This window comes from Notamacropus eugenii, chromosome 4, assembly GCF_028372415.1.
Source record: "Notamacropus eugenii isolate mMacEug1 chromosome 4, mMacEug1.pri_v2, whole genome shotgun sequence".
NCBI classification, from domain to species: Eukaryota; Metazoa; Chordata; class Mammalia; order Diprotodontia; family Macropodidae; genus Notamacropus; species Notamacropus eugenii.
In genome coordinates, this window is record NC_092875.1 from 158,561,306 (window position 1) to 158,849,663 (window position 288,358).

General features: G+C 37.5%; 3 protein-coding genes and 1 pseudogene across 33 annotated transcripts; 3 read left to right on the top strand and 1 right to left on the bottom strand.

Moving 5' to 3' along the window:
* Window positions 1-4,518: 4,518 nt before the first annotated feature.
* On the bottom strand, window positions 4,519-53,758 carry LOC140500715 (E3 ubiquitin-protein ligase NRDP1-like). Of its 28 annotated transcripts, none has more exons than XM_072603516.1 (9): window positions 51,350-51,429; window positions 42,569-42,632; window positions 29,247-29,472; window positions 24,282-24,421; window positions 22,630-22,719; window positions 20,403-20,556; window positions 17,873-17,993; window positions 15,516-15,755; window positions 4,519-5,050 (listed from the first exon to the last, which is right to left on the bottom strand). In XM_072603516.1, exons 3-9 carry the CDS (start codon window positions 29,450-29,452, stop codon window positions 5,027-5,029), a joined length of 975 nt encoding a protein of 324 aa, XP_072459617.1. In that variant the 5' UTR covers window positions 29,453-29,472; window positions 42,569-42,632; window positions 51,350-51,429; the 3' UTR covers window positions 4,519-5,026. The 28 variants fall into 28 exon arrangements, with proteins under 28 accessions (XP_072459617.1, XP_072459632.1, XP_072459614.1 ...); XM_072603531.1 differs by having other exon boundaries at window positions 29,275-29,472; window positions 50,757-51,407; XM_072603513.1 differs by having other exon boundaries at window positions 50,757-51,407.
* RAD54B (RAD54 homolog B) lies at window positions 51,526-171,566 on the top strand. Of its 4 annotated transcripts, none has more exons than XM_072603509.1 (15): window positions 51,526-51,614; window positions 66,665-66,800; window positions 79,620-79,731; window positions 123,072-123,266; window positions 133,641-133,919; window positions 138,645-138,807; window positions 142,431-142,656; window positions 155,323-155,530; window positions 158,198-158,337; window positions 162,317-162,607; window positions 165,913-166,088; window positions 167,320-167,581; window positions 169,049-169,115; window positions 169,328-169,528; window positions 171,264-171,566. In XM_072603509.1, exons 2-15 carry the CDS (start codon window positions 66,678-66,680, stop codon window positions 171,479-171,481), a joined length of 2,661 nt encoding a protein of 886 aa, XP_072459610.1. In that variant the 5' UTR covers window positions 51,526-51,614; window positions 66,665-66,677; the 3' UTR covers window positions 171,482-171,566. The 4 variants fall into 4 exon arrangements, with proteins under 4 accessions (XP_072459610.1, XP_072459611.1, XP_072459608.1 ...); XM_072603510.1 differs by having other exon boundaries at window positions 51,600-51,685; XM_072603507.1 differs by lacking the exon at window positions 51,526-51,614 and adding an exon at window positions 58,218-58,348.
* On the top strand, window positions 101,801-108,823 carry FSBP (fibrinogen silencer binding protein). The gene is made up of 2 exons (XM_072603543.1): window positions 101,801-102,264; window positions 108,182-108,823. Exons 1-2 carry the CDS (start codon window positions 101,891-101,893, stop codon window positions 108,702-108,704), a joined length of 897 nt encoding a protein of 298 aa, XP_072459644.1. The 5' UTR covers window positions 101,801-101,890; the 3' UTR covers window positions 108,705-108,823.
* Window positions 118,296-119,326, top strand: LOC140500718 (large ribosomal subunit protein eL6-like; annotated as a pseudogene).
* Window positions 171,567-288,358: the final 116,792 nt, after the last annotated feature.

The following is a 288,358-nucleotide window of genomic DNA, read 5'->3' on the forward strand; positions in this document are numbered from 1 at the left end:
TTCTATTGATCCTATATTTTTTTAAACCATGGACATACCACTATCTCACTGAGAAATTAAAGTTTCAGGTCCCCAAACACTCATTGGAAAGATACATGGGTGGTGGCTTTGAATAGGTGGTAGCATAATAACCAGTATAATTATCAGAAAAGAAGCCACATGCCAGGACCATAGAAGAGTGAAGGGATAGTTCATTTAGAGGGACTGCTGTTCTCTTTTCATATCCATGCAACACTGAGCTCTAGAGGAAGTCCCTCAGCAAGGACCAGAATTTCAGAGGATGAACTAATTGTGTATGGGTTGAAATCTCCCCCATTGGAGAAGTATCCACCTTAATAAGATCGCAGATCATCAAAGTAAGTAATGAAGATGGATTAGATACTTTCTAGAAACACTTGTGCTTTTGTTAGACTCATACCCAAAGTTGAGAATTGTCTATCATGGCAGAAGTGCTAATAACCAATCGTTGTAATGAAGTCCTGTGTCAGATGAAATTTTTATTCTTTTTTGGTCAGTTGCCATTGCCAAACATGAAGGATAAAGAAAAGGCAAAATGTGCTCTTCAGGGAAATACAATAAAGTTCCAAATATAAGAGTGAGTTCCTAAGCATGTAAAAGCATTATGAAATTCATGAGGGAATCAGATAAGTTTAGCTTTAGTTTTTGAGCAAGTTAATTCAAAGTGAAGGATAAGGCATTTTGGACAATGCTATATCAAACAGTAGCTTATTTTTTTCTGGAAAGACTTGGTAAAAAACAGGTTACACTTATCCTCCCAAATAAGCCTAACATCTATGAGACAGAATGTGATGTGAAAAACCCTCTTTTGAAGGAGCCCTGCAAATACAGGTTTCTTGTGGCTAGAAGGGTTTGGTATTTGCTCAGTGAGCATATTTTGTCAATGGATTCTCTTTTTTATAAAGATCATAATTTGAGGAAGGCTAAAATTCTAGCTGGTTGGCATTTGGTTAGTTAACTTGTAATTTATTTCAGAACTTCTTTTTCGTGGGTATTCCCTCCAATGAGCAGGCTATAACCCACTCTACCCCCTAGTAATCATTTTTAATGAACTGCTGTGTTCAAAAAGCTTGCTCCAGGACAGGGGTTCTTAACCTTTATGATATCCTGAAGTCTTCTGGTGGTGTGGTAAAGCCTGTAGAGCCCTCCAAATAATATTTTCAAATGCATAAACTAAGATATGTATCATTATAAAAGAAACAATTATATAGAAATAGGCATCAAATATAAACAAACAAGTTCATGGATGCCAGGTTAAGAAATTTTTGACCTACAGCTAGCCTTCTTATGCTGACCATCTCTAGGTGCAGATTGCAGTTAAATTGCTGGCATGTACCTGAAAGCTTTCCAGCTTGATAGGACCATTTTAGCCTGCAATAATCCAGCATCACCTTGAACATCACGACAAGGCATTAGAGTAGGACTTACATTAACATAGTAAAGTTTTCACACAAAACATTTTACTTTAAAAATCCAGATGAAGAGATTAGGGCCTACGTGAGAAATAAGCTCTGACTCTACTCAAGTCAAAGGCCATATGAAGACTAGTGGAAGGACCTGGGGATGTAGAAGAAATACAACAGTCATGTTCAAATATTTGGCTACTGTCATATGGAGGGTGGTATTAGATTTGACCTGCTTGGTACCAAAGGGCAGAACAGAGAATGGGTAGTAGAAATGGTAGTTAGATTTAGGTCCAATACAGGGAAAAACTTCCTAATCACAATGGAGTCCCCCCTTACTGGAATTCTATGCGCAGTAGGTCCTTGGATATGTTGTAAAAGCTGTTACTTTTAAGATAATTGTTAGACTAGATAGTCTCTGAGGTGCCTTCCAATACTGAGATTCCATAAAGCAATTAGTTATGAATCTAGTCTTAACAATTCTGTAAACATTTTGACAAGTGATTTCCAGGAGAATTTTTTAATTTTTTAAAAAATCATTTGATTATGGTTATATAAATATGGACTGTAATTGAGGGCAGTCCCATTTCTGTCTGGATCAGGTCAAATGTTAGCTTTTTTGTAGTATTTTCATCTGTATTGTAGTTTGAAATTTCTGTTCTGTAAGGAGTATGGATTATTGCTTTACAACATAAAAATGTCTTACCAGAAAACTGATTACAAGAACAATTTTTGATAACTAAACGGTAGGCATGATAAGTTTCTTCAATCTGTGTACATAAAAACATTTGATTTGTGCTTTTATTCTGTTCATAGCCATGAGAAGTATGTTTTTGTTTTGTGGGGAGTGGTGGGTGTGTGGGGTGGGTTGGGGAAGACCTCAGTGTCTTAAGGTTTCTGAAATGGGCTTTGAGTCAATCAAGAAGCATTTATTATGTGCCAGGCACTGTTTTGAGAAATAGACTTTTGAGTCTGCTTTTGATTGCTGTATTCAAGCTATGACTGGTATTTCATGTTTTGTAGGAGTTGAACTGTTGTTTTTCATGTTAACATGGTGTTCTAGAAGTGTTATTTCTGTTCAGTCTGCTTGCGGTTACTCTAGCTCATTATACAAACACTTTTGAAGTATATATGTAAAATGGAATAAACTTTTTTAGGTATTGAACTGAGAAAAAAGTATTTTCATTCTAAGATAAAAAGACAAAGGTTGGTAAAACTGAATAAGTGAGGGCAAGAGGGCCATTTCTTTTTTGTATGACTTTTAAAATTTATAAGTAGTTGTTGAATTAATGGGTTGTATTTGCCAAGTATTAAGTGGCTTCCTTGTTTTTCCTTATATACTGAAAAGAGGCTTTGGGAGTTTTCAGGATATAGCTTTTTAATTAAGATAGGTGTAGAACACTCATTTCATTCTGGCGCTTGGCAAGACCTTAGCATTCAGTTTACCCCAACAGTTTAAAAAATAATTTCTGGGGGAAGCTTCTGACAAAATTATAATGTTCTCTGGGTTCTTTCTAGACCAGGGTGAACTTGGATGGGGAAAAATACATCATTTCAGGATAATTGATTTCTTTTGTAATCTGATGTATTTTATTTTATGCATTTAAGAATGAAATTCTGAGAAAAAGCGTTCATGACACATACAAGGTTAAGAATCCCTTTTCTAGAGCAAATCTTTACAACCATGATCCCCCTCAGAATACATGAGCAAGGACTCACTGACAAGAAGCAGTGTAAGCCATAATCTTTTATAAATAACGTACTTTATAACTTCTGAGGGTTTTAATGCATTTTGGAGTTAATGGTTTTATTTTAAAAATTCAATTGGATAAAAAAAAGAACCTTTTTTGAATTATCTAAGCATGCAGGAAAAGCAGGACAATAATGAAACTTGTTCAAGTGCTTACTGAAATTCAGAACTTAGCATTCATAAGACACAACTGATTACTAGGAAGTAGACAAAATCATGGTTTTATGTCTGTATTTTAAAGTATAGGCACATGTGAAGACCATCAAAATTATCAGTTTAGATTAAATGCCTGTTCTCTGTACACTGGAGCCCAAGAAGGGCTTTACCATCACAGATGAAAACTAGAGATCTTTCTGATATTTTCAAAAATAACCTATTTTAGATGAAGTCCAGAGTGGCCCTACCTTAGAGCAAATTCTGTGTGGTAATTACATTTAGGCTTGTGTTGCACTTAACGAGGCCAAGACCATTTGCCAACAAATATATTACTTCAGTACTGTTTTTGTTAGAACATGGAGTCATGGGATCATAGACTTAGAGCTGGAAGGGACCTTAGAGGCCATCCAGTCCAGATGACTTGACTTGCTCAAGGTTATGCAGGCAGTAAGTAGCCCCATTATTTGAACCTAGGTCCTCTGACCCCAAATCCGTTTTCTTTCCACTGTACCATGATGCCTCCTGACTGATTATTGTTAATGTATTTTAAAAAAGTAATGTGACTTCAGTGTAAACAATTTCAAATAATTTCATATGATCTTTTGTAACTAGTTATGATGATATTAAAGATATCCAATATTAATTCTCTGACTCTAATTACTATATGTATGAAAGGAATTGCTATCTGTGTGTGGTGGCACTTTCCTGCAATCCCAGTTCCTGGGGAGGCAGGCAGAGGCTTTTGTACCTCTTGAGCTTGGGAGTTCTGAGCAGCACTGGACTAAAGCAGTTGGGTGTTTGCACTAAGCCCAGTTTCAAGGTGGTGACCTTGTGGGATCTAAAGAGGGTGAACCAACCAGTCTGGGATAGAAATGAACAAGTATAAACCTCCCATGCTGATCAGGGGTGAGGTCAGGCTAGGGAGAGGCCAGCCCTTGGACTTCCAGATGCGGACAAGAAAGGGAAACTCAAAAGGCATTGCCCTAAATCCATGAGTTAAATTTGACACTTAAGTAAAAGGTAAGTGCATACATTTGATTTCTTTAATACTAATAAACAGCTGTGAGGTAGATACTGTTTTTATTGTGTTTTCTACAGAAGAAATGAAAATCTTTGTGTTGAATTTTTCCTTACACACTCTTTCCCCTCAAAAGAAGTCTTTCCAAGGAAAAAAAATATTGTAGACAATTATTTATAAGCAAAGGTTTATTTGGAACACTGTTATAAAGCTAAATTAATTATAGCAACAGAGCATATCCAAAGATGATAGCTATCCCCAATCTCATAAAGCCTTGTACACTTTGTCAGGCAAACAGCGCCTGTCTTCCTATTAAGTTTACCTAGTTAAGTGTAACTAATTAAACAACTAATAGAGAAAGTTGCCTACCAAGTCCATGTGTTAAAAGGCACATATTCTATGACATAGTACATGTCTTTAAAACATTGATGGAGACAGTTTTGTAAACAATATAATTTCCATTTGGGATAAAGATACTTAAATGTACATCTAAATATGAAAATACAGAAAATGATTTAATGCAGTAAAGTGTCTGAGGTTAACTCCATTCCTAAGTGCAGCACTGTTCAAAAATTTTTATAGTTTAACTCAGTATAACAATTACAATTAAACGCTTTTAGAAGCAAACTATTACAAAGTCCATATGATTGCAATAAAGTGACAGATCCATTGTGGATGTTCCTAGGTTGAAGCACTTGGCAGCACCTGTCCAGAAACAAAATAAAAGTGTGGGGTAACTGTACAGATACAAACAGATTTTACTTTTGCTCAAAAGATTCAGAATAGTTTTATAAGATCCATACTAAGGCTGAGTACAGATTGCATCTATTTAATGTAAAATAGCTTTCTTGTGTAGTACCTCATCTGAAGCCTTTAGTGGGGCTCTCAAGTTATAAGGAGGTGTTAACTGGCTGTAAAAGTTTTAACCAGGTATTAAGATATAGGTGTAAACATCCACAATGTTGTTAAAAAAAAAAGATAATGCTGAAGAAACCAACCTTTATGAAAAGTTGGGGAAATTGTAGAGTTACTCTGAGTGTGGATGTCTGTATTTCTGCAATAACCTAGGGCCTCCTATCTGTGTTTTGTGTGTAGACCAATCTCGTTCCTGGAGATTTCCTTGAAGAGTGCTCCCCTATGCCCTAGAGTCTAGGTAGTCAAGGAATAATGAAATATTCTAAAGAAAACAGAAACAAGGCTTCATTGAGGGAAAAAAGGGTCTGATAGGGAAAAAGGGAAATTTGACCCTTGTCAGGATTATGGAAAAGAGAAGGAAAAGGAGAGCTGTATTATTAGAGATGGACATACTTGAGGTTTTTCCTAAACAGGACAGAGCTAGATGCTGCTCATTTTCCTTAGAACAGGCACAGAAGCTATCAGATAAGCTCACCCAGTAAGGTTGTGGAAAAATCAAAGAGAAGTAGTTAGTAGACTCTTTGCAGTTCTTTGTTAACATGATAACTACAACTGAGAAGTCACATGTGTCTTTGCAGAGTAATTGTGTATTCCAGATTCTTGTATCCAAGACACAAGAGAAAACTTTCCAAGACATAACAGAGGATGACAACTATTTCTAAGGCAATCATCTGGATACAAATGACACTAAAAAAGTATTGTCAATGATTAGGAAGTCTTAAACAGGTCCCAGGAATACAGAAAAGAGGATAGCTTAAGAAGTTAGTGTTTGAGAATGAGACTTTAATTTCTACATCTTGGCTTAAAGTACAGGGGTGACACTTCTGACTGGAGATGGGAATGCATTGAATAAATGGTGGTAAGAATGTGTTTAGTGGGTATCTTGCAAAATTTAATCAAAAGGGCTTTAAGCAAAGAAGGATTGGGGAAGAAAATTCTATTCCCCACCCCCTTCACTCCTGGGCAGATAAAGAATGGCTACAATGGTGGAAGATTAACATTTGAGGCACCTAGAAGTAAGCAGGAGACAAAATCCAAGGACTCCTCTCTCAGCCTCCCATAGCATTCCCCAGCCCTCTTCGCTGAAAACTTTATCTTGTATTTCGCTGAAAAAAACCTGAGGGTATTTGCTCAGAAGCTTCCTCTTCTTCTGAACACTCCATCTCACATCACTCAGATACCTTCTACCATTATCTCCTTTTTCATCTGTCTCACATAAAAAGATGGCCCTTTTCCTGGCAAGGCAAACCTCTCTACTCTACATGGACAGGTGATCCCATTCCATTCCATCTTCTCCAGCAAATTAACCCATCTATCATCTCCATTTCTTCAATCTCTCTCTGCCTACTGTCTTGCAAACATGTCCATGTCTCAGTCCATCTATCCCTGCTAGCAGTTCTTTCACATCTCTTCTCCCGTTTGTGGATAAGCTCCTTGAGAAGGCAATCTGCAGTTAATGCCTCTGCTTTGTTTCCTTTCTCCTAACTCTTCAGTCTGGGTTCTGATCTCATCATTCAACTGCTTTCTAAAAAGGTTATCAATGGTTTCTTAATTGACAAATTTAATGGCCTTTTCTCAATCCTCATTCTTCTTGATTTCTCCTGAGTCTTTGACTTTCTTGGCCATTCTTTTCCTTGATACTCTCTCTAGGATTCTGTGACATTACTTTATCCTGGTTCTCTTCCTACCTATGTGATTGTTCCTCAGTCTTCTTTGCTGGATCTCAGCTATTAACTCTGGATTTTCTCCAGAGCTGTTCTGTCCTCTTCTGTTTTCCCTCCATAACATTTCACTTGCTCATCTCATCAGGTCCTATGGATTCATTTATCATTTCTGTGCTGGTGATTCTCAAATCTACTGTCTTAACCATAACTTCTTTTCTTTATTTCCAGTTTAACATCTCCAAGTGTCTACTAGACAGCTCTAACTGAATGTCTTATGAATAAACATCTTGGACTTAACATGTCCAAAGTTGAATTCATCTTCTCATACCTACCCCCCATCTCCCAACCTTCTCTCTTCCTAACTTTTCTATTATATTCAAGGGAACCAAAGTCTCCCAGTCACCCAGCCTTGCAATTTAGGTAAATTCCTTGCCTGCTCATTTTCTTACCCCTCCTCCATTATGTTGCCAAGGCCTAGGATCTCTCTCTCTCTCTCTCTCTCTCCATATCTTCACCTCTAGGCTTCTTTTAAGTCCCCACTAAAATTCTCTATTCTGTAAGAAACCTTTCCTGATCGCTCTCAATTGCAAGTGCCTTTCCTCTGCTGATTATTTCCACTTTATCTTGTTATCTACCTTGTCTGTACATAGCTGTTTGTATACTGCTTATCCCACTATACTGGGAGCTTGTCTTTTTCCTTTCTTTGTAAACCCAGAGCCTAACAGAGTGCTTGGCACATAACACGTGCTTCATGCTTATTGACTAATTGACTGGAAGGAGCTGAGAGTGAAACTAATAGCTCCAAATGTCTATACATACAAGTGCCCTAACAGGTAACAAACGAACTAGGGGTTCTCATACAAGATGGCAAATTTAACCTCAGAAATCACTGAGACTTTCTGGAATAAAAACTATGACTAATGCCTTTTGATGGGTTTAACTTATTCAGAAGAAATACAAAAGGCAAAATGGGATGGCATAGCACTGTACAAGAAAAACGTATAAATTAATGAGGATATCCAGGAACTAGAAGAACAAAGCATGGAACCATTTGAATAAAGGTCAGTGGAGGAATAAACAAAAGGTTTTTTCAGTGAAATGTAGATCAACAGAGAGGAAAGAGATAAGTCTGGGAAGCAGGTCAAAGGTCATTCAAAGGCATGATAAAGTTGTAATGAAAGATAATTATCCAGACATTTGTTGGATTTTAAAAAAAGGAATAGGAAAGTCTCAAGAATGAACTTACGAAAACACAAAGAAACAGTTCCAATGAAGATGTCTACAGAGTCTGATGGACTGCCATTACAACTTGAGACTAAAAAAATAATTATACAGAAGGTGAATATAAAAGCATGCCATGGTCTTGTAAAAATCTTGTCAGAAATGCTAAAGCTCAGAATGAACTGGTGTTGGCAAGAGAAACTGAGGACAATGCAAAGGATTTGTTTAGATGTACTGGAAGAAAAGACTAAAGAAAAGAAAGGGCTTGGGACAAAAGGGGCTGTGTGATAACAAATGAGTTTCATTTGCCTTCTGACAGGATAACTAAAAAAGAGCAGATGATGAGAATATTGAGGCTACAGGTTTTCTGATGAAATATTTCTATCATTCTTGTGGAGAAGTCAGAGAAATGTAGACTAGGCGGTAACAGTAATGAATGGATTCAGAACTGGTACGGTAGTCAAATTCAAAGAACGGTTGCTAATGGATCAATGTCCACATGACAGGAAGTAGCGACTGCAGTACCTCCAAAATCTGTGATTAGTCCTGAACTATTTAGCTTTTTTATTAATAACTTGAACAAAGCCCAAAGTGTATTTACTTCAAGTCTTACAAATCTTACTAAAAGGACTTTAAATGAAAAGGAAGGGAAATGGGGAAGTTATGCCTAAATATATCCAACTTGGAAATAGAACACAGATTCCCACTACCACCCCTGCCTGCCACCCCACCAGGATCCTGAGATTTTTTTCAGGGGATCCTCAAGGTCAGAATTATTTTTCATAACAATGTTTAGATATCTTAATAATTAATATGGTAAATATCAAAATACAAGCCATATAAAAAGCTTTCTAGAGGGGACCTAAATAGTTTTTTAAGAGTGTAAAGAGATCCTGAGATCAAAAATTTGAGTAGGAAGAAAAACATCAGTAGAGCCATCCAGAAATTTGTTGGAGATGAAATCAAAGAAAAAAAATTTAGTTTTGGATGTCTACATAGAAAATTACAAAATATGCATAACATTTTGGGTGAATTAGAGATCCTAATGCAAGGAAGCAAATTTCACATCACAAGAATCAATGAGACTTGGTGGGGTGGGACCCATGATTGGAATATGATTCTAGAAGAGTATATTTTAAGAAATCAGGATAGGTAAAATGGTTTTTTTGTGGGGGTGGACAAAGGGGGAAGGGAAAGGGTAAAAGGGAGGAGAGTAAGAAACCCTATTACAAAGATAGGCTTATCTGAATAAATACAGGAACCAGAGAGGGAAGGATGGTGGAGCTCTGTAATGAGAGAGTATTTTCACTGCAGCACACTACAGACTATGCACATATGCACAGGAATAACCTGGAAAACATCAAAATCTTGTCTAAGAAGTATGATTTAGATGACAGAGCTGCTCTATTCTTAATTTGCTTCTGTTTTCTCTGGGAAGGAATATTATCTTTGAACTGAAAAAATTTGAACAAAAATGGCTAATAGGAAGTTGAAATTCAGTATTATTAGGGATCTGTCCTAAAGAGAGCTATCCTTGGTAAGATCAAATCACCAGGTACAGATCAATTACTATAACTCAGGGCAATAGAAGGAAGACCTGGTGGATGTGACTGCTGTACTACACCACTGAAATGTCATGGCAAACAGGAAAGTTGCCTCAAGCTTAGAAAAGTACAAAGGTCCTGATTTTCAGAAAAGGGAAAAGAAAATGATATCTTCAAAATATAACTCAGAGTCTAACTTGGATTCCTGGAAATACTCTACAACATATTATTAGGATAGTTAACTAAGGACAACTAAGAAAGGAAACAGTAATCACAAAGAGCCTACTTCATTAATTACAGTTAATAGCAGATAAATTCCATTTTTGAGTTACCAGATCAGGGAAATGGTGTAGTTATATTTTGACTAGATCTTAGCAAACCAATTGACAAAATGCTTCGTGCTATTTTTGTGGACGGGATACCTCTAGGTTAAATGATAGTTTGGTTAGGTGGATTTGGACCTGGTGGAATGGCTGGACTCATCAATGGCTCAATGATGTGAACATCTTGACAGTATATCCCAAAGACCTGCACTCAGCCCTCCTCTGAGTTTATATGTTTTTTAAAATCAAGATTGTGGATAAAGACACAGATAGCAACCTTATCAAGTCTAATAAGATAAAATGTTAACAGAGATAAATGTAAAGTTTTATCTTGGTACAATCATCCTATTTTACCAGTATGATATGGAGTTTACCTAACAAAGATGGGGGGGGGGATTATGGACAACAAGCTCAATGAGTCAGCAGTAGGATATTAAAAAAAAAAACAACAGACCTGTGTTTTAATTGGTAGAGGTAAATTCTTGTGAGGGAAAATCTGCTTTGCAATTTAAAGTCTTAGAGATTGCCTAGTCTGCTGAGAGATTAAGTAATTTGCCCAGAGTCACAAAGCCAGCAGGAGCTAGAGGTGGGAAGAGAAGAGATATTTCTGATTCCCAGGCTAGCTCTCTATTCACTATCCCACATGGGAGTCTTCAGCAATTTTATATGATGGCCAGAAACACTGAAATTTACTGAAAGGTCACAATCTGGGATTTCATCAATATGTGGAATTTCTAGTGTAGAAACTTCTTCCATCAATGCAGATAAAAAAATTGGTGCCTTTTAAGCCTATAGCAAATTGGTAAGTAATCACTAATATTAATATAATGCTTTAGAGATTGTAAAAAGCTTTACATATATTTCATCTCATTTTTATCCTCACTACAACCCTTGGAGGAAGGTATTGTCACTATTGCAATTTTATAAATGAGGAAAATGAAGCACAGAGAGGTTTAGTGACTTGCTCAGGGTCACCCAGCTGTCTGAGGTAGGATTTGGAAAAGTCTTCCTCCAAGTCTAGTACTCTATCCACTGTGACACCCAGGTGCTTCTAGGTGTAAGCTTAGGTGGCGTGGTCACACAGCCAGTATATGCCAGAGTCATTTCTTTAACCAGTTATTCTACCTCCAGAGCTGGCCCTCTATCTACTTACTATATGTTAGGCTACAATAATGAAAACAAGTATCCAGTACAGGGACTTAGCCTTGGTCAAACTGCATCTTTTTCAGATCTGGGCATCAAATTTATGAAGGGTGCTAAGTAGCTACAGAGTCTGGAGAGGCGCAACTACGATTTGGATGGGCTGCTAAATCTTGGCACATTGAAAGAAAGTGAAGGAACTGGGGCTGTTTATCTTGGAAAAGAACAGACAGTGTAATTTCTTAAAGTATTGGAAGTACTGTCACGTGGAGGACGGATTGGACTTGTTCTATCTGACCCTAAAAGATAAAACTAGGAACAACAAGCAAAAGATACAAACAGGGAGATCATAGGCTTGATATATGATGAAAACTGTAATAATCAAAGCTATCCTAAAGTGGATAGGCTGCCTTGAATGCAAGTGGATTCTTTTTCGCTAGAAATTATCAACCAATGGCTGGGCACCTGTCAGGTATACTGTCGAAAGAATTCTTACTCAGGTCTGTTAGGCTACATGTCTCCTGATTTCCTTTCCAACTCTTGAGGTTCTGTGCTTCTATGATTCACAATGAACAGCCATGGAATTGAAATAATATCAATTTCATAGTTTTCCTTTTCCCCAATTTCATTATATAGATTACCCTGGGAATAAAGAATTTCTCCATTTTATTTTGTCTTGCATATAAGGGCTAAAAAACAAACAAAAAACCTTGCTAAACTTAATTTACTATAAGCAGAGTTAAATCCTTTTATTCTCCCACAAAAATCAAAGACTTGTTAGTATATTGATGTTTTAGACAGCATGCTCTCTATATATGCATCTCTCTACTAGTTGAATTAGATGAACTATAAAGGCCATTCCTATTCTCAAATCTAACAACTGTTAGTGGTTTTTCACAGCATAATGGAGTATAAATTTTAGTAACCCTAAGAACTCTGGAGTTGAAATAAACATAAATGAGAGGCTATTAGCACTTTACTATGGGTAATTTGACAGGCTAGATTTGAAACATATTCTTCACTAGGAAATGTTTCTGAAATTCAAAATATATATGTATATGTATTTTACATACACAGTATTCCACAGATCTGTGATACTGCTGGTAGTGGCATGCCCTTCACTGATACACACTCCAGAGTCTCGATGTGAAAGATCCTTCCTTTTGGAGTTGCTATGGTCACAGTCTTACACACCCTGGCAAACCTGGTCATGAGCCTCTCCCAATTTAGCTCCTATACTCAAAGTCTCTTCAGATTGGCAGAACGTGACAGGGCTTGTCCTTGAATAGTGTGCTCTCTAAGAGCTCAGTGAAACCTTCATACAAAGATGAGGCAGAAAAGGATTTTAGTGAAGGGAATTAAAAATCAATTATTTTAAATTTCCCTCTTGTAATGATAACAAAATAGAAGAAAATCAAAACTTATGAAAAATAGCTTTTCAACTCATTTTAACAAATATCCATCAAATGCTTAATATGTGTAAGGCCCTGGCCTATATACTGGATTTACAAAGACAAAAACTAAATTAAATATAAGTACTACAAAATAATTTCAAGAAGGAGTAAATACTAATAAATAATGAGATGATTAATGGATTCCTCTAGGAGAGAACCTCACCTGGGCTTTGAAGGAATCTAGGAGTTTTAAGAGGAAGATGAGAAAAAGAGTGTATTTTAGACATGGGAAGGGCCACCTGTACAAAAGAAGAGAGATTTAAGATGGAAGGAAACTGGCTAATTTGCCTAGTATGGAGTGTTTATCAAGGAAAGTAACATGAAATACAACTGGAAATGTAGTTGGGAACCGAGTGTGGAAGGTTTTAGATGACAAACTAAGGAAAATGTGTTTCATCCTATAGGCAAGAGGAAGTTTTCAGTAAAAATTTTCAGGAGCAGATGCTATGGTCAGCTTTTTTAATTTTAGTAATAACTGTTTGATAACTGTGTAAATGATATATGGAAGAAGGATGGAACAGAGGCAGAAATGGATGTAGGGGAAAATATGAATTCCATTTTGGATATGTCAAATTTGAGATGCTTATCATACAGTGAGGTCGAACTGTCCAACAGGCAGTTACAGTAGCATGAAAATTGGGAGTTCATGAGAAAAATTAGGCTTCAAAATAGAAACTAGGGAGTCAACAGCATGGAGAGGATAACTAAACCCAGTGGAGTTGCTGAGATCCTCAAGAGAGGGTATCTCAAGAAGAGAAGGCGGCGCAGGGCAGAACCTACATGTATTTAGGGAGTGGGAACATGATGATTATCTAGCAAAGGACAATGAATAATAGTCAGACAAAAGAGAACTAAGGGATATCATGGAAGGAAAGAAAAAACAAAGAGCATCCTGATGGCTGACAGCATGAAAAGCTACTAAGAGGTCTGGAAGATGGGGGACTGAAAAAAGGACATTGGATTCAGGACTGAAGAGATCACTGCTAATTTAGGAAAGAACAAACAGTTTTAGTCAAGTAGTGGGGTCAAAAGTCAGAATAACATGAATTATAAAGTGAGTGAGAAATGAGAAAGTAAGGACAATGAGTTTGGGCAATCTTCTAGGAGTTCATGAGAAGAAAAAGAAGAATATATATCTATATATATGTGTGTGTGTGTATATTTTATATATATATATATATATATATATATATATATATATATAGAGAGAGAGAGAGAGAGAGAGAGAGAGAGAGAGAGAGAGAGAGAGAGAGAGAGAGAGAGAGAATTTAAGAAGCATTTGCTAGTAAAGAATATATTTTAAATCTAGCCTGTCAAATTACCCAAAGTAAGGTACCATTAATAGCCTCTCATTTATGTTTATTTCAACTCCAGAGTTCCTAGGTTTTAAAGTTTTTACTGAACTGTTATACATTATGCTGTGAAAAACAAGGATCCACTAAAAAATTGTTGGATTTGATAGTAGGAATGGTCTTTATAGATCATCTAATTCAATTAGTAGAGAGATGTATGTATGGAGAGCATGCTATCTAAAATAGCAATATACTAGTTAAGTCTGATTTTTGTGGGAGGAAAAAGGATTTAACTGTGCTTATAGTAAATTAAGTTTAGCAGGGTTTTATTCCTTGGAGAAACTCCAAGGAATTCCTCTATTTCCAGGGTAGTCTATATAATGAAACTGGGGAAAAGGTAAACTATGAAATAGATATTAATTCAATTTGAAGGCTGCTCATTATGAATCATAGAAGCACAGAACCTCTAATAATCTGAGGGAACAGCAGGGTCAAGTGAAAGTTTTTTAGGGATGGGAAATGCTTGGTAGCCGAGAAGGAACTAGTGGATAAAGAGAAACTGAAACTGAGAGAGAGGGGTCTAGACATAAGGAGGAAGGATGAAGAGAGCAAGTAGAAGGGTTAGACTGGTGAAGATAAGGACTGCCTTTTCACCAGAGCCTAGCGTAGCAGAGAACAGGGCATGAAGAAGAGGAGTTCGGAGGCATATTGATAGAATACTGAGATATGACAGTAAAATAGGAGGTGAGGTGCTCTTGTGAAGTAAAGGTGGGGGTACAGGAGGTTTGAAAGGAGAGAAGGAGATCTGAAATAGCCCTTGTGTAGTGTGATAATTAGGGAAGAATAAAAGCATTGCTGTGTAATAGTAAAGGCCCACATGAGGTGATGGAAAATAAATATGGAGTTAATCCCATAAACCTAGTTCCCCTTAATCCTTTTTCAAGGGGTTTTCAACAGTAAACAAACAATACAAGAAGTCAACAGGCCAAGAAATTCAAGGGTAGCTAATAGTGGATGATCAAAAAAGGTCAGCTATGAATGGAAAGCGGACCAGAGTGGGCCCTTCCACTGAATCCAAACTTCATAGAACAAATCCCCTTACTAAAAGGATTTGTTCTGTAAAACTTGGACTCAAAGGGTCATACCTGAGGACCTGGAGGGCCACATGTAGCCTTGAAGTCACAGATTCTCCACCCCTGGGCTAGAAGAACAGGGAGGGGTGAAGTAACTGGAGTTCTTGGTGCAGACCAAGCATAGGTTTAGTCCAGTGAGGTGAAAACGATATTGAAGGATAAGGTGTCATGACTCAAAAGCCAATTTTCAGATTTCTGGATCATGGAGTTTAAACAGTTATGGCTGATGGTCAGAAGAAAGCTCTGATCATTCCTCAACGTAGCTTATGTGGGGTAAAGATGGAGGTATTAAGGCTGGGGGAACATAAACATGTATTGAAGGCAAAGGCTGAGGTTGGAAAGGAAGAGTTTTCAGAAAGGCTTAATGATATTTTTTCCTTGTTGTAGGTTAAAATGTCTAGATTTGATAACAAGGTATTCCACTAAATTTAAGACAGGTAAAGTAAAGGAAAATTGGAGTCAAGCCCCCAGTCAGAAGCAATACCTTCTTTAGATGATTGTCACCTTCCTGGGTTTTTTTTCTCACACTTTCCAGTTGTGTCAAAGAGTGGAAGCTGGTTGGTTTCTCATTTCCATCAGCAGCTGTTAAGCTACAGTCCTGTAGGCTCTTCAGAAGTTCCATTAACTTCTGTTTTTCCACCTTTGCCTGTTCTAGCTCCTGAAGGAACTGTGTGTTAGCTGCTATGAGAGACTGCACACTGGACATCATTTGGGACACCTGACTCTTAGTGAGTAGAACAAAAAAAAAATAGCAATAGAAATCTTGGTATTAAATTTAGGAAAGAGCAGATTTATATTTATAGTCAGAATACAATGAAGGATAAGAATCAATTCATTTTGTCTTGATTCTAATGATAGAAATAAAGGTTTTTCTTACGCTTTTAAGGCCATTTTTATTAATTCATTTTATCATGAAAAGACTTGTTTAGTGTAATTCTCAAACCAACATATATGTAGAATCTTGGCAGAAATCAGTATAATCTGCTCACTGGGATTCTAACCAAACTCATACAGCATTCCCAAAGGAATTCTCATGTATGGATGAACCCAAACTTAAGGAACATCTTCTCTAAGTTTATATCCTTTGCAAATAGCCTATCAACATGTTGGTTATTTAAACTTTTCACAAAGCACAGTAAGAGCAAAGGCACTAATTGCTAATTTTTCATGAATGGAACTTAAAATCACTTTTAGTTTTAGTGAACCTAAGGAAAAATGGAATTCAGGGGAGAAATCAAACAAATGTGAACTGACAGCTCTCAGATTCACGGAATCCTAGACTGCTTTCCTGGCTAACTAGTCCACTACATATTTTTACAGTGAGACACTGGGAGAATGTATTCTTCCTGAAGAGAATCCATCAACAAGCATTTCTTAAGCCGGGCATTGTGGTGATACAAAGAGAAAAATGAAATCATGTCTTCAAGAAGGCTGCATTTTATTGGAACTGAAAGGCAAAGTTGCCAATTAAGCACCATTACAGGAAAGTAGCTCAGGCTTCTGTAGGCTGTGAGCTTCCTTTATCAAGCAGCAGGAGTAGTAGTTGTTGTTCATCCTTCAATTTTCAAAACCAATCAGATAAGATCTGTTCCTCTCTCCAGTAGGGAAGTAGTATAGCTTTCTGAAAGATCAGCAATACTATAGGTGTGTCTTACAGAGGAGGACTGCTCAGTGTCACCGGATGGGTAACTTAGATAACATTCTTGGAGCTCCTCTAAACCCTTTGACTGGATTTTTGTAGATGAGCCAAAACCAAACACTGAAAGCATGTCATGTCACATAGGTACAAAATATTTTGAAGCAATTGGGATTTGGTTTAGAAATATAAAATGTTTGAAGCTTAAACCAAAGCTTTGTTGCTTCAAATCAAACCTTCCATATACTGAAAAATGGGTAACAGTGAAATCTATCTCTGGTTGAATTGCAGTATATCTGAAATATGAAACAGAAATTCAGTCTTTCAATTTCATTGTAAGGTAGAAGGTTACAAGGTATTACAGATCAGACAAAATAAGGTAACTAAATTTAATAAGACAAATGTAAGATAATTTAATGCTTATCTAGAGGGGATGGTTGGTTTCTGACTGAATGATTTCTCTCCTTACCCTCTTGTGCAGTCTCCTGACTCCAAAGCCATTAGCAGACAACAGAGGTAATAAATTATTAATATGTTAAGAAGGCACAAAGACATGCTACCATTTTGTCAATCAGGTTTTTCTTGAGTGGACTAGAAGGGAGAAGGCTATTGGCTAGGGGAAGATTGGTCATGACTCTGATAATTCTTAAAACACTGAGCCTACCATCTCTGGGATGAGTATAGGCAGGGAACAGGCTGGGGGAGCAGACCTTTGCACCTAAACCAGAGTGAAGAAGAGCGAAAGAAGGAAAGAACCACGCCCCCTACCTTCAGATATGGCCCTCTGCATCAGAGTCTGCATCCAGTAGGGAACAGACTCGCATTTGATACACAGATATGGATTCAAAAAGGCAGTGACTACAGGTTGGAAACAGAAACATATTTTTCAGAGAGACACAGAGAGGCAGCAAGGAAGCAGCTTCAAGGAATTGACCAAGAACAGAAGGGAGTGCTAGTCCTGGCACCTGAAAGTAGATCGTTGCCAAGCAGCATGCTCCGCAGAGGCAGAAACTTCAGGGGCAGCTGTGATTGGGGGGGAGGGGGAGGAGGGAAAAAAAGTAGATATATATATACATACACACATATACACAAACACACACACACAAACAAAACCCCACCTATGAAAGAGGTACCCTTTCAGCACAGACTGGGGCTCATAGGAGGTGCTTAACTAATTCTGGAGTAGTGATAGCAGTTACAGTTACCTTTAGTTCTACAATTTTATTTTGCAGAAGACTTTCTTTTTGTGCCAAATGCCGCTTCTGTGAATCCAATCTAGATGCCACCTCATACATTGCCTCTTCTATTCTGTCTATCTTCTCTGATCTAAAAAAGTTACTCATTTTAATAGTCTATTTTCCATTTAAAACACATTAGATATGCTCTTGCTTTACAGATTGCACATATTAATCTTTAAAAAAAAACCCACAACAACAATGTGAATGTAATAACCAATAACAGCAGTCTGGGTGAGTGGGGATAGAAGGGAAATACTGCTTATGTTCAGGCCAACACTGGACATTTCCTTTTAGGAAAGAAATTAAATTCAGACAAGTGGCTCCATATCAGGTAGACTACTATAGCAGCCTTTTAATTTTTAAACAGCTGGCTAACATGTACTGAAAAGTCTTCTACATGTTGCTTTTTGTAAAATGGCAATGAATTTGTATCATCAATTTGCTATATTTGTTAGTTTTATACTTGTGCCTATAAATTTGCTCTTTTTAGAGCATAAAACATCCGATGTCCCAATCTTAAAAAGTGCTTTGTTTCACCACCACCATTTTTCGTAGGACCCTGAGACTTAAGGCTTTAAGAATAGAGGTAATGATGAGTTACCTCACTGAAAAGGAACTAAATTGAGGAAAACAAGAAAGGACAACTGCATGAGGTAGAAAGGAAAGACATTACCAACGTTTAGCTGCTAAATACATTTAGAACTAAAATTTATGATTTAATTTTTGATGGTTCTTTGAAAGGGAGTGGAAATAGATGGTACAGTAGCATCAGAGGGGAAGTTAACTCATCTCTTGCTGCATTTTCTAGGGTTTAGGTTAGAATTCAAAGTGGATAGAAGGGAGAGCAGGCCATCAGTGTTTGCTTAAGAGTGTCTACACCACCACTTACTGGGAAAGTACGGGAAGTGAATCCAATGGTGAAAAATCAGATTTGGTGGGGTAGACTAGCTAAATGTGGTTTGGAGAGCAAGGCAAGGGACAGGTTAGGGAAAAAATTTCTAAATTAAAAAAAAAGCAGGTATAAGATGGAGAAATGATCAAGAATAGACATTCATCACTTAGAAAGAATTGAATAAGTATAGGAAAGATAGCATCTGAGGGACAAATAAGGAAAATAATTATAACATGTCTATGGGTTTTCCTCCACAAACACAAACAAAATAATTAGGAATATATGAAGAATAAGGAAAAAAAGGTATATTCTTACTAAATATCAGAAAATATGACTCAATGACTCAGAGAGCTAGAAGTTTTAAACACCATTCTGCTAACAACATTATGTGGCTTTAGGCAGCTGATGTAATGTCCAGAGGATATTATCTTCAAAATGTAACAGCAATACAAAGTGCTCTATGTAGTTGCACTTCACACTGAGGAAAAAATTATCTAAATGCATTTTTCAAATAACTCATTTATGCAGTGCCTTCAAGTTATGAAGCCAGCGAGTATTTAAGTGCTTCCAATGTGCTGAGCAGTATGCTAATTTTGGGGATAGCAAAGGAAGTAAAAATACCCCCTGCCTTGAAGGAACTCACATTCTAATGTGGGAGGGCAGGGGGTAAAGAAGAGAGCATGCACATAACCGTGTGCCAACAAGAGAAATACAGTAAAATATAAATATAAATGTTCAAGTCTGAGTATAGTTTCCAAGTTTAGATACACATTAAATTCTTCCAGTGTTTTCTTTCTAAATCAAATGAATATAGTTTGTCATTTTTAAAGTTGAACCAAGGGTTTGTCTCTTGGACTGGATGTTGTGCAGAAAATTTCTACAAAACACAAGTCCTGCTGCAGCAGAGACAAATTTGTTATTGCCAGAATCAGCAAACTAGAAATAAAGCAAAGCTGTTGGAAGGAAAGAACCTTGAAAATACATTTTAAGATATACTTTTAACAGCTTGAACATTGCAATTCACACATGCTGGGACTGCCCTGGAAGAAATGATGAATTCCTGACTCCGTTCAAGTTGAAGAGATAGTGCCAATAATCACTAGCAGGCTTGTAGGGTAAGTCTATACTTTCTTTACCTGAAATAAGGCATTTCAGAGGGGAAAGATGGGGATTGCTAGGTGGGTGACAGCACATACTTTTTTTGTAAATAGTATTTTATTTTTTCCAAGTACATGTAAAGATAGTTTTCAATGTTCACTTTTTAAAATAAGATTTTGAGATCCAAATTTTTCCTCTTCCCTTCTTTCCTCCTCTCCAAGAAGATAAACAATCTGATATAGGTTATATGTGAAAGCACAAATTCTTAAAAAGTGACATCTCTCTGGGTAGTTTAGCCAAAGCAGTACTTATTGTTCAAAGCAAACAGTGCATAACTTCTTCTTGCAATTTATGTTTATACTTTTGGACCCATAGCACTTAAATACTACCAAGAAGACTATGTAAATAACATCACCTATATAATTAGAGGGATTTCAGGATTTAGGCCCTGATAAATACAAAAGCTAATATTTCAGAAATATGGTTAAAACAAAACTCTTATCTTACCTAAGCAGCTTTAGCTCAGATCTCAGCTCCGTTATGCCATTATGCAGTAAGATGAGGACAGTACAAACATAGCCTTTGGGGCATTCTCCGCTTAGGTGTTCACATGCTGATAAATGACCACTTAAGTGCAGCTGTTCAGATGGAACTGGACAACCTGATTGGAGAACAGAATAACCTGAAAGTCACTAACTCCCCAATTACTATGTTTCCATAATAGGAAAGAGAAACTTATCTCTAGACATCTCTCCCATCCAACCCTTCCCTCTCTACTTCCACAGGCACTACCATCATTTAGACCTTCATTGCTTTTTTTCCAATTACTAAAATGGTACCTTTGCTCCAGCCCATCTTCCACACAACTGACAAAGCCATTTTTCTTCAGCAGATCCGATCTTGCTATTCTCCCAATTCAATAAACTCTAGTGGTGGCTTCCCATTGCTTCTAGGATTATAATAGAAGCTTCTCCACTGAGCTCTTAAAGCCCTTCTCTAGCTGTACTAACCAATCTTTCCTGCATCATTATTCATTAATCTCCCTTCTCCACTCTGCAATCCAGCCAATCTGGCCTTCCCTCTGTTCCTCACAAAGAGAACTCTATCTCCCATATCTCTGTACATCTGCACTGCTCATCTCCTCCACTAAGATTGCAATTCCTGCTCAACTGAGCCTCAGAGAATTCCTCATCCTCCCTTCTACACAAAGTGCTAGTACCCTCTCTCCCTAAACACTTTCATTCATTTGTATTTATTTTCTGAACACAGATGATCATATAATAAAAAATAAGAAAAGAAGCAGGGCATATAGCTTCATAGCTAAAGTTGGGGATGGGGCAGAACAGTGAACTCAATCAAAAAAAGAGTCAGAGGCAATTATGAAAGATTAAACTGATAATTTTCTTTATATGAAATTGAAAAGCTTTGGCCACGAATAAAATGTAAGTAAGAAAAAAAGGCTGAAAAAACTAATTTTTTCATCAGACGTCTGAGAGTTGTTTAATATCTACAATACATAGAAAAACCAACAAATACATGGCCGAAAGCCATTTCCTAATAGATATTTGGTCCATATTTGGATATGAAAAAGCATTTCTCAAAAGGAGAATTATAATTATTAACAAACATATGATAAACTGCTTCAAAATCACTGAAAATTAGAAAAAAGCAAATAAAAAAAATTTGAGAAGTTATTCCTTTTTTTCAGAAAAGGAAAACTATGAATATATCATATCACATCAGTTTTGAAAAGTTGTCTAGTTTTGTGCAACTTTTTTTCCTTCCTCTTTCCTCTTTTATTATTAAGGGATGGCTTTCTGGGAAGGGGTAGAGGAAATGTATTTGGAAATATAGGTGACATGAAAATCAAACATCCACATCATGTGTGAGGAACATAGAGAAGAACAGTTTGGTACAAGGGGCATTAGGGACAGCGAGACAAGGAGGCTGCAATTTTACTGAGTTTTTGTTTTCTCTGACAAGGAGAGCTATCTTTGGATGAGGGAGAACAGAAAAAATGGTCAACAAAGAATTGACACCCAAGATAAATAAGGAGATAGTAACAGTGTATCTGGCATTTTTTGATGAGTTCAGAAGACCCAGGTGAAGCGCATTCCACAGTAGAGCCACTGCCAGGCATCACTGAAAGGTTAGGAAAAATAAGAGGACCACATAGAGAAGAGTAGATGTCCTGATTTTCAAAAAAAAAAAAAAACACCCAAAAATCAAAAACACTTTTACTTTGATCCCTGGCAAAATTCTAGAATGTATTATTAAAGGAATACTTAATGAACATCTAGAAAAGTTAGAACACCTTTAAAACAGTTCACGGAAGACTAAGATTATTTCCTTTTTTTTACAGGGTTACAAGACTGATGAGAAGAATCCTATATTTATACTTTATCTAAACAGTAGTAAAGTACTTTGGAAAGTGTTTTATGCTAATCTTGTGGGCAAAAATGAAAAAGTAAGTTAGATGATTGTGCAATTAAGTTTATTCAAAATTGGCTGCATGGCTAAACAAAGATAGTAGAAATTGTCTCTACTGGAGCACTCTAGGAATCTATGTTTGATCCTGTGGTAGTTAACAATTAATAGCATTTATAAAGGATTTTTAAGATTTGCAGAGCAGTATAAAATACTATGATATCTGATATTCATAGCAACCCTTTGAGGTAGGGTAACATAACTATCCCCATTTTATAGATGAGGAAGTCCATTCTGTGACTCTTACCCAGGGTTACATAGTCACTATGTGTCTGAAGGGGGATATGAACACAGGTCTTCCTGACTCCAGGTCCAGCACTCTTGTTCAGTGAGCCACCTAAGGTGCATCAAATGCACAGTTATTAATTCAAAGATGACATATACCTAGGATAGCCAGCATATTAGATGAAAGACTTATGATCCAAAAGATCTCAACAGGCTGAAATTTGGGATCAAATTTAGTAAGATGAAATTTAATAGGGATAAATGTAGTCATATATTATATTAAAAAATTACTTCACAAGCATGAGATGGCAGAGCCTTATCTACACTGAAACTCATCTGGAAAAGATCTACAGGTTTTCATGGACTATGAACTCAACATGAATGAACAGTGCCCTCAACACCTAAGTGATCTTAGCCTGTATTAAGAGAGTTATGGTGTCTAGTACCAGGGAGGTGACGGTTCCATTGTCTTCTACCCTTCTCAAACTACACCTAGAGTACTGCATTCAGAACTGTGAAACACATTTTAGGAAGTACTTAGACAAGTTGGAGAGCAACTGGAGAAGTGTGGACAGAACTAGAAGCAAAGGATCCTTACTTGCAAAGAGGCAAGTTTGGAAATATTCAATATTGATTAGTTATCCCAAAGTGGGACAGACTATCCTTAGAAGCTGCTGAGTTCCTTCTCACCAAGTCTTCAAACCTAGGTTGGATGAACAGTTGTCTGGTTTGTGGTAAAAGGGATTCTTCTTAAGGTACTGGTTGAACTAGATGGGCTCTAAACTACTCTTTATCTCTAACAGTCTATGATAATGCTCATGAAACAGGACACCAGCTTGGTGGTGCCTGCCTCCCAAGGTTAACGAATGACTAGTAATTAGTCCTTTTATTAAGGGGATTTGTTCTGTGAAGTTTGGATTCAGCCAATGGGCCACACTTGAGGACTGAGAGGGCCATGTGTAGCCTCAAATCCACAGGTTTCCCACTCCTGGACTAATTTTTTCTTTGGTGCTTTTCAATGGTACTAAATAGCATTCCTGAGAATTCCCAGGTTGGACATGGAGACAGAGGTCTCTTGGTGATGGGCCCTGGTGCAGTGATTCCACTCCTAAGTGTTGTGGAGATCTAAAGTATACTGGTTTTAGATGAATGGTCCTAGTTTTTAAGTAGATGACACAGGGGGAAAAAGATCTAGGATGCTTCCAGCTTTGAAACCTACTATGAATCAACAGGACATCTTGGCTTGATCCACATGTCCTGTTTTTCATTTGTGTGTCCTGATGTAAACTTTTGTAAGCATTTATTTGGCTCATGTCATGAAGAGGTATGAGATGTTAGCATTATTTGCTTTCCCCTAAGTAGCCTTTTATCCTAAGATGTTCTCATCAAACCAGTCCTGACATCTATTTGAATTCTAAAAACTCATAATGCTTTCTAAGTTCCTTGAGGGCAGTCTTATATACCAAGTGTTACACACCTAAGCCTTTAGATGCTAGAGTACTTTAACAAAAAGTACTGCACAGAGTATATAACCACCATTATTTACCGAATGAATAGGTCTTAACTCACAAGTGAATTTAGGACAAATAATCCTAGTCTAGTAATAAGTTGTGTGGCAGTAACTTGATTTTCTGAAAAGTCATGGGATGTTAACTTTATTTGGCCCATATTTACCTGTATTTGTGCAGGATATCCAACCATATGCACACTCCCTTTCATGCTGCTCCACTGATTCTAAAGAACAAATCATTTTACATCCACGTTCTCCATTTCTGCAGTGAAGCTGGAGTCGATTTAGATCATTTCGCATATATCTGTAGTATATTCACGTATAAATTACTACTTTGGTTCTAAATGATATATCACTGTGAACTTAAATACATAAAGCACACATAAGTTTTAAAGTTCCTTTATGGTAAGCAAATGGCCATAGAATTCAACTTCCTAAAAAAAATCATTTGGAAATACCATAATCATGAAATATTAGGATTCTGAGTCAACCTGAAAAAATATTGAGGTGATTCTATTTTAGGTAAACACAAGGTTCCTTCTAGCTCTAAATCTATGATCCCAAATTTTATTTGGAAACACTATGATCACAGAATATTAACATTCTGAATGTACTCAAAAAGTATTGAGATATTTCTTTCTTTTAGGTCCCTTCTAACTCGAATTTTTTGATTAAATGGATTTCTGAAAATGAACTAGCAGAAATAGTATAAATAAAGGGTCATGATTAATGTAAAAGTTTCTGCTTCTGACGAGATAGGAATTAGTGTATAAAAAACCCCAACAAAATCATCTTTTGTATGTTTTGCCTTTGTTAGATTCTGATTCATATTTCCTTAAGCATTCCTGTGCTTATGGGAAAAAGATAATGAGGAGAGAATCTAGGGCATAGACACACATGCAAAAGCAATGGAGACAAAGAAATACATGTAGAGAAGCATATAAACAGAGATGAGTCAAAGAGTGATATAGATAGCATATTATCCAATATCTGCTAAATGTAGGACACTGTGTTTTGTTTTCTCAAAATCAGGAGAGCCTTGTGAAAAGCTGTTAAGCAACATATACATAAGGAGGACAACAAAGTTGTTTTAGCAAGGAATAGGACAAAGACCTCTAGCCCTACCCAGCTCCTTTCAGATTCTTTTCTGGGATGAGATCTGAATGGACCACAATTAGCATCACGAGATTGGAAAAAAACAATTGATTCTGAATGTTTTATAACCATGTTCAGTTCCTTAATCCTCTCCTTTTCTATTTTATCAATGGATGTTTCTAGGGATATAATTTTTCCCTAAGGCCTATGTTAGCTGCATCCCAGAAATTGTTATGTTATGTCATAACTGTCACTGTATTCCACATAAATATTCATTATTTTCATGATTTTTTTGGACTCACTCATTCAGGATTTCATTGTTAAGTCTCCATTTGGAACTGCGCTTTTTGTTCTTCACTTAAATCCAACTCACTTAAAAGTCATGACAGCATCTTCCTGATGTCATGGTCCTCTTCGAGAACAAAGTACAAACAACAACAGTCTGTGAAGGATGTTTATTTGCAATATCTCTGGACCATGGTCAGTTTCTGTAAATGATCTATTTGGTGCTAACGGTATGTATATTCTTAAGCAATCCTATTTAGAAAATGCTTTGTCTTTCAGCTCTAGTTTTTTCAGCAGTTTGTACAATTCTGTATTTTTCTTTGTTTTCTTTTCTGTAGATATGTTCAAATCTGAGAGAGAGACATTAACATTTCCTAGTATTATTGTGTAATATGTTCTTCGTTATTTAATTTTTTCTTTATGAATTTAGATACTGTGGCATTTGGAGCAATAATAATATTAGCATGCTATCTATGGTTCCTTCTAGCATTATCTAATTGCCTTGTTAATCTCTATTAATACTGTGAATTTTTGTTTTTGCTTTATTTGATAGCATGATTGAAACTCTTGCTTTTTGGATACACCTGATGTATCAAACGAATTTTGCTGTTGCTTCTCATTTTTATTTTGTAAATGCTGGAAAAGAAATGAAAGGAATTTTCTAACTCAAGTGTCTAATTCAAGGTGTACATTTTTCCCCAAATAGGTTCGGGCAACTCTTACATAGGGTGTATGGCATGGGATGGATCACTGGGAAATGCTTTGCTATTTAGTAATATGGTGAAACTTTTTACATAGTTATAGGAAAGGCGAATTCACCTTAAAAAAAATCTAGCTAAACTGATTGGCAATAGGCAGATGTCCCTCAGTATTATATACCTTTGATTTGGTACCATCCCTCTGATAGGAGTTTCCAGGAAAGGAGAGGTTTTGGCTAGTAAGCCAGGGAACACTGAGTTAAGTCTCAGTATCAATTGAATGTTCATTTTCATAAGACAGACTTGAATTTTACAACTATCTGGTTGGGGGTCTATATCACACACATACACACAGAAAGAGCTTTGATCTAAATTGCCTCATTTCATAATTGTTTATGGAAAATATCTTTAATAAAGCTGGATAAAAGCTGAATTTTGGTGAAAAAGTGCATCTTTAAAAAGGGTCCTTACAAGTAAGTAAATAAGTTGCCTTCTCCCTCTCCACTGATATATTATATCCTAGGCTGCTGGTTCTGGATTTAGTAATTGTTATTTTTCCTAGGGAAACATGCCTAAAGAGAATTGAGAATAATTGACAATTTGATTAAAATATAAACTATTTTATTCCGATATCTGACATGTATTTTGCCCTCTATAATGGGCAATTCCAATATTCAGGTATATGAAGGTGATTCTTGAAGGTAACTAACCATACTCTGGTGTGAGTGCTATCAGTAACCATGATACAGTAAGATTGTACGATGGAAAAACAGAGAAACGATAGTTGCTGAGACTTCATTTGCCACAGGACCTTCTGGCTCCTCTCATCATTAACTTACCAGATTCCCGTTCCAATCCAATGAGAAGGCTCCAACTGGAAGCTGCCCATAATGGCCAGGGCACCTTCATACCAGATTGCTATTTTGACTCCTGGGGCTGATTTTGTTGATAACTTTCTTGTTAGCTGGTACTTTTCTTTTGCCATGGCAAGCAAATGTCTCACACTCTTCTAATCTTTGGGATTCTGGATTGCCATTGGCCAAAGAGAAAACTTCTGTCCTCTGCTACTTCTCCCATTAGTCTCATCTCTATTTCTTCATGGTCTCTATCAATTCTCTGCCCAAACTTCCACTTTGCCCTCTGCAACCCTCATTCTATTGTTAATCTAGATTTTAATAATCCACAACAAGCATTTACTGAGACTACTGTGGGCCAGGCACTGGGAATGCTTCCTAATTAATATCCTTTTACATTATTTACATCAGTTGGTACCCAAAGAAATCTGGTTCTCTACCTGAGTTCTTATCATCCTATGCAGTGCTGGCCACTTCTTCTATGCCTTCCAACAAACAGGGCCATACTCTATAATCCCTTCTACTGTCCAGAATCTTCCCACCATTATGCCAGCTAGAGCCTTTGTATAGTAGTTTGAAGCTGGCAAAATACTTTTCTCATATTAATGTTGGGAGGTAAATAGTGCAAATGCCATTATTCATATTTTACAGAAGAGATGGATCTTCACCTATTTCCCACCAAGAAAACCCTAGTGCTTCTCTCAGGTGAGGTAGCGTAAAGAGCACTGGGTCTAGAATCAGAAGATTAGAGTTCAAATTTGGCCTCCAACAATGACTGCCTGTGTGACCCTGGGCAAGTCACTTAAACCTTTGTCTGATTTAGTTTCCTCAGTGGTAAAATGGGAATAACAATAGCACCTGCTTCCCAGAGTTGTTGTGTGAGAATTAAATAAGATATTATTCAAAAAAGCACTTAGCACAGTGCCTGCCACATAGTAGATACTTAACAAATTGTTTGTCTCTTTCCTTCCTTCCTTGAAATTGATTTGGGTCCCTTTTCTCCTCTCTACTTTCTCCTCCAGGGTGATTTTATCCACTCTTATAATATAACCTTTACACCAATGACAACAAACCTGTATCTATTTAGCTTGAATTTCTCTTTGGAATTCCAGTCCTACATCTCCCACTGCCTTTTGGATATCTCTACTTAGCTGTTTCGCTCAGATCTCAAACACAATTTCCAAAATGTAACTCATCATCTTCATCCTTTAAATCTACCCCTCCTTCTAAAGTTCTCTCTTTCTGTGGATGGCATCCCTGTCCCCCAAATCATCTACTACGTGGTTATTCTTGATTCTTGCCTTTTCTCATCTGCCATATCAAGTTAATTCCACATCCTATTTACTTATTTTTATGACATCTATGACCTCTTCACTCACACAAGCTCCTTTGGGCCCTCATTACTTCCCCCTGATTAAAGTAATAGTTTTCTAGGTATTCTTCATATTGTTCAGCTTTTCTTTTTTCCAATATGCATTTGACACAGGTAGACCCATTATACTCTTTCTCAATATTAATATGCCAGCTCCTGCCTCCACGCATTCGTACAGGTCATTCTACCATTCCTGAGATGTACTTCTGACATTTCCACCTTTCAGAGTACTTCTCTTCCTTTGAGGTTCAATTCAAGTGTCACCTGGTTCATGTAGTATTCCTTTCCTCATCCCACAGTTCTCTACCTCCTCAAATATTTCCAGAGTACTTTGTCAGGATCTCTCTTTTTACATTATATTTTGCCTATTTGTTCTCTTGTCACATTTCACCCTCTTTATCTTTTTCTATTCCTTAGTAAACTCAATCCTCTGAAAGCAGGCACTATGGCTTTTCATGCCTGTATCCTTTAAAGCCTCCTGGCACAGTGCTTTACATACAGTAGGTACTTAACATAAATTGGCTAAACTGAAATGAGGTGGTCCATACAGGGATCAAACTAATCATCTTGACATTTAACTGAAGTTGCTTATCAGACAATGCATTAAGAATCTACATGGGCTAAATTCGCTATTTTAATCTCATTCCCAAAGCTGTAGTAATAAATTATAATGAAGATACAACTAGGTAAAATTACTCATACCTTTTTGTGATTTTTCAGTACCAAATGAATTGATAGTTGAACAATTTATTAAAAATACTCTAAATTTTACAACTGTAAAAAACCAAACATTAGCAAACTTTATTTCTACAACTCATCAATTACCTGTAAAGAGGCCGAAGCATTGACTTACTAAGTGCTTGTCTATCTTCAGGGCAGTTGCGATGATACTCTAACCATCCATGAATGCAGGAAGTACAGAAAGCATGTTCACAAGGAGCTTGTAAAGGATCTTCCAAAACACCTTGGCAGATGCAGCACAATAGTCCTTCATTGACATATCCAACAAAACGCTCAATATCGTAACCCATTTTTCTTCTTATGTTTCAACCTATTAAGATAAAAACAAATCAAGTAGGAGGAAAGTAAAATCACTGGCAACAATGTAAATTGACAGCATTCATAAATTTTTTGAATATTAATACTTAAGATTCTTAAAGTATTTTTGAAGGCCAAGTTTCAAAAAAATATATATCAAGTCCTCATTATAATATTTTTTCCTCAAGGCTTTGAGAAGTAGCATAATGTTATGGATATGGTGTTAGAATGCACTGGTTCAGTTCAGATATTTAAACAATACATATGACCTTAAGTAAAGCCATTTTTCTATCTCTGAACTCCATTTTCCAATCACCTGTATAATGGGGATAATATATTGTACCAGCAATAAGACATAAAAAAAGAAATTGAAGGAACAGGAATAGGCAACAAGGAAACAAAACTATCATTCTTTGCAGATGGCAATTTACAGGATCTCAGAAAATCAACTAAAAAACTATCTGGAAAAAAAGTTGACAACTAGCAAAGTTGTAGGACATAAAATAAACTCACATAAATCACCAGCATTTCTATATATGACGAACAAAATCCAGCAAGAAGAGAGAGAAAGAGAGCTTCCATTTAAAATAACTGCAGACAATATAAAATACTACTTGGTAGTTTACCTGCCAAGATAAATCTAGGAACTATATGAACACAATTTCAAAATACTTTTCACACAAAGACAGATCTAAACAACTGGAGAAACACTAATTATTCATGGGTAGGCCAAGTAAATACAATAAAAATGACAATTCTACCTTATATTAATTTATTCAGTTTCATACCAACCAAACTACCAAAAATTATTTTCTCAAGCAAGAAAAAATAATAAAATTTCATTTGGAAAACTAAAAGGTCAAGAATATCAAAAGAACTAAAAAAATGTAAAGGAAGGTCAGAGCACCAGATCTCAAATTATATTACAAAGTGGTAATCATCAAAACAATCTGGTACTGGCTAAGAAATACAGCAATGGATCAGTGGAGGAGATTAGCTATACAACATATAGTAGTATATTATACTAATACAGTATCTGTGAAGCACAATAAAATGAAGTATGCCTCTACTACTGTTATTATGTACAGTATTCTCCTGATTTTTACTCTAAATCAATTCATATAAGTCTTCCCAGGTTTTTCTGAAGCCATTCCCCTTGTCATTTCTTATGTTATAACAGTATTCCATCACATACCATAACTTGTTGAGGCACTCCCCAATTGATGAGAATCCCCTCAATTTTCCATTTCCATAACACTATACTAATGTGGTGTTTGATAAACCCAACAATCCAAACGTTTTAGGCAAGAACTCACTGTTTGACAAAAATTCTTTGGAAAACCAGAAAGCAGTTTGGTAGAAACTACTAATAGTTTGGTAATAGACTAACATCTCATATCACATACTAAGATAATGTCAAAATGAGTACACAATTCAAATATAAAGGGTGGTATCATAAACAAATTAAGGAAGCATGGAAAATTTTATCCATCAGTTTTGTAGATAAGGGAAGAATTTATAACCAAACAAGAAACAAAGAAGATCATGGGAATTAAAATGGAGTAAAATTTTGATTACATTAAATTAAGAAGTCTTTGCAGAAACAAAACCAATGTAGCCAAGATTGGAAGGAAAGCAGGAAACTGGGGAAATTTTTTAAAAGCAAGTTCCTTTGACAATAGCCTTATTTCTTAAATACAAAGAACATAGCCAAATTTACAAAAATAAGAACCATTCCCCAATTGATATCTGGTCAAAGGATATGAACAAGCAGTTTTCAAAACAAAGTAAAGCTAGCTATGGTTATAGGAAAAAATGCTCTAAATTACTGATTAGAGAAATGCAAATTAAAATAACTGAGACAATCTCATACCTGTCACACTGGCTGGCAAGACAGAAAAGGACAATGACAAATGTTGGAGAGGCTATGGAAAAACTGGGACACTAATGCACTACTGGTGGAGTTGTAAACTGATCCAACCATTCTGGAGAACAATTCAAAGGACTATGAAACTGTGCATAACATTTGACCCAGCAATACCACTTGCTAGGTTCCTATTCCAAAGAGATAAAAGAAAAGAGAAAAGGATCTGTATGTACAAATATATTTATAACAGCTCTTTTTGTGGTGGCTAAGAAATGGAAATTGAAGGGATGCTCATCAATTGGGGAACGGCTAAACAAGTTGTGGTATGTGATGGAATACTATTGTGACATAAGAAATGACCAAGGGAATGGTTTCAGAAAAACCTGGGAAGACTTATATGAATTGATTCAGAGTGAACTGAGCAGAATCAGGAGAATACTATACACAGTAAATACTTCATTTTATTGTGCTTCACAGATAGTGCATTTTTTACAAAATGAAGGCCTGTAGTAAGTCTATGTTGAATGAGTCTATTGGTACCATTTTCCAATGGCATGTGCTCACATCACACCTGTGTCACTTTCAGTAACTGTGTCACTGTTAATTTCAGTAATTCTTTCAATATTTCAAACTTTTTCATTATTATTTTATCTGTTAAAATGATCTATGATCAGCGATCTTTGATGTTACTATTGTAATTGTTTTGGGGCACCATGAATCATCATTTAATCGATAAATGTGCGTGTTCTGACTCTCCACCCAACTGTTCTCCAATCTCTCTCCCTCTCCTTGGGCCTCCCTATTCCTTAAGATGCAACAATATTTAAATTAGGCCAATTAATAATCCTACAAGAGCCTCTAAGTGTTCAAGTGAAAGCAAGAGGCAATCGATGTGGTAAGTTTCATTGTTATCTCATTTTAAGCAACTGCCACAGCCATCACCACCCCAATCAGTCAGCAGCCTTCAACACTGAGGCAAGGTCTTCCACCAGCAAAAAGACTCACTGAAGGCTTACATGATGGTTAACATTTTTTTAGCCATAAAGTATTTTTTAAATTAAGGCAATACTTTTTTTTAGATATAATATTACCACCCACTTAATAGACTAAAGTATAATATAAACATAACTTTCATATATACTGGGAAACCAAAAAATTCATGTGATTCACTTTATTGTGATGGTCTGGAACTGAACCCATAGTATCTCTAAAGTATGCATGTATCAGAATGATGATCAACCATGAAAAACTTAGCTTCTCTGATCAATACAATAATCCAAGACAATTCTGAAGGACTCATGATGAAAAATGCTATCCACCTTCAGAGAGAGAACTGATGATGTCTGAGTGGAGACTGAAGTATATAAATTTTCACTTTTTTTTTTTCACAAGGCTAACATGGAAATGTTTTGCATGATTTCACATGTATAACTTCTCAATGGGTGAGGGAGGAACTGGAGGGAAGGAGAGAATCTGGAACTCAAAATTAAAGGAATATGAAAAATAAATGTATTTTTTTAAGCAATGGGGATGTTAACAATGCTTATACTGTAATGTTCTTATCAAGAACTATGTGAACTTTAAAAGGTTACAAAAATAAACTAATTACTATCAAGGTCCATGAAATTCAGCTGCTTTCTAAATTCATCTTTCTGTAATCTGTCTTCTAACCTCAACATCAAGCAGAAAATGCTCTCTCCAGTTAGCACTAATCTAATTGCCACATAATGGCCTTTTCAGTTCTTATCCTTCTTGACCTGACACAGCTCATCATTCTCTCTTCCAGGACACTTTCTCTGAAGGTTTTCATGATACTACTCTCTTTTGATTATTCTTCTGTCTGATCCAGTGGGTTAAACTATCATCTCAACTCTGTTGACTGCTATATCTAATGACCAGTCAATCTCTCCTGAGTTCCAGACTCACATCCACAATTCCCTCTTAGATATCTAGAACTGTGTGTTCTCTAGATACCTTAGTTAACATGTTCAAAACAGAACTTTCTTCTAAAACCCTCCTCTCCCTATATTTCCTATTATTGTAAAGCATACTACCATTTTTCCAGTCACTGAAGCTCACAATCTTGGTGTCATATTCAACTTTTCACTTATACTTACCCTATACTTACACACACACTCTATTGTCCAATCTTTTTTGTTTTTGTTTCCCTTTTCCCCTGCTCATACAGCTAACACCCTTACAAGAACAACCTTCTTATTCGATTTCCTTTAGAAACAAATGTAAGTTACTGTGTTTAGATTTTAAATCCCTTCACAAGCTGGCCCTAGAGTTCTTTTTCAAATTTAGTATATATTATTCCCTTTCTCGTGCTCTATGATCTAGCCAAAGTGACCTTGCTGTGCCTTGTTCACTACAATTCATCTTCTGTCTTTGTAGTTGTGCCCTGGCTGCCCCTGATGTTTGCTTTACTACTACTTCTTAAAAACACCTATTACTTTGAAAAATTTTCAAGTGACACCTTCTACAACAAAACTGCCTGCACCCCCACCCCTACCCCAGCCAGAGTCCTCCTCCCGAAATCTTTACTTTGTATTTATTTTATATAGCCTTATTTGAGAATATGCTGTCTCACTTGTTAGAATGCAAGCTCATTAGGGTAGTGAATGCTGAATCTGTCTTTGCATCCCTAATGCCTGGCATATGATAAGTGCTTAATAAAACGCTTATTGACTGATTGACAGCAGTACTGTGCTGGTGTTTTGTGGCTGCAATCCACGGAAAACTAGAATCTCTATAAACTAAAAAGTGTTATCTAGAAAGCCTGGAGAGGGATATGATGGGATTTGTTTCTTACAAAGAGGAACTATGAAGGAGAACTAGGGAAAAGGGCATCTTCAAAGGAATGCATAATTGAAAGAGGACGTAACTTGGTAAAAATTAAGTACAACTGATGGAAAGCTGTCATTGTGTGGTCTACTAGTATCCTTTTGATATCTAGAAAAATCAAGTAAGGCTCCCAGAAATATTTGACCTTCTATTTTGAACTTATGGGAGAACATGGACAAGAGTTCCATATGATGGGCAGTATGGACAAGTTACCAACTGTATCAAAGCGAAGGTACATCTAGACCATTGAGATCACCAATCCATTTGAATAGGAGAACACGCTTAACATTTAACCTCATCCATAAAGTGTTAGATGTTGGATCAGATGACCTTTAATATGAACCTGTGAAATAATCACTTAGTAAGCTGCTGAGTTTATTCTTATCTCATGTACGACCAGCGCTTTAAAAGTACCTGAGGTCTGTTTATCACAGAATGGTGAATTTGCAAAAGACTTCATCTCTTTTATCTCCCTTAGATTAAAGTTGTAAAACCCTTAATATCTTTGGCTCTCTAGATTCGGCCTATAATCTATAATCTTTAACCTTTTTTATTTCATTGATCCCTTTGGCAGTGGGTGAAGCCTATGAACTGTTTCTTAAATATTTTTTAAATACATAGGATTATGAAGAAAAGTACATTTAAATGAAAACTGTAATGGGGAGTGTTTTTCCTAAAAAAAAAAAAAGGGAGAACATGTTTATAAGAGGCACAAAGAGCCAATGTGGCACCCTCTCTAGGCTATCCTCCCAACTAGGGGGAGAGTGGGGGTTACTAGTCATGGCAAACTGTGGGCTCAGTATTCATAAAAGTATAGTTCACAAGTCCCCAAAATGCATATACTTTGAGTAGTTAGAAGACAATTAGCCCAAAGTAAAGACATTTACTGAAGTAGTAGTAAGAACAGTAGTTACAAAACCTCTCCTCCATAAAACTGAGACATTCTCAAAGAGAGGTAAGAAGGGTGGATATCTATCTAGCCATCTGTTAAGAGTTCACAAGTAGAGAAGCATACATGTAGAGAATTATGTGACCAACACAGTTCAGACTTTCAGCATTATAGAAGCACACTATCTTTTCCCTTTTCAGGGTATCCTCAGGCATTACTCCTGGGCACACTGTCTCTACTGGGCAGTTCCCTTGATGGAACTTGAGGGCTCTCTGGGTATACCATTCTATAGATGGTCTCTCTGAAGACAATGTCTGCTGGGCACAGCATCTCTTACTGACATGATGGATTCTTCAGACAGTTAATGGCTAGCTTCTCTATAATTTTATTAAATTAATCCTAAAGAAGCATGAATACCTATTTTCACTTCTTTTAAACTGGTTCGTCAAAGTCTGAAAGGGTAAACTCTTTGCAGGGCATGAGCAAACTACTCTCAGGAGGTCCTAACAAAGACAATCATGTCTTTTTTGAGACTGGAACAAAGATGTGTTGAAACTTTAGGAGAGATAAGATTTGCAATAGCAACTGTATGCAGTTCATCTGGGGAGTTCATTTGAGATAAATGAAAGAACTGGTGAAGTCCCAAATGAAATTAGATTTCCATAGATGAAACTTGATTATTCAGTTTAACATATATTTATTGGTTATTTACTACATGAAATATACTGTGTAAGAACCTAGTGCATATGAAGATAAAGGAAGCTGGAGCAAAAGAACTAGATTTTTTGAGTCAGAAAAATAGAGCTTAATTTTCTGTCTCTGCTGCTTATTAACACTGTGATTATTACTGGGATACTTCATCCTTCAGCATTTCAAATCCTTTATAAAATTAAGACAATACTATCTGTAGTACTTATCTCATGGGGTTGTGATTGTTGAATAATATGCCACCTTGAAAATCGCAAAGCACTATATTACACCTATTATATATACACCTATCAATACACCTATTATTATACCTGTAATTACTATTGTATTGATATCCATGTTTGGGTTTAGGAAAACTGCCAGCTAGCTGGGTGAATATAAGAATTGGCCTTGAGACAACAGGTGAACACTATGGTATAGATAGTTAGGGTATATAAAGTGATGGGAGTGGAATAGGGGAGAACCCGAGTTTAAATTCAGATTGACACAAGATGTATTAACATATGCAAATCATTTAATCTTTCTGAGACTCAATCTTCCCATATGTAAAAAGCACACATCCTATAAAACAGGATACTTGTAGCAGCTACCTCACAGTGTCATTATGAGACTTGAATGACATAATGTATAGAAAGTGCCCTTCAAACTTTAAAGTGCCATATACGTCATTTATTTTTAAGATATGACAAGGGGCTCAACATCTAAGAATGCTGAAGGATAAGATCCCAAGCAGAGCAACCACTAATTCCCAAATAGGGATTAACTCCCTAAATCCTTTGAGATACCTCATGGTAGTCTGAGCATAGTAGCGCCTTTCTTCTCTGTCAGATCTCAAAGTATGTCTTTGCATACATGAACAAGTATAGTTATAGTGTTCCCTGGTTCAGCTTCCACAACTGAGACCTTAAAGAGAGACTGCTTTTTCTCTAGCACATGCCACAGAGCAGTATATCTGTATAGAGTACCCCCTTCCCAGATCAGGCACTATAAAATTGGATCCAGATCCTAAGCATTAATTCTTTGGCTAATATCATATCCTCTTTCAATTGAAGTTAGAATGGGTGGGCTGAGAAGCTGAAGAACTATATTATTCACTGGTCTTTGACTTCTTAGTAGCCTGATGTGCCCATTCCAATGAAGCAATCTGTTACTGTTTCTTCTTGTTAGCTGAATACGATGAATGGATAAAGAAGAGGTAGCGAAGAGAGCAAATGATTCAGCCTGTATCCTTATCCTTCTCAAATCAAAAAGGGAAGTAGAATCTGATAATAGCCACATCTGAAATCCCCACTTATTGTGAAGAATGATGGAACAGAATAGCATGATGATACAGACAGATATGTAGAATGATCTCACTAATAGGGGACTAGGAGCCCCAAGAACAAGGGATGCTTACATGGAAGAAAAGACAGACCATTTTACAAACACAGACTAAAAAGGCAGCCTTGTTCTTTTCTCTGTGAGAAACTTACCAAACTCTCTAAGAACCGCAAGCCAGGCTGAAAAAGCTAACAGTCTGGCTGAACAAGCTGGTGATACAACAAGATGTTTAAACTCCCATTATAGAAACCTAAGTTGACTTGTAATCAGCTTTTCTTGTATGGTGGAACAATATCCCCTTGGTCCAGTTAAATGCCACAAGACCCTGTTTCTTTACTATGTAGCCAAAACCCAGCCTGGCTCTAGAGCTACATAACAAATGCCATTTCCTGAAGAAGCTGAAGGTACTTCCAGAGAGAAGTCTTTTTAACATGCTAACAAATCTTTACCCTTAACCTTGTTCCTTAGCTTGTTTGACCAATAGTCTGCACTAGTAGGTGAGATTCTCCCTGGGCTGTTCAAGATGCCAGACTGAGAAATTATGCAGCACTTGCAGAGACAAAGAATGGAAAGCCACTGAGTCAGCTGGGCAGAGCTAGAGTAGTCCTGGCCTAAAAGTCAAGGGCATCATCATCATCTCAGGGAGAAATCAGCGACTCTCCTGGAAGTACATGGAGTCATCTCACCTTTCCTCTGTTAGAAATATTAAGGCGGCATTTAAAAATTATCCTAAAGACTACTTTTTAAAAAGAGGAAAATGTGGAAAAGGGACAGAAAAAAGTTAAGCTCCTGGAAAATGGATTTAGAGTGGTAACTTGACTTTGAAAGGGAAATAATCATAACTAGCACTTACCTTGAGTTTTAAGGTTTATAAAATGCTACACATATGTTATCTCATTTGATCCAAACATAACCCTGTGAGGTTGGTGCTATTTTAATTCTCATTTTACCCATGAGAAAACTGAATTTAAGATAGGTTAAGTGACTCATCCAGGTTATGCTGCTGGTAAGTGTGTGAGGGGAGAGACCTGAACTGATGTCTTCTGGACTACAATCCAGGTCTCTATCTACTCCATACAAACAAAGGCCCTTCAATTTGGTTAAGATTGCCTCTTCCCTTGCCTTGTGGAATTGGGGTAATGATCAGACTAAAAGAAGGAAGATCTCTGATTACTTTAGTTAATGAAAATATCTTTTGAGTTCAGTTTTGATTAGCCAGAGGAAGAAAATCCTTAAAGGAAGTGGTTAAGGATAGTAAGGAGTGATTTTAGGAAAAATGACTCTGGAAGGATTTACCAAAAAATTAAGTGACTTTGAAGCAAAATGTTAACTGAACTTCTTAACTTTTTTTCTTACCATGCTGTGAAATTTCCTTGCTAAGTAATAAACCTTGAAAATGGCTTGAAAGGAGATTTTAATAGTCATAGAATAACTGTCCATGTTTGGACCTCTCTTTAAGTAGAAAAGCTTGTTAAAATAATGTATGTAAATTAATGAAAGTTATTTCTGGCAGATTTGTGCCTAAAATGCAAAGGGCATAATTTTCTCCTCTACTCCCAACTATAAGAGAATGATTAAGGTGATTCTAGAATACCTTAATGGCAGTAGAGGAAATACTCCCCAAGATGGAAAGGTTCCCACTTGGGAAATGAATCAGTCAACTAACAGAGTATTTAGACAGCAGAGTTGAAAGTATATCTAATTCACTAGGTGTTTGATATCCTGGGCTATGGAAAATTATGATCAGAAAAAAAAATTTCTGATTTGGCATACAACTTGAAGAAAGATGATATCAAAGATGAAGAATGCTAATAATCAAACTGGGAAACAAGTTTTGTTGCAGAATGCAGCTATTTGGGAAAAAATTCCTGGCTACCTGATATTCTCCTGACTACCTTAGTCAGGCCAAATTGTTCCTAGGAAGCAGAGTGGGCCACATAAAGGCAGATTAGATCTTACCAGAAAAAAGTAAACACAAAGGAACTAGTGTGAATGTCTTCCACAAGCAGAATGGGACAAGATTAGGATTGTCCAATCTGCAAAGAGACAAAAGGCTAGTAGATGGGTATAGGGGGGATGGAGAGAGAAGGAAAACGGAGTAAGTAGGCAGCAAGATTCTATTAGGCTGGGTTAAAATGTTAGCAAGATTCCTTGAGAATGGGGCCCACAGGAAAATTGGGACACCAATGCATTGTTGGTAGAGTTGTGAACTGATCCAAACATTCTGGAGAGCAATTTGGAACTATGCCCAAAAGGCAATCAAACTGTGTATACCTTTTGATCCAGCAATAATACTTCGTCTGTATTCCAAAGAGATTATAAAAAGGGGAAAGGACCTACATGTATAAAAATATTTAGAGCAGCTCTTTTTGTGGTGACAAAGAATTAGAAATAGAAAGTATGCCTATCAACTGGGGAATAGCTGAATAAGTTGTAGTATATGAATGTAATGGAATACTGTTGTTTTATAAGAAATGATGAGCAGGTAGATTTCAGAAAAACCTGGAAAGAAAGACTTACAGGAACTGATGCATACTGAAGTGAGCAGAACCAGGAGATCATTGTACATAGTAACAGTAACACTGTGAGATGATCAACTATGCTTGACTTAGCTCTCCTCAGCAACACAACGATCTGAGACAACTCCAAAAGACTCATGATGGAAAATGCTATCCGCATCCAGAGAAAGAACTGTGGGGTCTGCATGCAGATAGAAGTTAACCATTTTTACTTTTTTTTTACGTTCTTTTCCTTTTATTATGTTTCTCCTTTCACAATATGACTAATGGGGAAATGTTTTACATGATTGTACTGTAATCTAGGGGTGCTGGGAGCTCCAAAATACATGGCAAAGAGTACAGGTCTGCCTCAAAAGAATCCAACCACTCAAGTCTTCTCTCAGTCAGAGATAAGGCTTACTGTGTGGTCAATAGAAGCAGGTAGATTTTAAGAATCTGAGCAATTTCATGGGGGGCAAGGTGGGGGACACTTTTTTATAGAAAGACTGTGGAAAGATCTGGATGGGATTAAGGAACGATGAATAGCCTAGGGTGGCACCAGATGCTGACAGTAAGGGCCACAATGAAAGGGCAATTAAAAGGATTATTGTCTGGGATGGGCAATGCTGCTTAGGAGAGTGCCAGAGACTTGGTTCAGGGGCTTCGGGGTCATTTTCCCAAAGACATGGTCTTTTCCTTTTATGAGTCCATCGCAAATCCTATCTCCATCAACCGCACATATATAACCTGTTTCAGATTGCTTGTCATCTTGGGGAGGAAGAAAAATTTTAAACTCAAAATCTTTCAAAAAAATGAATGTTGAAAAGTGTCTTTACCTTTAATTGAAAAAAGGAAAAAATCATAAAACAGTGGTGTCCACAGTACGAAATCATCTAAGTCTACTTCTTTATCTATGTGCCACAAAATAACTTGACCTCCCTGATTCAATGACAAATTTGGTACTGGGGATTCTATTAAATCTAATGTTAAGTCTCTTCTGGATGCCTTAGGGTGAGAGAACAGGCCAAAATGTCCTCATACTGGGGGCAGGAGAAGGGAACAACCAAACAAATCTGATTATCAGGACAGAAATAATGGGAGCTAGGTTCCAGGGTCCTCGATGGGTTGTATTCTGCCATCATGATACCTAGGATAGATGTACCCCTACAAGGTACCATAATTAGGAATAAGGAAACTTTAGTCCTTAATAAAGAAACTGACAATGGAGTTTGAGACTTGAATACAAATACGGGTATCTCCTGATATACCTTACTACCTAGAGAACAAAAAAATAAAACTATACATTAACAGGTCCTTTTCTGATGATATGGCCGGCTGGACAGGTTCCTTCTTTGTTTATTATATATTAATAATATATTATTATATATTATATTTATTATTATTATTACCACTTGCCTACACAGTAGTACATTTCCTCCATCTAGTAACAGAAAGTAGGGGCCTTCTCCAGTCATCCTAATCTATTACTTGCCAATTGACCCAAATAGCTCTGGAGAAAACAATGAAGCTAATGACTTGGCACAGACCTCTATCACTTAAATCCAATTCACTTGCAAGTCATGGCATCACCTTCCTGATATCATGGTCCTCTTTGAGAACAAAGGACAAACAACAACCTGTGAACAGTCCTAGCTGTCCCACTGGGGACCAAACTGGCTAGTTTTAGTTGGGCAATGCATCTCCTTCCTTCCTTCCTCTCCCTCTGTCCATATAGGATATTATATGCTAGGCAGCAGGTACTCTGCCCAAAGCAATGTAAATTTTCATGTCTCAAACCTAGTAATACATCTTGGGGTTTATGGGCTAAATTTCTTTCCTTTTTTTTTTTTTTTTTAGAAAAGTTTCGGTGTCCTTAAAACATTTTTATTTTTTTCCCCTAATGTAGCAATTTTTTAAAAAATTATTTTGTTTTCAGTATTCTACAACCACTTCCATATATCTTAAATTTTTTTCCCCTCTCTACTCCCCTTCCCCCCTACCTCCCCACTCCCTCCCTGAGACGGCATACAGTTTTATATAGGTTCTACACATACATTCTTATTAAATACATCTAAATTTCTTTCTTAAAGAACATGCCTTAAACCTGATTCACTCTGGCTCTCATGGATTGGTCAAAATAAGTCCCAGCCCAAGCCTCACTTGGTGGTCATTGTTTGGTCCCTGTTATGAGGGTAAATAGTAATTGTTTCTGTTTTGGTCAGAAACCTTGAGGGTATTCCCTTTCCAAATTGATTTGGTATTTTTTGATTAAGTAAAAAGGGCCATTCCCTTGGCTCATTTCTTATCTAGCCTTAATCACTGAGTGGGCATTGCCTCAGCCACAGTGAGAACTAGGAAAGGCCAAGGTCTCCCACTGCATCTGGGGCCATCTCTAATCATCCTGTTCTATACCTTACCACCAGACCCAGATGAATTCAGAGAAGAAAGTGAGGCTGCTATCTTTGCATAGCTCTCCCTCACTCAATTCCAATTCACTTGCAAGTCATGGCATCACCTTCTGATGCTATGGTCTTCTTTTAGAACGGACAAGTAACAACAACAGAAAGTGACGATTATGAACAAGAAGAGACAGTAATGACTAGATGGTTATCTCTGAACTTGCTTTTGGTGGGAATAGATTCCAGAGATATACTCCCTCTAGCATGTTTGTGAATTTTGGATTTTGTTAGTTCTTATGTTAGTATGACCTTATGCTTGTTTATGAACATGAACAGATAATCAAAGACAGGATTCAATATACCTGGAAGAAGAATCAATAATTCTAACTATGTATATCATCAAAAGGTGGAACGACAGTGCTGAGCCTGGAGTCAGGAAAACCTGAGTTCAAATCTAGCCTCAGAAACTTAATATAACCTTGGAAGTCATTTAACCTCTGTTAAATGAAGATAACAAAAGAACCTACCTCACAGAGCTATGATGACCAAAGGAATTATCTGTAAAACACTGAACACAGTACCTGACAGACAGTAGGCATTATATGCATGCTTCTCTTCCTTGGCACTCCTGATAAGATAGGGCTTCTTCCCTCAGAAAGAAGAGAATACAGTTCTCACTTTACTTAAATTCAAATTACACAAATTTGACTTTATGTAGAGAAACGTGAAAGAAAGCTGCATTCTTCCCTCCTCCCCCAAACCCCCCACACCAATGATGGGAAGTTAAGGAACATCTCTAAGTCTATTTCTGTGTGTCTGAAGGCAGTGAGTGATATTGTGCCTTTTTGTCTTTAATAGTGATCTTTATAAACATGTGCTCTTGAGAACAGATCATTTTTTAAGTGTAAGCCATTTGCCTTGGAAATGAAAACAAAAATAATTAGAAAAATACACAGGACAAAAACTGTCACTGACAGTATGTGAACTTAGTCTTGTGGTAATACCCATGAACACATGATTGTAAAAGTAGCACAAGAATTGGAGTAAATGAGCATTAGAATGATATGAAGGGGTTGACTGAGTCTTTTGGAAATCTGTAGAAGGAAGACCTGGTGGAGCTGTTAGCTTCTGACCACTGAAGAGGAAGGGGAATCTTTGTAACTCAAGTTGAACCAAGAAAGGTTCAATTAGGAAACAGAAGGCAAAAGCATTTCATCATTGGAATGAATTTTTTTTCTTGTATCAAATAGATGGATCCAAATACTTCAAGATTTTTAAAAGTTCAAAGATGAAGTAAAGAATAACATTTCTTGCTATCCTCAGATGAGAAAAAAAAGTTGCTGTTTAAATATCTTTTGATACCATCATAAAAGAAGTTGCCCAGTCAGTCACCAGTGATAAAGGCTAGGTGCATTAGATGGGTAACACTGCATACCTATGTTAACTGTGTGCAAACTTTGTCATTAATTTTACCTTTCATTTCATAATTCTATTTATTATCATGGTACAGAATTGAATGTTTATATTTTAGTACATTTTACAATTTGCAAAAAAGTATTATTTTGTATATGCTTTTGTTATATAGGCTATGAAGTGGGTTGGGAGAAATAAATTTGCATGATGTAAAAATCACTTTAAACAGAGGTCTGTGGACCAGTCCACTTAAAGTGAGAACTGTTTGTATACAATAACAAACACCTAGAATGAGAGTTAAATCCACAAATGCAGCCCCTGACACCAAAATTATTTCATCAACCTCTGTACACAGTTTCATCTGATCCATTCACAACTGGTAGAATCTAAGCTACCTGAGGTCTACTTAGATCCTTCACCACTTATTCTTGGAATCCCTTGCTTCTTTTAAAACTCAATTTGTGTTCTCTCTTAAGGAATGTCTTTTCAGATACGTCAGTTGCTATGGCTTACTCTGTCTTCAAATTTTCATTTATATGTTCATACACAGTTTACATGTTATATATGTAGGATGTGATCTCCTTAAGAACAGGGAATGGTTTTGTCTTTGAATCCCCAATACCTTATACACACAGTAGGTACTTAATAAAGCTTGCTGAATTAGTGTAGTTGTAGAAGGCTTAGTATAAAACCCACACATCCTTAACACCATAAGGCTACCCAGAATAATATATAATCTGGATAGAGTCCACATCTTGGGTCATAGTTATATGTGTAAGGTTTCATTTTTCAGAAAAATACTAAGATTTGAGACTATGGAAAGCAGTCAGGTGGAAACATGTTTATTTGTATCCTCTTTTGCTATGCATGTTAGAAGATAGAAGACAAGGGAAACAGAATTTACCAGGTAGCCAGGCCCCTGCCCTGGAAGACAAAAGCTTCTACATAGATATAATTTTTTAAAAGTGTCAATTGGTAATAACACTCTCCTATTTCCACTTTATTTCTGAGGTGACCCCTAGGTGCAAGATGCTTCCCACAAGATGAGTCCTGGTGTAATACTCCCATTTGCTGTATCCTATGAAGGATTCTGTTTATGGGGATGTTGGTCTGGGGTGAAGGCTATTGTCATTCTAGTTTGCCATGTTCAATGCTATCACCTTCCCAGTATATGAAACAAGTAGCATTCAGTCTTTAAAACCTAAAGAATGCCTTCAAGGGCATATTCTATACCTACAATCAGGTAAATATGTTTTAATCAGAAATCTGGAAATCAGTACTATTAATTTTTCAGTTGAGTAGCTTATTCTTGCTACAAGCAGATCCTTTACTTGAATCAAATTATTGTCAAATAGGAATTCATTAGGGAGAAATCTGAGGACCACAAAATGTTATGGTAATGGAGATGTGGAAGTCACGTATATTCATATTTATATGTAGACTGTGCAACACCAGATTTTATTGTATTTTTTTCAGTTAATAAATATGTTCAACAATCTTTTTAAACACTAAAACCTTATTATAGAGAGATCTGGCCCACTTGGTTCTGTTAGACAAATCTCTAATTTCTTCCTGGAAATTTTTGGCCCTATTTAATCTTATTTAATAACATGAGTAAATTATATGAATGAGTAGTAACATAATTTTGAAATCTGAAAAGGAATTAACATAAAGATGGTTGAGGGGCAGAGGTGGCACCCTGCCCAGTGGCGATTCCAGGGAGAGGAAGTAATAGTAGATAAACGTGTAATAAGAAGTCTGCAGTAGGGAAGAACTTGAATGAAACTTATGTTAATAAAATCCACAATATGAAGGGTAAAGTAAAAAGGAATTCATGCTTCTGTCCTTTCCAAACTAGCCATTGTCAATCATTCCCATTTTATTCTTAAGGAATGATTTTCTTCAGTTAGCTTTAGTACCTCCTTTTCCATTTGGCCAATTCTACTTTTTAAGGAGTTATTTTCTTCAGTCAGTTTGTTGTTCATTTTCCAAGTTGCTGACTCTCTCCTGCATGTTTCTCATTTCTTTTCCCAATATTTCTTCCACTTTTCTTACTTGGTTTTTAAAATCCTTTTTGAGCTCTTCTAAGGCTTTTTAGATTTGAGACCAATTCATATTCCTCCATGAGGTTTCACATATAGGCATAATGACGCTGTTGTCCTCTTCTGAATGTGTTTTGGTCTTTCTTGTCACCATAGTAGCTCTTTGTGGTCAAGGTTTTCTTTTGCTTCTTGCTCTTTTTTTTGCCCATTTTGTGGCTTTTAAAGTTGAGCTCTTCTCCTGGGGCACAGGGAGTACTGTTACAAGTTTCTTATGCTAGAGGCCAGGGGCTTGGTCACTGTCTTTGTTCACTGGGGCCTCAGGCGCAGGCTTGTTTATTGTGCTGGGGTTTCCCAGCCTAGCTGCGCCTATTGTTTGCCTGATTTTGGGGCTGGAAATTTACCTTCTGCACCTCACAGCTGGCCTGCTGTGCCACTTGGCCTTCTTGATCTAGGACTGAGGGACTTGCTTGCTGATTTATCCCTCTGGTTTCCCCAGACACCATCTATGGTACAGATCTTTTCTGAGGTCCTTTTAAGTTATCTCAAGCAGGAAAATTGTTTCACTCCTTTTTCTAGGTTCTATACCTCCAGAACCCATTTAGAGGCTTGATTTAGTGTTGTTTCTGAGGGAAACTGGGGAGAGCTTAGTCAACTTCCTGACTTCTCTCCACCATCTTCGTTCATTTGTATTTTATTTGTGTGCCTTTGTTGGTGTTAACAACTCTATGGCTATCTTTATTTTAGGCTTTAGACATCTGGAACTATTGCCTGTCTTTGTCTTATTTTTCCTCATTTTCACTAATGCTTTTGTATATTTAGACAACCTTGGTTTATAAAAAGTCTTACTCATTTATTGTGCATGCAAGGTGATATATGTGAAGTGAGTTACTGGTCAGAGCTCTGGGTCAATTAAATAAATTTAATGCTAGACCTCAGGGGAAAATTAGACTTCAGGGAATTGTAATGCAGAAGATCAGGATCTGTCAAAAAGAAGAGAACAGGATTGCTACAATTTGTCTAGAAAGTCACTTGACTCACTCAAAAGACTTGAAATAGTATCATTATAGGCTCTATATAGCTAGCTCCTGGACAAGAAGTTTGAAGAGACTGGAAGAAACCCCTGAAGCAGGGAAGGAGGGTATTTCTCTCAGTACTGGCTACAAAGCCCATGGGTAGCTTTCCTTTGAAGGGGAACTCCCAGACCAATAAGAGAAATTGCATATTATCAGGTAACACCAGGGCAGTTAGGTGGCACAGTGGATAGAATACTGGGTCTGGAGTCAGGAAGACTCTTCTTCTTACATCCTCAGACACTTACTATCTATGTGACCCTAGGTAAATCACTTAACTCAGTTTGCCTCAATTTCCTCATCTGGAAAGTGAGCTGGATAAAGAAATGGCAAACCATTCTAGTACCTTTGCCAAGAAAACATGACTGGAAAATGACTGAACCACAGTAGGGAATATCAACACACGCTCCAAATAGACAGGGACACACACACACATAAATACCTAAATGTGGAGGAAATTCAAGGATTGTGAACTCTGGTAGCAAGGGGAGAACAGATCCTAGGAACCTAGTTGAATGACCTGTCTAGTACCCAAAGGGAACTTCCTGAGGGATTCAGTGAAAGGAGGCTTTTAGGTCCTGTAGTAGTATCAGGAGTTGCCAGTGGCCTTTGCCACACCTATACCCTACATATGTGCCTCTCTACTCCTGTAGTCTAAGTCTGAGCCGATATGGACACTGTGAGCACTTGGGGTAGAGTGTACCCCAGGTTTACAGGGGAACTGTTGAATAACTACTATTCTATCTGTGCCATCTTTATAAATGCTCTTACTAAGGATTGATTTGTGTCTACTGGATAGTCATTAATGGGAAGTACACAAGTGGGGGTTTGTCATGGTAGAAGTATGTATCCCTTAACGTAACCCAAGGTAGCAGCTGCTTTCTGGCACCTAACCTGTGAGTTTAAGTGAAAATTGTAAAATGGCCAGGGGTAGGGGAGTTACATTTGACAACATGAATAACATATGGTATTTTATGACATTAATATCAGGACTGGATGATGGCATAACTCTTCACATTTCTATGGTACTTTAAGGTTTAAAAAACTTTTCACACAACAATCCTGAGACAGGTAGTATAAACATGCACTTCACAGATGAAGAAATTGAGCCTCACAGAAATTAAGTTTCTTGCCCATGGTCATACTACTAGGAGAGATCTAAACCCATGGCTTCTGACACCAAATTTTCTCCCATATAACAGTTGCTCCATTTGTTACATGAAACATTTAAAGCTTTTAAATTTCAATTTTAAATTTAATTTAATTTTTATTTATATATTTTTTTAATTTCAAATTTAAATTTCAAGCATTTAAAAGTAGGAACATCAAATTTTAAAAATGTTTTAAAGTTAATGACTGTATTTAAAAAAAATCTGATGGTAATCCAATAATGGTTTGAAATAATTAAGAGAAGAAAATAAGAACACAGATTAAAACAGTTTTGTTTCTAGTCTCAAATGTTGGAATTGTAAGCATGAAAAGTGGTAGGCACTGGGGATTTAACTGGACATAATTCTTTTGAAAAGATTACTACAAATTAGAGGTTATGGTGACAGGACAAATTCATAAAGACAAGAATGACATTATTTGACAGCATAGAGCCAAATAAGTAATATAAACAAATTTAAAGGCTATATAATTTTAGGACAGGTGATCACTGGGATTTGGAGTGGTGAGTGGTAGCAAGAGCTTTCATGGAAGAGACAAAGCCTCACTCAGCAATGAAGGAAAGACAGGTTTTAGAACAGCAGAAAAAAGCCCAGAGAGATTAAATAACTTTCTTGCTCTGAGTCACAAAGGGAGGAAGTGCCCAAGTTAGGATTCCAACCCAAGTCCTCTGGCTCTAACATTAAGGCTCATCAAGGCTCTTTCAATTCTACAAGTCCCTGGCCTCAAAGATCATACAATTTAATAGGGGGAATATGACAAATTGACAAATAGATTTATTACAGCTTAGCAGGTGATAGGGGTGAAAGAGAAACCCAGATGAAATGCTCCATGAACCTCACTATGGAGGGAGAGCTTCAGGGATCAGAGAGGGTTTTATTGAAGAGATAGCATCTGAACTAAATCTAGAAGTTCAGGGTTTAAACAAAAATCTGGAAAGAGCCGTTCTGGATTATGAGGGAAGGCTCCATGGAAAGTCAGGTCAATCAAGAAACCTTTATTAAGTGCCTACTCTGTGACAGGCACTGTGCTTAAGACTGGGTATACAAAGAAAGATAAAAGACAGTCCTATCTTAAGGAGTTCACATTCTAAAGAAGGAAGATGACAGGCAAACAACTATGTTCAAATACACCATGTACAGAATAAACTAAAAATTATCAATAGAAGGAAAGAACTACAATTTAGGAGGTTTCCTGTAAATTGAGGGAAAAGCCAATAGTCCAATTTGTCTAGAATTTAGAATTTGTGAAGGGAAATAGAATGACAGTAGACTGGAGAGTTTAAAGTATGACTACAAAATGTTTTAAGAGCTATTAAGAGGTTTGTGTTTAGCACAGTGTAATCTCTTAATAAATGCTTTGTCTAATCTTAATCCAGTCTACTTTTTCCTAAAGGCACTCTAGGGTCCCAAGAGACACAGTCCCATCTTTGATATAAACTCTGTGTAGCTCTGGGCAAATCACAAACCACTCACTGCCCCAAGTAAAGTTCAAAAACTATAATTTGCAGAGTAGTTTATTTCTCACCCTGGCTGCACTCCTTTGAACTTCTCCATCATGTCCAGTTCTCACTGCCCCCTAAACCCATTTCCAGCTTCCTTTTATGTGTTGTTTTTTTCCCCCTAACAGAATGTGAATTCCTCAAGGGCAAGACTGTCTTTCACTTTTCTCTTCCGTACTCATTTGGAGCAGCAAGAGTTTCTTCAGAAGGGATAGTGTCCCATTCTGATGAAATTCTCTCCCTGTCCCCATCGTAGTTCTTGTTCCCCCTGCCCCAAATAAAAGGAAGAAAAATGTATTAAAGGCTTTTGAAAAGAGTAAGGCAGCTAGGTGAGGCACTGGAGAGAGAGTCGGGCCTGGAGTAGGGAAAACTTACCTTCCAGAGTTCAAATCTGGCCTGAGGCACTAAATTGTGTGACTCTGAGCATGCTACTTAACTGTTTGTCTCAATTTCCTAGATTAGTTAAATAAACTGGAGAAGGAAAGGGCAAACCACTCCAGTATCTTTGCCAAAAAAACCCCACGTGGGCTCACAAAGAATTGAACGTGACTCAACAACAACAAATGGTCAGTTCAAGTTAGGTAGAACCAATATGGATTGGAATCTTACTGGAAATAATTATGGTGGGTCTCAATAAACTCTCTCCAGCTTATTTAGAAATAGTAACAAAGACAGCAGACAGGCAACTAGGAACAACAGCTGTAATGCAGTTCCAAGTTCTTCCTGCCAGAACCCTCCCTTCCATTCAGATTTAGACAGAAAAGCCTAGTCAGAGTAGAGTAAAAACTTGATTCACTTTCACAAGGTGTCTGGTAATACTGAACTAAAATGAAATGACAATCTTAGGTTCCACTTTATAGAGCGAAAACAGAAGCTACATTGTGATTTTTAGCACAGAACAGAATAGCTTTGAATTTGATGATCCAAAACCCTCTGTTCTGTTCTAGTACGAATCCATATGCAGTTGAAGTATCATGAGGAGAACGAATGGAGAAACCTATGTGTGAAAACCGGGCGAAGAATGGGGGGTGGGGAGAGGGGAGTGAGTAAGTTACAGAGATACTATATACATACTGGAAGGAAAGACTAGTTGTAAACCGAATAGGTGAGCCCACAAAAAAAAAACCAAACAAGTCAGAAGTTAGACCTAGGGATAAGGCACAACTAAGCCCATCCCACGAAGACTGGATTTTGGGGGGAAGGGGGAAGGAGAGGAGAAAGAAAAGCACAGCACGACGTTTTGGAATACAAACGGCGCTTTCTGGCAAGCTGCTCGAGGTGGAAAGAGGTCTTAAGACGGGGAGGAGGAGGGAGAGGTTAGCGAAATGAACTTGACTGTGCCTTACTTAAAAATACCCACTAGGGCCAAGGCGCAATAGTAAACATCGAGGGCAATCTGGCCACGGAGGCCTTCGACCCCGCCCCCTATCGGACTGTAAACTCCCCGAGGGCAGGAACACTAGCTTGGCACACAGTAGGTGCCCCACCCCGCCGCCCCAGGCCGGCTGTCCTCCCCCTCACCCTGAGGGGAACCCCAACCGAAAGCTGGCTCGCCGTCACTCTCCCGGTCACTTACCTGCTTCTTTCCCACACCTGCGCCCCAACTCTCCCCCTCGAGAAGCAAGAGGCAGCCGCGGCACCGGCGGATTCGCCGAGAAGCCGACAGGCACGAGCCGAGGGGGTTTCAGGCAACTGTCGCAAAGCGGCCACATCCGCTCGCCCCGCCCAACCTTTCACGACAGTCCTTGACGGCCTCTCCGACAGTCCTCCCCGCCCCCCAACCCCTCAGGTCATTACCTCCTCAGTCACCACCCTCTTCCCCTCCCCCCCATTCTCCTATTGCGGAGGATGCATCGTAGCCAACCAAGCCTGGCCGGGAGACAGTCTAGGCCGAGGTGCTAAGCACTCCTGTCAGGATAATGCTTGAAGATGCATAAAATGCTTAGCATTACAAAAAAACTCAATTATTTTGAAAATACAATGATCAAAATATAAAAAAAAACAAATTATGCTGAAATACAATTATCAAGATATTTTTAAAAAACCCTCTTGGTAAGCTCCTAGAGTTCAAGTGGGCCTAGAGTTTAAAATGAGAAAAGGTTTCATAAAAAGTGCAAAAATTGAAAGAAAACTCTACTCTTCCCTGCTCCCAGCTTTCAACAGACTCACATAAGCGCAGTAAACGCGCCACAATAAAGCGGCAGAAAACGAAATCGTAACGTCGTCCGGGGGCTACCCAAAACGCATGCGTACTAGGCGGGCCGGCCTTTCCAGCGGGAGACGGTACTACGCATGCGTAATGAGAACTTGGCCGGTGATTGGCTGAGCACTGAGCGTGCGGGCTCGTCGGCGGGACGCTTGAGCATCCGCCGGGCTGAGAGGAAGTTATCCGGGCTCCTGTCCCTGGCTGACCAGTGCTTTCCTCTTCTCACAGGTGGGTCCTCGATGCCGAGAGGGGGTGGGAAGGCTCCGGAGGCCCCGATGGAGCGATAGAGGGAAAAAAAGGTATATAGTAGTGCTGGGGTGGGAGTGGGCAGTACAGAAAACATCGGAAGTAATATTAATTTTGATCTTTCCACAAATACACGAGTTACTCAATACCAGGTCCTGTGCTAGCTGCTCGGGCGATAAAAACAATACGCTACAATACCCCCCAGGGAGCTAAAAATTTGTTGGGAATGGCACTATGTATACAAAAGAGTATGTATAAAATTTATACCGAACGAGGTATAAAAATACAGGGTATTTTTGCGAGGGAACTGTGGGGAACCAGGAAAAGATTGATTTAGAGGTTTGGGATCGAGTTGAACCGTGAAGGGACACCAGGGATTCTAAGAGGCTGAATTGAGGAAGTGAACAGTGCAGTCCAGGGGCGGCCTGTGTCGGCAAAGGCTTGGAGAGAAGAGAGGAAGAGGGATACAGTCTGGCTGGTGTGGAGAGGAACAACGTGTGATAAGCGTGGAAAGCTTGGGAAAAGCCTTCCATGCGGCGCCGCACCGCTTGGCTTTGGTCCCGGGGCACTCGAGAGTCACATGACTTTTCGAGCAGGGGAGTGACCCAGTGAAATCACTGTAACATGTAGATAATATGCTTCATTACAAGTCATCTGGATATGTAGTGAGTTACAGCTTTGCTCATCAATCTTAAACTCTTGATAGTAATTTTTCTTTGCAATGTCACAGTCATTGTATAAATTGTTTTTTTGGGGAGGCTTACTTTGTTTTATCAGTTACTGTTTCCCAGTAGTCTTTAAAATTTTCTCTTTACTTATTTCTTATCCACAACAATATTGCATTCATATTATTCAGCTATTCCCCAATTTATAGACACCCTCTTGATTTCTAGTTCTTATTTTTTCTTCCTTCCTTTTTTTAACCCCTGCTTCCAGATCAAGAAGTTTGTTTTACTTGCACCTCTTTTCCTTGATGCTATCCTCTTTGTTAACCCCTCTTCTCCCTTTTCTGCCTGTTTTCTTATTAAGTTTGATGTATTTTTGTACCAAATGCAGAAAGAGAAAGTTTGTGTATGTGTTCATGTGTGTGTATTTATATGTGTATATCCAATCCTCCTTTTCTGGTTCAAGTAAGAGTGAGATTCATCTGCTATCTCCTCCCCACCCCCTTCCTCCTTGCCAGTGAACTTCTCACATACTCCATTTAGGAGAAATAATAAATTCTACCCCCTATCCTTTTTTTTTTTCTGTGTTAGTGTATTCATTTTATATTCCCTTCTCTTTCCTCTCTTAAAACCCTCAGAATAGAAAAAGTGTGTAAACCCAGGACTACTGCTTTCTTGTCTAATTCCCTCAATATCCTTTAAAAACATTAAGGTTCACCCCTACTGAACGTTTAGACCTTCATCAGAGAGTCCCTTCCAGTGTTTCAAAATCAATTTACTTTTCTAGGTTTCTTTTGATTCATTTTAATTTCACAGTTCTTACTGAGTTTCTGGTCTTTTTATTAGAAATACTTGAAAGTCCTATATTCCACTAAAAAGTTCATTTACCCCCTTGGATTATATGTAGCTTTTACAGGTAATTTACGCTTAGTAGTAAATCAATTTTTTTTTAATGTTATGTTCTAAACCTTCTTCCGGCTCATTGTAAAAGCTGTCAGGTCTTGTGTGATCCTAACTAGTATTTGTTACCAAGGCTTTGCCACTCCTTCATGCTTGAAATATTTTTTCACTGATATGGAAACTCTGGATTTTGGTTGGGCATTCCTAGTGCTTGTTTCTTTTTGGGGTTTCTTTTAGGAGACAGTTGGTGGATTTTTTCTATTTTAATTTTGCCTTCTGTTTCTAATAGATCTGGATAATTTTCATTTATGATTTCTTGCACTATACTGTTTAAACTTTTTAAAAAATCATGGTTTTCAAGAAGTCTGATTTTTACATTACCTGTCTCTTTGATTTGTTTTCCAAGTCATTTGCTTTTGATATCAGATGACTTATGTTTTACTGTATTTTTTCATTCTTTTGAGTTTTGTCCCAATATTTGTTATTGTCTGAAGAAGTCATTGGTTTCTGCTCAGGGCCAGCCCTGAGCTGTGGCCTGGAGCTTACCTCTCCAACTGCTTTACCTGGTCTTCCAACGGTTCCGGCCCCCTCCTGTGGGGGAGGGGAATGACCAAACAGTTCACCAGAGGAGCTGCTTACTGCACTTTATTGCTTACCCCAGTTCTCCCTACCTTCCCGTGTTCCCCCTTATATAGCCTGCCGTAGCTCCTCCCATGTTCCACCCTGGAGGCAGAGCTCAGCTCCGGAAGGGGTGTTCCCAGCACCCGAAGGCGGGTTCTCACCCCCGGGGTCTCCGGGCTCACCAGGGGGCCACAGTCCAGAGCTCGGCCCTCTACAGGTTTCTCCTTGGTCTGTTCTCATTTCAGGGATTATCTTACTTGGATAAGGATTGCCACTTTGTCTTCTAAGTTTATTATTCCCATTTCATTTCTTTCAGAGCTTTTATTGCATTTTTTTTCATCTCTTCATCTCTTCTTGATAGTTATACTACATGTAATATATGTGGAGTTTTTTTTCTTTGAGTCCTTGCTTTTAGTTGTGAAGTAATTGTTCTCTGCTTCTAGGTTGATTTTTGTCTCCTTTGCATCTATAATAATTCTTTTTAGTGGTGTGTCTTCTGCTTGCTCATCTTTTAAAAAAATTATTTTATTTTTAATTTATGGAGTAAAAGAAGCATTTCTACAACATAGTACAATAAAAAAGATGATTGCACATGAAACTGCAAACTGTTATGTACAATTTGCCATTCCTTTTAAATATACAACAACATTATTATGTAAATGTCTTTTTTTTTCCTTTTTTTCTTCCCTCCCCACTCCCTCTCCCTAGAGATGGCTACTATTAGACACAAATAGGTGTTTATATGTATATGTAAAACTATTCTATACTTGTGTTTATCAGTTCTTTCTCTGCATGCAGATAGCATCTTTCTTCATGTCTTTTATAGTGAATTTGGTTATTTATAGTAGACAAAATAACTTATTTACTCAAAGTTGTTCTTAAGACAGTATTACTCTTACTGTATACGTTGTTCTCTTGATTCTGCTCTTTTCACACTTCATTATTTCATGCAAGTCTTTCCATGTTATTCTAAAAAATCTTTGCACTAATCATTTTTTGCAGCACAGTAATATTCCATCATAATCATCTACCACAACTTATTCAGTCATTCCCCAATCATGGATATCGCTTTCTTTGCCACCACAGAAAGAGCCTCTATAAACATTTTAGAGCAGAGGTTTTTTTCCTTTCTGCCTAATCATCTTTGGAAATAGACCAAGTAGTGGTATTGCTGGGTCAAATGATATATATATAGATAGATAGATAGATAGATAGATAGATAGATATAGATAGATCAAATGATATATATATATATATACATATAGATAGATAAATAGATAGAGAGAGAGAGAGAGAGACAGACAGACAGACAGACAGACAGACAGATAGTTTGGGCAAAGTTCCAGATTGCTTAACAAAGTGGTTGGATCGTTTCACTATTTCACCAACAGTGAAGTGTCCCAATTTTTCCACATCCTCTCCAATATTTGTTTGCTCATCTTTCAAGCTTTAGTTCCTGAAATGTGGCTTTGTGCCAGAACCAGACTCTGCCCCTTACTGAACTTTTGGGTAGTGTGGTCTGTCCTGCTTAGTTTTACCTAGGTTCTTTCGCTGACTGATTTTCTTTGGTTAGGTACCTTAAGGTCTTTGAGGTTCAGAGTTCTGGATCATGAGAATATTAGGGACTTGTCCTGGAGAGTCTTAAATACTACAGCCCTGGACTAGAGATTCTGGGGTCCTTCCTATTAGCTTCTGACCTCCCAGGGCTTTCTTTGGGGAGTACTTTGTTCTACATACTTTGATACACAGATTCTCAACTCTGATGTTTTCCAAAATAGTTCAATGTTGTATGTTGATGACATATTTTTTCCTCCCATACCCAGGAAGATTCTTTTAATTGATTTGGTTGAGCTCTAGCTGACAGAGAACAGAAGAAGGGATAAACTTTAGCTCTGTTGGATAAGGTCAAGTATATGAACCATAAAATCTCCCATGAGAAATGCTGAGAGAGGACCTTAGGAAATATGACAGGTTCCCTACCCTAATATCATATTTCAGATACACTTAATCCTGCTCATGGCAGGCTACTAGTGACAGTGGCAATACTCTAGTATTACTTCTCTTTTGGGCATATATAGAATCTCACTAAATTCACTTCCCTGGAAGTGGTCCCCAACTGTGAATAGATATATTTACCTACTTAAACTAGGCCTTTCTTTATTCTCTACCTTGAGTCTTCTAAACCTTTTATTCTTTCCTTATGAGAAAAATGGCCATTCATAGGGAGTCATGGTCCAAATATGTAATGATAACCTTCTCCCTCTGACCTACTATTATTCTTGCTTGGCTCTTGAGAATACTCTCAGAATTAGCTTTTTCCTTCTTCCCCAACCATTTATAGCACTCAACCTGAGAGCTGCTTGGTAATGCCACAGATTTGCTTTCCCATTTTGTCTTTGTGACACATTTATCATTGTGCATGAGCTAAGAAGGGATCATGGTGAACGTTAAAAAAAAACCAAACATTGTTTTCCCCCAAAATTTGGAAGCACAAGCCTTTTGCTTTGTATGCCTAATATGCTAATCTCATAATTTGGGTAGACCTATAAATACCATATTCTCATTCTTAGCTATCATCTGGGCACCTTCCTAAACTTAACAGTGGATTTTTTTTAAACTCTCCAAGATTCAGTTATGCAAATTGAAGTGTATTGCTACTTGAAAGGCTGGCTGGCTCTACTACTGAATCTAAGAAACTTTTTACAAAACTTTAAAATTATTATAAACTTGATAGATGTCAGCAAGCATGATTATTTACACATACACAGAAGAATAAGAGTATGTGAAATCTTGAATCTCTGTTATATATTGCCTGGTTTTTTTAAGTATATAATAAATTTAATACTATAGTTCTAAAATTGTCCTGTTTACCTATGTCTCTGAATTTCCTTTTGCTGTCTTCTGGATTCAGAAAAACCCAGGTTCAAATCCTGTCTCATATACTAACTAGTAGTATGACCATGGGCAAATCACTTAATCTCTTTGATTCTCAGTTTCCTCACTGGAAAATGAGAGGTAGTCTCACTGATAGTCTCAAAGGTCCTTTTGAGCTCCATGTCTATGATCTTTTGAGCCTATGAACTACTGGGTTTGTACTCACCACCCCTTCATATTGATACCCACATTATTCTAGAACTCCCTGCTGCGTATTATTTTGGAATTTTTCACTCTATGTTCCATTTTCATCTTGGATCCCAATTCACCTTGAAGTCCAGGACATAATGGTTTTGGGGGTAGGAGGATATAGGTGAAAAAGTATTTGGAAGGGAAGAATGTTAGGAGAAGGGGGTGCTATGGGTGAAGAGAAAAGTGATTTACTAGGTAGAGGGATCTGAGTAGGAGTGAATCTGGGATACAGGATGAGCGAATGAAAAAGCATTTATTAAGCACTTAGTATGTGCTTAACCCTGAGAATCTAAGTGCAAAAAACAAGATAGTTCCTGGCCCTCAAGAAATTTAGATTCAAATTAGAGAAGACCACACATATTTGGAAACAGTGTTCCAGGAGGTGGATTGTGGTCTAGAAAATCAAGGAGATGGTACGTAGAGAATGATAGTGTTGATTTTTTTTTGCTACTACTCCCAGAATAAAGGCAATAAGAGAGGGATGAGAGGGGAGTGAGAAGCAGAAACATGGCAGGAATATAGCCAGAAAATATCTAGGGAAAGTAATTGTAAAAGATAAGAAGGCTGGATGCTGAAGAGGAACTGATGTTGGAGCCAAAATGGGCCTAGGGAGTTTGAGACTAGTATCAACTGAGGGAAGTGGGAGGATGAGCCTGAGGAAATTGATGGAATCAAATTTGACATGCGATAAGGTTTGAGGAGATTATGAATATGAGAAATGAAGAGATAGTTATATTTTCACAGAAATAAAAGAAGAACCTAACACCGAAAGAAAGAGTGAGACAACATAGCAGGACATAAGCAAGAAACTAGCTGGTGTAGATCAGAAGTGCAGTTTGGCAACAAAGATCCATTATTAGGTCAGAAGGCAAAGGCATTTACCCGTGGTTAATAAGCTCATACATATTAACCTTATCCTCTCCCAAGGTGGGAGCAGTGTATTTTAATATACATGTGATTCATGATGAGAGAGGGACAAGGGAAACACGAATGATGTGTGTACACCTCATAGCTATTGGAGGACTTTGGAAAGGATCTCATAGTTGGAAATAGGGATAAAAGCTGACTGTGCCCAGCACTTGGTGTGCATATGTATAGGAAACCAGCTCTTGCAAGAATGTAATAAAACACTTTCTTGCCTTCATTAGTTAAGGTCCTATTCCTTTGCAAGCATGTTTCTCACAATTTGGGGAGCTCATCTGGGATCCAGGAATCAAGGAGGGGAGGAGCCAGTATGGAGAATGGGAGGTATTATCTCATTGATTTCAGTGGCCCAGAGTATGGGCAAATGGTCCGCTCTCGAGACTGCCCAAGATCCTGAGACTGTTTGGGAAACTGAAGCCAGAACACTGAGATAAATCATTGGCACATGCCTGGCAACCAGGTAACTGTGCACAAATCAAGGTAAGAAAATTGGACTATTAAATATTACCTTGATGGTTGGGATCATTCTATAAGTCTGAGACTGAGTGTGTGTGACCAAGACTATTGGTACAAAGTGAGTGTGAAGCCTAGATCTGTTGTTCTGTCCTACAAGGGAAACACCAAAAGGGGTGAAACGGGGGAGTTCAATGGTCAGTCTGAAGTCTCAGAGGGAGGGTAGAATGGGGAATAAAGGAAGTAAGGCACCAAAAGGGGAGGATTCCCCTCATAGAAAGGAAGTGAATTCTTCTGTGAGCATTAGCATTCCTCCAGATAATCCTTTGGAGAGAAAGCTAAAATATTGGAAGAATATGTCAGAGGCCAAAGATAGAGATAAAAACAAAATGATCAGGTATTGTTAGTTTGAGTGGCCAAAGCAGAGTATTATATCACTGGCCATATGTTGGCCCAAATATGGGGCTGTTGAAGAATGGCTGTGTCAGGCTCTGAATGTTTTTGTTAATGATAAATAAATGATAAATAATCCTTCTCCAAAGAAGAGTCAGGTTACTTTGGAGAGGGAGTTTGACAACCAATTGTTCCCGCTCCAATTAGAGAACCAGGGTAGTGCTAAAACATACATGAGGGAAAGGGACCCTTGGAATTCCTTGAAGTCCCTTTCTCCCGCTTAATTGCTCCTGTCAGACTCCTCCTTTGGGAGAATTGCCAGGATAGATTTAAGTGACCTATGTAAAAGTCCAGGGTGTAAGGAACAAGAAGAGCCAGGAAAAAAGTCCGGTGTGTTCCCACCAAAGCTGGATGTTTTTTGATATGCTAGATTGAGGAAAGAACTAGAGCAATGCAAAAAGGATGTACAGAATCTCCCATTCCCTGAAATCCGAAGGGAGAGAGGAAGTGAGGGAACCAATGTACCTATTAAAAGAAGTGCCAATGGGGTGAGGTGAGATTGGACTTGTAAATGCACCTCTCACAGGTACTGAGGTCCAAAATTTTAAAAAGGGAATGAAATCTCTAATTGAGTACCCAATAGGGTTAGTTGAACAATTAGACCAGTTCTTAGGACTTAATTTTTACACTTGGCTGGAAATGATGTGTATAATGAACATATTATTTTAAGGGGAAGAAAGAAGTATTATTAGAAGAGCAGCCATTCAAGAATGGGAGAAGCAACACCCTCTAGGACTGGGAGTATGGCTGTAGAGCAGAAATTTCCCAATATAGACCCAAATTGGGATAACAGTAGAGTGGCTGATAAAGTAATGATGAGAGATCTGAGGGACATGATAATTAAGGGCATAAAGGAAGCTGCCCCTACATCATAAAACTTCTTTAAAGCCTTTGAGATAAAGCAAACCAAAGAAGAAAAACCCTCAGCCTTTTTGAAGAGGCTGAGAGATCAGATGAGGAAATACTTGGGAATGGACCCTGACCCCTCAATGGCAAAAGGATTATTGAAAGTGCATTTTGTGGCTAAGGCATGACCTGATATAAGAAAGACAGTACAAAAGATAAAGGGCTAGAGTGAGAAGCCATTGGAGGAACTATTGTTGGAAGCACAGAAAGTGTTTGTGAAAAGAGAGAAAGAAAAGCAAAAACAGAAAGCTAGAATTATGGTAACTACTGTGAATGAGATAATGAAGAAAAAGCATGAACAAGGAGGATATAATTGTAAAGGTGGAAACTGGGGGGCTGAGAAACAAAGGAGTTATGGAGGAGGAAGGGGCCATAGAGGGACTTTTCACCCTGTCCAGCAGACTGGATCTTTCCATTGTGGGAAACAGTGACATTTTAAGAAAGAATGTCCCATTCTGGAGAAGGAAGAAAGGATTATTCCCCTGATGAATTTTGAGGAAGATCAGGGGAGTCAGGGGTTTTCTTATATTAGGTTCCACTTGGAACCCCTGACAAACATCAAGGTGGGACCCAGAGAAGAGGATGTGGTGTTCTTGTTAGATATGGGGGCCGCTTGGTCCTCATTGAATTTCAAACCAACAGATATCAAATTCTCAGATCAGAATCTAACTGTTTCTGGGGTTAAGAGAGGGGTATTTTCAGTACCCATATTTGAACCAGTCAGTTTAATGTTAGGACAGAGGCAGGTCACAGAGAGTCTTCTCTATATCCTTGAGGTGGGAACCAACCTGTTAGGGAGATATATAATTATACAATTAGTCTTGAAAACAGATAAGAATGAGCAAATAATAATTGGGATGTCAATACTAAAAGAAGATGAGAGGACTATTGACCCAATAGTGTGGGCTAAGGAAGGAAACAGATGGAGATTGCAGATTGAGCCTGTGAAGATCACACTAAAGAATGAAGAAGCATTACGAGTGAGACAATATTCCATCCCAATGGAAGGAAAGAGATGACTCCAGCCAGTTTTGGAAAATTTGGTAAAAGATGGACTCGGAGAACCTTGCATGTCCTGCTTTTAACAACCCTGTTCTTGTCAGAAAGATGGTTGGAATGTACAAAATGGCTCAGTATCTGAGAGCCCTAAACAAAATTGTGATGATCAGACATCCTGTAGTTCTGAACCCTTATACCCTGTTAAGTAGAATTCCCTGTGAACACAAGTGGTTCAGTGTAGTAGATCTGAAGGAGGCCCTCTGGGCCTGCCCACTAACTAAAGAAAGTAGGTACTTGTTTTCATTTGAATGGGAAAATCCCTCCACAGGTAGGAAACTACAGTATAGATGGACTATACTTCCTGAGGGATTCATAGGATCCCCAAATTTATTCGGTCAGGTATTGGAACAGGTGTTAGATAACATCCTGCACCTCTAAGGGACAACATTAATACAATATGTGGATGATTTGCTAATATCAGGAAAAAAGAGGAAAGGAGTGGCAGAGGCCATTTGAGTTGCTGAACTTTTTAGCAGAATAAGGATCGAGGGTATCTAAAACTAAACTGCATTTTGCAAAAAGACAGGTGAAATATCTGGGGCACCTAATCAGTGAGGGACAAAGAAAAATCAATCCAGAAGGAATAGAAAGAATATCTCTACCTAGAACTGAGGGAATTAAGAAAGTTTCTGAGTTTGATTGGTGTTGTAGGCTATGGATTGATTCTTATGCACAGATAACTAAAAGCTTATATTTAAAGCTACTCACTGAGGAACCAGACACAATAAAATGGACTACTGAAGAGAACAGGTTATTTGAGGAATTGAAACAAGATTTGATTAAAGCTTCAGTGTTGGCCCTGCCCTCTCTAGAAAAGCCTTTCCATTTATTTGTTACTGTAGATCAGAGTGTTGCTCTAGGAGTTTTGACTCAGAATTGGGGAGGCCAATGAAGACCAGTAGCGTTTTTATCCAAAATGTTGGATCCAGTATCCTGAGGATGGCTGGAGTATGTACAGGTGTAGAAAGTCAAGTTTTAAAGGTGTAAGTAATAAGTATATATAATTCTATAGGTTAAGTTTTCACACAGTCCAAATCAGATGGCCCTTCAGCCTGACGATAGATGAAAAATTGCTAAGACAAGATAAAGGTCCTGATCAATCAACAATGAATGAAAGGGGGCCCAGAAACCATAAACTCAGGGGCCCTAGCCAAACTGGCTCAAACCAGCCAGGGTTAAACTCCGGTCAGTAACTACTAGCTACTGTACATGCTCAATGAACCTTATGCATATTATCTTACCCGCCTCGCATATGATTAGGACCTCATTAAGTGACTGTGCATTGCATGATTAGGAAGGGGGGACATACTAAGGAGTTACATGAAATGGACGTATAAAGAAGACTGTGACCCAGAAGGACCAGGACTAATCCTCATCTAGAAGGGAGGAGTTGCAGCTACTAACCCTGTAAAGCTTGCTTTTACTTCTGTATTCAGTACATTCTCCCTTCCTGAGGAGGTGTACTTGCTTTTCTGGAGAACCGAAGGAATAGCCCTTAGCCTCTCAAATAAACTGCATGAAACTCCAACTTTAGAATTGAGTCTGGGGTCTTTATGACAGATGGGCCTTGATAGTAAACACTCTGCATCATATAAGAACTATTCTCAATCAGCAGGCTGGAAAGATGGCTCACAGATTCTAGGATCTTGAAATATGAGGCTATATTGATGGAAAAGGACGATTTAATTCTGACCACTGAATCTTGCTTAAACTCAGCCTCCTTCTTGTCAAAAGGAAAAACAGATGGTGGCGAAAACTTGGAACATAATTGCCTAAATTTTATAGAAATATTATAGAATATCAGTCTGACTACTAAAACCGTGGTTGGGATAGCTGAAAAAGGGTGGACACATTATACTTGAGTCAAAGGATTCAAGGGAGAGCCACCAACCACACCTACTGCTCCACTACCCAACCAGTGGAGGGTAGAGCCACAAATGTCACCATTGAAATTAACCTTGAAAAAGAATTGATTGATGAATTTGGATGAGTAATCTTTGAGATTGGGGCATTATTTGTGATTTGGGTGATAATTGTTGATTTTTGGGTCTGTAGGGACCCCAAGAAGTGTACTCCTTTCGTATGACAGAAGTGGTATTAGTGATAGTACTGCTAATATTGCTGGAATTATTATTTATAAGTTGTATTTTTCCTGAGAAGATAAGAGGAAGGCTGAGAAAGGAGGGGAGATAGACACCCATAATTTTAGATTTGATCACAGCAATGGGGCTAGGATGGGTTAACAAGAACTGTGAGTCAATAGCAGAGATGTGGACACCAGTAGAATGGTGGAAAGGGGATAGGGGTTATCCAATTAATCTCCAAATTGAGGTCCTAAAGAAGGAAACTCCTCAAACTGTCTGATTTGATGCCTGCCAAATAATTGAATTTGGATATGTGGAAAATCAAAGGAGGCTGACCTATTGTGCTAAGTATGTATGCCCAGAAACCCACTTAAGCTTTAATAGGGGAACATGCCATACATGGAATCAGGTCTGGATCACTACCCAATTCAATGGGTGGACCTTCCCCACTGCAGATAGGGCAGTACAAGATAAGGTTAGCTTTCTCAGTGGTCCAGACCCAGGATCCCTTTGTGGGATTGCAGTAAGGGGAATAGCAGGGCAATTGGATGCAACTAGTCGAATTGCCTGGGAAAATAGGATGGCCTTTGTATAATATTAGCTGAAAAAGGATGAGTGTGTAAAATGATAGGAGGGAATTGTTGTACCTTTATTCCTAATTGTGGGAATATGAAATGTAACCCCCTAATCTTGATCATCACCAGTGCAGATGTTCTAAAGTAAACCTCTCCTATGGATTGGGGTTGGATGTCACTGGGAAGGACCCAGTGGGGAGATTTAGGATAATAGTTAAGGACATAAGGAAAGAGGCAAAGCCAACCCCCCCACTTTTCCCCCAGCCCAAATGTGACCAGCTCAGAGGGTGAGGTAAGTCCCAGTCTCTACTGGAATGACCCTGCAGTAGTAAAGATCATTGAGGTGAAAGATCTGAAGCAAACTACAGAGATAGAAACAGGACTTGGGGATACTAATGCTTGGATGGAATGAGTAAAGTATACTGTTAAGAGCCTAAACAAGGGCAACTGTTATGTTCGTGCCATGGGCAGACCCACTGCACAGTTAATGAGTGCCCTTTCCTTTGGAAGTGGAAGAACATGAGGCTGAGTTTAATGTATGATATGGCTATTTTAAAATAGCACACCGAGAGAAAATTATAGAACGTTGTCCTACTTTTTTCCTCTTGTGAAGCGGGGCAGTACTAAAGCCATCCCTACTTCCCTCCCCAGACTTGGAAACCACTCTGCTTGTCTCATGAAAGGGGGAGAATCTCCAGAATCTGGGAAACATGACATCATGCATCAGGGTTTGGAATGTTACAAAGGATAGTACAGGCAATTTCCCTCATATAAATATTCCCCCATGTGGACCTTTGGTGGTAAAACTTTCAGATCAACCCTTCCTGAGAATTGGGCAGGAACTTGTGCACTTGTCCAATTGGCCATCCCATTCATCCTAGCATTCATATCTCAGGCTCAGAATGGGCACCCTGAAGCTACAACCAGGAAGAAAAGAGACCCATCTGATACTCCACATAGGTAATTTGATGAAAGGATATATCTAGACAGTAGAAATCCCTCAGGAACAGGAGTCCCTCGAGGGGTGCCTGATGAGTTCAAAGACAGGAATCAGGTAGCTTCTGGATGTGAGTCCTTTTTGTTTTGGTGGGTCACTATTAACAGGAATGTAAATTGAATAAACTACATATATTATAACCAGCAGAGATTTATAAACTAAGCTAGAGATGCAGTAAGGGAAATAGCAGGGCAATTGGATGCAACTAGTAGGATTGCCTAGGAAAACAGGATGGCCTTTGATATAATATTAGCTGAAAAAGGATGAGTGTGTAAAATGATGGGAATTTGTTGTACCTTTATTCCTAATAATATAGCACCCAATGGAACCATAACCAAAACTCTACCCTATCTGAAGAGTTAGCTCAGAGCTCAGGTATTAACAATCCTATTGCCGGGTGGCTGGAATCTTGTTTTGGCAAATGGAAAGGAATGGCAGAATCTATTATCACATCCCTAATGGTAGTGACTGGAGTCTTAACTGCAGTAGGGTGCTGCATTGGACCTTGTGTTAGGGGATTAGTGCAGAGGCTAATCAAGAAGGCTCTTACTAAGCCGATGCCTATCTAATATAAACAAAATAACCTGTACTTCCTAAGGAAGGACTCCAAAAGAAGGATGGAGGATGAATGAACAGTTAGAGGAATTAAAAGAAAAGAGGAGGAAATATTAGAAATGAAGAGATAGTTATGTTTCCGCAAAAATAACAGAAGAATCAAATATCGAAAGAAAGAACAAGGCAACATAACAGGATATAAGCAAGAAACCAGCTGGTTTAGACTAGAATTGCAGTTTGGCAACAAAGATCCATGGTTAGGTCAAAAGGCAAAGGCATTTACGCATGCTTAATAAGCTCATACATATTAACTTATCTTCCCCCAGGGTAGGACCAGCTAATTTTAATATACATATGATGTATGATGAGGGAGGGACAAGGGAAACTTGGATGAGGTGTGTACCTCATAGTACCCAGCCGTTGGAGGACTGGGGGAGGGTTCTTGTGGTCAGGAATAGGGATAAAAACCGGCTGTGACCAGTGCTTGGTGTGCCTACGCATAGGACACCAACTCTTGTAAGAATGAAATAAAATGCTTTCCTGGCTTCATCAGTTAAGGTTCTATTCCTTTGCAAGCACATTTCTCACAGAGTAGAAGTTAGGGAAGGAAATCAATGTAGCACCAGTCACAACTGGGTTTATCTGCCCTTGGCAATGGACTGTTTATATTTGGTTATTCTTGCTGAAGACCTTGGGTTTCAGCTTCACAAAACAAGATACCCCTTGGTTCCCACTCTCTCACTTTTCTTGACTCCTTTTATGTGTTGGACCCTCCCTCCTCCATTGTACTGTGAGTTCCTTGAGGGCAAGGACTGTCTTTTTATTATTTGTATGCCCAGTGCTTAGTAGAATATCTGGTACATTGTAGGCACTTACTAAATGTTTATTGGATTGGGATTGGGCATTTAGGTGGTACTGTGGATGGAGTCCTGGGCCTAGAGTCCGGAAGACCAGATTTCCAATTCATCCTCATGCATTCCTGTGTGACCCTCAGCAGATCACTTAATCTCTGCCTCAGTTTCATCAACTATAAAAAAAAAATTGCACATAATAATAACATCCACCTGCTAGGATTGTTTTGAGGGTCAAATGAGATAATATGCATAAAGGGCTTAATAACAGTGCCTGACACATAGTAGGCACTTAAGTACTTGTTTTCTTCCTTCCTTTAGTAGTGAGATTGACCTTGGAATGAGAAAGAACTATGTTTAAGTTCCACTTTTGATGGAATTAAATATATAACCACAAGCACTTAACCTCTTAGTTCTGTAGTCTAGTGGTATCAAATTCAAATAGAAACAAAGGTCGCTAAACTAGAAGAATATAAGAATTCCATATATATATATATATATATATATATATATATATATATATATATGGAATATAAGGAATATATTCCTTATATAAGGAATAAGGATCTCTGCAAGCTGCATATTAACAGAGACCACATAATAATATAAGATATATTTATTGTATTTTTATTTTATTGTTAAATATTTATCCATTATATTTTTATCTAGTTCGGGCTGTACTTGAGAATGCTGTGGACTGCATGCAGCTAGGGGCCACATGCTTGACACTCCTGCTATAGGCACCTCTCTTAAGTCTATAAGATACAGATTGGCAATCTAGTTTTCACATGGAAAAAAATCAGAGTTTGGAACAAAAAGACAAAAGACTCATGCATAATTTCTTTATTTGCTTTCTCCTACAGATCATTACTGAATATGAGAAGATCTGCAGCACCAAGTAAATTACTAGGGAGTCTAGCAAAAAAGCCAAGATTTAGACCGCCAGGAAATATCACATCAAATCTGAATGAGAAGCATCCAAATGTTACATTTACTGAGGTAAAGGAAAAGTGAAAAAGTATATTATGCATACTACATACATATATATATATATGTATTATATGTCAAGATAAGAGAAATGTTATTTTAGGTTAACAGTAGTTGGCTGACTATAGAAAATTTTCAAAATCTGTGTCAAAGTGTTTACCAACAAACATTTTTGGAAGTTATGATTTAGGAACTTAATTCTAATAATTTTTCAAAATTTTGAGAAAGAATTAAGAGAACTCCCTTTCTTAAAACTTAGCATCTTTATTCCTTCCTTCTTGTCATTTTTATTAAAACCAATCGTTCTCCCCATTGCCCTTGAACCCATTTTCTTCCCTCCTTTAGGACTTTACTTTAGCATTCATTTCCTCTTTGTTATGCTTAGATCTCTTCCTTTCCATTGGCTCATCTTCCTGCAGGAATGCTTGCTCAGTTCTTAAAAAAAAAAAAAAATCTTCCTTTGACCTTTGTACCCTATTTACCTACTGTGTTACCTCTCCCCTCCCTTTTATGTATTTATTTCTTGAAAAAATTGTCTGGACTTATTGCGCCCATTTCTTCATTACTCATTTTCTCCCCAGTCCTTTGCAGTTTGGCTTCCATTTCCATTATTATTTTAAAATTTCTCTTTTAAGGGTCACCAGTGATCATTTACTTGATAAATCTAATGACTTAATAAAAAAAAAAATCTTTTTTTCATTACTTTACAACATTTGACACTGTTGATCAACCCTTTTGTATATTTTCTCCTTCCTTTTTCCTTTTTAAAAAGTATATATAATTTATTTTCAGTTCTTAACATTCACTTCCACAAGAGTTTGAATTCAAGATTTTCTCCCCATCTCTCCCCACCCCCCCAGCCCAGGACAGCATGCACCTCATCCATCCATCCCTTCTTACAGTCTGTTCTCCCTTCTGTTACCCACCCTTCTTCCTTCCCCTCTTATTTTCCTGTAGGGCAGAATGGATTTCTATACTCCATTGCCTGTATAGCTTAATTTCCAGTTGCATGCTACAACAATTTTTAACATTCATTCTTAAAGCTTTGAGTTCTATATTCTCTCCCTACTCACCCTCATTGAGAAAACAAGCAATTCAATATAGGTTATACATGTGTAACAATGCAAAGCATTTCCATAATAGTTATATTGTAAAAGACTAACCACATTTCCCTCTGTCCTATCCTGCCCTTCATTTATTCCATTCTTTCCCTTAACCTGTCCTTCCACAATAGTGTTTGCTTCTGATTATCCCCTTCCCCAATTTGGTATCCCTTCTGTTATCTTCCCTCTCTTATCCCTTTCCCCCTTGTCTTACTGTAGGGTAAAATAGATTTCCATATCCAGTTGAGTGTGTGTTATTCCCTCCTTAAGCCAAATCCCATGAGAGTAAGGCTCAGTTATTTCTTTTCATCTCCCACCTCTTCCCCTGCATTGTAAAAGCTCTTTCATCCTCTCTTCTATGTGATTTGATTTGCTACATTCTACCTCTTCCTTTCTGTTACTCCCAGTACATTCTATTCAACAGTAAATTTTTTTTTTAGGTATTCTCCCTTCATATTCAGCTCACCCTGAGCGCTCTCTCTCTCTCTCTCTCTCTCTATGTGTGTGTGTGTGTGTGTGTATATATATGTATACATACATATATACACACACATACACCCATGTACATATACATACCTACACATATATAATATACACATACATATATACCCATATCCACCTCTAACTACCCTAATACTGAAAAAGGTCTCATGAGTTACAAATAACATCTTTCCACGTAGGAATGTAAACAGTTCAACTTTAATGAATTCCTTAAGGCTTCTCTTTCCTGTTTACCTTTTCATGTTTCTCTAGATTCTTGTATTTTAAAGTCAGATTCTCTATTCAGCTCTGGTCTTTTCAACAAGAATGCTTGAAGTCTTCTATTTCATTGAAATTCCATTTTTTGCCCTGAAGTATTATACTCAGTTTTACTGGATAGGTGATTCTTGGTTTTAATCCTATCTCTTTGACCTCTGGAATATCATATTCTAAGCCCTTCGATCCTTTAGTATAGAAGCTGCTGAATCCTGTGCTATCCTGATTGTATTTCCACCATACTTGAATTGTTTCTTTCTGGCTGCTTGTAATATTTTCTCCTTGACCTGGGAACTCTGAAATTTGGCTACAATATTCCTGGGAGTTTTCCTTTTGGGTTCTCTTTCAGGAGGTGATTGGTGAATTCTTTGCATTTCTATTTTACCCTCTGGTTCTAGAATATCAGGGCAGTTTTCCTTGATAATTTCTTGGAAGATGATGTGTAGGCTCTTTTTTTGATCATGGTTTTTCAGGTAGTCCAATAATTTTTAAATTATCTCTCCTGGATCTGTTTTCTAGGTCATTTGTTTTTCCAGTGAGATAGTTCACATTGTCTTCTATTTTTTCATTCTTTTGGTTTTGTTTGTAATTTCTTGGTTTCTCATAAAGTCATTAGCTTCCATCTGCTCCATTCTAATTTTTAAAGAACTCTTTTCTTCAGTGAGCTTTTGAACCTCCTTTTCTGTTTGGCCCATTCTTCTTTTTAAAGTATTCTTCTCCTCCCTGGCTTTTTGGACCTCTTTTGCCATTTGGGTTAGTCTGTTTTTAAAGGTGTTATTTTCTTCAGCATTTTTTTGGGTCTCCTTTAGCAAGCTGTTGACTTGCTTTTCATGACTTTCTTGCATCACTCTCATTTCTCTTCTCAGTTTTTCCTCCACCTCTCTTACTTGATTTTTCAAATCCTTTTTGAGTTCTTCCATCACCTGAGAGCGCTGCGTATTTTTTTTTGGAGGTTTTGGATGTAAAAGCCTTGACTTTTATGTCTTCTTGTGATGATATGCTTTGTTGTTCCTCGTCCAAAAGGATGGAAGAAAATACCTGTTCATCAAGAAAGTAACTTTCTATAGTCTTTTTTTCCCCCCTTTTTTGGGTAGTTTCCCAGCCAGTTATTTGACTGTTGAGTCTTTTGTCAAGCAGTGGGTATACTCTAGGAACCTGTAAGTTCTCAGTTCCTTCAGGGTGGCACAATCAAGGGAGAGGAGCCTGTGCTCTGGTCTGGGAGCAACCGCAAGCCCTGTTTTTGGCCCTGGAACTGTGATTAGGATTCCCTCTCCAGAGCCTCCACCAGCTCCACCACGCCAGTGCTCCTTCTTACCCCAGGACCCCCACTGAAGACTGAGACCCAAATCAGCTGCTTGATTCCCCCAGGGTCTTTAGGTGGAGGGCTCCAAAAATGGATGCTGCTGTTGCTGTGGCTGCTGCCTTGGGCCTGGGCCTGGGCCTGGGCCTGGACCCCTGCTCCCTTCTCACCCAGGTGAAAGAGCTTTCTCAATTACCTTTGAAGCTGTCTGGCGTTTGTGGGTTGAGAAATCTGGGAACCGCAGCTGCTGCCCATGTTGAAGCCTGCTCCAGACCTGTGTGTGCTGTGCCACTCAGCCAAGGCTGGGCTGCACTCCACTGCATGTGCAATGCGATAGACCTTTCCTGTCAGCCTTCTAGGCTGTCTTGGGCTGGAAATCTTTCTTACTCTGTTCTTTTGTGACTTCTGCTGCTCTAGAATTTTTTTAGAGTCATTTTCACAAGTATTTTATGGGCTGTAGGGGTAGAGCTAGAGCAGGTCCATCCTTCTACTCCACCATCTTGGTTCCGTCTCCCCTTCCTTTTTACTTTTCCAGGATACTAACCTTCCTGCTTCTTCTATTTCTGTAATAAAACCTCTTCCTGATCCCTCAGGTATAGATCCCCTCAGGTATAGTAAGTTTGCAACTTGAGATTCTATGCTCAGTCTTTGTCTCTTCACTCTAAGTAACCGCTTTTATTCCTAGTTTCACTTCTTCTGTGTAAATGATCAATATCTTTAACCTTGATTTTTCTCTTTATTTCAATACTTTGCTACATTTTTTCCTTTGTGAGGCCTGTCCCTGATTCACTCAGCTACTCATGTCTCCTCATAATTTCCTTGTGTTTATTATATATGGGTTGTGTGTGTGTTTGTGTGTGTGTGTGTGTGTGTGTGTGTGTATATATGTATACGTACATTTCTACGTGTACATTTTCTTTCCCTGATAGAATATACACATTATTCCCTTCCATGCACTCTTCTGTCCCATTCTTCCTGCACATCATTGCCTCTTCTGTCTTTGCCTTGGCTTTCCCCCATTCCTGGAATACATGCTTCTTTACCCCTCCCTCTTGGAATCCTCATTTTTTTTATAGCTCATCTCAAACACCACTTTCTACATGAGGTTATTCCTATTTCCCTCAGCTGCTTGCAGTTTTGCCACCACCAAAGTTGTATCTATTCTGTATCTGTTTTGTACATAGCTACTATACCTGAGGGCATCTTAACCTGAGGTTTGTGAATTAAAATTTTTTTTGATAACTATGTCCATATAATTGGCCTCCAGGCCGTCTCTACTTATATTTTTCACCATTTACTCAAACTTGACCTTTCCAAAATTGAACTTTGTCCAAAAGCCTGCTTGCTCCTCTTTCTCTGTAGTTAGCAATACCACCACTCACACAAAGCCTTCTCTATTAACAAACCTTGATATTATTTTTCATTTTTTCCTCTACCTTAGATGAAAAACAATAGTAACTTTTAAAAAATGGGGAAAAGGGAAGGAACTGTCAGTATCAAAGGCAAAATTTTTATCTTTGGGAAATAGAATTGTTAAAAAATATAACTTGTTTTATTTGCTGATTTTACTAATTGAAATAGTTACAGATTAAGACAAACTTCATACCTGCTAGACCATAAAATCTAAGATGAAAATAACAGGAAGTAAATCAGATTTATTATTTATAACAATAAATGTGAATTATCTGGATTGTTAGTTATAGAATTGATCAAGAAACAAAGTGTTGCTTTACACGGAACACTTTTAGTGCAAAAAGAAATGACTAGGTTAAAGTTGAGTAATGGGTTTAAAATATAAATCAGAAAGTTCAGAGAGGATTGTAGAAGTGGTAGTTGGTAGAGTAGAAATTAAATATTAGAGAAAGTTAAGAGAAAAATAAGAGCATCAAATAATGGTGAAAGAAAAAATTTAAAAATGTTTAATTTTTATATACTGAATAAATTTATAATAAGAATATATACAAATGTAAGAATAAATAGACAAAATTTAGTCATAGTAGGGTACTTCAATACTTCGTTATTGAATTGTGACGACACAAGAAGATGAACAATAAAGAAACCACCAATTTGAACTGTGTGCTTACCAAATAAATTGTAATTAATGGACATGTGGAAAGAGCTGAATGGAAGATGCAAGGAATACAAATTCAAGTATATCTTGAAACCCTTATAAAAAACAGTCAGATACCACATCACAGAAAAAGCCTACTTGAATTTAAGAAGGCAGAAATTACATATATGTATTTAATTCAATACAATAAAATATTAAATAATAACCTGTACAGTTATGAAACTGTATGGAAACTGAAGATCTGCTAAACAGTGATTGTTAAAATATCAGAAAATTTGTATTTAAAAGAGTTATATCACATAACAGAATTCATAAAAGGCAGCCAAAGGTTGTTCTGAATGGTAAATTTATATCAAATGACTACATTAGTAAGAAAGAAAAGAAAAAAAATAAACTTGTAACTAAAATTGCTAGGAAAGGAACAAAGTGATAATTCATAGGAGAATAAAACATTTATAAAAGATAAGTGGAGTAATAAATAGAGAAAATAGAAGAGTAATTGAGTTAAAAACCAGTAGTTCATTTTTGGGGGGAATAAAGATTACTTAAATTAACAAACCTTCAGAAAATTGAATCAAAAAATGAAAGAGAAAATTCAGATCAGCAAAATTACAGGTGAAAAAGCAGATCACAACAAATACAGAAGAAATTAGGAATATTAGAGAATTCTATATCCAGCTATATTCTTTTTTCAAAAATAAGATTTATTCATGTCTTATTTTTTCACATCACCATAATTTCTCCTGTATCCTTTCATCTCTCTTTCCCAGGGAGCTATCCAATATTACAAAAAGTATTTTAAAAGACAAAATAAAGAGGAAAAAAATCAGCATAACTGAAAAAGTCTGAAAATATCAGCAAAGCTTGTGAGCATCCCAGCTACATTCTAAAAAGTTAGAGAATTTAAAAGAAATAGAGAATTATACACAAAACATTTCCAATAGTGACACAACTGGAGCTTATTAATTTAAATAGACAAATCTCGGAGCAAAAAAATAAGGCAAATTGGCAAAAAATTACCATAAAAGCAATCAGAACAACTTTCCCCCCTTCCCACCTCACTAATACTATACATGGCTAAGAAAGATCACAGCATCATTCCTTTTAATTTTCTACAAACAATCACTATGTAGCATTGATTATTAGTTAATATGCAGAAATAGGGGGCATTGCCAAATGCATTTTATGAGACAGATATAGTGTTCCTTTTCATTCAAGGTAAAGATCACACTGAATATTATAGACAGGTTTCCCCAATAAATATAAATGCAGATATATTAAATAAAACATTAGCCAAAATAATATAGCAATACACTAAAATTTTGTGTCCTCAACAAGCAGGGTTTATATTAGGTATGCAAACCTGATACAATGTCATAAATACTACCTGTGTGAAACAAATAAAAAAAACCCTTTCTTCAATAGATACAAAGAACACCTTTAATGAAGTGTAATATTCATTCATTATAAATATGCTAAAAAAAAATGGATGTAGAGAGATATTTATTTAACACCACAAAAATGATCCGCTTTAAACTAATAGTTAACCAATACTGAGTTATAGACAACAAGCATTCCCACTAAGAACAGGTGGAAAGCAAAGAAATTTGCTCTCACTGCTTTCATTTTGAAAGTCTAGCAGTTAAAATAAGTCAGACAAAATGTGTTGGAGTAACATTGGAAATGAAGCAATAAGAATATAATTTTTTTTGTAGATGGTATCATAGTAATCTGGCAAATCTTCCTCAACCAAAAATATTCAGCAAAATCACAGGACACAGAAATGTGCCAAAAATCATCTATATTCTAATTTGCTAGTAAAGGCATAATTTTAAAAGAAACTCCATTTAGAGCAATAAGAAAAACCATCAACTATTTAGGACTGAACTTAAGAATGCATAGGACCCATCTAAAGTCTACTGTAAAGCTATAACGACCAAAATAAAGGAAGACCTAAATAACTGACAGGACATTCACATTAGATTAATAGAGTACAAGATTAATATAATAAAAAATGAAAATATCTCCAAATTAATTTTTGTTTTCTGAAATACTAATTAAAATACCAAAGATTTTCTTTATAGAACCAGAAAAATCATAAGAAAATTTGTGTAGAAACACAAGTAGGCACAAACATCAAGGGGGCTCATTTAAGAGAAAAGCTGGTAAAGGTGGGATTTTTTTTTTTGTACTCAGACTTTAAAATATATTTCAAAGTGATTATTATCAAAACTATGTGCAAAAATTAGATTTATAGAATAGAGAAGATGGCCCGGATATCTGACCAAATTAAAAATTAAAAGAGTAGCATTTGGTAATCCCTTAGACGATGAAAATTTGGAAACATAATTCACATTTTATGAATATACCTGGGGAAATTGACAATTTGATAGGAAAGAGATATGGATTCATGTTTTGCAACATATACTTCAGAGAATTCCATCTGAATAATATAAAAATAAGAAACCTCTATAATAATGATAGAATAAAATGGAATGATGTATATCTCAGTTCCAGCACATAGCACATTGCCTGTCACATAGTGCTTCTTGACTTGATTTGGAGGGAGAATGCATTTTTAAAAACTATAAGTAGAAGATTTAGGGACAAAAAAGTTATATATGACTGTACTAAAAAGAAAATTTTCTTTATAACAAAAACCTAACTAAAATAAAAAAATAGGGACAAGTATTTACAGTTAACATAAAAGGTTAAAAATCTTGTCTTAACTTGATATAACAGGCTAAAAACTGTATAGCACAGAAAGATCTAAAAAAATCACAGGATAACTTCTAATTCACAATGGATAAATAAATAATCAAGGAGTATAAACAATTTTCAAAAAAGGAAGCATTATTAATAATCACTTGAATATAGTCGATCTTATTAGTAATCATAGATGAAAATTTTAAAACTTTGAAAACTCATCAAATTCCATGCCATATTATACAGAAATAGGCACACTAATTTATTATTATTAAAGTTTCAGGCTTTTGTAGAGCAGTCTGGCCCTACAAAGTAAAAGTTATTAAAAAAAAGAGTCATAACATATACCATGAAAGTTAAGGAGAACAAAACCAGTGCTATCTGCTGAAGGTTTTCATAGCAGCATTTATATGTAATTTCAAAAAAACTGGAAGCAATCTAAATGCCTAGCAATAGGGGAATGGTTAAATAGATTGTGGTACCTTAACAGGAAGCTAGATGGTACAGTAGATAGTGTGCCTGGCCTGGAGTCAGGAAAACCTGAGCTTCAGTCCAGTCTCAGGTACTTGCTAGCTGTGTCATCCTAGGCTACTCATTTCACTCTATTTGCCTTAGTTTCGTTATCTGTCAAATGAAGTGGAGAAGGAGATGGCAAACCACTCCAGTATCTTTGCCAGGAAAACCCTAAATAGGGTCACAAAGAGTTGGATATGACCGAACAACTACAGCATTAACATGATGACATACTATGATGCCATTAAAACTATTATGTATGAAGAATGCAGAGAGCTCCAGAAAGACTTGTGAATGATGTGAAATAACAAAAGCAGAATCAGAAGCATGAAAAGTGCAGTAATTTTGACCACATAAGAAGAAAAATGAATGAGAATAAATGGTCCAAGAATCCTCATGGGGGTCTCGTGAAAGTAATTGAAACATTACTGTAATAATTTATGTATTGAAATTAAATGGGTGAAGATGGCAGATTAGAGATAACAAACCAGCTGAACTCTCAACATTTCTTTCCAAAAAAACTTTAAATGAATGCCTTAAATCAAATTTTGGAGTGGCAGAGCCACCAAAGGTCAGAATAAGACATTTTTCTGGTCTAAACAAACTCAGGGTTCCAACAAGAGAGGTCTGTAACATCTGGTGCAGCCTGGAGCACATGAAAACATGGTTGCCAAAACAGCAGCAGAAGCTTCAGAGCTTTCTCCAAGAGAACATAAGGGGACTGGACAACAGTAAGAAAGAGATTACAGGAGAACCCTTTGCTGGCACTAGGTACATCTGACGTGAATTGGCAACTCTTATTGCCCAAATACTGTTCTGTATTGCAGTTCCATGGTAGGGCAAATCACAAGGAAGCAGGGTCCCTGTTCTTAGTTTCAAGGCAAAGAGTAGATCTAGCTAGCACTTGCAGCTGCAGGGGGTCAGGAGCCTTTCCTGTGTAAAGACCAAAACAGATCAGGAGAGCAGTTACTATATCTCTCCCCATACCTTACAAGCATCAAAGGCTTGAAGACCCCTAGAAGTCAGCCTGAAAATAGCACCGTGAAAAAGCCTGAAGCTTGGGACAGTGCCTCCCCATCCTGAGGTGGGCAGAACCGACCTTTACCAAAATAAGTTCAGAGTGAAGAAATAGGCTGAAAAAATGAGCAAATAGTTTAAAAAGTGACCATTAAAAGCTAGTATGGTGGCAGGGAAGACCAAAATAAATTCAGAAGACAACAATGAGAAAACAGCTACAAATACCTCAGGGAAAAATGCCAATTGAACCTAAGCCCCACAAGAATTCCTAGAAGAATTAAAGAAAGATAAGAGTGGGAAAGGAAAAATTGGGGAAAGAAAGGAGAATAATGCAAGACAGTTATGAAAGTAGAATTAATAGCTTGATAAAAGAGGCACAAAAAATACTAAAGAAATTAACACCTGAAAAGCAGAATTGGTCTATTGTAAAAGAGGCACAAACATGTACTAAAGAAAAGAAGTCCTTACAAAACAAAAGAGGCAACATGGAAAAGGAAGTATAAAAATTCACTGATGAAAAGAACTCCTTTTTAAAAAGCAGAATTGGCCAAATAGAGAAAACTCACTGAAGAAGATTATTCCTTAAAAATTAGAATTGGGCAAATGAAAGCTAATGAGTCCATGAGACATCAAGGAACAATAAATCAAAATCAAAAGAATGAAAGAATAAAAAAAAATGTGAGCTCAGAAAAACAACTGGCTTGGAAAATAGATCAAGAAGAGATAACTTAAGAATTATAGGACTACCTGAAGGTGAGAGTACTAGACATGAGAGTAACAGCCTAGATATCATATTTCAAGAAAGTATAAAGAAAAAGTGACTCTTATTTCCTAGGTCTACAGGGTAAAATAGCAATTAATAGTACCAATCACTTCCTGAAAGAGATTCCAAAATGAAAACTCCCAGAAATACTATAGCCAAATTTCTGAAGTGCCATATCAAAAAGAAAATACTTTATGCAGCCAGAAAAAAATAATTCAGATATGGTGGACATTTAGTGACTTCCATGTTAAAGGATAGGAGGACTTAGAGTATGATATTGTGGAAGGCAAAGGAGCTAGGATTGCAACCAAGAATAACCTACTAGCAAAATTGAGTATAATCCTTCAGGGGAAAAAATAGGGAACCTGCAGGCATTCCTGATTAAAAGACCAGATTTGAATAGAAAATTTAACATTTAAACACATGACTCAGGAGAAGCATAAAAGATAAACATAAAAGAGCAATCCTAAGGGACTCGATAAAGTTAAATTGTTTACATTCTTGTATGGAAATATTGTGTGTGTGTGTGTGTGTGTGTGTGTGTGTGTGTGTGTGTGTATAAAATTCCTAAGAACTTTATCATCGTTAAGACAGTTAAAAGAAGTTTACATAGACAGAAGGCATGGATGTGAGTTAATTATGTTGGAATGATATCCAAAAAACAATGAGGGGGTAAGAGGGATGTACTGGGAGAAGGGGAAGAGAGAGAGGTAGAACTGCAAAATTTTCTCACATAAAAGAAGTGTGCAAGAAAGCTTTTACAGTGGAGGGGAAAAATAGTGGGGTGTAGGTAATTTTTAAACCTGACTTCTCAAAGTTGGTTCAAAGAGAGTAGAATTTGTATATGTATGTGTATATATATATATATATTATATATATATATTTACATACATACACAGAGTTAGTTGTGTATAGAAATCTAATATACCCAATAGAGAAATAAGAATGAAAGGGCATAACAGAAAAAGAGAGGGAAAGGATGGTAAAAGGGAGGGCAAAATAAGGGAGGCAGTGGTTAGAAGCAAAATAAACTTTTGAGGAGGGATAGAATAAAAAGAAAAGAAACAAGAAAATTAGATGGAGATAAATACACCAGAATCATAATTGTGAACGTGAATGGGATGAGCTTACCCATAAAAAGGAAGCAGATAACAGAATGGATCAGAAATCAGAATTCAACCGTACGTTTACAACAGACACCCTTGGAACAAAGACATACCCAGAATTAAAATAAAGGCTTGGAGCGGAATCTGACATGCTTTTGCTTAAGTAAAAGATGCAGGGGTAACAATCGTGATCTTTTACTTAAAATATGATTCACTTAACTTTCTTCAATTTTTTATTCTATTTTACACCAAAATTGTTGATATAATCACAGTACTGTTAATTAAGGAATGTAAAAGCTAAATACTGCCCACAATCCTTCCTTTTTCACTACCTCATATTTTAATCATCTGTGTATGAAACAGTGCCTACAAAACAATAATCTTATCATTTTTTGTCTATTTGCTCATTTCTTGGTTTTGTACCAGACTAAGTAATTTGCCCAAATACTCAGTAAGTTTTGTTAGTACATTGTATATGCTACATAGTATATATACTTTGTACCACACAGAAATGCCATATTATGCAGTCTACAGGAAAAAGAAAAATTTTCCTACTGTTTCCTGATGTTGTTTCTAGAGCAACCATAGGAAAAGTATGTATTAACCAGAGTACATTTAAAAAGTGATTTATTTAAAGATTAATTTCATAGTTATATCAGAAAGCTAATTGGTTATTTTATTCATCAAACCTAACAATTCTTGTTTCGGAAATTGTACAACCCAAGAAACTTAAAATATTACGCTACGTAATTAGTTCAGGTTTTCCTTTTGTGTCTTCCTAGTTCATAGACAAAAAGCTTTAAATTCCTAATTGGTCTCCATTTAGAATGAATTTAGAAAATATTCTGTATTTGCAGAATAAATTACTGCTCTTAAAGATGACTTTTTATTTGATGTGTGTGTGTGTGTGTGTGTGTCTATGTCTATGTTTGTGTAAGAGAGAGTGAGAAAGGGAGGGATGGAGTGAGCAAGGGAGGGAAGGAGGATTGGTATTCATAAATTTGCCAGTGCAACTTCACCTCTTTAGCAAAACACCACCCTCCCTCCCAAAAAAACTTGACCAACTTACCCTTAGTCTTGAAATTTATTATAATTAATATTGTAGAGGTATGATGTTGGATGCCCATACCAAGTTTTTTTTTTTAAAGCAATTGAGCTGTTGCATGCACTTGATATTGAGAAATCAGCAAGGATTTGATCTGCTGATAGTACTTGGCCTGTTATTGTAAACTATTTACAAACTCATGTTTGTATCTTATACTGTAGTTGATTAAACTTTAAAATATCTGATAAAAATGAAATTGTTCTAGAATATTTTAACTAAAAGTTCTGGTTTTAAAAGATTATTCATTTTTATCCACTCTATTTTATGGATTCGATGAGCATAAAAGTGGCAATATTCATATTTTATATGACAAAATATTTATGATAATGAAACAATGCAATTTGAGAAGTTAGAAATAACATTTATGTTGGGATACATTTTGTTTTCTTAGATTGGCACAACTAAAAATCCTCTGCTACATTTGCAAGATGATTCCAGAATTTGTAATTCCGTTTTAAGTGCTATGACTTCTGAGGAATCTGCTAAAGAAATAAATGATGTGGGTAAGTCCACTGGAAATTACTGGTTTAAGGCAAGAAGTGTCAGTGGCTGCAGCTAATACAGGTAAAGCGGTCTGTGTACCTATGTGATGACTATGGATATGCTCGGCATATGCTACCATACTGGCCTTTGGATTAGTTTTTGTTAAATATTTATTAAATATTTAAAAGTTTGATATACTTCTTATGTATTCAATTTTTGTGGAAAGTATGTTAATTGGATTTCTTTCAGAGGCAAACATTGTTTTATCTTTTTAGCAGTAGGGAGCCACTAAGGGTTTCTGAATTTACAGCTGTGTATGTGGGACATTGTTTTGATAGCTCTGTGAAATATGAATTGAAGAGAAGAATGATTAGAGCCAAGAAGTCCAGTTGGGAGGCAACTGCAATAGAATAAATGCAAAGAACTACAGGCAAGACTGAGAAGAGTTGCAGTGGGAATGAGAAGGATATTATGGAGGCAAATCAATAAAACTTGCAATCTCATTGGACATAGAGAATTAGGGAGATATGAGTCAGATGATTTTGATGTTTCAGTTCAGGGATACAGGAAGAGGTTGGTATTGCTATGAGCTGAAATGGAGAAATTTCTTTGGGCAAGTTTGGGAGGCAGTTTTAGACATTAGTGATTTGCCATCCAGGTGTAGTGGTTCAGCTTGTTTGCAAATGTGGGATTGGAGGTTAGGGGAGAGTTCAGGATTGATTGGCTATGTAGAGTTGAGTGTCATTGATAAATCATATTATTATAGCGTTCTAAGATTTGCAAGGTTTGTTTATAGCCATGTGAACCTTAAATAGTGTAATTATTATCCTAATCTTACAGATGAGGAAACTGAAGGTCTGAGAGGTTAAATGCCCAGGGTCACTCACCTAGAAGTATTTTGGGACAGAATATAGGCTTACTTGTTTTGACTTTCAAACCTGGAACTTCTGATTCAAAAATTTCATTATTTGAAGTTGAGTACTGTCAAAGGAAAAATTGTGATTTGTTTTGTGATAGAAAAGATTACTAAAATAACCTTATCATTTTTTAACAAATAATTAGGTTAGCTTAAGATGTTTGGAGTTTGCAATAGATTTAATAAATAAAGCAAAGCTTTCTCAAATTAAATGTTTCAAAATTATATTTTATTCTTTTGGTTGAATAAATAAGTAGACATAATTTAGAAGTCTATCTAGATTGGCTAGATATTGGTTAGTGAATATAGTTCCTGAAATATAGATACACATAAATTTCTCTTTTTCACTTGTTAATCTTTTGAAGTCTTTTAATACAGTGGAGTACTGTGGGAGCATATATCTGAATTCAACTGTGAAAGGCTTTAATTAGTATAGGTTGAGCCTTTATTATCTCATAAGCTGTCAGAGCCTTTCCTTCCTCACTATGTATCTGCTTCTGGGTTCCCAGTCTAGAGGTGTGCTGGAGCCAATTCATACTTGCTTGTTAGAGCCATAACTACTACTAGAGGCTTTAAAAGGTTCCAGTTGATTTTACCCATGATATTTACTACTCCCTTTCTCCCATTATGTGGATGCCTTTCCCCTTTCCCCCTCCCTCCCCTCACTCAATAGCCAGCTCCCCACAGTGACTAATCTCCACTAGTAATGTTATTTTATTTTATAAAATTGCAGTTTATTTTGTTTTGTCAATTTTGTGTTTCAGCTATGTTGTCCTTCTGTTTTTTTGGTCCCACCCCAGTTTCCTTTCTTTGGTACCAAAGAAAAGAATTAAGTTAAATAAGATAGGAGTTTTTAATTTGTTTTATTGAACTCTTAACCCATTTTTGGGCCTGATTAATTTAGGGGAGGGGTATGCTGAAGTGGGGGTGGGAGGGCAGGATTTGTGCTTGCTTTTCTATCTCCAGGGAGAGAGGTTTACTAAGGAAAAGAATACCTGTGACTACATGTGCCAGCTCCATGTCTTTGACTCTGTGTTTACCTGTATAGTTAATATAATTTAGGATCTGTAAGTAAGCCTAACACAGAATGGTCTTGGACTTAGAGATTCATGGAGGTAATAGCAAGCTATGCGACTATGAGCATGTTACTTAACTCTTCTGAACCTCAGTTTCCTCATCTGTAAAATGGGGATAATAATAATGGTGGTGCTGTTATGAGTCTCAAAATAATAAATATAAAGCAATTTATATAAGTCAAAGGTTCTGTGTAACTGCTAGCTGTTGTTATTTTTTAGTACTGTGGAATTCCTTAACAGGGAGGAACTAGAAGGTATCTAAAGGGGAAAAAAAAAACCTCCCAAATGGTATACAAATGTTCTTTTGTATATTAAGTCCTCTTGATAGATGTAAAATTGGTTTGCCACAGGCATTGTAAAGAAAGAAGTTAAGCAAGAAATGATAATAGGATAGCTAGGTTAAGACAAGGTGTCCCCAAAATCTTAAAGCTGTACTAAGACTGGGGACCTGTTATTTGTTGAGAAAAGTTTTTTGTAATTCAGTAAATTAATTTATTTTATGGCCAGATGTTATGGTTTGATATAAAAATGGTTTTGATAGAACTCTGTCTTTAATTGTAGTTTCTGATTCCTAATTCATAAACCAAATATAGTTTATTAAATTAAATTTAACAAAACTAGGCACATTCTGTGTGTCACTCATCATATTAAATGCTGGGGATGTAAAACAAAAACATAATTATCACTGTTCCCAAGGAGATTATGTATGAATTTCATTTTGGGGGCTTGTTGAATATAGTTATACAAAGATGATTTGATATACTTTGAATTCATAGTTTGGGATGTAGCATTCTTTGAAATATTTAATTTGAAATTTATTTCAGTGTTCCAAAGATCCAGGATTGCAGCAGTGTGTCTACTTCCTCCATTAATTCAGATTGCAACCCTTCCATTTCTGTGTAGATGATGTTAATGATTGCTCTGGTTACAGGAAATTGATCACCTTCTAGACAATCTTATTGGCCTCTAAAAACCTAGAGAAGTCATTAGATACCAGTATGTTATTATGTCTTTTTAGCTTGGGAGGACTTTTTTGAAGTCTTTACATCTTGAATTCCATTGATTACAGAGGGTCACTTTCTTGCTATGATGAAGCATGGAATTGGACTTTAGTGAAAGGATTTGGAATTCATTTCATTATGTATGTACTGTGGCTTTTTTTTTTTAAACTTATTTTGGGTAGAAGAAAATCCAGGGGACTAATTGTTAGAATTTGTTAAGAATTAAAGAACTGACTTACAGAGTTCTTTAATTTAGTTATTTTGCCATATGGATTTTTATGTACTTTTACTTTTTTTGTTATTTGTGCATTTGGTAAATGGGATGTTGAAAAAGTCAATCATGTATATAATTTTCTTGAGTTTCTCTTGTAATATTATAGTACAGTTGCTTAACTTGGTTAAACATACTATAGGAAATACTTTGTTAATTATTTCTACCATCATTTAATTTCCTGCCTTGGTATTATAATTTTTAAGTCTTTGATTATACTCAAAATATTGAAATATAAGAATTTTCTATTTTAAAAAATGCTTTTAATTCTGTAACTCTTTTGTAGAGTGAAATTTAATTGAGGGTTGTGGTGATATATCTTTGGGAATGCCTTACTTTAGTGATCAGTTTAGTTTAGTTTTTTTTTTAATGTATATTATCAAAATAAGCATTTAACTTAATGAGAACTATATTATAGTCATTGACTTGATTTAACTGGTATTTTGAGTTAAGTACTTTCTGTTTAAAATACAAAAAATCATGACAATAATAGAAGGAAATAACAAGTATATATTAGCTTTTAAAGTCAAGTTTTAAAAATCAGCCTATTTGATTTTCTACATTCAAATGAGTGAAGCAACAAAATTAAACAATAACTAGATTTATTTTCATTATGTTAGTTTGTTTTCTGTTCAGATTGAAAGCTTGAGGGCTATTTTCCCCATTAATGATCCTTTAGTAAAGCTACCCTATTGTAAATGCTAATTTCTCACTGATGATTGAACGAAATTGAACAACTATATTCCCTAGGCAAAGTTTGAAAATTGTGAACTGGCTATGTTATTATTCGTTGAAAACTTTCAGACTATAGCATGACATAGGCAGCATGGTCCCCAAAGAAATACCAGTTTGTCATAAACGGTAGAATTTTTTTAATCTTAAAAAAGTATGTACATTTACAGAGAGTAATTATGTCCCTTGTTATCCATCTCTTCCTTCATCTCACAAATTGTGCCCTACGTGATCGATCATGCTGCTAACTCTCAATTCTGTGTGATAAATTATACCATCAAATAAATTTGGTTGATAGATACCAGAAGAACAGCTACAAAATAAAGCACCATTTAATTTATAATTTGAAAGCTTGTTGTGCAGTTAACCTGAATTGTAATGACATTTATGGGGCAATGGATAGAATGCTGAACTTGGAGTCACAGTCTGTGTTGACTTCCATCTGACACTAGTGAGTGACCATTAAATACATCACTGAACTTCTTTTAGCTTCAGTCTTCTTATCTCTAATGTGAGGATAATAATACAGTACTTTTCTTACAAGCTTGTTGTGAAGCTTAAATAATAATAATAATAATGTATATAAAGTTTTTCAAATATTAAAGCACTGTCATTTATTATTATGGCATATATATGTATATTTTCTCCTTTCTTCAAGATTTAAAAAAAAAATTCTTTTGCTTTTATATCACCTTTCTCAATAGGTGCTTCTCCCACTCTTACCCAGTAAGCCATCAGTTGTCACGAAGAATAAAAAAGGAATAGAAAATAAATAGTTCAACAAAACTAAGCAACCAAGTCTAATTTACAAATTCAATTTACAGCGTTCCATATCTATAGTTCTCCCCTCCTCAAATGAAGGAAGGGAAGTGAATTTTCTTTTCTTTTTTGAGGAAGAGCTTGGTGATTATTACATAGTACCTTTCTTTTTGTCTTTGATCTCCTTGGAGTATATGCCCAGCATTGACATTTTAGTCACTTTACGTTTGAGTAATTCTAAATTACCTTTCAGAAAAAAAGCTATCTATTTTCAGAGAGAGAATTGATGAACTCTGAGTGCAGATTGAAGTATACTTTTTTTCCCACTTACTTTATTTTTCTTCCTTTTTTTGAACATGACTAATTTGGAAATATATTTTGCATGACTTCACAAGTATAATTAATATATTGTTTGCCTTCTCAGTGAGTAGGGGAGGAGCTGGAAGAAGGGAGAGAATTATAAACTCAAAATTTTAAAAAAATGAATGCTAAAATAAAGTATAATTCTTTTTTTAAAATTACTTTTCAAAATAATGGTACTAATTCACACCTCTAACAATATATTTAGTGTGCCTTCTACAGTTATGGGACTCAGTATTGTCTTTCTACAACTCTTTCAGTGTTGTTTATTTCCATGCATTTTCATCTTTGTTAACTTGCTGATGTTAGGTGAAACCTCAGAGTTTTTTTTATATTTCTCTCATTAGTTATTTGAAGCAATCTTTTACGTCTTTATTAATAATTTGTCATTCTTCTTTTGAGAGCTGTTGCTTTTGACCATTACTGGAGAATTTCTCTTGGTCTTATATGTTTGTGTTAGATCTTTTATCTTTTGAATATCAAACCCAATCAGATATTTGATATAAATTTTTTTCTTAATTGACAGTTCTTTTTTTCATATCCTTGTTGCATTGATTTTAATTGTGCAAAAGTTTTTCAGTATTATAATTTATAATTTTCTTGAGTGCACTTTCAACTCTTGTGACTGAAATATTACATAATAGTTGTTGCTTCTAAAGTTTTTTAAATGTATGATTTTTGTGGATATTTTAGAAAATTTGTTAATTCTTATTTTTGTTTAAATTCAACTTTTCTATGTATTAAATCTTTGATTTTGTTTGGAATAAGTGAGATATTTTAGTTGATTTTTAAAGGTACATCAGTCATGACAATAGTTAATGTTCACAATTAAAAAATTGTGTGATTCTTAGTTCCGTCTCTCTCTCTGTTTCCACCCCTTTACCATAGTTAGAAATGAAAGGGCACTGAGTGTCATTTTGTATTTTTGTTTCATGGGTTGCTATCTAACAATTCATTATTGAGTTGCCAGTCTACTGGTAATGAACCTTTTTCTACTTAGCTAGTTTGGTTCTCAATCAAGAAAACGCATTATGTTATATGATAGAATTGGCCCAGGGCGTATGTTCCACTAACATAGCCTTGAACTATGCGGAATTACCTTGATACCATCATGAGACATCGTTTTTGTAGACTTACTTTGTATGTATTCTGTTTATTCTGTATACATACTTGTGTGTATGTGTATGTTTAATCTCCTTGCTGTTTCCCCCGTTAGAATATAAGCTCTGTGTGAATAAGGACTGCTTCATTCATTATCTTTGTGTCCCCAGGGTCTTGCATATTCTCTGGCACATAGTAGGTAGGAGCTTACTAAATACTTGTTGACTGATTGATCCTGTTCTTGATACTGTCCTTATGTGAAGTTCTGTCTCCAGTAGCAGACACCTGATTTCTTAGTTACCTGTCAGTGTTATAGAGAGTTTCTCTAAACTAAATGGCATCATTGATGCTAATCTGGCTAATGCTCAGTTGGACTCATTTCAAGAATTCCCAACTATCTCAGCCTAACCAGAGTCTTCTTGTGGTGCTGTTACATGCCAGCAAATCTTAAAGCACCATAATCTTCAAAGATTCAAGTTGCCTTTCATCCAAAGAGCAGTTGAGAGACTCATTGAACATAAATGGGCTATAAATATTACAAATGATGAATTACATGTATTGAGTGGCATAAAACATATAATCCAAGAACTATTTGACTAGAAAAGTATGTGAACCAGTTATGTAAAGAAAATGAAGAATATTGGATGGCTCACTTTTGTGCCAAATTGGTACCCATGTAATGCCAAGAGGTCAAGAATAATGCCGCTAGAATACTGGGTAGAAAGCCTTCAGAAGCTTGTGAATTTATGGGGCTAACTGGAATTACCCAGGGTAGGAGAGAATGGTTGGGTTGCAATCTGTACCATTGGTGGGATATAAAACTTTTTGGTATCAGTGAAGTCATCTATCGAGGTGCTGAAGTATATCAGTCATGCTCCGGTATTTCTGAACTAAATATAATCTTGAGTTATAGAACTAATGTAATTGGTTATTAATAAGTTATAGCCATGTTGTATGAAATTAGCAACACAAATAGTCATTATTTTAAATTTTTATTTCATTTAAAATAAGTAAAGTGATACGGTGAATAGAGAGCTGGCCTTAGAATAAAGAAGACATAGATTGAAGTATCCCCCTGACCAGGACGCTGACTGTGAGACTCCGGCCAAGTCACTTAACCTCATAGTGCCTAGGTCATTTCTAAGACTAGGAGTTGCAGAATATGTTGAGTCTGAATTGGTATCAGGAATTTCCTCACTGACAATTCACTACCAGTGAAACTCATTCATTGACTAAAATAATTCATTGTGAATGAATGAATTTGTAATTTTTTAGAAAAAGTAAATTTTGTTTTGTTAACTTTTTCTTTCATTTTAGTATAACACTTGTACAATGTAAATGTGGACTAACTACCTATTAGTAGAGCTACCTGTCAGAACAACTACGTGTTCTAAATTTAATGATCAAAGTCTGTTTAAAGTACTTGATAAAAATAAAAATGGACTGAAGAACAAAATCAGTAACTAAGTCTTCACAGATTGCTCTTAAGCAAATCAAGAGACTACACTGGTTTTTAATTATTGTGCACAATTCTTTGCTAAAAGAAGCTCTCTTACAGATCCCTGGGAAAGATTTGAAGGACTTTCAAAATTAGGGAACTATATTAATGAAGTATAAGTACTACAGACATTTATATTATATATGCCTTTTGTGTCATTCTTCTAAAAAATAGATATACTTGTTACATAAAAATAAAGCTAAAGATGGAAGGTACGACTGTGGAAGGAAGGTTTAAATATATAGAGCTTTAATCTCCAATGGCAATGTTTGGAAGATTACTTCCTTTAGAAGGAGATAGGTTTTTTAAAATTATTATTGTTTTTACATCACTTATACTTCCCACTGTATTCTTCTACTTGCTCCGTTCCAGAGAGCCATCCCTTATAATAAAGTTTCAAGAAGGAAGAAAGAAAAGAGTTCTTCAAAACTGAACTATAGATCAAAAAAGTCTGATGTTGTACTCAGTATCTCTCACTTGTGGTCTTCTGCTTCCATAAAGGAGTGGGAAGTAGAAGCTTCTCTTCCGTTAGGTTTAGTCTGGTCATCATAATTCTTCAGCATTCAGTTTAAATTCTTTTTGTTTACATTATCATATTCATTATTTAAATGGTTTTCCTGTTTCTGCTTATTTCACTTTGTATCAGTTTAAATAAGTATTTTCATACTTAACCAAATTCATCATGTTCATTATTTCTAATAACATAATAATATTATATTATATTCTTGTATTACAATGATGATCAATTCCCAGTTGAAGAGTTTACAGTTTGTTTCCAGTTCTTTGCTACCACGAGAAGTGCTGCTCTATTTTGGAGCGTATGGGACTTTTGGCAGGCAATTTTTCAACAGCTTATTTCAATAATAAATCATCAGTATCACTGTCATTCATTCTCCATGTGTTGATTTCCTGATACTTTTCAGGGTTAGTATTGTGCGTAAGGGGCAGCTAGCTAGGTGGTACAGTAGACAGAGTGCTAGGCTTGAAATCAGGAAGCCTCATCTTCTTAAATTCAAATCTGGCCTCAAGCTGTGTGACCCTGGACAAGTTAGTTAACCCTGTTTGCCTCAGTTTCCTGATCTGAAAAATGAGCTGGAGAAGGCACTGGCAAACCATTCCCATATCTTTGCTAAGAAAACCCCAAATGCTGTCACTGAGAGTTGAACATGACTGAAAGGACTGAAATCACAACAGCAGCAGTGTTGTGCATAATCTTAAATTCCTGATCTCAAATGGTTTACAGTCAAATACTGGAGATAAGACAGTATACAAAATACTTTTAAAGCCACTATTGATTGTCATAGCAGAACAATCTAAGTGTAATATATAGAGATGCAAATAAGGTAGGGTTAATTCTGACCGAAGTGATCAGAAGGGCATCTAATAAAGGTAATCTTTGATTAAAAAAATTTTTTTTGAATTCCCAAATGAGTTTCTCCATATACATAGGAGAACAGAAAAACAGAATTGTTCTTGAAACTACAAATTAGAGGTGAAATTTGAAAGAAGCTACATTTTAAAAAGATGTTTCTTTAAAGAGATGTCATATTGTTTTAATGTTATTGCAGTTATCTTGAGTAGGTAATTTATCATGTAATTGATGAGGGTAAAATTGTATTTTAATAAATGGGACTTTCATTTATTATAAGAATACACTGGATATTAAAATTTTTAATTAAAGTTGAGATGAAAATATAAAAATTCATACAAGTTTTTCCATTTTTTATTTTTTAAAAATTATTTATTTATTTAACTTTTAACATTCATTTTCACAAAATTTTGGGTTCCACATTTTCTCCCCTTTTGTCCCCTCCCCCCACCCCAAAACACCATGCATTCTAATTGCCCCTGTCATCAATCTGCTCTCTCTTCTATCATCCCTCTCTGCCCTTGTCTCCATCTTCTCTTTTGTCCTGTAGGGCCAAATAACTTTCTATACCCCTTTACCTGTATTTCTTATTTTCTAGTAGCAAAAACAGTACTCGACAGTTGTTCCTAAAACTTTGAGTTCCAACTTCTTTTCTCCCTCCCTCCCTTTGGAAGGCTCCATTTTTTATGAAAGAAAATTTAGATATGTCAAACTGCTTATCATATTCTTTTGAAAAACCAAGAAAACCTCTTTTCTAGTGAATAGAACTGTTATTAACATGCAAAGCTTTCTCATGAATTCTGGTTATATTATAGAACTAAGAAATCTTCGCTATTTTAAAAAATTTAGCATCAAAGATTGAGGCCATTGAAAATAATTTACATTTTTCTGCCATCTAGCTGTTGAAGGAAAAACATGCTTAGTGTTTGTAAATGAAGGACAGTATAAAAGGGATTTGTGTGGTTTCTTAGTTTGTGTTGAATAGGCTAAGATCTTAATTTGCTTTTGAATATTTAAGTGCATATAAATACTAGCATTTGATTAGTAGCAAAAGACTTGCCATAAGGATTGGATAGAGTAGGTCTGTCAAGTGTGTATACTGGAGGAGGTTTTCAAGTGCTAAATGCAGTTGAGAAGGATAAGCATTTACATTCATATCTCTGGAGAGCAGTTTCACTTGAGGGGTTGAAAGCCAAATTTCAATGAGTTGAAAAATGAGAGAAAAGGAAGTGGAGACAATAAGTGTAGACAGATTTTATATGTATAAATGCTAACTAATTTTAAATATTTATTTTTCTCAGGCATGTTTATAGGTGTCAGGAAATGTGTAGATGGGGAGATAAGAAAAAGATAGGGAGACAGAGAGGAAGGGGAGAGTATGATTCTAGGAGCTATCTGCTATAGGAGATAGATTCAAGAATCCAGGCAGAGGGTTTGACCTTGGATGAGACTACCTCTTCATCAGAGACTGGAGCAAAGGAGAGATTGGGACAAATCTAGTGTTATTTCTTTCCTTAACTTCTTTTGGATCTTCAAGTCCACTCATTTCTCTAGTTCAATGATTCTCAAAATGTGGTCTGGGGATCTCTGGAGTCCCTGAGACTCTTTTTTGAAGTCCTAAATATCATAATTGTTTTCATAATAATACTAGGAATTTTAATTTTGAATTTGTTAAATATCATATCATAAATATCATAAACAAAATTCAGGGACATAAATAATTTTTAAAAGTGTAAAGGGTTTCTAAATAAAACTTTGAAATTTGCTGCTCTAGAGATAGTCAACTCACCAATGATGCTTTTTTAAAAATACAGTTGGTTCCAGATTGCATGCCATCTTGGGGAGGGGAAAGGGAAGAAATTTACAACTGAAAATCTTATAAAAGTGAATATTGAAAACTAAAAATTAATTAATTAAAAAAATAAAAAAATAAATAAAAACAATAACAAAAACCCCTTAGATCCAGAGTTCTGTGCGACCAGCTTATGATTGAGCCACTGCCCATGCTTGCCTATGAAACTGAAAGATTGGGGACTCATATGCCTACATGTCTCTCAGTAATAAATTGCCTGGCTTCTCAAAAACAAAAAACAAAAATAGTTGGTTTAATGGTCACATAGTCTGTCATCAAGGAATTCCCTCCATCAAAGGACATAGCCTCCTTATGACATTACTTGATCCTTTGATCTGGACCTTGGCTTGCAAACCTTTGGGTGTTAATAGTTGATGATTTTCTTAGCTCAGAGTAGACCTATTTGTTATGGTGGCTGAGTGCCAAACATGATTGGTCATCATATTGAAATGAGTTAGCTAGGCAATATTAGAAGACCAGTACTGGGGTGCCATTTAGTTTACAGAGTTTCTCTGATGCTGACAGGGAACCAGGAGGTCAGTCAGTCTACTGCTAGAGGCAATATTTCATGTAAGGACAATATAAAGAACAAATTCAATCAGTCATTCAGCAAATATTTGTTAGTCATCTACAATGTGTCAGGCATTCTTTGGGGAATGTTATTAATGTTATTGCAGTTATCTTGAGTAGGTAATTTATCATGTAATTGATGAGGGTAAAATTGTATTTTAATAAATGGGACTTTCATTTATTATAAGAATACACTGGATATTAAAATTTTTAATTAAAGTTGAGATGAAAATATAAAAATTCATACAAGTTTTTCCATTTTTTATTTTTTTATTTTTTAAAAATTATTTATTTATTTAACTTTTAACAAAGACAATTAATAAAAGTCTTTACTTTCTAGGAATGTAAATTTTAACAGGAGAGGCAACAAGTACATATATAAATATATACAGCATAAATGTAAAGAATAAATAAAAAGTTAAATACTACATAGTTCAAAAGGGAGAATAATAGTAGTTGAAGACATTGGGAAAGATTTAATGTAGGTGGTGTTTGAGCTGTGTCTTAAAAGAAAAGAAGGATTCTTTGAGGTAGAGATGAAAAGAGAATAAATTCTAAGTATGGGAAATAGTGTGATTATTTTAAAAAGTTCAAGAGATATAAATTCTGGGTAATTTAGTAATTTTATTAACAAGGCCAGCACATTTATTAATAAAAGGATGGTCATTTGGCTGTCTCTTTTAGATCACAGACCTTTCATGGTGGTGGGTTCACAGTTTATATGCCCTTTGAAGAGCAGGTGTTTCTGAGGGGTAGCAATCAACTCCGATTGGTTAACAATTGATGAGAAAATGAATATTACAATGAAAGGCTGGGCTGGATTACAGTGAGGATCTTGGAGTATGCGACTTGGATCACCCAAATCTTGGTCACAGAGACTTAATCAGTTTTCATATCACCTGTCTGACAAAAGGGAGAATCAACACTTCCCCAAGACCTGTCTGAGCAGGCATGTACCCATTAGCCCAAACTTAGAATTTCTTTTACTCTCTGATTAGATCTTGGCCTGGGTAAATCTCTGCCTAAGATTTCCCATTGCTTGATTTCTTTATACAGAAAGAGAAAAGGGGAAAAAACTAGGTCCTAATATAATAATTAGTTATTAAATACAAGAGAAAAATATTAATTTCTTACACAGCCAAATGGGAGTTGGAGGCAGTGTGTTCTTAGTGATGGATAAAAAGAAGGCCAATTTGGCTGGATCATAAAGTGTGAAGTGGAAGCAACTTCCAGTGAGACTGGAAATGACAGATTGGGGCAAGATTATGAAGAACTTTAAAAACTAAAGAGAAGAATTTATATTTGATGTTAGATGCAATTACAAGCCCTTGGAATGTATTTATTAGGGGAATGACATAGTCAGATCTGTGCTTAAGGAAAATCATTAGCAGCATTGTGGAGGATGGACTGCAGTGATTGAGACACGTGAGGCTGGGAGGTTTTCAGTGTGGGCAGTACTGTTCTCTGGGGGATGCTTGAATGATCTGGGGAGGGAGGTGCAGTAGTAGCCTCTGGTGCAGTTGAGGGAGTGTTGAATAAAAATAAGAGGTGGTGGAAGAATAAGAAAAGAAGGGACGAATATTTTGAAAAACTGTATGTTTCATCTGTTGTAACACAGTTAAAAGTCATAGTGATTACATTATTTTCCAAATAAACACACAAAATGCAAGTTAAAACTGATCAGTGGTCACGTCCACTGACAGGTCTTAACAAGCAAGTGTTGGCAGGTGACCTTGTTGCACATTGGCAGGAATATGTTTGTGCATTGGCAGGAATATGTTTGTGTAATGACTTGTTTAGAATATGATACTATATAGTTACATGACTCAATATTGTGTGATCAGAATTTCAATGCATGAAAAAACACATTTACAAAAAATTAATTTTTACAATAATTAAATTTAAGATACATCATTTAAAAATATTTTTTTGATATGATGCAAATTAAAAAAAAGCTGTTAAAGATTTCTTGGTTGGGCACTGAGTAATTTTTTTTTTTCTTTTTGAAAAGTGGGTGGTAGGCCAAATAAATTTGGGAACTTCTGAATTAGGAGATGAGAACCTCAACTAAGGTAGTAACTGTATGAGTAGAGAGTTGGGAATCTGATAGGAGGGGTGTTATATAGTTAAAAAATGAAAACGTTGACAATTGATTGCACATCTGGGTGAGAGGAAATGAACATGAAGAGTTTTTGAGGATAACTTCAAGGATATGAACCTAGAAGGCTAGAAGGGTTTTGGTGTCAAGAGAGAGGTTGGGAAGAACAGTGGTTTTGAGGAAAGAAAATGAATTTTGTTTTGGATTTGTTGAGATTGTGATGTCTCTGGTGTATTTATTTTGAAATGCCCAATTAGCATTTTGTGATGTGGGATTGAAGCTCAAGGTAGGGACTAGGACTGAATGTGTTTATATGTGTTTATATGTGTTTATATACATTTATATATGTGTATATGTATGTATATTTATGAATTATCTGCATAGAAATCATAGCTTAAACCCATGGGAGGTGATGAGATTATGGAATATGTAGACGGAGTTGATGAAAAAAAGGCCTAGAGCAGTTCCTTGGGGAATTCCTACAATTGGGGCTGTAATATGGATAATAACAAGCAGCAGTTAGACAGGCAGCATGAGAGCTAGGGAAGAGTAGTGCCATGTGTGCCAAGAGAGGAGAGAATAAAAGGATTAATGTAGACAACAGTGTTAAATGTATCACATAGGTCCAAAAGGATGCAGACTGAAAGAATAGATTCAGCAATTAAAAATGCGTTAGTAACTCTGGAGTTATAAAGTTGGAAGCCAAACTGCAGAAAATTAAGAGAGTGGGAGAAAAAGAAGTGAAGGTAGTGAAGTCTTAATTGAGTCTGAAAGGTTTTATCCCCTCTCTTTCCTGGGAAGGGAGGGAGTTACTCTTTGCTCATGAAAAATCTAGTCTAGTCACTGACATACCTTTGGAGGTGTTGGAAATATCTTCCAAATGGGCCAGAGGTAGTGAGATTGAAAGAGCTCAGTCAGGACAGAGGGTAGCTAGATGAAAGTTAAGGTTAAACTAGCTAGATACTAGGTTAAGTTTGAATTTAAATTATCTAAATAAATGTTGGTTAAATCAGCTAAATTTCATATCAGTCTAACTTATTTGTTTTCAGTATTGTTTTTCCCAGTAAAAATACATGCTTCTTGAGAGCAGGGGGTATTTTATTTTAAATTATCAAATCTTCATTGCCTAGGCTAAACAGAATGTCAAGTTTGTTTTTCCTATGTATCTTCAAGAAAGGTAGCATGGCCCAGAGGTGAGCCCAGCCTATGACACATATTGGCTTATGAGATGCTGGGAAACTCACAAACCTAATGCTTTCCACCAATCGCTTCAGATTCAACTAAAAATAGATGCCTTCAGGCTACATATTGATTTAGAAAATCACATTAAGCATCTATTTTTGGCTAAACATTGTGCTAAGCCCTGGGGATATAAATATTGAAAAAAGACAGTCCCTACCCTCAAAAATCTTAGAATCTAAAGGGGGAAGATAAAATCCAAATGGAAAATGAAAAAGCAAGGTTGGGAGGATACAGATACAGATAGGTGAAGCCAGACTGAGAAGATCAGAATAGTGTAGCCAGGTGAGAAATAAGTGAGATTTTGGAGCTGAGCTCTCTCCTTCAATGGAGGTTTAGAGTTCATAGCCTCACCCTCCAATCAAAAAGGCCTAGGGTAGTGACAGTGATGCAGTCCCAAACCTAATGAGATCTTGATGAATGATCAGATTATCCCAGTAGTGAGTATCCCTAGGGGTTGGTGGAGAAGTTTATCAGAGAAGTCTCAAAATTGTGCCTTAACTCCAGCCCAGTACTCTGTTCACTCTTAAGAAGTAATCACTAAGTTTAAACCACTGTGAATATTCTGTGGAAAACACTAAGGATCTGAGGAGAATTGATGTAGGAGTCAGCAATAGAGAGTAATTTAAAGATCCATATTGATAGGAATAATTAATCAGCTAGTCTGTTTAGTGTAGGTAGTTTAAGCTAAAGCTTTACACATAGTGCACAAGATTTATTTGCTCAAATTTATGAGGTGGGAGACCTGTTTAGGAAGGCTCAGAATCAATCAAAATTAGAGATGAAGTACAAAGAGTGCTGAAATTGTAGTTAAGATGTGGTTTCTAAAACTGGCTCCTAACCACATTGTACTTATTTTAAGATCATGGGCAAGTCACTTAACCTGTATCAGCCTCAGTTTCCTCATTTGTAAAATGGGAACAATTATAGAGCCTACTTTTCAGGATTGTATAAATAAGTTAACATGTAAAGTGCTATATAAATTCCAGCAGCTATCATAGTTATCATTAGTCAACAAGCGTTTAGTAAAGTACATATTTATGTTAGGCACCATGCTAGGTACTGAGGTACCAAGATAGCAATGAAACTTTTCTAGTCCTAGGAAACCTACATTTTATTGGAGTATACAACATGTATATAATAACATAACATAACATATCCATGGTAATTTTTGGGAGGGAGATCATTTCAGTGGACCATTGCACACAAGATGGATTTCAGTAGGGGAGGAAAGTTAAGTCTTGAACTTAGTTTCAAAAATCAGCTGTACAAATAAAAGATAATAACTAGATTAACTAATGTGAAAAGTGGTAACTGCAAACTTACTGTGAGTCAGAATTGTTTTGTGGGTGTCAAAAAAGCTGATGCACACTTAACCTACAATAATAGCATTAGAAGATCCAGAACAAGGGAAACCATAGACCCAGTGTACTCTGCTTAAGCCACAAATTTTTGGTGCTGGGAGCAGTATTTTAAGAATATTGACAAATGGAAGGCAGCTATGATTGTGAGGGAACACAGACCTTTCTAAGGAAATAATTGTAGGAAGTGGGGCTGTTTATCTTGTGCATGAAATGAGTTAGAATGGAACACAATCTTCCTCTGCAAATATTTGAAGAGCTAGCCTGTCAAAAATTGAACTTATTCTCTTCAGTCTTATTAGAAGTAAGAATCAGAATCATTGTATGGAAATGAAAGGGAAGCAAGTTTTGGTTCATTCTAAGAACTGTTTTGAGATAGTGAATTCTTGTCAATGGCAGTATTTAAGCTTACATTTATGCATTTATATTTCTGAGTGTCCCAGAAGTCTTAGTGTAGCTTTAAGCTACATAAGTATTAAAATTTAAAACTTCAGCAAGACTTCTCAATATCCTACATAGTGTTTGATAGTTTATAAAGTATTTTTCTTTTTCACAATTATTCTAGGAAACAGTCAGTAACCAATAAACATTTATCAAGGGCTTACTGTGTTCCAAATTGTGTACTACGTACCGACAACAGTATAGGGTATTATTTCTACATTTAAAGAAGGTGAATAAACTGAGTCCAGAGAGATTAAATACTGGCTGTGGGTGAAAAGGCTAGTAATGGCGTACCAAGTATTCAGCCTTAGTTTTTCTTGTTTTCAGGTTCAGTGCCTTTTCAGTGACACTACATTGTCTTCATTCATGCATAGATAGGACTAAATGATTTCTGAGGGCCTCTCCCATTAAGTATGTGATTCTATAATGGGATTTTTTAGAGAGCTAAAATTTCCAAATATCACTTAATTGAATAAATGCCACAAACTTTTATTCTAATAGCTATTGAGTGATTTGGATTCTTAATTATAGTATCTGTAACTGCAATATGGAGGAGGAAGAAGGGGAGAAGGAACAAACATTTATTAAGTACCTGCTGTGTGCCAGGTTCTCTACTAAGTCTTTACAAATATTATCTTATTTGATCTTTACAACAATGCTCCAAAGTAGGTGCTAATCTCCATTTTTATAGCTGAGGCAATAATCAGACAGGGATTAGGTGGATTGTTCTTGGTCACACAACTGTTATGTGTTTGAGGTCAAATTTGTACTCAGGCCTTCCTAACTTCAGGCCTCGTACTGTCTACTACTGAGAAGTACTCACTAAGTTTAATCACTAACTTGAAAGTTGAATATTCTATGGAAAAACACCAAGTATTTAAGGGGAGTTGATATAGAAAGAGTCAGCAATAGAGAGTAAAGTCTTTTGAGCTCATATTTGTCTTATCAGCTGTGGTTGAACACATTGTACCTTGACTCCAATTTCGACATAGTGATGGCATTTTGGTCCTCTTCCACAACAAAGGACAACAACCAACCAACCACCAATGTAGGAAGTGGTACTTGACCTGGAAGATCAAGATTCAAACTGACTTAAATGAGGTGGAAATGCTTTCCAAGTATGAATAGGGAATATTGAGATGGGACAGACACCTGAGGTAAAAGGTTATGTTAGTAACAGTTGGACCTGAGAGTGTTATCAAGAGGAATAATGGATAAATTGAAAAAAGTAGATTGGAATCAGGTTGTGAAGCCTTTAAATACCAGACAGTTGCTAAAAAATAATAAAAATCAGAACTGGTGTTGGATAGGCAGTGGGAAGATAAGTAAGTGTTTGATGGAGCTATGAATGAGCTAGGAAAGAAACCTTTCAGGAAAGCCATTTGGAATTATGTTAATAAAGTAATTAAATTGTTCCTACTTTCTGACATAGCCTTCCTTCTTTGGGTGTTGTTGACCTGAAAGTTTGGTTAAAAAAAAGGCCACAGGCTAAATGCCTGTTTTTAATTTAATTATTTAAATTAAATTTATTTATTTATTAATTATTTAAATTAATTTTAATTAAATTATAATTAAATTAAATTAAATTTATGTATTAAATTATTTAAATTTAAAAAATTTAATTATTATTAAATAATAATGCACATTTATTATTTAATTCCCTTGTAAGTTAACAATACATAGATCTAGGGAGCCAGAGGTTAATCTGACTAATCTCAAACAAAATTTTACAGGCTTAAATCTGTTTTAGAACAGAAAAGGTAGTCTTTGTCCAGATTTATGGTCTCCATAAGTGATTAACTAGACCATTTGAAAGGAATTTCTTAATTGCATAGGTTGTAAATACAAAAAGATAACAGAGTTTGACAATTTCAAATAGAAATTACGACCCAAGATGTCTGTGTTTTCTTTACCATTAACATGCCATAACATAATATATATCTATAAATATTAAGAAAGGTCTCCTAAGGAATGTTAAGTCAGTCCTATCTACCTTTATTGACATAGGAAGAGGCATTCTGTGAGTTTACTTTAGAGAACAAAGGGGCTTTTAGGTCCAGGCTTAATTCGAGGTCTGACCCTTAAAGTCTAAAATTTATATTAGATATTATCAGTGCATACCCTCAGAAATTCAGTGTAGTAGACAAAGTTGTGAACTTGGAATCAGGAACGCTAGAATTCAAATCCTCCACCACTTACTAGCAATTCATTCTGAGTAAGTCACTTAATCTCTTCAGCTTTGTTTCTTCTTCTGTAAAATGGAGTAATAATAATATGATGTTGTAGTCAGGATCAAAGGAAATAACACATGTAAAGGACTTTGGCAAACAAAGTACTATATGAATGCTAGCTGTTATTATTGTGTATGAGTTATTCCTATTTTTGTTGGATTAAGTGGTTGATGAAGTGCTCTGTGATTCAGTGACATTTTAGTAATTTTTTTGCATAATCCCAAATTGTTTTTTACAATGATTGAACCAATTCACAAGTTCACCAACAGGGTATTGTGTACCTGACTGTCCATAGTACCTCTACCTAGTATGTTGTGTGCTTTACTCGCTGAGAGCCAGGTCAGCTACATTTGTTCCTCTAGGTTCTAGAATAACTGCTGGGTTTTGAGGGGTTTCTTCTCTGCTCTCATGGGCTTGGTTCCCCACTTTCCCACTGTATCCTCTTCCCCTACCGCCTTTGTAAATCAGTAGAGACTTGCAGCCCTAGTTCCACTACCCACATAATATCAATTAGCTTTTACTGAGGGATATTTACTTTGATGATATAAAAAGAAGAAATTTAAAATATTACCCCTCTTCCCTCAGCAACCTTGTCTTAGATCAGTTCCTGCCCAGTATTGGACCCACCAAATTCAGGTCCACATAGCGCAAGTATCAACAAGTCCTCATCTCAACTACCTGAGTCCAGAACATCATTTCTGAAGATCACTCCTTTCCCCTCAGGACATTGGTGCTGCTGGGCTGGCTGCAAAACCCTGCGTGGACTCAGACACAAGTTCCTGCGTCTTGTTCTCTTGACTTTTGAAAACATTCAAGATTGAAAGCTCCATTCCCTCCACCTATAACAGGAAAAGATCAAGCACAGAGGCCATAGACCAAAGTCTTTTCACACAGGGTCACTAAAAGAAGGAGAGAATGTCCCAATAGTTACACCACCAAAGCACACATAAAGTAGTAATGACCAAAGGACCTAGGTGGAGGCTGGCTTAGCTTTTGAAGATATCTTCATTGTAGTTACTCAACTAGTTGAGAAAAGCTTCCCCCTAACCTTATGGTTAGCAGACCAGAACCAGTTAGAGAATATCTAAGTCTTCTTAGACTTAAAGTCAAATGATTCCCATTCTTTTCAAGGTATTTCCATTATACATCATTCCAGATCTTCTAGTATCAGGCGCCTCAGCTTCTCTACATGGGGAGAAGCCTTCCCAAGGTGCTCTGCACATGTACCAGACCCATTATACCTCTAACATTGACTATTACCGTTAAAACAGTAGATTAATGTAAATGATAAATGTTATTTCTGTTTCTGTTGTTGATGCTGGGACAATCATTCATTGTCCACGAAAGGCTGTGATAAGCTACTGTAATTATTGAAAAGTACTTCTTTATCTATTTAAAATACCTATTACTAACTTCATTCACCATATACTAGTACCTGGTATGGAAATTCACTTAGCTCCGTACGGCCTGGTTTAGTCTACTCCCTCAAACCGTAGGTCATTTTGCTTTCCTCCCTGAATGATAATGTTGCTTCTTGTTGCATTTAAATACTCCTTTCTCAGCCCTGTCAACAGGAACCTGGAGCAGTAGATGTAGAATTCCTGAAGCAATTCTTTATAGATTCTAACATCTTGCAAGTTACTTTACTCTTCTCACCCTTTCTCTTTTCATTCACTTTAAAGCAGTGAGTTCCCTGATCTCTGCCTTCCTAGAATGTCCAAGAAGTTGAAATTCTCAGGATATTGATATTCAAGAGGGAACTTTTGTAGTATTTATTATTCAAGGAAGATTAGACTATACAATATTATTTCCTTAGCTTTTTATTCTCTGGTTTACCACTTTTTCCTTTATATAGATACTTAAAATGTAAATTTTTTTTTAAACAGACAGCTTTGTAGAGTAATCTGCTGCAGCATGTTATCCCTCCTTCCTTTCCTCTCCTTAGAATGTAAGCTCCTTGAGGGCAGTACTGTTTTACTTTTGCCATGGTATCCCTAGTATCTGGCACAATAGAAGCCATTTAATAAATGCTTGTCAATATATTGATTGAACATGAGTAATGTAATAATAGATGCTATGAGTTGCTTCTCTATTTATGTCTCGTCCTCAAAAGAATTAATAAGACCAGTTTGGAAATTATGACAGTGGTAGTGAATTGGCCTAGATGCATTATAGTTCATTTACATATGTTAAAATCTCTGTAATCCTAGAGAAAATAAGTGTAATGACTGCTTTATTCAGACTGGAATTCAAATGTCCAAACCAATGTGACAAACTGATACTACTGCTCTGTTTCCTTTTGTGGTCCCGTGTGTGTGTGTGTGTGTGTGTGTGTGTGTGTGTGTGTGTTTACTCGTGCACGCAGAGCTAAACTAATATCTGTTTCTGTTATAATACTAAACGCATTTTTTTATTGCTTGCAGTCTTACAGCTTGATTTTGCTAGGTCTCAATGAATAGTGATTTTACATATGATATAGCATATTAGCATATATTTAAGAGTTTCATTGTAGTAAGAATAATTTATTCCTCAAAAGAAAGGAAGTCCTACTTACCACCTTCAGTTTTTAGATCATATTTCCAACCAAACCTTTTACATTTTAAGAAAAACTGTACCAGAGGATAAGATAGACTGGAAAATGGAGGGGAAGCTTAGCTTTACTGTGGAGTCTGAGTCTGGGTGTAACCTAACTAGCTAGAGGATATGCAATTCATGATTGACAGCAGGACTAGCATTATGCAAATACTGTAAGGGAGAACAGCAGCTCAGGAACAGTGATCAGGGGCTCTGTTAGGGATCTTTCTACACACGCCACTCTAGTTTTTCATTCTTCTGTTTCCTGTGTTTGCAAATAAATAGCACAAAACAGTTTTTACTTCATTTGTCCTCACTAAAAGCAAAGCTACAATGCAGTTTCAGTTTATCAGCTAGATAACACATGCGAGAAACAGATATTCTCATTAAATTAGGTAATTTTTAGGAGGGCACCATGCTTATCTTTGGACCTTTGTGTATTAAATCCTGTTTAGGGCTGTTCTCTTTACACACAAGTGTGTTTTACTTGTGCCTTCCTGTCTTCTTCAGTGAAAAGCCTTATGTAGGTCAGGCTTGGCTTAAGCAGATTTCCTGAACCTGCGTCAGCTTAAGCTGGAGGAATTTTAATAAACCCTCCCCTGTAGGCGTGGGCCTAAATGAGGCTAGCCTAGTTAAGCCTGATCTTTTTTTCTGTTTGTGAAAAAGAGCTGAGCAGAGCCAGAGACTGCATGGTGGTTTCAGAAACTGCCTACTTAATTCGGAAATAACAATGGTTGGAAAGGCTAGATCTTCTAATTTTACATTATCTGAAAAGCTTGATTTGCTAAATCTGGTGAAGCCATATGTTAAAATTCTTGAAGAGCACACTAATAAACATTCAGTAATAGTGGAAAAGAACAAATGCTGGGATATCATAGCAGATACATATAATGCTATTGAAGTAGATCGCCCTCCTCGTACAGCACAAGGCCTGCGTACCCTCTATAAAAGGCTCAAAGAAAACGCCAAACAGGAGCTCTTGCAGCAAAAGGAGACTCTGTTAGATCATAGGAGCAGTATTTCTGAGCCAACCAAGAAAGTTGTGGAAATGATTCCCCAGCTTTCCAGTGTATGCCTAGGAAGAGACAAGAACAATATACAAAGGTAAGGTTTACTTTACTTTTTTTACTGGAAAATTATGGCGCCTCCTATCTTTTGAGCTTGGCTTTGCTGTCATACTGAGATACAGATGTGCACAGTAAACCAGTACAGATGGGGAAATGGTGCCTTTGTTTTGCTTTGTTAATTGCAAAAAAGTCAACTTGTAAATGTCTCTGCATTAAATTTATTTTTATGTGTTTATATTTACTTCTGTCCAGTTTCCAGGTAGTGAGATTGAAAAAATAAATGGGATGAAGTTTGTGATCGCAACCCATATCCTTTATCTCATTTAATAGTGAATTATGTAAATAGAGGTTCAAAAAAGTTATCCCTTCACTTCTACTGCTCATTTTAGGCAAATTGCTCATAAGAACTATATTTTATGTATAACTTTCAATAAATTTTCAATTTGATATCATGGAAGATAAACTGACTCTTTAATACCTCCTAATGGTATTCATAAATTATCATTCAGTCTAGATAGTTGATATACTTCTAATGTTTTACAATTTAATTACAACCCTTAATGAGTAATGAGAACATTATTTTGCATGTTAAGAAAAAGTTTAAATAATTTTTGCCAGCTTGTTCTATATTAGAACATTTATTTTTAAGTAGAAAAGTTTTTGCTTTTTTGGCTTTTTCTAAATTAAGATTGATAATTTCCCTTTGTTGTATTTTAGCACTCATTAAGTGATTATTTTGATCTGAGTCACAGGTGAAAATGGAGGTATGAAAGCTTTTTCTTAAAACTTCCTAACTATGCTAAACTTCCAACTTGTAATAATATCTCCACAAGCAGTTTTTTTCTTAGGGTGAGTAGACAGACATTTGTGTTCAATTTTGGTTAAATTTGTACACTTAGCCACTCAACTGAAAATCATCCAGGACATTCACTTAACACATCCAAGTTTAAATAGTATGAAAGCTGAAAAGGTCAGCTTAATTAGCATTCTACTCTGATTAGATAATTTTTATTTGCATTTATTGTGGATTCCTTTTAAGAGGTGTGACTTTTCATTCATTCAGCAACCAATGTCCTCCAAATAAAACTTCCAGAGCTTTTCCTCTTTGTGTAGACTTTATAATTCTAGAATTGTTATTCTATAGTGAAATATTTTTTACGTTAAGAAGGCAAGAAGAAGAAAATTATCACCCAAACGTGATATCAGTTTGTTTTTATACTTAGCTGAGAGATGTTTAAAAAAAAACAACGAACTCATTTTTACAGTTAGATATTGGTTATAATTAGTTGACAATATAGGACAAATAGGGGAAAATAGAATGTCGGTGTGAGCGATCTAATTCATAGTTAAAACAAATAGAATGATTACTGATTGTCTTAGCCTGACATACTTTTCAAAATTAACATATAATAACAGGGAAATTTATAGGAGCTTTCCACTAGCTAGTTATCAGAAAATGCTTTTTTCTAGTATTGTAGGGGAAAAGGTCTCTTGAGTTGCATGTACAATGTCTTTGTACAGTTTCATGTTTGCAGCTTCATTGCAAGGAAAAATATGCACAAAGCTTAGATTTTGGATTATATATTTTTAAAATGCTGTTACTGAGAATTAAGTATAAATGTCTATGTCTGCTTACCTTTTGAACTGTCCAATGAAATATACTTTAATAATAAAGGTTCGTGTACAATGGATCATTTGATCCCTTTACTAACCTTAGGAGGTGAATAGTTTATGATTATTTCCATTTTCTCGATGTAGAAACTTGGGCTTATGGAGTTGAAATGACATGTTCAAGGTAATTTAACTAATCAGTAATAGAGCTGCAATAAACACCAGCTCTTCTGTCCAGTGCTTGCCTGTCACTTAATGCTGTCTAGAAATTTGAGTGTATTAGAGAAACTAGTTAGTTGATGTGCATTCTCTATAATGAATGTTCAAAGTATGCAAACTTTTCCTAGGTTGAGTAGGATTATGGAGAATGCCTTTAAAAGATTGTATACTTTGTTACTTTGTACAATGTATATATTGTAGTTTTCTGCTGTCTTCTACATTTTATTTTTCTTTTTCCCACCTGTCTTCACGTTTCTCCTACTTCTATTAAGGGTTACCTCTTTTCCTTTCCTAATATTAATAACCTTTAATATTTTTCCTGTTTAATATTATAGATATTTATTATACAATTTGAACAGTTTAAAATGTAACTAATTAATATCAGATTCCCTGAAAATAATTCTGTAAACTTATTTTTCATTACCTTTTTTGTTTGTTTAAAACAAGAGCCTGTAATTCAAGTGACCTGAGCTCTAATCCCAGCTTTGGTCAAGTTACTTACCATCTCTACTTCTGAATTTTCTCATGTCCAAAGTAAGGATATTGGACTAAATCTTGAAAGTCTTTTCCAGGTCTTAACTATTAATGATTTCAGTAATACTATAAAATAATTTACCTATTGATTTTATCAAATGCCTTGTTCAATCTTCAGGTGGAAAAGCATCACTATGAATAAGAATGTCTGATTGTACTACTTTGTACAATTTGTTTTATATATTCTTTGGTTTTTAAGTTCCTTTTTTCTAAAATTGACATTTCTCTTTTTTAATCACATATTAATTCTAATGAATTTACACTTTGATTATATTTTGCATCCCCCCAAAATCTATTTTTTGAATAGCAAAAGCCTATCCCTTAAATTTTAAGTGACCTTTTCTAGAATATTTTTGCCCTCATTATGGTTTTTTTTGCAATGTTCTAACCAAAATGGAACATAGGAATTTATGTATATTTATATGTATATATGTTATTTATATGACCCTGTTAATTTACTTGGGATGATAATGTTTATTCTTAATGGAGATAATTAGGAACAGATGTGACAAGGGTTAAACATCTAGAGTAATACCACAAGCTCATTTTTATTAATTGAAACCTCTTCCCATCCAGATTTTTGAGCATAGCATTTAATATAGACTTAACCTTGCTTCTTATTGATTTGAATTATATCTTTATCTCTCATCTTTATTTTGGAGGGGGTGATGTTTAACAATGAAATATTTAAAAGACAATAAAGAGGTGTTTGAAGAAGCTCCTTCAATCCATAAACTGGATTAGAAATAATTTAGTGCCTTAAAGTTGGTAAAACACTTTACTCACAAATTGGGAAGTAGGAAGTACAAGTAATCATATCAGTAACTTAAAATTGTGCAGCATTTTTATGTATATCATCTTTTCTGAGCCTCTTAACAATACTCTCAGGTAGATATTTAAGATAATACTATCCTCATTTTGTAAGTGAGGAAACTGAAGTTTGGAGGTGTTAAGTGATTTATCCCTGGTCACTCAACTGGTAAATATTAGAAGCCAGATCCAACCCAGGTGTTCTTGACTTTAAGTACAATGCTTCATCTATTATTACAGATGAGAAATCAAGCTGAGATAGATTAATTGATTAGCCCGGGTCACACAATTAGATAATAATGACTCTTAGTTCTTGAAAAAATAAAAAGCATCATTGGTTCCAAGAGATGGAAACTTTTTGTCTATAGTTGTAAGATTTTTATTTTTAAAAAATATTTTGAGCCAGCTCTACCTCAAAGTTCCAATTCTGGAGGTAACCCTATGTTTTTGGTCTTAAATGTCAAGCTGGAAAGGGCTTTATGGCCCAGTTGTGTATAGTGGCTCAGCATTATACTGTGGGTCTGTTTTCTGAGAACTAGCCTAGAAGAGTTCAATCTTTAATAGAAAATTGGCCTTTAGATGATGACTTTTTCCCCTCTCAGCTACTCACAAAACTGTGAACTGGAGTGAGGAAGGGCTTGGTTTGCATCTATGTAGGAAGTGCTCATGGGTGAAATTAGCCCATATTCAGCTCTCAAATTTAATATTTTTTCTTAATATGTAACTTTCATATTCTCTATTTTATTTGTGTCTCTTAAGCAGATAATTTAACTTTTTGTTTTCATATCAGTGATAAACTTGTAAACTTGAATTTTTAATTCCATTAAGCCCTTCCTAAGGGTTTTACACATCTGCTTTTTAGTTTTAAAAGGAAATGAGAGGAGAGAATAATTCATCAGGAAAACAGAACAATGGAAGAACCAGGATATTTGAGGCATATTTCACTGTATCATTGAACAAACTCTTAAAAAAGCATCTACAGTCTTTAGAAGCAGGGATAGAAAGATTTAGATGAGAATGAGCTTTCAGTCACCGGGTTTGGTGATAAGAATTAAATTATTGCATTGTTGTATGTATGATGTCTCAAAAATCTAGTGCAATTTTAAATGTTAATAGCTTAAAATTAAAATTTTGGGAAACTTTGCATATGTAGTTAGGAATCATTAATTAACACATGCCATCCTTTTGACAGAAACTAATATTTTAATAAATATATTTCCTCAGGAATGTTTACTTTGTTATTATGTATATTTTAAATTTTATAATATAATACAAATCTATAATATTATGCCTTTCCCCTGCCCTAATTAAGTTTCATTGTATCTTTACAAATTGCTGGGCACTTAATGGCATTAAATTAATGGATGAAAAACTAGGTTGGCTGAGGAAATGGTATGTTGGGGAGAGCAATAGGTTTGGAATCAGAGAGCCCTTGTTCAAATGTTAGCTCCACTACTTGTCCTTATATCCTTGTTCAAGAGACTCATCCTTTCTGTGTGTCGTTTTTTTTTCATCTGTTTAATGAAGAGTTTGGACAAGATGATCTATTGTAGCTCAAAAATCCTATGAGCTGAATGGCAGCATGATGCTTTTGCTCTCCTCTATAATTATAAAAGCTGTCTTGATTTTTCTCTAGACAAATAGAGTAAATATTGCCAGTCTAATGTGCATGTCCCCAAATCAGGCATGCAAAGGGATCCCCTGCTTTTTCCTACCAGAATTCATGTTTCCCTAGTACAATTTAGGCCACTGTATATAGGTAATCCAATTCTGACTTAGAGCAGAGTTCAGTGGAATAGGAGAGAGGCATTGGAGGATTCAGTTCACCCAGAGAAAAGACACATCTGAAGGCCTAGAAAGCATTAAACTACCATGTGCATCAGGCCATGTAACCCTCCACTGACTAGGAATCATAGGATCCCAGGAGTCAGGGCCTTTGGAATCAGCCTGCTAGTCTTTCCTGAACTTAATGCATTTAAAAATGTGGTTTTAATTTGCATTTTCCTCACACATGACTGTCATAGACTTTTAGGTAAAAACTTAATGGAGTTTAAAAAGGTTTGAGAGACATAATTTCTGGATAATTTAATAATTTTACTAATAAGGCTAGCAATTTATTAATAAAAGGATGATTATTTGGCCATCTCTCTTACCCCAAAGACCCCCTGTGGTAGTGGGCTCACAGCTTATATCTTCTTGGAAGAGTAGATGTTCCAATCAACACTGATTGGTTAACAATTAATGAGAGAATGGGTATCACAATGAGAGGGTGGGCTATATTTTAGGGAATATCTTGGGGTATGTGACTTGGGTCACCCAAATCTTAGTCAAAGGGACTTAACAATTTCCATATCACTTCTCTGACAAAATGGAGAATCAACACTTCCCAAACTTGTCTGAGGATAACACAGGAATTGAGCTCAGGAACTGAGCAGGAATACACCTATTAGTCCAGACTTAGAATTATCAAAATTTAGACTGGGCAAATCTTTAACAGAGATTTCCCACACTTGTTGGTTTCAGGATGAAGAAGTAGGAAGGGAGAAAAACCTTGGTCCTAATACAGTAGTTAGTTATTAAATACAGTAGAGAAATAATCATTTCTCACATGTAATATGTAATTCTGAGATTAGAATTTTAGAATATGGTTGTTTATTAGTATTTTAATTGAAATGAAGTACCTTTAAATGTTAAGAATTTACAGGATTTAGGAAAATATGTACTCTAAATATGCTTTTGTTTCATTTCATCTGATGCGTATGTTTGTGTGTGTACTTTAGTGCAAACATGGATAAGGAAGAGTATGCAGGTACCAGTTTGCCACAGATGATGTGGGATCACCATCCTGTTGCTATTACAGTGGAATTGGACCAAGAAGAAGATATTAAACCACCTCCTTCACTAATTGTAGATTCTCAACAGAATGAGACATTAGAGCAAAGAGAAGAACATGAATTGGTCCCTGTTATGGAAAGAGCTTCACCTTCACTTTCTTCTATTGATACAAGAATGACATTAACGCCATCTTCTCTTCCAAGGAGAGATGAGTTTTTTAGACATGAAAGTGGAGAACACTTTAGACCATTTTTTGGATGTGACCCACAAACATTGCAAATGATAAAGGAAGAACATCAGGTAATTTTAGAAAATCAAAGAAAATTTGGACTGTATGTTCAAGAAAAGAGGGATGGATTAAAGAGAAGGCAGCAGCTTGAAGAAGAACTTCTAAAAGCAAAAATCAAAGTGGAGAAGCTGAGAGCAATACGTCTACGACGTGATCTTCCTGAATACAACAGTCTCTAAATATTTATCTAATATCTCTAAATATTTCACCTGTGATTTATTTAATTAAATGGTTTTGACAAAGTCAGTTCTATAAGAGAATGTTCTGGATCAGGATACATATTCTTAAAATGCTAATTTCCCACTATTATAAGAAAACTCTTTAGAAAAGTTTCTTATTTCAGATCTTTTGATTGTTTATTTGTCTGTAATACACATCTTAAAATTTCCTCCTAAATTGTATTTGTGAGGGGTTTTAATAGCTGGTCTTAAAGATGTTTTTTACTTTTTTTCATTGAAGTTAGTAAAAATTTCAGAAGAAACTTGCTAGACAGAAAATGCCAATTAGAGATTTTCTAATAATCTTATTAAGTGTTGTGATAATCTAATAAGAATTAGTTGCTCCATATGACATTGATTTTCCTTCCTTATTCTCTTTAAAAAATAAAATTTTTTGATGCCTTTTTACATTACAGTCATTTTTGGAACTGCTGCTCTTCTCTGCCCCACAGTTGAATCCTGCTTTGTAACGAAGGAAAATGATTGAGCAAAAACACCAGATACAAATGACTTTAACTGACAATGTATACAACAGCCTGCTCTAATATAAGTCTACTGCCCCTTTGCTGAGAAAGAGGTCATACCTTAATCTTTTTAAAGACTAAATTGTAGAACCATAGAATTTTAGAGCTAGATGGGACCTTATTAGAGATCAAACCCTCTCATTTTATAGAGGAGGAAACTGAGATGCAGACAAGTTAAGTGGCTCAGCAAAAGTCACAGTCTAGTTACCGACAAATCTGGAATTAGAACCCATTTCTGATTTAGAGTCATCATCTTTTTATTATGCCACAAATCCCACCAGTCGTTTTAAATATCTTGATTGTGGTTAGCATCTTAGCAAGAAAAAAAGTGCATGTGAATACTTATACATGTGTGTATATACACACACATAAAAAGATGTTTCATTAATTCATTTCAAAATGATATAAATTAGTGATGGCAAGGGAATTTTGTAAATTAGTTTTATTTAGCATAAAATGAAAATTTTATCTATCTTTTATGTATTTGATTTATAACCTTAAAATTTACCTTAATTTAATACTTCTCAGTATTCAGTAGTATTTCAATAAAAATCAGTATTGAAAAACTAAAATAGCAGTATACCACATCTACCAAAATAAAATAGAATATCCATATATATTTGTAATCTAATGTTATGATCTGATCCCCTACTAAGTTTTTTTCAAAACTCATTTCAGTATTTGTAGATTTTGAAAATAGAAATCTTTGACTTCTAAAAATAAATTTCAAAGTATGTCTTGCTCTTATTCTTGAATAAAAAGCAACAAAGAAGGAAATTATCAATATGTCTGTTTAATGCAAAAATTTTTTTTGAAGATGGAACTGCCATAATACTTCTGATAATCCACATAATCTGGGTATTTTGAATAGTTATTAAAATGTGTAGATGGTTGAATTTTTTGCTTTTTTATCCAAATAAGTTCGTTTATCTCATTACATCTTAATGTTTAATGATAACTAATAGAAACATTCCAGTTGAATTATAGAAACACATAAAGTTATGAAGTGTTTAAATATTAAAAAAAATTTTCTAAGCCCATCAGCCTTTTATTTCTTTTTCTTGCCAGTTTACTCCACAATGTTGTTAATTAGAAATGGACTTCTGAGAAAATTTGGATACATGCTTTTTACATATTGATTGCTTAGGTCTCTTGGTTGAATAGAGCAAAAATAGAAACCCTTGGGAAAAGAATTCATTTTTAGAAGAAATTTATATATGCATCTTTTAAATTCAAAAATTATATATTTTTTATTTTGCAGTACATTAAAGTCTAAACATAGTTCATTTTCTTTTTGTTTTTCATTTTTCTATTTGTATCCTGAATTCTTTGTCAGATATATTACAAATTTAGGTATTTACTTTATAAAGTTTCCCACTTTTTGCTAAGGGTGTTTCATTGAATCTTCTGAGGAGAATATAGTATTACTCTTTAGGAGTAATAGAACAGTTTTATGGAAATTTTTCTTTTCATTTCAGTAAGCCTTTAACCAGCAGACCAGGAACTATTGATACAAAAGCAAAAGTAGCTTATATGATGGAGGGAATACAAGGAGAAAAAGAAGGTGGGGAAGACAATAGATAGGACAGTGTGCACATATGTACAAAACAAATAAAATAATTTTTTAATAGGGGCAGAGTACTCACAACTGGAGGTTCAAGAAGAGCCTTGTGTAGAAAGATGGTATTTAAGCAGATCATTGAATGAATCTGAGGATTCCAAGAGGTAAGGTTTATAGACATGAAGTCTTTGGATGCTAGTGAGCCTGATTTCTATGAGGAACTGCAAATATCCTAAGAATTACTGACAAAATCTACTGCTAGTGAGGCACAGTAATCCATAGTGATAAGATGCCTTTATGATGGCCTATTTTGAGATACAAAGTAATATTTTCTTGAATTTTTAAAATATATTATTGTTAATATGTTCCCATATATTTGAACCAACAATTTGTGTATTTATTAACTGTTCATGGAGCATTCCTTGATGTAGAATCGCATTAACATACATAAGATCTATTAAATGGCCAATGGATTAGAAAATGGATAAGATTATTTGTGCTACGCACCCCCTATCCTCCTTCGGCTATTTAAATTCTATTCAATAACTTAGTGGAAGTGGCAAATATTTTCTACAGAAGGACAGATAAAGTTAAGTAAGAATTTGGCTGACAGAGGTCTTCCTGTCTACCTTAAGACATCGACCTGGTAAAGGTTATCTTTAAGGTTGTACATATAGTTTGCCTAAATTTAAACTAAGTATACAGTAAAGAATCTTACTGTATTCTTGTTGAAAAGATGGAGAGATCAGGACTATATGCTAATACAATCAGATCTAGTGAATGGCTGGACTCAGAGACTAGTCATGGTGATTCACTGTCAGCATGGGAAGAAATCTCTAGTGGAGTGCCTCAGTTTTTATCAGAGATTTGGGAAAAAGTGTATATAGCATGCTCATCAGATTTCCTGATGGCATTAACTAGAAAAGCATCATCTAAGATGCTTGTTGACAGAGTTGGTATCCAAAAAGATCTTAACTTTTTAGAACATTGGCCTACATCCAAGAAGATGAATTTGAAGAGGGACAAAACTAAGATCTTACAATTAGACTGAAAAAAAAATAGCTTCATATGTACATAATAAGGGAGCCATAGTTAGACAGCAGTTGGTCTTAAAAAGATTAAAAAAGTGTTCTAGTAGATGGCAAATTGAGTATGGGCCAGCAGTTTGATGTGGCAGTTAGAAAAGCTAATGTGTTCTTGAGCTTCCTTAAGAGAAGCATAACTTCTAGGAATAAGGAAGTGATAGGTCTTCTGAACAGTATCCTAGATAGAGCTCATCAGGAATATTATATTTCTGGATACCACAGTTTAAGAAAAAAATCTGTAGAATGGCTAGAAAAGGGCAAACAGGATACTAAAAAGCCTTAATTTCATGTAAGGATTTGCTGAAGGAATTGAGGATGCTTGACCTAGAGAAGATTCAGAATGATGGCTAACTTCAAGTATTGGAAGGGCTATTCTGTCTGCTTCCAGAGAGCAAAACCAGGAGCAGTGAGTAGAAATTGCAAAGAGGCAAATTTAGACTTGATGTTAAGAAAAACTTTCTAACAAATCGTACTTTCCAAAAGTGAAAGGGGTTGCTTTTAGAGATGGTGGATTGTCCCTGTTTGGAGGCCTTCAAGCAGAGACTGGATAACCACTTTTCAGCTATGTTATGGTGAAGATTCCCATCATATATGGTTGTTGAGGTCCCTTCCAGTTCTCAAATTCTATGATTCTGTCAAAGATGGTAGGTGACATTTTAAAAGAAGAGTTAACTTTTCTCCAGATAGTAATTAATAGTTCATTTCCTGAAACATAGTCTGACTAGAAAGCATACATGAGTTTTGGTTAGATTCAACCAGCTATTACAGTTAAATTAGCTTTGTGCATATGTACTTATCGAGCACCTAAAGTCAACTTAAACATTTGAAAAGGGTCACAGCATAGCCCGTAGGATCTTGGGTTTATAGTTGGAAAGGACCTAAGAGAGCATTTAGTTCAGCCTTCTTGTTTTATAGATGAGGGAACTGAAAGGCAAGGAGGTTAGTAGCCCGTAAGTGAAAGGTGTTATTTGCATACAGGTCCTCTGTCTCCAGAGGCAAGAATCTTCCTACTATTCTTTGCTGCATCCTATTTTACTTCTATTTAAAATGAAAACATCATTTAGGTTTTTTCCAAATTAATAGTGTGCTTAGATTTTTCATAAAGAAATGAACTTTAGCATAAGTCAAATAAATGGTATATATATATATATATATATTTAAGCCTATTTAGCTAATGATTCTATTTCTTTAGATTTAAGTGATGGCTGTTAGAAAATAAGGCATATAGATAATAAATTTTTATTGGCAAATTAAACATGAATTCTGAGAAAAACAGTGTTAACATGCCTCGATTTCTTGAAATACTGTAATTGCATCAAACAGATTCCTTTTTTGTTTCTTGAGAAATCAGCTTTGTCTAATTTGATTTTTGAGTGACTTCTCCCCTCCCCAACCATTTCTTTAAGTAATCATTCTGGTGTATTTAGGTGAATATGCTTAAAATATGTATCATCTTCCATGTGCCTTCTTTAGAATAATCTCATAAATTTTAAATAGTTATGTTTAAATGATGTAGACAGTGATTGGAATAAACCGTGTTTAACTGTAGAGGATGCATGAACCAACTTGAAAATATTTTGTTAACAGTGTTCTTTTAAAATATAAAATAAAACATTTGTTACTTTTATTGTTCATGTTGTTTAAGTTGTATTTAAAGAAGAGAATAGGATTCTATAATGGGAAAAATATCTTAGAAATGAATGAAACAAATTCATTCAAATGGTCATACTAATATGTGTACACCTATTTTAAGGTTCTTACATATCTATATGTTCAAAGTTTCAAAATTAAAGACTTTTCAAAGTTGGTAATTATTTATAAATCCAAATTATATAATTTGAAGAAACTAGTAACATTAAATGTAGTTTTAATGCTCAGAGTATGCTAAAGCATAATTTTAAAGTTATATACCTGGTGTTAACATAAAAGGGATCATGTTTTTAAATTACCACGTGCCATTTAAAAAATTGGCATAGTATATTTACCTATGCAGGGTGTCCCAAAAGTCTTAGTGCAGTTGTAAAGCTTTATTAGTTTGTTTCCTCGAATAGTGCAGTTTTAAAGTCTCAAAGCTCTTAGTACAGATTTTTGGGATACACTGTAAATATCCTTTAATAATTACTGTTGAACATCACATTTTGGATTCCATCATACCATGCACTATTGATTGTTAGTCCTAGTATATATGTAAATAGTACTAAGTTATCAGCTTAACTATATGTATTACTATTTGTACAACTGGTTACTGTGCTTAGTTTTTTTTAACCAAATGTAATTTATAATGGAAAGAAAATGAAATTTAGTCATTAAGATTTCCATTCTAGTGAAGTGAAAGCCACAGAGTTTGAAATCACTAGAAAAAATTTTTAGTAGTTAAATGACTTCAACATTTCAGACATATCAATTGGATTACTAGATAATCTGATTCATAAGATAATTATAATTTAAAATTTTCTGTTTTCATTTGCTATTATTGTTCTTGCCTCAAATTTACCAGTGAATTGTGACTTGCTAAAAGAATATGATAAAAAAATACACATTTTCTATAATATGGAGATATTAATGTGAAAGTGACCTTTTGATACAAATATTCCAATTTTAAAATTCATAATGATATTTTTATACTTTGTATGTAATGGGCAATCAATAATTATAACCAATAACCATTTTATTAACCATGAAAGGAAAATAATATAGAAGATTGCAGATATTAAGGGTTTTGTGCACTTTTAGACCATTTTTATTTCAATAAATTCAGAAGTGTTTTAAGCTTTAATTTACATTAGGGGATACATTTATGTTTAGTGTAGATAATTTTTAGTATTGTATTTTGTAAGTTTTGACATAAAAAAATATCCATGTATACAAGGTAATATTTGAAGTCTCTAAACACTTCTGAGTCTGATTAAAAATAACTTTTTAAAGAGCCTTCAGACATTTTTTTTTGTTTTACATAGAGGAGTGCCTCAACAGAAAAATAAATAAATAAATCACTCTGGTAGGGGCAGGAGCCTCAGGGTTGTTGTTTCCAGGAGAAACAGTTACTGCTGACATTCGCTCTGAGCCTGGAGGGTCCAGGAGGCAGCCACTGAGTGGAGTTTGGGCCGGGACCCATTGTTGTTCAATCTATGGTCTTCAGAGTGCACCGAGTCTGAGGTTTTAGGGAAGACAGGAAGGAAGGAAGGAAAGAAGGGAGGGAGGGGCTATTTACTTGGCCTAAAAGGCCAAGGTCTCCCATTGCTTCTTGGGTCATCTCCAGTCATCCTGATGAATGTCTGGTCACTGGATTGAGATGGCTCTGGAGGAGAAGTGAGGCTGGTGACCTGCACAGCCCTCCCTCACTCAGAACAAAGTCAAGTGCAAGTCATGTCATCATTTCTCTGATGGCATGGTCTTCTTTGGAAATGAAGGATGAACACAATGTTTCTCTGTCTGTCTATCTTTCTCTCTGTCTTTCTCTCTGTCTATCTATCTATCTGTCTATCTGTCTGTCTATCTATCTATCTATCTATCTATCTATCTATCTATCTATCTATCTATCTATCTATCTATCTGTATCCTTTACCCGTATATAAGATGCCATCTTCAGCCTTGTTTCACTTAACCTTTCTAGTCTTTTTCTCTTTCTTTCTACCTTCTATTACCATTTCTTTGACTGGGCACCTCTCAATTTAAAAGATTAATTGACTCTTTGAAATGTTATTCATCTTTGAAACATATTCATCTTCTCTTAAAAATAGAAAAATCCAAATGCTGTGCTTCTTTGGCAGTTTCTTAGCTATGAGTCTTAAAGCCTGGAATTAAGGCACAAGCTGTATTGATTTACCACTCATGATCAGCAAACAGGGAAAATAGAATCCAGAGAGTCCCCACAGGCCCTGACCACAAACAGTGATAGTTATATTCCCTCTCCTGTATTCTAAGCTGTGTGGGATAATTGTTAAGTTGTTGTATATTGAATGTAATATTCCTGCATAGAAGTAATCTGGAGTGTCTCCATGATCTAAACCTCTGCTGGCAGATTATTTTAATTGTGTAGGGAACAAAAAAAAAAGTCTAAATATTCAGTTATTTCAAATAACTGGATTATCTTGATCTGGAAAAAAATAAAGTTCAAAGACTAGGATCATTTGTCAGGTTGAATTGTTTGGGGGGGGTAGTTCTTAGTTATCAATACTAGAGTTTAATGATAACGATAATAACAATAATATTTGTGTAGTGCTTTAAGATTCGTAAAGCACTTTACATGTTATCTCATTTGTTCTGTATAACCACAAGTTAGGTGCTATTGTCCCATTTTACAAGTGAGGAAACTGAGGCTGAAAGAGGTTAAGTGATGTGGTCAGGGTTGTACAGCTATTAATTGTCTGAGGTAGGATTTGAACTCAGATCTTCCTGACTCCCTCAGTACAGTGCTGTATGTACTATTCCACTTTGCTGCCTCTAACTTCACTTTCTTCCTTTGAGATCAAAACTCTAGCAGTATTATAAGTCCTAAGGCTTTATAAGAACATAAAAAAGGTGTTTCGGGAAATGAATGTAATATATGAAATTATGATTTCAGCAGAATGAGTGATAGTTAATGCCCAGTTTGGTTTCATTCCTAGATGTGCTATTTATTTTTTTCTATTATACTTTTAGAACCTTATACAAGTCAGTTTCAAGATATTCAGAGAAGAGGAATTAAATATATAATAGATTAGAGGTATTCTGCAGAAAATTTTTACAGTAATGAGAACAAGTATTCTTTAACTCAATTTTATTTTCAGTTCCAGATTTTCTTTCTCTCTTCTGCCTTTCGAGAAGGCAAGAAAAATGTTGCAATAAAAATCTATGATAAAAAGAGACTAGGCAGAGTCCCGAGCATGATCAATTTATTAGCAAGGTTAGCATGCACAAACAAAAGATATCTAAGGCTTTTCTTTAGCCAAGCACAAGCTGAGGGATTTATAGAGAGTATTTCTGTAGTCAGTATTGAATAATGCATTTTGATTGATTAGCAATTGACTAAGGTTGAAATGAGAAACTTGGGTGATTTGCAGTTTTGGGCTGATGGGCATGTCAGGGCTGAGAGGATTTTGGGGACAGCAAGTTGTTCTTTGAAGTTTGGATTCAGTCAAAGGGCCGCACTTGAGGACATAGAGGGCCACACGTAGCCTTGAGGCCACAGGTTCCCCATGCCTGGTGTAGCTCTTTGACTAGCATTGCATCAGTTATGATTTGTTTTTTGTAATTATTGAGTTAGCTAGAAGTTGAGGCACTCTAGGTCAGTGTGGTTGAATGTTAACTTAGACTGCTACAAAGAAAAACTTAGACTACCACAAAATGAGGAACTGGCCATGCTAGCTCAGCTCTGCAGGAGCTCAGTTCAGCTACACAACAGTTCACTTCTGCAGAAATTAGGAACTTACTCTCTTTCTACAGTGATTATGTATCTCATACTCTAAAAGCTATCTGAAATAGGCCTTACAAGATAAAATAAACCAACAAGATAATCAATGCTAAATTAATTATCAGTTGTGGTTTAAAAAAGAAAACTTATTTCAAATATTACAGTCATGCAAAGCAAATTCCCACATTATACATGTCTGAAAAAACTAAAGAGAAAGAATGAGAAGAAAATTTGATTTTGTTTGTACTGAGCCCATCAGTTCTCTCTCTGAAGGTGGCTAGCATGTTTCATTATGAATTCTGTAGTGTTGTGTTTGGTCATTTTTGGGTTGATCAGAGTTACGAAGTGTTTCAAAGTTCATAATCTTTGAAATATTTTGTAAAATGTTGTCTTGTTTCTGGTCACTTCACTTTGATTCAGTTCATATGAGTCTTCCCAGGCTTTTTTGAAACTATCCCTTTCATAATTTCTATAGCACATTAGTATTCCATCACATTCATGTACTGTAATTTATTCAGCCTTTCCATGATTGATGGGTATCTCCTCAGTTTCCAGTTCTTTGCCACTACAAAAAGAGCTGCTATAAATATATGTATTTTATGTCTGGGTCCCTTTCCTCTTTCTTTGATCTCTTTGTAGTATAGACGTAGTAGTATTACTGGGTCAAAAGGTAGTCACAGTTTAATAGATTTTTCAAGTATAGTTAAAAGTATTTTCCAGAATGGTTGAAGTAGTTCACAGTTCCACCAACACTGCATTAGTGTACCTGTTTCCCTGCAGTCCCATTAACATTTCTTATTTTCATTTTTCATCATTTTAGCCAATCAGAGGGAGATGAGATGGTGCCTTAGAAATTTGCATTTCTTTAATTGTTAGTAACTTAGAGCAATTTTTCATATGGCTATTGAAAGCTTCGATTTCTTTGAAAATAGAGCAGGGATTCTTAACTCGGAGTCCGTGAACTCTGATTTAAAAAGTTTTTTTTTAGTAGAATTGATTTCCTTTGCAGTCCTATACATTTATTTGCTGCATTTAAAAGCATGATTCTGAGCTTTCCTGTCTCTCAAGATGACGGACAAAAAGCCCCCAAAGGAACCAAAGGAAAAGAAGGTTAAAAAGGAAAAAAAGGAAAGCAAAAAGGAAGATGTGGCTGAAACAGTGGTGAAAAAGCCTCGAAAGCATTGCAGTCGGAACCCAGTCCTGGCCCAAGGGATTGGTAGGTACTCCAGGTCTGCAAAGTATTCCCAGAGAGCCATGTGCAAGCAGAAATATGCTGCACCAAAAACCCGGATTGAAAGGAAAAAGAAAGAGAAGGTACCTGCTACGATCTCAAAGCCAGCTGGTGGAGATAAGAATGGATAAGAATGGAGGAACCTGTGTGGTAAAGATTCGCAAAATGCCTAGGTGTTGCCCTACTGAGGATGTACCTAGAAAACTGCTAAGTCATGGCAAAAAGCCCTTCAGCCAGCATGTGAGGAAACTTTGAGCTAGCATCACCCCAGGCACCGTTCTGATCATGCTTACTGATCATGCCACAGGGGCAAGCGAGTGGTTTTCTTGAAGCAGCTGGCTAGTGGCTTGCTACTGGTGACTGGACCTCTGATTATCAACCATGTTCCTCTGAGAAGGACCCATCAGAAATTTGTCATTGCCACGTCTACCAGGGTTAACCTTTCAGGTGTAAAAATTCCAAATCATCTTACTGATGCTTACTTCAAGAAGAAGAGGCTCCGTAAACCCAGACACCAAGAAAGAGAGATTTTTGATACAGAAAAAGAGAAATACAAGATTACAGAGCAGTGCAAGGCTGATCAGAAAACAGTGGACTCACCGATCCTTCCCCAAATCAAGAAAATTCCTCAACTTCGTGGCTATCTGCGTTCTGTATTCTCTCTCTCCAATAGAGTTTATCCTCGCAAACTAGTGTTTTAAATACCTAGCCGAGAACTCTTATTAAAATATTTGGAATAACAACAAAAACAAAACAAAACAAAACATGATTCTGAGAAGGGGTCCATATATTTCACTATATTGCCCAAGAGGTTTAAGACACAAAAAGAATTAAGAACCCTTGGACTAGAGTTATGCTTAGAGTACTCTAAAGGCCTGAATAACTGAAGAGTATTTAACAGTGATCAGTGCCAAAGAATGCTTTTTAAAAATATACTAGAGATTGTAATTTGGCATTTTGATTTTACTAAAATTAGACAACCTAAGAAATCAAAGTATATTGTGTTCATGTAGAAATTGTACATAGGATCTGAGTTGGAAAGGACTTTAGAAATGAACTAATGAACTAGTCTGTCTTCTTCCTTGAATCATGAACGCTTTTTACAGTTTTTCAGTGAGGGACCCTGCAACTGTTCCTAACTGACCTCTGATACAGGAGAATTCACTATTTGGTCCCATTCCATTTGGGGACAGTTCTGATTTTTTAAGAAAGTCTTCCCTTGAGCTGAAAGTCTGGTTCTCCATAACTCACAGGATTGGATCAAGAAATGTCTAAAACTTACCAAATTACTTCAAGAATCTCTAAATTTTTTTAGTATGTGTGCCCCAGTTTTTATTTTTAGTAATCACAATAGCTCATATTTATATAGAGCTTTAAATTTTGCTTAATGCTTTACAAATATTATCTCATTTTATCCTCACAATAGCCCTGAGTGGTAGGTGTTATTATTATCTTCATTTTACAGATGAAGAAACTGAGGCACATAGAAGTTAAGTGACTTGTGTAGAATCACATAACTCATAAGTATCTGAGGCAGATTTGAACTCAGATCTTCCAGACTCCAAGTCTAGTGTTTTATGTGCTGTCCCACCTAGATGGAACTAGTTAGTAGATGGTCTTAAAGAGTTGCTGTGGCTGAATAATTTAAATTGAGCTCCTTCCTATGAACCTCATGATGATACCCTGAAATGAGGTAGGCTGTTCCTGGGAAAATAGACAAGTATTATTTCTGTCTTAGGTACTCTTGTAGACAGAATAACTGTCCCCAGATCTTTTAACTGATCTTCATTTGACTGTTTGACATTTCCTTACTCTTCTAGTTTTCATCTTCTAGTACTCAATTTGATTAGGTATACTGTTTATTTTCAAACCTGAAGACTTAAGTCCTCTGTGAAATAACTTTCAGAGCTGAAAATGGGAAAAAAGCATTTGCAGAAGACGTTAGCCCCACTCCCTTCTTGCCCTTATCGACCCTGAATATTTCTGTTTATTCTTGTTAATTATATCCTACATACTAGAGAGAGATGCATGGTACAAAATCATCTTCTAATCTGACTGTTTTATCTCTATACACTCCCTTTCATTCATTCATTCAGCAGATATTTATCAAGCATTTACCTTATGCAAGCATCATGCAAAGCAAAGATGGAAACCAGCAGTTTCTGTCTGCAAGCAACTTTTAATCTGACAGTATCAAAAGACGTAAACACAAGTATGAGACAAAGCCTACTAATGTATGTGCAATATAGAGGTCTAAACTCCTAAATTTGAGGAAGAGAAGCATTATTTGCATTCACTTAGAACTTCAACTTGCCAATTGATTGTATTATCTATATCTAGCTATCTATGTATGCGTACTTAGAAATGAATAGGTAGAAGAAGAGCTACTTGATTGCATCTGGAAAACAGCCTCATTTTCAATGATCTCATTGAATAGATTGATTGATGATAGATGTAACTATAGATAGATAAATATCTATACACCCACACAGAGAAGAATATGTATGGTCTAATTCAGTCATAGTCTGAGCATTAGAATTTTTTCCCCATCCATTTGTTTTTTTCCTGTTGCGCATTGTTAGATCAGTCTCTCTTGAATGGAGTGTATCTCTCCTAGGAGGCTTTTGTACTGTACCTTCTAGGATTTAATGAAATCAGCACAATGTCTCAAAAACGGGTGTCTGGAGGACCTGATCATTAAGGATGCTGTGGTAAAGTGGAAAGGATGCTAGATTTTAGACTCAGAAGACCTGAATTTGATACCTGATGCTACCATTTACCATATGGGTGTCATTTGCAAGTCACCTAACTTCCCTGGGTCTCAGCGTTTCATCTTCAGAATGAGATGGAGTAGAGGGAGGATGGATTGGGTTTAGATCTAGCTCTCAATCTAAGATCTTATTGGTTTATAGGGAATCCTTCTTTTATTTGCATTGTTCCCAGGATATCCTCTATGACAGACTGAAACATCTTCTGTGAGCAGACATATCCCTCTTGAACCAAGTTATCTCTGTTGTTGCTTGACTGCAGCTCTTGCATGACTTTACCTTATATGTAGAAGTGCCTTTTAAGGCTACTTTACGTTTTTTTAGGTCAAACATTTAAAAATCAATAAACAGTAAACACACCATCTGTGCCTTTGAGTTACTTGTATGACTGTGGAGATGTGGTCAACTGTAGAAAAATAATGTTTTTTCTTTAACAGATAGGTTGTTTCTCTTTAAAACTTGCCGTATTTAATGTAAGAATTTCTGTCTTCATCTGAACCAGCAATTTGTAGGGATGAGCTGGTTTGTTTGTTTTTTCAACTGCTTTGGTTTTGAGTCTGTTTTGTTCCTTATGTGTGAAAAACTTTTCAGTGTAAGGCCAGGTTTTTTCAAGAATGAGTTTTTTTATTATTCCATGTCATCCATATTGTGATGAGTTGCAGTCTGCATTATTGGAGGGAATTTCCAAATAAATGAAAAAGGTGGGAGGAAGAAGGGAATAAGTATTTATTAAGTACCTACTACATGCCAGGTACTTTGCTTTACAAATACTACCTTGGTTGATCCTCATCACAACCTTGTGAATATGGTTGCTTTTATTGCTCCTACTTGACATTGGAGGAACCTTGCCTGGAGTTACACAGCTAGTAATTAAGTACCTAAGGTCATATTTAAACTCAGGTCTTCCTGACTGCAGTTTCAGCCAACCCACCATGCCACAGTTCAATTTGCCTGTTTTTTTTTTTCTGTGTCACATGATCCTGGGTACTCAAATAGTCCAGAGGACCAGTTTGACTAATTCTTAGCCATCAGGCAGGAATATTTTAATAAAAATTGAATTGGTTCCTTGTTTACTTTGAGTGGCAGCATGATGTAATGGGAAAGGGCATAGGATTGAAGAAAGCCTGGTTCAGTCCACCACTCTTTATCAATTGACTGAAAATGATAACCTCTCTGTCTCAGTTTTCCCATTTGTAAATGGGGATGTTAATACTTTCACTTCTGGCTTTATATCTTGTGAGTGTAAAATTTTTCCTTTAAAGCACTGTGTCAGTGGGATATCTTATTGCTGTTTTATACTTATGTTATGCTGATAAAAGTGAGAGAGACTTTCAGATAGTGCTTATCTTGTTTTTCTTTGGGTTATTTAAAGTATATCATACTAATTGTTTCTTTAATACAGTAGTTAAGATTTTTCAGTATTATCTTGAATTTCTAGCCTTTAAAATTCTCACTGATGATCATGTCAGTATTACACTAGGTTATTGAATCTTAGCTGAGTTTATATAAGAGAACAAGAGCATTCTGTTTATTGTACTCTCTGGACACGAGTATGCTCTGATTCTCAGTACCGTGCCAAGCATAATCTCAGGATAGATTTCATCATGCGTATATTGCCAATTTCTTTTTCATACTTAATATCCTTCAACATATTGTTTACTTAAAAGCTTTATGACTTTCTTTCTGGTGTTATCTTAATCATTGCATTCAGATGTTAAACTGTTCACCTTTACTGCCATTAACATTTTGGCAATTTTGTGGTTCCAGCACTCGAGGCAGCACCAGAAGTAGCCACGGCAAAGGAAAAAGAAGCCGTACCTGGCTATGTGACAAAGTATTTCAGTGTTATTTGGCGTAAAGTTTCAAAGAAGAAGCACAAGAAGTGGGAAGGTGATGCAATCCTTATTGTTAATGGAAGGTCATTCACCCTGAAGGACCTAGAGGGCAGAGACATTGGAAAAGGTAACCTTGTACTATGGGGAGATCTGGGGAGTGGAACTTCATTTAGAGTACATTCCTGCCATGATGATTTGAGTGCTGATACCAGGCACCAGTTAGATGGTTTGGAATCCATTCTTCTTGCCCAATCTGTGGTGGATGACAGAAAGCTGTTGAACTGCCCTTGAGTAGCTATTGAACTGCCCTTGAGCAGGAATCAGGCACTGTGCTCAGCTTTCATTTAAGTGAGCAGTGACCAGTCCTCCTAGGTCTGAGGTTTGTACAGCATTGGAGCCCTGCGCACAGATCCCCTATGCACAGAAGTAACATAATGCATGTACTTAATTGGCCTTGGTTCTACTTTTTTTCCCCTGCAGTATATATATCCCATAAATATAGATGCCACATAGATCCACAGCTGCCTGTTTCTGCTTGAGGGTAAGATGTAGTTTCCCTTTCCACCCCTTAGCCCCCATGTGCTATTATTGAGGTTCTTCCTGGGAAGATAAGCACATGTGTGCTCACACCAACACCCGCATGACACAGAATATAAAGAGGCTGCTAAATGGCTTTGTGTCTGGCCCTATTCAGAGTGGCAAGTCACTTAACTTCTCTCTTCCTCAGTTTCCTCAACTGCAAAATGGGGATCATAATAGCACCTACCTTGCAGGATTATTGTGAGAATAAGGATCCAGTGTGATAATACTAGTCAAATGTTTAGCATAGTGCTTCATGCTTGGTAAGTGCTTAATAAATGATTATTCGCTTTCCTCATTATGTCCAGGGGTATGCAGGAGCCAGTTTGTAATGACTCAGGAGAGTCAACTGTTAAAAGTTTTAGGCTAAGCATTTACACCTTGAAAATAAGCAGAGCAAAACTGAGTTTTAATTTATTATTTTCTTGATTGTCCAGACTTAAGAAAGTGATGGAGAACATACTAATAATGCAAATTAAACTTAGAAGTGTAACATGCAGTTTTGGAGAGTGAGTTGTTAAACATTTACTAGCACATCTCTGGATATATCCAAGTAGATTAGCGTAGAAATGTGATTCGAAGCAAAAATGGTCATGGCATGGTATTATGCTTGATACTTCAGTTTTATTTCTTTTACTTGAGGGCCTTGCTTTAGTAGTGTTATCATCATCTCCCTGTTTCAGGGTCTTCATGTTTTTGACATCACAGTCGGTTGAGGGAATCTAAAGAGGGTACCCTGGTTTTGCTCATATATAGCACTAATGTGCAGTTTGCCTATGTGGACTTTTCAGGGCCCCTTACATTCATATATATCTCTACAGTATTGTCCTCTTGTACAGTCTTTTGGAAAATATTGGTCTTCTAAAATATTCTGGGATATAAGCAAAAATGTCACAATATATTCTAAATAATAGTATTAAAATGTTTTGATCTTTATTGTTTCATATGAAGGGTATACTTCTTACAGTAATATCACAGATGATCAAAGTGCATAACTGACTTTGCCAGCATCTCATTGGATCTATGGTTTTTGTTCTGTGCCCCTAACGTTCTGTTTGAGACTGACAAAAATAAGGCATTCATTTGCCTTTGAGTGGGGATGACAACCTCAAAATAATAAACATCAAGACTCAAAATAACTGAATGTAGGTAGCCTTTGTTGTTTATTTTTATTCCCAGAAGGAATACAGAAGCAAGTAGGCTTCTCTTTTGGGATTTGTCTAAGATTTAAAACATTTATTTTGTTGGCTTTTTTGGAGATTCATTTGAGTACTCATTTATTTCATTCACATTTAAGCCATGATACTTAGCAGGAGGATGATAAAAGATCATGTTTTTGATGGAAATGATTTTCTCTTTTCATAAAGAAAAATTATTTTGAAAAAATGTCCTGGGACATGGTGGTTATTGCTAATATTCATGTCCTTCCTATAGAATTCAGTGACTCATTTTTCTTAAATGTAAATCATTTAAGTCAGTAAATCAATCCAATAAACATTTATAAAGTGCCTATTATGTAATTTATAACTTCTTATACATATGCCAGAAATATTATGAATGAAATATCTAAAGCTTGAAGTCCCTCAAATGGCTCATATCTAACAGGAATTAGCAACTTTAAAAGTTACATAGGGATGGGGGACTTCAGTGACAGCAGCAACAAGAAGCAGCATTTATATAGCACCTACTGTGTGCCGGACGTTGTACTAAACTCTTTAAAAATGTTATTGCAGTTGATGCTCACAACTCTGGAATATAGGTGCTATTGTTATCCCCATTTTACATTAGAGGAAACTGAGGCAAAAAGATTATGTAATTTGCCCAAGGTTACACTGCCAGTAGTGTGAGGTTGGATTTGAACTCAGGTCTTCCTGACTCCAGGTCCAGCTGTCTGTCCACTGTGCCACCCATCTGCCTTTCAGTTATTCAAATTTCCAATCCAATTTTACATTTATTCATTGAATGCCTTATATGTACAAGGCACTTTGCTGCATGCTGTGGGCAACAAAAAGATGATTAAGTCATAGTCTTTGCAACAGATTTAAATATCTTTTTAAATGACCCTATGCTCATACTGTGACCATATTGGTAGGAATAAGGCATTCAGGACTGAGTAAAGATGACAGCTTCATGATCTGATGAAACCAGATCTGGCCAGCTTCAGCTTGTTGGGAGCTTACTCTCAAGTTGGGGGGAGGGGGAACTTGAGAAGACAGATCTCATCCATGCCATTAATAAAGATATGGAAAAGAGCAGTACAAAGGGTAGAGCCATAGGGCACTAGGCAAGAGAAATCCTTCCAAGCTGGCATCAACAAATTAATGACTATTCCTTGGGCCAGCCATTCAGCCCGTTCTAAATTTGCTTGTCTTGTCATCTGACATAACATCTCTCTGTATTACCTTTAAGGATAGCTTGATGAATTATGTTAAATTATTTGTTGAAATCTAAGTATTTCTCTCATCTGCCTTCTGATGCAGGTGAGAATTCCTCTCTGCTTATTCATATTTTTCTGCATTGTTTCTCCTTGAAATATATCTTCTTTTTAATTTAAATTTTTTGTTGAGCTTAAAAAAACTAACAAATATGAACATTTCAACATACAAGGAACAGAAAAAAGTATTATATGTGAAACTGTGAACTTTTGTTACATAGATTTTTTTTTTAAAAGCCTACATTAAATTTGACTGAGCCATAGCTTTCATTCTTAAAAAGGAATATTTAATTTTCCCTTTTAGCCTGGAGAAAAGAAATAACATTCTTCCAGTCTTCTCTTTCAGGACAAAGGCCAACTAGAATGTTGTGTATATGCAGATGTTACTTAATACTGGCAGAAACACAAACTTAGTAGACTCTTTGTAAGTGACTGCAGAATTCTTATACACTTTACTTGCTTGAAAACAATATCCATTTCCTTGGTTTTTTTGGATAACTCTTGTACTTAACTGTGATGGCAGATTGCCCATTTGCCTTGTCTTTTTGCTAAGCTCATGGGTCAGCTGGTTACTGGTTGTCCCTGAGCATGGCTTAATTTATTTAAGGTAGATCTCTCACCTTTTCAGATAGTGGGCTGATACATTCTGTTTGGGTGCCTATGGTTCACATTTAGCACATAGTTCCACATTCTTGTCTCACTTTGTCACTGCTTTCAGGTATCTGTATTTTTTTTTTTTTGACTGTTAGGCTTTTCTTGTAGGGTGGTAGTGGATTAGGGCTGGAATGATAGATTGGTTCCATATTATAGAGGGCCCCATAAGCCAGGCTGATGATTGATTTTTAGATGGGCAATTGCAAACTATTGAAAGTTTGAAGCAAGGGATGATATAATAGTAACTGCATGAGAAAGATTAATTGGGTAGTGATGTATAGGATGGATTATTTAGCGTGGAGAAACTTTTAGGGGACGCCATCATAAAAGGTTGAGGCAAGAGGAAATGAAAGGGTGGTGTCAGTGGTGAGAATAGAAGAGAAGGAATGGGATGGGCATTAGAACTTGGAGGCTGAATATCTGGGTTAATGGAGAAAGAGAAAAGATCTTTAAAGTATCAAGAACAAGTTACTGAGAGAATTGTGATATTAATAACAAAACTAGCAAACTAAGAGTTGGTTTCAGAAGGAGAATGATAAGTGTGACTTTAAACTTACAGAGCTCAAACTGTCGGCTAGACATGCAGACAGAAATGTCTAAGTCAGCAGTTGTAAATGTGATACTATATCTCAGAGGAAGGTGTAGCTAGAAATAGAGATGCATGAGTCATTTGCATGGAGATGATGGAATTAGTCATGGAACTGGATTAAATCACTCAGATTAGAGAGGGAAGATAAAACTGAATATAGAATCTTGGAGAATGCCTACACTTTGTGTTGGCAGAAGAACAGCCAGCATAGTTTAAAGAGAAGACTGTGTCAGAAAAATAGTAGCACAGCTAGGAGAATGTAGTGTTACAGAACCCAAAGGAGGAAAGAGTTTCAAGAAAGAGTGATTTGATAAGAGTTTATGATACAGAAAAGTAAAGTAGGATGAAGACTAAGAGAAGCCCATTTGTTTTTAGGAGGTAACTGGTGACTTTGAAAAGAGGAATTTTCAGGTGTCTGATTGGAAGGGGTGGAGGATGTGGAGGCATTGGACATAGTGTTTGTTGTTTCATTCACTGCCAGACTTCTTGAAAGAGTAGGTAAGTAGCTTGATAGCATGAAGGGAAATTTTTGTGTGTGTGTGATTAATGAAGGTGTTTATGGTCAGGAGAGGATAATTCATTAGAGAGAGAGAGAGAGATGAAGAAGAAAATCCTTGATGAAGCAGGAGTTTCAATTGAGGAAGGAGATGATGAGATCAAGAGTGAAGAGGTCTGACCTTAGCAAGGAGTAGGGACAAGGGATAAAGATGTAGAGGTAGGGTGAAAATACAGAGGACATTTGGAGGTAGAGAGGGGGAATATGAAAGATACCATGTTGAATGGCTTCAGTTTTCTCAGTAAAGTTTGGTGCTAAGTTTTTGTTGAGAGTAAGTTTGATAGTGGCAGAATAATAAACTTGAAAATGAACAAAAAGTGAGAGAGAGAGAGAGAGAGAGAGAGAGAGAGAGAGAGAGAGAGAGAGAGAGAGAAAGAGGAGCAGACAGACAGACATTGTAGGTAATAGACTGAGATGAATAGTAAACTTGCCAAGCAAAGGAAAGGGCCTGACTGCAGTTAAACAGTCAGTTTAACATACTGACTTAAATCGTTCTTTTGTTGTTTCATGTGGTTCTGTTATCTGTGCAATGATATTTCAGGATCCTTGAGAAAAGGGACAATTTTTTATCCTTTTATATACTCCACAGTCACTCGAGTCAGTGCTTTACAAGTACTTGTTCAGTTAGATCATCTTCTGTAGTTAGGCTGACTTTGCAGAAAGTCATTCAATGAAAAATATTTCTTCCTTTCTTGTAGGAATTTCCAGCGCCCAGGTAGGACTTTCCAGAAGGTCCTATTTTAATTAGTATCTCAAGGAATTTTTTTAAATGATATATGTACCTCTCTAAACTAGAAGAGTTTCTAGTAGTATAATTTATCAGTAATTCCTAATTTCCTTGTTATATCTTTGACCAGGTCTCCTTAAAGTCGAATAAAATTGTTACTAATCTAGCTATATTTATTGGTGTCAGAGAGTAGATGGGACAAGATCCTACTAGCATCTACTAGTGATGTCAAACATTTCTGAATACAGTGTAGAGGTCTTTTTGTCGTTTCCTAACATCTCCGGAATCTAGTTGTGTTCTAGGGTCATGTTCACCCCTTCATATTGTGGCAGAAAGTTTGTAGTAGAGAAATAATAGAACTGAAGACTTTTACTGGTTCATTAAACAAACTATTACACATTGACCTAATAAAGAAATAACATTATGAATGAGGAAGGGCAGAAGATTTGGTGGGGAGACCATTAGATAGAATTTAGTTAATTTTTCTATTTTTTTATGCCCTTGAGTTGCTAACAACTGACAGACTTAGACTTATTTAGCAGGATGGCATTATGGGACATGATAAATATTAAGATTTAGATTAATTTCTAAATTAAGATTTTTATGTGTGCTGTAATTTAGTGACTTAGAGTACTGTCATTCAGTTCAACAAACACTTATTCAGTAGCTACTGTGTATAAGACACTGTACTAATTACAAAGAATACAAAGCTGAAAAATTCTAACATCCTTGGCAAGTGGTTATCAACCTTGCTATTGAAACGCAGCTCTATTGGATATCATAATATTGTACCCAAGACTAAAAAAGGAATTTATAGCAGCTATTCATTGGATTTAGAGCCAGATGGACATTAATGATCACCTAAAATAATCCATTCATTTTATAAATGACCTAGACCCAAGGTTATACAAGTAGTAAGTAGTCAAACTGGATTTAAAACTCAGGCCTTGTGATTTAAAATACAGCGCTCTTTCCTGACTTGCAAGACAAATAAAAAATCGCAGTAGTTGTGAGTATGTGATCTTCCAAAGCAAGCAAGAAATTATTATAGCCAATTAATTATGGTTATAGTTTTCCTAATATTGAACCAACCCTGATTCCTGGTATAAACCCCACCTGGTCATAGTGTATGATCTTTGTGATATATTGTGATATATATTGTGATCTCCTGGCTAATATTTTATATAATTAATTTGCATCAATAGTCATTAGGGAAACTGGTCTATAGTTTTCCTTCTTTGCTTTTGCTGTCTGGTTTAGGTATCCAAACCATATTTATGTCATAGAAGGGATTTCTATTTTCTCTTCTGTTAATCTGGGCAATTTATATTTTTACAAATATTCACCCTTTGGCATCTAAATTCCTAATAATTGTTTTAATTTCATCTTGTTTGTGCATCTACTCTTTTCATTTTTGATACCAATAATATGATTTTCTTCTTAATTTTTAAAAATCGAATTAGCCAGTAGTTTATCTATTTTTTTGTTTTTTTCCCCATAAGACTAGCTCCTAGTTTTATTTATTAGTTCAATGGATTTTTACTTTCTGTTTTATTAATCTTGTCATGATTTTTAGAATGTCTGTTTTGGTGTTTAATTGGGGATTTTTAATTTGTTGTTTTTCTAGGTTTTTTTTTTTTAGTTGCATGCCGAAGTTGTTGATCTCTTCTTTCTGTCTTTTATTGATATATGTTTAGAGATAAAAATGTCCCTCTAAGTACTGCACAAATTTTGGTACGTTTTCTCATTATTGTCATTATCTTTAATGAACTTCTTGATTGTTTCTATGAATTGTGCTTTAACCCACATATTCTTTAGGACTAGACTATTTCGTTTCCAATTAATTTTTAATTTGTACTTCCAAGGCCCTTTATTGAACGTAATTTATACTACATTACGATCTGAAAAGCATGCACTTAATATTTCTACCTTCCTGTGTTTGATTGTGAGGTTTTATGCTCTCATAAGTGGTCAATATTTATGAAGATGCCATGCACAGCTGAGAATAGGTGTAGCCCTTTTTATTCCCGTTCAGTATTCTCTAAGAGTCTCTCATGTCTGCCTTTTCTGAAATTCTCTTTAACTTCTTTCTTATTTATTTTACGATTAGATTTATGTTGGTCTGAGAAGGGTTGATGAGGTTCCCATATTAACATAGTTAAATGTCTCTTTCCTCCTTTAAGTCATTTAATTTTTCCTTCAAGAATTTGGTTGTGATGCCATTTGGTACATGTTTGTTCACTATTGTTATTAATTTGTCATCCATGGTACCTTTTCCTTATTATCTCTTTTAATCAGACCTATTTTTGCTTATTATCTCTTTTAATCAGACCTATCTTTGCTTTTGTTTTGTCTGAGATCATGATTGCTACCCTTGCCTTTTTCACTTTAGTTGAAGCATAATAGATTCGGCTTCTGCCCCTTATTTTAACCCTGTTCGTGTCTCTTGTAAGCAACATATTGTGGATTCTAGTTTCTAATTCATTCTTCTCTTCTCTTCCATTTTATAGGTGAGTTCTTACCATTCACATTTACCTTTATGATTGCTAAATATGTATTTCCTTCCATCCTATTTTCTTCTATTTATCCTTTTTTTTACCTTCTTGACTCCTCAAAAGTCTGTTTTGCTTCTGACCATTGACTCCCTTTATCTACCTCTCTCATATCATTCCTTTCTCCTGTCTCTTAGTCCCTACACCACCTATTTTCCTGTTGAGTAAGGTGAATTTCTATACTCAGCTGTGTGTGTATATATACTCTTCCTGCCTTGAACTTGTTCATATGAGAGTGAGGTTCGAAAGTTGCCTGTTATCCCTCTTCCTAAGTCTCTCCTTCTTTGCAAAAACTCTTCTGTTTCTTTTATGTGTGGTAATTTCCCCCATTCTTCCTTTCTTTTCCCCTTTCTTCCTGTATCTCTATTTCTTACCCTTCCATTTTTTTGAGATCATTTCAACATAATTGACTCACACCCATTTCCTCTATCTTAGCTGTTTTTGAATTGTATTCAGGAACTTCATTTCTTTTTTGTCTGTTTTTTTGTTTAGATTTTCTAAATTTGAGAGGAATAATTTGAGGTCCTCCACTATTGTATTTTTGTTGTCTATTTCTCCCTGTAACTCATTGAGCTTTTCTGTTAACTATCTAGATACTATTCCATTTCATGCATATGTGCTTAAAATTGTTGTTTTTCATTTTCTGTGATTCCTTTCAGCAAAAAGAAAAATGTACTTTTATTGTTTATCTCTTGAAATTAGGTCTATTTTTACTGCTTCTTTGTCTGAGATCATATTAGACACTCTTGCCTTTTCTTTTTTTTAACTCCAGCTGAAGAATATTAAATTTCTCCCCAAGCCCTTATTTGGACTCCTGTGCATCTTTTAGTTTCAATGTATTTCCTGTAAATACTCATATTAATAACTAATATTTATTGCAACTGCTACGTGTCAGGCACCAAGTGTTTTATAATTGTTATCTCATTTCACCCTCACAGCAGCTTTGGGAGTTGGATATCTTATTATTATCTCATTGTACAGATGAGGAAATTGAAACAAACAGACTAATGACTTGCCTAGGGTCTTCCTGACTCCAGGTCTGGCACTCTGTTCATTGCATCAGCTAGCTACCCCTGTAAGTGACAGTATATTTTAAGCAATAGATTATTGGATTCTACCCTCTAATCCATTTTATGGATGAATTTGTCACATTTGCAATTATGATTGTTAATTGTGTATTCCCCTCTAACCTACTAGATTGTGCAGTGGACAGAGCACCAGTGCAGGAGTCAGGAGGACCTGAGTTCAAATGTCACCTCAGACACTTGGCACTCACTAGCTGTGTGACCTTGGGCAAGTCACTTAACCCCAACTGCCTCATCCTGGGTCATCTTCAGTCATCCTGATGAACATCTGGTCACTGGATTCAGATGGCTGTGGAAGAGAAGTGAGGCTGGTGACCTGCACAGCCCTCCCTCACTCAAAACAAAGTCAAGTGCAAGTCATGTCATTATTTCTCTGGTGGCATGGTCTTCTTTGGCAACCAAGGACGAACACACATTCACAGTCCAATAACAGTCTCTTATCTGTTCTATTATTTTAAGATATCATATTTCAAAAAAATCATGAAAGAAAGAACCAGAGGCAACATGAAAAGAGAAATAACTTATTGGTCATCTCCAAAAAGAAATTCCAAAATAAAAACTCTCAAGAACATTTTAGTCAAAATCCAGAGTTTATAGATCAAAGAAAAAATAATGCAAACAGGTCGAAGGAAAGAATTAGAAAATGGAAGAGCCTCAGAATTACACAAGATTAGGAGCCACTGATATGAAGAAATCAAGTGCTTAGAATACAATATTGCAGAAGGCAAAGGTTACAGGCTTCCCACCAAAAGTAATTTGTTTAGCAAAACTGAGTATAATCCTACAGAAGGAAAAAAAAATATTTTTAATGAAATAGAGGCTTTCTCAGCATTCCTGATGAAAAAACCAGAACTATATAGAAACTTTAAAATACAAACATAGGACTTAGAAATATAAAGAGGCAAATGTGAGCAAGCAATCATAGGGGAAGAAACTATGACAACCTGTTTACATTCTAATACGGGGAGATAATGCAAGTCTGTTGTCAGAACCATCTCATCCTTGGAGGTCATAGAGGAAGTCTGATTAGACAGCTTTACAGTGAGTAGTTTGGGTCAGTTCTGGTTAAGGTTTTTTTTTTTTCCTCTTAAATAAAGTTTGCTTAATTTTATCCCTATGGATTACTTGATTTAATTTAGGTTGTTAATCAAAAGAACAGATCTTGTGTACTTTCCTTCTTGTTAGTTAATCATGAAAGGTTATTCAAATTAAAAATAGTTGTTTTCATTATCAGCTTTTGAATGCTGAGAGATTGATTGGTCACTAATTAAATTGTTCCACTTACTCAGTGTCACTAAATCCCTTTTTTCTTTATTTCTTTTTAGGCACTGGATATAAATTGAAAGATTTGGACAGCTTAAATGAGGGCGAGACAACAGTGATTGGTGGAAAAGAGATAGAAGTCATGGAAATAATTTCTCCAGATGATTACAGCAGTGGGCGATGTTTTCAGTCTAGCATGGGGAATCCATGCCTCACAACTTCACAAATTACCCAGAAGCCTTTTTCTAATCCAGTTAAAAGTATCTACAAATCTAACACAAAGGAAAAGAATGTAGTTGATTTCCCAAATTTCAAACCTCGTCATGATCCATATGCACAAAGTAAGGGATTTAAAAGATAATTTGTTTCATGTTTAAGTCTTCTGCTTTTATTTGTAAACATTCTGTGTGTATTTGAGATTTTGAAAAGTTCAAAGAGAAATAATGCTAAATAAAAAGAAAGTAATTTGTACAAAGATACTTGTTCATAGCATATTATTATTATTAGAAACCTGGAAAAAGATCCAAATGCTCAACAACAAGGAAATGCCCAAGTATGACATAGTAGAATGCTATTTAACCTTAAGTGTTATCAAGTATCTGACATGGAAATGTGTAATTAAGTAATATCAAATGGAAAAAAAGGCAGAGTTCAAAACATGTGAATGTACTGATTACAGTAATGCTAAAACATATTAAAGATTGGAGAGATATTTGGAGCCTTGGGAATTGTCAAAATTTAATTTTCATTTGATTCTTTTCTTTGTAAAGTTGCTTTCTCAATTTAAAAAAATGAAAGTTCCATATAGCATTACTTAAGGTCTTATAGTACTTTTCGGAAATAATCATAATCAAATAAGGAGGCCTATATAGATATTCATAGTGGAACATATATTTGTGTGCATATGATTTATGTATCTGGGTATGTGTGTATACACACATATATGTACACATTTGTAGATACACATTTATGTGTATTTGAAATAGAGACTTATGAAGTCCGTAGAGGCCTGTAGATAAATTAGGAGTGTGTATATGGGCTCCAGGGCAAATAAACTTGAGTGACAGCTATTATATTTAGTAGGGAAGAAAATGAATGTCAGGAGATAGTATGGTACAGTGAACAGAGCCCTGGCTTTGTAGTCAGAGGACCTGAGTTCAGATGCTATATCCGTTATTACCTGTGTAACCTTGAGCACATCACAACCTCCCTTGGGCCTCAGTTTCCTCATCTGTAAAATGAGGAACTTGGACTAGATGGTCATTGACATCCCTTCAGCTCTAGACTTATAATTTTATGATTCTATATATTCTTCTCCCTTGCTAGCTATATAATCTCAGACAAGTCATTTAACCCTGTATTCCTCAGTTTCTTCTTCTGTGAAATCAGCTGGAGAAGGAAATGGTAAACCATTCCAGTATTTTTGTCAAGAAAACCCCAAATGGGGTCACAGAGAGTCAGACATGACTGAAAAATGACTGAATAAAATTTATACTTCTATTGTGAAACTCCTGTGCCTTTATTACAAGACAATTTTTTTTGTTCAGACCTGTGATTTCATTGGTTTGGTAAGCTGCATTCAGAAAATTCCTCCTACCAATGTAAATCAGCGACTCTTCAGAAACGCATAGCCTTAGTGAGTGGTGTGAGCCACTGAGAGGTCAAGCAATTTGCCCAGAGGTCACAGAGCCAGCCTATGCTTGACTGTACTCCTGGTCCCTGTCCTCTAGGCCTTACTGCCTCTTGATTCCAAATATGAGTATGTGGAACTGCTTATTACCTTTTAATTCTTGGTAAGATTAAAGGATGTGAAATGCAAATATATTTAGAATTTCAAATATACTAAGTCACTAGTAAACTTAATGAAGTTTGCCACATATATTAAGCAAATAGATCATTTGTCTTGACAATAGAAGTGAAAAAAAAACCCATGTGATACATTTGCTGTTTCTTTTTTTCTATTGCAAGCACAAAATCATAGAATGTTTAGAACTAGAAGGGACTTGGGATCATGTAATCTAGCCTCTTCATTTTATAGATAAGAAAACTGAGGAGCAAAGAAGTTACATTACTCACTCAAGGATATACAGCTAATAGTCAGTGGCATGATTGGGACAAGAGCCCTAAGGAGTGCGTTGGAAGAACTAGGCAATGTTTACCAGATTTTTTTATAGCTTGGTGTTTGGTTCTCAACAACAGGACTCAGTCGCCATAAGTAGGATTTATAAGCAAAAGATCTACTGTAGGTGCTGCTGTGTCTGTACCTCATTTGTGCCACGAGTGTCTGTCTTTTATTGACACCAAAATCGAAGTCACAGGTCCTGTGTCACACCAGGCCCAGAAGACTTTGTTGTATTGCTCACCTGGGAAGGGTTTCCTTCCAAACCTCTCTCAGTGGAGCTATAAAAGCATTTTCCCTAGAGCCATCTGGCATTAGGTTTTTAGTTGCATTTCTGGAGAACTTGCCAAGGAGAGTGAAGAGTCATTTTTTCTCCTGGCCAATTCAGCTGCTGCAATAGTCATCTCCTGAAAGACTGGCCATGAAAGCTGCCTTATCCACTTAGAATATCTCAGTGATAATTTCCTTTATAAAGGTAGCTAAAAGATTGCTACCTAAAGAAGAAGTACGATATATGCCAGAGAACACTATGGTTTGATGTAATCATTTGCCTTTGAAATTTTGTTAATGTTCTGGTTTTTTGGAGTGTCTGTAGTTGTATGTATATTTTCTAGGATACATACACATATACATATACATGTATGCATTTATACACACACAAATGGATATACACATGGATATACATACATATATACACACACACACATAAGTTTATATATGTGTATGTGTATCGCTTTTTTTTTTTTTTTTTACAAGGACATTCTCAAGTCTCTCTCAAGAACTTTGGCTTTGACTGTGCAACATGGGAGACACTGGCACAGGACATTCATCATGGTGTGCCCACATCAGAAAGGGTGCTGTGCTCTTTGAGCAAAGCAGAATTGAGACAGCACAAAGTAAACGCAGGATGCACAGATTTGGGATATCCACCCCAAATATTCATACAGACTATCTGTGCCCAACCTGCGGTAGAGCATTCTGAGCTCATATTGGTCTGATTCACCACAGTTGGATGCACTGAAACTTCACATTGTCATGGTGATGTCATTTTGGTCCTCTTCAAAGATGAAGGACAACAACCAACCATGTGTGTTTGTATGTATATATTATATGAGAATATAATATATATATATTATATGTGTATGTATATATAATTATATATGTGTGTATGTATATATTATGTAGGAATATAATATATATTATATAGGAACATATGTTGGGTTTTTTTAAAACACAATAGTCATGCAGGGAAGGGAAGGGAATAGGCAGTGCGAGGTACATTGCTAAGAGCTTTACAGATAGCTCATTTGATTCTTACAATAACTTGTGAGATAGGTGCTATTATTACCCTCTTTTACAGTTGAGGAAACTGGGGCAGACAGAGATTAAAGTGACTTGCCTGGGGTCACCCAGTTTGTAAGTGTCTGAGCCTGAATTTGAAGTCCTGTCTTCCTGTCAGGCTCAGCTTTCTATCTACTGAGCTACATAGTTCCCTCTTTATTGTAGTAAATATAAATGGATTGTCGTTGAAGGCCTACTATTGCCTTATTACTTAATATGTGATACAGCAGAACCCCAGCTTATGCAGAGGCACTGCTAATGACTTATCCAGTCTAAAGTACAGTAATTTTTTTTCTTTTTTTACATTAGACAACATAGTCCTGGATTTGTAAAAATGCCCCCATGTGATCTGGAAGGTATCCTTTACTGAAGTTTACATCCCATTAAATTCTGATTCTTTTCTTCCTATTTTATTGTTCCCTTTCTCCTTTTCCTTTAATTTCCAGCATACAGTACATATATACAGTAAATTCTTGATTTATTAGGGATCCAGTTGGTTGTTCTTTATTTTTCTACTGTTTGTCTTTGTCTCTCCTTTGCTTAGCATAATACCTTGCACACAGTAGATGCTTAGTAAAGATATGTTGAATTGAATTGCCTTTATTATCCACATTGTAACTGAACCATCTAATCTTGATTTCAAGCTCTTACAGAATTTAAACCTGGGTAATATTTCTTTCTGGAGCTCACTTAATTTTTCATATTACCTAAAATTATCTTTTTATTACATAGTGTTAACTCTTGCTGCTGCAATTATGGTAATAAGACTCTTCAAGCTTAGCTAAGCCTGGCCTTTGAACAGCTGTTTGGTGCCAGTTGCATGGCATACTTGAAGTCTTTCCAAGTAGGCAGGACCTGTTCGTTGAATGAAGCCTTTAGACAGGGTCACTGCTCGACTGAAATGAGACATTTGAGCAGGATTGGAATGGAGGATAGTAAGCATCGTTTTTTTTTTCTTTTTTTTTAAACTTTGTTCTCTAACTTAGCACCACTGCAAGACCTGAGTTCAAACATGGCCTTAGATAGTTGTTCACTGTGAGACTCTGGACAAGTCAGTCACTAAACTATGTGCAGCCTCAGTTTCCTGATCTGTTAAATGGGGATAATAGTAGAACTTACCTCACAGGATTGTCATGAGGACAAAATGAAGGGCCTTGTAAACCTTGAAGTTTAAATAATAAATTGTAAATCTTATTAAAGTTTAACAGAGACAGCTGGTTGGCACGGTGGATAGAGCACTGAGCCTGGAGTCAGGAAGATCTTAGTTCAGATCTGACCTTAGACACTTTCTAGCTGTGTGATTCTGGGCAAGTCACTTAACTCTATTTGCCTCAATTCGTCATCTTTAAAATGGGGACACACTAGAGAAGGAACTGGTAAACTGCTGCAGTATCTGTGCCAAGAAAACCTGCATGTTGTCCATGGGGTCACATAGAATAGGACACAACTGAATAACTGAGCAAGCATCAGCCACAAAAGCTTAATAATAACTCCTATTACAGCAATAGTAAATTTATGATGGCACAATTGATGACAAATGTAATCACTTATAATTAAAATGAAAATACAATGCATTTATAGCTATGTTTTAATAATTTCTTTTAAGATTCCTTTGTTATGCCACGACCAGATAAGAGTCATCAGTGGATATTCAATAAGAACTGTTTGCCACTTGTGGATGTAGTTGTAGATCCCTACCTTGTACATCATCTTCGACCACACCAAAAAGAAGGAATTGTGTTTCTTTATGAATGTGTGATGGGAATGAGGTAGGAAAAGAAGTTCTCTTTGTTTCATCTAGCCTATTATGAATTTCACTTGTAATATTATAAGACGAATTTTACGTGTGCAGAGGAAAACCTTGTATTTTAGTGGGAAAAAGAGTGAACTAGTCCTTTTACTCAAAAGAATGTGATGTGCTATTTATTGACAACCCTGCTTTTAAACATTTTGTTCATACTCCATAGACTATAGGAGCGGTTCTCAAACTTTTTGGTCTTAGGACCCCTTCACACCCTTAAAAATGATTAATTCCCGTAACCTCCCAAAGCATTTTTATATGGGTTTTATTTATCAATATTTACCAGATTATAAATGAAAACAACTTAGTATTATTATGAAAATAACCTCACAGACACCCTGAAAGTGTTTGGGAGAACCCTTCCCCTTCTTATCCTCACCCAAGAATCCTCAGACTACACTTGAGAACCACTAGGCTTTTGTAATGACGGCAACTTTCCTGTGGCTATAGCAGTGATGGCATATGCCTCTTCCCAGATTTCACTGTGGTCTGCTTGGCCATGGTAGAACCATAATTCCTTCCCACTTGTACCACCTCAGCCTACAAAAGAAAAGCTATGGAAGTGTATAGGACAATCTTCTGTTTGCCAGAATAAGCCTTGTCTTTTAAATTTGACTTTGAAGAAGGAGGGAGAGTATATAGACTTTCCTAAATCAATAGGTCTCCCCAAAACCCTATGGTAGCAGCAGTAAATTGGATAACAAATAAGATGACCTCTTCAGTTACTGCTTGAAAAGAAGAGACCATGGAGCAGTTGAGATGAGTTTGTGCCAAAACTCATCAAAACAAAAATTTGCAGTTAATAATTGTTCATGTTTATGAAACATTTTACATTTGAAAAGAGACTTAACTGAGTTTTATTTTATTTGACCAGTATATTTCCAAGCTAAGTGATCCATTTGTTTACATCAATATTCTAAGTTGCATAGTATTGACTTTAAAGTTGTTGTAACCTATTTCTTTGCCTTTTACAGGCAAAAAAACCTAATTATTTTTATGGTTCATAATCATAATACTTCTGAAACATCCTGATATTGAACATACCCACACATTATTCGTATTAGTCAGTCATATGATCATCCAAAATTACTACACTGGTAAAGAGTAACTTAACAATATGTCCCCAAGATTTAGAATGTTATATCTAAACACAAGTTAATCTTTTGGTCACTTCCTTAAATCATTAGTTAATATTTTGAATAATTCCTTGAAATTCTTGATATCATATTTGAAAGGACTTTGAAAAGTACAAGGTTCCATAAACTTGTGCAAGGTTAAGCAGTCAGTCAGTAAATGTTTACTAAGCATTTACTATTGCCAGGCACTGCATTAAGTGCTGGGACTACCAGAAAAAGAAGAAGAAGGAGTGTCCCTGCTCTCATGAGACTTTCAATCTAATGGAGGGAAGACAAATGCAAAGAGAAGTTGAAAAGGAGGTGGGGAGAAGGCACCCAACATGGGGGAATGATGGGAAAAGTCTAGAGGATTCTAGAGGTATGCACCCACTTGGGCAATGAAGGCGATAATAACATTGCTATTGGATATGTAGATTTGACTCCTATAAACCTGGGCCATTTTTCAGTTTCTTGCTCATGCAGGGCTTAGCCCATATGAAGTACTAGAATGTTAGAGTGATTTGCAATATTATGGGCTTTTACTACATTAAAGTAGTTGTGGGAGATCAAGTATTCTTCATTCTACAGACATCAGAGCACAATTCGAGCTCTTGTGTTGGGCTCGTTACCTGTGGTGAGTCTTAACTCGAACCATTAGTTTGCTTTTGATGGCTGATCATTAAATTGCTAAAACTGCTCCACTAATAAAGCAGACAGTTAAAGTACTTAAACACTCAGCAGTCAAATTAGAACTGTCTGATGATTTCTGTGAAGATGCATACAATGTTCACAGTGTTTAAATTCACACCTGTGACTTAAGATTATAGTATTTCTTTAGCTGTTGGTTTGTATGAATGTGATCAAATAGGAGACATTCTAGAAAATTTTGTAATTTGCTTTAGTGAAAATTGAAGCATGTGTGTTGAGAAATCCTTATATTATCAAAGCTAAATGTTAGTACCTGTTTTCTGCCAATTAATGATAACAAATTCATCACCACTACTAGAAAAACAACTCAGTATATCCCCCTACCAAACATGGTCTGTTGGCATTATTTTCCTATGTGAAGGATAGTGTCCTTAGATTTTTTTTTAACAAAAGGTTAAACTGAATGAAGCAGATCTCCAAGTAAGATAACATTTACTAGCAGGAGCATGTTACCTATCAATAAATGAGTCAATGGCTTGCCCCTATTTATGCCAAAGACCCCAAACAAAAGGACAGTTCACATAGGTTTTGGGGAGTATAGAACAGAGAACAAAACAGGGTAGGTGACATCATGGAATAAAGGGAAACATGATTGGTTACAGAGTTGAAATGCAGGGAACAACATGATTGGTTGAAACCTTCTCTTGTGAGACTAAGAAGTGCTCATTTTTTGAGTGTACTGATGAGATATTGGCCCAGACTTTTGGTAAGAAAACCAGATGTCCTTGAAGGATAACTTAGCAGAGTAAAGCTATCAGGCCCAAACTCCATTTCTCTTCACACACATTCCCTACGGTTAGCAAAATTTGTTTAGGCAGCAATGCTGGATTTTTAAAATTAACCCATTACAGGCCAGCTGTACTCTGAACTTGAGTTCAGTGAAAAAGGACCATGATGTAAGCAGTTACAGGACAAAATCAATTAATTATAAGTAGGATCAATAAGAAAATGATACAGGATTATTAACCTTAATCTTCTCAATAGTATTTTGAGGTATTTATTCTTTTTTCTTTGTCCCATTCGGTTGCTCCTTAATTTTTTACTTAGGGAGAACATTCCCTTAGATTCTTTGATTCTCTTTCCTTTGTCTTTCTGTGTTTTCTCTTTGGCAAGTTTGTGTATTTCTCTGCTTTCAGTTCTCACCTCTGGGCAGATGATTCTCAAGTCCCCTAGTCGTGGCTTCTGTCTCAAATACCAGACCTGTTTTTCCAACTACCTTTGGACATATCTATCTAGATATACCCTTAGCATGTCAAATTCATCATGTTCAAAACTGAACTTTCTCCTAAACCTGTGCCTCCTTCTTACTTTAGTATTTCTATCAGTAGTTAAGACTATTCACCTTCCTTCCCATGTTTAAAAATTCAGTGACATCTTTTACCCTTCTCTGCCATCTTTCATGTGTATTTTCATATCTGCTTTTGAAATGTCTCTCCCTTCTTCTTTCAACTTCATTTCCATTGTTTCCTCTCCTCATTATCATCCATGTGAACTATTGCAACAACTTCCTATCATATCTTCCCTTTTCCATTCCCTCCCCATTCCAAACAATTTTTCACTATATGGTAAGAGTTATTTTCCCTATATGTAGATGTACTTATGCCCCTTCTCTACTCAGACTCCTTCAAATGTTCCTTGAATAGTTCTTTTTTGCAGGATAGGAGAAAGAAGTCACTTAGGTTTGCTTTTTATTGTATAAGGTTTTTGTATCCTTAGTGTTACCTAATTTTTTTTCCCCAGCAAGAATAAAAGTAGCTTTATCTTACAGAATGAACGGCAGATTTGGTGCTATACTTGCTGACGAAATGGGTTTGGGGAAAACACTGCAATGCATTTCACTCATCTGGACCCTCCTGCGTCAGGGACTCTGTGGAGGCAAGCCAGTAATAAAAAAGACACTTATTGTTACTCCTGGAAGCTTGGTGATTAATTGGAGGAAAGAATTTCAAAAATGGTTAGGAAGTGAAAGGATTAAAGTGTTCACTGTTGATCAGGTAAGACACGTTTTAATCTAACCTTGGAAATATTTTTTTTGTTTCATCATACATTTTTTTGGTTTATTTTAAATGTGCACAAAAATATTGGAATGTTGATGAAAGACATAGCTACAAAATAGGCTGTTAGTAGTTATTGAAATCTCTGATCTCTTTGTTTTAGTGAAAACTTTAGTAAAGGCAAACACATCAAATAAAGGATTAGTTTCATGTCTTTGGTAGAGCTTTTTTTTTTTTTTTCAAAAGGCAGGAACAAAGAAAAGTAGTGCTACGGGAAAAGGGAGAATCTCTTTTGATGTTTTCTTTCTTTTTTTTTTTTTTTGGTAATCTGGTAGCTTTTCCCCCCACTTAATAGTATTTTATTTTTTTCCAATTACATGTAAAGATAGTTTTCAGCATTCACTTCTATAAGATTTTGAGTTCCAAATTTTTTTCTCCACTCTATCCCCTACCCATGATCGCAAGCAATCTGATATACGCTATACAAATGCAGTCTTATTCAACATATTTCCACATTAGTCATGTTGTGAAAGAAGAATCAGAACCAAAGGGGAAAACCACGAGAAAGAAAAAAGAGAGAAAATAGTATGCTTCGGTCTGCATTCTGGATGTAGAGATAGCATTTTCCATCATGAGTCTTGGAACTCAGATGGTTGCAACACTATGAAGAGCTAAGTCTATTAAAGTTGGTCATTATACAGTGTTGCTATTACTGTGTACAATGTTCTCCTGGTTCTGCTCACTTCACTCAGCATCAGTTCATGTAAATCTTTCCAGGTTTTTCTGAAGTCCACCTGCTCATCATTTCTTATAGCAGAATAGTATTCCATTACATTTATATACCACAACTTGTTCAGCCATTCCCCAATATATGGGCATCCCCTCAATTTCCAATTTTTTGCCACCACAAAAAGAGGTGCTGTAAATATTTTTATACATGTGGGTCCTTTTCCCTTTTTTATAATCTCTTTGGGTGATCACTACTAGTAAGTAGTGATATTGCTGGATCAAAGAGTATGAAGTTTTATAGCCCTTGGGCATAATAGTACCTTGAAAACATTTTTAAAAATCATTGTTTGTAGTAATTCTATTTTTATTAAGAATTTTTATTAACCTAGTCTTCATTCTGCACTGTTCTTAGGATCTGAGTTTGAATTCTGGCTTCTGTTTATCACCAATGTGACTGGTTTAGTCACTCAAGCTCTTTGGGCTGAATCTGTATAATGAGAGAAGTTGTCCTAAATGACCTCTAAGGTTCCTTTCAACTCGACCAATGATCTTACGAAACATATAATTAACATTGTATATTTTTATCTACCTAAATTTAAATTTAATAGATATTTCATGTTGTATTTATTTTGATTATTCGCTTAAGGTTGCACTGTGTCAATCAATCAACAAGCATTTATTTAACCAGGTGTCGTATGTTTTGCTATGCAAATAAAGCAAAAATGGTCCTCATCCTCAAGAAACTGTCTTTCTAATATTAGTGACAAGATATATAGATCAAGATAAATATAAAGTAGAGGGAAGACTGCCAGAATTTCCTAGCAGAGGCACTTTAATTGATTTGTAAAGGAATATTTATGTGTTCATTTTCTTTCTTTCTTTTTTTTTTTGAGGCATTAGGACAAAAAGTCATCTCTTATATTATGGGACTTTGGGCCCAAAGTCAGAGTTGAAAAGCTTTCCATAAGCACAGTTCCTCTTTGATAATAATGGAAGGACAAAATGAAAATGTCTTATATTTTGACCTGACATTAAGAAGAAGACTTTGGACATTTTCAGATTAGGGACATGTCCCACCTCTGTGCCTTTGCACAGGTTGTCTAATATACCTGTATTGTACTTTCTTCTCACTTCCACATTTCACAGTCTCTGACTTTCTTTAAGGCTCAGTTTATGTGTTGGTAACTCTTTCTTTCTCTTCAAATTACCATGCATCTACTTACGGTTTACATCTTTTCTCTCACATTAGTATGGATGCTCCTTTAGTGCAGGGATTAATTTTTCCTTTTTTTTGTGTCCCTAGTATTTAGCATAATGCCTGAGTATAGTGAGCGCTTAATCAATGTGAATTTGCTTGATTGATAATAATAGCTACAAAGTGCTTTATATACATTATCTCATTTAATCTTCCTAAGTCTTTGGAAAAGGTGCTAGCTATTTTTACCCCCATTTTACAGATGAGGAAACTGAGACTCAGGTGACATGACTTGCTATTAAAGCTATTAAGTGTTTAAGGCAAGATTCAAACCCAGGCCTTCTTGATTATAATCAATTAACGAGTATTTTATTAAGCATTACTATTTGTCAGGTACGGTGCTGAGAACTAGGATTACAAATATAATTAGTGAAACAATCCCAGCTTGCGAGAACATTACATTCTAGAGGGAAAGAAATACATACAAACGTATGCAACGTAAATGTAAAGGCAATAAATTTAAATATGTACAAACCAGTGAAATACAAGCTAGTTGGAGAGGAGGGGAGGGTAGGAGCAGCGGTGCTTGAGCGGTGTCTTGATGAAGAGAGATTTTGTGCGTTGGGGATGATCACCATGAAGATCCAGCACCATGCACTGCGTCACAGAGAACAGCATTAGCAAAAAGCCCAGAGAGGAGGCTTCTTCTCAGGACTGAAATGAATCTGACTTCCCTGGAATAAAAGAGTACATACATAGAGAGCAGATTTGAGAAAAGTCTGGAAGGTAGTTTGAAATCTGGACTAAGGTAGGCAAGAGGGATCCCTGAAGAATGTTAAGTAGAGGAGTGATAGATTCTATGCCTAAGGGTTATAGTCAAGTAGCTGTGAGAAGAATGAATTGTGGTGGTATTTAGGGGGAAGGGGGGTCCACTAGCAGAGGGAAGAGCAGCGAGGAGTTTATTCTGATAGTCCAAGGAGCTAGTAATGAATGTCTGTATTAAGAGGGTAGCAGTTAGGATGGAGAGGAGGGAAAGGAGGCAGGAGAGAGAAATCATGGACTATTAGAGTAGGGATCTTGGAAACTCTATAATGTAACCCATTATTTTTAAGATGAGGAAACTGAGACCCTTGATTGCAAGGCTCGTGGTCTTTCTGTCCTTCCTTGCTTTTGTGAGAAAGGTTGATCTGTAGACCTGGTAACTGATTGGCTACAGGAGGTGAAGAATCAAAGATAACCTCAAGGTTTGGAATTAAGGAGACTGGGTGAATGATGATGTCACTGGCAGAAGTAGTTAGGTCAGGAGGAGAAATGGCATCAGGGGAAAGATAATACATTTGACTTTGGACACACTGAGTTTGCTGGAACATTGAGGTGGATATGCATTGATAGCAGCTCCAGGCCTGGAGCTTTGGAGGGAAATCTGAGCTGTAGATTTAAGAGTGATACAAATATAAATGAGAGTTGACCCCATAGGAGTGAACAGAGACTGGAGCAGGAGTCCTTCGTTGTTTTGTGTGTCATGACTCCTTTGGGGGAGCCTATGGAACTTTATTCAGAATTGTTTTCAAATGCATACAATAAAACACATAGATAACTAATCATATCTAAATGTAGTTGTTTTTTTAAAAAGTAATTTTATAGACCTCAGTCAGTCAGTTAATAAACATTTATGAAGTGCTCTTAATGTTCCAGACACTGTGCAAAGTACTGGGAATTTAAAGAAAGACAAAGGTATCATTCTTGTTCTTAAGAGCTCACATTCTAGAATGAGAAACAGTATATAAAACACCACGTACAAACAAAGATACAGGACATGTGTGTGTGTATGCAGGATAAACTGAAGAGAATCATCTGAGGGAAGGCACTAGTACTAAGGGAGAATGTGAAAAATCTAGCATTTCAGCTGATACTAGATGTAAACCAGGAAGGTAGAATGCCACTGTGATACCCATAGCAGCTGCTATGGATGTGCATGCATATGTCCAGGGCAAAACTGCAAAATATAAACTTTCTTCCTCCAAGACGAAACCAAGACATTTATTCAAACACCAGAAAGTCAAATCCATCATATTAACAAAGAAATCTCTACATATTATCAATGCAGGGAGCACTACCATCCCCAAGCCTTTCCTCCACCAGGCCTCCACACAAACAAGCTCCCCGAGGCAAAGTCACTCACTCATTCACTCTCCCTAGCTGCTCTGCTCTGCCTGCTCTCTGCCAGCTTTACCTCACTCTCAGTTCTGCCATTCCTGCTCATTCCACTGTGGGCTCCATGTGACTCAAGCTGTGGGCTGGGCCAGAGCTCAAAGTAGGTCACAAGGGCCTGGGCCTATTAAGGAGCAGGGAAGTTCTTCAGATTCCTTTAACATTACAGTAGGTAGGAGGCAGAGATAAGGTGGGAGAATATTTCTGACATGAGGTGATTTAAAATGCCACAAGATGGAACGTCTTGTTTGAGGAATAGCAAGAGGTCTAGTGTCAGTGGATCAGAGTCGATGGAAGGAGTGTAAGGTGTACGGGACAGAGGCAACGAAGAGGCAGGTTATAAAGGTCCTTGAATGCCAGGCACCTGGGTTATGCCCGCAGATGACAAAAAAGCTCTTTGTTATGATACAGGTTGATAAATAACTGCCTTGGTGACAGATAGCTTAGTGGGAGTCTCCAGCCACCACTTATCTCCCCTTTATCTGACAATTCTTTGAATGATTTCTTTTCTAATGCTACCTGTTAACACAAAAAACTATTTCCCTCTGGGCAGAACCATTTCTCTTTAATATAAGATCCCAAACCTGTTAGGGAAATAAGGTCTGGCCCAGTGATTATATTTGTTTAGGAAACTCCTTGATGGGGAAATTCTCTATACCCATGTAGCAACTTTGAAATTTAGAGTCTTTAGAGTTGCCTAGGGCACTAACATGTCAAATGACTTGCCCAGGATCACAAAGCCAGTACATGTCAGAGGTAGGGCTTTAAATAAGCCTTTCAGGGTTCAAGGCCAGATTTTTGTCTGCCCCACCCTTGGGGTGGTCAAAGGTATCCAATACAGAGGATGAGGATGAAGAAGACGAGGCCAAAGAATGGGCTACAGGATTTGCCATATAGAGTGCCATTGGTTCCACGGAGTAGAGAAATTTCAGTAGGGTGGTGGATGTGGAAGCCAGAATACAAGGGGTTAGGAGGTAATTGGTGTTTAGGAACTGATGCTGTTAGGTATTGTTTGCCTCGAGAGAGGGGAGGTTGACAGAGTGTGTGGCTTGGTATGTATGCCTCTGAGAGCTCTGTCCTCCATTTGATGCTGTTGAACGTGGCACTGTTGAATTTGTCCCAGTGCCCATGAAGTCAGGCTGAAGCAGGCTCTGTGGAGCACCTAGAGCTTGGTCAGACATCAGATAATCCAAAGTCCTCCCTTGCAGCCCAGGTCATCACCACTTGTCTTGACTTTTGTCTTGCCATTGGACTTTGAGGACTCTGCGAGAATGAGGCTGACAACTTTGTGCAATTCGGCTTCACTTAAATCCAATTAACATGCAAGTCATCATCCATCACTGGTGATGTCATTGGTCCTACTCAAAAATGAAGGATAGACAATAGTGTAGTCACCTCATTTACGGGTGAATGTCCTCAAATTATTTCTTGGTCTAGTTTTTATTGTGTCCTGGGTTTGGGAGAGGGAGAAAGAGGAGGCAGAGTTTTGCTTAACTAAGTTATCAAAAGCCATGCTTTCATAGCTGTGGTGTAGACAGGAAGGAGTTGAAGGGTTATCCAATGTTATGGTTTCCTTGGTTACTTAGTGTGTCTAGCTGTTCAGGATGACTTGCTCATTATAGCTTATCTTGTCTTTTCAGGACTTCTTTGGTTTAGTCTGTTTTCTTGAGGTATACTCCTGTCCCCAGTCTCAATTCTCTGTTTACACACAAAGCCTTATATTAATTTTTAAGCCCTTCTCTTAGGGGAGGAAAGCAGTATATTACCTTTCACAACAATATTCTCTGGATCTTACATCATCTACTGCTGTTTCTTTTTCAATACCAATGACACATTATGCCAGTAATGTGATTCAGCAGACGTTAATTAGGATACGTAGTTAAATTTAAAAATGGACCTTGTCCTCAAAAGTCTACCAGAAGGATACAACATATAAACAGTTAAGAATGCCAGGTAAGTTGAGGTGAAAGCGCTAAAAACTAGGACAATCAGGAAAGGCTTCTTATTAAAAGAGAACTGAGCCAGATGGGACAAACCCAGAACTTCTTCAGGGAAATAAATAATCTACTGACTTCTTTACAGGCTCTCTAAGAGGTTATCAGGTTGAAACAATCAAGTGAAAATGAGATGGATGAGGAAGTATATGTATGTTAATAATTTATGTATCTTTACCCCTACTATTTAATAAAATGACATTTCATTTATTTTTTTCCCCTGAAAAGTTTTCAACGGAAATTTGGGCACCTGAAATAAATATAATTAATATCTCTGAACCATGAACTGATAAATAATATTTACTATTTTCCCTCTCAGAGTTGAAATGTTTTCTTGGTGTAAAAAGGGCAATACATAGTGGAATGTTGTTTCTGTTAAGGCCAGCTAGTGGCAGTGTCAGCCATAGAGCATTGTTCATTACTGGTCCAAGTAACTGAGTTTAATAAGACATGAACAAGTCATGAAACATCTTTGGACTTGTTTCCTCAAGGGAGCCTGCAGCCTTGAGACCCTTTAACTGAATCAAGTGGAACCCTTTAACTGAATCCAAATTCCTTTGGCCTCAGGGCCACAGTTTCCGCACCACTGGTAGACAGTCTCTTTCACTTTTAAATCTATCATTAGCCTATGATGTCTAATGTCACTTTAGCTGTCAAATTAAAACTCAGTCAAACAACAAGTACTTGTTAAGTTCCTGCAGTGTCAACAGTATGGGAAACCCTGGGGTTACAAAGACAACAATGGAACAGGCCCTGCCTCCGAGGGACTTTTATTTTATTGGAGGAGACAACATGTATGTATGTATATGTACATATGTATATAGCAATATAGCAATATGTATGTACAAAATATATGTGTATATACATATATGATATATCTCTACATATTCATATGTATATACATATAAATATGTAAATACAAAATACAAGTTAATATCTTAGGGGAATTACTAGCACCTTTGGGAGAGTAAGGAAAGATTTCACATAAGAGATGTCACTGGAGCTATCAGAAGTTAGGGAGTCTAAGAACTCAGTGTGAATGAGTACATTAGAAACATGGAAAATAACTTCTGCATAGCTGCAGAGATGAGAGGGTGTTGTTTTTAAAGAGAAACAAGGCAAATTTGGCTGGACCAAAGAATGTTTGAAGGGGAATGCTGTATAATAAGGCCAGAAAGGTATGTTGGAGCTAGCCAGTGAAGGGCTTAAATGTCTGACAGAGGTTTGTATTTGATCCTAGAAGCAATAGGGAAGCACTAAATTAACAAGCTGTTTTCAAAGTGATTTTCCCAAAGCACAGGTCTAACCATGTCAACTGTCCTACCCAGTAAGTCCCAGTCACTTCCTGTTGGCTCTAGGATCTAATATTTCATTCTTAGTCATCCTTTTTTAAGTTCTATTTTTTGTATAAGTTGGATAAATACATAATTGCTAGTATACTAATACATGTATATAATTTATACGTTGGCAAGTATACATGTATTTGGGTGCATACTCAAACATTTTTGTGGATAGTGGTGCACAATGAAAACAATTTGGAGACTGCTATTCTAGTCCGTTGTTATTTGTTTGAAGCTTTTACCTAGCATTATACTGAGTACTAAGTAGGATGCAAAACAAGTATAAACCATATCTATGCTGACAATTCTCAAATCTACCTATCCTGTTCCAACCTTTCTGCTGACCACCAGTCTCACGTCTCCAAATGCTTTTAACACATCTTGAATTGGATGTTCAGTAGGCATCTTAAATTCAGCATGTCCAAATCTGAACTCATTATCTTTCTTTCCCAACTTTTCTCCCCTCCTACTTTGCCCATTACTCTATAGGGCAATACTATCCTCCCAGGCTCCTGATCTAGGAATCATCCTGGATTCCTCACCATCTTTTACCCCATATCCAATCTGTTGCCAAGGCCTGCTGGGTTTAACCTTTGCCACATCTCTTATATATGCCCCTTTCTCTCCTTAGACACTGCCACCACTCAGGCCTTCAACATCTCATGCCTAGACTATTGCAGTAGCCTGTTGGTGGCTTTGCCTTCTGCCTCAATTCTCTCCCCACTTCAGTCTATCCGCCATTCAGCTACTAAAGAGATTTTCCTAAAATACAAGTCTGACCATCAAATACAAAAATTCTCTGTTTGTCTTACAAAGCCCTTTCTATAACCTAGCCCCCTCTTACCTTTACAAACCTCTGTTCCCTGAACAAGACACTACAGATACTCCATCTCTGCTCAGAACATTTTCTCTGGCTGTCCTTATTCCTGGAATGCTCGACCTCTTCATCTCTGTTCCCTTTCCATCCCAGCTAGAGTCATATCTTCTATAAGAAACCTGTCCTAGCCCCTCTTAATTTTGGTGCCTTCCCTCTCTTAATTATTTCTTATCTATACTCCCTGTAGCTGGATTGTATATATTTGTTTGCTTGTTGTCCTCTGTATTCTATAGAATGTAAGCATGAGGACAGGGGCTGTATTTTTTGCCTCCTTTTGTATCCTCAGTGCTTTGCATAGTGTCTGGCACATTTTTGTTGTTACTGTTCACTCATTTTAAGTCATGTCTGAGTCTTACTGACCCTATTTGGGGGTTTTCTTGACAAAGATACTGGGTAGTTTGCGATTTTCTTCTCCAGCTCATTTACAGACAAGATTCAGTGACTTGCCCAGGGTCACACAGCTAGTAAGTGTCTGGAGGCCAGATTTGAACTCATGAATATGAGTCTTTCTAACTCCAGATCTGGCACTCTATCCACTGTTTCCCCTAGCTGCCTCCCTAGCTATATGCCTAGCATGTAGTAAGTCCTTAATAAATATTTATGAATTGATAGACCATGGTCTCTGTCCCAAGCAAACTTATAGCTTAGTTGGGAAGACAGTACATGAAACAATTAAGTAACATTGCAAATCAAGGCTGAGATCCATTATATTTTTGTTTGTTTGTTTGTTTGCTTGTTTCATGGGTTGCTGTGTTTTCAAAATTTCATTACCTGGTGACCTATTTTTTATTGATGAGCCCCCTCTGTTTGTACTTAGCCAACCTGCTAGACAACACATTTTACCAGACTTGTTTTCAAAGCCTTTAGTGTGGTTCAGTGGCAGAATGCTGAATCTGACTCAGTGGACCTGGGGCCAAGTCCTGACTCTGCTGAATACTATCTGAATGACTTTGGGCAAACAACTCAGATTCTCTGGGCCTCAGTTGCCTCAGCTGTAAAAGGGGGGAAATGGACTGGAGGACCACTTAATGCCCTTTCTAATTTTAGCTCTATGATTGTATTACTTTGCATTCTCCTATCAGAAACTTTAAGAACCCAGGGTCATTTCTACGCCATGGTAGGACTTTGATGGTGATATTAGGATAGGTTTTAATCACAGAATCACATAGATATTAGATCTTAGATTTAGAGCAGAAAGGGACTTCGAGGCTATCAAGTCCAGCTCTTCTATTTTGTAAATGAGGAAACTGAGGTACAGAGAGGTGAAATGACTTGCCTAGGATCACACAGTCAGTATATGTTTGAGGCCAGGTTTGGACTCAGGATTCTCTGACTCTTATTACAGTGCCATCTCCATTATGCCATACTGTCTCTTAACTTAGGTGGAAGTAAAAGGAGACTTAAGTCAGGGAAACTGGCTCGACTTTTATAGTAGTGAAGACGTAAGGTGATAAGGGCCTAGACTGAGGAGTGGCAGTGGGAAAGTAAGATGTGAGAAATGAAGGGGTAGAACACTGGTTACATGTGGAGGGGTAGAGGAGATAAAAGACTTAGAGATGGATTGAGTCTGGGTGACAGAGAAATATGGTGGTACCATTTGAGGGGGGCATGGGATTTAATGGTAACTTTTTTGCAGGGGAAAACTCACTTTGAGTTTGAGAAGTTGACAGGACATCCAAATGGTAATAGAATGTGGATAACTGTAGATATGAAACTACTGCTCCATTGAGACTTTGGGGTTGGATATATAGATTTGAGAGTCATACATGATAGCGTTTTAGAGTTAGAAGGGGATATTAATGATTATCTGGACCAGCCACTTAATTTTACAGATGAGGATACTGATATCAAAAGAAAAATTAAGTGATTTGCCTTTATTAAGCTCTGAAAGAAAATCCTCTCTTTGGAGTTAAAATCCCAGCTCCAGTATTCAGTAGCTAGGTAATCACCGCTTTGTTCTTTACTTTCCTCATCTGTAAGGTGGGAGTAATAATACTATATTTCCTCACAGGGATATGTGAAGAGAACAGTTTGTAAATCTAGAAACATATAATATGTATACGCTGTATATCCCAATAGAATCTAAGCTTCTGGAGAAGAGGAACTATTTCATTTTTGCCTTGGTATTCCCAGATTACCTAGTATATTCAGTGTCATGCACATAGCAGATGCTTAAGAAATACTTATTAAATTGAATGTAAATATGTTTGTTGTATAATGTATAATAGTAATTTAATCTGTAACATTAACATGAATATAAATAAGTATAAATACATTTATGTAATAGAAATAGTTACATAGAAATATGTTTATATTTAATATAAGTTAATATGCAATGTTCATATGTAATACAATATAATGTAAACATGCTACATGTAATATAACATAAAATAATATAAATCTAAATATTTCTGTAGTAGGGCTTTTTCTACTAAACCTGCCTCTCTAAATAGTGGCTTACAAGAGATACTCAGAACTATCAGTTTGGATACTTTTCAGGGAGAGAATACATAGAAAAAAGAATAGAAAACCAAGAATTAGGCCATAGGGAATACCCATAGAGAGGAGAGGAAGGGGAATAATCAAAGGAGGGAAACCAGGACAGTTCAGTGTCAGTTAAACCAAGGGAGAAAGTAATTCAAGATGCAAAGTGGTCAGCTGTATCAAATACTGAAGAAATGTTTAGAAGAATGAGGACTGAGTAAAGACCATTGGATTTGTTGATCAGAATATCACCTGTGACCTTTGAGAGTGAAATTTAGTAAGATGGAGAAGATGGAAGCCAGATTTTGGAGGCCAAATAAGGGGTAGGCAGTAAAGAAGTGGAATCACTACATGTGGGATATTGCAACGGGAGTTAAAAATCTTCTCCACCCATTAATAGGCCTCAGGTGGGGCTATTAAGGGATGGATGCTTGATTAGGAGAGGCTTGTTTTGTATGAAGGCCCCCCCCCCCCCCTTTTGTTAATTGGTAATGAGGCACTGGGTCAGGTGGTTGAACCCTCAGCTCTGAAAAGTGTATATATACTCTGAGATGAGGTTTTGTTTTGGGGCTCAAATCATTGGAAAAGTGTTTGTGTAATTAGCCCAGAAGAGACTCTGATTAGCTGTTAAGAACCTTACCCCCCACCCCTGCCCCGCCCCCCTTTGAAAACCCAGAATTTGGTACTTCTCTCTCTCTCTGGTAATGATGTATGTGTAGTATATGGTCAGACAGTTGGAAGCACTGTCTGTTGGTCTTTCTGTTTGTAATTTCTGTTTGTATTTTCTCTGAAGTTCACGGTGCTTTTTTCCCTTAACTAAGTAAATGAGAAAGTAAGATTGTTTACCACTTTTAAGGTTGTTTTTCTTAGAATCACAGATCTAAGAACCTGTGCAGCAGGCTGTCCTGTGTATGCTGGGGTTCTTGCTGTTGCAAACATTCAGTGAAGAAGTTTGTCAGTAGGAAAAAAAAAGTTTGTCAGTAAAGGAAAGAAATTTGGATTCTAGATGTAGCAAGTTAAAGGAAAAAAAAGACCATTCTTTTTCCAAGATGATGTGTACATTTGAAAATGGCAAAGAAAGAACCACTGGAGAGAAAAAAGATGGGAGATGATGCAGAGGATAGAGGGGTGTGTGGGATCAAGGTCTCTCAGGAATCAGAAAGAGTGAGAATAGAATTGTTAAGTTTTAGAGGAAAGGACATTTCTTTCATTTGCTGCAAGAAAGAATGAGAGGATGAATTTAGTGATAGAGATTTATAAAGATGTTAAGTGAAGGGGCTCAGACAGATGACTTTGATCTTCCCAGTAAAATTGCTAGGGAGTTGGAAGAAAGTGATTTGGAAAGCTCCTGGAGGAAGAGAAGTGATAAGAATGAGAGAATTGCTGAGCATTGGAGAGGGCCCAGTTTGCAGAAAGCATTTTTACTAGGCCAAGTATACATAGTTTTGATTGATTTTGTTAAGCTCTACAAAGAGAAACACAGCTGTAAATTAAGACAGGTAATCTTCTTCCTGGTTTGCATGTGGAAAGGGCTGTTAGTGATATCAGTCATTCCAATCCCACTGACTCTCATGGATACCAATCAGTTTAATAACATCCTGGAATATTAAAGACGTGTATATTTCAGCAGTATTCTCTTCCTCATCAAATGAATACCACCGTCCACCCCTACAGCTCAAAATGAAATTTATTGTTTATTTTCTTACCTGATTTTTATCTTTGAGGCATAAGTATTATAATACCTAACAGGTGGCTGGTTTGAAATTTGCTCTTCAGTTTTATCGATACAGATCCTCTGCATATTTTGTTTCATGAAATCATGTAATTTATTTTCAGGATCACAAAATAGAAGGCTTCATCAATTCCCCACTGTATTCGGTTCTTATCATCAGTTATGAAATGCTGCTTCGATGCCTTGATCAAATTAAAAATATAAAATTTGATCTTTTAATCTGTGATGAAGGACATCGCTTGAAGAACACTTCCATTAAAACAACTACAGCCCTTGTTAGCCTGTCTTGTGAGAAGAGAGTCATTCTTACTGGTTTGTATTCTATGAATTCATTTAATAATCTTTTAGTATAATAAAATTTTAAGGATGGCTACATGTTCTTGTTAGATTTATATGATGCTTGATGATATTAAATGGATATCATCCTCACTCAGTACCCGCTATTCAGCTCTGATAATTACAACACTTGGAACCATGGAGAAAAGACTCCCTCTAGTGCTGCTATTCATTGGGAAGACAAATTCTTATGTTTCTTCACAAACCTGTTATGGAAGGAAAGAAGGAATAAGGGAGGGAAGGAAAGAAGAAAAGAAGAAAGGAAGGAAACAAGCATTTATTAAGCATTTACTATGTACCAGGCACTCTAAGAGTTACCTAATAAAACAATTTCTTTTTACTATTTTAAATACCCTTTAAGGCAAAAAGAAAATTTAAAGTAATATTGAAAGTGCCAACATCAAAATGCCTATTTTGGGTAAAATGTTAATCACTCTTATGTAGATGAAATGCTAGATATTTATTGTTTCAGGTATATATCTTATCTATCCAATTAATAAACTTCTTAAGAGCAGGGATTATGTATGTATTCTTGCGTCTAGTAGGTGCTCAACAAATACTTTTTTCGGTACTATGAAGTGGAAAGGAGAAAGTGCTTGTAAAAAATATTTAAAACATATTTAAGGCACAATCTTTACAAAAGAGAAAATGCTTATTGCACCCATTTCCACATCTTAGTATTTATCAGTCATTAAGAATTTATTAAATATCTACTGTGTGCTGTACACTTGCTGAGCACTGGGGATATACAGACAAAATTGAAAAGTTCCTACCTCCAGTGAGTTCACATTCCATCATCAGAGAGAGATAATGTATATGAATGTAGAAAATGAGATTTTAAGAAGTGTAAATGAGAAGTGAACAGGCATTGAGGACAACCAGTGCAGAAGTATGGAGATGAGAAATGTTTTGTCTTGTATGAAGAAAAATTAGAAGGCTGTTTTGAATTGTAAAGTATGTGAAGGGTAACTAAATATAATAATTCTAGAAAGGTAGAAAGGGTCCATGTTGTGGAGGACTTTAAATGCCAAACAAATGAGATTTTAATTGATTTTAGAGATAACTGGTAAACACTGGGTTTCGTTGTGTAGGGAGTGACATGGTCAGACCTGTGCTTTAAAATGAAAATCACTTTTAAGGCAGGGAGACCAATTAGACTCTTGCTTGATGTTCTTTCTGAGTTTTTGACAGAAAGAAAGCATCCTGTGGTGTATTGGACCTCTTGAGTCTGATTACATCATCTCAAAATGGACTTGCTTCACTTTATTTCTTTTACTGAATTAGAAATATCTGATTCACTAGAATTTCAAATTGGATTCGCCTGTTTTCAAGATGGAAAATTAATAGGCCTATGTGTTTGGAATCATTATTCACAAAAGATTGGCAGCGTTGGTAGCTGAGGAGGTTTTTTTCATCTCCAGCAATGAGAGGCAGAAAAGCAGAAAGGTTAGAAATAGAGAATTGGGCTCAGGGTCAAGAAGATTTGGATTCAAGTCCTGCTTCTGACACATACTGACTGTGTGACCTTGGGCAAATGACTTCTCATTTCCTGAGGCAAACATGAAACTGTAAGTTACAGAGAAGGTCTTGATCTACATGGATGATAACAGTTCCTCGCTGGGTGTTCCCTACACTGATGAAACCACAGCCCCAGCCAAAAGCAAACAACCAAAAAAAACCCACACCAAAAATCCAAACCAGAGCAGTGCCTAAAGGGTGTTTCCTTTGTCTTGGAGTTTGAAGCCCTGGGTCTTAAGCCCAGCTCTTCCGTTTTACTCTCTGTATGACCTTGGGCATGACATTTCTCCTGAGCCTCTGTTTCTTCAATAGTAGTATGAGATAATATTTGCACTCCTTATGGTATAAGTTGGTTGTGAGCAAAACCCTAGTAAATTATAAAGAGATACATAAATATAAGCTCCTGTTATTATATCACTACTGTAATTCCCAGGACAGTTTGAGTCTCTGCTATGTGTTAAGTTGAAGGAGTGATTTCATTGGCTTTTAAAGCATTTTACAACCTGTCCCCTTCTCCCTTTCCAGCCTTTCACACTTTATTTCACCACTCCCATCTCCTCACTTCTCACCTTTTCTCTGATTGTCCCCCCATGCCTGGAATACTCTCCCCTTCCCCTCTGCCTCCTGGCTTCCATCATGGCTCAGTTCAGATCCCACCTTCTGCAGGGGCCCTTTTCTTACTCTCCTTCCCCACACTGCTACTGCGTTTTCATTGAAATTACCTTCCTTTTACACTACATATATCATCTCGTATGTATACTTTTGTTTTTGCATATTAGAATGTGAATTTCCCCATTAGAATGTGAGCTCCTTGAATGCAGGATGTATGTCTTTATTTTTTACCCCCAGTTCTAAGCACAGTGCCTGACACATAGGAAATACTTAATAAATGCTTATTGAATGACTTTAGACAGTAAAAGATTATCAGCCTGGAATAATTTAGTAATACTATTAAAACCAAATAATATTTTGTACTGATAGGGTAACTTTTTTCTCACAAAGTGCTTCTATCTGCCTTTATGCCTGTCATGAGATGTGGGGAGATTGATTTATTGATTCATTAGGTTTTCAAAAGATTGCTCCATTTTACAACCTTACATTTTTTTCGTTTTTCTGTTTTTCAAGGTACTCCAGTCCAAAATGATTTACAGGAATTTTATGCATTAATTGAGTTTGTGAATCCAGGAATACTAGGCTCTCTAACATCATATAGAAAAATATATGAAGAGCCCATTCTTGCATCCCGAGAACCTTCTGCTACTCAGGTATAATGTTTTTTAATAAATGGTTGTTTTTATAGAATGGAAGGAGATGGCCTAGATGTATTGTAAGGCTAATATTCTAGTTCAGAAGAAAATCAGTATAACTCCTTTTTAATAAAAAGCACATCTTCAACAGTACTTATATATCTATAGCCTTGTGGTTGGGGGTGGGGTTGAGGAGAAAAGCGGGAACATCGGGGGCGGAGCCAAGATGGCGGAGTAGAAAGACGCACATACACACAGCTCTGAACCCACAACCCATAGAATGGCTACAGGGAAGTAACTCACGGCGAATTCCGCACCCAGAGGCCACGGAACATTGGAGCGAGGGAGATTTCTGTTCCAGAGAGACCTGCAAACCTCTCGCGGGGGGGTCCTTCGCGCTGCGGACTGGGCGCCGGGACTGGGAGCTGAGTGCAGCCCTGCCGCGGCCGCGGCACCGAGAGGAAAAGATCCGAGCAGGCTTCACAGACAGGATCTCCAGCGGCCACGCGGGTCCCTCCACCCACAGAGGGATCTGCAAACCTCTCGCAAAAGGTCCGTCGCGCTGCAGACACAAAGCCCAGCCCAGACCTGCTGCGGCCACGGCTGCGGCACCGAGAGAAACAGATCCGATCAGGCTTCAGGGACGGGATCTCCAGCGGCCGCACAAGTCCCTCCACCCACAGGTGACAGGGGTGGGTGAGAGAGTCTCTTTGGTGGGTCGAGAGGGGAGTGGGGTGCCCCCATAATTCAGGCCCCCCCCCCCCCCCCGGGAGGTAGAAGCTGAGAGGTGGCTGCAGACAGGGGCTCCCCAAGCGGGCGGGAGCCTGAATCCATTGCGGAAGGTCTGTGAATAAACCCCCTGAGGGAACTGAGCCTGAGAGGTGGCTCTGCCCCGACCTCAGCACCAGAACATAATCTCATACTGAATAGCAGCCCTGCCCCCGCCAAAAGCCCTGAGGCTGGAAGCAGCATTTGAATCTCAGACCACAAACACGGGCTGTGAGGATCAGGAGGTGAGGTGGGTGTGAGGAAAATATTCAGAGGTCAAGTCACTGGCTGGGAAAATGCCCAGAAAAGGGAAAAGAAATAAGACTATAGAAGGTTACTTTCTTGGCGAACAGGCATTTCCTCCCTTCCTTTCTGATGAGGAAGAACAATGCTTACCATCAGGCAAAGACACAGAAATCAAGGCTTCTGTGTCCCAGCCCACCCAATGGGCTCAGGCCATGGAAGAGCTCAAAAAGAATTTTGAAAATCAAGTTAGAGAGGTGGAGGAAAAGCTGGGAAGAGAAATGAGAGACATGAAGTCAAAGCATGAACAGCAGATCAGCTCCCTGCTAAGGGAGACCCAAAAAAATGTTGAAGAAATTAACACCTTGAAAACTAGCCTAACTCAATTGGCAAAAGAGGTTCAAAAAGCCAATGAGGAGAAGAATGCTTTCAAAAGCAGAATTAGCCAAATGGAAAAGGAGATTCAAAAGCTCACTGAAGAAAATAGTTCTTTCAAAATTAGAATGGCACAGATGGAGGCTAATGACTTTATGCAAAACCAAGAAATCACAGAACAAAGAGAGAAGAATGGAAAAATGGAAGATAATGTGAAATATCTCATTGGAAAAACAACAGACCTGGAAAATAGATCCAGGAGAGACAATTTAAAAATTATGGGACTACCTGAAAGCCATGATCAAAAGAAGAGCCTAGACATCATCTTTCATGAAATTATCAAGGAAAACTGCCCTGAGATTCTAGAACCAGAGGGCAAAATAAATATTCAAGGAATCCACAGAACACCGCCTGAAAGACATCCAAAAAGAGAAACTCCTAGGAACATTGTGGCCAAATTCCAGAGTTCCCAGGTCAAGGAGAAAATACTGCAGGCAGCTAGAAAGAAACAATTCAAGTATTGTGGAAATACAATCAGGATAACACAAGATCTAGCAGCCTCTACATTAAGGGATCGAAGGGCATGGAACAGTATATTCCAGAAGTCAAAGGAACTAGGACTAAAACCAAGAATCACCTACCCAGCAAAACTGACTATAATACTTCAGGGGAAAAAATGGTCTTTCAATGAAATAGAGGATTTTCAAGTATTCTTGATGAAAAGACCAGAGCTGAAAAGAAAATTTGACTTTCAAACACAAGAATGAAGAGAACCATGAAAAGGTGAACAGCAAAGTGAAGTCATAAGGGACTTACTAAAGCTGAACTATTTACATTCCTACATGGAAAGACAATATTTGTAACTCTTGAAACATTTCAGTATCTGGGTACTGGGTGGGATTACACATGCACACACGCTCACATACATAGAGACAGAGTGCACAGAGTGAATTGAATAGGATGGGATCATATCTTTAAAACAAAATGAAATCAAGCAGTGAGAGAGAAATATATTGGGAAGAGAAAGGGAGAAATTGAATGGGGCAAATTATCTCTCATAAAAGAGGCAATCAAAAGACTCATTGGTGGAGGGATAAAGAGGGGAGGTGAGAGAAAAACATGAAGTCTACTCTCATCACATTCCACTAAAGAAAAGAATAAAGTGCACACTCATTTTGGTAGGAAAACCTATCTCACAATACAGGAAAGTGGGGGATAAGGGGACAAGCAGGGTGGGGGGGATGATAGAAGGGAGGGCATGGGGAGGAGAGTGCAATTCGAGGTCGACACTCATGGGGAGGGATAGGATCAAAGGAGAATAGAAGTAATGGGGGACAGGATAGGATGGAGGGAAATATAGTTAGTCCTATACAACACAACTATTATGGAGGTCATTTGCAAAACTACACAGATATGGCCTATATTGAATTGCTTGCCTTCCAAGGGGAGGGGGTGGAGAGGGAGGGAGGAAGAGAAGTTGGAACTCAAAGTGTTAGGATCAACTGTCGAGTAATGTTCTTGCCACTAGGAAATGGGAAAGACAGGTAAAGGGGTATAGAAGGCTATCTGCCCCTACAGGACAGGGGAGAAGATGGAGACAAGGGCAGAGAGGGATGATAGAAGAGAGAGCAGATTGGTCATAGGGGCAATTAGAATGCTTGGTGTTTGGGGGGGGAGGGGATAAAAGGGGAGAAAATTTGTAACCCAAAATTTTGTGAAAATGAATGTTAAAAGTTAAATAAATAAATTTAATAATAAAAAAAAAAAAAAAAGAAAAGAAAAGAAAAGCGGGAACATCCATGAAGTTTCCTGGATATAATTAAATTTGTCTTTAAAAAGTTTAGTATTCAGAGGCTAACTTCTCTTAATTTTGTTGAACTTTTATGAATTCAGGGGCTTATGATAGAATATCTAGTCTATCCTTTTTTTTCCCTTCTTGCTAGAGAGCACTTTTTATGATTTAAAATTAAGGATTAAAAATGGATTTTCTAGCCTCCTATATAAGATTAGATTTTTAAACATGTAACATATTAGAATATTATGATTATGGACATTTTGTTTGGACGGTATGTTTTAATTTTGAAAACTGAATATCTTATAATGACTCCAAAAGTGCTGTTAGTCAGCTCCATGTATGTCTACTTGCAGTCTTGGATCTTCTATTAGTTCTCTGTGGGTGATACTGACAATCTATATTCTATTACAGTCTATCACACTAAGGCCTATTTCTTGAATACTTTGGTTTGTGGATTATAGATTTATAATGGTCCCCAGACAATGCTAACAGCTAATCCAACAATGAATCATAAAACTATGGCTTTACATAATTTAATGATTAAACTAAACATTTAAAGAGATCTATGTCATTACTTTCCCTCTTCCTCTTTCTCTCTCTCTCTTTCTTCCTACCCCCCTCTCTCCCCCTCCCCCAGTCTCTCTCCTCCAGTCTCCCTCCCCCTGCCATTTTTATTGCATTTTCCTATAATAATAAAACAACCAAATGAAGGCTACTTGTAAGCAGTATTCACAGGAAAATTTTGTATGTTACAGACTTTTTTCTGAACACTTTGTTTTAGGAAAATTTCAATTCTGCCCTTTTTTTTATCAATAGGAAGAAAAAGAATTGGGAGAGAGAAGAGCAGCTGAACTCACTCGCCTTACTGGACTTTTTATTCTTAGGAGAACACAAGAGGTGATAAATAAATACCTTCCACCTAAAATAGAGAGTGTCGTCTTCTGCCGACCAGGAATACTACAAATTGAACTTTATCGAAAGCTGTTGGATTCCCAGGCTGTCAGGTTTTGCTTGCAGGGGGTACTAGAAAATAGTCCTCATCTGATTTGTATAGGAGCACTTAAAAAACTCTGCAACCACCCCTGCCTTCTCTTCAACTCTCTAAAGGTATGTTGCATAGGAACTGAAAACTTGGCATGCTCCTTAGAGACAAAAAGAGGTCCTGAGGGCATGAACCTGATGAATTTAGGAAGCCTGCATATTATGTGGTCCATCCTAGGGGTTGGGTCTGTGACCAGTCCATGGGAATCAAGTCTCAGACCTCCCTGTTAGGAGTCAATTGCACTTTGAGAAAGTGAAATGAATTTTCCATTTTGATTTTGTTACTAGTCCTTCCACCGATGAAGCATACAACTCATCATCTTAGAGAGTTGCCTAAGGTTCTGAGAGGTTAAATTACCCATCTTCAAAGGACTCCTGATTGTCAGAGTTAGGGTTTGAACCCAGATCTTCTTGATTCTGAGACGAGGACTTACGTAACACACCATGTTGCCTTTCAATGCATTTTAATAACTTTAAGGCCAAGAAAGGTAAAACTATTGGAGATGAATACTTAATTTTTTATTTAAATGGCATGATCTTAATATACAAATGTAAAGTGACTACATTTTTCTATAATATTATGAATTACAAACATTTTTTTCACTATATAAGTTTCACAGAAATTCTGCAGGTTTATGCTACAGTGGTGTATGTTTACTCAGTTTATTTTACATCTTTAGAATAGTCAACTTTTATAACTTTTCAGCAGGCACAGATGATAATTTATAAAGTAACCTCTTTAGCAACAGACTTTGTACACAGTAATAAAAATTAAGCTAATTGGGCTCAATGCCCAGGAAAAGTAGAAGCCAAAAGATACTCTATAAAAGGAAGACTATCAGATGGTTTAAAATGTACTGACTTAGAATAACTTTGTGCTTTGCTTTGAAGGACTCTCCATAGGAGGGAGCTTCTACATCATTATAATATGAATAACTTTGATATAGAAATAGCAGTGAGACTTTACTGTCTCCTAAACAAAGCTAAGAACTGCTTTGTCCAAATAGTCTTCCATTTTTATAGGAAGTCAGTTGAGGAGCCATTCAGTTTGACAGATTAAATGTGCTGTTGGGCAGCTAGGTGGAGCAGTGGATAGAGTCAGGATTACCTGTGTTCAATTCCTGCCTCAGACACTTACTAGCTATGGGACCTTGGGCAAGTCACTTAGCCCTGTTCGGCTCAGTTTCCTCATCTGTAAAGTGAACTAACGAAGGAAATGGCAAATCACCCCAATATCTCTGCCAAGAAAACCCCACATGGGGTGACTAAACAACAACTGAGGGCCCTCTCCTGGGCCAGTGCATATAAAGATTATGAAATAGTTCCTACCCTTGGTGTTTGGGATTTGAAATATTTAGTAAGGAAAGTCATTAACATGACCATATCATTGGAACGTTGTAATTAATATAAATATTGTGTGAATGATATATTTTAATTTTGAAAAAAATTAGTTTTATTTATTGAACAAACTATAATAACTCAGAAAGAACCGTTAATCTGAGTCTTGTTGCAGGCTTGATCTAAGATCTAAGCTTCTCAGTGCATTTGTCAGATGTCATAATATAGATGGTAAGTGCTCAGGGCAGCCAGGAAGAGGGGTGATCATTGTGATCACTCTGGAAAGACTTGCTAGAAGAAGCAGGAGTTAAGAAGATAGTGTTTGAGTAGGAGCAAAAGAAGAGTGAGAGCTTCCCATCCTGAACAGAGATGGGTAAAGGGAACCAGTGACCTGGAAGTGTTAGGCCTCTTGGTCTCACTAATGATAAGTCATACTTATGAAGTGCTTTAGATTCTAGAAGGTGCTTTGTTCACAGCTCTGAAAGGTGGTATTGTTGTCTCCATTGTGCAGATGAGGAAAACAGGGTTGAAATGACTTTCCCCGGGGCCCAGAGCTAGAAGGTATCAGAGCTAGGATCTGAAGCCAAAGTAGTGTCAGCTTATTGGCAGCAGGTAGTATAGTGGAGTCAGCACGGCCTCAGTTCCAATTTTACCTTTCTGATCCATATAAATCCTGCCTATCTGTCTGGCCCGGGGCAAGTCATTCAACTTCTCTTGGCCTCAGTTTGCTCATCTGTAAAATGAGGATAATAGCATCTCCCTTACAGGGTTGTTTTGACGATCAAATGAAATAATGCATATAGAGTGCTTTGCACACCTTAGATTAGCCGTTACTACTTTCATGTGAGGCAAAGTAGTCCACTCTTTCCAGAAGTTTCAGGGATATTTATAACCTTTTTGTTCTAAAATTGGCTTATCTACTGGGTACAAAGAAAATCCAATATGGTTGAAAGTAGTAACACTTTCTGTATGCTTATTGAGATAATTCTGATCTTTGTAGGAGAAAAAAATTGTAATGAGTGTGATTTACCATATATTGATAAGGCAGTGAAGTTTGCTTCCTCAGAAGAGATGTGCCTAGAAGGCAGGAGCTAAAAACAGTGGCAAAAGAAGGGAGAGAGCATTGGAATGCTTGGATTGTGAAGGATAAATTAGTAGAAGCACATGTTCCACATGCACTTCTTCTGTCTCAACTCTCCCCTCATTTTTATTCAGCTGTATTCTTGACTTAATCCTGACTAATTCAACCAAATTCTTGACTAAATAAATAAGATGTGTGTTATTTTCTCCAAAACATGTCCCATTATGCCCTATCATCAAAGGTAGATTGCTTTTTAAAAAATTGACCAAAGTTTATTTTGATATTTAGTTAATACAACTTAGTGGAAAGTGCATTAGACTTGGAATTGTTAACTCTAAATAGGTTCCTGGTTTCTACCACTTACTCACTAGTTGTGTAGTCATGGGCCGATCTTTTAGCCTCACAGTGCCTTAGTTTTATGATATGTAATGTGAGATTTTTGAAAATAGGAACTATTTAACTTGTTAAAAATATTATTAATATATTTTGTTTCTATATTACCTTCCTTTCCAAATAAATGCTTCCCACTTTTTTTACCCAACAAACTATTCCTTGTCACAAAGATTAAAAAAAAGCACTTTAGCAAAACTAACCAATATATCTTTGAGCCTGACAGTGTGTGCAAATATCCACACCCATAGCTCCCACCTTTGCAAATGAGGGAGACAGAGAGAGAGGGATATTTTCTCATCTCTTCTCCAAGGCCAGACTTGATCATCATATTATTAATACAGTATGCAGTTTTGCTTTTTTATGTTGTTGTCATTAAGTATTTTTCCTCATTTCACCTTTTTATTCTCAGCATCTAGAACACATGGATGCTTAATAAATGTTGGTTGAATGGAATTATAAGATGAGGACCAAATTATCTCTGATCTCTCAACACTTTTTTTCTTTCCATGTTGAATTAAATCATGTGAACCTAATCATTATTAAAAATTATTTTAAGTAGGAAAAAGAATGTAACTCATCTTCTGATGAATATGAAGAATTTAACTTTTCTGAAGACTTGATAGATACATATCCTTTGGATTACAACCCAACCACATTTTCTGAGACAGATTCGGGAAAACTACAGGTCTTGACAAAGCTGTTAGCAGTTATTCGTGAACTCAGTCCTTCTCAAAAGTAAGATGAATTTTGTAAGCTTCCTTTCAATGCTTATGGAATTTAGTTTTCCCTAATGTGATTTTTTATTTTTAAAATATGATAGAATAGCTACTCAGTTTTGAGTAGTGATTCCTCTTAGTAACTTCCTCTGGTATAAAATCATGAACAGGAGTCTGAGTTTTGAATTAGGGTCAGTGCAGTGTAAAGACATCTTTGGGTCTAGCACAATCAATTGGATGTAGTAGACAAAGAATATTTGTTGCATCGAATTTCAGCATATAACCATAAATATAACTATAAATACCAACTAATTGGTGTAGCCATATATACCACATAGCCATAAATACCAATTAATTAGTCATAAATATATGTGTGATAACATGAAATCATTGATTTATCAGCTATTGTGGGTATTATCATAGGGTCCATTACTCATTTTCTCTCAAATTTGCTGAATCATTTGCCATTTCTGAATTTGCAGTTTCCTTTTCTATAACATAAAAATGAATAATATGGTGTTTGTAAAAACGAAGTTTGAATGTTAAGACAAAAAGAATTTGCCACTCCAGCCCTGGGGTCTTTGCTGTATTAATTTATGATTACCTCAGTCCTCTATTATGCCTAAGCTCCAGCCATGCTTCCCTTCACGCTCATTGCTGCAGATATTCTCCAGTTCTGGACCCATAATCAAATCATGTATGTCACTGTTCCTGGAAAATGTGGTCTGCCCTACTTAATTCTCTACTTACTGCCTCCATAATGCTCTTTTTTGTAGTTGCCCTTTTAAAATATATTTTTATTTTGAATTGAACATTTGGCTAATATACAAATGATTGCATTAGCTACAACTGTTGAAAATTACTATTTCAGCTGAATGAGCATGTATTTATTAATTCCTGCTCTGTGCAAGTTACTCAGCTAAGTGCTGAGGTTTCAAAGAAAAAAGCAAAATTTTTTGTGCTCCTTGAGGAATTTATGTTCTACTGGAGGTACTTTGTAAGTGTTCATGATATGCTAATGAGTTAAATACTTCTTAGTCTTCTCTCTGCTATTATACAAGCATATGCTGACTATAAAAATGTCATTTCAATGATACATTTTGTGAATCTCATTGAGATTAAATTTTTCTATTTGTAGAAGCACCAAACTCATTGTTACTTGTTCTGTAAATAGCCACTGACATGGTAGTAAGCATCACAGTATAATTAAAGAAGTCAAGATGTAAGCGGCCTTTCTCTCTGTTTGACAGGGTGGTGCTGGTATCTAATTATACACAAACCCTAAATATTTTGCAAGAGGTCTGCAAGCGTCGTGGATATAATTGTTCAAGACTGGATGGCCAAACCCCAGTTGCACAGAGGCAGCAAATTGTTGATGGCTTCAATAACAAACACTCGTTGGATTTTGTCTTCTTATTAAGTTCAAAGGCTGGTGGTGTGGGCCTGAACCTTATTGGAGGTTCTCATTTAATTCTGTATGATATTGATTGGAATCCAGCTACTGATATCCAGGTAGGAAAGAATTGTATAAACGATTCAAATACTTTTGGGCCCTACTTTTTAGTATATGCTTTTGGATTAGGGACATAGAACTTGTATTCTGAAATGGTTCTAGGAATGAGTATGGACAAGCATAGTACCATTAGTGCCTTCTCTAGATATGAAAAAATGTCTGCTTGTAGTCTGGGCTAACAGCAGATGTCTGAGGAGTTTAACTGCTGGTTAGGCCAATTCTGAGCCACCCCTTACCCCTGATGATTTCCCAAAGAAATCCACTCCTCTTAGGGGGTTGTTTGGCATTACTTGGACTGGGAGTAGACCTGTCACAGCAGCTGTGGATCCCCAGTGGTGCAGATAGGGTGGGTGCTTCCATACTATATAGAACCAACATAGGGCTAACAGCACACCATAGAGGACATTCAGTATGACATTAATATCTGATTTCTTTGTAAAGAGAAACCAAAATGTGACACTGGCATACTTGGGAAGATGCTCAATCATCATGAGGCAGCTAGGTGGTATAGTGGGTAGAATGCTGAGCTTGGAGTCAGGAAGATCTGAGTTCCTGGCCTCAGACACTCTGTGACCCTAGATAAGTCACTTAACCTTTGTGATATATAAAAAGTTGGAGAGATATAGATTCTGGGTAATTTATCATTTCATTACTCATGCTAAAATAATAAAAGGGGTCAGTGACACTCTCAAATGCCAACAACTCCCTCATGGAACTCACTCAGCACTGATATGCCCTTGGAAGAATGGATGTCCCCAAGGGTAGCAATTGACTCTGATTGGTTAACAAATAATGAGAAGAATGAATATTATAATGAGAGGTGGACCTGTTTTAATGACTGCCACTCAGTCTTGGACAGGGAGATTTACCTATATCCATAACATCCCATCTAAGGTAATTAGATAAAAAGATGTATCCCTTCTGCCCAGACCTGCCAGAGTGGGACACAATGGGCTGAAATTCACCTTAGATTAAATTCTTTATAAGGTTCTCTAGTTGGATGGGGTCTCCCACCCAGGATCAAAAGGCATGTATCCCAGGGACTTGGGTAATCCCATCCATCAACAATGCCCTTCAGAGATTGAACAACTGATAGTTTTCTGAAAAAAACCTGTTCTAATTCAATAATTGGTTATTAATATAAGAAAGAAATAATCATTTCTGTCATCTCTCTAGATCTGTTTCTTTAACTGTAAAATGGGGGTGATAATAATAGCATCTATCACACAGATTTGTTAGAATCAGATGAGGTAATATTTGTAAAGTGTTTATCCCCAGTGCCTGGCACATAGTAGGTGCTACATAAATGCTTATTCCTTTCTCTTTTACCTCCCACTTTCTTTTCTCCTCCCCCTTTTCCTTCACTTCCCAGTCATTGGTTTTGATGTCAGCAAATATAATTTAAGATTCCTAGATTAACATACCATTCTGTAGGTTACATTAATTTTTGATACTGTTTTTGATAGGCAATGGCTAGAGTGTGGCGAGATGGTCAGAAACATCCTGTGCATATCTACAGACTCCTCACAACAGGTACTAATTTAATCCTAATTCTTACTCCTATGACTGTTTTGATTTGGTCCCTCAGGGTGTCTAAAATATCTCAGTTTTGGATAATAAAAATAACTTATGTATGTTTCTTTTGTAATATTTTTTAATGTCAAAAATCCTTTTAAACTAGCATGTACTTTGTTTTTTAAAAGTATCAGGATTTGAGGTAATTATAATGAATATTTCCCATTCAGGCACAATTGAAGAAAAGATTTATCAGAGACAGATAAGTAAGCAAGGTCTTTCTGGGGCGGTTGTAGACCTGACCAAGACATCTGAACATATCCAGTTTTCAGTGGAAGAACTTAAAAATTTGTTCACCTTTCATGAAGATTCAGATTGTGTTACTCATGATCTACTAGATTGTGAGTGCATGGGAAGGAAAGACCATCAAGGTTAGTTTTATTTCTGTAACCAAGGTAAAGTTAATTCATCTATTTTTCAGTGGTAGAGTAAGAAACCTAACTCTTCTAGGTATTGTCTTGTTGGGTTTTCTCATTTTACAGGATACTGCCAGAAGATGGGGGTGAGAAAAATGTAATTCTTTGAACCTCAGTTTAATTACCTAAATTAATTTAATTTTGTCTTTGAATCGATTATGGAAACATTAACCAAATGGCTTAGGAAAGCTTTCCTGCAGTGAGGACCCAGCTCAGATTATGTATCATAAGCTTGAAGTGGAACTGGTCAGAATGGTTTTGTGATTTCCTTGAGTTCCACTCAGCAACATGTGAGTAGGAGCAAAGGCAGGAAATGGTAGAAGTAATCCAAGGTAAAATCTTTGATAGGATAAATGTGCAAGAAATCAAGAGAAGGAGACAGTGTAGAGCTGAACTGATTCACTAAGTGGTCAGGATAGGGAAGAGAAGAGAGTGTAGCCAATGCAGGGGTGATGGCTGGGGAAAGAACTGAAGGGCAGTTCCATCCTCCAGTATTTTGCCTTTGTTGCTGTTCAGTCATTTCAGTTCTGCCTGACTCTGTGACTCTTTGGCGAAGATACTGGAGTGACTTGCCTTTTTTTTTTAATCATTTCACACCTGGAGTATTACAGTAGCTTTCTGGTTAGTGTGGCTGCCTCAAGTCTCTTCCCACTCCAGTCCATCCTCTGCTCAGCTGTCAAATAGATTTTCCAGTGCAGGTCTGACCATTTTACCTCTCTTCAATAAGCAATGGTGGTTTCCTACTGCCTCCAAGATCAAATATAAATTCCTCTCTCTGGCTTATAAAGCCCTTCATAACCTGTCCCCTTCCTACTTTTCAAGTCTTTTTTATACCTGACCTCCATGTGTTCTGTAATCCAGTGATAATGGGCTTACTGTTTCTCTAAGATACCCACCTCCCGACTGGGCATTTTCACTCACTGTCTCCTATGCCTGGAGTTCTTTCCCTTCTCATCTCCTCCTTCTGGCTTTCCTGGCTCCTTTCAGGTCTCATTTTAAAATCGCACCTTCTGTAAGAAGCCTTTACCCGTCCTTCTCAATCGTAGTATGTTCCTGCTGGCGTTTCCTGCTGGTGTTTCCCCCAGTTCATCTTCTGTACGACTTTTTTGTACATATTTGTTTGTTTGTTGTCTCTCCCATTAGACTGTGAGCTTCTTCAGAGCAAGGACTGTTTTTTGCCTTTCTTTATATCCTCATTGTTTAGCATAATAAATACTTATTGACTGATAAAAAGGAATGTTATAAGTGTTAAGGAATATTATTATATGGGAAAAAGGAGGAAGGAGTCAGTTTCATAGAAACCCAAGAATACATGTATGAACTGATAGTGAGGTAAGCAGAACCAGGAGAGCAATTTATACAGTAACAACACAATTGTGAAAACAAACAACTTTGAATGATTTGGGAACTCTGGTCAGTGCAGTGACCAGCCACAATTCCAGGGGACTCATGATGAAACATGTTGCTTACTTCCTGATAGAGAGGTGATAGCCTCAGAGTATATAGATCAAATCATTTTTTGGATGTGACCAATGTGGAAATTGGTTTTGTTTGATTATATGTGTTAGTAGCAGAGGTTTTGTTTTTCTTGCTCTTTCATTGGAGAGGTTGGGGAAGGTGGAAAATAGAATAAGATTTAATTAGAAAACAGAAAATTAATATAAACTCTGATTTTTTTTATTCATTTCAGCTGAATTTTTGGAAGATGCCCTTACATACAGAAATTGTCAGCTTGTCCCAAATCACCATAAGCCTGACTCCAAAAAACCTCTTTCCATGTCACAGTTGAAACAATGGAAACACTTCTCTGGGAAACATCAGAATATTAATGATCCCTTTCTTGAAAGAATCAAAGAAAATGTTTCATTCATTTTTCAAAATGTAACCAATCAAGACCCTCTAACATAGTTATTTACATTAAGAACAAAGAGTATGTACAACTATCTTGTGTAATTCTGTAAGACTAAACTGTTTTTTATTATAATAGAAAAATGAGAAGATTTAAATAGAATTGATGCATATTTCTATACAGTTGTCACAGTCATAATTTATTAAAATGTTATTAGTTTATCATATATTTTTATTAAATGAATGTTCTAAGCTTTTAAACCTAACGACTTAAAGGCTTTTGGTTTCACATAATTATTGATTCATTTCATATTCAATAAATGTTTTGTCAGATGTCTACTAAGTATTGTGTTGAATACCAAAGTAGAACAGTACATTTATATAGCATTTTACATACATCTGTGAAACAATTTGAGAATATAATAAAATTCAGTGAGATGTAGTTAAGTAGTTAATTATATAGTTAAGCTCCATAGCACAAATTATGTGTTTTAGGCCAAACGAGGACAAAATAAGGGAGAGAGTTCATAAAATGTAAGACTGGAAAAACATACCATAATTCTGTACCCTCAGCTTGTAGAATGATAATTTAAATGTTACTAAATAAATACTACATTTATATGCATGGCATAATTGATTTTGTATTTTTGGAATGCACCATTGAATCTCTTTAATAGTAGGTTGTTTGCTTATGTGTAATTGGAAAAAATGTGACCACCTATATTGACTCATGAAGCTTCTGCCAATATCATATTCACTACCTACTTTTGATTATTTCATCTTCCTGTATAAATTGAGGTATTACTCTTGTACTTCTCCCATTCTGTGACTTATTCAAACTTTCTTCCTTTGAAGCATGCACATGTCATCACTATAAAAAAAACAACCCAACCAACAAAATCATAATGAAACCTACTTCTTCTTACCTCTTCTAGATTCTCTTTTTCTATTTCTTTTTGCTGCCAAATTTAAATTTCCTTTTTTTTTGCTACCATCCTTACAATTTGTCTTCTGTTCACACCAGTTTTCTGATGTAGTACTTTCGAAGGTTATTATTAATAGTCCTGTCAAGTTCAGTGGCCATTTCTGTTCTCCATTTTCCTATCTCCTCCTTGTTAAAAAGAGGAAATAAGTTTGAGACCACTCCTTTTCAATTTCCTTTGCTGTGTTCTCATCTAGATTGGGTATTCCATGGAGTTCTGTCTTGGGCCCTCTTCTCTTTTCCCTCTATACTACTTCATTTGGTGATCTCATTAGTTCCCATGGATATAATTACCATCTCTATGCTGACAATTCTCCTGTCTACGTTTCCTGCCCCAGCCTTTCTGCTAAGTTTCAATCTTGTATTTTCAGGAGGCAGAGTCAAGGAAGGGACTCACCTGAGCTCTCCCCCCAAACCTTCCAAGTACCTTTAAAAAAATAACTAAAATTCTTGAGTAGCAGAACCCACAAAAAAAGATAGAGTGGAACAAATTCCCAGCCCAAGATAACTTGGAAAGTTGGCAGGAAAGTCTATTACATCAGGGTGAAAGAGGAAAGCAGTCTAGTGCAAGACTCGCCAGCACAGACTGGGCCCCAGCAAACCAAGAGCATGCCTCAGGGCAACTGAATCAGTGGTAACAGTGGTGGTTTCCAGACCTCTCAGCCGACAGACACCAAAGACAGCTTAGAGGGTCAGTAGGAAGGGGCTATGGCACCTGGGTGAGAGTGGAGCATTCTCCAGCACAGGCTGCACCAGTACTGCCCCAGCCCAGGAAACTAGGAGCAAGTGGCAATGTCTGCTTCCAGAGCTCTCAGCCCACATATGGTAAGGGGGTCAAACAACTGATCAGGAGATTACAGGGGTCTCTTTGCTAACACTCTGTACTTGGAACCAGGTCATAGTCGTGGGTGCAGCCCCAGGGTGAGAAGGAGCACTAGTATGCCAGAGCTTGCAGCCACAGTGGAGGGGGGAGCTTCCTCACAGTTCCAGGGCAGAAAAGAATGCTTGTGGTCCCTCACAGACCAGAGCACAGGCCAGGTGAATAATGAATACTCTCCTTAGATCATACCACTTTGAAAGAACTGAAAGCTTAGAGGTCCCTAGAAAATAGCTGCATAAAACCCCTGAAGCTTGGGACAGTGTGCCCTCCACCCTGGAAGCAGAGCCATACTTTAATGAACAGGTGAGAGTTAAGTAATAGGCTGGGAAAATGAGCAAATGACAGAAAAAAACCTCTAACTATAGAAAGTTAGTATGGTAACAAGGAAGATCAAAACACATGCCCAAAAGAAAACAAAGTCAAAGCTCCTACATCCAAAGCCCCCAAGAAAAATATGAATTAGTCTCAAGCCATGGAAGAGCTCAAAAAGGATTTTGAAAATTATGTAAGAGAGGTAAAGGAAAAATTGGCACAATAGTACTCCATTACATTCATATACCATAATTTATTCAGCCATTCCCCAATTGATGGACATCCCCTTGACTTCCAGTTTTTGGCAACTACATAGAGTGCTGCTATAAATATTTTTGTACATGTGGGACCCTTTCCCATTTTTATGATCTCTTGGGGATATAGTCCTAGTAGCGATATTGCTGGGTCAAAGGGTATGCACATTTTTGTAGCCCTTTGGGCATAGTTCCAAATTGCTCTCCAGAATGGTTGGATGCGCTCGCAGCTCCACCAACAATGAATTAGTGTTCCAACTTTCCCACATCCTCTCCAGCATTTATCATTTTCTTGTTCTGTCATGTTTGCCAATCTTATAGGTGTGATGTGGTACCTCAGAGTTGTTTTGATTTGCATCTCTCTAACCAATAGTGATTTAGAGCATTTTTTCATATGATTATAGATAGCTTTAATTTCTTCCTCTGAAAATTGCCTGTTCATATCCTTTGACCATTTATCAATTGGGGAATGACTTGTATGATTATACATTTGGATCAGTTCTCTATATATTCTAGAAATGAGGCCTTTATCCCCGAGCTTAGCTGTAAAAATTCTTTCCCAATTTACTACATCCCTCCGGATTTTGGTTGCATTGGGTTTGGTTGTGCAAAAACTTCTCAGTTTAATGTAATCAAAGTTATCCATTTTGCATTTCATAATGCATTCTATCTCTCCTTTAGTAAAGAATTCTTCCCTTCTCCATAGATCTGATAAATACACTATTCCTTGCTTCTCCAGTTTATTCATGGTATCAATCTTTATACCTAAATCATGTACCCATTTGGACTTTATTCTTGTGTACGGTGTCAGGTATGGGTCTATGCCTAATTTCCGCCACACTGTTATCCAGTTTTCCCAGCAATTTTTGTCAAACAATGAGTTCTTATCCCAGAAGCTGGGGTCCTTGGGTTTATCAAACAGAAGTTGCTATATTCCTTGCCTACTGCATCTTGAGTGCCAAGTCTATTCCACTTGTCTACCTCTCTGTTTCTTAGCCAATACCAAGTGGTTTTGATAATTGCTGCTTTATAGTACAGTTTGAGGTCTGGTAGCGCTAGGCCACCTTCCCAAGCATTTCTTTTCATTAGTCCCTTTGATATTCTGGACCTTTTGTTTTTCCAAATGAATTTTGATATTATTTTGTCCAGCTCTAGAAAGTAATTGTCTGATAGTTTAATTGGTATGGCACTAAATAAGTATATTAATTTGGGTAGAATTGTCATTTTTATTATATTAGCACGGCCTACCCATGAGCAACTAATGTTTTTCCACTTACTTAAATCTGACTTTATTTGTGCAAAAAGTGTCTTGTAATTGTGTTCATATAATCCCTGGGTTTGTTTTGGCAGGTAGACTCCTAAGTATTTTATACTGTCTACCCTAACTTTAAATGGGATTCCTCTTTCTATCTCTTGCTGTTGGACTTTGTTGCTAATATATAGGAATACAGAAGATTTGTGTGGGTTTATTTTGTACCCTGCAACTTTGCCAAAGTTGTTTATTAATTCTAGTAATTTTTTACTTGAATCTCTGGGATTCTCTAGGTAAATCATCATATCATCTGCAAAGAGTGATAACTTAGTTTCTCCTTTGGCTATTTTATAGAGGAAAAATTGGGAAGAGAAATGAGAGTGATGCAAGAAAATCATGAAAAATGAGTTGAGAGCTTGGTAAAGAAGGCACAAAAAAATACTGAAGAAAAACACCTTAAAAAAACAGATTAGGCCAAAAGTAAAAGAGGTCCAAAAAACCAATGAGAAGAATGCCTTAAAAAAACAAATTGACTGTATGGGAAAGGAGGTCCAAAGACTCACTGAAGAAAATAATTCCTTCAAAATTAGAATGGAGCAAATGGATATCTTCAGCTGCCTTTCTGGTAGTTTGAACTGGATTTTTGCTAGACATCTCATATCCCATGTCCAAAATGGAAGTACCTATATTCCCCCTAACTGCTTGCCTGCTTTCCCTATTACTGTAGAGGGCAGTACCATCTTCACAGTTTCTCAGATCCTCAACCCTATATTGCTTCAGTCCTGTACTGGCCCTCTTCAGCCATAGCAAGAGGGACCTTTCCTGTTAATCCCCCTAGCTTCCTGCGCTAAAAAATACCGCTGCCCCTCCTCTTTCTGTTGGCTCAATTATTTCAGAATTTTTCCTGGGGCAATATTCTCCGGGTTTTTCAAGGTTGATAAGGGAGGGTGAGAGGACTTACTGCTCACTCCACCATCTTGGCTTCTGAAAGTCGAATTTAAGTGACTTTTAAACATTCCATTTGTGGGCTGATAACTCCAGGAGTATCTGCTACTGCTGATTCACCCAAGATTTGAATTTTTAACACCAGCTCTAAGTACTTACTGTCTAACTTGACTAGCCATTGACTTGGAGTCTTTCACCAGTCAGAATGTATCTTTTTAAGGCCAAGGACGGTTCTATTTATGTTTTTGTATGCCCAGAGCCTGTCACACTTCCTGGCACACAATGGGTGCTTAATAAGTGTTTTACTGTTGATTTATAACATTTACTTATTACCATTCAAAAGTTTATAATCCTTGAAATGCTACATAAATGTGATTCCCTATGTGATGGTATAAAATAGTAAATTTATTGATAGCATTAACAAGATGAGTTGTTAACATGAAGGAGTAAAAACCTTCTTTCTATACACTAGGCCCAGGGGTGGGGAACCTTTGACCTCAAGGCCACACGTGGCCCACTAGGTCATCAAATGCAGTCCTTTGACTGAATCTAATTTTGGATTCAGGTTCCCCACCCCTGCATGAGTAGACCAAGTTGCCCTCTTCCTAAAAGGAGAAATGTTTTACTGAAGCCATTCTGTAAACAAGCCTGCCTCAGTGAACACTACTGGCTGGTTTACTTCTCAGTAGCATTTGGCATTAATGATCTACTATAGGTAAGAGACTGTTTAGTCTTCCAAGACCTTAGTTCCTGGTTTCCTTTCCCCTTTTGTTTTTCTTTTTTGATTGACAATTATTTCCTCTAGCCAAAGAACCTGGGACAAAACCCATGTTCAGTTAATGTCATTTGATAGACCCTGTGCATGGAACCCAGTCTCATATTGTCAGAAGTATTTATTAAATGTTTTTCTGGGCATGGAACTATGCTTTTCACAAATAATCCAGAATAAGTGTGCATAGTCCCTATCCCAGGGAGCTTATAGGTGTTTCCCTTTTTTCCTTAATATATTCTGATAAAGGCTGACTGCCTGTGAAACAAAAACCTCTCTGAATGATGGGTGGTAATTTAGTGTCATATACTTAATTCATTTCAAGATGTACAAATATACTAATCACATTTTTGTGAACGTGCTCTCCTCTTAATAACAATGTGGAAAAAAATTTTATCTGGGGTATTTCATTAAGTCTGATTCATTAAATGGGACTTTAAAAAGAGTGTAGCTGAAGTATACATTCCGTTTTCCCATGCTAGCAAAACACCTTCCAGGGACTGTTTATCCATTTAAAAGTATATATGTTCAAAGAGCTGGCTGTCAACTAGTGTTTATTAAGCTTCTACTATGTGCCAGGCACTGTGCTAAGAGCTGGAACAAATTAAAAACTTTACGGCATTTCAATTCAATGAAATAAACATATATTAAGTGTCTGCTCTGTGTTAGGTCAAGGCCAGACTTTAAACAGTCCTTACCCTTATATTCTATCAGAGGAAACATTTCTACGTATCCGTAACGGGATGGAGTGGGGACCAGGGCTGTTCAGCCAGTCCTCTTCTCGCCACTTGGCATGTTCAAAGAAGACTAGCACCTCTGGAGCAAGGGCTGCTGAGCTTTTTCAGGGCTGCTCATCCATCTTTGGTATCCACCTGTCACCCAACTCTCACCTGTGGCTCCAAGAAGATGAAGCATGCACAGCACCCACACCCTGGGAAAACTGTCTCAGCAGATGGACTAAAACCTGTGACTTCATTGTTCCTTTTTGAAAATGAAGGACAAATGACAAGACTCCCCCCACCTCCCCGCACAGCCACCAGCCCCCAATGAATACTGACTCATTACCTAGATGGGTTTCCTGATAGAAATGCTTTTTCTCTGCTCTGGGAAGGTGTAATAAAAAAGATTTTAAATTCCCTCTATTTTTAGCCCCCTGCCAGAAGAAGCACTCTGGAAGAACACCTGAGTGTTTTTGAACATCTACCTCTCTCATTTCTCCAGGGATGCTTCCCCCTCAACTGCTTTCTCCTGACTACAATTCCATTAAGTATACCCAGACTGAACATTATTTCTAAAAACAAAGTAAGTGTTTAAAATCAAGGGAGATAAGCCTTTTCTGTTCCCAGAGGGAAAAGCTTCATGTTTCTATGAGGTACCCCCAAGGTGATGCAGAGGTACTGTGAATTCTGTTGTGATGGTTTTGGTGGTCAGCCCTCAGAGCTGGACGTACCGTACTACTGATGTCAGAAATGCAGCGTCATTCCCAGAGCCCTGACCCTTCTCCTAGTGGCCGTTGATTCTGTTTGAGCTTCTGCTTTCCCAGATGCATGTGTTTGGGGCAGGAGTGGGCAGGGGATGGGTGGAGGTAGCACCCATGTGAAGAGAAATGTGGCTAAGCATTCCTTCTGTGGAATTTCTGTTTATTTCCTTCAGACGGATTGTTCAGTCTTCACAAAAGAATCAGCTGGTGTCACATTTTTACATTTAGTTTAACAGTTTTTTGTCAGATCTTGAGTTTTCAAAGACCAGCTACCTTATACGTAGAGGTAGCTAGGTAGCAATTGTAGCCTGGAGTCAGAAAGACCTGAGTTCAAATGCAGCCTTAGACTAGCTATGGGACCCTGTTTGCCTCAGTTTCCTCATTTATAAAATAGGAAGAATAATCACACCTACTTCTTGTGATTGTGGTGAAGACTGGATGAAATAACACATGTAAAGTAATTAGCACATAATAGACACAGGGTAAATGTTATCTATTAACTATTATCATTTGCTATTATAGAATTAAATGTCAAATATATATAATGATTGTGGGGAGAATGATAGCCCCTGGGAGGATAGACTCCCTGCGGGAGGTAATGCTTGAACTGAGCCTTGAAGGAAGCCAGAGACTGAGTCAGCAGTGAGGTAGGAGGAAGTACCAGGCGTTGAGGACAGCAAGCAGGCCACTTTGGTCGGTACACAGGATATGTGAGGGAGGGCAGTAGGCAGTGCTCCTAAGGAAGTACACTGGAGCCAGATTTTAAAGGACGCTAAACAGCAAACAAAGTTTGTATTTGATCTTAGAGGCAAGAGTGAACTGCTAGAACCTCTTGATCAGAGTGGTGGCATGGACAGACCTGTGCTTTAAGCGCATCCATTTGGCAATTATAGGGAGGAGACAGATGGGTGAGGGGAGAGAGTAGAGGCAAGGAGATCAATGAGGAAGCTATTGCATTTAGTTTTAGCTATGTTGGATTGGATTATATTAAATTATCCAGACAGGAAACTTTATTATTTTTTATTAACTCCAGTGGCTCTCAGTCACTTCCAGGATCAAATTAAAAAATCCTGTTTGACTTTCTGAACCTGATGCCTTTGAACCTGTCTGGTCTCCTAACTCCTGTTCCTCCCACACAACACTCCAACTCTCAACCCTATGCCTTTTCACTGACTGTCCCCCATGCCTGGAATTCTCTCTTTTCCTCTCCTGGCTTCCAGTTTCCTTCAAGTCTCAGCTAAAATCTCACCTTCTGTAACAGTCCTTTTCTGGTCCCCATTAATATTAGCACGTTCCCTCTGACCCTGTATATATGTTGTATGTATATAGGGCAATACAAAGGCAGCTAGGTGGCCTAAAGGATAGAGTGCCAGGCCTGGAGTCAGGAAGACCTGTTTTCAAATCTGGCCTCAGACACTTAACTAGCTGTGTGACCTTGAGCAAGTCACTTAACCTTGTTTGCCTCAGTTCCTCAATCTGTAAAATGAGGTGGAGAAGGAAATGGCAAACCACCCAGTATCTTTGCCAAGAAAACATCAAACGGGGTCATGAAGACTCAGACATGACTGAAAACTGCCTCAGCAACAACATATAGGGCAAGGTTTATGTTTTTGCCTTTCTTTCTCTCTCTAGCACTTAGCACTGTGCCTGGCACATAGCATATGTTTAGGAAATGCTTTTTGACTTGGTGAGTTATATAGAAAGCAATGCCAGTATACAGTAGATGGCACTCTTTCCTTGAGTCATCCTTGAATCATTGTTTCCTCTTAGATTTCTCAGTTTGTCACCTTTTGTGTTCTGTGAAGAGTTCAACATGACCCTGGACAACGGTACACTGTCTTCTTCTCTCACTTTTAATACATTTTCTGATTTAGGCTCATTTCCTGTTGCAGACTTCTGTAGCTGAGTCATGTATCCATCCTCTTTGTGTCTCTGCCAGCTTGGATCCCCAAGACCCACTTGTCACACGTAAAACCATTAACAATTCAGAAGACAGCCTTTGTAATACACTTTTAAAATTTTTATTCACATACAAATAACAATTCCTTAGCAGGTGTGTATTTATACTTTTTCATCTGAAAACCTGAAGTGTTAAAAATCTGACTTTATTTCTAAGTATAATTTATAAATCCTCTTTGGATAAGATGATAATGAAAGATTTAGGAAAGCTAAATAAAATATATAATTCATTTTTTTTTTGGATGAGGTTTGGGTATCAGTGTGTTAACAAAAGAATTCGAAGAAAATTCTGAAAGAGATTTTTAAAAAAATTGTGTAAAGCCAAAAATGTGCCCCTAAATCTTTAATTTAGATTGCCCTTTAAAATTCTAAGGGGCTATTCTGAATCATAGAGCCCTGAAGCTGGAAGGGACCTCAGAGGCAATCTAACTCAACTACCTCATTTAGTACTTTAATTTTAAACAAATGACATTTTCCCTAAATTTTAAAAACTAAAATCCATTTTTAAATTGGTCCCTCCTCTTGCAATTTGGAATATTAACCATGAGAGTCCAACCGCAGCCATCACTGGTAAGGAGTAATATTTATTCATAAAACAGTTATGAACATTTTTACCTTTACACATTGACTTATTCTCTCCTTTGTTAAGATATGGGGGTAAAGATTTCTTCTTTCTTTTTTCCCCTCATCCTTTCTCAGTTTCCTCCCATCTTCTTTTCTGATTATACCCCTCTGTGCCTCCCTTCCCTTTTCCCCTTAGCCTTGCCAGTGGCACATATGGACACTGCTTAACCCAGCTGATCCTCTGAGGGCTGATGAGGTTGCTGACTCCTGATTTAGCTTATCCATATAAAAACCTCCATAGCTTATCTGCAATTAAGATTTGCTTAATGCAGATTGTGTTTTTTATAAGTGGAATATCAGTGAAAGGAAGGAAACATCCTCTTACATAATTAGCCCCTTGGGCATATTTTTCCTTTAGGAAATTCTTGGTGAGGCATGGGTTGACTAAATGCCCTCTGAGGTCTGTTCCAACTTTGTGATTCCATGGATTAAATTTTCCCATAGCACTTCCCCCCCACCCCCCACCCCATCTCATCATGCTGTACCATGTATTACATTTATTTGTGTATGTATCACACTCCCTTATCTTCCCTCAAAGACAAGGAGAATGGAAATTTGAGGACAAGAAACTATTTTTAGTCTTTATAGTTCCATTGCCTAGCATGGTGCCTTGTACTTTTTTTGTCTGTACCTGTGATGTCATCTATGTAGGAAATTGCCTCTTATTTCAACTAAAAGGTTAGTCTAGGCGGGCTGAGGTTAAGTGATTTAAATGGAGTCCCACAGGCAGTATTTGTCAGAGGCAGGATGTAGACCCAGGTTTTCCTGACTCTAAGGCAAGCTCTTTATCCACTGTGCCTTGCTTTGCACATGATAGGCACTTAATAAATGTTTCTTAGTGATGTTGAATTGAAAACTAATTTCTTTTGTCTGTTATGATACTAGTCTCCTGGCTTTTCCTCACCCATGATGCTCCTCCCATCCCTTTGCCGTTGTCAATCAGTCAGTCAATACGCATTTATTAAGCACTTGTCCACCATGCCTGGAAAGCCCCTCTCTTCACCTCTGTCTTAAAAATTGGTTCAGATGTCACTTTCTGGTGCAGGCTTTCCTGACTTCCTTCCCTTACTCCCCATAAGAGCTTTCCCTCCAAGGTCACTTCCACCTACTCTATGTGTATCTTGTATTGAGCTATTTATTTACATGTTCCTCTCTGAGAGAAAAGATTATTTCTCCCTTATATTCATAATCGGTTATTGAATTAGAACAGGATATTTTCAGAAGCCCAGAGGTTGTTTAGTTTCTGAAGGGCATTGTTGATAATGAGATTAGATTAACTTTCTTTTTAAAATTTATTTATTTTTAGTTTTCAGCATTCACTTCCTTAAGCTTTAAATTTTCTCCCCTTTCCTTCCCCCTTCCCCAAGACAGCATGCAATCTGATATAGGCTCTACATATATATTCCTATTAAACATTTTCACATTAGTCATATTGTATAGAAGAATTAGAACAAATTGGGAGGAACCATGAGAATGAAAACAAAGCAAAAAAAAGAAAATAATAGACTCCCTAGTTTTTTCTCTTGATGTGGATGGTATTTTCCATCATGAGTCCTTTGGAATTGTTTTAGGTCCTTGCGTTGCTGAGAAGGACTAAGTCTATTAAAGAGACTGGATTAACTTTCTCAAGATCTTCTTCAGATCCCACACAGGTAAGGAAGCCCATTGTGCTGTACTCAGGTTTGGGTGAGGATACATTCTTTGATTAGATTGCCTAAACTTGAAAATTTAGAAGTACATCCCCCAATCCTTCATTAGAATGGTTTCACCTCTCATTATAATATTCATTGCTGTCATTAATTGTTAACCAGTTAGAGTTAATTGCCACCCTCAGGAATACCTGCTCTTCCAGTAACATATAAGCCATGAGCCCTCTGCCATGGTGGTCTTTGGCATTCGAGAGTGCCACTGAACTCTTTTATTAAGAAAATGCTGTCATTATTAATACAATGGTGAATTTTATGTCCCAGAAATTATGTCTCTTGAACTTTTTAAATATCGCATCTCATTTGAATGAAGTTCTTCATAGGCAAAGAATTTTTTTGCCTTTCTTTGTATCTTTGTATATTTGTCTTTAGCACAGTGCCTGATACACTGAGTGCTTAATAAATTGCTTGTTGGCTGACTGAATAGCAATGGGGAATCACCATAATCATCTTAATTCAGACTAGGACATTTTAAATAATAAATTATTTTATTCATTTGGCATTCATTGAGCAGTCATTTCACTTTGTGCAAGTCACTGTGGGGATAAGATGAATAAAACATGTCACTTCCATATCCGTGTAACCTGTGGCCCACAACCCAACCCTTCCCCAAAGCATTTGGAGCTCACATGGAGGGGCCCTGGCTCCCATAGGGTCATTATCTCTGGTTCATTGCCTTATGACATTTAAAAAGCTTAAGAGACATAGTTTCTGGGTAATTTAATCATTTTGTTAATAAGGCTAGGATGTTTAATAATAAAAAGAGGTCAGTGGTACTCTTGAATGCCAAAGACCCCTCATGGCTGTGGGCTCACAGTTTATATCCTCTTGGAAGAGCAGGTATTCAATCAATTCTGATTGGTTAACAATTAATGAGAGAGTGAATATTATGATGAGAGTTGGGTTATATTCCAATGAGGACCTGAAAGTACCGACTTGGATCACCCAAGTCTTAGTCAAAGAGACTTATCAGATTCCATATCACCTATTGACAAAAGGGAGAATCAACATTTTCCCAGATCTGTCTGAGTAAACACAATGAGCAGGAATTCTCCCGATAGCCCAGAGTCAGAATCTCTTTTACTGTCTGATTAGATCTTAGCCTGGGTAAGTTTTTGCCTAAGATTTCCCACACTGGTTGATTTCTGGATGAGGAAGTAGAAAAGGGGAAAAATCTTGATCCTGATTTAGTAATTAGTTATTAATAAAAGAGAGAAATAATTATTTCTCTCAGCCTTTACTAAAAAACTTCCAGTGAGAAGGAGTCCATTATCACCAAAGGCAAACCATTTTGATTATGGATAGTTCTAAATCTTTTCTTATTTCAGTTTTAAATTTGCCACTTTGCAACCTCTACCCATTGCTCCTAGATCTGCCCCAGAGGAGAAAGTGGAAAAAGTCTAGTCTCCTGTTTCTTCACCTCATACTAATGTGGCACAGACTCCAGGCCTTCTGCCCTCTTGGTTACCTTCTGTGCAGCCTTCAACTTAGGTAATGTCCTTCCTCAACTGTAGTTCTTAGGCCTGAACACAGTACTCCAGGTGTAGACTGACTCAGGCAGGGAATAGAACTGTCACCTCATTTCTGGATGCTGTGACCCTCTTAATGAAGTCCAAGATCAAAATAGCTTTCTTGTCCTTGTGAAGTCAATTTTTTTGGAACCAAAGGGTAAGACTTTATACTTTATTGAATTTCATCTTAGATTTAACCCAGTATTGTAGCCTTTTGACATCTTAACTTTGTTATACAGTATGTTAACTAGCCCTCGTAGTCTTATATTAATGGCAAATGTCATATCTTGCTCTCTACATTTTCGACCAGGTTTTTGATAAAAAATAGGAAACAACACGTGGCAAAAAACAAATCCCTGAGGCACTGCACTAGATACCTCCTTCCAAGTTGACATGGAACCATGTATAATTCCCCTTTAGATCTGACTATTCAACCACTTCTAAATTCATCTAACTTTAGCCCACTGTCTCTCCATCTCCAGCCAGGCATACATACATAAATGTATTAGCCAAAATTCCATCCTTAATTAGTCATTAAAAAAGAGATAAAGCCTGTATTAAGTGCTTACTATTCATCAGACTCTGAGTTGAATCTGGGGATGCAAATAAAAATAAATAAGATTGTCCTGGTCTTCAAAGAATTTAAATTCTAATGGGGGAAGATAATACATAAAGAGGAGCTAGAAGTGGAGGAGGGGTAATCTTCCCATAAAGTCTGAGAAGTGTGGTGGAGGCTTGGTTTCAGGCAAGAAGAATTGAAAAGTTCCCCATCAGGGCCCAGAGTGGCTCCTAGATTGGAGGGTGGGAATGAGGTGGGGATGAAGACTAGAGTGGAAGTGTGGGGTGTGGAGCTGGTAGCTAGAAAGTAAGCTTAATATAATTATTACATCTTTCAAAGCTCCATGTTAATGAAAGTGGTAACTAGAAGACAAAGTATTCCTTTGATTTTATATATGCTAGCTCCTCAGTAACTGTAGAGAACTGAAGACCGTGCTGATGACTCAGAAACCTGATTACTGATTTGGCATAAGGTGTTGGCTTGGGAGACCTGAGTTCAAATCCAGCCTAGACATTTACTAGCTGTGTGATTCTGGAGAAATCACTTAACCCTGTTTGCCTCAGTTCCTCATCTGTAAAACAAGCTGGAGAAGGAAGTGGCAAACCATTCCAGTATCTTTGCAAAAAAAACCAAAATCAAACCCAAATGGGGTCTCAAAGAACTGGACGTGACTGAAACAATTAAACACAATAACGTGTTGATATAATTGCATATTTATGTAATTTGATAGAGCTACAAACCATTACAAGTCACCTAGACTTTTGCTTGCCTTGTCTTTTGCAATTCACTTCAATCAAGTAATACATTTATTAAATGCCTATTATGTGTCAGTTACTGGGCTAAGCTCTGGGGATACAAAAAGTGCAAAAGACAATCCCTGCCCTCAAGAAACTTATAATCTAGCTTCTCCTGGAAAAGAACTTAATTTAAACTGGGAAATAGAAGTACCAAATTCTTTTTCCTTGTCGTGCCACTGATATGCTGATTGTACTCAATCAAATAAATGATGCCTTCTACCATGCATTTTCTCCTACATATGGGAGGCCTATAATTATTTCTTACCCCTCTACCAACAATGGTTCTGGTTCTAAGGTCTTTGGATAGCAAGAATTATCAGTATGTAAACATTCCTCTTTTACTTGTGATACTCTGAACTTAAAAAAAAAAAACCTATTGATTGATAAAGTGTTTTAAGGTTGGCAAAATGCTTTACATCCATTATTTCAGTTGATTGTTACAACAACCCTGGGTTGTAGAGATGGGAGCTGCAGACATTATTATTCCCTCTTTATAGAGGAGATAACTGGGGTCTGGAGACATTCAGGAACTTGGTCATGCTGCTAATTAGTGTCAGAAATGGGATTCAACCCATATTTTGGCTAATTCCAAGTATGATTTGCTATCATCCTGTCACCTTGCCTAGAAGGAAATAAAAAAGTGATTCTTCATTCATGACCCAAGAAACCAAATACTAGGGGTCCACTTCAGTGAGGTTAATGAGAGTAAGAAAGGAAATATTTTGTATGAAAGTACATGTATAACAGGATGTAAACTTTTGAAGGCAGGAGCTTTAATTCTTTGTGCATCCCTAATATCTAGTTCAGAACCTTGCACATAGATCATAGATTTAAACTGTAGTGGGTCTTGGGGCACAGGCCTGATCATGTCATTCTCATGCTCAAGAAACTCTAGTGGCTCACTTTTTCCTCTAGTATCAAATAGAAACTTTTTGACTCCAATTTGACTCCAACCTACCTTTCTAGGCATATCATACACTTCTTATCTTCATGAACTCTACAATCCAACTAAGGACCACAGCCAGTCTTCTTGATCTATATCTGGCTACTGGACCCAGATGACTCCAGAGGAGAAAGTGAAGCTAGTGACCTTGCATAGCCCTCCTCACTTAAATCCATTTTATTTGCAAGTCAGGGCATCATCTTCCTGATGTCATGCCATGGTCCTTTTCAAGAAGGAAGGACAAACAATCCAACCAAATTTGCCTTCTAGTTTCCCACATACAACATTCTGTCTCAGGTAAATCTACCTGCCTTTGCACAAGTTGTCTCTTCTATGTCTGTCTGGAATGCCTTCCTTCCTCACCTCTGCCTTTTAGAATCCCTAATTTCCTCTAAAGGTCAATTTAAATAGCATCTTCTACATGAAACCTATTTTGCTTCTTCTTCCTTACCCCCTTCCTTAAAGGCTCCCCCTCCCCAACTCCACTAACTTGTCTGTACTTCATATATATTTTCTACATATATGTCAAAGCAGTTTCTACCACTTGGACATAAATTCCTTGAGGACAGAGACTTAAATTTTTATATTCCCAATATCTAGACAGTACCCGCCATATTATAAGCATTTAACAGATATTTGTTGATTGAACTACAATTCTAGTGCTTTCCCTCTGTTACTTATTTCCTGTTTCTTGCATATAGCTTGTTTGTACATATTTGTTTCCTTGTTATCTCCCCCATTAGATGGTGAAGGCAGGGCCTGTCTTTTGCCTCTTTTTACATCTATTTTCGTAAAAAATGATTAATAAAATAGATGCTTTTATGTTGTTCTTCAGTCACTTTTAGTCACATCCAATTCTTCATGACCCTATTTGGGGTTTTCTTGGCAAAGATACTAGAATTGTTTGCCATGTCCTTCTTTAGCTCATTTTACAGATGAGGAAACTGAGGCAAACAGGGTTAAATGACTTGCCCAGGGTCACACAGCTAGTAAGTGTTTGAGGCTGGATTTGAATTCAGAAAGATGAGTCTTCTTGACTCCAGCCTGGCACTCAATCTGCTGTGCCACCTAGCTGTCCTTGCAATAAATATTTTTAAATACTTATTGACTGACTGACTGGATCTAGTCCAATCTCATAATTGTACAGATGAGAAAATAGAGACCTAAGAGAGTTAAATGTCTTATCCAAGATGACATATGTAGTAAGTAGCAGAGCCAAGATTTGAACTTAGTTTTTCTGACTATAGCTAGCCCTTTTCCCACTGTACCATGCACTTAAAAAATGCTTATTAGATTAGATTACAGAAATATTTCCCCCTTTCATTAATTTGGTTATTGACTATTATTTTTATTATGTTTTATTTGTGTCTTTTGTTTTTTACATCAGTTATATACTCTACCCTGCGCCCCAATCTCCTCTTTCTCTTTATTTTATAACAAAGAAAAACAGTTAATTAAAGCCAATGGACAAAAAGATTGAATCTTTCTTAATGCACCTGTAGTCCTCTACTTTTCTATTGAAATGAAAGAGGTAGATTTCATCATCTGTACCTTTGGACTGAGATTGATTATTATATTTACTCAGATCTCCACTTCCTTTAAACTTAAAAAAAATCACGTTATTGTAGTTATTTTATATTACCATCTTCCAAGTTCTGCTTTCTTCACTCGGCATCAGCCTCATAACCACCCTGCAAGGTAGGTGCTGTTATTATCTCACTTTTGCAGCTGAGAAAACTGGGGGTTAAGTGACTTGCCCAGGATCACACAGTCAACAAATGCAGGGGTAGTATTTGAACTCTGTCTTCCCAACTCAAAGTCCCTTGTTCTGTTGACTATACCACCTAGCTGCCTTTAATCCAAGGAATTCAAAAACTTCTATGAAGGGGTTCAGAAGAGAGAAAGCTCAACTAAAATAAACATATGCAAAATTCCTTCAACTGTATAAACAAAGATGACTGAATTAAAAACTCAGCTCAAATATAATTGATGATGTTGGTAAGACTTTTTAAATAAAGTTAAGGCATAAGCCTTTTCTTTGAACAAACTGTTTACTACTCAAGTGTAGGGTTGCCTGAAGTTTACCAAACTCTTTTATCCTGTTGAACTGTTTGGAGGACTGAATTTTCTGTCAAGGCAGCTATTTGTTTTTTCTTTTCTCTTCATCAGTATATCATTGATGGTTGATCTCTTTTTAAAAAATAATTAATTAATTCATTTTTAGTTTTCAGCATTCAGTTCCACAAGCTTTGAAGTTTTTTCCTCCACCTCCCTTCACTAAATGGCATGCAATCTGATATAGGCTCTCCATATACATTCATGTTAAGCGTATTTTCGTATTAGTCATATTATAAGGAAGAATTAGAACCAATGGTGAGAAAGAAGAAACAAAGCAAAACAAATAAGTGAGAGCCAATAGTATGCATTGATCTGTAGTTCTTTCTCTGGATGTGAATAGTATTTTCCATTATGAGCCTTTTGAAGTTGTCTTAGAACGTGATAAGGGGGCTATTTGTAGGGGTCATATGTGGTCCTGAAACCAAATTTATCAATTAAAAAAGTCCCCAAATGGTTCTTTAATCTAGCTGAAGAGAAAAGACTTCTGTAACAGCAAGGATCTCAGCATACATAGGAGGGACTGCTGAACATGTTCTTACATCTGCATTTCTAAAAGGAAAGCAACTTTTGAGGGCTAAACAATCATTTTAATCAAGCACATATATCATTCATTTAGTTCAGGGGGAAAAGTCAGCACCTTGAACTTCAAAGAAAATACAAACAGAAAAATAAAGATCAGCAGACAGGGCTTCAATGGTCTGACCATAAGCAATACATACATGGTTACCAGAGAGAGAAGCACCAGTGTGGGGCTCCTTTTTGCCCAGAGTCTAGTCTGGCCAAATTAGCACTTTCAATGAGTAAGCCCCAAAGTTAAACCTTACCTTGGCATATTTATACACTTTTCAGATTCAGAGGGCATCCCAACCCTAAAGAACCAGCCGAAAGGTGTGACCCTCCAACTATAAAAAAAATTCTCCCCTAATCAAGTTTCCCTTAATGGGCGGGCCCATTAATGGATGGGGAAGATCTTTAACTCTCATTAGCATTACAGCTTCCTGCTTCTGTGTTCTGGAATAGCTGATCCTCACAGTAGCCTTGTGGAATATAGATAGTACAGAAAGGAATGATTAGATTCTGATTATACAGTTAAAGGCTTTGACCCGTAAATCCTTTCTGGCTACCTCTACAGCAGAGTGGACTCCCATGGAAACCCCAGGTCTTCTCTAATGCTTACTCCCACAAGACCCCATACAAGGGTTAGATTGAGATTTGTAGTTCATTGTTTTGTCTGTGTCTCATGTAAGTAAGTACCCGTGGGAGGCAGCAGGAGACAAACATGCCACCTTTCAGATAATTAACCCTCCTTATGGCAGCATCTCTATCTCTCCCACCTACAAGGCCCTTACTACAAATAATGTTCTAGGGACTATGTGCTTCCTGAAAGCCCTAGTATTTTACATAGTGGAACCACTAGTTTTCCAAAGTAAATGATCTTATTTTTATTAGTGCCTTTTGTTATTCCATCACCCTGATTTCTTAGTAGGCACAGAGTATGGAGTGCCAGAACTAGAGTCAGGAAGACTCATCTTCCTGACTTCACATTTGGTTTCAGACACTTATTAGTTGTGTCACCCTGGACAAGTCATTTAACCTTGTTAGCCTTAGTTTCCTCATCTGTAAAATGAGCCAGAGAAGGAAATGGCAAACCACTGAAGTATCACTGCCAAGGAAACCCCAAATGGGGTCTCGAAGAGTAAGACAATTGAAAATGACTGAACAACAACAACCCTCTCCTGGACCCAAGAAACCATCCCTTGTAACAAATAGTTTTTAAAAAGGAAGCAAAAAAATACACAGGGTAGCAAACCTAATCAACACACCTACCGCTTGACAACATATGTGAGATGCAGCAATTTTTAACATTATAAGGTGGTGGGAGATAATTTAGGAAGCATACTTTTTCAAGTGGGGAGAGGAGGACTGGACTCATGTTTCTGCCTCTTAGACTGAAGTTCTAGTCACCTCTCAGAAAATTACTGTGGTGCTGAGGGAAAGGACTAGCTTTGGATTCAGAGGAACTGCATTCAAATCTTAGTTTTGTCACTGAACACTTACTTGTACTTCCTTGGGCAAAATCAAATCTCTTAATGTTTCTTGACCCATATGGAAAATAAAGGTATTCCAATATATGACCTATGAGTTCCTTTTAAGCTATAAATCTATGATCCTATGATCTTTATTCTAACTTGTATAATTTCACAGCTTTTCTTTGTTTTTGCTTTTGCTTTCCCTAAGTCTAAGGAAATGACTTGAAAATTGAGAAGTCCCTCAAAAATTCTGACAGAATCTCTATCCAAACTTGTTTTTATCATTGGATACTTAAAATATGACCTAACCTGTCTTGGGAAGTCTACTTAAATTGTTGTCTTTAAATGGCATGGTGCAAGAGGCAACCTGGATATCTGTGTAAAACTTCCCTTCTCTAGCAAGATCTTGGGAGACCAGAAGAGTGGAAAACCTGGCCTGGACTACCATAGGATCCAGGCAAATCATTTAAACTCTCAGTGCTCTGGTCAATTCTTTAAGACTATATTTTGAAGACAAGATACTGATCTATTTTGTTAGAGGAAGTTTTAATTGGAATTTCCCTATACAAATGAAATCGCAGATCCAGTTCCTATCCATTATTCCTTATCAGGAAAAAAAAATCTCACAAAACAAGGAATCTGATTTGTGAGAACGACCAGATGAGGGCAGCAACAGCTTGTAGCAAATGTGCTCTTCCTTCATTGGGAATTCCAGACACATCCCAGAGCACACAACTTCCTGTTTCTCTAAGATTTCAAATTCTGTCCTGCCATTATGACAACTGTAAACGTTGGGGAACCATTCTGGCTATCAATATGACTGACGGGATTATTTTCCATGCCATTTCATCTTGTCAGAGTCTTTTCACAATGGGTTTTTATTATTAGGGGGGTGGTGGTGGAGGTGGTGGTTTGGCTATAATTAAGATAATGACTCCTTAGAATGAAAATAGAATAACCATTAAAAAAATAAAAATTCAAAGAGCAAAAAAGACAGCAATACCTTAGTTTTAGCAGATTCTGGTTTTGTTACAAAATAAAAAAGCATTTCTTGAGCTGTAGTTTTGTACAGTTTGACCAATTAAACATTTTAATGCTGGAATGCTATGAGGAGTTAACCAGGTATGATAAAGTAAGCAGAAATGCTGAAATGTCAAGTGTGGAGCACAGGACATTAGACTTGTTAGTTACGATGTATTGCTGTTTTTTATTTCTTTTCCACATCTTTTTCTTTTTGTTATTTGTTATAAGGGATTCTTCTCAGAGAAGGGGGTAAGGAAGGAATAAAAGGGATGATGATGATGATGAAGGTAGTTAGGTGCTGTAGTGGATAGATTACTGGTCCTGGAGTCAGGAAGACTCATCTTCCTGATTTCAAAACTGACCTCAGACACTAACTATCGGGGTGATTCTGGGCAAGCCACTCAAACATGTCTGCCTCAGTTTCCTCATCTGTAAGGTGAGCTGGAAAAGGAACTGATAAATCACTCCAGTATCTTTATCAAGAAAACCCTGAATGGAGATCACTGAGAGTCAGACACAACTAAAAAACAACTTAACACATTATCGATAAAAGCAATAATAATAGCTAGCATAAATAGAAAGCTTTATGATTTGCAAAGAACTTTACTTGTTACCTCATTTGATCCTCACAATCATCCTGTGAGGTAGTTGCTATTTTTGTCCTCCATTTATACTTGAGGAAACTGAGACAATCACAGTGAAGGGACTTATCCAGGGTCACACAGCTAGTAACCATCTGAGGGAGGATTTGAACTCGGATCTCCCTGACTTACAAGTTCACTGTCACAAGTTACACTGTCCACTGTTACAATCTAGCTGCCTCAAATCTAGGCAATGAAAAAGTGAAATGTATAAATAGCAATCTCTTTTTTTAAAAGAGCAATAAGCACTAGCTCTGAAGTTAGAGAACCTGAGTTCAGATCCTTGTTCTACCTTTACCTGTGTGACGATGAGCAGATCACTGACCCTCTCTGGGCCTGTTTCCTTGAATGAAGGGGTTGAACTAGAGCAGAGTCTTTATTTGGGTCATAGACCCCTTGGTGTATCTCTCTCTCTCTCTCCAATGAGGAGAGTGCAGGCCTGGAATCAGGAAGACATGTATTCAAATCTGGCCTCACATTTACTAGCTGTGTGACCCTGAATAAGTCACTTAATCTCAGTTTTCTTATCTGTAAAATGGGGATAATAATAGCACCTACCTGCCATGACTGTTGTTTCAATCGAATGAGATAATATTCGTTAAGTAACTAGCCCATAATCAGTGCTATATAAATGTTAGCTCTTAGTATTAGATGATTCTGAAAGTTCCTTCAACCCTAAATCTGTGATTTTATGATCCTATAATTTTTGGGCTGAAAGAAATTCCCCCCCCCCCCAAAAAAAACCCCCACTCTGCAAGAGCATTGAAAAGGTGCAGAGATATAATCTCCAAGGTGCAAAAAACCCAGCAGCTTTTTTCACATAAAAGATACAACTTTAATAATCCAATAATCCAAAAAGTGTTTTCAAGTCCTAGACAGGGCATGAACTCAGTAAGAATTATCTGGCCTCTAGCAGTTCCTCAAGAGGCTGTGGGAGGAAGTTGGGAGCGAGCAGAGAGGGAAAGGGAATAAGTATTTATATGATGCCTGCTAGGTGCCAGGCACTGTGTAACTGCTTTACAAATATCTAATTTGATCTTCCCAACAACCCTGGGAGGTAGGTGCTACTATTATCCTCATTTTACAAATGAGGAAGCTGAGGCAAACAGAGGTTAAGTGACTTGCCCAAGGTCACACAACTAGCACACAGCTGTAGGTATCTGAAAGACCTTCAGAAAACTGAGGAGGTATTCTAACGTGCAGGGTGTGACACGTGTTGTATATCCCATAAAAATCAATGATTATGCAAACTAGGCTTGGGTTCTGGATTCTCTCATGTGGCCACTGATATTTCTAATACTTAAATCCTGGGACTATAGTAGGTAGATGCTCAAAATACTTGTTTAATTTAACTAAAAATTTGCATCTTTGGTCTATAACATTAAGATGAATGCTGTGCTCTTATTTTCTTTTTTAAAACTCTTTATGGATTTACCCACAGTATCATATAGGTGATTATCTTCCTCCTTTTCATTAGTAACTCATTTCTCCTCCCTGTATTAGGAACTACCCTTCTGACATGTTTGCGTGTTGCTTTACAGTCTACAGGACATTTTCATGCCCTTTTGCTCATGTGATCTTTACCATAAGTTAGGATAGGTAGGGCAGATATTTTTAGGGATGAGAAGATGTTAGTTTATTTGACACAAATGGGACTATATTCAAGTTTTTCTGTCCTCTACTCTGTGTCTAACATTAGCTTCTTACTGGGCTTTCCTTCTAGACCCGTGTCCATCTCCTCCCACAGCCACCTTCATCTTTCCACAAGCAGCCAACACAGAAATCAAAAACATAGTTGAACTGCTTTTCAGATCATTTGCTCATGGCTCCTACAATCTCACCAATAGAGGGCACTGAAGATGTTAAACTAGTACTCTAAAATAGCTGTGTTGCCTATTCCCATAGTGAGCAAATAACAACCTTATTTTGTTTTTCACCATCATTGTTTTTTTAAAAAAAATCTTTGCCATTCCCTGAAGATCCATTAAACTTTGACAGATAAAAGCCACACTCAGAGAAGTTTAATATTTTACAAAACTCATAAAAGTACCTATAGCTTTTCCATGTATCATACATGGGTAGCTTAAAGAAACTTTCTGAATGAGACAGAGAATATAATAAGCTGTTATAAAATCCCAAGGCAAGCAGTGTTTTAAGACAGGGACTGGAAAATATAGATAATATCATACTTCTAGTCAGTCATTTACAATAGAAAATTTTCCATAAATCAAACGTCCCACAGAGAGAGGGAGAAAAAAGACTAGAGCGCAGGAGGGCCAGAAGGCCTTGACAAAATAGCTATAACAAGAACCACTTTTTAAGCACTGTAATAATTATGAGGAGAGATATAAAGTTTGGATAAAATGTAGTTCCTGCCCTTAGCTTGCACTCTAGTAGATTAAACAATGAAAGGGAAAATCTGGATTGGAATAGAAGGGTTAAAGGAAATTCTTATTAATTTTTAAAAATAATTTGGGGAATCTGGGTGTATTTGTAAGGCTCCGGGTATAAGACAGTGGTGAAGGAGCAATTGAAGATCAATAAGTGAAAGAAGTAATGCCTGCTGGAGTAAGATTCTGGAGGAGGAAGGATGAAAAGGTTGGAAAGAGTTTCTCGAGTCGACCTCAGAGTTGGAAGAGTCCTCAAGAGCCATCTAATCCAACCTAATGTGAAGAATTGAAGATCCCATTTGACATCGTATCCAATAAGTGGTCATCTAGCCTGTGCTTGAATGAGTGGGCACTCACTACCTCCTGCAGCAGCGCATTCCACTTTTGGATAGCTGAACCATATGGCATGGTCCAGTTGGTCAATGGTCTTCCTAAAATATGGCACCTGGAATTAAACACAATATTTTAGACATCACCAGGATAGAGTACACTGGCATCCTATATGAATGGTAATGTATAATGTATCTGCCATGGAATAGAGAGGCAATATAGTGTTGTGGTCAGAGGACTAGCTTTGAAGTCAAGAAGGCCTAAGTTCTTTGACACATACTAGCCTTGTGACTCTAAGCAGGTCAATCAACCCTCAGATAATTCTTTATGAATATAAATTGCAAGGGAACTGCAATTGATAAAGAGAATTTCTACACTGAGAGTTTTCATATAATCTAACAAAATCACAGATGCTACCTCCTACTCTACCCCAAGTGATAATATATGTAGTAAAGATATTGCCCTTATCCTGTAATGCCATTGTTATGACAAGATTGTATTAAAGTACATTATAAACAATTTTTAAAGCATTGAAAGATCCTATAAACATTGAATTTAATTGTATGTTTTTCCCAACCAGGTCAAACCAGGTTGGGGATAACCCACAGGCCTCAAACCAGAGTTTGGGTGATGTCTACCCCAAGCATGTGAAGATTTTCCTTGGTAGAATGGGCAGATAACAACAATTTGTTCCAATAGCCATGGAGGTTGCTGAAGTAGGCTCTGTGGAGTGCACCAAAAATGCCAAGGTCATCCACTGCATCCCAGGCCATCACCAATTCTCTTGACTTTTGTCCTGTCACAGAACTTCGATGACTCAGGAAGAGAGATTGAGGCTGATGACTTCGTGCAACTCTGCCTCACTTAAATCTAATTCATGTGCAAGTCAAGACATTACCCCCAAGATGTCACTAGTCCTCTTCAAAAATGAAGGACAGGTTGTTAACAGCATTTCCCCCAAATTACCCAGAACTCTTTTTCCTACTTCAGATTAGACTTTCCGTAAAACTTTGTTAATTAGAAACTCCAGACATGCAATGCTCAGAGACTCATAGAAGATCAGAATAAATGCCATATTATTATCTAGTTAGAGTTGGATGGTAATCAAATCCAACCTTCTTGTTTTACAGATGAGGATACTGAGAACCAGAGAGGTTGATTGATTTGTATAGGGTCACATAGCTACAGGATTCAAATGCAGGTCTTCCTGACTCAAATGTCCAGAGTCTACCTCTCTTCACCATGCTTCATTACCCAGACCAAATCACCAGGTAGTAGAAGAGTTAGAATTTTAACATGGGACTTCAAGTCTAAACATCATATGTTGTTTTGAGAAAATCCAGTTCTTTATTGTATAGATCCTGTGCTTTGAGCTAAGATGGAGAAGCCCCTTGCTTGTCACCCTTGTTAGAGCTCATTTCTGATACTGATCATGTGGTATGTTTCTGGGGTCTTCATCCCATTTGGCCTGTTCTGTGGTGAGTTTCCTGAGCCATGTATACACCCATAAAATATGTAAAATGAGCTTTAAAGTTTTTTGGTTTCTGTTGACTGACATTGTGATGGGTTCCAGGAATTTTTGTACAGGTCAGAGTTAGTACCTGCTACTTTAACCCTATTACATAAAAGACCCAGTAAATCAGTGAATCAAAAATGCAGTTTTTAATTGATGTCCAGAGTGCATTTTAAAATGTGGATAAGATCCATAGAAACCTAGAAACACAAACAGGAGCTGGCAGGAAGTTAGAGGACAATCTCAAATCCTGTTTTTCCTTGGGTTGCTCTTACTTGAACAGAATGCTCTGCCTACTAGATGAACTTGGCCTGACAGTATTCAGTGTTTCACCTGGCTATGATCAGAACTTAATGTGCTTTGGGAATCAGATTGGCTTAGGTTCATTGTCTTCCGGGAGGGCTTCAATGTCTTCATGCAGCAGGTGCTACGCGTCTTCCTCTTTAGGCAAAAGAAGCATAGCCCACACTGCCCCACCTTCACCCCATTACAGCTGATTCACATCTAAACCCTAAATATTGGTTTGAGTCTCTCAACTCTGCCACACAGTAATTAGCTCGGAATCTTGGTTGGCAATGATTGTGTTTATCAAAAATTCATAGGTCTAGAGCTAGAAGGGATCAGAGAGGTCATCCAACCTCTTCCTTTTACAGATGAGTGTGCTGAAGCTCTGAGAACTTAGGTGACTTGCTAATAGTCACAGAGGTGGTAAACATCTCACAGAGGTGGGATTTGTACTCAGATCGTCTGGCTTGCAGGGCCAAGTGGTTTTTTCCATTGTACCAGATAGCAACCCAACCATTCAACAGTTACTGAAGTATAGTGGGAGGACTGGACTAGGAGTTAAAAGATGTAGGATTTGCCAACAAATCATTTTGCATGCATGCACACATATGTATGTGTGTGTTTGATTGTGTGTGTGTGTGACAAGCCAGTTTCCCTCTTTGAGTATCTGTTTCCTTCTTTATAAAATGAGAGGCTTGGAGTTAGAGGACCTGGGTTCAAATTCTGACTCTGCCACTAAGAGCCTGAATGACCTTGGGGAAGTCATTTAACTTCTGACCCCCAGTTTCTTCATCTACAAAGTGTGAGTGTTGTACCATGATTTTTAAAGTCCCTTACAATTCCAAATTCATGATCCTCTGATTCTTTAGTGAACTAGATGATATCTAAGTCCCTTCTAGCTTTAATAATAATTCACATTTTCATAGTGAGAAAGGAAGGAAAAGAAAGGAAGGGGAAAGTACAGAAAGGTTGAGTTAGAGCTGACCCTGCACCCTACAACTCCATTTGTATTATATCATGGAATCTTAGATATTCTTTTCACAGAAATATAGAATTATATGAATCTCATAGTTGGAAGGAGTCTCAGAAACCATGATGACGGTGATGTCCATGACAGAAAAAGGGAAATTAAGAAGGATGGTTTTTGGGGAAAAGGTAAATTCGATTCTGTGGAGTTTTAAATATCTATTTAACATCCAGTTTAAAATATTTAATAGGTGATGTTGGACTGGAGCTCAGGAAAAAGACAAGATCTGGATTTGTTGATTTAGGAGTCATTCCATGATAGTTCTCATGTTCCTTCCCTAATCCCTGCTCCCCACAACTCTTCTTTTCTCCAGGGTAAATGTCCCCTATTCTGTCAAGTAATACTCTTATGGCATGATTTTGAGGTTCTTTGACATCCTGGTTACCCTCCTTTGAACGCTTTCCAGTTTAACAATTTCTGGAGAAACATTGGATCCAGAATAGTTTGGATATGGTCTGAGTTGAGGAGAATCTAACAGGATTTTTACTTCTCTAAACCTAAACACTATTATTTTCCAAATACAAGCAAAGCTGATGTTTTGTGGTGTGGTCCTCTACAAACCCCATGTATTTTTCAGACAAATTATTGTCTAGTCACATCCATTTCTGATTGTACTTGCAAAGTTGACTTCTTCTATATATCCAAATGTAAGACCTCAGATTTTCTCTATTAAATTTCATCCTTTTCAATGACTGAAATATTCTGTAGCCTGTCAAGACTTCTTGAATCCTAACTTTTATCTGTTATATCATTCTTTCCATTGTTATGCCATATTTCATATTTGATAAATATTTTATCTATGTCTTCATTCAAGTCATTGGTAAACCTGTTAAAGAATAGACTGAGTGTGGTGGTGCATACCTGTAACTCCATTTCCTGGGGAGGTTAAAGCTGGCAGAACTCTTGAGCCCTAGAGATCTATCTAGGTAGGGCTAAGCTGATCAAATGTTTGCACTAAGTTCAACATTGAGATGTGAGAAGGGTAGGGAAAAGGGGACACTAGGTTGCCTAAGGAAGGGTGAACTGACCCAGTTCAGAAATGGAGTAGGGCAAAACTCCCGTGCTACTCCCAGGAGTAGCCTCTGTTCTTCCTGTCTGGGTGAGAAAGGGAAACCTAGTTTAAAAAAAAATGTTAAAGAGCACATGACCAAGCACAGATTCCTGGGGTAATCCATTAGGAACTGCCTTCTAAGTTCACATCAAACCTCTAATGATTACTCTTTGGGTCCTGGCATTCTACCAGTTCTAAATATGCCTAACTGTACTATCATCTTGCCCAAATGACTCCATTTCTCTCCACAAGAGATTTTTATTTTTTCTAGTAAGTTTGCAGGAAAATGAAATGAGGTTCTTCTGGCATGCTCTGTTCTCAATGAAGACCTGCTGACTTTTATTTTTGTAATCACTGAGTCCATTTCAAGATGTTTGTTAGCCATCCCTCTAATTTCATCAGGAATGCAAATCAAGCTCACTGCTGAATAGTTTAAAAACCTTGCTTTCTTCCCTTTTTGAAAACTGGGGCAACATTTGCCCTTTGATCAGTCAGGAGCAATTTTAAAAATCTTTGCATGTAATGGAGGAACTTAAAAACCCTCTGGACTTTTTACCAACAGAATTATATTTTTAAAAAGGCAATAGGGGAAGAATGTGATTAGACAGAGAAAAGGGACAATGACCTTGTCCCTTTGTATAAGCTTGTGTCTGTAACTTTTCACCACCCATTTATCTGTAGTGTGGGAGAAACTTAATTGCACTTTGAAAAACTGAGACTTCCCAAGACTTCTGAATGGTTTGGTAAATACTGGGCAAGTAATCACCACCTAAATTATAGTGTAATCTTCAAAGATATAAATTTGGGATGTATATGGATCACTTACCATAAGCTAGTGTGAGGTCTCTTTTCAAAGGGAAAGTCTTGGACCAAGAAAGAGAGTCAGAAAAAAAGACTAAATTTAAGGAGACTAGTTAGTTGACATGACCTGATATTTGTTCTAAAGTGCTTGGAGCCTGGGAATGGGAATCATCTCTCAGTGAGATAAAATACTTCAGCAATAGTCAAAGAGTTCTGAGGAAATAAGATAGGGGAAGTTTTCTTTTGGTTCCTAGGACAATGATCCATCCATCCAACTATTGCTGTCTCCATCTCTCTATCCATCTCTTCATCTCTCTCTCTCTCTCTCTCTGCTATCATTCATCTTTATTTTCATTCATTATTATTTATTTATTCATTCATTTATTTATGTGTGTGTGTATTTAATAAAAGAGCTGGAAAAAAATCCCACACATAGGCTTCAAACTAAGGGAGCATGGCAGTATTCACTCTTCTGTGAGGAAGAGATAGTCAAAGCTTTTAGCTGACCCAGAAACTTGAAGCATTGGAAACATAGCTAGGCAACGTTGTAGAGACTACCTGTCTCACAGAAAGCATCTAGTACAAATTATGTGTCTATCAGAGCAGTGACTGACAGAGACAGTGCGATCAGGAGAGCAGACCTATTCCAGTAAAGACCAGTGAGAACAGTGTGCTGATGTCACAGGAAGACATTAGTGGATTTGCAGTATAGAAGGTATGTGTTGCCCCTCCACATGAATACCTGAGTTCAAATGTGAACCTGGAATAGGAGTCTTCTGGGAGATCTACCCTACAAGATAGAGGTTGTCTCCAGGTGCTACCCATAACCTTTCAATGTAGCTCAGCAATTACCTGCTTTTGAAGGAGTTATTTTCATCAAAGTTTTCACTCAGTGAAGTTTTGTACTTCTCTTTTCATTTGCCGATTCTGTTTTTCAAAGTGTTATTTTCTTTAGCATTTTTTGTGTGCCTCTTTTACCAAGCTATTAATAATCATTTCATAATGTTTTTCCTTTGTTCTCATTTCTTTACCTGATTTTTCATCTACCATTCTTATTTGGTTTTGAAAATAATTTTTAGCTCTCCTAGGAATTCTTGTTGGGCTTGTGTCCCATTCATCTTTTTTCTTTAAGGCTTTGCTTGTAGCTCTTTTGACTTCATTATCTTTTCCTGAGTTTGTGTCTTGATCTTCCCTGTCACCACAGTAGTTTTTTATTGATCAGGTTCTTTTTTTCATTGTTTGCTTATTTTTCCCCTCTATATTTTGATTTTGAACTTTATGTTAAAGTTGGACTCTGTTTCCAGCATGGAGACAGAGGGAAGGCTAAGGCTTTTTTGTAATGCTGTTTTCAGAGCTAATTCTGAGGGTTTGAAAGTTTTTGGTGTTCCAAGGTAGTATGATCTGAAGAGAAGTGTGGTCACTGTTCTTCTACTCTGTACTCTGGTTCTTACCCAGGAAAGGCCACTGTTCCCTTGGGATTATAATCAATACTGTCCCTCAGGGACCCTGCTACCTTGGGACCAGAAGTGATACTATTCCTCAGGGTCTCTGATCCCTTGTGACCAAAAGCAATAATGCTGCTCAGGGCTCTCAATTCTTCTTGACTGAAAGTGCTTTTCACCCTTGAACAAACCAGAGTAGGTATAGACAATGAAGTTACCAAACAATATTTGGTCTTGTGTCCAGTGATAGAAAGGGGTCTCGTGTAGTCTCTTTCTGATTGGTTGCCAGTTCTCCTACCCATCTCTGACTTGAGAAATCTTGAAGCTGCTGCTTCTGTCACAACCACTTGGTCCCACCACTGTTTCATCCATGTGGGCTTTGGGTCAGTCTCCACCCCATGTCACAGAACTCTCTTTCCAACCACCTAAATTGTTTTGGGTTGGAAGAAAGTCTCATTCTGCCCTTTTGTTGGCTCTGCCACTCCAGAATTCAATTTGAGGTGTTATCTATTTTATTATTTTTGAGGAGTTACTTTTTTTAAATGAATTTGTTTTCAGTTTTCTACAATCACTTCCATATATCTTAGATTTTCTCTCCCTTCTCCCTCCTTGCCACCTCCCTCCCTCCTCCCTTCCTGAGATGGTGTGCAATCTTATATAGGTTCTACACATACATTCTTATTACCCACATTTTCACCTTAGTCATATTGCACAGAAGAATTAAAATGAATGGGAGAAACCATGAAAAAAAACCCCCAAAACAAAACAAAACATAACACAAAAGAAAATAGTCTACTTCATTCTTCGATCCAATTCCATAGTTCTTTCTCTGCATATGGAAGGCATTTTGCCTCAAGGGTCCATTAGGAATTTTTTAGGTCCTTGCATTGCTGTGAAGGGCTACCAGAAAAAGTCCTCACACACTGGGGTTGTTATTGTGTACAGTGATCTCCTGGTTCTGCTCCTTTCACTCAGCATCAGTTCATATAAGTCCTGGAAGGACTCTCTGAAGTCTTCCTGTTCATCATTTCTCATAGCATAATAGTATTCCATAACGTTCATATACCACAACTTGTTCAGCCATTCCCCAGTTGATGGACATCCCCTTGATTTCCACTTCTCGGCCACCACAAAGAGAGTTGCTATAAATATTTTTGTGCATGTGAGACCCTTTCCCGTTTTTATGATCTTTTTGGGATAGAGTCCTAGAAGCAATATAGCTAGGTCAAAGGATATGCACATTTTTGTAACCCTTTGGGCATAGTTCCAAATTGCTCTCCAGAATGGTTGGATCGGCTTACAGCTCCACCAACAATGAATTAGTATTCCACTAATTCTAAGAGAGTGGAAAAACATGAGCTTTTCTTCTCCAACATTTATCATCTTCCTTTTTTTGTCATGTTAGCCAATCTGATAGGTGTGATATGGTACCTCAGAGTTGTTTTGATTTGCATCTCTCTAATCAATAGTGATTTAGAGTATTTTTTCATGTGACTATAAATAAGATTTAATTTCCTCCTCTGAAAACTGCCTGTTCATATCCTTTGACCATTTATCAGTTGAGGAATGACTTATATTCTTGTACATTTGACTCAGTTCTCTATATATTTTAGAAATGAGACCTTTATCACAGACATTAGTTGCAAAATTTCCCCCCCAATTTTCTGCTTCCCTCCTAATCTTGGTTGCATTGGGTTTGTTTGTGCAAAACCTTTTCAATTTAATGTAATCAAAATTATCCATTTTGTGCTTTGTAATGTTCTGTATCTCTTGTTTGGTCAAAAATTTCTCCATTCTCCATAAATTTAACAAATACTCTATTCTTTGTTCTCCTAATTTGTTGATAGTATCAGTCTTTATGCCTAGATCATGTATCCATTCAGACTTTATTCTTGAGTATGGTGTCAGACATTGGTCTATGCCCAATTTCCACCACACAATTATTCAGTTTTCCCAGCAGTTTTTGTCAAACAGTGAGTTCTTATCCCAGAAACTGGGTTCCTTGGGTTTATCAAACTGTAGATTGCTATATTCATTGACTACTGTGTCTCGAGTACCTAACCTATTCCACTGGTCTACCCCTCTATTTCTTAGCCAAGTGGTTTTGGTGATTGCTGCTTTATATTACAATTTGAGATCTGGTAGGACTAGGCCACCTTTCCTAGCATTTCTTTTCATTAATTCCCTTGATATTCTGGACCTTTTGTTCTTCCAGATGAATTTTGATATTATTTTTTCTAACTCTAGAAAATAATTATCTGTTAGTTTGATCTGTTAGTAGATTGATTATGCTACCTAAATTAATTTAGGTAGAATTGTAATTTTTATTATATTAGTTTGGCCTACCCATGAGCAACTGATGTTTTTCCACTGACTTAGATCTGACTTTATTTGTGCATAAAGTGTTTTGTAATTGTGTTCATATAGTCCCTGGGTTTGTTTTGGCAGGTAGACTCCCAGATATTTTATAGTGTCTACCATTGCTTTAAATGGAATTTCTCTTTCTATCTCTTGCTGTTGGACTTTGTTAGTAATATATAGAAATGCAAAAGATTTAGGTGGGTTTATATTGTAACCTGCAACTTTGCCTAAGTTGTTTATTATTTCAAGTAGTTTTTTACTTGATTTTCTTTCTGTAAGTATATCCTCATATCATCTACAAAGAATGATAACTTACTTTCTTCTTTGCCTATTCTAATTCCTTCAATTTCTTTTTCTTCTCTTATTGCTACAGCTAACATTTCTGGTACCATATTGAATAACAGTGGTGATAATGGACATCCTTGTTTCACCCCTGATCTTACTGAAAGTGCATCTACCTTATCCCCATTACAGATAATGCTTGCTGATGGTTTTAGGTAGATACTGATTATTATTTTATGGAAGGCTCCATTTATTCCTGTGCTTTCCAGTATTTTCAATAGGAATGGGTGTTTTTTTTATCAAAAGTATTTCCTGCATCTATTGAGATAATCATATGGTTTCTAGTAGTTTTGTTGTTGATATGATTAATCATGCTGATAGCTTTCCTAATATTGAACCATTGAACCATTGAACCATTCATTCCTGGTATAAATCCTACCTGATCATAATGTATTATGCTCATTATAAATTGCTGTATTCTTATTGCTAATATCTTATTTAAAATTTTTGCATCTATATCCATTAGAGAAATTGGTCTATAATTTTCTTTCTCTGTTTTGGCTCTTCCTGATTTAGGTATTAGAACCATATTGTGTCATAAAAAGAATTTGGTAGGACTCCTTCACCAATTTTCCCAAACAGTCTATATAGCATTGGAATTAAGTTTTTTAAACTTTTGATAGAATTCCCTTGTAAATCCATCTGACTCTGGAGATTTTTTCCTAGGGAGCTCATTGATGGCTTATTCAATTTTTTTTTCCTGAGATGAGGTTATTTAAGTATGCAACTTCCTCTTCTGTTAATCTGGGCAAATTTATATTTTTAAAAAATATTCATCCATCTCACTTAGATTGTCAAATTTATGGGTATATAGTTGGGCAAAACAATTTCTAATTATTGTTTTAATTTCCTCCTCATTGGAGGTGAGTTCACCCTTTTTGGTTTTGATATTGATAATTTGGTTTTCTTCTTTCTTTTTTTAAATCAAATTGACCAAAGATTTATCAATTTTATTGTTTTTTTCCCATAAAATCAACTCTTAGTTTTATTTATTAGTTCAATAGTTTTCTTAATTTCAATTTTATTAATCTCTCCTTTGATTTTCAGTATTTCTAATTTGGTATTTGCATGGGGATTTTCAATTTGTTCTTCTTCTAGCTTTTTTCAGGTGCATGCCCAATTTATTGATCTCCTCTTTCTCTATTTTATTCATGTAGGCATTCAATGATGTAAAATTTTCCCTAAGAACTCCTTTTGCAGTATCCCAAAAGTTTTGGTAGGTTGTCTCATTATTGTCATTCTCTTGAATGAAGTTGTTGATTGTTTTTATGATTTGTTGTTTAACTCACTTATTCTTTAGTATTAGATTATTTATTTTCCAATTAATTTTTGGTCTATCTTTCCATGGTCATTTATTACATATAATTTTTATTGCATTATGATCTGAGAAGGATGCATTAACTATCTCTGCCTTTCTGCACTGGATTGTGAGATTTTTATGCCCTAGTACATGGTCAATTTTTGTATATGTGCCATGTACCACTAAGAAAAAGGTATATTCCTTTCTATCCCCATTCACTTTTCTCCAGAGATCTATCATATCTACCCTATCCAGAGTTTTACTCACCTCCTTAACTTCTTTCTTGTTTATTTTGAGATTAGATTTATCAAGTTCAGAGAGAGGAAGGTTGAGGTCCCCCACTAGTATAGTTTTGCTGTCTATTTCTTCCTGTAACTCCCATAACTTCTCCTCTACCACTTGGTGCATATATCTTTAGCAATGATATTGCTTCATTGTCTATGGTGCCTTTTAGCAGGATATAGTTTCCTTCCTTATCTCTTTTAATTAGATCTATTTCTACTTTTACTTTGTCTGAGATTAGGATTGCTACCCTTGCTTGTTTTACAACAGCTGAAGCATAATGTATTCTGCTCTTACCTTTTACCTTTACCCTGTGTGTATCCCCTTGTTTCAAATGTGTTTCTTGTAAGCAACATATTTTTGGATTATGTTTTTTAATCCATTCTGCTATCCTCCTCTGTTTTATAGGAGAGTTCATCCCATTCACATTCACAGTTATGATTACTGTCTGTATCTTTCCCTTCATCCTCTTTCTCCCCATATATGCTTTTAGTTCTCCCTTCTCCCTTCCCCTCCACAATAGAGTCTTAATTTTTGGTTACTGCCTCCCTCAGTCTTCCCTCCCTTCTTTCAGCCCCCCTCCCTTTTACCCCCCTTTTCCCTTACTACTTCTTCCCTCCCTTTTAGCCTCCCCTCCCTTTTTTTCCCCTTTCCCCTCCTACTGCCTATAGAGCTAGTTAAATTTCTATACTTAACTGAGTTTGTTGTTCCCTCCTTGAACCAGATCAGATGAGAGTAAATCTCAAACAATGCTCATCTCTCTCCCCTCTTTCCTTCTACTGTAATATGTTTTCGTACCTCTTTCTGTGATGTAATTTACCTTTTTCTGCCTCCTCCTTTTCACATCTCCTGTTACAATCCCTTTGCAAACTTAAATCACATTTTTATCATCACATCATTTAATTTGTGCCCATTCCCTCTCTGTACGTATATCCCTTTTAAATATCATAATAAATATACAAGTATTTGTATATTTGTGAAGGTTAATGAGTATCATCTTCCCTTATAGGGATAGAAAGAGTTTGCCCATATTGAATAACAAGTTTCCCCCCCCCCCCATTTATCTTTTTATACCTCTCTTGAGACTTGTGTTTGATGATCGAATTTTCATCAGCAAGGTCTGGAAATCCCTTATTTCACTGAATGTCAATCTCCTTGCCTGAAATATTATGCTCAGTTTTGCTGGGTAATTGATCTTTGGTTGTTTTTCAGCTCCTTTGCCTTATGGAATATCATATTCCAATCCCTCTGATCTTTTAATGTAGAAGCTGCAAGATCCTGTGTGATCCTGACTGTAGTTCCTTGATATTTGATTGTTTCTTTCTGGCTGTTTGCAGTATTTTCTCCTTCACTTGATAGTTCTGGAATTTGGCAATGATATTCATTAGTGTTTTCAGTTTGGCTTCCCTTTCAGAAGGTGAATGGTGAATTCTTTTGATGACTATTTTGCCCTCTATATCTAGGTCCTCTGGCCAGTTTTCCTTGATGATTGTTTGGAAGATATTGTCCAAGACTTTCTTTTTCATCATAGCTTTCCGACAGACCAATATTTGTTAGATTTTTCTCTCCTGGATCTATTTTATGGGTCAGTTGTTTTTCCAATGAGGAATTTTACATTTTCTTCTATTTTTTCATTCTTTGTATTCTGTTTGACCGATTCTTGATGTCTCATAGAGTCATTTGCTTCTACTTGACCAATTCTAATTTTTAATAGATTGTTCTCTTCAGTTAACTTTTGCATCCCCCTTTCCAGTTGCCCATTTGTTCCTTTTAAGGAGTCATTTTCTTCAGTTAGGTTTTGCACTTCTTTTTCCATTTGTCTACTTTTCCCAGTTAGATTTTATACTTCCTTTTCCATTTGTCCAATTTTCCTTTTGAATTCTTCATTTCTTTTTTCATATTTTTAAAATCATTGGCCAGTTTTTCTTCTAATTTTCAATTTGGCTTTTAAAATCCTTCTTGAACTCTTCCAAGAATGTTCTTTGGGCTTGAGACCAGTTTGTATTCCTTTCTGATGTTTCAGATGGGAGTACAGTCTCAATGCTGACCTGTATGGTATTTGTGTTTTGGTCCTTGTCCCCATAGAAAGATTCTGTTGTCTTGATCACTCTTTTCCTGGTTTTTAAAGTGGATCTCTGCTTCTGGGGCACAAGGGGCTCTGTCCCATGGTTCTTGTGCTTAGAACTTGAGGCTTTGTGTATTGTAGCCTCTGGTTCTTTCATCTAAAAGCTAAAATACTGCAGCTTAACTGGTGCTGAGGTGATTGGTGTGCCAAAGCAGAGGCCTGGTGAAGTCTTTCTGAGTTTCTAGAGTTACCCTGAAGCCAACTGCATTAAGTGTATGGGAGGGGTGGTTTGGCTACAGGAGGTCCCCTCTCCTGAACTAGAGCATAGGCAAGCTCAGCAGTTGGTGAACCCATCTGCGATAGTGTCTTCCTGATTTCCCTGGCTATGCTGAGGCATGCCTGGGGTCCTGGTATTGGCGTTTATGAGCTCTGTCCCCCTGGGACTCAGGACTTTCTCCTGGCACGCTGAGATGGGGCTACCTGGGACAGTTCCAGTCCTGCACTGGTCTCCTTCAGTCACAGCAAGAGGGACTCCACCCCTGCTTTGCGATTTTCCTAGCTTCATGGACTAAATGACTGTTTACTCCTTCGGCTGATCCTACTGTTCCAGGATTTTTCCTGGGGAAATATTCTCTGGGTTTTTCAAGGTCAATAAGGGGAGGGGGATAGATTTGCAGATCACTCCACCATCTTGGCTCATGGAAGTTCAAGTCTTGCAGTGTTATTTTAAAATTGTTTGAAGGGGAATGTTGGGAGAGCTCAGCTGAGTATTTTCTCTACCCCAGCCTCTTGGCTACACCTCAGCTTAGTTATTTCAAGCCCTACAAAAGCACGTCTAATTTCTTCATATCCTATGAGATTATTTCCTGTAATTTTCTCAGAGAATGGTGTTCACAGTTCATGAAAGAATAGGAGCATATTGTTTAATCATTTCAGTTGTGTATAGCTCTCCTTCAGCTCATTTTTACAGTTGAAGAATTGAGGTAAATAGGGTTAAGTTTCTTGCTCTACCTCACCCAGCTAGAAAGCATCTGAGCCTGGATTTGAACTTAGTTCTTCCTGACTCCAGACCCTGTCTCTATATTGTGGGTCACCTAGTTGCCCTAAAAAACAATTTGTAGCCTTTGCTAATTTCCATGGTGTAAATGATCACACTGAAAATTTAATAATTGGCTCTTGAGAGTTGGTTTGAGCTGGCTCCAACACACCCCTTATTCATGGTCATATTAAATGATTAGCTGATAGAGTGCTACCAACCAGGAACCTGGGGTATGGTGGAAAGAGTGTTGAATTTGGAGTCAGAGAAACTGGGTTGAATTTGAGCTTTGCTGTTTACCCCATGTACTATCTTGGGCAAAATTACTTCCTTTGTCTGAACTTCAGTTTCCTCATCTGTAAACTGAAGAGTTTGTAATAGATGATCTCCAAGGTCCCTCTATCTATGTCCAAGGTCCAGTGATCCTAAAAATTTTTTTTTACAATAAATTTTATATTTACCTTTTGTTTTTACAAATAGTGATTTCTGGCTTATATCCCCTACCCCTTGCTACCAGGGTCATAGACAAAAGCAATCAATGCATTGCTGCATCTGATAATGTATACAGAGTTTCATATCCATTTCCTCTACCACTCCAACAAAAAGAAGAAAATCTATTTCTTTCTCTCCTTTCTGGGGGGCAAAACTGGTTCTTATAATTACACAGTGTTCAGCTTTACAAAAATAGTCTTTCAACCAGTTGTGCAACTAATTCACTTCCTATTCCTATTGATTTAAAAATGAGAAAAATACAGATTTTTCTACTTTTTCAATTCCAAAATGATTTTTAAATTTAGAGTGAATGGAGTGAAACACCCTCCCTACCTCTGCAAAAGAAATGACTTTTGTTAAAGAATACATTAACACTTCTTTACATCACATTTATAGACTTTATAAACCTTGATGATTATTTCCAGTTTGTCTTGAATATCATTTTTGTACATAGTTACTTGTGTGTTGTACTCAAAATTATGCTGACTCAATGACCCATTGTTCCTAGGTCTGCTAATCAATCAGAGTAGGAGGAGGCATCACCTAGTCTGCAGCTTGGTATTACCTTCTATTTGTTATGTAGTATGTTGTGCCTGGTAAGTTGTCATCTCCTTCTACCTTGAGGAGGAACTGAAATGCAGTGGCCCATCATTCCCCTTCATTGATTGGTCCTATCTGAATTGCCTTCACCTCATTCTGTCTGTCTGTCTGTCCAAAAGTTATCAATAAAAGCTGGCTCTATCTCAAAGGCATTGCTGATCTCTAGTTATCAGCCCATCAGTAAGCTGCAACTTTGATGTACTTTAATAAATTCCTTTTAATTCTTTTTGTCCTAAGTTTTCCCTCATTAATCAAGGTAAAAGCCCAAACAAAGAATTTTCCTTTAACCACTGTCTGCCCTCATTACACTGTGATCTTTTTGAGAGAAGGGACTGTCTTCTGCATTTCACTGTATCTCTAGCAATTTTCACAGTGCTTGGCACAGAGTAGGCCAAAATAAAATAAATCGTATCAAATAAATAATTAAATCACAAAAAAGACCAAAAATGTTTATTGATATTTATGCCATACTTTTATATGTCAATAAATTAGTCAACAAGTATTTCTTAAGTATCTACCATGTGCCAGGCATCAAAAGTGATAAAAAAAAAATTCTTAAGTTGCAATCCTGCATTACTGTTTTTATTTGATAGATGAGGAAGAAAAGGAGACCAAGTACCTTGTCTGTAGGCCCATCTGGGTAGGAAGTGGAAGAGTCCTGATTCTCAGGCCACTGCTTATTCCATCACTCCAACCCACCTCTCAGACAGATGCCAGCATTAGTGTGACTTTCAGTAGTTCATTGGTATTACTTTTTAGATACTCTATCAGAAAGCCTGTTTCCGGAATGGTAACATTCTTAGCCTGGGAATTTATTTCAATTATGTCGGACTCATTGCTGGATTCTAATTCTTCACAGTTAGCAGCTAAAGAAGGATTAAGTTGGTACTAAGTATTAAGAATATTGTCAAGAAAATGAGCAAGATATGGTGCCTGGCCTGTTGTGACCTATTTATAAAGCTGCTTCTAAAAAGATTATGTGAGTGCATTGTCTCAAAGTCTGAAAATTAGAAGTTATAATCCTACTTCCATGCTGGTCTCCTTGAGCCTTAGCAGGTCTTAAAATTACTTTTATATAATTCATTCAGTAATCGAAATGTCTCCTACCATGGATAGATTATGTGAAGTGTTAGAGCACCTGTGTAAAAGAAAATAATCGTTCAGTCAGTCATCTAGCATTTATTACCTACTATGTGCCAGGCACATTGTCTTCACCTATAGATTACAAGTTTCTTTCTTTTTATTTTTAAAAATTTATTTAGTATTTTATTTTTCCCCAGTTACATGTAAAAATCATTTTTAACATTCATTTTAAAAACTTTGAGTTCCAAATTATCTCTCTTCCTCCCTCCTCTCCCCCATTCTCTTCCTCATAGAATATAAGTTTCTTGAGAGTAGGAACTGCTTCACTTTTGTCTGCGTATCTCCAGCACCTAGCCTAGTGCCTGGTACGATGCCTTTGTTGTTACTGAGTCATTTAGCCATGTCTGACTCTCTGTGACCCCATTTGGGGTTTTCTTGGCAAATATACTGGAGTGATTTGCCATTTCCTTCTCCAGCCCATTTTACAAATAAGGGAACTAAGACAAACAGGGTTAAATGGCTTGCCCAGAGTCACACAACTAGCAAGTGTATGAGGCTGGATTTAAAGTTAGATCTTCCTGACTCCAGGCCCAGTGCTCTATCCACTGTGTCACCTAGCTGCCCCTGCCATGTACATAGTAGGTACTTAATAAATATTTATTAAGTGATTTTCTAAAAGCCTACTCTTTTTTTTTTTTCTGATTTCCCTAGTTCCTGTTCAGGTGACTTTTTCCTACTTTCCTATCCTAGACATGTTGGGAGCATCACTGACTCCTCTCTATCTTTCACCCCCAACACCAAATCAATGCCACATCTTCCTAACTCTGTCTGCCCCATAGGGCTGGTGCACAGCGGAGCTCAAGTGAATGAACAGAATTAAAATCCAGCATGAAGCTGGTGTCCAATGAACTAGTGGTTTGGGTACAGTCCCTGAGATCCTGTCATCCATGATCCTCATTCCCCAGGTTCCAGGCAAAATCAGTCCCATATAACACCCATTTATGAAGTGGCTATTTGGCAAAGATGAAGTGCCAAGTGCCCTCAAAGTCAGAGAAGCCTGGGTTCAAGGCTGGCTTCTGACACAGCTTGGCTGTGTGACTCTGGGTAAGTCTCTTAGCCTCTCAGGGCCCCAGGCGACTCTCCTGTTGCAGAACAGTTACTAAGACAGTTCCCTCACTGGGAAATTCTCTATATCTATGAAATTAGAAGTTAGGGGGAAAATGTCCAAGGCACAGTGCTAGGGATACAAAGACAAAATGGATAGTAGCAACTGTCCTTAAGGATGCTACTGGACAGACACCACCATAGATAAACATGATACTTTGAGGAGAGAGAAAGCACTAAAAAGTAAGAGCATTAAGAAAGGTTTCTTTAAGGAGGAAGGTATATGAACCGATCCTAGAAAGAAACTTTTAAGTCATAAGAAATGAAGCTAGATTTAAAAATGCATTCCAGAAATGGTGTGTCTGTGCAAAGAGAACAGCTGGCAGATGGTGCAGTGGTTAGAGCAGGGGGCCTGGAGTCAGGAGGACCTGAATTCAAATATGGCCTCCTATGCTTACTAGAAGTGTGGCTGTGGGCAAGTCACCTAACTGCTGCCTGCCTCAGTTTTCTCAACTGTAAAAATGTGGATAATCGTAGCACCTACCTTCCAGGGTTGTTGTGAGGATTAAAAAAATAAGATATTTTTATAGCACTTATCCTGATGCCTGGTGTGTAATTGGCAGTGTATATGTGTTTGCTGCTGCTCTTTACAGCCAATAGTGGGCCAGTTAGACTGGAATATAAAACATTCAAAGTGGAGTCATAAGTAGTAAGTCTGGAAGGTAGGCTGGAGCCAGACTGAGAAGAACTTTAAATAATAGAAAGAAGAATTTGGATCTTATCCTAGAGGTATTAGGGAGTCCCTATAGGTTCAGGTGAGGAAACTGGGATTGAGGTAAGGTAATGACTTATCCAGGGTCACACAGCTAATGAGTGCCTGAAGCAAGATTTGAAGAGTGCAGCGTGGCACAACTTGTGATTTTGGAAGATTATTTTGGCAGCTCTGTGGAAGACGAATTTCAGTTCCTTATTTCCCAGGTAACTAGCTTACTGATAGATCTTCATGCACACCATTTATGGCGCTGTCAATAGGTATACATATATACATATACATATACACATATATATATACATATATATATATATATATATATATATATATATATATATATATATATATATATATATATATATATATATATATATATATATATATATATATATATATATACTCACTCTTCCTGATATTGACCGACTCTTGGGCTTTACTTAACTCTCTGACTTATCTGGTGGACATTCCGTTGTGACAATTAGAGCTCTGTTTGACTAAGATTGCTGGATCAAAGTCCCGGTTGTTGGCAATGACTCTTAAATATTACTTCAGACAGATTAGTGAGGAGATGGTGGGTGAGTGGGTGGGAGGAGATTTTAGGAAGACCTGGATCTTTGGATACAAGGGCCCTTGGAGGAAATATTCCCAAGAAAGGAGGAAGAGACTCAGGACAAAATGAATCTGAATTGGAGAGTTCACCATGAGGGCTGGGGGTGAGCCAGGGAGGAGTTCATGATGGGATGTGGGGAATAATAATTATAATAACAGTAACATTTACATAATGCTTTAAATTTTGAAAGTATTTTTCATATGCTGTCTCATCTGATCCTTACAAAAACCCCATGAAGCAGACGCTATTATTATTTCTATTTTGCAGATGAGAAAACTGAGTCTGAGAAAGGTTTAGTTACTTACCCAGGGTTATATAAATAGTACATTTCTGAGGCAAGATATAACTTTTTTTCTCTGTCTTTAAACTCTATGCTATCTAGCTTCTTTAGGGGAAGGCCTTGGGACCCTTCTTTGTTGAATAATGTCAACTTTAATTTTCCTAGGCCCATAGATAGCTTTGTTGCATGGGACAAGGGGTAGTCCATCTGCCCCTTGAAATAGCTAAAGATATTCAGGGAGAAGCGAGAATGGGGAATTGATGGGTGTAGTGGTATAGGAAGGCATAGTTATGATCTTTGTCATCCTCAAATGTGATAAAAATGTCCTAATGTGTCACTTTCTGGTGTACCAACTCAGGGCCAAGTAATAGAGTAGAGTTGGTCACACTGGATATGAGAGATCTGGCAGAGGACCCTGGGAGGGGAAGGAGGTAAAAGTACCTTCCCCTTCCCCTCACTCCCTGTATTAGAAATCTCCTAGGTCAAAAGCCTAGTCATTTCAACCTAGCTCCAGCTTTGAGCTCTGACACTAATCTCAGTTTTCCTTACATGTTTCTCTTACATCTCCCTTTGAGTCCATCTTAGCTCTTGTAGGAAACTGTCATTTCGGCTTTCTTGGTGAGAAGTATAAAGAAAAAATGAAAAATTTCTCTTTGTGCTCTAATATCAATTCTTCCCTACCCATTTCCATGGTCAGAGAGGCCCCTTTAAGAGTACTGAATTCATTTTTGGCCTTTAGTTTAGGAATGACTTTGATAAGCCGATTAATATCTGGGGAACATAATCAGGATAGTGAAGGCCTTTAAGTCCGTATCATATGAGGATCAGTTAAAGCAAAAGGATATTTTTAGCTTAGAAAAGGCTCAGACGGGACATAATAGCCATGTCCAAATATTTTAACGGTTGTCATATGGAAGGGGGAATCTGAGGGACTAAGCTCCTCTAATTCTTACTACTTATATGACTATAGGCAGGTCACCTAATCTCTCAAGACCTCAGTTTCCTTATCTGTAAAATCAGAAGGGTAGACTAGATGACTTTTGAGGTCCCTTTCAGTTCCATATCTATGATCCTACAATTTATTCTGTCCCAGAGAGAGGAACAAGGAACAATAGATAGAAATTGTAAAGAGGTAAATAGAAGCTTAGCTTCAGGAAAAATTTATGGACTAGTGCTATCCCAAAGTAGAATGGGCTGCCTGGAAAGGTGATGGGTTCATCCTCATTGGATGTCTTTAAGTGGGGAATTGGTAACCCTTTGTTGTTCAGGAATGTTCTAATCGGGACTCCTCTTCAGACAGGGCTTGGATGGCTGCTGAGATCTCTTCCAACTCTAGAATTCTGTGATGCTGTGTTTCATAAAAACTGAGGTCTGACACCTTTCTCCTTTAAAGGTAGAGAGAAAACAGAATTCTGTGTAAAAGTTCTTATTATTGTATATCTAGGCACAATGCCCACACAGTGTTGTTGTCCAGTTGTGTCTGACTCTTTGTGACCCTGTGGACCATAGCACATCCAAAATATCCATGGGGTTCTCTTGGGAAAGATACTGTAGTGGTTTGCCATTTCCTTCTCTGTGGATTAAGGCAAACAGAAGTTAAATGACTTGCCTAGAGTCACACAACTAGTAAGTGTGTAAGGTCAGATTTGAACTTAGGTCTTGTGACTCCAGGCTCAGTGTCTCAGATCATCGAGCCACCTAGCTAGCTGCCTGGCACACAGTAGGTACTATATAAATGCTTAGGTAGGCAATCTATAAATGCTTATTCCCTTCCCTCTTCCCCTTCTTAATGGAACCACTAGCTTTTAGTTTTTCCTCTCCCCCATCCATCCTCCTTGCAACTCTCAAAGTAATGTTCCAAAAGCATAGACCTGACCATGCTACTCCTTTCATGGAAATCCCCAGTAGCTTCCTATTACCTGTAGGATAAAATGCAAATGCCTTACCCTGGCATATAAAGCTTTCTATAGTCTTTCTCTTATTTAAATTTTCAGATACATTCCTCCATGCCATTTCTACATTCTAGTCAAACTGACTTATTGGCTTTCCCCTGAACTTTACATTCAATCTCCAACCTCCATGTCTTTGAACAGGTTGTTCCCCATGCCTGGAATGTACTTCCTCCTCACCTCCACCTCATAAAATTCCTAGCTCCCTTCAAGACACAGCTCAGGAATCACTCCTATAAAAAGTGCTCTCACTCTTCTTAAATATTCAAGAGATCAAAACTACTTCAAAGGTCTTTAAAGTACTTGGGGTTTAAGAGCCACTTTTTGGAATTTGTTCAAAGTGCCATAATAATTTCCAAAGGGAAATGATATTAGAGATTTTTGCAGAAGGATTTTAGTTACTACTTACCTGTTTAGCATGACAACTCCCGAGTAGGATGTTAACTCCTGGAGGGCAAGAGTTGCTTTTGATTTTTGTGTTTGTACTCCTAGCTCCTGTCCTCACACGTAATGGGTACTTTCTAAATGGTTCCTGTAAGTGCCAGCTAAAATTCCGTTTTTTTTTTTACTGGAAGCCTTCCCCCAACCCCTCTTAATTCTAGAGCCTTCCTTTTATTAGTTATTTACTATTTTTCCTGTATAGAGTACCTAGGTGGTGTAGTGTATAGCTGGGTATATATATATATATATATACACATATATAATGTATAATATACACACACATATATATATACATACTACTGGACTTAGAAGCAGGAAGAGTCATCTTCCTTGGTTCAGATCTTGCCTCAGACAGTTACTAACTGTGTGACCTTGGGCAAGTCACTGAACTCTATTTGCTTCAGTTTCCTCATCTATAAAATGAGCTGGAAAAGGAAATGACAAACCACTCCAATACCTTTGCCAAGAACACCCCAAATGGGGCCATAGATAGTTGCTATCTATATCTACCTATCGATAGATGCTACTGAACATGCTGTGCATTCTGATGCTCCAGTTTCTTTGCCAAGAAAACCCCAAATTAGATTACAAAGAGTCTGAGCTGTTGTCTCCCTCATTCAATTGTAAGTGCCTTGAGGGCAGGAACTTTTTTTTTTTTTTGGCCTCTTTTTGTATCCCCAGTGCTTAGCATTGTGGCTGGTACATACTAGTTGCTTAATAAATGTTTACTGATTGACTAATTATTGAATTGAACATTTCTGTCAAATTAGGTGTCCTCCTCATTTTTTTTACTCTCATCCTCCATTTCCAATTAGTTTCTAAGCCATATTGATTCTATTTTTCCAGTACCTCTTATGTGCCACCACCATCCCTTTGCTCCCTCCCCCATCCTGCCTTTCTTGGCTTACTTCAAGCCTCGGTGAAGCTTCTGCAAGAAGCCGTTCCTGGCCGCCCTTAGAAGGGCCTTCCTTCTAAGACAGATTGGATTTGTTGACATCTGTCCTGGAGCAGGGTACAGGCCCAAGAACAGTTTTCTGTCTTGTTTGGGTTGAGCTCTCATCCTTGCCTAGTTTCATTTTCCTGGATGATTACATTAGAGAGCCCACAACCTTCTCCTGGCAGTTGTAGATCTTTGGTATCTGTGGAACTGGCCACAGACTCTCATTTTTCTTCATATGTCTTACCTATAAGAATAATAGTTAGCATTTATATAGCACGTCAAGGTTTGCAAAGGCCCTTACAAAATATGATCTCATTTTATCCTTATAAGAACCTTCTGAGGAAGGTGCTCTCATTACTCCCATTTAACAGATGAGACAACTGAGGCACATAGCGATTGCGACTTACCTAAGGTTAAACACAACTAGCAAATGTGTGAAGTTACATTTGAACTCAGGACATCCTGACTCTGAGTCCAGCACTCTATCCATTTTGCCATCTTGCTGTTTCTAAGGTGTAGTGCAGCAAAAATATAAATTAATCATGAAGAACAGCTCTGAGTATCCCATGGCTTTCCAAGATCAATGACTAAGTACGCTCTAATTATGACTCTGGGTAATATAACTGACACAGAGTGAAGGTAGCACAGATGGTGGGTGTGTTTAAACCCCTCTTGCTGAGATTTTTCTGAAGGTAAGGGTAAAAACTATTCCGAGAGAGAGCTGCGTCATGTAAAGGAAAGAACACTGGGTTTGTAGACTTGATGCAGTTAGAAGCTTGGATTTGCCACATGTAGGGATGTGCTGCTAAATGTTTAATGACCATGTCTGAAAAAAAGTATGTTTGACATAATTTTGTATTTAATGTGAATTATTAAACATTTTCTCGATCACTGTGTTAAATCTAGACAATCAACAAAACAATAAATCAAGTCTGGATGTGTAGAGTTTTCTGCTTTCTAAGGTGTAAATGCTCACACTGAAAATTTAACAATCAATTCTCACAAACCATTATGAGCTGGCTCCAGCACATCACTCACCCCATTAGTTCTATGTGACCATAATGGCCAAGTTACTTCCCTATTCTTTGCTTTATCTTCATCTGTAAAAGGAGAGGTTTGGACCACAGCAGGGCTTCTTAGCCTTTTTTATGCCTTGGTCGCTGGTGAAGCCTGTGTGTGTTCGTCCTTCGTTGCCAAAGAAGACCACGCCATCGGAGAAAGGATGATATGACTTGTACTTGACTTTGTTTTGAGTGCAGGAGGGCTGTGCAGGTCACTAGCCTTACTTCTCCTCCAGAACCATCTGAATCCAGTGACCAGATATTCATCAGGATGACTGGAGATGACCCAGGATGAGGCATTTGGGGTTAAGTGACTTGCCCAAGGTCACACAGCTAGTGAGTATCAAGTGTCTGAGGTGATATTTGAACTCAGGTCTTCCTGACTCCTGCACTGGTGCTCTATCCACTGCACCACCTAGCTGCCCCTGGTGAAGCCTATGGACCTTTTTGCAGAAGCATGTTTTTAAATGCACAAAATAAAATGCAAAGGAGGACAAAGGAGACACATTGTATCAAAATAAATATGTATTTTTTCCCATTCAAGTTCATGAACCCCATGAAATCTATTCACTGACTCCTTGTGGCTTGTAGACCCTAGGTTAAGACATCCTGGGCCAGATAATCTCTAAGTCCCCCTTTCCCACCTCTTTCTTTCTTTCTTTCTTTCTTTCTTTCTTTCTTTCTTTCTTTCTTTCTTTCTTTCTTTCTTTCTTTCTTTCTTTCTTTCTTTCTTCTTTCTTTCTTTCTTTCTTTCTTTCTTTCTTTCTTTCTTTCTTTCTTTCTTTCTTTCTTTCTTTCCTTCCTTCCTTCCTTCCTTCCTTCCTTCCTTCCTTCCTTCCTTCCTTCCCTCCTTCCTTCCTTCCTTTCCTTTTCTTTCCTTCCCTTCCCTTACCTTTCTTTTGTCATTCTGTGACTAGATGGTATAGTGGATTGAGCACTGGACTTAGAGTCAGGAAGACCCTAGTTTGAATCTTGTTCCAGATACTTATTAACTGTGTAGCTCTGGGAAAGTCACTTAACTTCTCTCAACCTCAGTTTACTCATCTGTAAAATAGGTAGTATTTACTTTATATGATCATTGTGTATGTCAAGTGAGATCATATATGTAAAGTGATTGATCAACCTTAGAATTCTTTATAAATGTTAGCGTTTAATATTATTGCTAATAAGATTCTAGGCAACATGTCCTGATGGGAGGATGGCTTAGAGGAAGAAAATGTTTAATTAATTAGGGCAGAATGACACAGTGGAAAAAGACCTAGCTTGGAAAGCCAGATGATTGGGGTTTGAATCCTACCTTCGATGACTACTACTTGTGGGAAATTTGGCAAATCCTTTAACTTTCTGATGTCTTAGTTTCTTCCTGTGTAAGAAGAGATAAGAGGAATACCTTCTGTGGCACAGTGGATAGAGTGCTGGGTTTGAATCAGGAAGACCTAAGTTCAAATCTGGCCTCAGACACTTATGAAGTGTCTGGGCAAGTAGTCACTTTACTTATGTCTCTCTCAGTTTCCTTATCTGTAAAATGGGGATCATAATAGGATGTTATGAGGCTCAAATGAGACAGTAATCATAAAGTGCTTAGCACAGTGCCTGACATGTAGTAAGTAGGTGCTACATAAATGTTATTATTATCATCTTCATCATCATCCTCTGAGGTCTCTGCAGGCTCTAGATTCTGTGACTCACTGTTTAACTTAAATGATTTCAGGACAACATTCAATATTTATGAATCACTCAGATTTGCAAAAATACTGAAGCAGAAGTCTTCATTGAGAGGGTGAAATGTCCTTGGAATGGTATGAGTCAGGGAATGACAGAAGATGAGGGTCAGTCTTGAAGGAAGTCTGTCATGCTTTAGTGCTCATTTGAGAGAATGAATGCACAGGATATCACCTACATGGCAGCCACAGTGACAGCAGCAGCAGCTAGTGGAGACAATTATATTGCCAAGGCTCTGTGAAAATCAAATTCCGGAACCTGGGCGGGGGGAGGGGGGGAGATCAAGAAAAGGACGGGAAGCCTAGAGCATCTGAAGCAAAGTCAGGTTGAGGCTGGAGTCCTGCCCTACAGGAAATGACATGGTTTTCCATGAACTCCTTTCTCCTGTCATACTAATGCTTTGCTCCATATTATCTCATGCAAATGCAGGGGAGCTCCCCAGAGCTACAACTAGAAATTCTGCTAATGTTCTCTCTTTGTATTGAACTGCCTTAGATTTATTTGTATTTATTTTCTTTGTATTATATTTTTGTATTATACATTTTGTAATATAATTGTATAGTTATATATACTATGTATTATATATTTAGTTAGATATGTAAAATGTATAATACATTTTGTATTATAATACACTTCATATTATACATATATACAGGTATTGGTATCTTTCTCTCCGTCTATCTCTATCTCTCTACACTTATGGTCTCCTTTGTTAACATGCAAGCTCTTTGAGAACAAGGATTATTTCATTCTTTGCATTTATGTCCCCAGAGCCTGGCAGAGTGCTTGGCTCAGAGTGGGCTTTTAATAAATGCTTGTTGGTTAATTAGGAGAGGGGCTTAATGGATATTGAGGCTGGGTGGCTTGGGGTGGCAGCTCAGGGCAGGAGAAGGATCAGATCAGTTGACTGGAACTTTGCTTAGAGGTGAGGAGTGGGAAGCAAATTTTTTCTGATGGCAGGGACTTTTTCTGATGCTTCCTTTTGTATCCCAAGTTTTTAGTTCAGTGCTTGGCACATAGTAGGTGCTCAATAAAAGTTTATCGATAGATTACTTGATTGATCCTGGATGAAGGAAGTACATCTTCCAGGATGCCATTGCTTGGGACAAAGCTGCCAATGTCTTACACTTATTTATTTGCATCTGGAGATATCTGTTTTTCTTGAATTTACATTATGACCTATTAACAATGCCAAATAATAGAACTACAGGGCAAGACTTTCTGGCTTTGAATTTTTCAAGTCTGCAATCACATTTCTGTGATTTTGATAAAATGAACTTTTAATGACTATTATAGCCTTCAAACCTCTTGAAATTGACATGCTAATGATTCTAAATTGTAAGTACAAAACCCTGAAGGTCAAGTGTCACAGGATTGACCTCCCAACAACAACTTGATGGAGGAAAGCATTATATAACGGAAATAACACCAGATAGTTCGAATACCCCTGTTCTGGGACAGAATCTGCCACTAACTAAATGCCTATGGGGCGTTGGGAGAGTTGCAACCTGTCTGGGCCCCAGTTTCCTTATCAAAATGAGGGGATTGGACTACATAGTCTCTTTCAACTGTGTGATCTCTATAGCACCTGGGAAACACTCTGACCTGTTAGGGAGTCAGGAAGTCAGGAAGACCTGAATTCAAATCTTACCTCAGACACGTACTAGTTACATGACCTTGAGGAAGTCACTTTACCTCAGTCAGGATCACTTTCTACTTTCTCTACCATCCACTAATGAGTTTGGGGAGTACCCTTATTGTTAAGTCTCTGCCCTCCAAGGGAGGACTTTTGTTCTCTTTGGGCTGCTCTTTTAACCAATGATTCTGAAGCTCTTTGCTTTGGCCAGAATGATCACAGAAAGAACTCTTTTTTGAGCTACCTTGTCCTTAACTATCTTTTATGACAGGATGTGGGTTCTTCATGCTCTCCTCTCTGGAAACAGTCCCCTGCAGTTCTGAATCTATCTCACTTATCATCAGAAACATTTTGTAATTACTACTACTACTATTATTATGTGCATTTTTTGTGTTTCCAACTAAATTGTAGTGACTTATTTTCTGGATATATTCCTATAGGCTCTTTGTGAGAAATTTATTAAAATGTTTGCATCAGAATTCATTAATGAGATTGGTCTATAGCTCTCTTTCCCACTTTTGGGCATTGGTACAATATTGGTCTTATAAAGATAATTTACTAAGTGCTTTCTGCTCTGTCCTGAAGAATGATATTTGTAGTATTTGTAAGAGACTGGGAAGATGGTGTTACCTTTAACAGAGGGTGTTTAAGGGGAAAGGTAATAATAATAATATTTTATCCTCCCCCAACCCAGACTGAGGCAAGTATTACTAGGGCTCACTTTCATTAATTAAATGGGAGTGAAATTGTGGCAAGGTAGCTGCCTAATAATTGTTTAACATGCTTCTCTGTTGTTCTAAGTAAATGGAAGGAATGGTCTGGTGGTTGTTGTTGGTCCTTTGTTTTTGAAGAAGACCAATGACATCACAATATGAGCGATGTCTTGACTTGTGCCTGAATTGGGTCTTAATGAGGCAGAGTTGCACAAAATCGTCCAGAGTCATCCAAGTCCAATGGCAAGACAAAAGCTAGGACAACTGGTGACAGCCTGAGATTTAGTCTATGATCTTGGTGTCTTCAAAGTCTGACCAAACTCTACGTGTTCCGTAGCACCTGCTTCAGCTGCCTTCATGGCCACTGGACCAAATGATTCTCAGACACCCATTCTGCCCAGAGAAGTCTTCACATGCTTGGGGGAGACATCCCTCTACATCACCAACTGGTTTAAAGCCTGTTGGCTATGCTCAACATGTTTTAATCTGTCTGCTGAGATGGATTTACCTAATTGTAGTCTCTGAGCTTGCTACAGCTTCTTGAATCCATAATTGAGAGTTAGGTGACAGATGGACACCAAAGATGGATGAACAGCCCTGAAAAGGGCTTGACAAGCCCTCTTTCCAGAGTTTCTGGTCCTCCCTGTACACCCCATACACTCCACTGCGTTGGTTAGAGAAGACTGAAGAGGCTAGTGACTTTTGTCCTACCTCCTGCCCCTTCCTCCCAGCAACAATTCACAACATGCTAGAGAGTACCTTGAAGGTTTTGTGATTTTTTTGGTGTATTCTCTCCCCCCCCCCATTACTGATATAAATCACAAAACCTCTTCTTTCCTTCCTGATCCCCAGTCTGCCCGTAGACAACTCAATGATTAAGACCAGTATTAACATTGGCTGTTCATGGTATAGGTCCAGCGAGCTTCTCTCCTCTCCCAGCCCTTTTCTCATTGACCTATTGCCCAGTCCCTACAAAATGCTGGACAGCCCACTCTTAGCTGGATCCTGACATTTTCCTTTCTTCTGGATTCCTACCTCTACCCGAGATACCAGAGGTATCCTGGAGCCCCATTCCACTTTGAACTTTCAGTCTCACATACTTTTAGTGTGGAATTATCTGCCTTGCCCCTTCTCCCCAGAGTCTGTGAGGTTTGCCACCTGCCCTGCTCCTTTTGCCTGCCAAAACTAATCTCCTGGGCCATGAAATAGAACTTTTTTATGTGTTAATTCATCCACATAGAATGTGAACCCCATGAGAACAGTGACTTAGAATAGGATATGCTCAAAGCTTTTACAGGCCACCTCCCAGTTCATGCACAGAAGGTGCTGGAAGGGAGGGGAGAGAAGGAGAGAAGGGGTTCAGGAACAAGTAGGCTTCTGCCTCTGGGGAGACAGATAGTAGATAACATGAACTGATCACACATTTTGTTTTTAAGTTTTAGCAATATCTTTTATTATTTTTTTGTTACCTATATTCAAGAATGTGATGGAGCTTGCACAAGCTTCTGAGAGCTGATTATTCAATTTTCTGTGTTAGCATTTATCCTTTGGAAACTGCCAAATGCTACAAATCAAGACATGATTTTTTTATGATTGTCTAGACTTCAAAAAGTCATGGAGAAAATGTTAAGAATATTGGTTGAACTTAAAAGTGTGTTGAACATATATATATATATATATATATTTCTAGTGAGCTGGTTGTTAAACATTCATCAGCACATCCCTAAACATTTTCCAATATATCCTGTTCCTTCCCCCACTTCCCTGAGCCATTCTTTATAACAAAGAATAAAAAAGAACAGAAAATGTTCAGTGAAATTAACTAGTAAATCAGAAAAAAACTATCTGTCATTACATGCAGTATTTCCCCACCTCTGAAAAGGCGGCAGACAAGTCTCTTCTCATATTTCTTTTTTAGGACCAAACCTGGTCATAAAAATATGGCATCACTCATTTCAAATACCTCACACATTGTAGGAGCTTAATAAATGCTTGTTTTCTTCCTTCCTTTGTCATTATTGTTCTTTTCATTTATGTTATTGCAGTTGTTTCTTGTTCCCTTGATTCTCCTTACTTCATTTAAATTCAGTTCATATAAATCTTCTCATGACTCTCTGTGTTAATCATATTAATTATATCATACAGCTCAGTAATATTCCATTATATTTATGCACCATAATTTATTTAACCATTTCCCAAACACTTTCATGCAGGGGTTATTGAAGTCTGATGTTTCCATCCATCTTAATTCTATTTCTTTAAACATTTTGTCATTCTACCTGAGCTTCTAATGTCTCTCTCATTCCAGTGCCCGTAAGAAACCACATAAATAAATCGCTTTTTCTTTTGACTCTACCCTAAAGCTCATGAAAATGGAAGAATGACTCCATTCTAGTCTCCCATGATTCAGTTCTGCTCAAGTGTGTCAAGCTGAGTGTGAGTCATACAAACAGCCCAGGGTTGCTAAGCAATCTAATACATATTTCATTAGCTAAAGCAGTGGAATCTTCTGCTTGCTGTCAGGGGCTGTGATGTAGGGGGAATTCCACCCTAACATCCCTCTGCCAGCATTGTTGTGAAACTTGAAGGGATTCATATGCATGTTCTGGTCTTAAAGCTAAAGGACCATGGTTCTCAGAGCTAGGCTTGTAAGGGACTCCAGAAACCAGAGACTGTCTCCTCATTTCATGGTTAGTCGATAAACATTTGCTAAGTACCTACAATGTTCCAGTCAGTGTACAAAGTATTAGGGATACAAAGAAAAGTAAAAACACAGTCTGTCCTCAAGGAGCTCACATGCTAATGGGGGGGAGAAGGGAAATAACATGAAAATAACTAGAAAGATAGTAGATATATATACAGAGTTGAAAAAGATAATCTGAAAAGGAAAAATGTTGGCAACTGGGAGGATCAGGAAAGACCTCCAGCAGAAAATAGGATTTGAAGAAAGCCAGGCAGAGGTGGGGGGAGAGTACAGACTGTACTGTCTGAGGAACTCCAAGCCAACCAGTATAGCTGAACTACAGAGTTCATGGAGAGCAGTAAGCTATAAGAAGGGTGGAAAGGCAGGAAAGGGTGACCAGGTAATGACAAACTTTAAATGCCAAACAGAGGCCTTCATATTTGGTCTTAGAGATAATAGGAAGTGACTGGAATTCACTAAACTAAGCAGGAGGTAACATAGACTTTGCTTTAGAACACCCACTGGCAGCTGGGTCAAGGATGTATTATAGTGGGGAGAGATCTGAGGCAGGGAACTTCATTAAGAAGCTGCTGTAATAATCCATGTGTGAGGTGATAAGGTGAACTAGGATTGTGACTGTGTGAGTGGAGAGGGAATGCTGATGAGAGATACTGTGAAGGTAGGAACAAAAAGATTTGGCAACAGATTGGTTATAGGAGATGGGTGTGAGTAAGTTGTTGAGAATAAAACCAAGATTGTAAGTCTTAATGACTGGTAGGATAATGGTACTCTTGAGAATAAGAGGGAAGTTGGGAAGTCAGAGAGTTGTGGGGAGGGAAAGATAATGAGTTTGTTTTTAGACATATTGAGTTTGTGATACCTTTGGGGCATTCAGTTCAAGATGTTCAATAGGAAGTTGGAGATGGATGACTGTAGGTTGGTCTGGATAAGTAGATTTGGGAATAATCTGGTTAGAAGTGATAATTGAATCCAAGAGAACTGGTGAGATCACCAAGTGAAATAGTATAGAGCAAAAAATAGAAGGGGCCCAGAACAGAGTGGAGGACACTATGGCTAGAAGGAATGATTTGGATAAAGAACCAGCAAAGGAGATTGAGTAGGAGTAGGTAGAAGAAGCCGGAGAGAGGAGTTTTAAAAAAAGCTAGAGAAGAGAGAGTATCCAGAAGGAAATGACATTACTAATCTAAATGACTGCAGAGAGGTCAAGGAAGATCCATATTGAGAAAAGGCCTTTAGATTCAACAACTGAAAAACCATTGCCAACTTTGGAGAAGGTGGTTACATTGAATGATGAGATTGGAAGTCAGATGGCAGGGAGGTTTAGAAAGAAGTTAGAAGAGAGAAAGTGAAGGTACCACTAGTAGCTTATTCAATGAATTTAGCCACCAAAGGGAGGAGAGATGCAGAGACGTTGAGATTAAATGAGACTTTTTTAAAGATAAAGGAAGGATGGGCAGGTTTATAGACAGCAAGAAAGGAGTCAGTAGATTGGGAAAGATTAAAGAAGAGAGAATGCAGATGATGAGTGTGGGGGCAACATGGAAGGAAATGGGATCAAGGGCACATACAGAGGTGTTGGCAAGGGAGAAGGTCACCTCTTCATCTGAGAATGGAGAGAAGGAGATGGTGGAGGTCAATGTCTGAGGGATATGGGATGAAGAGGAGAAGAGGGGGAGGAGCTCTTGGTCTCAATTTTTTCAACAAAATATGAAATGATGTCTTTAGCTAGGGGAAGGAGGAGTGCCATGAGAGACTTGAGTAGAAATGAGGTTTCGAATAGTCACTATGGAAAGTGGGATAGTGAATCAGTTAGAGAGAAATCAGTTAGGGAGGAATATTTACCTAGCTGATGTGAAGACCCAGTCAAGATTATATAACACTACTTTGTAGTGTACCTAGTCTGTATATTTTCATTATTTTCTTTACCTCATTCAGATGCAAAAGAGGCAGGTGACAGGAGTAAGGCAGAGTTTGGACTTGGCAAGATATGATCTATAGCAGCAAAAAAGACACAAAGGAATTTAGGGTGGAGGAGAGTGTGGAGTTAACTTAGTTCACCAAGGGTTGGTTTAGGAAAGGGCGGGATGATCTGGGGAAGAATTGAGGGATGATGGGAATGGAGCTTACAATGAAGATGATGAGGATGAAGGAAAAGGTTGGGGTTATAAGGCATAGGGAAAGATAGAATAATTCAAGTTTATGAGCAGTGAAAGTAATTTCAGAATTCATAAACATGGAAACTGAACAGTTGTGGATAATGGCAGGGTCAAGGCTATGGCCATCTCTATGTGTAGTTGTGTTCTGAGGTAGAGAAGCCTGAGGAATCAGAGAGATCAAGATGGGGGAATGGAGTTTAAACACTGATTGTTAGGGGTTCAGGATCACTAAGATGGGGTGAATAGCAGGGGAGGAGATTTTTTTTTTTTTATCAATTTTAACCACTGAGCAGATGAGGAAACAAGCAGAGAAGTTACGATTTTCCTAGAGTCACACAGATATTAAGTGTCAGAGTGGAATATGGGATGTTCAGGAGGACTAGTCCCTCTGGTGTGAGGACTTGCTAAGCCCTTGTCAGGGCTTTTCATCCATCTTTGGTGTCTACTTGATTTACCCAGTTCTCACTTGTGGCTCCAGGAAGCTGTAGCATGCACAGTGGCCACACCCTGGTAAACTGTCTTGGCAGACAGACTAAACCAGGTTGAGGATAACTAATGAGCCTCAGACCTGCCAATGAGTTAAGGGATGTCTACCCCAACATGTGAAAACGTCCCCCTGTGGAATGGGTAGATGAGAACTATGGAGTGCTTGAAGCTTGTTTAGAAATTGAAGACACCAAGGCCATTCACTGTATGCTCAGCCGTCACCAGTTGTCTTGAGTTTTGTCTTGCCACTGGATGTCGATGACTCTGGAGGAGAAAGTGAGGTTGATGACTGTCTAATTCTGCCTCACTTAAATTCAATTCATGTCAAGTTAGGATATCATCTGTGATATCATTGGTCCTCTTTGAAAATGAAGGACAAATAAGTATTAGAGCTGAGCTCTAAACCTGTCATAGGTCAAAGGTCACAGCTTTTCCTTCATCCTCATCATCTTCATTGTAAGCTCCATTCCCATCATCCCTCAATTCTTCCCCAGATCATCCCGCCCTTTCCTAAACCAACCCTTGGTGAACCAAGTTAACTCCACACTCTCCTCCACCCTAAATTCCTTTGCAGCTAAAAGAGAGTTTAGGGGCCATCTAGTTTAATCCCTTTATTTTTGTAGATGAGGAAACTGAAGCCCAGGCTGCTTGAGTGAACTGCCCCTTGCCATACAGGTAGTAAATAGCAGAGATAGAATTTGCACTAAGGTCCTCTTACTTGAGGACAAGCGTAATTTCCATTGTACCTTGCTGCCTCCATATTCTTCTACCTCCTTGGGTTCTCTCGTCTGTTTCTCTTTTGTATTAAGGTCATGTGCTTTGCAACCTGGACTCCAATCCAAAATTTGGGAGTGGATAGAAGAGGCAGTGATTGACCTGCTGTACAACTTTAGGGAAATGGTGGGAGAAGTGTTGGATAGTGGAAACACACTGTCCTTGAATTCAGAAGACCTGGGCTCCAGTCTTAGATCTTTCAGTCACTTGCTTTGTGATCTTGGACAAATCACTTTCCCTCTCAAAATAAATCTCCTTACCTGTAAGATGAATTGGTTGGTTGTTCTATGATCCAATGTTTTCTGAGTCCATGGATCTATGCCTATTCATGGTAAATTTTTGCCAATCTCTAAATCTTTTACCATCAAAATTCTTTACATGAAAAAATCTGACTCTTTTCACCCTACTCCTGTACTTTGCTCCTTTTAATCCCATCTCTATCTTCAATGTTGTTTGCCTTTTGTTCTTGAAGAGGGCTAGTCTATCCCCAGTACCTTCCCCCAATTCCAACACCTCTAGCCAGAGGTTGTTGTTATTGTTGTTGTACAACATCTTCATTCTTGAAGGCCAGTACCATAATGAGGGTGATGTCTTGACTTGCATGTGAATTAAGTACTGGAACCTTCAGGAAGTTAGAATAACTTGCCATAGAATATGCAGATATTTTGCTGGTGCAAAGTAGAACTTGGGTTGGTAAACAGTAGTCTAACTTGTCTGACTTCAATTTCTGCTAAATCATGTAGCTTTTCAAATTCATGAGGATGTCAAATTCAAAATGCAATCATCAATGAATTTTTCACAGATTTAAAAAAATTGAACTGACTAAACTTTTCCTGTCTCAAGTGATAAGGGTAAAAAATCCAGAATCTGTTTTTGGGGTAGGAGTAGGGATCAGATAGGGAGGAAAGTCAAGGTTTCTTCTTATAATGAATGTGTTGGTATCAGAGACATTTATTTGTTCAATATTTAGTATTATTTCTGCTGCAAAACTTCCACTAATTCCTCAGTATCCACAGGATGTTCCAAACTTCTTAGCTGGCAATCAAGGCTCTCTACAATTTGGCAGGACCCTACCTATCCAACTTTATCTCCCACTACTTTCCAAAATGAATCTTCTGCTTTGGCCAATTTCCACCCCTCTCCCCCATTTTCTGTCAACATGCCATGCTCATTTCTGACTCCAATTTGTAGTTTTCTCAATATAGCTTTTTTAGCCTATCCATATACTTCAGAGCCCGCATCAAGTTTTAGCTCTTATAAAATCAGTTTCCTGAATCTTGGGCTTCCAACTTTCCCCCTTTCCTCAATTATAACCATTGACAGACAAGAACAAGTTCCAAGCAGCATGATCCGTGGAGACCACGTCTTACATTGCTTATTGGAACAAAATGAGATTTTTGAATAGACTTGTGGGGATGGTAAGGCAAGGCATGATAGGAGGAATGATATTAGTTTTCCAGTATTTGAAGGACTGTCAAGTGGAAGAGGGAATAGACTTTTGTGTGGCCTCAGAGAGCAAGATTAGGACAAATTTCCTAACAATGAAAGCCACACATTTAGAAATTGGATTGATTGCTTGGGGAGATAGGAAGTGTCACATCACTTTCAAGCAAAGCCATCACCATGACTTGTTGTGCATGCTGTGGAGGAATCTAGATATTCTCTAGAGACCCTTCTAACTCTGAGATTGCAGTTCTGTGATCTTATAACGACATCTGGCAAGTTCAGGTTGACAAATCCATATGACCTCTCTCTCTCTCTCTCTCTCTCTCTCTTTCTCTCTCTCTCTCTCTCCTCTAGGACCAAACATAACAAATAAGTCTAATCCCTCTTTGATAGGACAGTCATTCAAATACTTGAAGACAACTCTCTAAGTATTAGAGGCTAAACATCCCTGTTCCTTCAACTGAATATAGTTTTCAACATCAAATAAATATTTATTACATAACTAGATATGAAGTAAAACAAAATCCCAACATATCAGTTGCTTCTCTCAAGGAACTTACATTCTACTGGGGGGTGGGGGAGGAGACATGAATTTGAGGTCTTTTACCATTCTACTTGCTATCTTATAGATGCTCCTTAGCTTATCAATATGCTTCCTAAAATATCTTCTTACATAGTCCTATTCACTGAATGGGTATTACCTCACCCTAAGCGAATACCTGAAAAGGTCTTAGCCTAAAAGACCAAAGTCTCCCATTGTATCCTGGGCCATCTCCAGTCATCCTGATGAATACCTGGTCACTGGATTCAGATGGCTCTGGAGGAGAAGTGAGGCTGGTGATCTGCACAGCCCTCCCTCACTCAAAACAAAGTCAAGCGCAAGTCATGTCATCATTTCTCTCATGGCATGGTCTTCTTCAGCAATGAAGGATGAATGCAAAAACACAAAGAACCACTCACTGATGTTAGGATTGGATGTATAGAGTTGGGAGCCATCTTCATAATGTAATAATTATTATATCTATTAAAGCTGATGAAATTGCCAGGGCATAGAATGTAGAGAGACATGAGGAGAGATTAAAAGATAGAGCTTTTGAGGATACCCAATTTAGGACCTGGGAGGGAGGGTGATGTATCATTAAAAGCACTGAAAGCAACTGAGAAAAAAATGATGAGACAAAAAGAGGGAAAGCAGGGGCAGAGAGGAATGTCATAGAAGAGGAATGAAATGGGCCATTACATATGACTATTAAGAGGCCACAGGTGACCTTGGTGAGAGCAGTGTTAAGAGTGTGACAGGTTCAGATGTTATATAGCAGAGGGTTCAGGTGTGAATGAATGGCAAGGAAGGGGAGGCATGGAGTACAGATTACTTACTCTCTTTTATCAGAGAAAGTAGGGAGAGATACTGGATGACATTTTGAGGGAAAGTTTTGCTTTAGAATCAGGGAAACTTGAGTATTTTTGCAGACACCAGAGAGTGAGTCAGTAGATAGAGGAAAGTTGAAGATGGAAAGGGGAGAAGGAGAAAGTGAGAGAGATAGGAGGACAGAGAGAGAGAGAGAGAGAGAGAGAGAGAGAGAGAGAGAGAGAGAGAGAGAGAGAGAGAGAGAGAGAACAAGGAGACAGTAAGACAGAGAGAATCACTAAGATAGATACAAAGACAGACATGGAAAAAGAGATACAGAGGAGACCGGAATGATGATCTTTTGAACAAGGAAGGAGTGCATGTAACCTGGAAAAATTCATTTTCTGTGAGTCTTGCAAAGCTGATCAAGAAGGCACAGTACGGTATAAAGACCAGTGTCTCTAGGGTCTAAGGAACTGCCTCTGATTATTATTGCCTGGTCTTAGGCAAATAACTTAACCTCCCTGGGCCTCATTCATCTGGAAAATGAGAGTATTGGTTTAGATGACCTCTGGGATTTTTTCAATCCTAGAACTATAATCCTGAAGCAAAATCATGATTCTGAAGGTCTGTAAGCTGAAAATGGAGACAAATGTAGAAAACTGTGCATCTGTATCTGTCAAGCCAGATTTTAAAATTAGTAACAGGTATAATATAGACTAGCAAAAGAAATGGTGAATAATTGAAAGTAGATAATATACTAGAAGAGAAACAGCAATCAAATTCATGGCCTCATATCTGCAGATAATTGCACAAAGTAGGACTAAAGAATAGGGTAAGCTAAGGTTCCTCATTCAATGAGTAAACTTTGGCCTCATAGATATTACTGTGGACTTGGAGGGATGGGATTCATGACTAGAATTTTGACTTGGAAGGTTATATCTTATTGAAAAGAAACAGAATAGATGGAAGTGAGCAAGGCAGTAGAATTTTTTGTTATAAAAATAGGTAATGTGAAGAAATTCAGGAACCTGAAAGGTAGAAGAATGATGGATGAGTGTTTGGAGAGAGAGAAAAAAGAGATTTAGTCATGGAAATATAACATAGATACCAAGTTCATGAAACAGATCTTAAACTTGGCATGATATGAGAGAGATAGGGTACTTTAGCTATCTGAACATTGGCTGGTGCTCTCTGTCCAGCAAAATCAGAGCAATTGATTTTGACTAACAAGAAGGGATTGGTTGCTAAAGTAGAAATAATGGGAACCTACAGGAGAAGTTTGGTTGTTGTCCTTCATTCTCAAAGAGGACAAAATGACATCATTATGCTAGAGTCAAGTTACAGTGTGTCTGACTGTGGATGATCAGACCAGTATGAGCTTAGAATGTTCTAGCACAGGTTGGGCACAAATAGTCCATATGAGCATTTGGGGTGGATTCTCTAAATTTGTGCATCTTGAGTTTCTTTTGAACTACTTCAATTCTGTGCTCATAGAGCATAGCATCTTCTCTAATGTGGACACACCATACTGGACAATCCTGTTCCAGTGTCTCCCATGTCACATAATCAATCCCCAAGTTCTTTAGAGAGACCTTGAGAGTGTTCTTGTGTCACTTCTTCTGATCATCATGTGAATGTTTGCTGTGTGTGAGTTCTCCATAAAATAGTCTTTTCGGCAAGCATACATTTTGCATTCGGACAATGTGGCCAGTCCATCGGATTGTGCTCTCTGAAGTAGAATCTGAATGCTTGACAGTTTAGTTTGAAAAAGGACATCAGTGTCTGGTTTATCCTGCCAGGTAATATTCAGACTCTTCCTAAGAATTCAAATTGAAGTGATTCAGTTTCCTGACATGGCACTGGTATACTATCCAAGTTGCACAGGCATTCAACAATGAGGTCAGTACAATGGCTCTATAGACCTTCAGTTTGGTAGTCAGTCTAATACCTCTTCTCTCCCACACTTTCCTTCAGAGTCTCCCAAACACTGAGCTAGCTCTGGCAATGTGGTGTCAACCTCATTGTCAATGTGCACATCCCTGGAAAGTACACTACCAAGGTAAGTGAACTTATCCACAGCATTCAAAACTTCTTCATTTGCTGTTACCAATGGTTCCATCCATAGATGGTGTGGTGGTGGCTGATGGAGCACCTGTGTTTTCTTGGTGTTAATCGTTAGGCCAAAATTAGCCCAGGTAGCAGAGAATTGATCCATACTTTGTTGCATCTCAGCTTCAGAGGCTGCATTGAGTACATAATCAACTGCAAACAGAAAATCATGCACCAACCCTCCCTCCACTTTGGTCTTGGCTTGTAGCCTTTTCAAATTGAAGAACTTAGCATTAGTGTGGTAGCTGATGTTATGTTGTGTTCATCTTCTTTGAAGGTATTTGACAACATGACTGAAAATATCATGCTAAAAAGCAAAAACTATTCAGTGTAAGAGTTCGTGATAAAGAGGTAGAGAAAAACCAAGTACTGCCTTGCCTAGGTTTTGGTAGGACAAATTTGGAAGGACGTAGAGAAAGTGTAAGTTGGATCTGATGTCCTAAAGTGGCCCAGGGGAAGTAGGCTGAAAAGGAATGAAAAGTTCTCAATAATAAAATTCTGTACACAAAAATGGAAAGTATTTTGATCAAGAGGAAAAGGGGGAGCTGTTTCAATAGACCACTGGTGCTGCAGGAATTCATTAGTTGACTCATATTTAAACAAGATTTATACAGAAATAAAAGACAGGGCATGTCATGAAGAGTGAATACAGATGAGTAGCAGGTCCTGTATAAACAGTAGGAATAGTAAAGTCTAGAATGAGTAAACCACAGTAAAAATACCTAGGACAACAAAAATGCTTGTTTTAAGCCATGTTGGGGGCAAGAGGAAGATTGATGGGATGATGATGATGATAGATGATGGTAAAGGAGCAGAAGGCTCAACTTTCTTCTCCTCCCCTTCTCCCCTCTTCTTTCAAGGAGAATGTTCTTTGAACTGAGGAGAAAGCATTTATTAGCAGATAGTTGAAACTCAAGATTAAAGAAGGCAAGAGATCACCTACCTTCTCTCAGTGGGTTCAACTCCCTAAATTTGACCCAAAAAACATTCCTTCCAAACTAGCCTACTTGATATCCTTCATATAAGACATACCATCTCCCACCTCCCTATCTTTGTCCCTCATGCCCTGAATGCTGTCCTTCCTCACCTTGAACTTTTGAGACTTAAGCCTTTTTTTTTTAATGATGTTGTGGAAGAGATTCTTATTTAGGTATGGGTTTGAGTGGTCTCTGATATGCCCTCCAACTTTGAATTCTGTGATTGTATGAAAGAGAAGAACCACCTAGTCATACTAGACTGAAGGAAAGGAATAAAGGATGGATGATAAAAGTAAGTAGTTTCAAGGAGTGGTATATTGGAGTAGAGGTAAATCTTCACAAAAAAATGGAAACTGAGTCCATTTATTGAGAAATATGGGTATGGATGGGGGCAGGAAGGAACAGTAAAAGAACAAGGGGGGGGGCAAGAGAATCAAGTGTCTTGTTGAAATACCTAACTATAGAGTCAAGATTGAAACAAGGAAAATGAAGTCATAATAGAGGTTATCAGCTAGAAAAAGAGAGTGAGATTAAGTGACTAGATATGGAGATGAGGGCAAGGAGCAAATTCAAGAAGAATGAGTCAATGGAAGAGTTAGAAGGGCGAGATATTGTGATTGGAGAGGAGAATTTCAGGCATCATGATTCATCCCTAAGATTTCAAAGTTCTTTCCCGTGACTACCATCCACAGATATGAGAATGCCACTTAGCATACTGGCGTGGAATTCTCCATCTTATAGACTGATTGCTCTCCTACTGATTTCAAGAGACATACACATTAGTGGATACAGAATCATAGAAGTATATTGATTTAGAGCTGTAAGGGACATTAGAGGTCATCAAGTCCAATCTAGAGAGGTTAAGTGACTTGCTCTGACCAATATTTATAGCTGGAAAGAACAATAAACAGATTTATAAACCATCCTTCTTTTACACTACTATTTCTTTTCCTTTTTTAAAACTTTTTTTTTATTATGTAAACTCAGTAAAAATCAGCAAACAGGAACATTTCAATACGCAAAGACAAACAGAAAAGAGAATTGTATAGGAAACTAGGAACTTCAGTCATGTGCAGTTTTTTCAAGATATATAGCTTGGTTTTGTTTCTTGTGTAATTAAAATTGAACAGGATAGTTCTAACACTATCCTATTTATTTGTGTCCACTTTTGAACTTCGTTCTGCTATCCTTTATTTATTATGCTATATACTCTTTTCTTTCTTTTCATTTTTTTGGCATCACTATCATTACTTCTACATTGCCCTCCAAACTTCCCCCTTTGAAAAAAGAAAAATAAAATTCTTCTTTTGTAACAAATATCTATAATAATGCAAAACATTTTGGTTATCTCTAATTTATCCTCTCTATAACTTGTTTGCATGTAGTTGTTTGTATGCTGTCTCCCCATTCAAACTATGATCTCCTTGGAATCAGAGCTAGTCTTTTTTGTCAGGGGTTTGTTTGTAAATGTTTAACAACCAGCTCTCTGGGGGGAGGGTGTAGGAGAATTCAGTATGATATATCTTTAAGTTAATTTGTCTTAAACCTGGGAAGAGGTACATGAACTGATATAAAGTGAAGTGAACTGAACCAGGAGAACATTATATACAGTGAAGGGAATATTGTTTGATAAATAATTGTGAATGACTTCACTATTCTCAGGACTCATGATGAAAAACGCCATCTGCTTCCACAGAAAGAGCTGATGTTGTCTAAATACAAACTGAAGGATACTATTCTCTCTTTTTTTTCTTTCTCTCTCTCTTTTTCTTTCTTTCTCTGTTTGTTTCTTGTTTTTTTTCTTGTCTCCAATCCTGACTAATATGGAAATGTTTTACATGATTGTACATGTATAACCTATATCAAATTGTCTACTGTCTCAGGGAGAGGGTGTAAAGGGCAGGAGGGATAGAATTTGGAACTCAAAACTAAATAAAAGCAATGTTAAAAATTGTATGACCCATAGGAGCTCTCCCCCCACAGCCCATTAAAATACCTGTGAAAATGACTCTAAACAAATTCTAGAGCAGCAGAAGCCATAAAATGACAGAATGAAAGAGATTTTGAGCCCGAGGCAGCCTGAAAGGCCACTAGGAAAGGTCTATCCTATTTGGGTCAGAGCCCAACCTTGGCTGCCAGATGTGGCAGAGACAGGCTTCAGGGTGCCACTGGCAGCAGCTGTGATTACCAGATCCCTCAACCCACAAATGCCAGAGACAGCTTCAAAGGTCAGTGAGAAAGCTCTTTCACCTGGGTGGGAAGCGAGCAGGGTCCTCCCCTAGCCCCAGCCCCAGGTGGCAGCAAAAGTGTCCATTTTTTGAGCCTTTGGCCTAAAGACCCTGGGGAAATTGAGCTGCTGATCTGGGTCTCAGTTCTGCATAGCAGTCCTGGGGTGAGGAGGAGCACTGACTGGTGGAACTGGTAGAGGCTCTGGAGAGGGAATTCTACTTTCAGGTCCTGGGCAGAAGAGTGCTTGTGGTTGCTCTTAGACCACAGCACAGGCCCAGAGAGGAGTGAATTCCTCTCCCTTGATTGTGCCACCTTGGAGGAACTGAGAACTTACAGATCCCCAGAGTATACCCTCCTCTTGACAAAAAGACTCAAAAGTCAAGTTACTGACTGGGAAAATGCCCAAAAAAGGGGGAAAAAAAGAATTTTACTCCTATGCACAGTGGTGAAGGTATTGCCTATGCTGTTCTAATTTGTTTCTGGTATGGCCTTTTATATCTAGGTTTTATATCCATTAGGAGTTTATTGTGTTAAATGGTAAGAGATAAACCTCATTTCTGTCAGGCAGTTTTTTAGCTTTTTAAGAAGTTTTTTTGAATAGTGAAGTCTTACCCTAGTAGTTGGAATAATTGACTTTATTGAATACTATACTATTATGTTTTATTGCTTCTGGGTTTTATGTACCTAATCTCTTCTATATTAACTTTTCTATTTTTAAACCAATACCAAATGCTTTTGATGATTACTGCTTCATAGTATAGTTTGAAGTTTGATACTTTTAGATAACTATTCTTCCCATTGCTTTTCATTATTTCCCTTGAGATTCTTGACTTTTTCTTCCTCCAAATCAGTTTTGCTATTATTGTTTTATTTCTATAAAATAACTACCAAATGATAGTGTTATTAGTATGGCATTGAATTTGTAAATTAATTGAAGTGGTATTGTCATTTTTATTAAACTGATATGGTTCAACTATGAGTAATTATTTAGATCTGTGTTTCTATAAAGAATGTTTTATAATTATATTTATATCTCTGTGTATTTTGTAGTTAGGTTATCATATATTTTATGTATTCTGTAGTTATTTTGAATGGAATTTCTTTTCTCATTCTTTCCTGTTGGAGATTGTTGATAATATATAGAAAGGCTAATGATTTTTGCTTGTTCATTTTATATCTTGCTACTTTACTGATTATTGTTTCAATCATTTTTTAGTTGACTATGGTTTTCTAAATAATCATTTCATCTGCAAAATGCAATAACTTATTTCCTCTTTGTTTTTGCTTATTCCATCAATTTCTTTGTTTTGTTTTTGTATTACTTTAGTTAATATCTTTAAAATTATATCAAATAATAGTGAGGACAAAAGCTATTCTTGCTTTGTCCTTGATCATATTGGAAAGGCCCCTAGAATTTCTCTATTACAGATAATTCTAATTCTGTGTCTTAAATTGATGCTATTTAACATATTAAATAATAGTCCATTTATTCCTTATGCATTTGAAAAATTTTAAAATAAAGAAGTTTGGTATAATATCAATAGCTTTTTCTGTATCTATTGATATACTCAGTATGATCAGATAGTTTGCTGTTGTTAATAATAGTCAATTATGCTAATAGTTTTCCTGATACTGAAAAAAAAAAGGCCACTCTAGATTTCAGATAAATATCTAACCTGGCCATACTATATATTCTTTTTAATGTGTTTTTGCTAATAACCAATTTTTATTAACAATTTGATTTCCCTCTCTTTTTATGAGATAATGGTTTGTATATTTTACTAGATTTGCCTAGGTCTGAAAAAGGCAAATTGATGTTTCTCATGATTATAGTTTGATAGTTTATTTCTCCCTATAATTTGATTAACCTTTCCTTCAAGTACTTAGAAACTATAACATTTGTGCATATATATTATATATGATTATTATTTCATGATCTATGGCACCTTTAAACCTAATGTAGTTTCCTAGAATATCTTTTAACTGTCTATATGTTTTTTACTATTGTCTTATATGAGATCATGATGATTTTCCCTGCTTTTAAAATTCATCTGGAAGTGTAATAAATTTTCCTTTAACTCCTTAATTTAATCCTGTGTGAATTTTTATGTTTTAAGTGAATTTTTAATAAACACTAGATTCTGCTTTCTAATCTAGCCTCCTGCCCTCCTCCATTTGATGGGTGAGCTTATCCCATTCATGTTCACTGTTACGTTTAGTAATTGTGTATTTTCCTCCATCATAATCTTTTACATTTTCTCCCTTTTTTCTTCCTTTTTTTAAAAAGGATAAAGGAGGTGGAAAAAAAGGAGGAATCTGATCATGACTAGGACTCTATAATTGAAGTGGCCTGTTCTTTCTTCTTTACCTCTTCTCTCTTCACCAAGCTCAGATCTCTAATTTCTGGCTCTTGTACTTTACTTTTTTTAAACAATCACCCTTCGTGAGGAAACCCTCTGAAGTTGAAGTTTGTTTTGCTTTTGATTATTCCCTCCATGTTGCTACTGCTTCTCTTTTATCCTACTTCCACTTCTCTATCCCTGCCTGTATCTATGCTGAGTTTAGTATATCTTTATACAAAACTCTACATGTGATATTTTCAAGCCTTTATTATTCAGTTCTGAGAAGAATGTGGTAGAGTTGTCTCTTTCTCCCACTTATCCTTCATGTTTGTATTATCTTCTTTTATATTTCATTTATGAAAAATACTGTCTTTCCCCCTTCCTCATTTCTTCCATTCTTCTTTTCTCCTCTTTAGAAGAATACTTTCTTAAAGTTAACCAAACAGAAGAAAACCACATCTAGTCCCGGGTCTTATTTGACTTCATTTCCTACCCTTGGAGATATTAGGATTCTCAAAGGATATATTTTTTTCTTTTTTCTTTCCCCTATTAGACTACAAGCATGTCAGCATCATTTGATCCCTTTCAATAACTCAGCTATAGCTACCTCTCTAGGTTTCTCTTGATTATTGTATTTGCATTTCAGAGTTTCTATTCATCTATGACTTTTTCCTCTGAAATTGTCAAGAATCTGCTATTGTTTTTGATGGTACATTTTCCTCTTCACTTCTTCCTCCATTGCATTATATTCAGCTTTGCAGGTTAAGCTATTTTGGAGTATAAGCCTTTTCCTTTGTTTTTTGGAATAACATATTCTAAGATTTTTTTTCTTCTTTATGGTAGTCGCTGTTGAATCTTGAATGATTTTCTGCTTACATGGTATGTGAACATGCCAAGTCTTTCTGGGTATTTTTTTTTTTTAACAATTTCTCTTTAACTAGGAAACTCTGGATTTTGCCTATCACATACCTAAGTGTTTTTCACTTAGTGACCAATGGAAGTGACCAATGGATTTTTCCATTTTGTTTTCTCTTTTGGTTCTAATTGATCTAGGTGACTTTCTTGTATAATTTCTTGAAATATGGTGTTGAGGTTTTTTCTTCGGTTATGGTTTTCAGGGAGTTTGGCAAATCTATCTTAAATGATTTCTGCTTAACTTGTTTTCCAGGACAATTTTTAAAAATAGTGAGCACTTAGAATTTTATCACTTTTATAATTTATTCTAATATTTCTTATCCTATGAAATCACTGATTTTTGTTCACTACATTCTATTTTTTTCAAGGAATCCTTTCTTAGTAAATGTTTCCAACTTCTGTTCTAAGCTAATTTTTTTCCTTTAAACTTTTTCCTCCAGAATTTTCATTTCATTTTTTTAAATCTCTTGCTTAATTTCTCTTGACTACTCTTGTGTTGCTTGTGGCCAAGTCATTTTTTTTCTCTGTTGAAGCTCTGCTTTTAGTTGTTGTTCAGTGACTCTCTTCTTTTGGATTTAATTCTTGGACTTCCCAGTCCTATAGTATTTCTTCATTGTATTTAATGTTTTCTTTTGTTGACTCATATTTTTAGCTTCAGTTCCTGTTTTAGTATTTTGTGACTGAGTCAGCCTCCTTTGGTTCTTTTGGACAAGTTGGATAGATTTTCTATAGTTCTATCCCTTTTGTAGTCTGGATGGTGTTGCCACTGCTAATCCAAATGGAGTTGTTGGTATTAGTTTTCACCCTCTGCCTCAATCCCTGCTTCTGGTCATCTGGTTTTGCAGTTCTGAACTGGATGAAGGAACTTATGTTCTTGTTCTCTTCATCACTGGTCTTTCTGGGACTATTTTCAGGTATTTTCTATAGTTTATATCAAATAACTGGCTTCTCTATGACTTTGCAAGTTGACATCTTACCCAGAAGTCTAACTAAGACTGGTTGTCTGAAGGCACAGCAGGGTTGTCATCTTTACTGGTGGAGAGAATACTCACACTAATGAGACTTTAGATTACTTTATTTCAGTACCAAAATTGTTTGGTTAAGAAAATGTCATTCACCTAGCTTGTCATTGTTATTTAATGATTTCATGTCTGCCTTTAGGAAATTATATTTGAATTTTACAATCATTGCTTTTCACACTAGGAAGCTGGTGTCAGCAAATTTTAGTAGCTCAATCAAGGCCAATTTTTTCTGCTATGGGCATTAGTGGCGTTTGACCTTTGTGAAATCTCTCTTTTGATTCTGCTAAATCCATCATATCATTTTCCCAAATCATTCATAATCAGCACCTGCTGATTCCTTTTCTCTCTTGGTTGCACTGACATTTAATGCAGCATCTTTCTTTTTAAAAATGCAATATCTTAAACACTTGAACATTCTTCAGGGACCCTTACAGGAGACCCTCTATTTGCTGCCAAGTAACACCAGGTATTGCAAAATGCAGCTGCCTGTTCCCCTCCTCTGCATTATGTCTGATTAAAGTAGAATATTTCAGCTCTATCTAGAATGATCTGTCCGATCTCCTGAACTTCATCTGTCCCTTTGCTAAGCTCAAGGGACCTTAGCCCATTTCTGATCTTTGCCTCACCCATACAAGCACTATCTCAGCTTACCACCTCTTCTCCACTGTGAGCATCCTGCACAGACTTCATCAACATGATAGAATTAGGTTAGCAAAGAAAAAAGTCTCCCCATAAATGATCTTTCCCGCTGCACTGCATCAGTTATCTTTCCTAGCTTGCCAAGACAGCATTAGGCAAATAATTTGTCTTCTTTAAGAGTCTCTTGTCTCATTTTTTATACACAGATGCAAGGCATTTACTAGGCACTAAGTAGCATGTGTGTAGTGGTAAGGGTAGTTGACTTGGCCCTAGGAGACCTGGACTGGAGTCATGGTTCCTTTATTCACTTACAATGAGTGCGACCTGTTGTAATTCAGTTTCAGTCTATATAAATGGGCTTAATAATCTTTGTACTCTCTAGAAAAATAGTAATGCCATTTGAGCATTCTCCCAATTTCCCTTGGGAGGATTAAGTGAGATAATGCATGCTAAGGTGCTTTATGCTCATAAAGCACCATCATAATAACAATAACTGACATGTATATACACGAAAATGATGCTAAAGTGGTAGGCATCAGCTGAGCTATGATATTAAGCAGACCCTCTTTTGTGACTATGTGATTTTTTTGGGGGGGGGGGGGAGGGAGAGATGCCAGCAGGATTCTATGTACAAGTTACACAAAGGAAAGGAGAAATCTGAAGGCAACTTAAGCAAAAATCTTATTTGGTAAAGATCCTAGGGGCTATTGACCTTTTATTTCTATGCAAATGTGTGAAGCATTCCATATTTTTAGCCTGGCTTATAATTCACCATAATTATAGAACCAACCTGTTTGCCAGCTTACCTCTCTGGCCTTTGGAGAAGCATAGCATTTTATTTTTAAATTAAATTGTATTTTTTTCAAATGAAGGTCTGCCTTCTTTCCTTTCCACTCTCCCCAACCCCAATTAAATATATAAGAAAAACAAAATCCCTATAGTCATGTGAAATAAATTCCTGCATTGGCCATGTGAAGAAAAAATATGTCTCAAGTTTTTCTCTATCTCTTCTCTGTCAGGAAAAGTAACTTTTTGAGTAACTTTTTGTCTTAAGTCCTCTGGAATCATGGTTGGGCATTGTAATGATAAGTGTTTCTAAGCCTTTCAAGGTTGATTGTCTTTATAATATTGTTATTATTATATAAATTGTTTTTCTGGTTCTGCTCAATTCACTTTACACCAGTATGTACAATTCAGTTAGGTATCATTTTAAAGTGCTTACTATGTGGCAGTCTAAATGGTGGGGATACAAAGAAAGGTAAAACTATGTACAAACAAGTTATATACAGGATAAATCTGAAATAATGAACAAAGAGAAGACATTAGAATTAAGGCACATCAAGAAAGGTTTCCTCTGAGACCATCTCTTTCATAATTTCTTACAGCAAAATAATATCCTGTATCATAAATTGTTAGCATTATCCAAATGATGAGCATCTCATTGATTTCTGATATTGTAGTTCAGTCCTTTCAATTATGTCCAACTCTTTATAATCCCATATTGGGTTTTTTTGCCAAAGATCCTGAAATGGTTTGCCATTTCTTTCTCCAGTTCATTTTACAGATTAAAAAATGAGACAAACAGGGTTAAGTGACTTGTCCAGGGTCACACAGCTAGTGTCTGAGGCTGGATTTGAACTCAGGTCTTTGTGACTTCAGGCATGGCACTCACTATGCCATAAGGAGCTGCTATAAACAAATTTATACAGTGAGTCCTTTCCTTCTTTCTTTGATTTCTTTGGGGTATAGACCTGGTAGTAGTATCATCAGATCAAAGGGTATGCATAGTTCAACAACTTTATGGGTATTGTTCCAAATTGCTTTCTAGAATGCTAGACTAGTTCACAGCTCTACCAACAGTACATTAATGTACCTGTTTTCCCACAGCCCCACCATCATTCTTCATTTTCTTTTTTGTTATTTTAGCCAATCTAATGGGTATGAAATGGTCCTTCAGAATTGTTTTAATTGGCATTTCTGTAATTATTGGTGGTTTAGCACATTTTAAAAAATATGGTTGTTGATAGCTTGCCTTTTTTCTTTTGAGAACTGACTATTCATAACCTTTGATCATTTATCTATTGAGAATGGCTCTTATTGTTGTATATTTAAATCAATTCTCTTTACATCTTAGAAATAAAACTTTACCAGTTTCTGCAAAGGTTTCTCCCCAACTTCTCATTTATGTGTTTCTCTTCTCGTTTTAATTGCATTGGCATTATTTGTGCAAAAATCTTTTTATTGTTTAGTCATTTTTCAGTCTTGTTCAACTCTTTGTGACCCCATTTGAGATTTTCTTGGAAATGATACTAGAGTGGGTTGCTGCTTCCTTCTTCAGCTACTTTTACAGTTGAGAAAACTGAGGCAAACAAGATTAAATGATTTGGCCAGGGTCACAGAGCTAGTAAATGTCTGAGGATGGATTTGAACTGAGTTCTTTCTGATTCCAGGCTTGGAGCTCTCTCCACTGTGCCACCTAGCTGCTCCAAAACTTTTTGTTTTTATGTCATTAATATCCATTTCACCCTTCTCTGACCCTACCTATCTCTTATTTGGCTATGAACCCTATCTTTATTCAACAGGTAATTTCCTTATTCCTCTAATTTGTAAAGGATGCCATCCTTGATGTCTTAGTCATTTGCAGAGAAGCATAGCAGTTTAAATAGGGACATATTGCTGACCTTTTCTCCTAGAGTTACAAGGTAACAGCAGAATGAATCAATTTGACTTCTAAGTCTTTTCTTTTCTTCATCCTTTAGAAGATGTGCTGTTAAACAATTAAAAAACTGAACGGGACTAGGATTTGGTGTAAAGAGAAAACTGAAGTATTAGCCCTGGCATTGTCCTTACCTTGAACGAAAACTCAGATAAGTTGTTTCTTTTCTCTGTGTATTGCTTTGCCGATCTGTGAACTGGGTAGGTGAGTGGGTGGGGTTGGACTAGATGACCTTAAAGGTACCTGTACAGCATTCTATAGCTCTGAGACAGCCAGGAAAGCCTACCTAAACCCTCTAAACTACGGAGGATAAATCATTTAGTCTCTCTTTTTGAACTGGGAATTTGTATCACAAATACATAGCTGTGTAGCACTCTAACCTTATCTGTATTATCTCACTTGATTCTGGAAACAAGCCTGTTAGGTTGGTGTTATAATTATAACTCCATTTTACAGAAGATGAAACTAAGCCTCAGTGAGAGTAAATGATTTACCCAAGGTCACATAGCTAGTAAGCGCCTGAGGCAGGATTTAAATCCAAGTCTTCCAGACTCCAAATCTGCAAGTGCTCTATGCATTATATTATGGCATCTCTTTCAGAGTTTCTGATTTTTTCCTCTTTTAATGTGACTATCAAAAATGCAAGACAAAGGAATTTTTTCTGTCACTTTGTAAAATTAAAAAACATGTGAAGATTATTGACTGTGTGAATATCTGGGGCAACATTTTCAAGCCCCATTTCCTTTTTTTATGATGGGGCAGCTTTTGGCTATGGCAATGAAGGAGAATTAAAGGAAATACCCCCCAATCAGGGTGGCATCCCACTCCAAATTTCTGCCTTCCCCACATGCCAGGGGGAGACTGGGCTGGAAATGCGTCCCTTATGTGTCACTCCCTGCAGTATTTAAAGTATCTGAGTGCTGCTTGTGCAGAGAGCTGTTTTCCAAAGCCCAATGCCAACCATCTGATGTTTACAATAAATGGGATTACTGAAATAAACAGCAGTGGAAGAGATGCCCTAAGTGCCAGACTGGGGAGGCTGCTGCCTGTTGTAAATTGGAATTTAATCCTCCAATTGCCTTCCAAAAAGGGAGGTGATTTGCTACAACAAAAATACCTGGCTCCTTGGCTTAGGGTGTCTCTTTGGTCTAAGGCTCCTCTAAAAATGTGTTTTCATCCAGAGCTCTGGGGCAGCGGGATGGCGTTCAGTTAATGTAGGATTATGAATTTAGAACTAGAGGGGATTGTAGAGGTGATTTGTTGCAACTCTGTTGTTTTACAGAAGAGGAAAATAAAACCAAGAGAGGGTAAGTGACTTGCCCAAGGTCCTTCAGTTACTAATTAGCAGAGCTGGGATTCAAGCTCATTTTGTTGTGTTTCAGTTGTGTCCAACTCTACATGACCCCATTTGGACTTTTATTGGCAAGGATACTAGAGTGGCTTATCATGTGCTTCTCCCACTCATTTTTCAGATGAAGAAATAGAGGCAAAGAGGATTAAGTGACTTGCCCAGGGTTACACAGCTTGTAAGTATTTGAGACCAGATTTGAACTCATGAAGATGAGTCTTCCTGACTCCAGGCTGAGTACTCTATCCACTGAACTACCTAGCTGTCCGTAAACTCATCTACTCTAACTCCAAATCCAGTGCTTTTCCCATTCTAATTCATACTTTACTGGGTGATATTATACAATCCATTGTTTAAAGTAAGCACAGGATCATTCACCATTTTAAAAAATGCATACATTAAATGAATTACATAAATATAATATATGTACATTCATAGACTCATGGAATGTCAGAATTGGAAGGGACCTTGGAGGCCATCTGGCCCAGGGCTTCTTAACCTAAGGATCTATTTGATCCCTTAGGGTCCCATGGATGGATTCACAGGAGGCCTGTGAACTTGTTATATTTTTACTTTAGTATGATTAGTTTTCTTTGTAATCCTATATATTTTATTTTATGCATTTAAAAACATTATCCTAAGAACAGGTCCATTGCATTCACCATACTACCAAACGGGTCGATGACCAAAAAAAGGCTAAGAATCCCTAATTTAGTCCAATCCATTATTTTACATATGAAGAAACTGAGACCTAGGAATATGAAGTGACTTGCTCCATGTCTCAAAGATTGCTTTTTTGAAGGCAGTTTTTTCTTCTATTACATAATTTCAATGAAACCCTACTGAAAAAGCATTCTTTGCATCATCAAAGTTTTAGATTTATAGAATAACAGAATCACGAAAAAGGAAGAGAACTTGAAAGGCCTTAGTAAGGACCTTAAGAGGTCCCTATCTTTTATAAGTGGTGAATGGTCCTGGGCTGACTTTAAGCAGAAGTCCGGTGTCAAAAACTGAGGTGAAGGAATCAGGACGACTGGGTCCTGCCTCTGATTCCACCACTTATTATTGCTTTGTTCTTGGGCAAGTTCCTTCACTTTCCTAGGCCTCAGTTTTCTTTTTCATAAAATGGGTATAATGTCATTCAACAAGCATTTATCAAGCACTTCCTATGTGTATAGGGGCTGGGCATACAAAGACAAACAACCAAGCATTCCCTGCTTATTTTCTACTGGGGGATAATATTTGCATCACCTGACTAACTCCCACATCTATAATGAGGATCAAATTGGATAATGGATGCATGTTTTGTAACCACAAAGTTCTATATAACTGAAAGTTACAGTTCTGACTGTAGGACATAGGACTATAGATTTAGAATTGGATGAGAGCTTTGAGGTTGTCTGGTTCATTCTCCTTCTTTGATGACTGAGGAAACTGAAGCACAAAAAGGTTAAATATTTTGTTCAGTCAGAACCCTGACTCCAAATTAACACTCTTTCCACAGCACCAATCTTCATTGGATACTGGAAGGAGACAATAAACAGAAGGGAGTTGAAAAATGGGGGCCAGCGGGTGTGATATGGAGGCAGCAGGGAGGAGGGTCATGGTGTTGAAATCCGGATAGTCCAAAGAACAAGTGGGTGGGGAATGAAGGTTGGTGACATGGAGGTACTGGGAGGAACTCATCCATGGTAGAAGAGGGCTGCTGTGGTGGAGGGATATGCCAGGGTGAGGAGGCCTCAGGTGCTGAGCAGGTTGTCACTGAGACATGATGCTGAACTCCAAGAAGTCAGAAGTACAGCTAGGAGGGGAATATGGAGAAGGATTGAACTTTTTCTTCTTGGCCCCAGACAGCAAAACTCAAAGCAATGGGAAAAAAATTTTTAGGTGTGATGTAAGAGAAAACTTCCTAATAATTGGAGCTTCCCCAAGGTAGAATGGAGTGCCCTAGGAGGAGAGGAGACATCACTAGGGTTTGAATGACCACTTACCTATTTTGTAAATGTAATTCCCTTGGCCACCCCCCTATACCATAGTGTAGATGTCCTCTGAATGCCTTTTCTATGGGAAAGATTCTATGGTTCTCTACCTTCTCAACTTCTGGTTTCAACCACTACTAAAAAAGTAGTTTTTAAAAAATATAATTAGGTAACAAAATAAATGCTCTTGGTTGCAATCTTGTAGAGAGGGGGTTCAATAAGCAACTGGAACTTAGGACAAGCATGATGGATGGATGGATGGATGGATGGATGGTGAGAGGCCTGAATCCAGGTCACCTGAGAGTATGCTGGAAGAGTTGGGAATCTAATCTGGAGAAGTATTGAAGTGTTTGAATGGTGGTTATGTGTAAGAGGATTAGACTTACTTTGTTTGGTCCTGGAGAAAAGATTGAGGACCATTGCATGGTAATTAGAAGCAGACAGGTTTCAGCTCAATGCCAAGGGAAAACTCCATGGTGTTTACAGTTGTCCAACAATGGAATGAGCTGCCTTAGGTCTTTCTATCACTGGAGATCATCAAGTTGAGAAAGGATGATCACTTGTTAGGGCTGTCATGGATAGGAGTAATGTTTTTGGTCCAAATTTCCCTCCATACATCTCTGTACTCCTCTTCCCCTCCCAAAAAAGTCCCACACCTAAAGGGAATAACAAGACAGGAAATATGACATTGCTTAGAGGTTCCCTATCTGATTTATTTCCTGCCTTGCTTTCTTTTAGTTTCTGGCAGTATGGTTAAATACATGTTTTGATAGCTTCTCTATGTGATTTGTTCTAACAGCTACAAGGTAACTTTATGAGCTCCTTCTGGACAAAGTCTGCAGTTGGAATTGCAGAATCATAGAATGTTATAGCTTAAGATATCATGTAATCCAATCCCTTCATTAAAAAAAATTACATACAGTTTTCCATAATTGCCCATGTATAACCTATATCTGACTGCTTACCATCTCAGGAAGGAGAGAGGGGGAAGAGGAAGGAGAGAGACATAGAATTTGGAACTCCAAACTTTAGATAAAAATATTTAAAAAATTACATTAATTTATAATTTGTCCCTCCCAATAACCCCTAATGGACCCCTCTCCTCAAGAAAGAACCAAACAAAAACCCCCAAAGCAATATCCTGATCATAAACATACAAACAGGAGTGGGGAACCTATGGTCTCGAGGCCACTTGTGGCCCTCTAGGTCCTCAAGTGCGACCCTTTGAGTCCAAGTTACAAAGAACTGCACTTGAGGACCTAGAGGGCCACATGTGTCCTCAAGCCACAGATTCCCCTTCTCTACTAGCAAACAAATTCCCACATTGGTCATGCCTGAAAATGTGTCTCTCTATAAGTTCATCTCTTCTCTTCCAGAAGGTGAGTGGAATGTCTCACCTTCAGGGTTCTCGATTCACATTTTACCATTGCACGGAACAGAGTTCTAAAGTCTTTCACACTTATTTTTCTACAAAGTTGTTGTTATATAAAATTGTTCTCCTAGTTCTTTTCCCTTTACCATGCCTCAACTCCTAGACATCTTGCCAGTTTCCTCTGACACTATCCGTTTCATAATTTCTTATGCACAAAAAATATTCCATTCCATTCATTTATCATAATTTGTTTAGTCATTTGTTAATGGAACAGTCCCTTCATTTCCAATTTTTTAATCCCACAAAAGAGTGGCTATTAATATTTTTCTACATATGGGCCCTCTTCCTTTTTCTTTGATTCTTTTGGGCTTGAGGCTCAGTAGTGGTCTAGATGGGTCAAAGGATATGGATGGTCTAGTAACTTTTGGAATATACTTCCAAATTCCAAGCCCTTAATTTTGTGGATGAGGAGATCGAAGCCCAGAGGCCTAACCTGACTTATTCTGGTAATGCAACTGATTTTAACCAGAAAGGAGACAGAGATAAGACCACAGGATGATGGATCTAGGGCTGGAAGGGATGTTTTAAAATTACCTAGTCTAACTCTTTCATTTTAAAATTGAAGAAACCAAAGGCCAAAGGCACAGAGGTAGTAAATGACACAGGCAGGACCTGAATCCAAGTCTTCTGATGCCGAAGTCAGTGCCCATTCTGCTGTACCCTGCTGACTCTAGTTCTTTCTACCTCAGATTCTGGGTCCTAGAGGAACAAGATTTCCTGCTTCTCACTCCAGTGGGCTTCTAGTCCAGTGTACTCAAAGGGCTTCTAGTCACATGAAGTCAGGGATCAGTTTAGATCCTGAGAGGCTAACCCATTTTTCAAAGGACTGAAATCTTTTCTGTTTAACTCCAGGGAACCTGAGCCTTCCAGTATTTGCTTCTCAAACCTTCCAGAAACAGTAGCAAAGCAGGGATAGATAACTAGAGGAGGCTGACATATAAAACTGGCCAAGTACAAGGAATGAATCCCAGATTAAAGACAATTAAGGCAGGGACTGCCCCAGGGTGCAACAGCCACCCAAATAAATTGTTCCTTCCATGTTCCTTGCTCTTTGAATATTAACAAATAGAGACGTGTAGGGCTTCTCAGCCTTCTGACCACTCTCACTAACTAATGGGAGGGGGCTCTGAAGATCCAGGGTGATGTGCCATTTCAGACCTTTGGTTGGACTGTGAACCCAGATCCCATACTACTTGATGTGAGGCAGAGCTGGGGCTAGAATCCAACAGTCCTTCTGCAGGCTGTGCTAAGACCACAGGGTCATGCTGCCCTTCATCCATATTACTCTGAAGGATTGATCACCCTGCCTCTTTAGCTGAAGGTTTTACTCTTTCTGGATCAGTTCCAGAAAGTTTCCTCTTCTTTCCCTTTTCTCCCCCCCCACCCCCTTTAAGGTCGTGACAGGTGGTGATTAGTTAAGGAGTGAATTCAGTGAGCCAACGCTTCTCAGAAATGCTCCTGGCTGCAGCAAGCGGTACTGGCTGTAACTCGATTGTGTGAGCCCTGTGCCCCTGTGACGCAGATGCCCGAGTTGCCACTACAGGCTATGTGGCAGCTTGGGAGTACAACAGAGGGAGAATGGCCGGAGGAGTTTGTTCGTTCTCTGGTCAGAGCCATGCCTGGATTTAATCAGCTGCCCGGCGGCTCTTAAATGCCCAAATGCCCGCAGAAAAAATGTCTTTGGTTGGCCAGCGTAGACTCAGTTAGAGATGTATGTATTCTACCACCCAGGGGAATTGGAAAACAGAGGGGATTGATTTTTATTGTTGTTGCTGTGAGATTGGACTGGAAGTTGTCTCTCCAGGGGGAAAAAGGTGTTGTTTTTAACTTTGAACCTACTGGTTAATTTAAATCAAAGAGCTCTGTGTGTCCAGTATTTCTCCTCCTTTATTGTTGCTAAATCAGGTCCCTGACAAGGCCACTTGCTGCATGAGTGGTGGGGGATTGGACATCACCATTACTACACTTTCAGTGTGGTCTCACTTGTAGCTTGTCATGATTCATTCTCCCTGCTAAAATGTGCCTTCATCATGTTCTTTCCAGGCCGGTTTCTATTGGGAAGTTGATGATCTTCTAAGCTAACCGTCTCTTAACTACCTCATCCCATTAAGAAAAGCCCTCTCTGATAAAGAGCCCTAGGCTAGAACATTGGGCCCAATCTAGAAAGCTATAACTCGATAAAGTAAATGTAAAATCTGACACGACTTAAAATTATCATCTTCACAGATGGGAGATACAACTAAACAGAAGTTTGTTAGATAAAAAGATCTGGAGGTCTTAGTGGACTATATGCTCGACATGAGTCAGTAGTATGATAAGACTGACAAGAAATCTAATGAGATTTTAGATTGCATTAATAGAGTCATACATAGTACATGAATAGGGAAGTCATAGGATTGCTGTATTCTTCCCACATCTGTAGTTTGTGGTGGCCTACATTGTAGAAGGACATTGATATTTTTAGGTAGCCATCCACATGTAATAAGTTGCATGTAAATTGGGCAGGTATAAAGCACGGAATTCTAGTATAAAGATACTGATAATCAGAACATTCAAAGGTAGGCAACCAGAATGGTGATTGGTTTTAAGATCATACCATGTGAAGATCAGTTGAGGTAACTGGGGATGTTAGCCAGAAGTCTTGTTAGGGGCCTGGGGTGGATGGTGGATATGATAACTTTCTTTAAGTTTTTTTAAAAAGATATCACGTGGAAGAGGAGTTAGATCTGTTCTTTTTGATTCTAGAGGACAGGACTAGGAACAATTTGTGGAAGCTGCAAAGAGGTAACTTTTAGCTCAAAAGTAATGAAAAACTTTGAAACAATTAGAATTATACACAAGCAGAATGAGCTGTCTTATCCATGGTCTTGAAGCAGAGGCTGGGTGACCTTTTGTTAAGTATGTTGTAAAAGGAATTTGTTCATTAAATTAGTTGTTTGAAATTCAGAATCTATTTTCCCATAGAAACCATGTTATTCATAAAGACTTGGTTTCCAGACCAACCCTCAAAACCTGAGTTAACTAGTTATATACCTGATCTATAGTGCAGCCCTAAGAACGTTATATATTCCAATGAAGTAAGATTTATTTTACCTATGAGATAAAATTTCTGTGGAAAATATCAGTGAGAGTTTTAGTATGCTAGGAACATATGCGTCTCCTACTAGAGTCTTGGTGGCAGGATCAGAGATTTCTCTTTCTCATTTTCACCTCAATTCTGGATAGTAGAATTTGGGGGTGGAGTGGAAATTCTCCTTGTTGCAAGCTACTGATGGTGGCTTCCATGTCAAGGAATCTAACTGAGTGAACACTGGAAGGTTTTGAGAACCAGGGGTGGGAGCCTAGTGTGTCTCACCTTATTTGGTACACTGAGGCACATAATATAGTCTCATATAGTCTCCCTTTAGAACTTTTCTACATTTTATTTTATTGATTCTGACAATGAAAATGTTTCTTCTCATGCAATATTCTCTCTCCCTGCTTCCATTATCTCTTATTTGACTTGTGATCATTAGGAAAAGACAAAGTCCCACGTAAGTGACAATAGCGGGGTTTTGGATACTCCAAAGGTAAAGAAAGACTCCTCCCTTTTTAGTATGACTTTACTTTTTAGGTGCTCATTGAGTCTCTGGAGGGGGAGTGAGAAAATCAACTGGGGATATTGGGATGAAAATATCACTAAGGTAATAGTAATGAGGGGAAAAGAGGAGTATCCTCAAAGGTTTTATCCTCTCCCTTGCTTTTCTTTCCTCCCAACTGTGGTCAATGTTGCTATTGTAAACTTGTCCCCAGGGCTGGGGGTGGGTGGGTTCATAGGCAATGAGGCAGTCAGAAGAAGAGGATGTCCTTCAGAGAGGAAGGGAAGACAGGATGTAGATGTTAAGTGGCAGGTGCTGGGAAAGGAGAAGAATTCCTCTGGCTATCTAATTGGGGTATAGGTAATCATAATAAATGACAGTTTTTAAGTAGCCATCCACGTGTAATAGGTGCATGTAAATTAGACAGCTATAAAGCAAGAAATTCTAGTATAAGGCACAATAATTTCCCTCTATGGGTTTGCAATCTAATTGGGGAGTTATGACATACATATATGAAAAATTAAGCCACAATATAAGATTAAATGAATGATCAAGAGATGTCATATCTCTTGGTACATGACCAGTTGCCGAATGAATAGTACCCACAGTAAGTGATATGAATTTGGAAGAGAGTGAAATCCTCATGTGCTAGGACTGTCTAGGAGAGCTTCAAAGAAACAGGGAGGCATATCCTACTTTCAAAGATGGTGAAGACCTGGATGGGTGGTAAGATTGAGGGAGGTATTGCAGGTTTTAATAATAGAAATAGAGTGTCCAGGGTGAGGGAGGTGATAAGCTTTAGAGTAAATTAATTATATGGACTGTGCATGGTCAGGGAGGGGAGTTTGATTCTTTAACAAAGTATGATGATTCCTTCTTTCAGATGAGCCTCCACTCCAGGGTAGCACTATAAGTGTAAAAAACAGTGGAAGTCTAAGGGTGGGAGATGCTCATTAGAGAAGAAAAGAGATTTGGATTGGCCGATTGTTCAAACTAGACCTGGGATGTATAGTGTTTAATTCTGGGTCACGTATTCCTGATGGAACTCAGACATATTGGAATATGTCCAGGCCAGTGACTAAGTGATTAAATGAATGATAAAGCATTTATTAGTGCTTATTTATGTGCCAAGCACTGTGCTAAATGATAGGGATACAGAAACAAAAAGCAAAGCCATCAAGGATCTTATATTCTAATAGGAGCAGACAATTCGCAGTAGACAGCTAAGTGGTGCAGTGGATAGAAGGCTGATTCCAGTTGAGAAGACATGAGTTCAACTCTCTCCTCAGACATCTTAATGTCTGGTCACACTTAATATGATCCTGATCAAGTCCCAGCCTCTCCGGGCTTCCAATTCTTCATCTGTAAAGTAGGGATAGTGCCTGAGTCTCATGATTGTTATGAAGATCAAATGAAATAATAGTGTTCAGATCAATGAGTGGAATGACAGCTCATCATATAGAAAAGTATCTTAACAATTAGAACTGTCATAATGATAGCTGCCCTGTGAGATGAATTCCCAAAACAAGAGGAATTTAAATATATACTGGTGGAGTATTTTATAGAGGGAATTCGTTATTTTTGTAGGGTTTGGACTAGATAACTTCTGAAGTCCCTTCCAAATCTAAGCTTCTGTGTTTCTATTACTGGTAATGTAATGTGTAGCTTAGAACTATGGCTCTTGGTTACAAAGATTGTGTTCAATTTTGGGGACTTTTCAATAGATATCTTTTTATTTTGACATGTCTTCACTCTGGGTTTCCTCAGAGAACACCAGAATTTGGCTCATCTTTGGATTTTTATAGGAAAGTTAAAAGGATCTCATGCAAGCACTCATGTTAGCAAACAATAGAATATAGGTCAGGCTTTATTTAGCCTAACAATGACAAAATGAAAAACACAAAGGATTTATAACAACTGAATCCATTAAAAACCAATTCAAGTCTCTTTTCTTCTCTAATGGGTATCCCCTCCTCCATTCCCCTCAGACTTCCTTTGTTCTTTACACTTATAGTGCTACCCTGAAATTGAGGTTCAGTTGAAAGAAGAAAACACCATATTTTGTTAGAGAGTCAAACTCCCCTTCCTGACTATGCACAGTCCATGTAACTTGCAGTTCAAATGAAGGGTTGGGTCTGGATTTGGTCTACTACATTATGTCTCTGGACCATCTTACTTATCAGTTTTGGCTTCTATTTAGTCTAGGAGCTCTTCTACAGGGTCCTGGAGCTTGGCATTTTTCAAGAATTCATCCTTTGGGACCAGCTGCTTCTAGCTTACTAGAGCCATGTGTTTCCCCAAAGAGACTACATAAAAAACATAGTCTCTTCTCTTTGGAACTCAATCTGTCCTCTAGAAATGGCTCCTTCCCTATCAGAATTTTTCTAACTCTAGTTCTCTCCTGTATTACTAGGCTGGGAGAGTTATCTGTTCTGCATTTCTTCTTGGCTAGGTTTTGGTAGCTGGCATGAAGATACACTGACACCTCTCAGGTACATACATTTGCCTTACTGGTTTGAGGGTCATAAGGAGTCTACCAGAATTTCTGGGTTTGAATGCAGCATTTCAGACTCACCCAACACTTAGTAGAATGTTTGGGCATGGTAGGTGCTCATAAATGTTTGTTAACTGACTGACTTACGTTCCCTCTTTTCCTTCTTCTCATTTCAAGCACAAGTCTGGCTGTGTTCTCTCTGCCTCTGCCCTTCAGCATGATCCCTTTTTAAACCTTTCCTATACTCAGTCCTAGATTTAAGATGCTGCCATTCCATGCTTTGACAGCCTTCTAGAAAGTGGAGATTAGCAGATATCTTTTAATGAAAGATGTTGTACGGGTCCTAAACATCATGAATAATGAAGTTTGGAAGTCTGTTCTTCTTGACCATGCCCATTGTAGTAAACTCTGGGGGGCAAAAAATCCAGGACTAATCCGTGAATTGTCTCCTTTTTAGTTCATGTACTGATCTCAAGGTAAATGTGGACCTAGAGAACAGCTAGGTGTCAGAATGTATTACTCATTGTCTGAGAGTTTTCTTACATAAAAAACTGGTAAATGAGATAAATTCTGGGATTCAGAAGGTGGCTGGAGCCAAAACTGATCTACATGTAGCCTTTTAGGGTAAGGAGGGATTCAATCCCAGAATGGGATTAGGAGTCCACGGGACAGCTCTTGGGTCCTGATTAGCTCATGACTGGGGCCATAAAAGTATCAGCCTGGGCCATGTGATGCAACTTTGGAAAAAGTGACTTAGATAGACTTAGGAAATTTAGAGCTACCTATTTACTGACTAGGAAGATAATTTTAAATAGTTTGATTTCCCTTATACCCCATGGTCATTTGGTAAATTATCCATAGGTAGAGCAGCCAGGTGGCACAGTAGATAGAGCCCTGAGTCTGGAATCAGGAAGATCTGAGTTGAAATCTGGACCTTGACATTTACTAGATAGGTGTTACTAGATAGAAAACCACTTAACCTCTGATGGAATATTTTATCATCAACAACATCACTTGTGTTGTCTGCTAAGTAGTGAGTTTAGCTCTTTCTTCTTGCTCTGAGTAAGAACAACATGATTTCCAGGCTTCTTTCATGGGCAGGTCTCATCCTAATTGACCCTCGAGTCAGTCCTCATTGTCTGTTGAATAAAATGTGAACTCCACGTACTGTTGGACTTTCCACAATCTGACTCCACCTTACCTGTCCAATCTTATTTCATACTTCTCCTTTTCATATAATTTATGTTCCAGTCAAACTATAATACTCACCTAATCTCGTTCCCTATTTTTTCTTCTCCTCTCTTGAATTTATACTAGTTATCTCTCAGTCCTGGAATGAACTCTATATCTCTGACTGTTGAAATCCCATTCCTTCAAGCCTCAATTTGGATGCTATCTCCTATATAGAAATCTTCCTTTATGTTCCTTGCTCCCTACCTGCCACCCCCAAATCTACCATGCTGCTTTCTTTTCATCTAGAGGCAGTTAGGTGGTATAGGGCAGCTAGATGACACAGTATATAGAGTACTGGGCCTGGGGTCAGGAAAACTCATTTTCCTGAGTTCAAATCTGACCTCAGACACTTATTAGCTGTATGCCCTTGGGCTAGTCACTTAACCCTATTTGCGTCAGTTTCCTCATCTGTAAAATGAGCTGGAGAAGGAAATGACAAACCACTCCAGTATCTTTGTCAAGAAAACCCCAAAGGCGGCCATGAAGAATCTGACATGACTGAAAACAACTGAATAACAACAACCAAAAAGGTGGTATAGTGCAGTCAAAAAGACCTGAGTACAAATTTTGCTCAGAAGTACCCTCAGCCCTTGTAGCCCTCCCTCTGAATGTCTTCTCCCAGAACCTCCATTTAAAAAAGGCACCCAGGCCAGTCTTCCCTTCATTTCTCACCAGGCTTCAGTCCAGACTCTTCCAATATGTCTCCAGAATGATGGTACCTTTTCCCCTTCCCCTTCTCCTTTCCCTTTTCAGGTTCCTTCCTCCATTAGAAAGTAAGCTCCTTAAGGAAAGCACCTTTCCTTAAGGAAAGGGACCATCTTTCTGTCTGTCTTTGTGCTCCCCAACACTCAGCATAAAGACTGGCATATAAACTTAATACATGCTTCTGAACTGACTGAGGTGATTAATAATAAAAATTCCATTCTGTGATCTCAAGATTAAAACCAAATCTGGTTCTTTGGCACCCTCTATATGTCCAGGATTTACTTCCACATATTCTTTTTTCTTTTCCAAGGTCCCAGGACTTGAACCACTGTGTATGCAATCCTGATTCCTTCAAGCCATCTCTTTCATTCTCATATGAGTCAACAGAGGAGGGCAACATTTCTGGAGATGATCCATCTGGTTAGTCTCTTAGCCACATTTCAGATAAATAATCCAGGAAGATAGCATATTTCTCAAATAATCACATCTGCTTTCCACATGCCCTTCTCTACTTCTCTCAGAAATGATTTCCTAATCACTATGACATAGGCCCTTTTCCTGGAAGTGGAAACAACAGATTTCCTAGCAGCTACTGGTATTTTTGAACCTTCTGTATAATTCTTTGGAACATGAAATCTTTCTTCATAAGGCCTGGATTTATTCTCATTGTGGGAAAAGGACTATATTGAGTTTTTGAAAACCTGTTTTCTAATACCACTTCTGTTATTAGCTGGCCGTGGGACTTTGGCAATTAACATCCCTTTATGTGAGTATCACTTTACTTGCCTTTAAAATGAGAATATTGGATTAGAAAATCTCTAGGGTTGCTGCCAGTTCTAACATTTTATGATTGTATAGAAAGAGCTCCAAATATATTATATAGGTCCTGTGGCTTAGAGATTTGTTTTTGTTTTGTCTCCCTTTCCATTTGTTTCATTGGTTTTACTTGACACTTTTTCCAGTTCACCTCTATTTCCTGAGAATCTTTTTCTTCTTTTCTTCATTGATGAATTACTTCTTTTCTCTTGTATAAGAACTATTCACACCTGTCTGGGGCCCATCATTAGCCAGGTACAGATTTGCAGAGGCACAGATGGGTGGAGAGCGCTGCTTGTGCAGAAGAGTAACCTCAGGTCACCAAACCCTGGGTCTGAAAATGCAGTCTATTAGATGTGATAGTTCCTGCCTCCAAATTCTCAGTTGTTGCTGATTCCTCTTTGGCTTCAGTTCCCCCATATTGATTCCTGGATCTCCCTTGTTGGAAAACCTCTATTCAGTCATTCCCTTCGGGATCCATCTCCTTGGTGTGACTTGGCCTCCATCATTACCCTTCTCTCATGTGAATGGTTGGTGCCTGCCAAGTTGCCCTTTGGTGGCCAGCAAGAGACCTGGCCTAGCATGTTTGCAATAGCTTTTGTGTCTCTCACGGACTACAGTCCTCACGATGTCCCCTGCTAAACAACTTACAATAGAGGGCATGGGATTAATTGCCTTCCCAGGGCTCTCTAGTTATGAGATGTAGGACTCCAGTCCTAGCTTAGCAACTCCTAATGGAAGCCATGGAGTTCCAGGCTCAATTGGCCCAGGGAGAAAAAGATTGGCTCCAGATGAAAATAGGATGTATTTTCTGGCATCAGGCCAGACACTTCTGACTACCAGAGAGATTTCCTGGCCAAGTAGATGAGCTGTCTGCTTTCCTAGTCCAGATCGAATTATGCTCTAATTCCATCTCCACCAAACTGCTCAGCCACCAAACCAATATTGCCTTGGTAGTTTCCCATTTACCTAGGCTCACCCTAGAGTGAATCTGTTGATGATGGAAGAGAGCTCTTCGATGGGTGAGTTTTACTCTAGACTCAGAGGGATCTTTGGACACCCAAGTCAGGTCATGATTGTTAACAGATCTAGGATCTTAGTTAGGGAATAACTAACTAATAATAGTTACCAAATCAAATATAATCAAATCAAAAGTAATCAAAATAACTTTTGATGACTTCTGTGTTTTTTAGATAGAGTTCATGATTAGCTTGAAATGGCATTTCTTTAATGAACTAATAAGTCCTTGAGTGGCTTATGGACTCCATTAAGGATGAACTTGAAAGGGAATAAGGTCATATCTCTGCCTCTCCTAATTAAATGGACTCTCTCTATAGACAGCAGGCTTTTTAATCCCTCCTAGAAGACCTTTACTACTCATTCCTTATCCCCTAATTCTTATATTCCCTCCCACCTGACCCATTAATGATCCAAGAAGTTCCTGCATTTAGATGAGGTCTTGTTCTACTTTACCCTTTTCAAAAGTGACAGGTGGCAGTGTTCTATGGGCAGACATACTACTACTAGGTCAGCTGCCTCACATGAGGGCTGGGGAAATCATAAGAAAGGGGCAAGACAGGGCTCATATTAGTAGATCTATCTCTGTTCTAATGCTCTCATCTAGAGATTTAGCCTCCTGACCATCTCTTTTGGCTAATGGCTCTTAATCTTCTGAGTCTCTGAATCCTCTTGGTGATTAATGGACTTAGAGAAAATGAACAAAGTATTAGATCTGGGTGTAATTCAACATAAGGGGATCCCTAGAAAACACGATATCCCTTTGATAGCAATGTAAATCAAAGGTGTTAAACTCAAATAGAAATAGATCTCTATAGGTCTCATACTAAGAAAACCACAAATTAACAAATAAGCTGTACTATATTTTTATTTATTTTGTTAAACATTTTCCAATTGCATTTTAATATGGTTTGGTTTAGGAGTTTTGCAGGATAAATGAGGTAGGGAGCTTGACATTTCTGATGTAAATGATTAATGGGTACCATTTTCATTCAGGACCATTTACATAGGATCCCACCTATAGGACTGGAAGAAGTGGTTACTAGGAGACCCAAACTCTGTACCTCACTGGCTCAGTCAAAATTAGCTCCAGGGGTGTTAGGGGTGGGATGGGGGCTCCAGTGATAATCCACTATAAGAAATCTCATGGAATGTCAAAATCTTGGAGCTGGAAGGGACACAAGACCATCTGGTCTACTTTGGGTCTGAATAAAAATCCTCTCTGTTACATGCTTGACCATGAACAAGCCTTTGCTTAGAGACCTCTCTTAACAGGGAATCTCACTATTTACAAAAGCATAATATTCCACTTTTAAATGAATCTCAGAGAATACTTTTTTCTTATCTTAAGCCTAAGTTTTCCTCTTTAGAACTTTTACTCTTTCATTTTAGTTTATTCTTCTGGAGCCAAACTCAAGAAATCCAGTTCCTCTTCCACATGACAGTTTTTAAAATATTTCTCCTTCTTGAGTTTTCACTTTCATAAGCTAAACACTCCTGATTCCCAAAACCCTTTGGTTGTTGTTCAGTCATTTCAGTCATGTCTAATTCTTCATGTCCCTATATGGGGTTTTCTTGGAAAAGATATTGGATTGGTTTGCTATTTCCTTCTCCAACTCATTTTACAGTTGAGGGAATTGAGGCAAACAGGGTTAAGTGATTCAGCCAGGGTCACACAGCTACTATCTGTGCCACCTAGCTGCCTCATTACCATCTTAGTTACCCTCTTTGGAGCACTTCCTAGATTATCCATGCCCTTCCTACCATATAACTTCCAGAAGTGAAGGCAATACTCCAGTTGTCAGTCAGTCAACAAACATTTATAAAGCACCTACTATGTGCCAGGCAGTATTCTAAGTGCAAGGGGTAGAAGGAGAGACAAAAAGTAGCCATATTCTCAAGGAGCTCACAGCCTAACAGGGGAGGCAACATGCAAACAACCATATAAAAAAAAGATAAATACAGGATAAAATGAAGATAATCTTAGGGAGAAAGCACTAAGATCTCAGAGGACTGGGAAAGGTGGGATTTTAGCTGAGACTTGAAGGAAGCAAGGAAACCAAGAGACAGAGATGAGGAGAGTGAGAATTCCAGACATGGGAAAGTCAATGAAAATGCCTGGAACTGGGAGAACTGCTGTGGGCAAAGAAGAGAAAGCAGGACAGTGTTAGTGGAAAGCGGGGTCAGGTTATGAAGGACTTTAAAAATCAAACAAAAAAATTTTTTTGGGTCCCAGAGGTAAAAGGTAGCCACTAAAGCTTATTGAATGGGTGTGAGTTGGTAGGAATGACACGACTTTAGGAAAATCAATTTGAAAGCTGAGTTAAGGATGGACTAAAATAGTGTGATATATAAATAGTCTGAGAGACAGAGTTTCTGGGTAATTAATTAATTCTATCGTATTATTGATGAAAGGATGGCCATCTCTCTTAGACCAAAGACAAATCATGGAACCCACTCAACTCTTATGTGCCCTTGGAAGAGTGGGTGTTACTGAGGTGGAAATCAACTCTGATTGGTTAACAATTAATGAGAGAATGAATATTATAATGACAGGTAGACCTATTCTAATGAGGATCTGGGCAACATAACTCTTATCACTGAGTCTTGGTCAAAGAGACTTACCTATAATCGTATCACCCTGTCTGACAAAAGGGAGAATTCACATTTTTCTAGACCTGGCTGTGTAAAACAATGGGCTTCCCAACCTGGGTGGGGTCTGAACAAGATTGAGGAGAAAATCGATCCAATTTCAATATCAGCAATATCTTTCAGATGCTAGATTGGGCTAGTAGAGAATGAGGTTTCAGAAAGATTAAATCCTGTGTGTCCTCAATATCAAAAATTAATTATTTAATAATCAGTTCACTCAGTAGAGAGAGAAATGAGACTGGGAGACTAAGGCAGAGAAGAGTGGTTCTAACATTTTCCTGATTCTGGACCCTATTTCAGCATATGGCTTCATCCTGAAGATACCAAAGGTGACTACCACTTTAAGCTCCTCTAGAAACTTGCCAAGTTCATATGTTTTTTGTTCTCTATATTACCAGGATCATCTGCAAAAGTGTCTGAAAGGAATCTCTACCTGTCCTGAGGAAAAAAGCCACAGTGGGAATAATGAGATAATGAGCATTTCCTGTACCTGTACTGATCAATCAAGCAATAAACATTTACTAAATACCTACTATGTGCCAGCCACTGGGTATATAAAAAGAGGTAAAAGAAAGTTCCTGCCCTCAAGGAGCTTATAATCTAATGGGAGAGATAGCATTCCCTGCCCCATTCTTCATGCTATCCTTTTCCCTGGAATGCCCTCCCTGTCACTTCTACTTGTTGAAATCCCAGGCACCCTTCACAGCGTGACTCAAAGGCCTCCATGAAGCCTTCTACCACTCCCCTGAGAGCTGTGATCTCTTCCTCCTCAGAACTCAGAACCCGACCTTGCGCTTTAGAACCTTCTCATTTGAATTACTATCTGTAGATGTATCATCTCTTCCATTGGTTTGCAAGTTCTTTGAGGACATATATTTATAAATCCTTTACTTGGATTGTAATCCAAAGGGTCAGAAGAGATTATCTGCCTTATTTAATTTTGTTTCTTTTCCATCAAGGAACTCAATGCCTTAAATGTAGCATGCCCTGGTGGCACAGTGCTGAGTCTGGAGTCAGGAAGACCTGAGTTCAGATTTAGCCTCCGACACTTCTTACCAGCTGTGAGACTTTGGGCAAGTCACTTAACTTCTGTTTACCTCAGTTTCCTCAACAATAAAATGTGAATTATAATAGCACAATAATAGCCCAATAATTTCACAAGGTTATAGTGAGGATCAAATGAAATATTGTATGTAAGAAGCACTTCGCACAGTATATGGAACATAGTAGGTGCTATATAAATGCTTATTCCCTTTCCCCTTAATAAGTATTTGTTGAATGAATAACATTACCTATTCATATATAGTGAAATGTTTAATTGTCACAATTTTAAACTATGAGGCAGCCCATGGCACAGTAGAATGGAAACTGACCTCAGACATAGGGATCTGGCATTGGCATCAGGAAGTTCTGTATTCAAGATTTGCCTTTCTTACAAACTGGATATGTAACCTTATGTAAGTCATTTGACACAGGCAACTCTTCAGAACTCTGAATTTCAGAGTAAGTACCAAATAATATGGGAGAAGGTAGTTTCCTCTCTCGGGGTTCAGGATACAGAACCAGACTCTTAATTTTTGATCAGTTTGTACTAAAGCATTTGTAACCATGTAACACTATACAATGGAAAGTGCATTGGCCCTGGAGTCAGAGCCCCTGGATTTGAATCCTGTCTCTTGCATATCATCTGTATTGCCTCAAGCAAATTACATAACCTCTCTCTGTGTTGATTTTTTCATCTATAAAATGAAGAGGTTGAACTAGAATGAAATCCAATGTCCTTTCCAGCCCTAGGTCTGTGATTCTAGGATGCTAGGTTTACCCCTGAGATTAGCCTTAAAAATTTCCTTACATTTGTAGAGTTCTTATAACTTCTTTTCAAAGCTTGTTCTCTCTCATCCCCTCATTTTGCTCCTATAATGATCTTGTATAGAGAGTAGGCAGATATTATAATTATTAATCCGCTTGAGAGCTGATGCAACTGAAACAGAGAGAAGTTAAGTGATTTACCCAAATCTACAAAGCAGGTTAATGAATCTTGAGTAGAAGCCCTGGTTTCTTGACTTGAAGCCCTGGCTGATTGCCTCTTTACCCCTAGAAAAGCTGTGTTTGGTAGGATTAACCATCTGTCCCCAAAAGCTTCAATGCCATTATACTTGAAAATAAAAATATTAATTTCAAAAATTTATTTTTACCCTCGAGCTCATACCTGTGATTCCCCATTTAACTGGTTATTGGCGCTGGCTCAGTGCCATTTCAAGAGTTTCAGCATCATTTAAAAAGCTAAGCAAGAGAATTGGTACTCCAATAATGTCTCCCGTAAAAAGCCAAGAGAAATAAAAAGTGGACGTGTTACTGTTGAATGTCCTTTTGGTAGTGGATAAGCATCCTTGAAAACTAAGCCTTGACCTTCCAATTTTGAGGGTATTCTGCTGGAATGTTGCAAAGACTTGGGATCAAAACCAAGATGATTTAAAAAAAAAACCTCACAATTATCATAAAAAACAGTATTTTATTTCATATGAACCTGCTTGTTGGATGACCTTGGGGTCATTTTTAGGACCTTGCACTATTTCTTATTAGTGGTTGCTATTTTCACAAAGGAGGTGCAGTGTAGTGTAGTAAACAGAGAGCGGGCCTTGGAACCAAGATGACCTGAATTCAACTCAGTTCTCTGACACATACTGGCTATATGACCCTAGGTAAGCCACTTCACTTCTCTGCTCTGTTCAGTCCACTAAGACTATGAATTGCAGAGAAGGTGTGGATCTGCCTTTTGGAAAGGAGTTCCCTTATCTGGTATTTCCCCATACCAAAAAAATCACAGGTCTAGTACCTATACCCATTTTCATAGAATGGAAAAACACAGAATCTGTGAGTTGGGTGGAAAATTAGGGGCCATTTCTTTCAATTTGTCCACAAATGAGAACATATCTTGATAGATGATCATCTTTTTTCCCCTGAACACCTTTAGTGAGGCAGGAACCCACCACCTCCTGAATCAGAGTCAAATACAGGGATGGGGAACCTGTGACCTCTAGGTCCCCAAGTGCAGCCCTTCGACTGAATCCAAACTTTACAGAACAAATTGAACTTGTTCTGTAAAATTTGGATTCAGTCAAAGGCCTGCACTTGGGGACCTAGAGGGACACATGACCTCGAGGCTGTAGAATCCCCACCCACAAATATATTCTTACTTTGGGAGTGGTTCTAAATGTTAGGACATTTTCCCCTCCATAGGTCTTAATCTATTTCTCTACAGTTTCCATTCAGTGCTTCTAGTTCTACCCATTGGGGTCAACCAGAGCACACTTTATCTCTCAGCCATGGAATAATTCTTCATAAACTTGAAGATAGCTGTTGTATCTCCCCTAAGTCTTCTTTTCTTCAAAGTAAATATCCCTGGTCTCTTCTCATACGTTCTCATATGGCCTGGACTCAATGTCCTCCATCATCTTGGTTTCTCTGGACTTTTTCCAGCTCATCAACATCCTTCCTATAAGATGGCTCCTAGAAATGAACACAGAACTCCAGACATATTCTGATCAGGGCTGAGTACAGAGAGATTATCTTTTCCCTAGTCCGGAATTCTATGCTCTTAATGCAATCTGAAAATACCTTAACTTTTTGGGCTGCAGTATCATGTTGTTAACTCATATTGAGCCTCAAAATCCAGATCTTCTTCAGACATGCTGTTGCCTAGTCCACACATCCTACATCTTGTACATATGAAATTGATTTCTTGAATCCAAGCGTACAATTTCACATTTATTAAAGTAAGTTCATTTCATTTGATTTTGCCCCATGTTCTAGCCTAGGAATTGGAGAACTACTGCCTTTAGACAGTCAAATCTAGCCTTTTTTATATGACCGGCAAGCTTTGAATAGTTTTTATGTTTTTAAATATACTAAAACTTTATTTTAAATTGTACAAATGATTCTTTAAATACAATAAAACTTTATTTAAACATATTAAAACATTCTTAGCTTGGGTCTCTATGAAAACAGATAGCAGGTCAGATTTTTTCTCATAGACCACAATTTGTTGACCCCTGTTCAAGATCTTTTTGAATTCTGCCTTTTTTTAAACTTCCAAAATTTATTACAACTAAAAATTAATTTTGGATTGTTTTTTTTTTTAAATTCTGCCTTTCTTAATCAGTCCTGTCTGTCCATCTTTACATCATTTACAAATTCAAGCATGCCTTTATTCAAGTCACTCACAAAAATGCTGACCAGCACAGGGCCAATCACAGATCACTGAGCTATTCCACTGTAGACCTCCTTTTAGGTGAGTTTTGAACCATTAACGACTAGTCTCTGGCTCTGAACATTGAACCATTTGAATTCATCTAATTGTACTACTGTGAGCCAACAGCTCTGTGTAGTGGATAAAGTGCTGAGCATAGAGTCAGAAAAGACATGCGTTCAAATTCCTATTCTAATATTTTCTAGTTGTATGACCATGGGCATGAGCCTCTGTTTCATCATCTGTAAAACAAAAGTAAGCTCAAATGAGCGGTTTGTAATCTTTAAAGTGCAATATAAAATCAAGTGAACAACAAGATGGAAGACTGGATATTTTCTATTCCTCCCAAGCTCTCAAGAACAGATTGGATTTGAACTCAGGTCTTTCTGACTTCAGGTCCACTACTCTATCCATTGTGCCATCTAGCTGCCTCCTTTCTGTATTTTAGGAAATAGTTTTTCTGGACCAGATGTCTTATCCTCAATCAGGGTAACTAGGTTCTCTATTTCTCTTTACTATTTCCCTTATTTTAAAAATTATAATTAATAGAACATTTTAAGGTTTCAAGAGTACTTTACACACATTAACTCACTGGATCTTTAAAACAGCTCTTTGAAGTAGATGCTACTATTATTCCCGTTTTACAGATGAGATACTGAGAAGTAAAGTGATTTGCCCAGAGTCACACAATTACTAATGATTGAAAGCAGGACTATGTCTCTTAGCTGGTTATTTTAACCAAACGTGATTTTATTATATAAGGGACTCCTGGTGAGACAATTCCTCTACCAATGCAGATTGTGTGGAGTGCTGAGAACTTAAGTTACTTGCTCAGGGTGACCCAGCCGCTACATCCCAAGATCTTTCAGCTTTCAAACCTCTATTCCACAGTGCTGCTCATCATTATTTTAAGATAATTTCTTAATTGTCTTGGATATAAACTCTCTATCATGAATTTTTTTGATCTTTCCTTCCCAATGTTAAGATATCTCTTTTAGCAAAGAGAATGAACCAAAATAACAAAAGGACAATTCACCTTGCCTCCTGCTGTTGGTCATCATTGCCCCATCCACGCTGAACAGCTGAAGAAGAGTCCTTTCTTAGTCATTCTCTTTTCTTCAATAAATCTACAAAATCTTCCCCTACCTCCACCCCCTTAGCTTTTTTCATTAACCTCAATTCATTTGGAGCTATTATCCTTCTTTTTATACTTATAGGGATGTGCCCTATTTTGTATTCATGTCTCATTTTTTTGACTCTACTTTCCCCAACTTTTGTAGTTGTTCCTTGCACAATAGCAACAGCTATTTCAATCTGATAAGTATTGATTATGTGCCAAGTATGGTGGACCATACAAAAAAGTAGAAGAGATATATTCTCTTCGCCTTGGGGAGTTTACAGTCTGGGGGCAGGGGGGAGATAAGGCATGCATGCCTCCCTTGTGCCTAGACTCTGCCAGGCCTAGAGGCCTGAGGGCTACCCAAGTCTTACCTTACCTATCGCAGGTCTTCGGCTGGCCAAACCGGATAAACGTATGTGAGAAGAGACTTTCCAGAGTCGAACAAGGGTTAGGCTTTATTCAGGGTCTTGGTTACATGTGCAGGGGGAACTCTTCCTTAGGAGAGAGAGAAATCTCCCAAGGAGGCAAAGATCTTACAGTAAGAGAATGAAAGCAGAAGTGGAAGTGGGGAGAGAGGGGAGAGGGAAGAAAGAAGAGAGGAGAGAGGGAAGAGGGGCCTTCTGTCCTCTAATGGCCCCTCAGCGCTAAGAGCGCCTTCAGGCTTTCCTGACCCTACTTAAGCTCTCCGGCTGCATAGTTTGCACCTGAATACCGTGCCTGTTAGATAACAATAGGTGTGCTCAGACCCGGGCCAATCTCGAGGGCGGGGATGCTCTCTCCCATCACGTTTCCCACGGGAAGAGGCGGAAATGCACGAGATAGCTCGGTCTCACACCTCAATTCCCTGCTGTTCCCTGGGGGGCCTCATGAGAACTCTAAGGTTTAGAAGTCCTCACCTTTACCCACCCGAGACTGTCCACATGGAATTGAGCTTACACCCCCAACAAGACTCCTTTGTTCTTGGTCAAGGAATGAGGAGGTTCTCTTAATTACATTGTGTTTATCCCCATCTAGAAGTCATTTATCAATCAACTGATCAGTAAGCATTTATTGAGCACCTACTATATGCCAGATGCTGTGTTAAATTCTGGGAATACAAAAAGAGGCAAAGAACAGTACCTGCCCTCTAGGAACTCAAACTGTAATGGAGGTGACAACAAATGTATGTAAACTATATAGTGGATAAATAAGAAATAATTAACAAAAATAATTAACAAACAGAAGGATAGAATTAAAAGGGATTTGGAAAGGTTTTCTGTAGGAGACAGGATTTTAGTTGGTACTTAAGGGAAGCTGAAGAAGCCAATAGGCAGAGATGAGAAGGGAGAGCATTCTAGACATGGGGAACAGACAGAGAAAAAGATCTTATTCATGGAACAGCAAGGTCGCCAATGTTACTGAATCAAAGAAAAAGTACATACATATAAGAAAATTGGTAAAGGTAGGAGGGGATAGATTATGAAAGACTTTGAATACCAAATAGAGCCTTGAACACTAAGCAGAGGATTTTGTATTTGATCCTAAATGCAACAGGGAGTATCTTTTAAATAAGGAGAGTGACATAATTAGGTCTGTGAATTAGTAAGATCGCTTTATTGGCTTAATGGAGGATGTATTGGAGTAGGGAGAGATCAGTCAGGAAGACCCACCAGGAGACTATAGTCCAGGTATAAGGTGAGAAGGGTTTGCATCAATGTGATAGCAGTATCAGAAGGGAGAAGGGGGCATATAAGAGAGATCTTGCAAAGGGTAAAATTGGCAACAGATTGAATGTGGGGGATGGTGTGAAAGACAGTGAGTAGTTGGGGATGACAGCTAGTTTGAGAGTCTGAGGAACTGGGAGGACAGTGATGCCCTCTACAATAATAAAGAAGGTGGCAATGGGGAAGGAAGATTTAGGGAGAAAAATAATGAGTTCCATTTTGGACAGTTTGAGTTCAAAATGTTTATTGGACATTCAGTTTGAGATATCTGAAAGGTAGTTGGAGCTGAGACAGTGGAAATCAGCAGAGAGTTTGGGGCAGCATGGGTGAATCTGAGAATCATCAGCATAGAAATGCTAATTAAATCTGTGGGAACTCATGAGATTCCCACAGTAGGAAGTAGGTTAGAGGGAGAAGTGAAGAATGTCCAGGGTAGAACCCTGATGGATATTGCAGTTAAAGGGCATGAATTAGAAGACTGAGAACAATTGATTAGATAGTTAAGAGGGGAACCAGGAGACAGCGGCATCCTGAAAACCTAGAGAAAAGAGGATATGAAGGAGAAGAGAGAGGTCAAAGATGGCAGAGAGGTCAGAAAATATGAGAATTGAGAAAATGTCATTGCATTAGGCAAGAAATCATTGATAACTTTGGAGAGAGCCCTTTTGGCCATAAGGTAGAAAGCTGGATTGTAAAAGATTAGGAAGAGAGTGAAAAGAGAAAGTGGAGATGGTCAGTCACAAAGGGCAGAAGAGATTTTATGTAGCATCTGTTATTTGATTCATTTCTAGTTATCTCCCAAGAAACCATGATTACTGATAACATTTGAACATAGATCATGTTTATTACAAAGCAAATAAAAACACAAATGGGCTCTGCCTCTGAGCTCAGTTAGCAAGGGATTTTTTTCTATCCAGCTCTTTTCAGTGCCCTCCCTGCCTTTGGTACATCATCTTTTCTTGCTAGAAGTTAGATAAGAAAAGCTCAAAGACAAGAGCCCTTAGTTGAGTTGAACTTTTTGCCTTGGGTAAGCAAGGTTATAATTTGAATGATAGGATTTAATATTGGTTTTAAGATGTTTCCCTTGTTATTATCAGCCAACACATGATAGATCTAAGTGAAAAGCATTAGACATTTCCGATGTCCTAGAAAGCTAAAGCAACTGAGCTAAAAACTTCCAGGCACCTCTTTTAATTTATAATATTGCCTTGCACATAATACTTCCCTTAATACTGAAACTCATATCCTTAATGGCAAAACAATTTTTTTTCTTCTAATTCTTGGGGTATGGTGGGTGGGGAGCCAAACTAGAATTTATTATTTTTTTTTTCCAGACATTTAGACTTAGTGAGAATTTTTTTTGGTCAAGTAGAGTCCTTCTTCTCATATCTAATGCACATGATACAGTAGTGACCCACAATGAAATCGCAGAGCCATACTTTTTCCTTCCATTTTGAGTTTTCCTTTGAATTAAAAAGATAACCCATTTAAATACGTTTTTATTGATATCTTTTTATACCATCTAAATTTTTCCCTCTATTCCTCTTTCTCCTATTTCTTTACAATTCAGTTCATATGCTAAAGACTTTAAAAATAAAAAAGAGGAAGAAGAGAAAAAAATCCAGTAAAACCAATCAATACATTAAAAAAAAACATATTATATACAATGTTTCACACTCATGTACTCCTTGCCTCTACAAAGGAGTGAGTGGGAGTGTCTCTTCTTTGGGACCAACTTTGTTCTTGGTAATTTTGTAACATTTATTTTTGATTGTTTTATGGTTCTTACTTATATAGTCTAATTGGGCACAATGTTTTTTTTGGCTCTGCTTACTTCACTTTGTATCATTTCATGTAAGTTAAATTTTTTTAAAAATTTAGATTTCATTGATAATTTTCATGTTTTACAGTATCAGAATTTCTCCTAGTAGATATTTATAAACATCTGGTTATAGAATGCTCAAAGAATCCCCTTCTAGACTGCCATCTCATATAACAAATATTTTTAATGAATAAAAAAGAAAAAGATGAAAAGAAAAAAAATCAGAAAAATCAATTAGTACATTGAAAAAGTCTAAAAATATATGCAATGTTCTACACTCATGGGCCTCCTGTAGAGGTTACATTCTCATATTTCTTTTTTGTTATCTCATTTGATCCTCAAAATGAAATGGGGTAGTCCCATTTTACAGATGAGGAAACAGACTGAAGTGAGGCTAAGTGACTTACAGTTCATTCATTCATTCATTCAATCAACATTTATTAAGTACCTGTTATGTACCAGGCACTGGACTAAACACTGGGATACAAAGAGAGGCAAAAAATAGTTCCTACCCTCAAGGAGCTTACAATCTAATGGGAAAAAAACATGTAAACAAATATAAACAAAGGAAGCTATCTACAGGATAAATAGGAAATAATTAAAAGGTTACTGGACATTAAGCATTGGAGGCAGGATTTGAACTCAGACTCCACATCCAATGCTCTTTACCCATTTATTCCATCTAGTTGACTATAACCGTATACCTATTACTTCACATATGTTGTTGTTTTTCAGGTGTTTTTCAGTCATGTCCAACTTCTTGAGGTTTTCTTGGTAGCAATACTGGAGAGCTTTGCCATTTTCTTTTCCAACTCATGTTATGCATGAAGAAACTAAGGCAAAACAGGGTTAAGTACTTGCCCAGGGTATCTGAGGCCAGTGTAAGTGTCTGAAACCAGATTTGAACTCAGAAAGAGGAGTCTTCCTGATTCCAGGCCTGGTACTCTATCCCAGCTGCCGTACTTGGCATATAGTTTGTCTTTATTTATCTGTTTACAAGTTATACTTCCCCAGTAGGGGAAGAGATAGTTTTCTATTTGTGTTTGTAATTCCCAGCATTGAACACAGTGCTTTGTGCATAATAGGTGCTCAATAAATCCTACTCCAATGCCTCATCATGGCCCAGAAGTGATCCTTGCTTCTTAAAAGGCATGCTGTTTCAGCATAAGCTCTGGTAGGTCTTGCCAAATCAGAAAGAAAGGCTAGTCCAGCAACTGTCTATGTGTATACTGGTTGTCTGGGGTGTTCAGGGAAGACTGGCATTTTTGGTGTGAGGTCTTGTTGGGCCCTTTACAGGGCTGTTCATCCACCTCTGGTGTCCACCTGATTCACCCAACTCTCACCTGTGGCTCCAAGAAGTTGTAGCATGTGCAGTGGCCATACCTTGGTAAACAGTCTTGGCAGATGGGCTAAACCAGGCTGAGGGTAACCAACAGGCTGCAGAACTGTTGGCGAGTTAGGGAGATGTCTACCCCAAGGCTGTGACATTTCTCTTGAAGTTCCAGGCCCTAAGAGTGAGGCTCATGGCAGGAGAACATGATTCCAAATTCCTGTGGAAAAATAACAATGGGGCAGCTGGGTGGCACAGCTAAGTGGCACACTAGGTTAGAGTATCAGGTCTGGGGTCAGGTCAGCTAGACTCTTACTAGCTGTGTGACCATGGGCAAGTCACGTAACCCTTTTTTTTGTTGCCTCAGTTTCCTCGATTGTAAAAATGAGTTCAAGAAGAACATGGCAAACCACTCCAGGATGAGGTCACAAAGTGTTGGACACAACTGAAATGCCTGAATAGCAATGTCAGCGGCATCAGCAAAGCAGTGCCATTGAAACATTATCACAGTGAAGAGATGGCTGGGAGAAGGAAGGTGAAGCCAGGACACATGGTGGAGCAGAGAAAGCAAAATGTCTCAATTCATGGAGATGAGCAGGCTGCCCTACTGAGCCACCTAAAATGGAAGTCTGGAGAAGAGGTGGTACAAATGGACATCTGGGAAAGTCATGACTCCCAAGGCAGTGAGCCAACAGAGCCACAGAGGCTGCTATGGCTGAAACTGGAGTTCAGTCATCAAGAGTCAATGAGCATTGAGAAAGTACTTGCTACGTACCAGCTGTAAGTGAGGGGGCTCATGGGCCACCAAGACATTGCACTGTGTCCCCCAACAACTAACCATGTTGTTGTTGTTCAGTTGTGCCAGTTGTGCCTGACTCTTCATGACCTCATTTGGCATTTTCTTGGCAGAGATACTGGAGTGGTTTTTTGTTTCCTTCTCTGGCTCATTTTACAGATTAGGAAACTGAGACAAACAGGAATTAGTGATTTGACCAGGGTTACACAGCTAGAAAGTATCTGAGGCCGCATTTGAACTCATGAAGAAGAGTCTTCCTGACTCCAGACCCAGTACTGCACCATCTAGCTGCCCCAGAGTCAGGGGGACCTTATTTCAAATATAGCCTCAGGCACTTACTAACTGTGTGACTCTAGGCAAGTCTTGATTTGCCTGAATCTACTAGAGAAAGAAATGGCAAACCAACCTGCTATCTTTGCCAAGAAAACCCCATGGACAGCACGGTCCACAGGGTCAGAAAAAGTTGTCAGAACAGAACAACCACAAATCTAATCCCTTCATATAATTGATAGAGAGTAGATGGTGGGTAAGTAGAGGCATTGAATATATCCAACTTCTAAAAGAAGTTTGAAGGGCAGGAAAGAGATGGGAGTGGATCCTCTGAGGGCTGGGGGAGGCCTCTAGTAAAGGGAAGACATGAGTGTATTTGTTGATTCATGGGCAGGGAGAGAGGGAGAGACTGAGGATGATAAAACAGAGTGAATAATGGCTGGAGTAAATTTATTTTCTTTTGTGAGTAAGAAGATTCCCCAAATGCAGAAAGTCCCTCTAAGTAGGGATGCTATATGACCACTGACTATACATTCCTTTTAGGTCAGAAGTGAAGCAAAAACTGAGCTTGTAACTAGGAGATCAAAATATTTAGCATCCTTTGAATAATAGCCTGTCTTTTTTTTAATATCCCCATTGGTTCACGGTAATACATTTTCCTTTCTCGTTATTCTTATGTGGTAGACTTCACCATAATTTATGAGAAACTAGCTGAATTGTAGCATTTAACAATAATTAGGTCATATTTGTACAGCACATGGAGTAAGGCGTGGGTAGATACTTACATACTGTCTGTCTTTAATTGTTTAAATAGGCAGGTTACAAATGGCATTATATGAAGGTCTGGGGAAGCCGAATGATGAAACAAAATCCCTTAGTCACTAAGAAGCTATGTTGTGGTCATGGGCACAATTTTGTGCTAGTGTATGGTCTGGGATTTTTTTTTTTTTGGTTATTGTTTAATTTCCATCCTCAAATCTATTAATTACTTTTAAAATTATTCAATAGAACTTTTAGAACTAGAAGTTTGAGGAGACAAAGACTTTGTGAAGCTTTGTAGGACATGTTGTAAACCCCAAGAGGACTTTAAGTCAAGTCAACAAGCATTTATTAAGTGATTGCTGTGTGCCAGAAACTATATTAAATGCTGAGAATACAATTACAAGCAGAAGGAAAGATCGTCTCCGCCCTGGAGGAGCTTATATTCTAGCAGGAAAGACAGTACATAAAAAGAAGATGCAAAGTGGAGTGGGAACAGAGGAGGGACATGACTGGCCTGGGCAACCTCCTTAAAATGGAGGTCCTAATAAGAACTAGCCAATCAGAGGAAGAGGGTACAGAGGTGGTATGAACTTTCAAGGTGAAGTTTTTGTAGCATGGTAGAGAAAATCCAGAATCAGGAGTACAACCTGGCTCATTAATAATTATAAAATTAGAGAAAGTATTTATTAAGTTCTTTCTTCATGCCAGACATTGTGCCAAGTGCTAGAGATACAAATACAGGCAAGCAAGACAGTCTCTACCCTTAAAGAGCTTTTATTCTATTGGGGAAAGACAACAAATATGGGGGTGCTGTAAAGAGGGAGATGGGTACAGGAAGGGTACTAAGGAGAAGGAGGTGGAATCTGGAGAGAACTAAGACAAGGGTGAGGTGAAACATAGTTGAGGGCCTTCTTAAAATGGTGACCCTAGGAAGAGAATCACTACAGAAGAGAGAAGAGCCCCAGGGCAGGGCAGAGCATTCTCAAGGTGACAATCTAGGAGGTAAGGAGAAAGAGGTGGGAGCCCAGAGAGAATCAATGTATGAGGAACTAAATGTATTTGGCACAGTGGACTGTCAACTCAGTGACACCATCACTGTCTGAGGCCATTATTGTTTGACAAGGAGAGGGCAAAAGAAGTACCCCACTACCTTAAAAAATGCTATCTTGTTTCAAGAAGCTTAGTTTCAAGACATTGAGGTACTATTTTAGGTGTGTACTTCCTGACTCTGTGTGGATCTGAAAAAAGATCTGGGGATTTTTGTGGACTATAACCTCGATATGAGTCAACAATGTGATATTGTAACCAAGAAAGCTAGAAATCTTAGGCTATATTGAGAGAACTGTCAATAATTAGGTCATAGTATTGATGTATTCTATTATAGTCAGCTCAACTATTATAGTCAGTTGCTCCCAACATCTTGGGCAACTAGCTGGCTCAGTGGATAGAGCATCGATCTTGGAACCAGAAAGACTCATTTTCATGAGTTCAAATCTGACCTCAGACACTTACTAACTCTGTAATCCTGGGCAAGTCACTGAACTCTGTTTGCCTCAGTTTCCTCATCTAGAAAAAGAGCTGGAGAAGGAAATGGCAAACCATTCCAGTATCTTTGCCAAGAAAACCTCAAATGGGGTCATGAAGAGCTGGACATGACTGAAAAACAACTTAACAACAAGGCTCACAACATCTGGAGTGTTGAGTTCAGTTCTTACTGTCACATGTTAGAAGTGACACTGACAGCCTACCAAATGCCTAGAAGAGGACATTGGGAAGTGAAAGATCTTGAATCTAGAACATTTGAGAATCCACTGAAGAATCTAGGGGCACATGACAGCTGCTTTTAAGTATTTGAAGAGCTGTCACCTGGAAGAGTTGCAGAGAGACAAAGTTAGTTTGACATTGGGAACAAGTTAGTAATATTCTGAGCTATTCAAATGTGTGATAGACTGCTTGAAGAAGTAATGGATTTCTCCTCATTTTAGAGGTTTCCTGCTCACCTGCAAGCTATGTACTAAAGGGATTTCCTGTTAAGGTACAGGGGGGGTCTGGTTTTTCTCTGCAGTTTCCTTCAACTTGGAGATTCTATGGGTCTGTGAATGCTCAAAGGTGCTTAGTATAAAGTCAGGGGATAAATGGAGCACCTGGAAAGTTTATAGGTATTTAACAAATATTTATTGAATAAATAAAAGGAAAGAATTTTGCATGATAGCTTTCTATTTGCAAAAATAAAGCTTGGAAGTGATCTTGTGAATTTGAGAAGTCTAGAGGTCTTGGGTCCTATTGGATCAGAGCACAGTGGTATCAAGGGGACAAATTCCTGGAAACTACTCCAGTGTTCCTGGAGATGACAAACCCAAAAAGATTGGTTGAGACTGGCCTGTTTTTGCCAGGAGTTGTGGACAGTTCAGAGCTGAGGTGCAATGTAAAAAGCCTAATTAATAATCCTGAAAAACAGTTTATGCTCTGATTAGGTTTAAGTCATCAGTCTCCCAAGATTATTATAGTAGTTGTAAGTTAAGTTACTAAATCTTGTCTTAAGTTGTTCCATCAGTGATCTGTGAGTCACTTCTGGGTCTTTTAGAATTTCTTCTTTGTGTAGGACATGAATGTCTGTCCCATAACTAATTTACATGGTACAGAGGTACCTTTCCACTCCCTCCTTGTGGTGGCCTCCACACAGGCCAAACCTCTGTTTTAAATAATTTGTCTTCCAAGTGCTGTCCAAAGAACATGCCAATAGGTTGGAGCTAAGAGTGTGAGGAAGAGTAGTCTAACCTTTCTCCCTGGAGACCAAGCTTCATTAGACTGAACCTGCTCTGGACCCATGCTGGTGATCAGGTCTACACTGAATTCAGTCCTGATCTCTAAGCCTGGATACATTAAAAACAATGTTCTATTACCTACAGGAAAAGAAACAAAAGGTAGAAAAAGCATGCAGGGGTCCAGGAGCAAACTCACATAGTTGAATCCAAGCTCCATGTGGGAGCCACAGTGTATGTGTGTGTGTGTGTGTGTGTGTGTGTGTGTGTGTGTGTGTGTGTGTGTGTGTCCTTCGTTGCCAAAGAAGACCATGCCATCAGAGAAATGATGACTTCACTTTGTTTTGAGTGAGGGAGGGCTGTGCAGGTCACCAGCCTCACTTCTCCTCCAGAGCCATCTGGATCCAGTGACCAGATATTCATCAGGATGACTAGAGATGACCCAGGATGAGGCAATTGAGGTGAAATGACTTGCTCAAGGTCACACAGCTAGTGAGTGTCAAGTATCTGAGATGAGATTTGAACTCAGGTCCTCCTGACTCCTGCACTGGTGCTCTATCCACTGCACCACCTAGCTGCTCCAGAGCCGCAGTAGGTTGGAGGAAAGAGCAGAGTCACCCTCCATGGGAGGCTAGGGACAGAGTTCACTACTTGCTTTCTGGGAGAGTTGAAACAAAGAAATTGGATTAGAAACTGTCTCTCCTTTGAAAAGATCTACTGAGGCAAAGTGTCACTTGGGTTGTCAGTCAATAAAGGGACTCTTCATTTTCTCAAAGTACCAGCTTTTCAGCCTTGAGTCATACATGGTCAGAAACGGGTCTCCCATGTGGCAGCCTGGAACCAAGAAGATCAATTCTAATTATACTCTATGGTATGGTCATAATTACCCAACCAAGTCTCAGTAATATTAATAAGATATCTTTGCATTAAGATCTTTAGTTTACCTTATTTATTACTTATACTTTGTGTTTTGTTTATAGATATTTATGCATACAGAGCAGATGTCTAGAGCAACCAGAGACCCAGGGCAGCTAGGTGGCACAGTAGGTTGAGTTCCAGTCAAGAAGACTGATCTTTTTGAGTTCAAATCCTGTCCCACATTCCTCCTAACTGTGTGACCCTGAGCAAGTCACTTAACCCCGTTTGCCTCAGTTCTTGAGCTGGAGAAGGAAATCACACACCACTCTAGTATCTTTACCAAAAAACTCCTCCAAAATCCAAATGGGTCATGAAAAGTCAGATACAACCAAACAATAACAATCTGAGACCAAGTGTTTTATTGCTGGCTTCTTTATTATATATTGTTTCCTTGAAATAGGAACACTGTCAGGGGAAGGACTCTTTTGCATTTCTGGCACATAGTAAGTGCTTAATAAATGCTTGTTCATTGACTACATGACTGCTGTATTCTTTTGTTGTGGCTGCTGCTTTCCATGGTCTAGTGTGTCAGGTACATGCAACCAGTTTTCTGCTTCCTTTTTCAATTTAAAGCCCTTTTGATTGGATTTACAAGTCCAGGCAAATCTATTTTTAGTGGCCTTTGTTAGGTATACTCTACTCTTGACCAAAAGCTTTTTATTTCTATATTTTAAGCGGTGGTTCAGAAATCTAAATCCCATTCTCAGATATCATCTTCTTAGTCAACTGTTCATTTCCTATGCCTGTCTTCTCTCTACTAAAACCCCTAACCTTAGAAGACAGCAGGAATGAAAACATGAGCTTCCAGGATTTCAGTTTTATGTCCAAGTCTTTAGAATCCCTAACTGTGCTTTCTAGGTTCTTGTGGGTTGCACCATTTGTCCTCTCATGAATCACTGGAAATGTGGTCATGATTGTTGGATTTGGCAATTAGGGTAGTATTTCCATCGTGTCTTTGACTCATATCGTGATGGGGACAGGGCATCAATGGCCATCAGGATCTTTCTTTGACTGTTCCTGGATGACCTTTCTTCTGGTGATACTTGTATTATTCCTTAAAATGCAAGAAACTACTTCAACTTCTGAAGGATCAGCAGCTAGAAAGTCTCATACCCAGTGCGGGTAGGTGTGAACAAGGAATTTTATGAAGAACCTGCATGTATTTAAATTTTTACTATTCAAAATTATAATTATGTAAAATATAATCATTGGTCCCAGCCCAACAGAAATGTGCAGTGTGAATTTGAATAATGCGATTACTTGGCATAGTGGTTAGAGCGTTGGGCCTGGAGTCAGGAAGACCTAAGTTCAAATATGGCTTCAGATGCTGTGTGACCCTGGGCAAGTCACTTAATGCTGTTTACCTCAGTTTCCTCATTTATAGAATGAGCTGGAGAAGGAAATGGCAAACCACTCCAGTATCTCTGCCAAGAAAATCCCAAATGTATTCATGAAGAATGGGGCATGACTAAAAACGGACCAAACAATAGTCACAAACAAAAGTACTTGATGGGATGTTACTTGCACTAATTGGGACCCAGCTCCAAATATGAATCACATATCTTCATATATTCAGTGGTCCTTTTTCTCTTCCTCATCTTTGATTAATTGTTCTGCCTTCCATTCACCTGACAAAATTCACCGAGCTTTTCAGATCCCTTTTCTTCTTTGCTTCTTTTCTGAAACACATCTGTCATTCTTTCAAGGACTCCTCCTTCATTACCCACCTAACACACATGTGCAGAGTAAGGAGGAATTCTTTCAGCCCTTTCACCTTCTCACATAGCAGAGAAACCAAACTGTAATTTGTGCTTAGAGAGTTGTTCCTTCTCATTGGTAGAAATAAAGACTTAGCACTGCAAAATTCCTCTTATCCTCTATAGGGAAAGGGATAGGGACCAGACCTATGATCTCACCAGTATAGGGAACTTTCTCTACCAATGCAGCAGATCTAAAGCTTTTTTTTTGCCACTTACAGAATTGCCTATAGCACTGAGAGATTAAGTCACATGCCCACGATCACACAGCTAGTATGTGTTAGAGGTAGGTCTAGAGCTTTGATTTCTAGGCTGGTCCACAATCCACCCTAGTCTAGTCTATCTTTCATTGTCCTCCATACTTCCTGGAAAGAGGGTGTTCAGTTTTCTGTCATTGTTTTCCATTGATCTTGTGATTATTTTTTACCATGTTTGCTACCTTGGGGGCACAGTTGTTGAGGGCTTCATTTATTTATAGCAAATTACTTGCTTTTTCTCAGGACAATAATATAACCTAGTCTTTTGACTGCAATCACCTACATTCCTGGAAAAATTCCAATACAAATAGGATTCTCTCTCAGCTACTGTCTGTTAGAGAGTCTCCAGTAGAAATACTATTTATTGAATCTTTTCAGACTCTTTATGACTCCATTTGGGGTTTTCTGGAATGTTTTGCCATTTCCTTCTCCAGCTCCTTTTCCAGATGAGGAAACTGAGGCAAACAGGGTTAAGTGACTTGCTCAGGGTCTCACAGCTAGTAAATGTCTGAGGCCAGATTTGAACTCAGGAAGAGGCGTCTTCTTGATCAATTCATTGCCCTATCCATTGTGCCACCTCGCTGCCCCAGAAATACAAGGACCAGCTGATTAACACCATTCCTACAACTTTTTTTTCTCTCCCCTTGGCTGTACCGTCTGGAATCTATAACTTAATTCAAAGCACAGCTCAAGTGCTACCAACCGCATAAAACCTTTCTTGTTGGCATTCTCCCCCCAAATTATGGTGAGTTTACTTTGTATGTCTTTTGTATTTGCTTATCTGGGTGAATTTGTTCCTGACTCTTCCCCCTCCTTCCCTACCTCCTCACTAGTAGAATGGAAACTTCCTCTGTGCAGGAACCATTTTGTTTTGTCTTTATGCCCCTAGCACCAAGTTTAGGGCCTGGTAAACAGTTAAGTGCTTAACATGCTTGCTGAATTGAATCAAATTTAATTATTCTCTTTAAAGTTTGCAAACCGGGCTGTATGGTAGTGCATAAAAAGTATTATCTCCATTTTACAGAAGAGGAAACTGAGGATCCAAGAGGTGAAATGTTTTGCTTGCTTGTACAAGCTTCTTGATTCCTGTGTGTCTGTTCCCTGAGGACCTTCCTGGCTGAAGAGAGGCTCTGACCTGGGAGAATGACCATTAGTTAATCATGTTGTTTTTTTCTTCCCTCTATAATGCATGAAGAATGTCTGCTGAGGCATGGGGTATAGGGTGGAGAAGGCTGCCATTTGCATTGATGGAGGGACCACATTGAAGTAATCATGGATTTGGGGAGTGTGGATGCACATATGATTGTTGTTGTGCCCTTTAGATCTTGATTTATTCTTTCGAATCTATTATTTTTCTGGCTTCAAAGCTCTCTGTGTCAGCGTGGGTGCATTTGGAGGGTAGAGACCATCTTGAATTAATCAGATTCCAATGGCATCTGCCCCAAGTCAATGTGTCTAAAGGCACTAGCCATGTGTTGTTCAAATGGTGATTCTCACGATGGCACTTGTTAAATGACGTTATGGGAACATTGTTAGAAAAGTACTTTCAGTTCTTAGATGAAAAGCCTTTGTATTAGCACTATGGACCACTTTTGTGATTATTTCTGGTCTCATTGTTAATTTGCACATTAAAAAAAACCCTATTAAACCTTTTAACCCAGATCTACAAATGGAACTGTGCTTAACAAATGCTTTTTGTTGCCAATGTTTGTGTTGCTGCAGCTGATCCCTTGCTATGCGTGAGTGCTTTGTGTGTGTACGCACACACGAACAAACATAAATTTGCAAATATATATAAATGTTTTGGTGATGTTAAAAAATAGTCACTTCATGATATCCTTCATGATACGTATCCTTATGACAAAGAGAATTTTTTTTAAAAAATGGGACCTGTGATATTTCATTTGTATAAGGAAGTTTCTGATGAAGTATTCAATTTATTGAAAATGCAGGTAATTATTTCTCTGAAATTTATATTCTTTGAGAATGTAATAAAAATGTCTATTATCTTGACATAACTGATCCCATTTTGCGTTAGGCAACCATTTTATGATGAAATTTTTTGTCTTTATTTTTCATAAATTTTCATAAATTATTTTTCAATTTTAAGATAAGCGTATGTGTGATATAGGTTGGTAAACAACATGTATGTGTATGTTTTCCTAAACAACTAGTAAACTTATGAAACTCCCAAATAGAAGAGGCAGTCAATGGGAAATTTTTGTAAACAACTTTGCCATTAGTCTAAGTTATCAGGTACTAATTAAATAACTGGTAAACAAATGAGTTCATCAGCCACCAGTCAGAACTGGGGTATAATCAGTTAGACGGGGAGGGAATAAACATTTACGTACCACCTACGATATCCTAGACACTGTGCTAAGTGATTGACAAGTATTATCTCATTTGATCCACACAACAATCCCAAGGGGTAGGTGATAGTATTATTCCCTTTTTACAGTTGAAGAAACTGAGGGGTAACAGAGGTTAAGTGACTTGCCTAGAGTCACACAGATGGTAGCTGTCTGAGGAAGGATTTGAACTTAGATCTTCTTTACTCTAAACCTAGTACTGTATGACCTCTAATGCACATAGCTAGAATTAGGAAAAAAATCTTAACAGAGGCTTTAGCCTTCAGCCTGCTACTTCATTGTGACTAGGACTTAGCTCCTATATTTCTACTACTCTGTTCTGCACCCCTCCCCACCCGAGACTCATGTTTGTTTGAAGGAAGTGCTGATTGATTGATGGAGATTCAATTTACCAACAGCCACCTTGCAATGAGACACATGACCTCTGGCTAGGCAGAGATGGATCCTTATTGTTGAGTACAGGTATGAGATTTGCTTACAGAGAAGCCCCTGAAAATCATTGGTGGTTCATTCCTAATGGAGATGTTTATGTTTTCTAATAGGTAATTACAAACTAGAATTAAGGATTGATTAATAAAGTTTGATTGCATACTTTGAGAAGTCTGGGTCTACTTAATGCTTCCATTACACTAGTTAGCATACATAATGGTATATCAGTTTTTGTTTTTGCCATGTGTTGATTGGAGAAAATGAGATAAGATGTTAATTGCCCTAGCTAGAATCATCCAGCCAGGATGTGTGAGGAGCTGACCTTGAACCCCCGTCTTGCTGACTCTGAGGCCAGCTCTTATTGAGCTGATTCAACAAAAAGAAATGCGAGATATACCACCGTGCTGACCATGTCTAATAATGTATATAACATTTCATATCCATCGTCTATGACCTGTCTATTGGGAGGAGGGTCATATGTTGCATCACCCATCATGGATCTGTCTGAATCCCCAAGAGACAAAGTTGTTAGTAGGAGGAAGGAGGAAGAAGAGGCTGTAGTGATGAGATAGAGAAGAAAAGGGGACGTATGTTTCTCCCCCACCAGGATATATTTTTATCCAATGGAAAACATAACAAGAAGAGCAGTTGTCAGGGTACATATCACTCACGTTGAAACATTGAGTGGGGTAACCTCATAATTTCTTGAAGCCATCCACTTCTTTCATGTGTCAGAGGAACTTTTACAGAGTTTAAATAAATTTTAATGGGAAGGAGCATCTGTTTCCTATCTAACCACCAGGCACTGCATCAAGGTTGGATGACAGTTTTCTGGTTAGGCACAGATCATGCTTTCTGCACACCATCTGCTGATATGAAAACAGTGTATTCCTACATGAAAGGAGTGGGGAAATCTGGGGAGGGGAGGGTAGAATCAGAACAAAGGGAGAAAAGTGCTTTGTCCAAAAGTCTTTGCCTTCCCCAGCCTGGGGCTCGGGGTGGCACTTTTACCATATGCTGATTGCCACACTTAGTCAAGCTTCTGTGTGCCTTGACCTTTCTGAATGGGAGTATGGCCAGCAGGAGTAAAGCTCCTGGCTTTCTTTTCTTCAGCAAGGCCCCTCCTTATAAAAACTACTAGCTGCTCTTGCCCCCTTGTACAGGAAAGAGTCTGTCCACGGTCGGATTTGAGGGCATCTTGCCCACATGTGGTCCTGAAGACTTCTTCCTACTCAGACCTTTTTCTGCCTGTCACTTGATCAAATGAGAAAATATTTGTAAAGTACTTAGCACAGTTCCTGGAATGTAATAGGCACTATAGAAATGTTCACCATTATTATCATTATTACTTGAGGAGTTACAACTCCAGTTGCAAGCTTGAAACTTCTAATTCTGAGGACAGGACCATCACCATAGCCCAGGAGGTTGGCATTCAGGCCATGAGGCCAAGTATGCTTGCTTTCTATAAATTCCTGCTCACATGGTACAGAAGGGCCTCCAGTGAACTGAAATGAAGACCTAGAAAGTCAAAGACAAGATGAAAAAGCAGTATCTGCCATGAAGAAACTTACATTTTACCAGAAAATGCAGGTGTAATATTTAAATAAATTATTTAAAATGTAGGTTTTTTAGACAACTTTGTATTGTTTTGTAATTTTATTTTTAAGTCACTTGCAACATCCATTTTTATGAGATTTTGAGTTCCAATTTTTTCTCCCTCCCCTTCTCCTTCCCTCTCCCCCAAGATGGCAAGCAATCTGATTTTTGTACATGTGCAATCATGTTAAACGTATTTTCACATTAGTCATGTTGTGAAAAAAGAAACAGAACAAAAGGAAAAAACCACACAAAAAATGAAAATAGTCTGCTTTGATCTGCATTCGAACTCCATGGTTCTTTCTCTGGATGTGGATAGCATATTCCATCATGAGTCTCTTAGAATTGTCTTAGATATCATGTTGCTGAAATGAGCTAAGTCTGTTGTAGTTGATCCTCACACAATGTGGCTGTTACTGTGTACAATGTTCTCCTGGTTCTGCTCATTTCACTCAGCATCAGTTCATTTAAGCCTTTTCAGGTTTTTCTGAATTCTGTCTGCTCATCATTTCTTATTGTACAATAGTGTTCTATTACATTCATATACCACAACTTGTTTAGACATTCCCCAGTTGATGGGCATCCCTTCAATTTCCAGTTCTTGGCCACCACAAAAAGAGCTGTTATAAATATTTTTGTACATGTAGGTCCTTTCCCCTTTTTTGTGATCTCTTTGGGATCCAGACCTTGCTATAGATGTAGTTTTTAAACAGATAAATAACATAATTGAAGAGGGAGAAAGTATTCATAAAACCAGGGGATTAAAAAAGTCTTTCAGTAGAAGATGGTGCCTGAGTGGAGTCTTGAAGGAAGGTTAGGATTCTAAAAGGCAGAGGTGAAGAGGATGTACATTTCAGGTCAGCATAATGGAATGGCCTAGAGTCATTTGAGTTGGACCATCTCCCCCTACTTACAGATGGAAAAAGTGAGACCCAGAGAAGAGAGTTGTCTATTCTCATACTTTTCATTAATGATAAAGTTAGGACTAGAGCCTGTGGTCTTATGATTCCTTATCTGGGACTCCTTTCATTCTGCCATGTTAAATGAGAGCTTTTAAATAATTAATTGATGATATTAAATAGAGATTCTGTAAATATGGTGAAGGCCTACAGATGTTCCTGTTTGTGAATGATGTTGTGCCGATTGCATGAAGTCCTGGAACACTGGGAGTTTCCTTACTGAAATCCATAATCATTCAAAGGAAGTCTCCTGGCATGGTATTTTGGAAAGAGCCCTGGCTTTGGAGATGGTAGCCACATGTTTGAATCTCTGCTCTACTGCCTGTGGGACCATGGACATCAGTCATTTAATTTCTCTGGGTCTTAGACCATCTTTTAAAATGAGGAGTTTGGACTAAATGATTTCTTAGATCCTTTCCAGCTCTAAATCTGTGATTGTACTATCTTCCCAGGGTAATCAAGTGAATGAAGAGTAATTATGTCCAAGATAAACCAGGTTGGTGAAGAATGATTGTGGTCCAGACTTTGCTATGTTGGATGGGCAGTCTTTTGTTGTTGTTGTTGAGTCACATCTGACTCTTTGTGACCCCATTTGGGGTTTTGTTGGCAAAGATACCAGAGTGATTTACAACTTCCTTCTCTAGCTCATTTTACAGATGAGGAAACTGAGGCAAACAGGATTTGGTGACTTGCCCAGGGTCACACAGCTAGTAAGTGTTTGAGGCCAGATTTGAACTTAGGAAGATGAATCTTCCTGCCTCTGGGCCAAGAATTTTATCCACTATGCCACTTATCTACCCCTGGACAACACACATAGCTCTTTCATCCTTGTAGACATACCTTGGAAAGGTGATGCGAATGAACAGGGGAACTGGGCTCAGAACTGAACATGTTTAGTTGAGAAGAAAGTTAGATGATAGTTTTTAAATGACCCTAAACTTCTCCTGGAAGCAGATGTCCATCATTTTAGCACGGATATTCTTGCAGGGTTGTTGCTTGTCTATGTCATGGAACTCTGCAGTCTCTCAAGGATGGGAATGAAAGGTCATTCAAAGGCCAGATGGAGAGGCTTATGGAGGTGGAGTGGAAAGATTGAAACAGAACACAAATACAGAATGATGCAAGAGGGGTGGTGCAAAGGATGCCACCACAGAGGGGGAAAAAAGATGGGCTGGTCATGTGTCACATGTCTATACAATACTGAGAAAAAGGCTTCTAGAATGCTGGATGGATTGCCCTGTAGTGAATTTAGGGAAGCACATGGACAAGAGTCATAGATTAAGCAGGAATGAATGGGCTGCAATCTGCATTGTGGGAAGCAATAATCATGGATGATCAATAATCACGATGTGAATACTAGTATGTTAATAAGTAAAGTCAATTAATTAACAAACTTTTATTAAGGGCCTCCATATGATGTACCAGGTACTTTTCTAGTAGCTGGGCATATCAAGAAAAAAAAGGAAAAATAGTCCCTGACCTCAGGGGATTTACCTTATATTGAGCGAGATATATACAAAATGTATAGAAAGTAAATACAAGGTACAAAAATATATATATTTATATATGCAGATAAATAAATATAAACATGTGCACATATAAAAAACAGATCTAGCAAAAACAGACATTTATTTTGCTTGACTATATGTATTTGTAGCAGAGGTGTTATTTTTCTTTTATTCTCAGTGTGAGGAGGGAGTTTGGGGTGGGAAAGAGAGAAGGTGGCTTTGTGTTGACTAAAAAAAATAAAAAAGAAAGGAAAGTGATATAAAAAAGATTATTTTTTTGGCTTTGTATTCGAGGTTGATTAATGTATTGGTGAATGCCAGTGGCAAGATTCTGCACCCTCCTTGACTCCCCCCACATTCCCACCTACTCTCTGACACCCATGGCCAATGTGAGGGAGAGCCACAGAACTCTTATTCCGGGTAGAAAAAGAGCTTGAATCCTTGGGGGCATTGTAGGGCCTGAGGAGTGGTGGGTCATTTTTAAGTCCATAAGTGAGCCAGAGACTATTGGAACAGCATCAGTTCACATCCATCTAATTCTACTTCTGATAAATGTACCCAAAGATGAATGTGACGCATGTCTTAGGCAGTTTGGGCTGGCCAGAATGATAATACATATGTTAGTTAAGGACTGCAGCCAGAGCCTATATTGATTATTCAGGTATCTTCCGTTATAACTTGGACTTGCAGTTTTTCGCTCATTAAAGGCTACCTTCATTTTCCTTTAAAAACAGTTCTGGACTATGGCAAATTGAATGTATCCTACCCAAGGCAGCCAAAGAGCTTTGCTGCATTTCAGGTGCCCGAGAATCCATCCAATTGAGAACAGGCTGGCTTTAAATGCAGACTCAGGAAGGCTCAAAACTTAAGCAAACTAAACAATATCCACAGAAAGTAATATCCACTTTGCCATTCCTTGCTCTCATTATGAGAAGCCTTGGGCTATATGGTTAGGTTCATTTGCTTTCATTTGTCTCTTCAGGAGGTTCATCCTGCTATGTGATCAATCTGATGGATGTGACATGGAGTCTGAAAATTACTGCCTTCATTTGCATTTTTCTAATTATTCGTGACTCGGAGCATTTATTTTGAACCACATGGCTGTTGATAGAGTGGATATGTTCCTTTGAGAATTACCTGTTCATATTCTACCATTTATCAATTCATAATTCCCCTTTAGGTCTAGCCCTGCTCCTGAAAAGATTGGAAAGTCATATAGATATTAAAAGCCAAAACTTATATGAATGCCCAGAAGAGCTGTGAATTATCAGCTTATAGGACAGCTTAGAATATTTACTCTGACGAGGGAGATCCCAACCCATTTGGCAATAGCTAAATCCTAGGAAGTTGCCTGAGGCATAGATTAGGTGACTTGCCCAAGGTCACATAGCTAACAAGTATGAGAGACAAGATTTGAACTCATGTTGTTTTTGTATAGATTGTTTTCCTGGTTCAGCTCACTTCGCTCTGTATCAGTGCCTATAAATCTTCCCAGGTGTCTCTAAACCCTTCCCTTTTTTCATTTCTTACATCACATTCAATTACCACAATTTTTTCAGTCCTTGATCAATTGATGGGCACTCCCTTAGTTTCAGTTTGTTGTCACCACAAAAAAAGCTGCTATAAATTTTTTTATACATATGGGTCCTCTAGCTATGTTGGGACTGCATGAGATGAAGATCCTTTCATGCAGGGGGTGGCTTTCTCTATCTCTGGGGCCCTTCAGTTGATGCAGCTTCTGAATCTGATACCTCTGCTTTTTTTCCTTCACTTTTCATTGTCTCTCTTTTACTGTTTTGTTTCAGGAGGAAGAAGGTCCTCCTAATAGCTTGGTTGTAGTTAAGAGTCCTTCTGAAACTGAATGAATGAAGAAGAATTTATTAAGTACATAGTATATGTGCTAAGGTCTGGGAATCCAAATAAGAAGACAAACACAGTCTCTGTGCTCATGGGGATTACATTCTAATAGGGTAGAAAACTGTAGGAAGGGAATAGTGGCCAAGGAAGGACACTGGCTGGAAAGTTACAGGGACAACTGACTCTTCCTAACTCTCTCCATGGTGCTGCCTTATCTGTTCCAGTGGCTCCTCAACTGGGCAGAGCTGGTTCCAGTTGGGTTTTGGTAGGTTGTCTGTCCTCCTCCTCCCATCATTCAGGTACCTGCCCAAGAACCCCAGTCAGCTGTAGCCAGCTCAGGGAAAAGTCAATGAAATTTTGCTCTCCTTTGACTCTCTGATCACTTTGCTTCCTTTTAACAATTTTAATTAAATTTTTTTCAATTAATAAGAAGTTATTTTCTCTCCTTCCCACTCTTGCCCTTTTTCACTCCATGGGGAGGAAAGGAAAAATTAAACCTTTACAATAATTATGTAGTTAAGCAAAACCAATCTGTGCACTGGCCATGTCCAAAAATACATCTCATTCTGTATATGGAGTTCATCCCCTCTCTTTTAGGAGATGGGTAGCATTCTTTGTCATTGGTGCTCTGGGATCATTGTTGGTCATTATTGATCAGAGTTCTTGAGAATGTTTCTCTTAAAATTAAGTCTTTCAAAGTTGTTCATTTTTACAATGTTGTTGTTACTGTATAAATTATTGTCCTGCTTCTCTGGTTCTGCTCACATCACTCTATATCAGTTCATATAAGTCTTCCTAGGTTTCTCTGAAGTCATATCTTTTGTCATTGTTGATGGCAGAATCATATTCCATTACATTTATATAGTAGAATTTGTTCAACTGTTCCCTAATTGGTGAATACCTCTTTAGTTTCTATTTCTTTGCCATTAGGTACAGA

Coding starts and splice junctions, on each gene's coding strand:
- FSBP (XM_072603543.1), top strand. CDS start 101,891: ATGGTTGGAAAGGCTAGATCTTCTAATTTTACATTATCTGAAAAGCTT. Junction 102,265..108,181: donor GACAAGAACAATATACAAAG/GTAAGGTTTACT, acceptor TGTGTACTTTAG/TGCAAACATGGATAAGGAAG.
- RAD54B (XM_072603507.1), top strand. CDS start 58,314: ATGCCTGGCAACCAGGTAACTGTGCACAAATCAAG. Junction 58,349..66,664: donor GTAACTGTGCACAAATCAAG/GTAAGAAAATTG, acceptor TTTCTCCTACAG/ATCATTACTGAATATGAGAA. Junction 142,657..155,322: donor AAGTGTTCACTGTTGATCAG/GTAAGACACGTT, acceptor ATTTATTTTCAG/GATCACAAAATAGAAGGCTT.
- LOC140500715 (XM_072603518.1), bottom strand. CDS start 29,452: ATGGGTTACGATATTGAGCGTTTTGTTGGATATGTCAATGAAGGACTA. Junction 24,422..29,246: donor ATGCTTCGGCCTCTTTACAG/GTAATTGATGAG, acceptor AATATACTACAG/ATATATGCGAAATGATCTAA. Junction 15,756..17,872: donor ATAAAATTGTAGAACTAAAG/GTAACTGTAACT, acceptor CTACTCACTAAG/AGTCAGGTGTCCCAAATGAT.